This window comes from Mytilus edulis, chromosome 8 (assembly GCF_963676685.1).
Source record: "Mytilus edulis chromosome 8, xbMytEdul2.2, whole genome shotgun sequence".
NCBI classification, from domain to species: domain Eukaryota; kingdom Metazoa; phylum Mollusca; class Bivalvia; order Mytilida; family Mytilidae; genus Mytilus; species Mytilus edulis.
Window position 1 is genome coordinate 56,704,071 of NC_092351.1, and position 288,358 is coordinate 56,992,428.

At 31.8% G+C, this 288,358-nt stretch overlaps 7 protein-coding genes across 15 annotated transcripts; 3 read left to right on the forward strand and 4 right to left on the reverse strand.

Moving 5' to 3' along the window:
- The first annotated feature begins 18,167 nt into the window (after positions 1–18,167).
- LOC139485932 (uncharacterized) lies at positions 18,168–26,860 on the forward strand. The gene is made up of 3 exons (XM_071270606.1): positions 18,168–18,408; positions 24,967–25,150; positions 26,071–26,860. The coding sequence occupies exons 1-3, from the start codon at positions 18,397–18,399 to the stop codon at positions 26,211–26,213; spliced, it is 339 nt and encodes a 112-aa protein (XP_071126707.1). The 5' UTR covers positions 18,168–18,396; the 3' UTR covers positions 26,214–26,860.
- A 21,771-nt stretch (positions 26,861–48,631) lies between these two features.
- Positions 48,632–71,035, reverse strand: LOC139485935 (progesterone-induced-blocking factor 1-like). Of its 2 annotated transcripts, XR_011655427.1 has the most exons (16): positions 70,274–71,035; positions 69,583–69,702; positions 68,895–69,028; positions 68,349–68,457; positions 66,999–67,180; positions 66,605–66,730; positions 65,555–65,653; positions 63,840–64,005; positions 61,250–61,400; positions 60,139–60,229; positions 59,395–59,497; positions 56,451–56,581; positions 55,789–55,873; positions 53,334–53,516; positions 49,196–49,755; positions 48,632–49,092 (listed from the first exon to the last, which is right to left on the reverse strand). XR_011655427.1 is itself a non-coding variant. In XM_071270609.1 (15 exons), exons 1-15 carry the CDS (start codon positions 70,835–70,837, stop codon positions 49,660–49,662), a joined length of 2,340 nt encoding a protein of 779 aa, XP_071126710.1. In that variant the 5' UTR covers positions 70,838–71,035; the 3' UTR covers positions 48,632–49,659. The 2 variants fall into 2 exon arrangements, 1 of the variants encoding a protein (XP_071126710.1); XM_071270609.1 differs by having other exon boundaries at positions 48,632–49,755.
- An 11,644-nt stretch (positions 71,036–82,679) lies between these two features.
- On the reverse strand, positions 82,680–84,222 carry LOC139485933 (protein FAM181A-like). Its single transcript, XM_071270607.1, has one exon. The coding sequence runs from the start codon at positions 83,862–83,864 to the stop codon at positions 82,839–82,841; it is 1,026 nt and encodes a 341-aa protein (XP_071126708.1). The 5' UTR covers positions 83,865–84,222; the 3' UTR covers positions 82,680–82,838.
- A 3,868-nt stretch (positions 84,223–88,090) lies between these two features.
- On the forward strand, positions 88,091–89,943 carry LOC139485934 (uncharacterized). The gene is made up of 2 exons (XM_071270608.1): positions 88,091–88,431; positions 89,395–89,943. Exons 1-2 carry the CDS (start codon positions 88,128–88,130, stop codon positions 89,604–89,606), a joined length of 516 nt encoding a protein of 171 aa, XP_071126709.1. The 5' UTR covers positions 88,091–88,127; the 3' UTR covers positions 89,607–89,943.
- Positions 89,944–97,506: 7,563 nt separating this feature from the next.
- On the reverse strand, positions 97,507–192,602 carry LOC139485936 (FERM and PDZ domain-containing protein 4-like). Of its 8 annotated transcripts, none has more exons than XM_071270613.1 (23): positions 192,374–192,602; positions 190,887–191,113; positions 160,041–160,160; positions 154,110–154,270; positions 153,690–153,792; positions 150,273–150,324; positions 142,740–142,865; positions 136,167–136,274; positions 130,725–130,856; positions 130,213–130,332; positions 128,664–128,797; positions 126,895–127,114; positions 126,318–126,395; positions 124,980–125,084; positions 124,502–124,637; positions 117,432–117,628; positions 115,819–116,260; positions 113,468–113,653; positions 112,485–112,580; positions 109,865–111,222; positions 107,550–107,576; positions 105,608–105,643; positions 97,507–102,653 (listed from the first exon to the last, which is right to left on the reverse strand). In XM_071270613.1, exons 2-23 carry the CDS (start codon positions 191,021–191,023, stop codon positions 101,538–101,540), a joined length of 5,190 nt encoding a protein of 1,729 aa, XP_071126714.1. In that variant the 5' UTR covers positions 191,024–191,113; positions 192,374–192,602; the 3' UTR covers positions 97,507–101,537. The 8 variants fall into 8 exon arrangements, with proteins under 8 accessions (XP_071126714.1, XP_071126712.1, XP_071126716.1 ...); XM_071270611.1 differs by having other exon boundaries at positions 115,780–116,260; positions 192,374–192,594; XM_071270615.1 differs by lacking the exon at positions 107,550–107,576.
- Positions 192,558–200,945, forward strand: LOC139485938 (short coiled-coil protein B-like). The gene is made up of 6 exons (XM_071270619.1): positions 192,558–192,672; positions 194,586–194,697; positions 195,925–195,987; positions 196,871–196,957; positions 199,427–199,565; positions 200,558–200,945. The coding sequence occupies exons 2-6, from the start codon at positions 194,634–194,636 to the stop codon at positions 200,580–200,582; spliced, it is 378 nt and encodes a 125-aa protein (XP_071126720.1). The 5' UTR covers positions 192,558–192,672; positions 194,586–194,633; the 3' UTR covers positions 200,583–200,945.
- Positions 200,946–229,092: 28,147 nt separating this feature from the next.
- Positions 229,093–231,096, reverse strand: LOC139484205 (putative nuclease HARBI1). The gene is made up of 2 exons (XM_071267938.1): positions 230,781–231,096; positions 229,093–229,256 (listed from the first exon to the last, which is right to left on the reverse strand). Exons 1-2 carry the CDS (start codon positions 231,094–231,096, stop codon positions 229,093–229,095), a joined length of 480 nt encoding a protein of 159 aa, XP_071124039.1.
- Between the last annotated feature and the right edge of the window lie 57,262 nt (positions 231,097–288,358).

Here is a 288,358-nt window from a genome sequence, read left to right on the forward strand (position 1 = left end):
GCATGTGGTCTTAAAAGGGATAGTAGGATTCCAATATGTTAACGGTCAATGTGTTCATCCGTTCCTTATATTAGTTTTAGTTTAATTTAGTATTTATTCCTTGAAGTTGTGGTCATATTAACTTGAAACTTTAAACCTGCACGTATAATCAGCGAAGTAGTTAGTGCTTCTGTGCAGATGTGATGTATACCATACTTTGTTTTAGCCGTCCGTTACAAATTATTAGAAGTAGGAGGGCAAAGTTACCGTAGATACGCATGCATGTTATTTTAGCACACAAAAGCACATCGGAAGCATACACAAAAAATCTTAATTTCATGTATTTAATTTTTAGAACACATTTAACATTTTTTCATGAATGTTCCAATTTTCTTGCAACATAAATTAATTTTTTTTAATTTCCTTTTGCCTCTCGTTGATCAAGAAAAGGTTGCGTAAGCACAAAATGCATATAGTGTTATTTTCATTTTTGAACATAAATAAATTTCCAATAGATATATCAAATCACTGACATTTTGATAATGATTTATGATACAAAAAAAAACAAGAAGGTGCTAGAAATAAATTAAAAAGACAAACGGACAAGACTATACTAACACACAGGGAGACAAAAGTAAAACAACAAGAGAATATGGGCTGATGATACCCTTGGGTTTCTAAACCTCCAGCAGCAGTGGCATCGACCCAGTGGTTAAAAATAAACTCATCATACAAAAGACTAATCAGTGACCGTCGAATCAAAAAATATTAAAAAGACAAAATAAAGTACGAAGTTGAAGAGAATAGAGGACCAAACATTTCTAAAAGTTTTGCCAATACAGTTTAGGTAATTGATTATTAAAAGTGTTACTTTCAAATATTTTGATTATACAATTGATTCTACTATCAAGAATGTTTAATATTTTCCTTTCACTAAGATAAGGACTTTTTCCTTTTGCACTTTTAATTCCTGTTTTTCAAATTTCTTTTAAAGTCAGCCAGTTTATTTTTATTTTTTGGGCTTTTGTGTTTCTCGGGCTTTTCTTATTACCGTTCTCAATGTACACATGTACATATTTTTGTCATCTATCACAATAACAAGTTTATGCGTTTTGTATTTCACATTTGTTAACATTTTTAACGCTCTTATAAAAAAAGTACTTCGAAAGCACTAAATGTATACAGTGTTATTTTCATTTTTAAAATATACCCACTGATAGATAATTAAAACATAAATAAACTTGCATTTTTTTTTGCAATAAACATTAGGTTTATCACATTACAACAGTCAAACCTCATGCAAAGTTTCAACATAACGTCTTCAGAAAATACTTGAAATTAAATCATTATTGTATTTTACCTTTCATTTGGAGGGTTATTTCTTATTTTATTTTAAATCAAAGAGCAGAAATTCGGAATCAGTAAAAAAACAAATCCAAAAGCAGAGGCGAATAGATATTAAAGGGATATGCAAAACCATAAATCGAAAACCAAATTGCAATGTCATGTAAAAAACAATCGACGAAAAGAATGCCAACAGTACACATCACACAACATACAACATACAGACAGACAAAGTCAACATGAACCCTACCAACATACAGACAGACAAAGTCAACATGAACCCTACCAACATACAGACAGACAAAGTCAACATGAACCCTACCAACATACAGACAGACAAAGTCAACATGAACCCTACCAACATACAGACAGACAAAGTCAACATGAACCCTACCAACATACAGACAGACAAAGTCAACATGAACCCTACCAACATACAGACAGACAAAGTCAACATGAACCCTACCAAAAACAAGACGAGATCGCAGGTGTTTGAGTTGGGTAAGCAGATCAACTAAGATAAACATTTATTTTGCCAAGTTGTTTTTTCGCAATGTCTTACTTTTCAAAATGTTATTTTTTGTAGATTTTCTACAACGATTTTCTCCAATACCGGTGCATTCAATAAATGTTCCTATGATATAATTGCATGTTTTCATCTTCTTGAACGTAAATGGTAAAACGCGCATCGGAAGCACCAAATGTATAAAAGGATATTTTCATTTTCCAAGTATAAACACACAAGAAAATGTCCATGTATAATGTATTCATAGAACTGATATTTCGTTTAGGGTTTTATTATATAAATTTTAAAAAAAGACGATGTTTAATGTCAACGACCACAGTGAAACATTCAAGCAGTTAGCGGAAAAGCAGTTAGAGGAAAAAAGTTAAAAGTAAAACGATCAAACAAAAATAGATTAAAAACATTGTTTCAAAATAAAAGTGCTCAGCATGGGTAGATTATGAAACTGTGTGTGTCGTGTTATTGTTATAAATAATCATTGTTTACAAAGGCTGTATGATGTAATTTACGCGCATGTTTAAAGTAAAATGAGCCGGTAAAAAACGAATATAAATAAAGTTTCATAATAAACATGCTCAGCATGGGTAGGTTATGAAACTGTGTGTGTCGTGTTATTATTGTAAATATGAGTTATACCTAGATGGGATTTGCATTTGACATATAGACTGTTACACAATAACGTGTTTGTTAAATGAAAATAACACTTTTAAAATTAGATACGCCTAAACTTTTCTTGAGTCCCTTTAACCGGAACGATCAAAGATGAATATTTGGAAACCAATGATGTCCAGGAAACGAGACAGCTGAATAGCTATGTCACCGAAGAGGACCTAAAAGTAATAGCCAAATACACCTAATTTGTATATTGTCGTCCTTGTCTGATGGAGTAGAAACCTATACTTAAAACTGGACAATGCAAGAAAACGTCATGCAAACATTGATTACTTTTTCATCAAAGACTTATTTACAGTAGAAGCATGTTTCCAAAATCTGTATGACATATTTTACGCTCAAGTTTAAGGTGAAATAACCAGGTGAATATAGATTATAAATATTGTTCCAAAATTTAAAAAAATAAAAATCAGCATGGGTAGGTTATGAAACTGCGCGTGTCGGGTTATTATAAGAAATATTAGTTATACCTAGATGGGTTTTTGCAGTTGACATTTAGTTTGCAGTTGACATTTAGATGGGTACACAAACAAAATCATGTAAAATGGAAAAAAATAACTTTATAAATTCCATGCGTCTGACGCGCTTTTCAGGATTTAACTTCATCGGGATCTCTAAAAGCCGAATATATGAAAGCCACCAAATCAGGAACATTAGGAATATGGTAGTTGTTTCTATGTATGTTGGTGTTTGTTTTTGTTGCACTTCAGTCATCCTGTAGTTCATTTGTTTTCCTCTTATAGTTGATGTGTTTCCCTCGTTTTTAATTTGTAACACTGGATATGTTTTCTCTCAATCGATTTATGACTTTTGAACAGCGTTATACTACTCGTGCTTTTATTTACGAGTTTTACATAAAGAGCAGGATATGATTACTTTTACAGAGCACCTCTATATCCCTTTTGTATAGTTCGACCTTCTTTAATAATAGTAGGGAGAAAGTAATAGTTAATGACCATACGCAAAAAGACACATAGGGACTATACTTTTTAGTTATCTTGTGTCTGAAGCTTGAGCAAAGTTCCATTTTAAGCATCAAGATTATCTAATTTATAGCTGTGCATTTCCAGGAGACTCCAAGAGACGATGCTTATGGATACACAGTTGTACCATACCAGTACAACACTTTTAAAAATATCATTTTCAAGAATACTGAATTTAGATAAAAAAAAAAAAAAAAAACATTATTTGTTTCATAAGGTAATGATTTTTATCCTTTAAGCAGTTGTTATCTTATAGATAGTTTCTGTGTATGTTGCATACTCGGTTGTTTTTGTTTCACTACAGTGTTTCTGTTGTTTCGTAGTTTTCCTCTTATAGTTGATGTGTTTCCCTCGATTTTAGTTTGTAAACCGGATTTGTTTTCTCTCAACCGATTTTTGACTTTTGAACAGCGGTATACTACTGTTGCCTTTTTTGGGGGGGACTTCTAAAAGAAGAAAAAAACTGTATCGTTTATTACCCAATTTAGGAACAATAATATTTTTGTGCTCTTTGGTACATATTTGTTTGTTTTTATAATGATTAAGATTATAACACTATGATGACTGCTGTACTCCTAAATGCGTCTGTTAAACCTGTAATGTCTGTTCCGTTCACATATCATTGTCAATATAATGGAATTATAGGCGACTTTCAAACAAGTGAAAGGTTAAGCCAGCTTTAAAACCTGGTTTAATCCACCATTTTCTACATAAGAAAATTGCTGTAAGTCAGGAATATAACAGTTTTTATCCATGATTTTGATCTGTTTGAGCTTTTGATTTTGCCATTTGATTAGGGACTTTCGTTTGACTTTTCATAAGAGTTCAGCATTGTTTTTATTTTACATATTCACTGACGATGAAGAGGTATATTATTGTATTATTGCTACAATAACGATCTGTAATTTTTCATTTTGATGGGTGTCCCTTTTTTATTCAATGCAAAAGGTGATTCTTTTGGTATTTTATTTTTTGGTGATCTAAATTATTTGCTATGTTATCAATTTGTTTGATGTGTTTGATGTGTTTGAGCTTTTAATTTTGCCATTTGATTAGGGACATTCGTTTTGAATTTTCCTCGATTTTAGGTATTTTTGAGATTTTACTTTTTACTAAGTTATCAGTGCATAAAATTAAATGTGACTTCCAATATTCTACGTACCTTATATTTGTGTATCATGGCGAACGTTAATGCAAAAAAAGCGCATCGGATGTACCTACTACATATACAAATATTTTCATTTTAAACATAACAGCACTAGGAGACAAGTATTACATATAAAGAACGCATCTCTGACATGTGGATATCATTTTTTGTCGAGTCTTCGATTTTTGTCGAAAAAGAAAAAGCGAGACATAGCGATTCTACATTTTGTCGACAATATTCACTCTGTGGTCAAAGTTTTTGAAATTTTAATAACTTTCTTAAACTTTCTTGGATTTCTACCAAACTTGGTCAGAAGCTTGTTTATTACCATAAGATGGCTAGGTTTTGAGGTCAGGATATAATCACATCCTGAGTTTGGCTGTACGAAATGATTATGTGGGAGTATTTCTAATAGTTAATAGTGGGTTATATCGTTAGTGTGATTCGTGTTACCGATCAGCATATACAATGTGTATCAGATTTCACGGGTTTGGGTTTGCAGCCGCATCTTTGATTTTGATTTCAAGAGTTTCTTATAAACTCAAATCCAGAAAAGCTACTCGGAAACATTTATGTTTATTGTTATTTTCATCTTAAAATATATATTGGATTTGAAGTTCGAGGCCAGTTTTTGGTATTGGAATATGTAAATATAAAAAAAATATGCACCTCTTGCATTTTGATGATATTTTTTCTTATAATATATATATTTTTTTAAATAATATACGTATGTATATGTTTTTACGTAAATAAGTAGTTACAGGTAGGTGAGCTAAAAGTAAAATAACGAGATGAAAACAGAATAATACATAAACCTGCTTCGCATTGGTAAGTTATTGAACTGCACGTGTCGTGTTATTATAAGAAATATAAGTTGTTAGTATAAGGTTACGCAGTTGGCATTTGTGTGATTACTAACACGACGGGTGCCGTATACGGTGCAGGAAATGCTTACCCTTCCGGTGCACATGATTTCACTCCCGGTTTTTAGTGGAGTTCGTGTTGTTTCTTATTTATTATTTATACCTGTTGATGTAAATGTCCTTTGGTTTTATGAGTCCTTGTTTACTCCTTGGTTTTGATTGTTATTGTCTTAGTTAATGTTTTATAATGTTAATAACAAGGTGTGAGGAATGAATGTCTAAAACCATAGGACAAAACTGTAAACTGTAAACAGCTCCTGTGGGGTAAGTTAAAATCATAATATTGAGATGAAAATAAAATATCACATACAGTCTAAAATAAAGATTGGAGGGCCACACACGTGTCATATTACTAGCAAAAACAAATAGCTTATTTGTATAGAAGATGGAAGTTTCAGCCCATGCACGGTCGGTATTTGTATAGGATTTTTGCAGTTGACTTTAATGTGATCACAACAAAAATCATGTCAATGTAATGGCAATTCTAAATACATATATATATGATCACGAGATTCATGAAGACAAGTCAGCTGATTGACCTGATCACAATCATAAATTAGCTGTTCAAAAATCTCTGAATTTTCGAATTCCTAAAGATGTTTTTACCAATATTAAAGACAACCTTAGTTGTTTTTTTAGCATTATCTTTCAGAATTTTGGGTCTCAAATTTTCTAAAACTTCGTACTTTTCTCGGCCTTTATTTATTTTTTTAACTTTTTTTTACAAAACGCGCGTCTTGTGTATAAAATTTTAAGCCTGGTATCTATAACGAGTATATTTGTAATACAACATGTATTAATAGAGACATATATAGAAAAGAGAGGTGGAACGTACAATAATCAAACATGTTAAGCTGATATAAACTTACAATGCTATGGCAAAAGACGAAACACAACCAACTTACAACCTACAATCCTCAAAAAACAACACAAAACTAAAGACGGCCCAACACTACTTCCCACCAAAAACCAAGGGTAACCTCATGTGCTCCGGATAGTATATCCTTTTCCACATAAAACAGTACTATAAAATTTACTCCCAATCAATCATTGTACTCATTTTCAAGTCAGTCAAAGTTAATTACTGTAATGGAATCCGTTATATCGTATGTTGTTATTTTTTTAGAAAAGTCAAAATATTAATGTGCAGTATCATAAATGAGTAAGTAACGACCTCGAGCAGAGAAGTATTTTTACAAGTGTGTATAAAAATTGATGTGATTTGGTTTTGCGTTGATAAATATATTTATCAAAGGTATTGGTGACATGACCTAGTAACGGTCAAGTAAGTGTTTACTATTAAAACGTGTGTGTATTGACATCAAGCACATGGTGTGTGTTTATGTTCAATTTTATTTGATGGCATATACCCGCAAAGCCGGTTTAACGAGTATATGCGCTCCTGAGACTCTTGAAAAACATGAATAAGTATGACTTATGCGGTTTGTTTGAGAAAATAAAGTGATTCGAAGTTTGCCTATAGTTAACGTATCAGCAGTTCGTTATTATGTTAACCAGCCCATCCACCCCTTGTATGAGTTGGTAAATGTTTAACAATGTGGGTATATACAAATATAACATTATATTAATTTGAATTTTTACTCTTTTGTAGAAAGATTTTGATTTTGTTACTGTTTATTCTATTATATGATTGGATTGGTAGTGTGTTTGCCTAAATTTATAGTGATGGACCTAATAGTTGAATGTTATTGATATTAAAGGCTGCTACACCTGTAGGCACACTTATCCTATTTATGAGTTGTTTTATTTATTTAATAATATATTCGTTTAAGCTGGCGAATCAGAATATAATTTTTTTCTAGAGGTTAGTTGAACCTCTCTAAAAAAATGAAAAATTCATATAATGTGACAATTAGATGCTCAGAATTTGTACATCATAAAATACCATGTGTCATGTTATCATTACCAACATTTATTATATGTATATATTTGGTATTTGCTATCGACCAGTGACATATTACTATTATTTCGTATAAAACCTGGCAGTTTTGATCTATTAAATTCTTTATAATTGAAGATCTAGTCAGAATAATTCGAGATAAGTTGTCACTCAAAAAAAGTTTCATCATTAGGAAATTTAACATTAGTTATTATGCATGTCTTGTTATTTTTTGGTAGGGCGATGCTGCATGTGAGTTTTGAATACTTCTTATGCAGTCTTGCAAAAATTCGTCAGCGTTTAGAAAATATCACACCAGATAGGAAAATCTACATGTTAATAAAACAATTAAAATACTTTGCCTTTGTTAGTCTTGTATTATTTTAATTTTATTTTCTTGTGTACAATTTGGAAATTAGTACGGCGTTTATTATCACTGGACTAGTATATATTTGTTTAGGGGCCAGCTGAAGGACGCCTCCGGGTGCGGGAATTTCTCGCTACATTGAAGACCTGTTGGTGACCCTCTGCTGTTGTTTTTTATTTGGTCGGGTTGTTGTCTCTTTGACACATTCCCCATTTCCATTCTCAATTTTATTTGAAGGTTGTTTAAATTTAACATATTCTGGATGCTTAAACTAAAAAACTAAAAAAACATATATAAATATGTTTTGACTTATATTGCTGTTCGACTTGTCTCGGTATTTGTACATCCAACATTCATCTATTTATCTTTAATGTTATTGTTGTGGGATTCGGTTGAATAATGTGTTATGTCGTATAGTTTGTTGTCGAAAAAATTATAAAATTGCCTTTCAATATTTCCGGAATATAACTGTTATACTGAGTGTATTTGTTACAGGGGATTTGTAAAATCAGGGATTTTGTAAAATCACTGGACTAATAAGTGATTTCGTAAAATCACTTACAGTTTCAGTGGTTTTGTAAAATCCCTGAAATTGTTAGGGATTTTATAAAATCACTGAAAATAGAGCTAGGGATTTTGTAAAATCCCTGATTACAAGTTTAACTGACTTTAAGAAATGTGTTTATCGAAATATAAAAAAATAGACTAATGATTTTGAAATGTATTTGTTTAATAAAAACTATGAGCTAAAAACTAGTGTATAATGATAATGTCTTAAAGGCATATACACAGATATTTAGACCACAATTTACTTATTTTTGCATGACAAGTTTGGGTGACATCTACTGTTACATAATTGTCCTGCTTTTCTACAGGCACACCTATTTTGTTCACATCTATTATTTCTACCACAGGCATAGATTACCTTAGCTGGATTTGGCAAAACTTTTAGGCATTTTGGTCCTCATTACTCTTCAACTTTGTACTTTATTTGGCCTTTTTAACTTTTTAAGATTCGAGCGTCACTGATGAGTCTTTTGTAGACGAAACGCGCGTCTGGCGTATATACAAAATTTAGTCCTGGTATCTATGATGAGTTTATTTCCAGAACACTCACATTTTAAAAAGCCTTGTCCATCAAAAATGGAAGACAGTTTAACAGCTTGTCGAAAAGATATAACGTTTTCAATTGAAACAGCTGATGGACCTAAAAACAAGGAATCAGTGGGTTCAAACTGGTTTCATGTGTATGACTCTAACAGAATACCATGTTTGGTAGCAAGACGATAGCCTTTCTCTGACTTTCCTTGGACAATTGCCATAATATTTCGGGGATCACCTTTTCCACGATCAACGACTGGGATAGGAAAAACAACATTACATCCAATGTCTACTTCTTCTTAAATTCTATTTGACCGACTTAACATACGATTGGCTTGTTTTACCATTGACAACATGATTGACTCGGAAGCGTTTGCACGTTCTTTTTCCATGACCGTTTCTGTATCTCACAGAAGCAAATTACTTTTGACAGAAAGTCTTCTGTTATGATAGATTTTCCACATAGAGCATGTACAGTTTTTTTACAAGAAGAACAAGAAGTTGCATTCAATGCAGTTGCTTCACATACAACACACATGTCAATTGTTGATTCAGTAGGTTGTGGCTCAGAAATCTCCATTTGTTCATCATCAGTTGTTCATGTGTTTTCGTCATCAGTATTTATATTGAGCTCCATGTTTGCTAAATCTGACAAATGTCATGTTCTTCGCTGTCAATTTTAGCTATAAGTTCATCAGGGAGTGAGGGTGATGTTAGCCCAACTCTTGCGTCTACCCCAAACATAGCTTTGTATGGAGCTCTGTTTATGCCTGAATGATGACTTCTGTTTTTCTCAAATTGTACAAATTTGACACCGACAGGTCAGTCTTTACAATGGTTATCTTGCATCCATGTGACAATCATAACCTTGACCTCAGCATTAGCTCTCTCAACGCTGCCCTGACTGTGGGTGTCGATGTTTACCATAAACAATTTTACATTCCGGCCATAAATTTTTAAGCTTACTAATAATATTTGCAGTGAATTCGGCACCATTATCAAACTATAACAAACTGTAACTTACTTTCTAACAAGGTAGTAATAAGAGCTTGTTTTGTCTGCTTTCTGTGGCTCTTTGACAATAAGTTCCAAAATTTCATCATATTTTTCCCGGTTCTATATGTTGCAATTTAATTTTCCCTCAATCATTTGGAGTAACTTTTGTGTCTATGTTTGCTCTTGATTTAAAGACATCTGTGTCTGAGCCATTTTTCTACAGTATGTCAGTTGTTTAGTGCATAAAAACTGCACACTTGGTATTAAAATAAATAATGCTGTAGGCTTTTTTCACAAATCATTTTAATCAATAAGCATGAATCTATTTTTACATATTCCCTGAAAACAATCATTGAATCTGTAAAAAAAGATCTTAATTATTTCAGGGATTTTGTATGATCACTGGTCAAATCAGGGATTTTATAAAATCAATAATCAGTTCAGTGATTTTACAAATTCCCTGAAATTTCAGTGATTTTACAAAATCCCTGATTTCACAAATTCCTTGTAACATATATATGCATTGCTGTGCACCTCTGAATTTTCTATATAATATGCATAATATAATAATCATATATTAAACATGCTCCTACATAATTCGTACTACTTTCAAAATGGCGTATTTCGTATAGTTTGCAGGATGTCAAATTATTTTTCAAAGCATGTCATAGATTCAGATTTCATGACTTTTCATCAAATCTGCCGAGGTTTGCCGAATCCGATTTTCTGTTCAATTACGCAAATGTGTTACTATAAATATTACCAAATTTCTTTTCGATCATACTAAGTTAGATCAAAAGTAAAATAACAAAAATACCGAACTCCATGGAAAATTCTACTCGGAAAGTTCGGAAAATCAAAAGCTCAATCACATAACAATTGTCATATTTCCGACTAAGTACATGCATTTTTTTTAATGAAGAAAATGGTGTATAAAAGCTGATCTTTAGCTAGCTACAAACCTCTCACTTGTTTGACAGTCGCACAACTTTTTTTACAATGTTTTATCGAAAATTATGTGTGACTAAAGCAAACAGACAAAAGAGGTAAACAAGTCATAAATAAGGGTACAGCTGTCAACATTGTGTTATAATCTTGTGTTAAAGAAGTGCAATGAAATATTAGTTTGATTTGGCGATTTTAATTTAAACTTAATCAACATTTCTTATGTGCTTTCAAAATCTGTACTATTTTTCTTACAGTTCCTAAGAGATTTTAATCATGATAATGTACATGTCTTCAATAACAAAACATCAATAACAAAATACAGGTTGCCAACCCCCAAAGAACAAGAATATAAACAACTACAGGAGTGCTGGCTAAATAAAGGAACTATCAGCTGAAAATAGATTAAATAAATAAAGTCTTACATTTTAATAATGCTCAGCATGGGTAAGAATGAAACGACACGTGTCATGTTAGTAAATCTTTATCTTTTTTTTCGAAAAATTTGCAAAAAAAAGACGTTTTCTTTCTATTAGACGTCTTCAGCCATGGGTCGCCCTTTTCATGACGTAACAATAGGAAATTAAGAGGAAAGAGTAAACCAATTTAACGTCACAATCTAATTTTGACCAATGAAAAACTGAGATCATGATAATGAATACATATGAATGTTTTGTATTTTTAGGAGTTCCCTACGTCATTGTAGTATATGAGCTACTCACACCCTATTAATGTTCAAAAGCAGCGTTATTTCATCTGTCAAGATAATTTAAAAAAGTATTACATATAACTTTATAGGGTACATGTATTTGCAACCATGACATTCAGATAGCTTCATAACAATATGAATATTACGCAAAGTACAATCTCATTAGCGAATACCCCATATACTTCCGTATAGTTTTAATAGACCTGTATAACCTTATCATTAATAATAATAAGACTGCAAGAGTCATCATATTAAAAATAATTCTATATAACTATATATGGTTTTTGCGAACATGACCTTTAGATGACTTCAGGGCAATTTGCATATAAATATCATGCAAAGTACATTCTCATTAAAGAATATCCTACATTACTTCAGTTAAGTTCTAATAGACCTGCACAACGTCTGCTTACCATTAGTAAGAACAAGAATCATGCATACAAATGTCGATCAAATTACAGTCTCAGAACAGAATACCCTAGATCACTTCAGGATAGTGCTTGTAGACCCGCATAACTTATGCATGGTCTGCATTGGTAATCATGACACTTCATGTGGCATGATATTTTAATCTGTATTCAATAGATGTATGTCTCTATGAATTACTTATTTAACATGTACAGACAACAGTATTCATATGAATGTAATACAAAGTTCAGACTCTATAGAAAATAACCTACATCACTTCAGCAATATATGTATTTTAAGTAGGCCCCCATACTTTATGCTCAACATTGGTAAAGACTAGCGAAAGCTAACAGAGGGACAGTCAAACTCATACATCGAAAATAAACTGACAACGCCATGGCTGAAAATGAAAAAAGACAAACAGACAAATAATAGTTCACATGACACAACATAGAAAACTACGACTAAGCAACACGAACCCCACCAAAAACTGGGGGTTGTCTCTGGTGTTTCGGAAGGGTAAGTAGATACTGCTCCACATGTTGCACCTGCCGTGTTACTTATGTTATAACAAACCCAGTAAATAGTCGGTCACATTAATGAAAAGGGAAGGGGATTGTAGTAACGACGTAAGAAACATATCCGATAATATCTGTGAAACGGTCAAACAACTCGTGATGGCATCCGTAAAATTTACGAAGGGATGATTTCAACTTTACCATTTGGTACTCTTGGTTTTATAACTTACTTGTGAGCAGCAATCCTCTATCAAGTAAATCGTGATAGGAAATACAAGCACTGAAATATCGTATCAATGGGAATATATATACTCCGTATGCATGCGCTGCTGGAATGTTGCTACTTAGAAATGGAAAGTTCAAAATTGGGAAGCTGAAATTATCTTTTTCGTCGTAATTTTTTGTTTTCAACCGACCCTTATTGTCAATTTCTAGATGTAAATCAAGATATGAGGCCGACTTAACTGTATCTGTAGTATCCTTTATCTCAAGCTCGATTGGATAGATGCGTTCCACATAGTCACCAAATTTTGAATTATTAAGTATAACTGTATCTGTTATATCCTTTATCTGTAGTTAGATGGGATGGATTCGTTGAACATAGTCAACATATTTTGAATTATTTAGTGAGAGAACATCATCAATATAGCGAAAAGTAAAGCTTTCTTCCTAAGAGGTTCCTGTATGAAGTCAGCCTCTTAATATAAAGAAACAAGTAAGAATGCCAATGCATGTTTCTTGATACTTAACGAAAAGTATATTCGTTATAACAAGATGTGGTGTCTGCAATCAATGACATTTAAGTTGTTCATGTAGAAATATGCATATGCACATGATAATAAGTACAGATTCCTTCAAGAATACTAATCATCACTTCAGACTACTTCTAGTAGACTCCATTGCATATGCTTAACATGGATACCAATGAGACTGCAAGTGTCGTGATATTAAGACAAATCATTCGATATATATATATATATATAGGGTAGCTACAATCATACCATTAAGATACCAACGCTGACATATGCATATCAATTTCATTCAAAGTTCAGTACCATTTAAGAATACCCTGCATTAATTCAGTATACGTCCAGATGACACACAAAACTCATGCTCAGCATGGGGAGGAATGATATAAAAAACAAATTTTCGAAAAAAAAACTATGTGTAGCATTTGCATTCAAAGCGATGCCTACACGTCATCATCCATACAAACGTCAACCAAAGGTCAGACTCATTAAAAAATACCCTACATCACATCAGTATAAGTTCTAGTAGACCAACGTAACTTAAACATGCTCTGTATATGTAGCAATGAGACTTCATGTGACATGATATTTTAATATGTATTATATAGATGTATACCTGTATATGAGTTATGTTCATATTCTGATATCATCCTGTTCACACATCAATACACATATAAATGTAAGACAAAGTTAAGACACTTTAGAAAATAACCTACATCCCTTTTATATATTTATAGTAGACCCCCATACTTCATGCTCAGCTTTGGTTAGATTTTAAATACATGTGTCTGTTGAAAAAAGTATTCTATATAACTATGTGTGGTATCTGCAATCATGACATTACGATGTTCACGTAGATATATGCATATGAATATCACGCAAAGAACAGTCTAATTAAAGAATACCCCCTACACAACAACAGTATAGTTCTAGTAAACCAGCTTAACCTAGGCTTAGCATTGATGAGAACGAGTACAAGTGTCATTATATAAAAAAAACAATATTCAATACAAGTACATATTGTATTTGCAATCATGACATTTTGAATATGCAAACGTAGAAATATGCGTGTAGAAGTCCTACATTACATCAGTATAGTTCTTGTAAACTCGCTTAACTCATGCTTAGCATGTGTCGTGAAGTAAAAAATGGTATTCGATATGACTACATTTTGTATATAGGATATTTGCACCAAAACATTAAGATGACCACACAGATACATGTATATAAATGTCATAAACAATTTCGTTTTATTAAAAAATGCCCTACATTACTTCAGTAAAGTTCTGGTAGAGCCGCATAACCTTTAGCTAGCCTGGATAGCAATTGATACTGCAAGTGACGTGATATTAAAAAAAAGTATTCGATATTACTCAATAGGGTATTTGCTTCAAAACATTAAGATGACCACACAGTAACATCCATATAAATGTCATAAAAAATAAGGTATACCCTACATTACTTCAGTATAGTTCTAGTTGACCCGCATAACCTTTGGTATTAAAAAAAAGTACTCTGTTTAACTATATATGATATGTGAATCAAAACAATAAGATGACCACACAGTAAATACTTTTAAATGTCATAAAAAAATCCGTTTAATTAAAGAATAACATTACTTCAGTTTAGTTCTAGTAGACCTGAGTATTCAATATAACTATATATGGTTTTTGTAATCATGACATTTTTAAGATGCCAACGTAGAAATATGCATGTTAATTCAGTTTTATCAAAGAATGCCCTACATTACTTCAGTAAAGATCTGGTAAACCCACATAACCTTTGCTTAACTTGGATAGCAAATAAGATAGCAAGTGACGTGATATTTAAAAAATGAATGTTCTTATGTTTCATTAAAGAATACCCTACTTTACATCAATATAGTTCTATTAGACAAGTTTAACCTATGCTTAGCATTGATGAGAACAAGACTACAATAGTTATCAAAGGTTTTATAATTTAGTACGCCAGACGCGCGTTTCGTCTACAAGTGTCATGATATAAAAACAATATTCGATATACCTGTATGTGGTATTTTCAGCAACATGCATCAAAAAAAATATTGTCAAGAAAAGTTCAGGATTATTGATAATAACTCAACATCACAACATATTTCTTATAGATCCACATGCTTATGCTCAGCATGGATAGCAATGAGACTGCAAGCATGGCATTGAGACGACCACACAGTAACATGCATGTGTATATCATTCAAACTTCAGTTTTATTAACGAATGCCCTACATTACTGCAGTATAGTTCTAGCAGTCCCGCATTACTTAAGCTTAGCAAGGATAGAATGAGTCTGCAAGTCTCATGATATAAAAAAAGATATTTGATATAAATGTATATGGCATTTGCAATCATGACTTAAAACTACCTACTCAAGTGAACACCTAGATAGTTGTTAGTTGTCTTCTTAAATTAGGTATTGAGTGGTGACAATTCACATCTTAAGGGACGGTTTCAGGCGAAACAATCCCCTCAACCGCCCCGTAGTACACATCAATGATTTGTCGACTCGATCAACTCGGCGAAATTGTTACATGTAGGTTGCATACCAACCCACAACAATTCCAATGCATAACTGGACTTGTTTTAACCTTTGTCGATGTTTAGCGGCAAGAAAGAGTCGGACAAGGGAATCATCTAATTTAGATTCTGAATAGGATATGCCAAAAAGAACTATAGGCTATATTATATTCATACTTTGAACGACAAAATTATTTTATATCTACCTGAGTGACTTTTTCATGCTAAACATGATCAACTGATATACGTCAAACGCGCGATTCTACGTCAGAGTTAATGTAAATTTATTCATATACCGGTCAGGCTTAGGATTTGGTCCAAGTACTTAAAATATTTCAATCCTTCACGTGTGAATTTAACATAGATAAATAAAAACCGTATGATAAAATAGCAATGAATGAGGTTGTTAAATTTGATATAAGTCTTTTTCTTCGTCTTTGTGACGTATTTGTTTGTTTTTATACAAGATTATAACACAATGTTGACTGCTGTACCCTTATTTTTGACATTTTGACCTATTATGTCAATTTATTTTGTTCATGCATCGTTTCCATTATAAGGGAATTCGATGCGACTGTCATACAAATGAGAGGTTTAACTAGCTATAAAGCCAGGTTCAATCAACCATTTTCTACCTGTACTAAGTCAGGAATATGACAATTGTTATGCATTCGTTTGATGTGTTTGAGCTTTAGATTTTGCATTAGATTAGAGACTTTCCGATTTGAAATTTCCTCGGAGTACACAATTTTTGTGATTTTACTTTTTTCTGATATATGACTACACGGTCGCTGAGCACCATTATTGTCCCCTCGATGCCTTTCTGTATAATGTTTATTGTTAGTTTGATGTCGTGTTGACGTTATCACCCCTAAATATCATTTTATTGACTAGCAATTGTGTTATTAAACATATTGACAAATTTCTAAAATGTTATCTTTACAATACCCAATAAACTTCAAACAAACAATACATATTTGAATATATATCGGAAATTCGATCGAAATTAGTCGTCAGACGGTGGATAGAATCAACAAGTTCTTTGTCTCCGGTAATATTTCAATAGTGTTGATATGAGAAAAAAAATCATTCTATAGTTTTATATCTTGTTAATCTATATATTTAAATATATACTTTAATATACATAACACCACGTTGTGTTATGGTGCATTTTTGACACAGCAAAGTTTCGCGGATGGTGAGTAGTGTACATTTCTGTACTTATATTTGTAAATATATTATGAAAAATATAAATAAAGTTCCTTGATTATACTTAAGAAGTCGTTATGGAACTTTGTAAAATATTAAACAAATTTGTTTAAGGAGATTTAAAAAAAATTAATTTATCAAAGCTTGGAAAGAGTCAAAAATGATACTTTACTGCCAATTTGTGAACATTGTTAATCAAATATCACTTTATGAAAATGAATATTCTCATATCAAACCAATTGGAGATATTTTTGTTTTATTTTCAAAATGATGTCGTCTTAAATCTCGGAAATTTCATTTTAAAATGTAATTATAATTTTGCTCTACATTATAATAATTTAGTTTTCATTGCTTTCCTTTTCTAATTGTTTGAAACTCAGTTTCTGTGATAAGTTGGGTTTTTTTTCAGGAGGAAATGGAAAGCATTTGTTTTTATGAAAATTAGTTAAGAAATTAAATCAATAGCTTTTAAACTATTTCTTCTATGTTGTTATACAAACAAAACAAAATAATTGCAGTTTTTATATCTTAAAATGTTTCTCGTAAAACACACAATTGGTCGATGTCAGTGTCTAGAGTCGCAAAGATGAACAGTATTTTAACAGTTTCAGTTTCAGTGTTACGTTGGTGTTGTTTTTTTTTTGTTTTTTTTTAATTTCAAAAATAAATTTTAAAATAAAGTCAACATATATTATATGATTTGTTTTTGGTAATTCCTATCATTCCAAAAACAACGTCGTTTATTTCCTGTTTGTTTTTTCTTCTCCCTACTTTTCGACCTTACTTAAGCTTCAGTTAAACATTATATGACGTCATCGTGGTTTAAATTAAGTTTCTTAATTGTGAAATAAACCTACAGAATGAACCTGCCTCCTTAGACCTAATCTCTAAACTCATTTACAGATTATTGATCCACTTTGAACCAATTGTACATTAATTAAACGTCACATTTTATTTCAATAAATATCAAATATTTATTAAATACTAATGGAGAGCACTTCTTTAAACTTTAATATGTATAATGCAAATTAAAATTAAATTGAAACTTTTAAATCTATCCAAACATTTTAAATTGACAAAATTCTTGACCAATTTACATGTTAATATCAGAGTTGAAAAAACTCGAGAAACAAAATTTATAAACATAATGATCCATAATGCACAGAGAGGGATCAAGATGATAGATTAAATGTGTATTGTGTGTCTCGTTTTCGTATTCACTAATCGGATAAATTTTAATGGATTATATGTTAATTCATACATTTATTCCGGGATTAAGTAGGAAAATTTATTATTGTAATGAATATGACAGCTCTGCATTTGGGCATATGCGTATAAAGTTTTGATAATAACAGTGTGCTTTGTAAATATTGGAGTCTGTTGAATTCAATGATGTTTAAGGTTTGTGGAAACTTTATTTTGTTCAGTATACTTCAGGCAACACTCATTATCATCCATGCACTAGGATAAGTTACTAATTTTGTTTCGTTAGTCGGGTTTCAAAATTGGGTAAATTACCTGAATGCTTAATGCTTGTAGAACGTCCAGTGGCAAATATTTAATGTACGCTCTAGAAGAGAAAACAAAAACATCAACAATACACCAAAAACATAGGTTTGGCTAAGTTGGTCGACCGAGATAAACTAGATCAAAATAAAATATGAAATATGAAATAGAATGCAAATGGCTTGAAATACTAAGGCTTTTCTACCTCAGGCATAGATTACCTTAGCTGTATTTGGCAAAACTTTCAGGAACTTTAGTCCTTAATGCTCTTCAACTTCGTACTTTATTTGACCTTTATTAACTTTTGTGGATTCGAGCGTCACTGATGAGTCTTTTGTTGACGAAACGCGCGTCTGGTGTATATACAAAATTTAGTCCTGGTATCTATGAGAAGTTTATTACTTTGAAAAGTCATACTACCTGTACGAATTTCAAACGCGCAATTTTACACCAGTACTGAAAACCTTCTATCCTTTATGGGTAGACTTTACATAGATAAATTAAGTCCTATAAGAAAAACAAAATGAGTATGTGAAATTTGATGAATGCCTTTTTGTGCTTCTTCGTTACATTTGTTGTTTTTATAGTGATATTAAGATGATAACACAATATTGACTGCTGTACCCCTATTTTTGACATTTTTTACTCTTTGGGTATGTTTGTTTTGTTCATGCATCGTTGACAATGTAATGGAATTTGTTACGACTTTCATACAAGTGAGAGGTTTAGCTAGCTATAAAACCAGGTTCAATCCACCATTTTCTACATTAGAGAATGCCTGTACCTAGTCAGGAATATGACAGTTGTTATCCATTCGTTTGATGTGTTTGGACTTTTGATTTTGCCTTTTGATTTTTGATTTTCCTTTTTGAATTTTCCTCGGAATTCAGTATTTTTGTGTTTTTACTTTTTTTTTATATGGTGTGTATGACAGTTTGCATATTAATAAATAAAAACAAATGGCTAAATAATGAAATAAATATGGATATAAAGACATAAGATAAATACAGCTATAATGACATAAAATAAATAGGGTTAGTAACGACTAAAATTAAATAGGGCTATACGAAATAAAATAAATATGGCTTTACACGTAAAAAAAGTATGGCTATATCGAAACATTAAATATATATGGCTATATAACGACATACAGTGCATGTAGTTACATAATAACGACATCAAGATCAGGTTATATAATGACACTAAGTGTGTGCATTCACGGCATCAATACTTTACTGCAACAGATGCGCTTCTTTTGTTTAATGTCTTTTAAATGATGCCCGAGGACAAAAGAGCTGATAAAACCAAAAAGTACAAAAATTATAGCCAAGGTTGGGCAAGGAGTCAGGTAGATATATTCCTGTAACAGAATATCCGTATTTTCAGGGCAATCCAGAAGTATTATCTACTGGGTTGGTGATAACCTGGAGATATAAAAGTCCACTAGAAGAGGTATCGACCCAATAAGACGACCCTATCGATATCGCTCAGATTTCGATTACTAAGTCTTGCGTTGCGGGTGTAAAGTTTTGTAATGATGATGTGTAAGAACTGACGTAAAAAATATAAAGTCTTCTATTGCGAGATATCAACATATACATCTGGCACTGATTTTACAACAGAATAGGTAGGGTTTTTTCCCTAAAACACTGTCTAGACTTTTCACTTCAACACAAGACCTTTACACCTCAAGCGCTATAGAATTTACTTTCGGAGCCAGAGTTTCAGTCTTCATTAAAATACTTGACATGCAATATCGACTTTTTGTATTTATTTGATACCAATAGGTATTAAGACTCCGTACTATGGTAAAGTTTTGTCTATAAGAACATCACATTAAATGACTTGAATTGATATATGTATTGCTATGACGGTATAAGACATTACGATAATAACGTCAAACTGAAATACATCTATGGACGTGGTAACGGTATTTGATATGACTCCATTGGGAGAGGACCTGGACTTGATTTGAATGGGAGTTTATGAAGGGAAAGGGGCTATATTTGTACACACTGTACCTAATTATTGTCTTAACTGAGAAATCAGTATCAAATTTGATCGTATAAAGAAACTCGTCAATTCTACCATTTCTGTATAGTACTAGTAACAAAAACTTAATTTTAGTATAGAAGCATAAATATAAGCATTAACTGTTAAAGGAGTTTTAATCGATGATTTTCAATATTAAAGTAGACTTCGACAACTGAAGGCACGCCCAATACTGCACCAGGTACCTCATTGGTTTTTGTTTTGCTTTTAATGCTGCCATGACAATACGATGGGACAATAACCACCCGGCTTTGTAGGAGGTCGAAACGTATTGTTCTTCACACATTCATTTGATTTTTTTAAATGTTTAAATAAGATATCGATGCCTCTATACAACAAATAAAATTAACTAAAAGAAATTAGATATTCGATCACTTTATTAATGCAAAGGATGGGTTTTAAAAATGACACATGGATCTTATTCAAAGCTCAACATTAAAAATGCAACATTTAAAGCTTTAATTGCAAGTAATTATAAATCCTTTTGTTGTCATAAAACATGTTTAAATATTTAATATAAAACATAATACTTCAACGAATTAATGTGAAAACTATCGGTTGTGTATCAAATAGATTAACACGCTATTCAATGTGAATTTTTAAAAATAACAATTTCGCAGTCACACACATATGACAAAAGAGCATAAACAGTTTTCATCATAGCATTAGTTGAACGTATGTATTACATTATTTAGCATCTTAGGAGGAGGGGACAGAATATTTATATGGGAAGAACTTCAAAACATGTATCAGAAATATGACAGATATTTTTTCATTTGGTTGATGTGTTTGAGCTTCTGATTTCATTTTTTGATACGGTACATTGCGATTTGAATATTCCCTTAATTCGATATTTTCTTTATTTTACTTTTTACATGTAATCTTAATTTGATAACTGCCGAACATTATTTGGTATGAGGTTCTATTCTTCGTTATTATCGGGTTCACTCCAGACGGAAGGAATCCCAACATATTCACTTCCTTACCAGCTGATTAAGCGGCCGGGTTGAAACTTTTTTTCTGTTTTACGAAGACTGTTTAGGCTTAATTTTCAGTATAAATGAACCTTCGTAAAAGGAACGACTTTAATTGCGATTATAGTTTTTATTAAAAAATCTTGGTCGCCGTTACGCGAAAAAGGTGGTTAATGATGCCAAGGGGAGTATTGTGTCGAAGTAAACCAGAAAATGTAAAGGACGTGAGAAGAAGAAAACTATCAGTGCAATAATCTATAAAAAAAAACTGAACTATTTAATATTGCCATGTATACATATATATTCAGTAGAGGTTTATAACTATATGTCACCGTACGGATTTAAAAACTCCATGCCGCATAGTAAGATATTAAAGACCCCGAAATGACAAATGTTAAACAATTCAAAGAAGGAAACTGCTTCAAGTATGTACGAGACAATTAACCAAAAGTTATATGATATACTTTATTGTTTATGGTTGATACATTTCCTCGTTTCCAACATTTAAAGTATATATACTTTAAAACCTGGTCTGATATATGTATAGAATTTTAGAGGTATTAATTTTCCCTAGATGCACGTAGGAGAAATGTATGACCATCCATTCACACCTCATATGAAATACTGAGCTAGCACGTGGGCAAAAAAAATGCATCACCACCTGTTCTAGTTAAAGTATCAATGTCGGATTCTTACTATTAGACACCAGATAAAAACATGTAGTCATCTTGTTAGCACTGTACAAAAATGAAGCAAATGACGTACGAAAGTTAAACCGAAAACAAATGAATAGCAAATGTTTAACCTTGGCATTTGTTTAAACACCAACTTACATCTAGTTGGTTCCTGGTTTCGAAATATGTAGTTTGTCCTTGATTTGATGTGAACTTTTGTTAGAGAAAAAAAAATTAAAAAAATAAGTTTCGAGATTACATGGATTATTTTGACGAATATCACAGTGGGGAATTAAATGGGATGGCGTTTATATTTTTTAGAATGCTTTGTAAAATCGAATGTCTGAATAGGTTCAATATAACATGCTTAATTTATATCAAGAAGTGAATTATACAGCAGAGGTGTTGAGGTCGTGTGTGGTAGTGTAAAGTCTAGACAGCGTTTTAAGAGCCAAACCTTACATATTGAGTTCTATCATTTATGAAAAAAGTACAATCACAATAATACTGAACTTCGAGGAAAAATCAAAACGTAAATGCCCTAATCAAATGGCAAAATCAAAAGCGCAAATAGTTATCAAAAGTACCAGGATTATAATTTTATACGCCAGACGCGCGTTTCGTCTACATAAGACTCATCAGTGACGCTCAGATCAAAATAGTTAAAAAAACAAACAAATACAAAGTTGAAGAGCATTGAGGACCCAAAATTCCCAAAAGTTGTGCCAAATATGGCTAAGGTAATCTACTCCTGGGGTAAGAAAATCCTTAGTTTTTCGAAAAATTCAAAAGTTTTGTAAACAGAAAATTTATAAAAATGACCATATAATTGATATTCATGTCAACACCGAAGTGCTGACTACTGGGCTGGTGATACCCTCGGGGACGAAACGTCCACCAGCAGTGGCATCGACCCAGTGGTGTAAATAGTTATCAAAAGTACCAGGATTATAATTTTATACGCCAGACGCGCGTTTCGTCTACATAAGACTCATCAGTGACGCTCAGATCAAAATAGTTAAAAAAACAAACAAATACAAAGTTGAAGAGCATTGAGGACCCAAAATTCCCAAAAGTTGTGCCAAATACGGCTAAGGTAATCTACTCCTGGGGTAAGAAAATCCTTAGTTTTTCGAAAAATTCAAAAGTTTTGAAAACAGAAAATTTATAAAAATGACCATATAATTGATATTCATGTCAACACCGAAGTGCTGACTACTGAGCTGGTGATACCCTCGGGGACGAAACGTCCACCAGCAGTGGCATTGACCCAGTGGTGTAAATAGTTATCAAAAGTACCAGGATTATAATTTTATACGCCAGACGCGCGTTTCGTCTACATAAGACTCATCAGTGACGCTCAGATCAAAATAGTTAAAAAAACCAAACAAATACAAAGTTGAAGAGCATTGAGGACCCAAAATTCCCAAAAGTTGTGCCAAATACGGCTAAGGTAATCTACTCCTGGGGTAAGAAAATCCTTAGTTTTTCGAAAAATTCAAAAGTTTTGAAAACAGAAAATTTATAAAAATGACCATATAATTGATATTCATGTCAACACCGAAGTGCTGACTACTGGGCTGGTGATACCCTCGGGGACGAAACGTCCACCAGCAGTGGCATCGACCCAGTCAAACACATGAAACGAAGGAATAACAACTGTCATATTCCTGACTTGGTACAGATATTATTTTTTGGTTACTGTTAAAAGTAAAAATGGCAAGTCTAAAAACGATGGGAATTTCTTGCTGATGAAAACTTTCCATAATTAAATTTATGGAATACTCTGAATTAAAATACACCGCCGAACGCATTGATATCACCTTTTGAACTTTGCACCTTTTCCAAACCAGATTCAATCGTTCTTAATTAGTGCACCGATGTTCTACTGAACTACGCAAGATATAATCATATCAAAAGTTAAATATCATATTAAATAACAGTTAATGTTTTAAATAAATGCAATAATACAGTGACTATAAATAAATGCAACAATACAGTGGCTAAACCGATGACCAATAACAATAGAAAATGCTCTCTTCCTATGAAAATCAATAGTAAAACAATGCTGGTGATAATACTGATCAAAAGTTATTTCTAAACAACAAACGTACATTGTAAATAAATTATTTGTTAAACAGTGGCATTAGAATTATAAATGGACAGACGCGATGATATCTGTTCATTATTCACAGCGATAATTGTGTAAGACGCTAATGTGACATTGAGATTGATCAGCTATTATCTCTGTCTCTCTAAAGCTATCGCAGATTGACAGAAATTAACGAAAGGACAATTTTTTGTTACATATTTTTGTCCTGATAGTGATTAAGATTATAACACAATATTGACTGTTTTTCCCCTATTTATAACAATTTTACCTATTATGTCTTTTTGTTTTGTTAACACATCTTTTTCAATATGATGGAATTTGGTGCGACTGTCATACTAGTGAGAGGTTTAGCTAAATATCAAACCAGGTTTAATCCACCATTGTATACACAAGAAAATGCATGTACCAAGTCAGTAATATGACAGTTGTTATCCATTTGTTTGACGTGTTTGAGCTTTTGGTTTTGCCATTTGATTAGGTACTTTTCGTTTTGAATTTCCTCGGATTTCAGTATTTTTGTGATTTTACTTTTTTCTCTTCGCACATTTTGTTTTGTTTATATCCCGAAGCCATAGTTTTTATATTTTCTGTCGATGTTGTTACAATTTCTGTTTGTAGTAGAGGTTATTTCTCATTTCAGACACGATTTGATATGAAGAAAAAGAAGATAAAGCCACCTATAGATGAGAAATTGTTCTTCAGTCTTCGTGGCACGTCAATTCAGAAGAAACCCTCCGTACAAGCTCAAGTGGAAACTTTCAATCTCTATGGAAACTTGAGAAAAGCCCCCACAGAAATACACAACTCATTACCATCATCAGAACGTGAGTAGAGTTGGGCAGTATCTCCTTTCCCTTCCGGCGCACCTAAGACCACGGTTGCTCAACTTTAATCTAGTTAGATGAGATATTTTTTGATTTGGGTTTTTTCATGGCGTTGTCTATGTATCCATGACTAATAAGTTAGAATATTGCTTTGCCTTACGTCTCTCTTTTCGCGGAAGTCGCATTTTCCTGCCTAACTGATCTCACCTGGGTAAAAATTGAAGGTTAACCTGTCCTTCATTTTCATTCAAATATTAACTCTATTAGTTTGCTTTATTCCTGAATAAACAATTGCTAAAAAAAATTCAGGCAGTATATCTAATGTTGTTAAATGCTTTTTCCAAATGGTTTTCTACACATATCTATGTCAATATAAAAAAAAAGAAGAGAAGGTATGATCGCCAATGAGACAACTGTCCACAAGAGACCAAATTGACACAGAAATTGATAACTTTAGGTAACTGTACGACCTTCAACAATAAGCAAAGCCCATACCACATAGTCAGCTACAAAAGGTCCCGAAATGATAATGTAAAACAATTCAAACGAGAAAACTAACGGCCTTATTAATATAAAAAAATGAACGGAAACCAAATATGTAACACATAAACAAACGACAACCACTGAATAACAGGCTCCTGAATTACAAGCACACCGTCTTTGAACACTATATATTTCCTATAACCGTAACAGCTATGAGCAACTTAATCTACATCAAAATGTTAAATTGAACAAGGGGAATATTTATGACTCATATAATTATTTCATCAATGTATTTACTACATGCTCAAACGAATATAGCAATATGCACAAATAAACATAGCATGCAATGCTATTCTCTATTGTCAATGCAATTCTCACTAGACTTATTGATGACATTCACGCCATTCGTTGTAATTCATTTTCTTCTTCTCTTATAGTGATAGAGAGAGAAATGAAATATATTTCTTTTGACGAAGAACGAAGAAATAGACCACACGAAGTTGGATACAAAGACTTTTACCAATACCTCACTCCAACTGTGACGCCCGTGAGGAAGAATAGAGAAATTACATCTAGCTAACACAGTCTGGATGAATAGTGCTTTTTTTCAATTTCATATGCATGTATTTGTGCTTTTGAAAACTTCATAACATCAGTTTATGGACCAGAACCAGGATATTACGGTTTGGGTTGGGGTTGGGGGAAGGAATGCGTTGTGTTGGACTTTCTCTCATTGTTTCATGACGGATATAAGACGCAAAGAGTGGAAGCTTGAATCTAAAGTTATTATTTTAGTATTTATTATACATCCTTTTACCTAGAATAATCTTCTGAACTGATGTTTTGATAATCTGATATGTTTCCTCCAATAGTGAAGAAGGGGTTTTGGGCATTCGGGACTCGGTCTGCATTTCTAATTTGAAGCTTGATCTCGAAATTGGAGCTACAATGTGTCTATTTGAAGAGAATAAGTATTTGCATTTATTGCTCCTCAGCTAACTTTTATCTTGAGGATACAGATTAATTGAAATTTTATGAGCAGAGTAAATATACCCATTTAGTCACTTTATGTACATCGGTGCTGGAAGTTTATGTGAAATGAAAACTTAGAATGAATGTAACAAAAGATGTCTGGTTTACAAAATGATAAGATGGTCCATGCTATTGTTTAAAACTTTAAAGCTATTTGTACTATGTTGTTATATTGAATAAATCTTTTAATGTTGACTATTATGTTTAAAATACTGCACCATAATACTTACCAACACAGATATCGATTTACGGTTTCTCAAACGTTGGTAGTAAGCCAATCGACTTTTAATCAAACAAAAATTTATAAATCTCAAAAATAATGTGCAAACCTAACCCTGTCATAGCACCTGCGATCACCTGGATGATTGAGGGAGTTGTGCAAATCTGCACATAAAAACAAAAAATAACTAAAATGTGCTAATGAAAAAAGAACTGTATGTATGTTACGGTTCAGAATTTGGATTCGTCGACGTCATTTTGAAAAGGTGCTATTGACTGTTCACACGAAAACATTGGTAAACAGAGTTCATGCACCATCTGCCTCCAGCAACTGTTAATATTTCGATGGATATTTCTTTAATTTTCACATATTAGGCATTCAAATTATCGTTTTTAATAAAAATCAGAATCTTTTTGAGCAGCTTACATAAAAGAAAATGTACACATGCACTGGTAATATATCACATGACCATGACACGTGATAAAAAGTGTGGACAGCAAAAAAAACAAAAAAATGAAATTTAAATATATAAAATTAACTAGGTCTGAATGGAGAGGCAAAGGGTCACTTATTACATCGAAGGGTATTTCAATCTTAGTTTAAATGCATTAACACATCTATGAACTAAAAACTAAAAACAATCTTAATATGTTTTATTCATCATCCATGTCCAAAAGAGTCATCTACCGTGCAGATATTATCCTCATTGAATGCATGTCAGCTAACTGCAAACTCATTTCACAAAACATAGAATCAACATTTTACGACTTTTAAAATAAAACACTTGCAAGATGTATCTCCTTTACTCAACCAATTGGTCGCAACAATAGAATCAATACGGGTTTATATTTTTATTTAAGGAAGATATGAATTGAAAATCAAAATACTACAGATCATATGACTAACAGGTACATGTCTTTAAACGAACATATCACATAATTCGCTTTTTCAGAAGATGCAGTCAAGTGATATGAAAAGGAGGTTTTTTTCAGTAGTTGTCGTTGATTACACTGCTGTGGATTCAATTTTTGTGGATTGCTGAAAACTTGCATATTCGTGGATATTTGATTTCGTGGTTTTGTCAATCTCTGTCAGCCTATGGAAAATATGATATTCGTTGAACATTTGAATTCGTGGTTCACCTGTTACCACGAAACCCACGAAAATTGGTATCCAACGAATATTAATGGGTTCACAGTATATGTATTGAACTTTGGTGTTAGTGAGAGACCAATATAGTCTCTAATTAATTTATTCACATTTTGGCGATTTATAACAGATATTTCTTATAGTTTACAGGTTTTTTTTTATTTTTAACTTTTAGTTGTACCTACAATTGAAAATAAATAAATTCAAATCATAACCAAACAACATATTCAATGTTCAAGCGGGTTCAGATGAACTGTGTTCAAGAAGTGGGACAATGAGTTAGTCGCATTTAGTTATAACGTGTTTCATTATAAAAATTATCACCAAACAACAAATAAAATAGACAAGCGGGTTCACATGAACTGTGTCCAAGAAGTAAATAATGAGTTCTCTTTGGTCGTCTGAAGTTATGACATGTTTACGTCCTTCGTGAAATTTGTTGTTGGGGACAAGTCTGAATAGTCTTTAAAGAAAACAACAGATGCGTCGAATGTGGTAATAAACACACCTTATACGTATTTCACGGGTCTGATTTTGGAATCTTTCACGTCACATTTCGAAAATAACTGCTACTGATTGTTTACGCAAAAACATTTACAACAAGAGTAAATCCACCACCTGCCTTCAGTAATAACTGTTAATGATCCATGGATATTTTTCAATTTATACGAAACTAAAATTTCCAAATTTATTTAAAAAAAAATCTATTATAGGAAACCCGTTCACTAATTGTAAGATGTTTAATATATCCATGCGCATGACATGTAATTTTGAAACTGCATGTCTTCAGCAGAAATGATTGATATCAAAAGATTGGCCAGTCAATGCAAAAGGGAGGGGGCAAATTTTGTTGTACTACATTAAAATTTTGAGATTCACAAACAAAGTTTACCAATTTAGAATGATGTCAGTACATTAGTGCTAGCATCTGACTGAACGTCAACCAGCAGCTTACTAATTTTTCCACAATTAGAGTCAATATCTTTTACTGCTTTTAAAATAGAATAAAATCAAAATGGCTATCCTATACTTTACTATGTATGCCTAAGAATCTAACTTAACCGAACTAGACATAAAATGAATAAGATGATGCGGAGGTGATATGTGAAAATGGATGACAAGAAAAATATTTTGTTTCCACAACTAAGAAATAAATAGCAGAACTAAAGATATGATAACATTGAAACACATCTCTGCCAAATATGATAGCTTAACATGATACAGTTTATCAGGAGAAACGGTAACAAAGAATTTTAATACGTTCCATCATAAACACGTTACATTGCAGGTGAATTCTTGAGAATATATTCCCCACTTGTGCTAATTCAAGCCACGCTTGCAGCCAATGTGTTTATTGAAATTGTTATATAGTCTACCGAATATAATTGCCCTTTTCATGTGTTATTTCCGCATGTTATTTTATATCAAATATGTTGTGTTACGTGAACGTCTAAATGTTTACCTGACAATTTATTCGTATGTGTTGCTATTTCCGAACTATATAGATATGATATATATTTTTTTGTTTTATCCTACTATTGTGATCACATGTAGAGTTGACAACTATTGAAATCTAATCTATAATTGTTTTGTTTGAAAGTGACTGATGAGTCTTTTGTAGACGAAATGTGCGTCTGGGGTACAAAATTTCTTTTCCTGTTATCTCCGATGAGTTTATTAACCATCATTTTGGCGTTTTCTTCCTGAGGATATCACCAGCCCAGTAGTTAGCACTTCAATTATCATTGATATGATTTTAACTATATAAATTAACTGTTTACAAAAATTGAAGAGTTCGAATTACTAAGGATTTTCTACACATGGAATAAGATATAAAAAAGAGCTGTTTAGGAATTTAGGGTCCTTAATGCTCTTAAACTTCATACTTTATTTGACCGTCACTAATGAGTATTTCGTAGACATAACTACAAAATTTCTATCATGGTGTCTATGATGAGTCTATTATACTGTATCGTACAGATTAACATACAATATATCAAATATAAAAGGGGGTTCAAAGGCAGAAGTGTACATGAGTATGACAAGTAGTAGTAGTGGGGTTCGTGTTGTTTATTTTTTAGTTTTCTATATTGTGTCATGTGTGCTGTTGTTTGTTTGTCTTTTTCTCATTTTTAGCCATGGCGTTGTCAGTTTGTTTTAGATTTATGAGTTTGACTGTCCCTTTGGTATCTTTCGTCCCTCTTTTAGTATTCAGTAGTGGCTGTCTTTAAATATACTACGTTTTAGTTTAGTATTTCATGTTATTTGATGACTGTTGCAGACAGTCCCAGTTTATGGTGGGGTTCTTGTTGCCCAGTCTTTAGTTTTCTATGTTTTGTTTTGTGTAAAGTTGTTTGTTTGTTGGTCCTTTACATTTTCAGCAATGGCGTTTTCAGACTATTTTCGAGGTATCAGTTTGAATTTTCCGCTGGTATTTGTCGCCTCTCTTTTGGAAAGTTTTTATTTTTTATTTTTACCACCTAGAGAATATTTCATCTCCACATAAGTTTACGATGTTAAAAACATCTACTTTTAGACCTTTGTTTCTTATGTTTTATTTACCTTTTGTTTTAACGGTGTGAACTGTGTCCAAGAAGTAAACAATGAGTTCTCTTTGGTCTTTAGAATAATAAAAAAAAGGCTATCCTATACTTTACTATGTATGAATGAGAATCTAACTTAACCGAACTAGACATAAAATAAATAAGATGATGCGGAGGTGATATGTGAAAATGGATGACAAGAAAAATATTTTGTTTCCACAACTAAGAAATAAATAGCAGAGCTAAAGATATGATAACATTGAAACACATCCCTGCCAAATATGATAGCTTAACATGATACAGTTTATCAGGAGAAACGGTAACAAAGAATTTTAATACGTTACATCATAAACACGTTACATTGCAGGTGAATTTTTGAGAATATATTCCCCACTTGTGCTAATTCAAGCCACGCTTGCAGCCAATGTGCTTATTGAAATTGTTATATAGTCGACCGAATATAATTGCCCTTTTCATGTGTTATTTCCGCATGTTATTTTATATCAAATATGTTGTGTTACGTGAATGTTTAAATGTTTACCTGACAATTTATTCGTATGTGTTGCTATTTCCGAACTATATAGATATGATATATATTTTTTTGTTTTATCCTACTATTGTGATCACATGTAGAGTTATCAACTATTGAAATCTAATTTATAATTTTTTTGTTTGAAAGTCACTGATGAGTCTTTTGTAGACGAAATGTGCGTCTGTGGTACAAATTTTTTTCCCCTGTTATCTCCGATGCGTTTATTAACAACCATTTGGCGTTTCTTCCTGAGGATATCACCAGCCCAGTAGTTAGCACTTCAATTATCATTGACTTGATTTCAACTATATAAATTAACTGATTACAAAAATTGAAAAGTTCAAATTACTAAGGATTTTCTACAAATGGAATAAAATATAGAAAAGAGCTGTTTAGGAATTTAGGGTCCTTAATGCTTTTCAACTTTGTACTTTATTGGACATTTTTTATTCGACCGTCACTTATGAGTATTTTGTAGACATAACTACAAAATTTCTATCATGGTGTCTATGATGAGTCTATTTTACTGTATCATACAGATTAACAAACAATATATCAAATATAAAAGGGTGTTCAAAGGCAGAAGTGACTTTATTTGATGATTGTTGCAAACAGTCCCAGTTTATGTTGGGGTTCTTGTTGCCCAGTCTTCAGTTTTCTATGTTTTGTGTTGTGTAAAGTTATTTGTTTGTTGGTTCTTTATATATTTAGCAATGGCGTTTTCAGACTATTTTCAACGTATGAGTTTAAATGTCCCGTTGGTATTTTTCGCCTCTCTTTCGGAAAGTCTCTTTTTTATTTTTACAAACTAGAGAATCTTTTATCTCCACAAAAGTTTACGATGTTAAACAAAATCTACTTCTAGACCTCTGTTTCATACGTTTTATTTACTTTTTTGTTTAACGGTGTGGGTTGGGGTCTCCGTCATTGACGCAAACTCCATATTTCGTTCAAAATACTTGGAAAACAGGGACATCAAATTTAAAACTGTCATCTATATAATTAGGATGTTCTTATCCCAAGCATACAAACTTAGCCGTATTTGACACAACCTTTTTCAACTTTTGATCTTCAGTGCTGTACAACTTTGTACTTTTTTTCGCTTTCGATCTTTTATATCTGGGCGTGACTGGTGATTCTTGTGTGGACGAGGCGCGTTTTTGGCATATTAAATTTTAAACCTGATGCTTTTTGTTATTCATTAATCATGTGTTTCTTAATTTGTCTAATACGTTTTCCTATTTATTTGTATTGTAGTCCTGTAATATTATGTTGTCATTTCTATGTTATATCTAACATTGCCATTAAAGTGCGAGGTTGGCATGCCACAAAACCAGGTTCAACCCACCATTTTTTCCTTTAAAAATGTGCTGTACCAAGTCAGGAATATGGCCATTGTTATATTATAGTTCGTTTCTGTGTGTGTTACAATTTAACGTTGCGTCGTTTGTTTTCTCTTATTTTTGAGTGTAAATTGACATTGCGATAAGACGTGTCACGGTACTTGCCTATCCCAAATTCATGTATTTGGTTTTGATGTTATATTGGTTATTCTCGTGGGATTTTGTCTGATGCTTGGTCTGTTTCTGTGTGTGTTAGTTACATTGTAGTGTTGTGTCGTTGTTCTCCTCTTATATTTATGCGTTTCCGTCAGTTTTAGTTTGTTACCCCGATTTTGTTTTTTTGTCCATGGATTTATGAGTTTGAACAGCGGTATACTACTGTTGCCTTTATTCATCACCTGCTCCAGTGTTATATCAGGAAGACTTGACTCGATTTGTTAAAGTAAACAACTGGTATTTGCAAGTCAGATCAGCTAATACAAACTACAATCTAATCGATAAACCTAAATAGCTTCGTTTCAAAATATAACCAGTTTAATCCACCATTTTCTACAAAAGAAAATGGTGGATTAAAAGTCAAGAATATGACAGATGTTATCCTTTTTTTGTGATGCGTTTGAGCTTTATATTTTGCCAAATGGGATTTTAGATTTTTCATCGGAGTTCAGTATATTTGTGAACTACTTTTACCTCATGCAAATTGTCACTGCTCCCCATTTAGAATCTTAAACTTTATATTCAAAAGGTGCTTCTAATTGCTCATGCGATAAAAGGACACCATATCTATCTGCCCTCTGTTGATGTATTTATTGATATTTCTTCATTATTATTTTTTTTTCAAATATTGGACGATCACATCACAACTTCTCAAAACTCAAATAAATTATGAGCTGTCAATTCAGAACCCTTATTATTTAAATATAGTCATGCATGTACCAAAGCGCTAGCTTCTAAAAATGATGTGATAGGCAATATTTATAATAGTGTGGGACTGTATAGTCATTTCATACAACAGAAACTGGTAACGAGAACAAAAATAAAAAAAATGTTAAGAATAAACATGCAACAATTTGGAAAATATAAGAGCTTACAACTGATTTTTTTTTTCTGAATGCTCGTTTTTCCTCTTAAACTATTTGAAACATTGCTTATGTATTTTAAGGACATGTTGTCATGCCATATAATTTGGGTTAACATATTATTGTGTCTCCTTAATTTTTATTATGTTTTGCCTAAGATTTCAAATTAGTGGTTACTATTCGTGTCATACTTATTGAATAACTCTGAATTAAGGTAGATAGGGTGTCTTCCTCCATCTTGGATTTTGAAATACTAGAAAACAAGGTCTAGATCTTTGATGAAATGTGCAAATTTTTATAGTAGTAGGTAATTCATGTGTAAGAATTTTCATTATAATATAGAAAATGCCATGTTTGATCATATTTATGATTGTATTTTACAAAAATAAGAATCCTTCTGTTTGATTCATTTTCTTTTCAACTTTGTCAAATAAGGGGAGGCAACTCAAATGCAAGGGCAGATAATCCAGATAGTGTTACTTTTACAATAGAATGTGTTAGGAATTTACCCATTTTTACATGTGGCAAGAAAACGAGTCCGGTGACCCCATTTTTTCTTTTTCTTATTTGAAAGTATAATATTGAAGCTATCTTCTCATATTTTATCTCAAAATTCTATGGTGTGGTTTGCGTTTTATGGCGGAAAAATGGGTTTTCCATGCATAATCTATACAAAATCTTGACAATTTTGAACAACCTGTAGCGTGAAAATAAGTCCGGTGACCCATTCTTTTTATTAATGTTTTTAAACAAGCAGGATATGAACTACATTTTGGCAAATTATTAAAAGATTCTATGGATTATAATTTAGACACCCCATCTACCTTAAGTGTTATATTTAATAGGCAACATTATTATATCATCTGTCCATCTTTTTTCTGTCATATTTTCCCCTCATTGACTTAAACATTACCATACTAGTGCCATGGTTGGGCACATTTGGTTACATATGGCAAGGAGAGGTTGTTCAGTATAAGGAATAGGAATGCTGCTCTATCTCTAAAGCCCCATTTTTTCCAAAACACTTCCTTTCATCAAATGTAAAAGCAATATGTCTATGATATATGATATGACATTAAGGGATTGTGTTTCTTTCAAGGAGAGAGAAAATGATAAAACTCAATATGGGTATGTAATATAAAAAAGCTAACATTATAATGAAACAACATTTAAAATACAAAAGTCTGGTTCATAACCATGCTGTTCAATAGATATGACAATTTATTTTTCGTTAGTCGATGGCTTTAGTTATGCAATGGTTTTTGACTTAAAGGGCATTGGTACCAATATTTTATATTGATAGCCTCTGTTTAGATTATTCGCAATTTGTTCATTTTAGAACATAACACTTTTATTTAGGCATTTGTTGAAAATGTTGTTAATGTTTTTGTCACACGTAGTTGCTGTTTCTTTGGAAAAACAAAATAATTTATATAAAAAAATTAGAAAACAGGAAATCTAAAATGGTCAACACCTATTCCATTCTTATATAAATTCGATTGACATGGCTTTGTCAATATTCACAGTTGGTGTCTGTAAATAGGACAAGTACGTACTAACGAACATACTTAGACCAATTTCACAGGTCCCAATTTGGAATTCAAAACGTCACTTTTCAAAAGTGCCACAAAATATTTACGAAATACATTTTAAACAGATACTGTGCATGATTCATCTGCCTTCATGAACTGTTCAAGTCGTCTAAATCCGTATGTATTTAATCTAATAATAAAAGACTTTTATAACGTTGTTTATGAAAATAAATGTTAAGGAACTGAGGTACAAATAATTTAAAATGAACATTATGTCTTCGTACAAGGCATAGGAATAACCTCAAGGAAAATTAATCAAAACCAATTTCCATCAAAATGTCATAAAGTGGAGAATTTCGAAATATAGAGATCGAATTATCTAGATATTTTAATTTTAGACAGTGTCAGATTTTTTTGTCTTTTCTATTTTTAGACATGATTCTGACAAAGAGGGAAAAGGAAATATTCGAACAAATAGCATATTTTACCAACGCTATTATTAATTATTGGTATAGAGGCATAAAAGCCCTTTCTCAACTACAAAAATTTAAAATCAATACGTTAACAAGCTACATGTAGGGTGAATTCTTAAAACATAAATTACCCATTTGTGCTAATTCAAGCTTCGCCTGTAGCCATTGTATATTGAAATTGTTATACATAAAAAAGAAGATGTAGTATGATTGGCAATGAGACAACTCTCCACAAGAGACCAAACTATCACAGAAATTAACAACTATAGGTCATCGTACGGCCCATACCACACAGTCAGCTATAAAAGTCCTCGAAATCATAAATGTAAAACAATTCAAAAGAGACCGATAACAAATACGGACCTTATTTAAAATGTACAAAAAATAAACGAATAACAGTTGTAACACTGCAACTGTAGCAATATAGTTTATCGAATATTATTGCCCTTTTCATGTTTGATTTCCGCTAGTTATCTTTTAAAAAATATATTCGTTGTATTACGTGATTGTCTAAATGTTTGTCTAACAATTTATGACATATTTGTTGCAACTTTCGTACTAGATTATATATCTATAAATAGTTTTATCCTGCTATTGTGCACGTCTTTAGCGTTAAAAATTCTTTTTGATTTTGATCTATATAAAATTTTGCATTTTTTACTTTTATTATTTGAACATCAATGGTTAGTCTTTTGTAGACGAGACGCTCGTCTGGGTTACAAAATGTCTATATATTCTGGTATATCTGATGAGTTAATTTTCAACAACTTGGTAGATGTCATTGCTGGTGGACTTTTCTCCCTGAGGTTATCATCAGCCCAGTAGACAGCACTTCAGCTATCATTAATATTGTTGATTTTATAGGTTAACTGTTTACAAAAGTTGAAATTTTCTCATTATTTAGGATTTTGGTCCTCAATGGTCTTCAACTTCGTACTTTAATTGTCCTTTTTGATTTTTATTGCTGGTATTCAAGCGTCACTGATGAGTATTTTGTAAACTGTAAAATGTCCTTCCTGGAGTCTATGATGACTTTATTATACTGACTTAATGGCATTGGTAACGTAACCTATCTTGATAACCTCCAACTAAATTATTCAAAACTGGTTCATTTTGAAACATGACATATTATTGAAAACCTTTGTACCTTTTTTCACAGCTGATGTCTGCCAGTAAAGCCAACAACTACGTACTAATGAAAATACTTCGACCAAAAAACAGGTCCAAATTTGGAATTCTTTACGTCATTTTCCAAAGGTGCCACTGAATATTTACGAAAAATCATTATAAACAGATATCGTGACCCATCATTCTGCATGTATTGTTAATGTATTTTTATTTTTCGATCCAATAAAACCAAGCTTTAAAATTGTTTTTTTATAAAAACAAATCCAAAACAACTCTTAAGAATAGGTTTTCAAATTATAAATGTTTATTTCATCGGATTCATGTGATTTTGGAATTATCTTCATGCGAAATACTCAAAAGTGTCAAAACAGAGCATCAAAACGTCGATTTTGCCAGAGGGAGAATCAATCTTAAAGTTTAGGTAATATCATATGAAATTTTGAACAAAGTATTGATGTTTAATTAAAACAAAAAAGCAATTGACTGACATCACAATTTAGGATTGCTAGGTCTCGCATCCGCGACAAAATTTTACATAGGCCCGACATAAATTCTAAGTATTGATTTAATAAAATGGACATAGTTTGAACGATGCAATGTCACTCTTTTCGGTAGTTCACGATAAAAGCGGTTTTGCCGAACAGACGAACTGACAGGATGAATGCAGAATGCAATATAGCCCCAACTCACAGAACAGTGAACTCAGGATCTTACATTTTAAATAAAAAAATACAGACGACTTAACGATCGTGCATATGGACCTTTGCACAGGTACTTAGTAGAGTAACTGGTATACTCCAAGATGATAATGATAATGATTATTTACAAGACGGTACCTGTAGTACCGGAACACAATAGTCAGTGTATCTGTACAATTTTAACATAGTCAGTCATATATATGTGTTTCATAAAATCCCAAATTTACAATTTAAGGTACCATACTGATATTAAGTCAGCAAAATTTCAAAAACTATTAAATACTTCGAGAGAAATATTTCTAAAACTATCTATTTAAATCAGTTTAATGTAACATTATCTTCATTAAAGATTTAAGATACAGATATAAAAACATTAAGGACATTTTCAATTCATCACGATAAAGGGTGAGATCACCATTATAAAATAGAAGCGTGAAAGAAGTCTCACATAAAAGAAACATAACTCCACGTTTAAAAAAAACTAAAATTCTAAATTATTTTTTTTAACACATCAATATATTTAAGTCCACTCTGACACAGAAACGCAGTCTATTAAAGAATTCAAAGGTGCATTTCCATTTTCAATTTTATATTTTAATGATCTAAGGATGAGAATATAGCAACTTCTTCTTGAGTAAATATGAGTGATTAAAAGTAAAATAGTATGTAACTATACATTCAAGAGATACTTGCTTACTGTACTCACTGGACTTACTCTATTTGTTTTTTGTTTAGAATTAAATTAGAAAATAAGTCTTCTTTTTTTTAAAACATTGTTTTTTTTTACAAGAAAAAAGTATTAACAAAAATACTGAATTCCAATGTTTTTTCAAAACCACTGTCTGTGTAATACTCAAAAGTAGGTTGCTATTTATGGACTGTGCTTTCTGGTCAGTTTCAGTCTTTAATTAACATTATGTCACTCAAATAGCAAAACTTTGGCAATTGGTTTGAGCTACAAGACGCTTAATAGTAATTCCAAGATTCACAACTTTCCAGGAAGGTTGAATAAATCTATAGATGCATAAAAGAAATAAGTCTGAGTGAGAAAGAAAAGTGAAGTTCACTTATCACTTTAATATAATTATATGGCACGCCGAAGAATACAAATTAAAAGTTTGATTCGAAAATTATCTCCAATTTATAAAGACTTTTACCACAGTTTTGTAAAATTCTATGAAGGGGTTTAACTAAGTGTTCATGTTAAAAAAAATCGTTTAACCCTAAATGTAAACTGCAAAATCAATTGTTTTCTTTTATTAGTAAAACACATAATAAGACAAGAAAAAGGATCAACGAAGAATATTCTACCAAAGGAATTATCACCTTAGTTGTATTTGACAAACATTTTGGAAGGTTCCTCAATGCTCTTCAACTTCGTACTATATTTGTCCTTTTCATCTTGTTTTAATACGAGTGTCACTGAAATCTCATATTTCCATCAATGATACAAAACACATTCTTGAAATATTTTGGAAAAGGGTAACATCGTTCGCTTTTTTCCTCACAAGTTATCTATTACATGTCTCGTCTTAAACTTACAGTGAACTTTTTTAGCTTCGTTTTCAGGTTTTCATTAACACTGTTAAATCATGGAAAAGTGCTTCTCCTCTGCATGTTGTTGTATTTGCTGCTCATGTAATCATTGTGTGTCATGGATGGATTACCCATATCCCGTCCTTTATTATTCAAAGAAATTATTTTCTAATGTTTTATTAGAAAATACCATTTTTTGTGTTGACATGTATTATTAGTATAACCGACATGACCATTATAATAAAATAACTGCTCTCAAAACTTTTTCCAAATACAAAGGATTGTCTACCCACGGAATAGATTAGTTTGCTGAATTTGTCAAAACCTTTCGGGATTTAGGTTTTTATGCTTTCTTCATTTGTTTTATTCGAGCGTCACTTGTGAGTTTTTTTGTAGACGACATGGGCATCTGACGTAAGGAAAAAATAATCTGGTATCTATCACGAATTTATTTGTTATTTTAAGATGACAGGTATTGATGGTTAAAAATACACAGCTAGTGTCTACAAATAAGAAAACTGGAATACAAAGTACATCCTAAATTAGACATACTGCATACGCATATCCACAGGTCCCAAATTTTGGTATCTTTAACGTCACATTTCTGTTTTCAGCTTTCCTCAAAGTTCGGTATTTTTAGGTAAACTTTTTTTCTCAAAAAATGCTAATTGTTTAAGGATAACTTTGTAACAGAAACCCTGACCACCAGGCTCCGAAAACTACTGTTAATGAGGAAATAGATAGATATTTCTTTACATTTGTTTTAACTGAATTTGGCAATATAATCAATGCTAATTAAAATTTTAAAGAAATAGGAATTGAAATGTACACACCAAATACTTAAATCTTTTTATGGTCAGTTACCAAACAATTTTTTTTTGAATTTTGTACGTATTAATGATTACTCTTTTGGAGAAGAACGCGCTTATCGTGTACGGAGTTATAATTAAGGCTTATTTATTTGATGAGTTTATTTTTTTAGATTACTAAAGGTTTCACTGTATACTAATATTATTGTGATAGACCTTATACAAGTTCCAATAAACATGACTGTAAGCGAGACAAATGAAGTAGCCAACATAGAACAAGGAGTCACAGAACAAGGTACTCTTATAATGTATTTTAAAATAGCAAAACACAGACGACTTAAACATTGTGCATTTGGACCCGTGCATTTAGTGGAGGAACGGGTGTTCTCCAAAGTGACATAATGAATGATAATCAGATATTACAAGGACTCTCGTAAAATGTAACACAATAGTCAATGTGTCTGTATATGTGTCACTTACTCAGCCATATATATATGTTCCACAAAACACCAAACCTACAAATAAAGGTAACATACTACCGTTATGTTAGCATTATTTCAAAAACTATATAAATACCTTGAATGAACAATTTATAAAACTATTTATTTAAAGCATGTTTATTTCAAACTAAATGTTATTAAAGATTTAAGATACAGATAGAAACACATTAGGGATATCTTCGATTCATCACAATAAAGGGTGAGACTACTATTGAAAAATATAATCGTGAAAGTAGTCCAACAATGAAAGAAACATAACTCTACATAAAATTCTTAAAGTTTTGCTCGGTGGCATTGAAAAAAATGGCAATCTGATGGATCGTATCAAAACTCATATATTAGATTGAGAATTTTTTTTTTAGAAGATGTCATATTTTTTTTAATCATCGCTTTTCCAGGCATGTTAGAATTATCAACAATAATACAGAACTCCAAGGTATAGTTAAGAGGGACAAAAGATACCAGAGGGACAGTCAAACTTATAAATCGAAAATAAACTGACAACGCCATGGTCAATAATGAAAAGGACAAACAGACAAACAACTTGGGGTGATTTCGTGTGCTCCGGAAGGGAAGGCAGATCCCGCACCACATGTGTTGCTTATGTAATAACAAATCCGGTAAATAGTCTAATTCGGTAGTTCACATTCATAAACGGGACAGGGATTGTAGTTAACACGTAAGGAACATATCCGATATCATTTGTGAAACGGTTATTCCATAACGTTCAACCAACTCGTGATAGCGTCCGTAAAATTTACGAAGGGGTGAATTCAACGTCACCATTTGGAACTCTTGGTTTTATAGTTCCTTGTGAGCAGCAACCCTCTATCAAGAAAATCATGATAGTAAATGCAGGCACGGGAATATCGTATCAATTGGGAGATATATACCCCTTATACAGGTGCTGCTGGAATGTTGCTACTTAGAATTAAAAAAAGTCCACAATTGGAAAGCTGAAATCATCTCTTTTATCGTAAAGTGTTGTTTTCAGCCGACCCTCATTGTCAATTTCTAGATGTAAGTCAATATATGAGGCCGACTTAACTGTATCTGTTGTACCCTTTATCTCGAGTTCGGTGGAATGTTGCTACTTAAAATTAAAAATCCGACTTAACCGTATATGTTGTATCCTTTATCTCTAGTTCGGTGGGTGAGATGAATTATTTAACACCGCTGTCTGCGTTAGTCTCAAATGTCAGATGTCTATTAAGAAGTAAAATCACAAAAATACTGACCTCCGAGGAAATTCAAAACGGAAAGTCCCTATATACCAATGGCAAAATTAAAAGCAAAAACACTTCAAACGTATGGACAACAACTGTCATATTTCTGACTAGGTACAGGCATTTTCTTATGTAGAAATGGTGGATGGAAAAGGACTGTGCCTCCTTAATAACGCATTATGAACATCCTTACATATTTGGGTTATCCATAAACCAGCTTTGAATCTATACTATTAAACGAGAAGACCTCATTTTGGGCGTCGCTTCTCTTCCTTCCACAATAAATCAATTATCAGGCATCTATGTCCTATAGGTACAGTGGATAGTCATATTTGTCATCCATTCATATGGTTATTCAGATTGAGTTATTTTGGGAGAAAAACGAGAAAAAAGGCGTCTGGATATGTTTCCGTCATTGGACGAAATTTTAAGTCATATTAGAATTCCGGTTTGCGTTTTTCTGTGTACCTTGAACATACATATACTACGAATAAAGAGTATTTTCTGTCTAATATCATTTTCGAGTTAACTATCTACGGCGGTCCCAGAGTTTATTAGATAGAGATGGTCTGTATAATATATCAATGACCGCTGTGGATCGATTATTAAACTGAGAATTAAAAGTAAAAACAAAATACACTTTATAGTCCTTTATAGTAATGAATGAGAGGGGGCAGGACCTTTTCGAGACGTCGGGATCGGGTGCTTTTAAGATCGGAATTTCGGGATGACGGGATATTTAATTCTTATTAAATTCGGGACCTCGGGATTTCATGTTTGTACATGAAAGCCCGGGATATCGGGATCAGGAACCCTACGACACCACCACCCCCCTTTATGAATGTTCATAATATACAGTTAAGCGCTAAAATTATTCATGTGTTATTAAAATTAATAGAAAACATTTTTTGGGGGAGGAAAGGAGGAGCCGGGCTAGAAAAACAATTGTCCTGTCCCAAAGTACCTATGACTTTTGATACATTTTCTGAAATTCTCAAGTCTTTAAATCCTTTACATAAATTCATTGATTACAAAAAAAAAGGATGTGGTATGGTTGCCAATGAGACAGCTCTCCATAAGAGATCAAAATGACACCGAAATTAACAACTATAGGTCACCTTACAGCCTTCAACAATGAGCAAAGTCAATACCCATAGTTAGATATAAAAGGCCACGAAATGACAATGTAAAACAATTCAAATGAGAAAACAAAACGGCCTTATGTGTGTACAAAAAACAAATATATAACACATAAACAAACGACAACCACAGAATTACAGGCTCCTGCCTTGAATGTTCATAATATACTAAATGTATGTTCATAATGAAATAAATAGAAAACCAAAAATTGGGAATTTTGGAAATAGGAGGAGGAATACAAAAAACTTTTCCCTGTCCCCAAGTACCTATGACTTTTGATACTTTTCCTAAAATTCTCAAGTCATTAAATATTTTACAAAATTCTTCCTACAACACTTTGCATACTTTCAACCACGCTCTGAATGCCCGCGATTTCGCGGGTGTGTTCTAGTAAGCATATGAAAATAGATGAAGAATGTGTCCATGGGACACAGATGATGTCCGCGCTTGCATAAAATCTTTTAAAGGGACAGTAAAAGTAATGCTATCTAATTTCGTAATTGATGAATTTGTGGTAATAAGCTACGTGTACAAGTTTTATAACATTCAGTTAGGGGGAATAAGTTAGAGAATGGAGAAATTTAGCAATTTTCACTTGGGAGTGGGATAACTCTTAACAACAAACGTGACGTCCCGAAAATTCAAACTTGATCTGCGTTTTGTGGTAATAAAAACTTAATTGATTGTAGACTAATTGTTTATATATTCCGTTATTCTAATTGTTATTCAATGTTACCGCTATCTGTCTCAATTAATTTTCTCATTTCCCATAATTAATCATGATTTGACGAAATGGCAAGAAATCTCTTATGGATAGTTGTTTCTGTATTTTACAGTGATATTGTGAGATTATTTGTAGAAGTACTTGTTATAATTCATGGCAAGAAGTGAATTATAATTTGTTGGGTCTACCACTCTGCTCAGTAATTTAAGGCATTGATGAATCACAATTAACATATCAAATTGATGCTTGAACTTCCTGTATTGCGAGAATAAACAAATCATAGATACCAGGCTGTTGCTTAAAGTTGAATGCCTCATCACTGTTACTTGAAGAGGAACAATAAATGTGCTGTTCCTTTGCTATGAAAGTTTCCTGTGTGCAGCGAAATTCTGTCATGAACTTATTCATCATATCTTTTCCTTTCTATTTTAACAGTGACAGGATAATATAGTAAGCTACATTTTAAAATATTTCATCATAGCACACAACAAAGCAATGTACTCAGAGGTCTTATAAGATTTGTTTACAGAACATAATGAAAATTGATGGAAACACAGATCTTTACAAGGTTCCTGCATCTTGATAAAACAGTGAATAACTATCCTACAATTGGAACCTAACAATTCAATTAACTCATCATAGACGCCAGGCTGAAAAGAGTGTATGGGTGCTTTGCTATCAGAAGAATCATCAGTGAGATCATTAAGAAAGCTCAGAGACAGACCTAAGATTTTGTCAAAAGGTGCTACATTTTATGTTTTTGATTTCAAAATTTATAAACTGTTATCATAGAGATATAGCTTGCCTTTTTGTTGAAATTAAAATGAAAATAGCAATATTTTAACATGTTATATAAGTTATGAAAAAATTCAAAGTCAATGAACCATGACTGAGGTGCATAGCTAGACAATCTCTATGTAAATCAGATGAGCCAATGTCAATATAACTGCATACCAAACATCAGACTTATTGTAAGTCATCCCCTTTAAACAAAACTAAACACAAACATTAACTTGTTAACTATGTAAAAGTTGGGGTCAATGAGCCATGAAGAAGGGTTTGGGCTATATCATATCCATTCAAACATAAGTTGCAAATACTAACAAATTAATAACTATTAAAGGGATAATTCACGATTTTTCACTTTTCATCTTATTATGTTCATAATACCATAAAAAACATATTCACCAAGTTTTATTTCGATATGAAAAGTAATAAAAAAGAAAATTGGGAATTATTAATTTTATTTTATCAAACTTCCTGACTTAAGTGACGTAGTTTAAGTCTTTGAGCATGCCGGGAGTGAAATTAATCTCATTTAAGTCTTGTTCGTTAACCATCTAATAACGCTATTTAAAGCGCATCGACGACTTTTGGTGTAGCTATTAACCAACGAAAAGTAAGTGATAGCCATGCAACTTTTTAAATTAGATTGTAGGATTCATGTATGTATTTTTTATACGAATTCTAGTAATTAAAGTAAATAATAAAATAGAACATTTTTATGAATTTTTTTCTTCAAATACTTTAAACAAACATATGAAACTGACACGATCGATAGTGTATTAAAAAATACATGTTTGTATTCTGAACTTTTTGCTTCATTCCAGAAAACATTTTCACTTGCTTGTACTGTTGAAATTAAATGTGTATTAATAATTTGTGACACTTAGTGAATGTTGAATGCGTAGTTAAATTAAAGGTAATTAAAAGATTAGCATTGTGTAATTCTAATCTTTTGATCTTCATTCAGTGCATATCCAGAAATCAACGCCACTTTGCTTATTTGAATATTATACTAAAGAAACCGGATACGGGTCACGGAAATTACATTTAAATGATAGGGAATTTTGAAAAAATGTCTGTTTTAATTTTAATTTAAGTGATAGACAGGTTGCCGGGGCAGAAAATGAATATGCACAACAATATACACCATTTAAACGAAACATAATGACTGTTGTTGCAAAAATACAGGTTCCTAAGCTATTTTAAAAATCGAAGCGAGAGGCCTTTAACATTGCAGTGTAAAATACAGGCTAAAATGGCTGAAACGTCAAATTTGCAAACTTCGTGTTGAAAATTGGCTTACAAGGTCATTACAAAAACAGGTTGCCGGGGTGAAATATGAAACTTGAATTTCCAAAGAATAAGCAAGTCCAAACCGTGTATGTGTAGTCGTTAAACTCTAGGTTCCCACGTAAAATTAAAATGTCACTATTTCAAGAAGAATAAACTCACGAAAGCACGAAAAATTCACTAAATTCGCGTTCATTGTTTTGATTTTGACCGCCTGACAACTTTACGGAAATATCAAAGTGATTGTAAATAAGGACTCTGTGACGGGCAACTTATAATATCCGTGTTTTAAAGATTTTAATGATATCAAGCCTATCAAGCCAGTCCAGTTCAAAGTATTATCACGTGGTACAATTCTAATTTACATATAATGAATATTAATTAGCAAAACCACTACTAATTTCTGGCTATGGACACCTCAGCATTTCAGGTGTGAACAACATTTCGTATGAATGATATACGGAAGTCAGTTATAGTTTTAGACACAGAAATGTAAGAAAAAGAATTAAAATGAATTTACGGGAGAAATAAGGTCGCACAATAACTGGATAGCTGTTATATATTTTTATATATTTTGCATAAGATCACTTTTAAATGAATTATGACTTCTGATTAGTTTTGTAACGATAAAATACTGAATTATTTTAATTGAATAAATTTATAAATAAAAATAGCCTTCTAAACACGAGTATATGAACTAAAAATTGTACTTTTTTAAATTAAAATCGCCAACCTTTAATATTTCAAACAGATTGCAATTATATAATTTAGTCCATCCAAAGCGATCTTTATTTACCTATTTAGGAATTAATGTTCTCATCAAAATATTTTATATCTCACAACGCATGAATACTTCAGCTATTTGAAAAAAAAGATGTTTTAAAAAAATGACAGGAAATTTAAGGATCCTCTTGGAATGGAATCGAAAAATTACGAATAGATATTCTTTTCAAGTGTGAAAAACGTCAACCAAATTTATTCATAAGCGGGAGCGTCCTTATTAAAATAGTCTTCTTCTCACAACGAATAATACTTTAGCTATTTGACCAACGATGTTTAAAAATAAAAGGCAACGAATTTAATGTCATCTCAATTTCCCTATTTTTGAATGTAATTATAAGTCTGTTCAACTGGCAAGAATATCCCTAAAGCGGACAAGCAGTTTATTCTTTAAATTGCTGTCATTGAATATCAAGAAAGAAAATAAATCCCGAAATCAATTTGAAACTTTAATACTCAAAAGTTTTCCTAGAAAATATTCACATCCCTTGTGGTTTATTAGTGTACGTCCAGTTGCATATGTTTTACATGAATGTCGGAACAATTGTGATGATGTCGAATTTCTTCCTTTATTGGAGAACGATCAATTGATATATAAATTTGTGATTTTACTATGTTCATAACTTCGATGAACCGAAGCAAGTTATTATATCGACCTGTATTTAAATCAAATTGGTCCTCTTCTTCTTCTAATCTTCTTCTTCTTTTGGTATACAATAGTCTATCGAATTCGATGATTACATACTGCATGTTGGCATATGTGGACTAGTCTATTTACAAAACTGTTACCCCAATTTACACAAAATGTATGTTTCTTTCTTATGTTCAATGTATACATGTATATATTTTAAATTGCGATATAGCTCCGTAACTTTCTATCCAGGCGTAGAAACGAATCGTCGACAAGTGCGTAAATTTTTTTAAAATCAATATTTCTGGTATGTTCCAATCTGTCCTTTACTATATATATAGCTATTGACAACGAGTATATGTTACATTTTCCCAAATTAAACCTTGGAAAAAAATGTAAATAGATTTTTATTTCATCAAATCTTTTTTTTTGTTGGTATTATTTATATTTTTATAAATAATATTCTTTACACCAGTAATGTTTTTTATAAACAAGCGTATGAGTTTAGTAATGACTAGTATGTTATATCACTTTCGGACACGCAAGACAGAGATGTATATTATACACCTGATAGTTCAAAATGGAGAGTTATAAGTTGTCAACCGTATACACTGATCAATACCTACAGAAGTGAAACGATGCATGAACTTGCAAGCCCGACAGGAAATCGCTTGAATACCTGGACGTGTCACCTCACAACCCTCACAATACCTTTGGAGTAATACCTTTAGTCATGCTGGTGATCAGATGAGGGAATATCCGAATTTATTTGAATAAAATTTATTACTTTAAAGAATTATAAACGAATTAGATTTACGAAAACAGTTTTCACGGAACACTTATTTATGATTTAAACTTTGACTTTTTAACTAATTCCAATATTAACAGTTTAAAAATAACAGACTATGGTTATTTAAAAAAAATTAGAACATTTTCCGTATCAAGTTAGTTTGTCAGATAAAACAACCGTACGATTGACAAGATATCGACACACAATTACGACTACATTGGTTAGTTTTGGTCCTTTGTGGTTTATAGACATATCGCGATTTTTAATCGGGGAAGACGACAAAATGGCGGAACGCAGATAATTGATACTCTAAATTTAAAATCGATGGTGATCTCTTATCTAGCGGAATAAAACTTTAATATCTATAAATTTGAGCATTTCTATACAGAATGGACATACTATCAATTTTTGATTTTTTTGCGAAGTTTCCCTTTAATACAAACAAATTTGCATACCAAATATCATTGACTTTTTAAACATTAGTAGTCATCTTAAATTGGTCTAATCACAAAGTCGATAAACCATGACTGAGACAGGCAGGGCCAAATATTCTGCGTGGAAATGAGATGTGCTTATGCTTATACAACTAAATACCAATCAGCACTGTCTTAACACTAATGGTTCCCCTTGCACTGACCTAATAAATGTAGAATAAGCAAAAGTTTCAGAGTCAATAAAAAATGTCTGAGGGGTAAATTAATCTCCATGGAAATGAGATATGTCAATGTTAACAACAGCACACCAAATATGATTGACATACCACTTGTTCACAATTAACTAGACCTTATCACACAAACTATTAATACAATTTTGACAGCACCATCACCACAGCCGCCAGAAACAGCAAGCTCTGTCAAGACCAAAGCTTTGCTATAAATCTGTCCTCTCTTTAGTCTAGCATAAGTTAATCTAAGAACCACAACACTTTTGTGACATTTCTTATAGACAAAAGGGATGTGAACTTACACTGAAATTTAAAGTAACAGAAAAAAAATCAACTAAATAAGACAATGTTTCTGAAATAGCACTAGGATAATGTGGACGAAACAAAACCAAAGATGATATTATAATTTATAATAATCAATGTACATACAAAATAAATAATCGTATACATAAATAATACATAATATTCAAATATACTATAGAACCTAAAAGTATGAAATTATTCTTATATGGGGATAGTAAAAGACATGAAAGAATAAAAATATAAACTGTTCTTCTTTAAAAATCAAATCATTTAAAAATAATAAATGATTTTGTATTAAAATTGTATTCCCAACCTTTATAAAATCATGATCATGATTACACAACAACAAATTAAACTAAAAATTAAGTCTACATGATATGTTTTCAATTGGAAAATTAAATTAAAATCATTTTAAAATGTCACATGACATCCAACTTTACTTATTAATCTGTGCTTGTGTGTGAAAACTTTGCTTTGATTTTTGTAATGTAAACAAAAGTTATTTTCCTTAAATATATAGCTATGAATTGAAAAAATTGATGAATTGAAAACTAAGAATTATCTAAGTTACACCTATTTATAGTTTAAGGGAATACTGTCACAAATTACCAAAGTGAAGGAGATTCAAACAAAATCCTGAAGAAGCTTGTCAACAAAAAACAGCAAAGGATAACTTTAAATTTGAAAATTATTGTGTTGTTTTTATTATTGCTAAAAATGTGACTGGGTTAAAATTGCAATAAATTAAACTCACATTTTGAAATTTTTTATATGAATTAAACAGAATTTCTCTCAATATTGCAAATATTACAATCGCGTTTGAATCCAAAATCACATAATTGCAATAATAAAGAAAAAATTCTGAATTAACAGTAATAGGCACCAGTTACATAACTATCTCAATGTTTCAATTAAACAACACTTCCTGAAAGAAAAACAACAAATAACAATATCTGTATTTGTTTTTCCTGTCTCAAAAGTTGGCTAACTTTCATAATTTTCTGTTTTAAAATGTCTGTTAAATGCTATCAGTACAGTACATGTATATCACAGGTTATCATCTCAACTGGCACGGCTAAAAGTTGATTAACAATTTCCATCAATTACGAGAATGTCTATCATGATGTTGCTGTTGCATATACTTTTGTAAATTTTGTATTCTGTGCTGCATGCTTCTTCTTTAACTTGCTGGCCCACTGAGGATTATCTTTTGTCTGAAATAAAGAGATGTACAATTATTTCAAACATTTGACTAATTTGTGTTTACAAGTTAAGAATTTTTCTTTCAGTACCTACTCTTCTTCATTATTTTGATAAAACATTAAATAGATAGATTGATATGCAGACATCTTAGATAATTTTAAAATAATAATGGCTTTCTTATTATAAGCTTTTGAAAGGCCTAATCTGTAAAAAAATTTGTATGCACTCTTTCCCTAATAGCTCTTCCTACCAGACCCAGATGGTTTAAATGACACTATTAAAGAATTGATGTAAAGCGCACATGTGTTGTTACTCATAATATTTTTGTTTTAGTACTTGTAGTAATTAACCAATCAGATAACTACTTGTGAAATAAAAGAATTCCTGTAGAACACTTCTGACAAACAAGAGGCTCTCAAGAGCCTGAATCGCTCACCTTCAATTTTTTTGTTTAAATCATTCATCAATGATTATTTTTGCTTTTCAGTGTGTGCTAAAATATGCCATTCAAACATTCTTTGTATCTGTCATATTTTCTTCACAGGCAAAAATAATGCATTTTACCCGTAGCAACATTGGCTATTTTTCTTGAAGTAAAAGGAAATGAAAGAACATTTAAAATTTTAATAATAATTAGAGTTATCTCTCTTTGCATATTTTAAGTCAGTGTGTAGAAACCAAAAAAATAACTAAATCTATATAAATTAATGGAAAGTCTTTCCACACCAAAGAAATTTGGATAAGAAGGTAGTTTCTTCATACTGATGCGATAAATAATGGTTTAGTTATCTTTTTGAGTGATATAAGGGAGATAATATGCTACTTCCGGTGAAATGAATGTCACATCCAGTCTCATATGATAGCTTCTTTCACACTAATTCCACAAATATATAGTTTCTATATACTTTTGTATGTAGAATGGGAGATAATTGGCCACTTCCGGTTTGTTGGAAGTCATTTTTAGTCTTCAGTAATCTGTTCATGTATCTATATGACAAAATATATGGATTCTGAGTACTTTTATGTCAAAAAATTGCAAAAAAAGCTACTTCCTGTTTTCTCAAGGTCACTTCCGGTAGCCATTTTTCAAGGTCATTTGTCACTCAACCTTTTGTACTAGGTCAAATGTCTTTATAATGAACTTAATTGAAGTTGTAATCAAATAACCTCATATCAAGACATTTAAGGGGCACCAACTCCTATAAGATGCCATTTAATTGTATTAGACTAAATGTAGCATATCTTCATTACAATATAGCAATCATTTTGCAGTTCTTCTTTTATACATATCTTTTAAAGTATTGGAGAAAATGCAAAAACATGGAACAGTCACAATTGAGAACTTGACCTTGACCTTTGACCTTGACCTAATTTTCTAAGTAAGGACCTAGGGATCTAAAATTAAAACATTCCATGGTTATACGGTTAATGGTTTATAAGTGAATAACACAAACCGACAAATTTGTTTCACAAAGGTAGATAACTCCTATAAAATTTCATCGAATCGCTTCGATCCAAAATAGCCAAAAATTCCTGAGGATGTAACGAACAATTCGTAAAAAGAATTTTGTCGCTATTATTTTTTGTTACGAAGGAGATGCACACAGATGATAAACAGTGAAGAGGGAGATAACTCTTACAAAGAAAATTGTTTGGCTTAGCAGGGTGAAATTTAAAAGCGCATAAACTATACGATACAATATGAGAAATATCTAAGCGACATATTGCGAAACAAACATTTATCGCAAGAACAAAATATGGCGGAAAAAAAATAAAATAATAATAATAATAATCAGAAGAAAAACAATAAGTCTTTCCACAGAAAAGTGGAAAGACTTAATTAAGTTAATTATCTCCCTTCAAATATTTCAGACCAAGAATATCTTCCTTTATGCACATTCTCTGGCCATGTACTGGATCTGTGTAAAGTTTAATTAATATTGGTACAGTCATTTAGGAGGAGTTGTGCTTATCTCCCTTGAAAAAAATCTTACCAGAAATATCTTCCTTCATGCACATCTACAGGTTGTGTACAAAAACTGTGTAAAGTTTCATCAATATTGATTAATCTGTTTAGGAGTAGTTGCGCTTATAGACTTGTTGCCATTTATAGCTATATTTAACTAAGTAAAATCAATTATCTCCCTTAAAATAATTCCGACCAGAAATATTTTCCTTCATGCACATCCTCAGGTTGTGTACTACAACTGTGTGAAGTTTCATTAATATTAGTCCATTCATTAAGGAGGAGTTGTGTTTACGAGACATATGGACAGACAGACGGACGGACAGGGTGATTCCTATATACTTCCCCAAAACTTTGTTTTTTTGGGGGTATAAAAAACACAAATTAATACAAGTTACCCTAAGGATTGTTAAGTTTTAAGTTAAAGTGAAATTGGTTCAGTAGTTTAAGAGAAAAAGATTTTTTTAAGTTAGCAAACAATGAAAAATGGTGTAAAATTATCATTAAAGGGCAATAACTCCTTAAGGCGTCAACTGGCATTTTTAGTCATTAAACTTATTTGTAGATCTTACTTTGATAAACATTTTTGTTGTTTACAGTTTATCTCTATCTATAATAATATTCAAGATAATAACCAAAAACTGCAAAATTTGCTTAAAATTACCAATTAAGTGGCAACAACCCCACAATGAGTATCGATTTGTCCGAAAATTTCAGGGCTGATAGATCTTGACCTAATAAACACTTAAACTCCTCAACATATTTGCTCTAAATGCTTTAGTTTTTGAAATACAAGCCAAAAACTGCATTTTAACCTATGTTCTATTTTTAGCCATGGCGGCCATGTTTTTTACAAAACACAAACTTTATACAAGAACCCTTAAGCATAAGTTTACCTGCAATTGGTTCAGTTCTTTCAGAGAAGAAGATTTTTGAAAGTTAACAAATATGATGAACATTGTGTAAAATTGTCTTTAAAGGCCAATAACTCCTTAAGGGGTCAATTTACAATTTTGGTCATTATATCTTATTTGTAGATCTTACTTTGCTGAACATTTTTGCTGATTACAGTTTATCTTTATCTATAATAATATTCAAGAAAATAACCAAAAACTGCAAAATTTGCTTAAAATTACCAATTAAGTGGCAGCAACCCAACAATGGGTTGTTTGATTCTTCTGAAAATTTCAGGGTTGATAGATCTTGATGTAATGAACATTTTTACCCCTTTCAGATTTGCTCTAAATGCTTTCGTTTTTGAGATATAAGCCAAAAACTGCATTTGACCCCTATGTTCTATTTTTAGCAATGGCGACCATGTTTGTTGAAAGATCAAAACTTCGGATACAATTTATAAACTAGATACCCTAAGGAACATTCAGTTAAAGTTTGGAAGTATTTGGCCTAGTAGTTTCAGAGGAGAAGATTCTTGAAATAGTTTACGACGACAGACGACGACAGACGACGGACGCCGACGGATGCCAAGTGATGGCATAAGCTCACTTGGCCCTTCGGGCCAGGTGAGCTAAAAAAGTATCTTTTTCTAAAATTTATTTCAGGTAGTCTGTTTTAATGTAACACTTTCAAAAGTTGGTGATCTACATATATTCATTATAAACTTACAAGAGAAATAGATCCAGGTTTGACTATATTTGGTTCATCATATGTTTCAAAGTCATGAGAAGGCAGGTGAATCGCTAAACTTTTAGGACTTTTAGGTCGAGCCAGATCTCTTGACTGAGTCTTTTTCTCTCCATATTTACGTGTAGATAAATTCATCACCACCTGTTTCATAACTGACATTTCCTGAAAAAGCAGAAAAAGAAAACATATCCATGATTGAGGTGGTATTCATTAAAATGTTCACATATTTGTTTTTCATTAGTATACAATTCAGGCTTCAAGATTTCTTGTTTGAATTGTTTTACATTTGTCATTTCAAGGCTTTTATAGCTTGCTATAGGGTATAGGATTTTCTCATTGTAGAAGGCCATACTGAGACTTACAGTTATAACTTCTACTACATTTGGTTTCTGGTGGAGAGTTGTCTCATTGGCAAGCATACCACATCTTTTTATTTCTATATTGAGTGATTCACTTTGAAACAGAATAATTGCTAGTGATCATCATACTAATTTTTGACCTTGTAATCAATGTAACTGTTGAATATAGAGAAATTTCAGAGTGGATCACCAAAAATAAGAAGCATAGTTCTATGCTGTGATTTTGTTTTTCAAACAACTCACTTTGTATGTTATGTATTGATGTTATATGAAATTCAGACCTTTTTGTGCCAGATTACCCCACTGGGTGTTAGTGGTTATTATCATTGTCATATCAAATCATTGGACAGAAACTTCTAATTAGCATATTCCATCTATTTATTAAGGTACCAGTCTTGTTTTACAACTCCAGTTTCTGGTGCATGTCAAAACATGGAGGGAAACAAAATAATGCATTTTTTTCTGAACTCAATTTTTTCTGTTTGATTATAGGTTTATGCTGAATTGTAACATATATATAGACTTTAAAAAAATCTTGCATCTTTTGGGGATATCAATCCAGGAAAGTGGAAGGATATCATGTTTACTGGAAGTAGTGCTGCCTAGTAAAAACAGCAAACAGAAAGAAGAAAAAAAATGTTTTGATTTCAGGATTATGTAACTTTCTATTCTTCGTGGCATGACCCACTTTTTTTTTATTAAATCACAATTTCACATTGGTACATACATGATATGTACATGATTTTTTTTTTCTATGTAGCATTTTTTATTTTTTTATTTTCAAAGATCAGCTGTTTTGCATGTAGAAAAAAAATGTTTTGACTTCAGGATTACGTAGCTTTCTATTCTTCGTGGCATGACACACTTTTCAAAGATCAGCTGTTTTGCATGTAAGCCTATGGAGTAGTCAATTACAAGACTGCAACCTTAAGAAGAATTTGAGAGTTATCTCCAATCTGTATAGTGTTTTGAATAGTTATCTCCAATCTTAATTCCATCTGTTTAGTATGAATTCCTAATTACTGGTTGCATACTCATTTCATGGTATTTTTGGGTATAGATGAGCCACTGTGTTACATAAAGTATAAGGGTGGGATTTTAAGTATTTTATGTTTTTTTTAAACTGACTCTGAAATGTAATTGAGTTATCCAAAAAGGTTTGCCACAACCAGTACTTGTTATAATTTTTTTTAATTTTTCTGTCTTCAGTGAATAAATGTCACAGTCAATAGATCATTTTTATATAACTGATTGTTGACTCCGGTATATATATTTTTCAACAGGTTTTACCTTACTTGTGGTTAGACATCCTGGCACTGGGGCAATAGTTATCAAAGGTACAAGGATTATAATTTAGTACGCCAGACGCGTTGCGTCTAGATAAGACTCATCAGTGATGCTCAAATCAAAATATTTATAAAGCCAAAACAAGTATAAAGTTTAAGAGCATTGCGGATCCAAAATTCCAAAAAGTTGTGCCAAATACGGCTAAGGCAATCTATACCTGGGATAAGAAAATCCTTAGTTTTTCGAAAATTCAAAGTTTTGTAAACAGGAAATTTATAAAAATTACCACATTATTGATATTCGTGTCAACATACCCTCGGGGACGAAACGTCCACCAGCAGTGACATCAACCCAGTGGTGTAAATAGTTATCAAAGGTACCAGGATTATAATTTAGTACGCCAGACGCAGGTTTCGTCTTCATAAGACTCATCAGTGACGCTCAAATCAAAATATTTATAAAGCCAAACAAGTATAAAGTTGAAGAGCATTGAGGATCCAAAATTCCAGCAAGAGCAACGTAAATAAATAAATTTAAGATTTTAATCAGTACTATTTTGAGGGAAAGATTACTGTTTTTAAATGCTTTCTGTACACGACTAAATCATCAGAAAGCAGTAAACTTTTCCCCAAAATTGCACTGTTTATATATTTGATTTTGCTTCTTTTGGTTGCTCACAATTGACTGAGTACCAGCCTACCAGGATGTCTAACAACAGAGAAGGGTAACTGTATAGAACTTGAGTCTAAAATCAGTCATATGAAAATAGACTATTCAGAGGAATTTACCTCTCTTTGGTTGAGTAATCTTTCTAGATCTAAAGACATCTGGTTCTTTGTCCGTATTAAATCTTCCTTTTCTTTGATAAAATTCCTGTAAAAAAATCCAGATTTTTAATTATCTATATTAGCTACCATACATATTTTCAGATACCTATATGTAAAAATGGTAAAGGTAGAAATCCAAATGTGTGAAATTAAGTTTTTTAAAATTTTCAATAGAAAAGGAAATGAGTGTAGTTTCATACTTTAAATGAATCATCTTTAAGAAGTTCACTTTTTTTCGGTAAAAGAAAATGTGGTATTTCATAACTTAATCAGAATCATTTTTGTTTTCATGCATTAATATGCACAGCAATTATTTCTAAATGAAAACATCCATGACTGAGGGTTTGGATGGGGTTAAATGATTAAAGAATAATGCCCTTAAAAAATGAAGATTAGAGAATAACAGGGGAAAAAAATGAAGATTAGAGAAAAAAGGGGTTAATTTTTTGAAGATTAGAGTAAAAAGGGGTTAATTTTTTAAAGATTAGAGAAAAAAGGGGTGAAAATTTAATGTTTACAGAATAAGAGACCCCCCATCCAGACCCTCATGACTGAATATAGAAATAAGTTCTGATGTATAAGTCACAACACTCCCCTTACAATACAAACATTGCTCTACATACTTGACATCGTTCTCTAGGGTTGCTGTATAGTCTTTCTGTTTCATGATCTGATTGTCTCTCTGACGTATACTCTCTATCAAATAGTTGTATGGTTGCTGGGCCTGGTCTAGTATAGAGTTACTGTTCTTTAACTGAAAAATAATAAAGTTAGCATTCAGAAAATTTTGATATAAAGCTAGATGTCAAAACATTTCTGGTAAAATCATTCATCAGGAAATTCCAACAAAATTCTGAGATTGTTTATTTAGAGTCAATTTGACCTGATGAAAAAAAAATACTATGCTAATGAAAGTTTTTTAGTTGTTACAATATCAAAGTTGTCTCCCATTTAAAACAATTACCAGTCAAACTTTTAATCCAGAATGAGTTTCTATAGTACTTTTGTGTCGTTTATGCTAATTGAAAATTAAAACTAGAGGCTCTCAAGAGCCTGTGTCGCTCACCTTGGTCTATGTGCATATTAAACAAAGGACACAGATGGATTCATGACAAAATTGTGTTTTGCTGATAGTGATGTGTTTGTAGATCTTACTTTACTGAACATTCTTGGTACTTAGAATTTTCTCTATCTATAATAAACTTGGACCTTTAGATACAGTGAAAAACATTTTGTAAAAATTTACAAAAATTTACCAAATTAGTGAAAATTGTTAAAAATTGAATAAAATGGGCAACAACTCCTTAACCCTTTCACCGATTGCTGCCCAGACAGAAGCTACTCTGAGACATGGCTTCCCTGGCTTCTATTACTCAAGTGGGAGATCTTCATAATAAATGTCAATAAAATCTTGTTTGTAGTTATTTGTATATTTATTTCATTCACTAACACCATGTTCACAGTTTTATTCATGTTTTAATAATTTTTTCTTCTTAAAATATTCAAATTTTCAAATTTTCGGCATTTTCTAGGTGAAATTCTCAAAATTCTGCTCTTTGACCCCAAATCGTAATTTTTTAACCCAAAACGGCAAAATTTTGAAAAATTTTAAGAGGCTGTACAAATTCCTCACACTGAACGATGTCTATTCCAAGTGTTTTGTACTTAAAACGACATTTTATGTCAAAAAAGTATACTAATTTGGCTTCAATTCTTCCATATTCTTTCAAAAAAAATGTTCCCTCATTTCAAATTCTCGTAAATTCCGTAAATTTCCTCTGATTTTGACACGGTTTTCAACAAACGGAAGCGCAGTGTTTACACTTTCATCCGGGTATTCATCAAAGAAAGATAACTCATGTTTGCACTGTTTTAAGCGGGAAACATAAAAGAGGTATTCCGATCCCGGTAAAACGGGACTCATCGTCAGCTGTCTGAAGCGTGAATCCCGGTAAACCGGGACTCATCGGCGAAAGGGTTAAGGGGTCAACTGACGATTTTGGTCATGTTGACTTATTTCTAGATCTTATTTAGCTGAACATTATTGCTGTTTACAAGTTATCTCTATCTATAACAATATTCAAGATAATAACCAAAAACAGCAAAATTTTCTTAAAATTACTAATTCAGGGGCAGCAACCCAACAACAGGTTATCCGATTTATCTGAAAATTTCAAGGCAGATAGATCTTGACCTGTTACACAATTTCACCCCTTGTCAGATTTGCTCTAAATGCTTTGGTTTTTGAGTTATAAGCCCAAAACTGCATTTTACCCCTATGTTCTATTTTTAGCCATGGCGGCCATCTTGGATGGTTGGCCGGGTCACCGGACACATTTTTTAAACAAAATACCCCAATGATGATTTTGGCCAAGTTTGGTGTAATTTGGCCAAGTAGTTTCAGAGGAGAAGATGTAAAAGATTACTAAGATTTACGAAAAATGGTTAAAAATTGACTATTAAGGGCAATAACTCCTAAAGGGGTCAACTGACCATTTCGGTCATGTTGACTTATTTGTAAATCTTTTTTTGCTGAACATTATTGCTGTTTACAGTTTATCTCTATCTATAATAATATTCAAGATAATAACCAAAAACAGCAAAATTTCATTAAAATTACTTATTCTGGGGCAGCAACCCAAAACCGGGTTGTCCAATTCATCTGAAAATTTCAGGGCAGGTAGATCTTGACCTGATAAACAAATTTACCTCATGTCAGATTACTCTAAATGCTTTGGTTTTTGAGTTATAAGCCAAAAACTGCATTTTACCCAAGGTTCTATTTTTAGCCATGGCGGCCATCTTGATTGGATGGCTGGGTCACTGGACACATTTTTCAAACTACATACCCCAAAGATGGTTGTGGCCAAGTTTGGATTGATTTGGCCAAGTAGTTTCAGAGGAGAAGATTTTTGTAAAAGATTACTAAGATTTACGAAAAATGGTTAAAAATTGACTATAAAGGGCAATAACTCCTAAAGGGGTCAACTGACCATTTCGGTCATGTTGACTTATTTGTAAATATTACTTTGCTGAACATTATTGCTGTTTACAGTTTATCTCTATCTATAATAATATTCAAGATAATAACCAAAAACAGCAAAATTTCCTTAAAATTACTAATTAAGGGGCAGCAACCAAACAACAGGTTATCCGATTTATCTGAAAATTTCAGGGCAGATAGATCTTGACCTGTTACACAAGTTTACCCCTTGTCAGATTTGCTCTAAATGCTTTGGTTTTTGAGTTATAAGCCAAAAACTGCATTTTACCCCTATGTTCTATTTTTAGCCATGGCGGCCATCTTGGATGGTTGGCCGGGTCACCGGACACATTTTTTAAACTAGATACCCCAATGATGATTTTGGCCAAGTTTGGTGTAATTTGGCCCAGTAGTTTCAGAGGAGAAGATTTTTGTAAAAGTTAACGACGCCGGACGATGACGGACGACAGACGACGGACGACGGACGACGGACGACGGACACCAAGTGATGGGAAAAGCTCACTTGGCCCTTTGGGCCAGGTGAGCTAAAAAATAAAATCATTGTTTATTGATATATAAATTACCTCTTCAGCAAGCTGTTTCAGTTTTAATTTTTCTACATCAATTTCTTTTTTCTGGTTGGAATTGATTTTTTCTAACTGTAAAACTCTTCTTGCTAAATGTACACTGAAATAAAATTATGATGATCTTAGATTTAAAACATGCACAAAATTATCATAAGAAGAGAAAAAACATGTTGCAGGTTTGGCAAAGTATTACACCCGCAATGGGTTTTCCAAGAATGAGCATTAATCTAAAAAATTAATAATACTTGACAATATGGCTTTTTATTTTTATTTTAACACAGAATATGTTGCAGATTTATAGTATCATTGCTAAATATAAACATTCAATTCCTCTTAAGGTGGTTCCTAACACTACAGGGAGATAACTCTGTAAAATCAGCTGAACGTTTTAATTACGTTGTGTTGTTAAGGGAAAGTTAAGCTTCTCAATGATCAAAATTAGTGTTTGTCAAACTGCTATATAACCAGTGTATTTTTTCTGATTAATTGGTTGGTTCAAATTTTTTAAAATCTTTATATTTTTGTCAAAGGGTCAAAGTAACTACTTTGTCAAAATTTTATAAAAAATAAACAAGCCAAATTAATTTTAGTGCAGGTGTTGGGTACCACCTTAAGCAGCTGGCTACTGGAATGTTTAAATTGTTGATCTTTTCTTGTTTAGGAACCAACGATCAATCAATCAATCATTTTTTTTTATGTTTCTAAGAAATAATGTGACAAATTTTTGTCATAAATCATTACCTTTGCTGAAGTCTACGTTTTGATGTACTTGGAATATTAGCACCATAACCATAGGAGAATAGGACTTTCTCTGCTTCAGTTTCATCCTCAACTGTGGAAAAAATAAAATTTATAAATATATTGTGGATTCATTTATTTTCATTTATATCCATGGATTGAGGGACACTTCTATTTTCCTGAATATTTGATTTTATGGCTTTGCCAATCACAGCATACAAAACGTCTAGAAAAGTTGTAATTCGTTAAACATTTGAATTCAGGGTTCACCTATATCCACGAAACCCACGAAAATTGGTATACAACCAATAATAACGAACCCACAGTAGACATAGCAAGATATCAACTATTAGTTCCTGTAGGGCCTTCAACAATGAGCAAAACTCATGCCCCATAAAAAAGGCCACAATAAGACAAATGTAAAACAATTCACATGAAAAAACTAATCAATGGAATTTCCAGTGAATGAAAACAAGAGAACATTCACTCTTCTTATGATAGAGATGAGAGAGTCAATAATTAAACAATGCTGGTGATGATACTGGTCAAAAATTATTTCTAAATAATGATTGTACATTTTAAAGAAATTATTTGTTAAACTGAGTTATTAAAAATATATGTGCACATACACAATGTTTTATATTCAGTATTCATCCAAATAATTGCTCTAGAAGCTTGAGAAACTGAAATTAAAAACTGCCACGCCGTCTTTACTGCATATTCAAAAAAAAATTGGAATGTCAACCAGATCTTCTCAAAAACTACAAAAACTACAAGCATATTGGGTGTTAAAAATTCAATGCTCTCTATCAAGTTCATTTTATTGGAACATGGCTTATCAGGCCAAATAAAAATATATGTGTGGTTCCAGTTACCCTACCGTCCCTACTTTTTTGTCTTAAAAATAGCCTACCCTAAAGATTTTATTGTCATTTTTTATCAAGCACTGTTAAAGTCAGAATGTTGCTCCCAGTCCCATAGACTCAATGTAAAAAAAAAACCATAAAATAAAAAAAAAAACCTACCTACCTACCCTAACTTATTTTCAGATGTAACTGGAACCACACATACTATTTTATTTGGCCTTATAAATTTGGAAATACAATCAACCAACCTTCTGCAGCTTGCATAACAATGTCGTCCAGTTCTTTCTCCACTTTCTCATAAGTTTCTAACTTTGCCTTTTTATCAGAAATATGAGATTCTAGTTCTACCACTTTCTTCTCCATTGAGGTTTGTAAAGCATAGTATTCTTTGGTTAAAACCTGTAAAAATAAACCAACCCATTTCAAACGTTTTGCAAGCCATTATAAACAGAAACAAGAAATAATGAAAGCAAAGCTCACAAAATGGTACCCCCCTCAATTCAAACTTTGGTAAGGGAAATCCAAAATTTATTTGATTCAAAAATCAAAATGGGAAGTGCACAATAACATGATATGGTTTAGATTGTTAGAAAGATTCTATAAATTCATGTCATATGGGGTTTCGGCAGGATGTAGATACAAAAGTAGGGGGAAAAAAAGGACAGCAGACAGAAAAAATTATGAACTCCCTCATCACTATATGCCACCGGCTTTAGAAATAGGGGTATAATTATATTGAAATAATTTTTAATTGTTATTGTGAGATTTTTTGTTAATCAATTTTAATAAATTTAAGTTGTGTTTGGAATTGTAAAACATTTCTTTTTAGGCTGAATGGTTACATACTCCTTTTTTGCTTAAAAAAATTACAGCATCAAATATAATTTTATTCAGTTATGCTTAGTCCTGACAAATTATGACAATAATTTTTGTTTTAAAGCCAAGCAACAGATGCTCCCAAATTGTACATATTTTGATCTAGAATATCATGATTGAAACTTGTTTTTATAATAAAAGTAAGAAAAAGATTATCAATGTGTATTCAATCTTAGATCTATATAATTATTCATTCACTGCAGAATATTATTCATAAGTGAGTAAAAATCTGTGTTAACTAAAGTGAAAACCCCTTGTACAACAGCAAAAATGAGATCACTGAAAATTGTTCACTATTTATGAAAATAATTAGGGATCAAATTAAGAAACTATAATTTAGTGTTAAGACTATGAACAGTCTTTACAATTTTTCTTAAAAAAATTCACTATTCATCATGATGAACACATGTGAGTAACATATCAACATTTATTTACTCATATGTGAACACATTTTATACACTTTTAATATGTTAATAATGGATAAATACGACACTTATTTTTGTTATTTAACAATATTAAAATACAATGAAGTTGTACTCATATCAAAATGGACTTAACCATGTCATATCTGATCTCCCTACATGAACATGGACTGAACTTTCATGGGATAAACCATTTCTACCCAGACCCACCCATATCAACATGGACTGGACTTTCATGGAATAATTCACTTCTACCATGACCTAACAAGATAAACATGGACTGGACCTTCATGGAATAATCCACTTCTACCATGACCTAACCATATTAACATGAATTGAACTTTCATGGAATAGTCGATTTTTATTTAGACCTATACCTGCATGAACTGAACATTCATGGGATAAACCATTTCTACCCATATTAACATAGACTGAACATTCATGGGATAAACCATTTCTACCCATATTAACATGGACTGAACTTTCATGGGATAAACCATTTCTACCCAGACCTACCCATATTAGCATGGACTGGACTTTCATGGTATAATCCACTTCTGCCATGACCTAACCAGATAAACATGAACTGAAGCTTCATGGAAAAATCCATTTCTACTCTGACTTATCTTAACATACATGAACTGGACAGTCATGAGATAAATCATTTCTACCCAGACCTACCCATATCAACATGGACTAGACCTTCATGGACTAATCCGCTTCTACCATGACCTACCCATTTTAACATGGACTAGACTATCATAGAATAGTCCATTGCTACAATTACCTACCCATATAAACATGGACTGGACTTTCATGGCATTAACTATTTCTACACAGATCTACCCATAATAATTAACATGAAATAAACTTGTCTATTGATTTTTCTTGTGAGCATAAACAAGTTTTTTTTCTTCAAAATAGCCATTATCTTTAGAAGATAACTCTTACAGAAGTTTGAGTATAAACAATGAATTAATCCATAATCCTAAAGATTCTTAAACAGCCAATTGTGACATTGGTGTTGGACAAACTATTTTTACCCAGACCTACATATAATAAATTAGAAATTTTATTTGGAATAGACCATTTTCTTCAAAATTTACCGAAAATTTAAAAGACAGACTATATCTCCATGGAATAAACAATTTCTGCCCCGATCTACCCATAAAAATGTGATCTGGACTTTCATGGAACAGACCAATTATGTCAAAAATTACCCTTATCCGGATGAATTAGACATCAAACAGTTATACCATACACTTCCAAATCAACCTTTACTTAAATGAACTAAACTTCAGGGGACAAACTATTTCCACCCAAGTTTGCTCATTTGACTATTGACAGGACATTAATAGGACAAAACATTCCAATCAAATTTATTTATCATGTTAACATGGCCTGAAATGTAATAATCAGGTCAAATCAGTAAGAAAGGTAGTTGATTATTATGAATAAAACAAATTTAGGAGGTTGAAGTGTCAATTAATTGGTTGTTGAAATATGTTTTGGATCCCTTTCTCATTTTACACAAACAAACCTCTATCTTTTTATGATGTTTTTCAATTTCCAGCTGTGATTCTTTGAGATTTCGTACAGTTTCCTCATGAACCATCTGGGTTCTTTCTACCGCAAACCCCTTCAATTTCAGATCATTCTGTAGTTCTACAACCTTGTTGTCACCATTCATCTGTAACTCACGAAATCTGAAATAAAATAATTACTTGAATTGCCTCCCCTACAGAGAAACTTACATGATATAAATTATCTCCCCTTACACCATGTTACCAATCTGACTACGGGTTAGTTCTAGCATTCAGCTATAACATTCTTAATAGTGCATTTGCTCCTATTTTATTTTGCCTTTCATTTTTTTCACGTATGAAAAGATTATGATAAAAATTTGATATCTGATATAAAATAAATGACTTGAATTATCTCCCCTACAGAGAAACATCAATGATATACATTGTCTCCCCCTACACCATGTTACCAATCTGACTAAGGTTTATAGTTTTAACTTTCAGCTTTAACATTCTTTATAGTGAATTTGTTCCTGGTTTATTTTGCCTTTCATTTTTTTCATATATGAAAAGATTAAAGGGGCACTAGCTACGAGATATATAAAAAACTAAAGTAAGATTTTTTTTGTTCAATCAATAATGAAAGTGAAATAGTGAAATAATAATTCGCTTTTAGCATCCAAAATGGTTCAATTTTGTCAAATTAAGCGAAGAAACATTGATAATTACTCATTCACTTGCAAGTGAATTAGTCGACCTCATTAAATCCGTATTCATGTGAACTTCAATTTAACCCCTTGCTAGAGATTGACAACGCATGCATTGTACGTGTACTGGTTATTTAAAGAAAAAGAATGTCAACAATGAAAGTGAAACTACGGTAAATCATTAGATTACTGATTCGATCTATATAAAATCATTCTTATACGGTTAAAAACAATGAGAAACATATATTTTTAATCTATAAAATAAACTCAAACAGACCTAAAAAAATCCAATTGCACGTGTTGGTTTAATCTATTCATTTCTTTATTCATGTTTACATCGCTTATATGGTCATCTGAGGTCAAATCGATAGTTAATTAGATGGCGTCTGGACTAAAATACACACGAAACGAACCTTCATATTATCTACCCCATGCTCTGTAAACTGTTTATTTTAGACTTTTGGTAGTTAGGATAAATGTTTTACATTATTATAAATCAAATATATGGAATTTGAGTCAAATCGGTGACCACGAATTTGACAGCTAGTGCCCCTTTAAGATATAAATTTGACAGTCATACAGTATGATACATATGAGTCATACCGATTTTTTTTTTTTTCAATGGAAAATCAAAGCTTCGAACAGGTAAATTAAAATGTTGCATTGTGACCTAAACAAATTCCTTACAACCTTTGACATATAATTCTTACTAAATTGATAAAACAGAACTATGGTTTCAAGGCCATTGTGTTCTTCAATTCACAATTAAATATCAATTTAATTGTTTTTTTTTCTACTAAGTTCTATATCACAAATTCTTTCCTGTTAGTGTCAAACTTTTCAATTGCAAATCAGAACAAAAATTACAAAGGCTAAAAGCTCAATCAAGTTTTTATAATGGCTGACAGTTGTTTATATTCAATCCAGCTGCTAATCAAATGTAAAAACATCTTATGGCAAGTTTTTAAATTTTTCAAACACCTCAGAATATATGACCAAAAATTAATGAAAAATTAATATATTACTGTGTCATAAGCTGTTCATATTTTGTAGATGTTTCCCTTTCTATATTCTGTGCTCTGTCTTTTTCTGACATTGACATGTCTCTAGCTTCACGTAAATTTCTGTAAAATAAACATAAACAAATGTTAGCGATACAAATATATGTGCCAAACGTAGTTTTTCAAACAATACGAGCTGAACTTATCAGTGGCAGATCCAGAAATTTTCATAAGTGGGGGCCCACTGACTGCCTAAGAGGGGGCCCGCTCCAGTCACGCTTCAGTGATTCCCTATTTAAGCAACCAATTTTGTTCCCAAAAAGGGCCCCCCCCCCCTAAATCCGCCTCTGCTTATCAGCTTCATCACAATGCTTTGGGAGAAGTTATCTGCAACATCACAAAGTGTTCAAAATAATTTCCTCATGCATTAACCTATATTAGAGAGGCGTCAAAGACAATAAACAGACTAGAGATAGCAAGACATTAAGATTTCTGTATATAGTTATCTTTAAATATAAGCCACTAACCACAAAGATAAATCTTTAGACTGCAACGAAATTCTTTATTATTTTGGCAGGAAACATTTAAACATGTTAAAGAAAGAGAAATAAGTTGGAGATGAATTATCAGAAATTTGTAGTGTAGCAGCATATCATCAAAGTTGCACAGTACAGTAGACACAATTCAAAAGTACCAATTCAAAAGAGTCAACAACCCAAACCACTAAGCCTATAAATACAAAAATAAATCCATGCAGGTTCAATAATTTTTGGTTGTTGATGTGGTTCACAAGTGTTTCTTGTTTCTCATATAGATTAAACCATCGGTTTTCCCATTTGAATGATTTTAAACATGTAATTTTTGGGGCCCTTTATAGGTTGCTGTTCTGTATGAGCCATAAAAAAAATCCATGCAGGTTCAATAATTTTTGGTTGTTGATGTGGTTCACAAGTGTTTCTTGTTTCTCATATAGATTAAACCATTGGTTTTCTCATTTGAATGGTTTTAAGCATGTCATTTGTGGGGCCCTTTATAGGTTGCTGTTCTGTATGAGCCAATGCTATATAAACCTACCTATTTTCTCTTTCGTACATCTCCCTAGTACTTGTTCTAAGTCTGTCTATCTCAGAGTTTGTCTTTGTCCTTATCTGTTCTAGTTCTTCCTTTAATTTATTTTCATATTCTGTCTTGTACTGGTCCCTTAAAGGCAAATTATTCGAAACAATAAACTTACTGTAACAGATATAAAAAAACTCTTAAAAGTTGTTCTTAATGAAAAAAAAGTTCCCTAACTTGATTTTTATCATGAGATAAACGTTACTTATCATTTTTATAAAAAAAATAATATGGAAACATCAAGACTAAATATGCTTTTATCTTTGAAGATTAAAGTCAGTCCTGAATTGATTTAATATTTTGAATGAGCCAAAAAAATATTTCTTCACTTTTGAACTCTGATAATACCTACCTTGAACTGACATATTTTTCATACATCTCCTCTCTAGAACGTTTTGCATCATCTAACTGAGCATTGATCTGTTGAAGCTTCTCCTCTGCATATGTACATCTGTTTGTCAAATCAGAGACCTGTTTGGTCAGATAATCTTTGTCTTGTTTGAGTAAGGATAGTGACTGCTTTGCAGCTGTGAACTAAAAAAACACAAATATACATTTTTAACATACAAGTGTTTGTTATTCTTTATTGGTATATCTTTTTTTCAAAGGAGTTGCTCAATTTTTATTGGTGTGGTGTATTGTACCTTTTAGTACATGCATTGGAATATAGTTCCATGTTAATCGCTATTATATAAAATTTTCTGTTGATCTTACTGACTGATAATTTCCATTCTCAGTACAGTAGAGTGATATAAAGAATTATCGCTAGAAACTAAGGGCACACATGACATGGAATTTGTAATTTTCACCTGTCAAAGATGGGTGTTGGCAAACTTCAAAAATCTCCCCTGCGCCCTTTTCTCTACATTAGTCATGTAACTCATGTTTTTTTGCCATTTTCTTCACATGAGACATTCTTTTTCTTTTCTTATAAAGAAACATCTTCACAAAGAAAAAGTCATTTAAAATTTGAACTCAATATTATTCAACATATCTATGTACAATAGGGGGTCCTTTAACATGTTAACAACACTTTGATTTTGGCAAAAACAGTTAACAACAAATGCAAAAATGCTGATAACAGTTAACAAAGTGGGCTGAAAACAGTAAACAGTTAAAATTGATCTCAGTTTACAGTTAACACCTTAAAAAGGGCCAAAACAGGTTAACATAACAAGGTATTGTCCCCCCCCTCAAATCTATGGTTAATTTTGAGTTGGTAGAATACAGTTGCTCACTATGACATGTTGAAATACTTACACTTTTACAAACATCTTCTAAAATGACTAATGACAATCTCCACCTTCACAACTTCAAATTGTAATATTAAAAGATTTTACATTGACATTGATTAAATCTATCACATGATTTGATTTGATTTTTGGTGTTTTAAAGCCACTTTTAAGCACCACTTTTAGGCTATCTCGTGGCGGACAGTTTATATTGGTGGAGGAAGCTGGAGAAAACCTCTAACCTTCGATAGGAAAACGGACAATCCTAGTCAATTAAGATTAGAGTCGAGTGCACCCGCACGAACGGGGTTCGAACTCACAACCTCAGTTTTGACTGGCTAGTGATTACAGTAGTAACTACTTAGACGACTCGACCTCTAAGGCCCCTCTATCACATGAAATGTAGCTTTGTTTTTAAAGGGAAGTCTCAATAGAACGCTAGCAGTTCATAATATACAAAAGTATCTTACATCACTATGCAGTTCATCTCTTTCTTTCTGTAAAGTATGATGTGATCCATCTAGTACTGTTAACTGTCTCTGTGATTCTAAACGGTCATGTTCTAAATTATCACGCTCACTGAAAGATATTTAATAAACATTTTAAGAAGCGCTGAAAAGATTCAGTAAAACATTTCAGGAAATACTACAAAAAGATTCTATAAAACATTTCAGGAAACTCTACGAAAAGATTTTATAAAAACATAAACTGTAATAAATTTGTAAGTTTTGGTTACATCCCTTAACAAAAGAAGGTATTTAAGTAAACTATGGGTTGAGCATGTAGAACGTTAGTTGAAATTGCAATTTTGTTAATATTAATTAATACATGGAAAAAATATATAGCAAACTTATCAACCTTTTAAACTAGAAAAAATCAAATGTATATGTGAAAAAAAGCTGAAACCTGTCTTAAACAAATCCAAAACTCAAATTTAACCTAGATTAGCTAAATCCTATCGGAAATTATTAAGTCTAAATAAGTTAAATTAAAGCATATATCATATAAAAGCTTACTGTTTCAGTTGATCATAGTTATTAACTTTATAGTCCTCCTGTTTGACTTGAGATTTTGTTTCTGATAAGTCCATTACCAGTTTCTGGTACTTGACTCTGATGTCCCCATGCTCGTCTCTTTCTTGGTCTAATTTCTGAAATTATATTTTACAAGAAGTATAAGTTTACCATAAAAAAATTATTTTAAATGAACATAAACATGATTAAGATACCATTTATAAATTAAAACACAAAAATAAGAATTAATTTTCCAAGAATTTTTAATCGATTTCTTTTCCTCTACAGACTAAATTGCACATATCTGCTCTTACACAAATATTGAACTAATATAAGAGAAGCAAGAGAAATAGGTTTAAATTTCTAGATTCTAACTTTTGTTATTAACAAGAACACATTCATGTACCAGTGTAATTAAAAGAGTTGTTATTGGGTTTTTTTAATAATATAAATCTTATGGGATTGAAGCCTTTTTATAAAATGTTGAATCAAGGTCAGATCTTTTCATGCTTTTATTCAAATGTTGTGTGAATTCAAGTCAGTTCTAAATTGATATATTTTGGTTGGCTGAAATTCTTCATCAGTGTCAGATAATTTAATTGTAAAGCAATTCCTTGTTTTTAGTTATATATCGGTTTCGATTATTATTCAATTTGATATTATAGATGTGATAATAATAATAATAAATTACTGATTGTAGTTCCGAAATCTGTTTTGATGATGATCGAGCATCAGCCTCTAAAGTACTTGTCCTAAGTCTGAGTTCATCACATTCTGTTTGTACTGGTCTTACTGCCTCATAAAACTTCATCTGAAAAATATAACAAACATCATTGAACATCAAACATTAAGTTATATCATAAACATGCATGGTTATTGGTATTTAAACTGTTTTGACGTACTATAAATCATGTAAATATTAGAGAACAGGGTACCTACAATATATTTTGTACATATACATGTAGACCATGCATGCATCTTAAATTTCATTTATGTAAACATGGTATAAAAGCAGCAGGGAGATCACATGAAGTTTGTTTTAAGAGTATCCTTCCTACAAATCATACTAGGTTTGATCGATTTCTTAGGTTATTGAATACATACCACTAGTTTGGTTCTTGTCTATTTGGAATTCAATTTGGTCATGTTATTTTTAACATATGTGATATTCAATGTAGTTCTTTGTTGTTTAATGTATTATGGGTATTGTTTCTTTTGTTACCTATATATATTCTGACATTGGACTTCTTTTAAACTGAGTTTTACTGAGCGTATTGATGGGTGTTTTGTTGTTGTCCGTCATTCCCCATTTTCATTCTCAATTTTAATGAGTATCTATGTTACATTCTAAGGAATTGTTATAATAATTCTTGAATTCATACCGCTACATAGTCTCTAAGTGACAAGTCTTCTTCACTTTGACCTCTGAGTTCATAATATCTATCTTCTGACAGTGTGAGGTCTCTCAAACTTCTCCTTACATTACCCGCCCTTTCCTGAAGTTTTTCGTTTGTTCCTTCAAGCTGTTGCTGTTTTCGACGAACATCTTCTAACTCTTCCTTAACTAAGTTTTGACGTCTTTTTGATTCTTGTTCTTGGATAGTAAGCTGTGACTCAAGACGAGCCGTTAAAATTTGTTTTTGGTGAAGTGCATCATTCAATCTTTCTTCAAGTTCTTCCACCCTCTGCAAAGATTCTGCCTTCACATTTTCCAGAGTTAAATTTTTCTGTGACAACTCAATGCGCAAAAGCTGCATATCATGCATTAATTGTTTTCTTTCTATGAGCTGTCGTGTTATTTTCGTGCGTCTATCTTTTCTATCGCCAGCGAATCGGTCAGTTTCTCTCTCAGGGGACAATGTCAAATCTGTTGGGACGGACGTCTCAAGGCTTAATTCGTCCGATTCAAATTCATCGAACGTCTTAGACAGATCTCTAGCAGCCATGGTTAATTTGAATATTGTGTCAAATGTCTAGAAAATTGTTTAAATTCTACAAATCTTTAGTGAAATTTATCTTCATTTTAAACTTTTTGTTGTCATCCGGGCGCTAAGTTCATCAAGTTATTGAAAAGCTTCTTTTGTTAGCGATAAAATCACATCTATCAAGCACGCATGAGATAAAGACTAAACAAGTTGAAACTTGAGTTCCATGAAGGGAGGTAATTTAGCAGACGAAATTGAGGGTCAATACGATTATTTTAAACGAAATTTCTTTTTCATATGGAAATATATATATATAGTTTTAATATCTGTTGTTTGATTTTTTAAGGAAAGAGAGAAAACATCATATGTGATGTATTCATAGGGCCTCTCAGAGGAGACTTATTAAAGAGAATTTTAGTGTACACTTATTTTTTATTCAATAAAAAAAGCATCGTTGATATCTTTTTCAAAATAGTTCCTTTATCTTGAACAGATAGTTCAGATAATTTTTTTTAAATTAAGAAATACATGATCCAATAAAACTAAGACAAACATGACTATGGAATAAGCTTTGAAGCAAAGTAATTACTTATATTAAATCATACAAGTTACAAAATTCTGAAGAAATGAAAGTTTGAGAATAATATTTTTATTAAGACATACATTTCTGTTCATAGGATGACAAATGTAATAAACTATGTTTCGAGAGTTAAAAAAATAATAGAATTGTAAAACAAAATATCTGAGGCCGAAGGAAATAGCTTCAAATAGTTCTAGAAAACTTCCTAGAATACCAAGTGCCATTCAGTTACTCTTTCTCCTACACAATTCTTATACATTCATTTATCTAGCGGGAGGATTTTGTTTTAAATGAATTTAATTATAACTTTAGCAAATCAAAAACGTACTCCAATATATTGCGCTGCATTTCCACATTAAAGTTTCATATGGTATACCGTAAATTAAGTTCGACTAATTTGTTGTCGCTAAACTGATTGTATTATACTTATCTTCTTTCAGTTGAAACCCCCTTTTATCAGTGTTATGCATACCTGCCAACTTTTCAAAATGCCCATGGGGGTTTTGTGAGTAAGATGGCTGTCATAGTCCGAAAAAAACGTTCAAGGGGGCCTTCAAATACATTTTAATGTTGTATTTTGGCTTCTTCATACTTTTATAAGCTGAAAGTCATTGTTTTGTTTATACTGATTGTGGACAAAATTGCTCTTTCAAAATTACAATTTGGGAGCCTCCATGGGGAAAATACCCCGCAAATAGTGACAGTTGCCTGGCAGGTATGGTTATATTTGTTTCATTTTGTATTGATATATTTTTTCAGGGTTTCACGTTGTCTTATGCCAAATAAGTAAAGTAACACCAAAAAGGTAATATATGAGAATAACACTAACTAACTTGATATGTTATAATAGACATATTAAAGAATACTCGAGATAGCCGGCAGTGGCGGATGCAGAAGTTTTCATAAGAGGCAGCCCATTTATTGACTGCCTATTAAAGAGGTGGCCCGCTCCAGTCAAGTTTGAGTTCCTATAAATCAAACCAATGCGCGGTCCCCACTCAAATTGATTATCTGCCCCTTGTCGGTATTTTAAGGAGCTCATCCGAGCTCATGTTTTTTCTTTGATATGCCGACTCCGCTGATGACATAGTCATGTCTTATCACTAACTTTAATTGTTTGAATTAAAGTCTGAAACAAATACTCCTTGCTGTAAGGTACTGAAATTTTCTAACTGCGGAACCGTAGCTCCTATGACGTCCTTTTGATATTTATGGATTAACGTGAGGACTCCATAGACCGCAAAAGTCAAATTATATTATTTGGACATATTTGCTACATTTCTGAAGCTATATAGAAAAATTAGTGCTACTAGAGTCACGTTTATCAAACCGGTCTACCGAGTAGGTTCTTGCACGTTTTTAAAAATTATATACCAGTTGAAAAAACTAATTAATGGTATTTATGTAAAATAAAGTATAGGGTCAAGCGCGCTACACGTAATTCAGGAAACTCAAAGCCAAGAGAATCGTGAACAATCTTTTGCTACAGCTGCTGGGTATCGGTGTGTTAGAGTTTGCACCAAAGATCAAGATTGTCAGCAGATATTGATAAGTTGGTTCTTGCTCGTATCGTCTTTCATTCTCTCATATATTTTTACGCATAATGGTTTCGAATCGTTCTCTGTGTTGGTTTTAAAACCATTTTTATATTAATTTATCGATGTTGTATCATATTAAAATTACCATAGAAATTTGAAGAGTAAATATATTATGCGTAGTAATATAGCATTGATAGCTTTTACTATCTGAATATAGTTTGCAATACATATTCTTGACACTGTAACATTTACAACATCGAACAATTTTCATTGTGGAACAGATTTTTTAATTGATATGGAGCACAGAGGACCAACTGTAACTCATCTTGAGTACGGATTCGGGGACTGGAGGCTCCCGGCGCGCTGTGAATTTAAAACACATGTCTGACAGAGAGATATCATGGTTCAGCTCTCAAAAGCCCCAATGACTTTAAGATACATGCGTCAATAACTATATAAATACTGGACCGGAATTGTAATTGGATATGCTACTTTCTTCAATGGTATCATTAAACGTTAAGCATTATCGTTTGCTGATGTAAAAAACAAGTAATTTGTGCAAAAAGACCACTTAGTTTCAATGTAATTTTTAAATGCGATTTATTTCTTTTGACAGGATTGAAGTACTGTGTTAAATACATTTCTTATTTTACAAAATTACTTGGATTTTCAAAGCTGTATCTCTTTTTCAAATTTTTATTCGTGAAATATTTACATTCTTGAGTACATAAAATTTTGAAACTCTTACTTTTAAAGAGAAAAAAATCATTAATCAGAGCCATAAGCAGTGTATGCACATACAAAGCTGTGCATCAAAAAGTCTTAAATATCGAAATTAACCGTTATGTAACGTGTACTTAAATTGTCCAATGAAGTTTCAAATCTTTCAAACTGAATAATTTCATAAGTAATAATGTACATTTTACAGTGTGTAACCATATTTTAAGAGGGTCGTGAAGGGGGATACATTTGCCAAAGAAAGTGAATTTTAAGTGAAATATGATGAAGTGTGCGCAGTGTATTTTTTTTAATTTTGAACTATATACTTTATAAACACATTGGAAAAGCAACTTTAGTACGAGAGCACTGGCAAACGAAACGAAAAAAAAATAAATAGCAACCCTTCGTCACCCTCTTTAATTGTTAGGTCCATTACAAAGTCGTTAGACGTTTTATTTATGTAAAAATCAACAAAATACATCACACCTGAGATTCAACCAAGTGGAAGTAACTCGTACTTCTCACCCGAGTTCTTTGATGTAACTCACCCATCAATAAACACGGAATATTGACATTTTCAATATTAAAATCTATATTCTCACCCGTACAGGTGTTCAATATATACCCATCACTCCATTTATACATGGTATTATTGGTAATTTATAATTCTTACAATTGGCAATGAAATACTTGTCATTGTTCAATGCTCCTTCAAATGCAGACAGTTTTGCAAACAATACAAGCACCACCAGTCTAGTGTTTTCCCGCCTTTATAGCAAAGTTTGACAAAATTGACACCAAGAGATTCGTTTGATAACCTGAAACAATGCATGGGAGAAAAACATAATCAAATAATAAGTATAGTCCAATTCATTTTTCAAAATATATGATAACGTTACAGTACTACAGCACTACATTAAATAGAATTAGGAGGATGTTGTACGAGTGCCAATAAGATAACTCTCCATCCAAGTCCCAATTTGTAAAAGTAAACCATTATAGATCATGAAACGACCTTCAATGCGGTGTCTTGGCCAACGCCGAACAGCAAGATATAAAAGGCCACAAAATGACTAGTACATGTTAAACAATTCAAACAGTAAAACCAACGGTCCGCTAATCTATATGAAAAACGAGAGAAACGAGAAATACCGTTATGAACTATACCAACAAACGACAACCGCTAAACATCAGGTTACTCAGTGACTGGTCTAATTTAAATGTCTATTTTTGATTGCTGTATATAGATAGGATGCGTGTATTTTCAATGACAGCTATATGATAAAATTAGCAACCAAACCCAGAAAGCAAAAAATTAGGGGACGCATGGTCGAAAACATACTTAGTGATAAACAACAGTCCATAAAACACTATACAAAACTGAGGCAGCAACCATTTGATCCCCCCCCCCCCCCAAAAAAAAAATCAAAGGGTTGATGCCTTAGGATTACGCAAAACGTGATGATGATAAGGGAATGTTGCCGTTCTTGCTTAGGAAGCAACCATTTAACTTCAAATTGGGGTGATGGTTTTATGCAAAGCGCGAACATTTGTTTTAGTTTTTTCAACGCTATCAATCTTTTTTTTTAAATTAACATGCACTATAAGGTATGGGGAAAATCGAGGTTCATTTGTTTTTGTTTGTTACTGCTTGACCACAACATTTTCCCCCATCAAATTGGGGATCAGAATATTTTTTTAGGAAAAAACATACCCCTTTTTTTAAGCTAAATGGTCGGTTCCTTATTTCAAGTGAGTATAGTTGTGAAATGCTATTTTGAGATGAATAATTAAAGGGCTATAAGACTTTTGTCTGTTTTAGAATTGTCACTGGACATAACTGCTCTTCTTGTTGCTAAAGGACATATAGTTATTATCGTAACAGTAAATAATGAATACATAAATAAATAAATAAATAAATATTAAGTAAACAAATAACTACAAAAGGAAGGTCAGGTTATGTGATAAAAAGGTCACAAGTTAACTTTCGTTGTTATTTTTGAAAAATACACGAAAAACAAGTTTTAAAAAGTTAAACCAAATAAACGACATTAGGTTTTAATCTTGAAAAATTAAACAAAACTTTTCATTGAGTAAATAAACACTCCTGTCGTATTTATCAGGATTTTGACATATAAAAGCCGATTTTCTGGTTAAAAGTGCGAAATACAGGATATTCTCAAGAGGGTAGTGTATTAACTGAATAGAGAAAAGCAATAATCTACGAAAATGGAGATTTTCAAATGAAAATGTCCTGGGTTTTAAGTGGCATTTTCCCATTCAAAATACTATTTAGTGCATTTAAACGCCCTTGTTATAAATTTGAAATTAATTTTCACCCTACGTTGATAAAGAACTGAGAAGATACCCTTTTATAGCGCATTTTAAGTGCAGAGACGGGGCCACGGAGAACCGAGGTATCATTAATTTCTTCCTACTTTTAACAGCGAAAACTACTGAGGCGTTCAGAATGTGTGTGAAAATTTAAATAGAAATATTTAATTTTTCAAGTGTTTAGTGTCATTTTTGACAGTTACAAATTGTTTCGGACTCTACCTATACTCAACGGGGTATATCCCATTCGCAACACCTCGAACAGGAATTCTTTTTACATGAAACACCTGTGAATTACTATCTCCTGACATAAGTTCAAAAAGTGAAAAAGTGAAAAATTGCTATTTTACGTGCACAACCTGCATCGTTTTAAAGTTTGTTTACGTAGAAATTTAATTAATTCAAGAAAGTCACACCTTTCTATAGCTATATGGGTTGCTTCAATCTTTTCGCCTATTAAGGATGACAGACTGTGAGTCTACGAGCCACAAGTCAACCGACATTAGAAAAAAATCTCGAAAATGCCAACAAGAAATCATTGGAAACTCCCAGACTGGCCTTTGGCTGGCTTTAATTCAACATCAATACGTTTCTAACTTTTTTGATGGTCGTTAGCTTTTTTTTGTGTGTTGTTACAAATATCATCATGGTATGCATTTGGTGTTACTGCATGACAAATCTTTGGTAGTTACTGCCGTTTTATTCTTTTCACTAACTCAGTATACATACTCTTATTCTGGTACCCGGCCATTATTGAAATTCTTGACAATACTTGTATATTCCGAAGACATACTTGATATTTTACGGAGGTAACCAATCTACAACATAACATAGTCTCACCTGCTAATTTAGAGCTAGGCTGCATGATATATCTTTTATAGTTTCTGCTAATTTTTACGCGAACTCAGCTGTATACATACTCCAGCAATTAAGAGGTAGGCTGCATTTGATAGATCTTTAGTAGTTTCTAGCAATTGTTCCACTAACTCGGTATACATACTCTGGACGGTTTAGACCTATACTAAGAAGTATAGAACATATTGACGTCTTTTTGTTGTTGTTTTACTGTATTCTATTTGGCTGGTTTTTAATTGACATAGTCACACGTCTCCCAGTAACAATTGAATACCTCATATTGCAATTTAACATTTTATTAATAAAGCGAGCATAATATGCATTGGTTGAATTGGTTGTGTCTGTTCTGAAATATTTTCTAGATCCTCTATTTTTTTTTTTAAAGTAACGGCCGAGTTCAGAGCACATTTCTGGATTACCCTTAAAGGATGCTTAAATCGAATTGTTGTGAAACCAGAGAAACTAAAACAAAAAGATCATATGATGGTAAAGTACTTTTACAAATTGTGACTTGGATGGAGAGTTGCCCGGGCTGCTCATTGGCACTTATACCACTTCTTCTTACATCTACATAGCATCTTCAGTTCGATTTAGTTTAAAGAGATTTTTGTTACTCTACGTTTGAAAATAACATAAACGTAGATAAGCGCACGTGTTTGTACCTTTTGTTTCCATGGTTAGAATGGTTTGGATTCTACTGTTTCTGAATGACTGGCATATACACCCAATAGATGGCATAAAGATCGTATACTTATATTTGTCAATGAATTACTAACAATCGAAACTTGTTCTGTTTGACTATGCATGGGATAGATTGTTCAAAAGTATTAATATGAAAATAAACTGGAAAAATGCTATTTTCAAAGTGAGGTGCATTTTTATAAACTGAAAAAGTAAAATCACAAAAATACTGAACTTAGATGAAAATCAATTCGGAAAGTCCATAATCACATGGCAAAATCAAATAACAAAACGCATCAAAAACGAATGGACAAGAACTGTCATATTCCTGACTTGGTACATGCATTTTCAAATGTAAAAAATAGTGGATTAAACCTGGTTTTATAGCGCTAAACAACACCGTTTGTTAGATTTAAATGATAACAAGAATGTGTCCACAGTACACGGATGCCCCACTCGCACTATCATTTTCCATGTTTAGTGGACCGTGAAATTGGAATAAATTCTCTAATTTGGCATTAAAATTAGAATGATCTAATCAAAGGGAACATGTATACTAAGTTTCAAGTTGATTGGACTTCTACTTTATCAAAAACTACCTTGACCAAAAACTTTAACCTGAAACTTGCACTATCATTTTCTATGTTCAGTGAACCATAAAATTGGGGTCAAAACTATAATTTGGTATTTAAATTAGAAAGATCATATCATAGGGCACATGTATACTAAGTTTCAAGTTGATTGGACTTCAACTTAATCAAAAACTTCCTTGACCAAAAACTTTAACCTGAAATTTGCACTATCATTTTCTATGTTCAGTGAACCGTAAAATTGGGGTCAAAACTATAATTTGGCATTTAAATTAGAAAGATAATATCATAGGGCACATGTATACTAAGTTTCAAGTTGATTGGACTTCAACTTCATCAAAAACTACCTTGACCAAAAACTTTAACCTGAAGCGGGACAGACGGACGAACGAACGAACGAACAGACAGACAGACAGACAGACAGACAGACAGACAGACAGACAGACAGACAGACAGACAGACAGACAGACAGACAGACAGACAGACAGACAGACAGACAGACAGACAGACAGACAGACAGACAGACAGACAGACAGACAGACGGACGGACGAACGGACGCACAGACCAGAAAACATAATGCCCCTCTACTATCGTAGGTGGGGCATTAAAACAGGCCACAAGTGCGAACGGAAATAAAAATGTTTAAAATTTGTCCTCATGACTTTATGAAAAGAAATCATGCAATGAATAAAGAGATAAAATTGAGAATGGAAATGGGTAATGTGTCAAAGAGACAACAACCCGACCAAATAAAAAACAACAACAGCAGAGGGTCACCAACAGGTCTTCAATGTAGCGAGAAATTCCCGCACCCGGAGGCGTCCTTCAGCTGGCCCCTAAACAAATATATACTAGTCCAGTGATAATGAACGCCATACTAATTTCCAAATTGTACACAAGAAACTAAAAATAAAATAATACAAGACTAACAAAGGCCAGAGGCTCCTGACTTGGGACAGGCGCAAAAATGAGGCGGGGTTAAACATGTTTGTGAGATCTCAACCCTCCCCCTATACCTCTAATCAATGTAGTAAAGTAAACGCATAACAATACGCACACGATACAACGTTTTTACAAATTGTGACTTCGACGGAGAGTTGTCTCATTGGCTCTCATATCACAACTTCGTATATCAAGATTTAATAAAAATCACATTTTCAATATTGATAAAAATGAACAAGAATTGTAGACAACTAACACTGTCAAAGGTAATGAACAAACACATTCTGAAATCTCAACTTAAAAAATATTCTGAATTCTCGACTCCATTAATACTGAATTCCCACCTTATATGATGTATAGTCAATGGTACCTGATTGAACTTGTATCGTTTGTGACATATGTTCATCATACAGTTTCTGAACATTGTTCCAGACAATCGAAAATCACCCTGTTTATTTGCTTTGAAATAAACTGTTGTTATTCTGCTACCCTGAATTCATAAGTCGTTCCCAGACTCATAATTAAGTAAGCCAGACGCATGTTTCGTCTACAAATGATTGAAGAGTGGTGCTCAAATTAAAACAGTTGGAAAGCAAAACCGAATACGAAGATGAATCGTATTTGTAAAGCGTCCGAACAGCTTCCAAACAGGTGTTCCGAATCTGGCTATTACTATTTACGCCTGCGGTAGAAGAGCGCATTATAGAGTTTCGCATAATTCATCATCTTATACACAGCTTATTTACAGAAAATGACCGTATCACTTATATAAAATGCGAAATCAATTTCAAAGTTGAAGCAATTGAAAACCAAAATTAAAATACAAACAGTTGTGTCAATTTGGGTAAGGCCATCTATGCCTCGATAAAAACCTTGGTACCTTGTTTATATAAAAATCAAGCCACATAAAACGCTGATAGTGAAAATGACACGATTTTGGGATGTGCGATACAGGAGTAAAAAAGCGGGGATGTGGGATACCTGGGGGTAAAAAGAGAGGATGCAAGTTATAAAGGGTGTAAAAACTGTGACACGACCCTCGCTTTTCTCTGTATTTTCAAAGATAGTACAAATAAATTTTACATTTTCCTACACTGTTCGAATGTTGTTTATATATCAGATATTAAAGTTATTTATTCATTACAAAAAATGAATAATATTCTGCGTTATGTAATCCCATTTTCACGTTAACAGTTTAATTCAAAACAGGATCTAATATATACTTTAAAAAGACCAACACAAGTACATTTGTTTTCTTCTCGGAAAAGAGATTGCAACCCTGCAACATTAAACTTTTCTAATCCGTATAAATATGTCAAGAAACACAGTTTTTAGGTGTTTTCGTCTCAAATTGCGAAATTCAACAGGATATATAGAAACTGTTAATAGTTATTTATTTCATAAGCTTTCATTTCAAATATCAAATTTATAACGATTATAAAATATGTCATTTTCAAAAGGATAAAATTTAAATTTTGATCTATTTTATACCATTTTATAAACTGGGTAGATTTGATTGTTCACTATTTATTTGCTTGACTGAAAATATCCCATCGTAAAACGTATTAAGAAGGATTATGCAAATTTTTCAACGGGTTTTCGCTCTTATTTGATAAATGTCCCATTTAAATTGAAAATCCTTGGGTACCATAATCATATGATATATTAAAAATGAGACAGTATAGAATTGATGGAAAATGTCATTTTATCAATAAAACATGTTCGTGTTAAATCTGTGAGATTCGTGATTTTCATTTTTTTATAGGGTGCTGAACTTGGAGTATTGTGTGAAATTTAGTTTTTCAGTGCAGTATATCAAGATGGGTTAATCCAGTTTGATGATGACAGTTTTGTAGCCGAAATAACCATTGTACAAAAGAGTTTGAATTTTTATAAATAGATTTGAATCTTTATAGACCACACATGGGCATTTGTATTCATTTTATGTAAACATCTTTATACATTAAAGAGAGATATGAAGTATAGAGCAGTATATACTGCTGACCATTGCTTATTTGTATAAACTAAATGCACTTCTTCAATGGCGACTGCCCTGGAAGTCACTTACTGCATTGGCATTCATATACGTACTTGCATCGATTTCAGACACCTTAATGTTCAACTCTTAAACTGTTCAGAACCCATTCCTAGACAAAAGTAATGTATAATGCTTTCATCAATAGTTTAATGACAATACCTTAAAGGACAACTATTTTGATGATAACTATATATCTTTTTCAGGTTTTTCCTTGAAAATAATTTCCTCTACGCGTCGTTCGTGTGGGAAATTTTAAAATATTTCTTGAAATTCTTTACAGGAACATCAGTAAAAAAAAAACCATTCCCACTATATTGCACTTTATTATACATGTATAATTCCTCTCCAATATTTCCTCTGAAACAGGCATTACGTTATATTTTTGAAATAATACAAGTTCGTTTAATTTGGTAAACATTTATCATTATACCACACGAATTTGTGTAAAAGAAATTTAACAGTGGCTGTTTCAGTATTTCCAAAGTTGTTAGATGGCAGAGGCTACGGGCAAACATACAACATTTTGCATAAAAGAGTGATTAAAAAATCAGTAAAATGCACTTAAACATTTTTCTACCATAAAGGTGGAGCTCCTTGCATCTATTCAACCAGGAATTGTCCCCAAGTTCAATATGATTACTGTAGTTATGACTGACACAAATAAAATTAAAATGTGATATATAAACTATATAACAGGGAAAAAAAATAAAAAAAGTCATTATAAGATTACTTTGCCTGAGATATTTGCTACATGACTTTAAACTCACTGAAGCTTTACCAAAAACTATCAACTTATCTTTTTTTTACACAATCGATATTTGCTGATTTGTATATGTAATTGTAAAATATTTTTGAATTTGTTCTGACAATGTATGTAGAAATGGTGAAACAAATATAAGAAATTTGTTTCTTCGTTGCATAAAAATTGTCACTAGTACAACACACATAAGATGTACCAGTGCTAAGGCTGAAATTCAAAGACTTATTATATTGGTATAAACTATAATGGAGTTTGTTACCATTTCTATAAAAGAAAACTTTTCTTCCGAATTTCCTTGCTATTTTTTCTATTTTCTGTTTTTTATTTGTGTCAGCTATAGGTCTTCTATGAAATAAAAAAGAATTAAAATTACTCAAAGGAAACTGTGACAAAAAAGATATTTTAGAACAGACATTTGAAGTGGCATGTAAATACATTGAACATATCATAAAAATGGCAATTTAAAAAAAAAAGTATCCAAAAGAAAGTCACTCACATAAATACGTATATACATACGCTCTGGATATCAGGGCTAACACGATCAAAATATTAAAATTATGTCTGTTGACTCACAAACTACATTCTTTTGTTTTATAGATCCGAAAATGCATTCCCTTTTCAGTTTATTCAAATAAATGTCATTAAAAAAAAGGAAAAGAGAAACTCAGTTATCTTAGTAACATTTTCATATTTACGAAAGTTTTTATTTTGTGTCATATTTTTGTTTATTTTAGGTGTATTGGTAGTGTTGTAAATATAATGTATATTAAAAAAAAATCGACAAAATATTACTTTAAATAGTAAACATAATAAGCATTTATTTATATATAAAATTTGTAAAAATACAAACACATTTAAATATCTTTGGTTGATTCGCAAGTCTTTGGTGTAATTTCATAAAACATATCAAAAATCCATTCGGGACAAAATCCACATTTGAAAAATGGACGGAAAAAGATCACAAAAAGCACATTAATTTAGCGTCACAAATACGTATAACATGGTTGCCCAGGTTGGGGCTCAGTCCAGGAACACGCTGGGATTAAATCTGGAATTGTTGAATTACAAAAAGCTTGTGGAAAAGTCGGCAAGGGAATGTCATTCAAATTCGTTTCGAAACAAGTATTGCTAAATGCCATATTGTCATTGAATTGCTGATTTCGAGTATCATTTGTAAACGAATTTTGAAAATTGTCAAAATTATCTCCTAGAAAAAGCTGTCCGTTCATATTATTGTCATGAATTGGGAATTGTTGTAACCATTGGTTATTTTGATTTTGATTCGACAAACCTGGTGAAATGCTACTAAGGCTTTCCGAAGAATCTGAAAAGGAACGCGGACTACAGTTTCCAACACTACTGTCACAACCGGGCGTAGTCGAACTATCCCTACCCGTGTCATTCCACGGACCAGATAATAATTCCTGCAAATCTGTCGGTCCTAAAATTGATTCTAATGTGTCAGTTGGTAACTGGATAGAAGAAAAGTCAGTGCTATTTGTTGGTAACAATCCGTTCAAATTTCCATATTGTTTATTGACTTCAAGAGCGGTTGGTTCTGTGAAAAAAGATGGCGGTAAATTCCTTTTACGTAATGGAACTTTGGAGGAACCATTGCAAGTTTTTGTTGCCGGGTCGGCACAACATTTTTCATGTAAAGTTCTAGGGTCAAACAAAGCCTGCAGTGATTTTATTTGAAGTCCTATTTGCGAATTTTCCTTCCTTTGAATTTTAGCTGGTGGTCCATTATAGCAATTGTTTTTCCCGTCGCCTCCATCTTTTCCCGAACACCGTTTAAGTTGTTTCTGGAGATATTTACGATGATTGACTTTACGTTTTGATTTTGAAGGTTTATCTAATGCCAATTTAATGTTACTAGACGCCATGTCAACAAAACTCAGCAGATTTAACGTAGCATCGTCCTGTCCGTGATGATGTATCTCTTCTTCCCCGGGGTCGGGAAAACTCATGGGCTGCATTATCCCAGTCATATCCTCAACGTTCAACATCACATACTATATTTCATCGTTCTTTAAAAAGAATTCTTGTAGATTTTCCAAGTTGCACACAAATGAATTCAGGTTAATTGCAGGTGTGCGCCGTCACATCAAGGTGTAAAACGTTTCAGTGATCTGTCTGCTCTGAGTTAACTTCTCTCTTATAGTATTCCTTTGACACTCTTAATGACACCGATTAAGCATAAATTTCTTTTAAGAGACATATTTGTTATAATCCGTTAATGTCCATCAAAAGCATCGCCAGTCCATTTGTTTAGAGTTAGGGGTTAAGTTAGCTTCATAAAGGTTGATGTCTTCTTCATTGAACGCAGGTAGCACTCTATTGTTCCCATCAGCCAGTAGATTTAATTTCGTCTTCTTTTTACGACCCGGAAAAGGCGTACAATGGCTGCCGTCATCAAAAGATGGAGAATATTAATCCGTTTTTACATGTTTTACAAAGCAAGTGGGCTGTCTTTTGAAGAGGTACATTCATGGGGTTTTATTTAAACTGTCAAAGCTAAGGTCGTGTCAAAAATATAACGGCTAGAAAAGGTTAATGGGATGGGAAACACAGATGTGCATAAAAATATGGTCTTTTTCAAAATGGACTTCAAATGAATAAATTAATTATAATAGGTTTAAACATCGTTTATACAATACAATTGCTAATTTTTAAGTTTAGACTAGCGTGAAATATATATAATATCAGTGGCGGATCCAGAAATTTTCATAAGTGGGGGCCCACTGACTGACCTAAGAGGGGGCCCGCTCCAGTCACGCTTTAATGATTCTCTATATAAGCAACCAAATTTTTTCCCAAAAAGGGGGGGCCTGGCCCCCCCCCCCCCTAAATCCGCCTCTGAATATTATACTTTGGGAAAACAGTCTCACAGAGAAGGTGGAGCTATACTTGGGGACAAATCCGTTTTCATTTTTTTTTAAACTTTGGTATATATGTCGAAAGTTTCACAGAAACCAGCTACTGTGTCTCCCTTAGTACACGTCAACTGTTGAAAAGCAAGAAAGTGCCATTATATTTAAAATTTATAATAGAAAAATATGAACAAAAGTAAAGGAAATGTCAATACTGTGTTTAAATAGTTTTCTCATTACTTTTATTTATTTGTGAATTAATATAAACACCTATAGATATATTTTTATTCCAATAGAGAAATCTTTGTAAAAACAGTACAATGATAAGTATATTAAACATTTGCAATATAAATAATGCAAATAAGAACCAAAAGCAGCAGCATATTCATTATGAAATAATATTTATAAGTTCTCTTCGTGGCTGATGCATATGAACAAATGCAACCATGCATGCATGCAAGAGTCACCAAAAAGCAGATTCTCGCGGACATTGCAATATGTTATGTACAATTTGGATTTAGATGCAGCCTTCAGCACAACTTGCCCCAATGGTCTGAGAGAAAACAAATCACAAAACAAAACTATTCGGGAGACAATGGAATAAATTATAAAGATTATTCATTATTTTTTATGAATACACACATTTCGTACAAGATATCCATATTTTCATTATTCATTAACCAAATAAACTTATCCTTGGTGCTTTATAAATATGCACGGATACCGTAAAACATCTTCACCTGATGAATACCGCTTTTAACGATGTTTTCAAATCTCCAACTACCTACATTAACAAAATATTAACTTTATTTCGATTAAAAAGTTGAGAAAGTTTGAAACTTAATCAAAGTTATTTCACTTTGTGATAGAATACATGTATCTGATATATGACCGAAGTAAGTAAACTTTTTTTTTTATTTTTGTTTGGTAAGAACCTATTTTTAGACATGCATGTACAAAACAAAGTATTCTTATCTATATTTTCTGTTGTCTTTTATTGTTATTATTTTGTGAATATAAATGTTATTTTGTAGGCAAATTAATAATACAACACTTATTTGCTTTTTATATATCAATTTTCATGCAGCGGCAATAAGATGCATGTAATATTTGCCACTGGATCACATACCCTAACCCATTCAATTTCTTATACCTTACATATGTGTTTTTCTTCTCTAATGACACAATCAACCTAATGTACCGTTTTTATATTTGATTTTTAACATTGGATATCATTGGTTTTATCTTATACAGTAATTACAGAAAAACTACAATAAACAGTAACTTTCTTTCAAACAAAGTAGTGATAAAAGCTTATTTTGTCTTCTTTCTGGTGTTCATTGACATCATGTTCCAAATTTTATCATATTTTATCCGGTTCCATATGTTGGACTTAAATTTTCCCTCAATAATTTGGAGTAAATTTTGTGTATATGTTTGCTCTTACTGAAAGACGTATGTGCATGAGCCATTGTTCTACAGTATATGTCAGTTGTATAGTGCATGAAAACTGCTCACTTAATAATAAAAAGAAAGGCTAGATTAACCTCAAACGTACTGAGTGTTACTGTAGAAGTTTTTTTTCACAGAAGTTCTTAACAAAAATGAATGAATTTATTTTACAAATTCTCTGAATTTAATCAGTGAATCTGTTAAAAAGATCTTAATTATTTCAGTGTTTTTGTAACATCTCTAGTCAAAATCAGGAATTTTATAAAATCACTAACCAGTTCAGTGATTTTACAAATTCCCTGAAATTTAAGTGATTTTACAAAATTCCTGATTTCACAAATTTCCTGTAACATATATATGTTTGAGCGAGGTTTGCTCAAGTCCAGCTGCAAATATTTCATGAGAAATTCTGGATGATCGTGAATTTATAAATGTTGATTACAAATTTTTAGCATAAATGAATGAAATTTTGGATTACAAACAAACTTTCAGGAAATGTCTTTTTACAATGAATTCTGATTTACAAATCACTTATAGTTAAATATTTTATTTTTACTAGGTCAGCATTTATACCATTGCACAGCCGTAAACCACCAATCAATTTAGCTTTGTTACGCCTCAATCGCAAGGTAACACAATGCTCTGCGACGTGTCCAGAATTCAAATTTAAGATTTTTGGGGACTTATAATATGTCTTTATTACATATAAATATGTTTTATTGCCCTATTTCTTAGTTTATTTTTCAGAAAATATATTCTTTTGATAACAAATGATCCTTTATACTAGCAATTAATAGTCAAAAATTTACCAAAATGGAACTGGATTTGATAGTCTCTGATTTATTGCTGTGTGGTGAAATTTTTATACAATAAATCATCTAACTTATCGTAAATATTTCATAATACTTATTGTTATATTCATTTAATGTTGAACGTACACTAACTGAAAATAAAGTAGTTTTTGACAACAGGCCAACCTTTTCACTTTTAATTTGTACTTCTCTTTTCAAGTGTGCAAATATTAATAGACGTGAGAAAGTTGCAACTAAAAAGGATGTTCGCTTCTCTCTTTCAAATTAATAAGCTTTTTCTCTCTCGCTGTGTTGAAGACCCATTGATGGCCTTCGATTGTTGTCTGCTCTTTGGTCGGGTTGTTGTCTCTGACATATTCCCCATTTCCATTCTCTTATTTAAAAAGACTGTTATGAATTGACAAATAGACAGTATTAAGATAAAGGAACATTGAAAATATAATTGACGGAAAAGATGCTCTCTATGGTTTTTTTCTTACATTTAATAAGACTTTTTCTCTGCCAAAAGCAATGAAAAAAAACCAAGGATTTTCTAAGATTTTAATCTATGGCTTTTTAAAACTATATTCAATAATATCATGAAAAGAAAAGTAAAGTTTAACGGACATTTTTTTTAAATGGCACTACATGGATAAAACCAGGCAAATAATCTAAAATAAGAGAAGCGAAAATTCAAATTCACGTGGTATAAGCCGCGTATGAAAATACAATTGAAAGTTCTTTTTTTACAAGGAAGCGTGTAGTTCTTTTCTGTCAGGCAAACTTACCGATACCATTGCATTGGTTTTTTTTTTTATTTTCTTTATTTTTTTTATTCCGTTAATGAATTACATGAATTGATATAGAAAAAGCTCAACAGAACACATTTCAACTTGACTCAGTTTCAAATGTTTCAGTCGAGGACATTGCATTGGACTTCTTACTGGCAGAAAAAGTTTTCAGGATTTGTTTATATTGATTCTTGATACTTAAGGCAATGTATTTGAATGTCATTTTAAATCTTGAACTTATACCTAAGTACGATTTGAAAATGAAAAAACCAACAAAATGCGCACTTTTAAATCAGAACGTTGCGCGGTTTGTATTATGACGTCGTCGGATTATTGCGATAATTAGTGGCATTCAAAATTTCAAGATGGGCGCTAGAACGTCAAAACCCAAGAAGCAAAATTCAGACACAAACCAGAGTTCTGTAACCGCTCATCATACAGATACAAGTTCAACAAAGACGTTTGATATAAGAAGTACTGTTGGGCCATCAGGACTGTACTACTATTATCCAATAGGACCTACAAAAGAAGTTAGAACACCGCCAAAACTTTCTCGACACCATCAAAATGTCAAAAGCTCGATGGAAAATTTAAGAGAAATGGCAGAGGAATTAGAAGAGAAAATGATGATAGCTAATATTCTTAGAGAAGAAAATCTGCGATCGAAAGGTATGAGAACACAAAATTTAAAGAATACTTTGGCATAAAATCATCAATATAAAAAAACATTGACCAGCGCTACAAAAATATAGAACAGACACACACACACACAACATAACTATAACATTTATAAAGTGACAAAAAATCAACCGTTGCAGTTTTGCAAGTAAATATATTGAACCAACTTGAATTGTCGGGGAAAATTGGAGTATAACAATTTTTTTGTAGTACATGTATGCCAGTTTTTTTTTAATTTATTATTCCATCTTGGATCGTATATGAATTTCTTCTGTTTTATAAACTTGAGAAATCCGTTTGGACCTATAAAAAAAAATCGTCTTTATGCGCCAAAATTCATTTGCGCAAATAATAAAGTATTGCCACTTGTCTTTAAAAAAAACTGAGTACACGTTGATAAAAATTCTATTTAAGATGTTGCTTGTCCAAAGTGGATGCTTTTTCGCTTGTGAAATTCAGAAATGTTTGCAGTTTCTTGCATTAATTATGAACTATATGATGGATTGTACGATTTATATGTTTAGGAAAATCCCTGCTTAAAGAGAAATATGAATTATTGCACACAAAAAACTCATTTTGGCAATGCAGGAAAGCATAACTCTTGATTTCAATATTTATATACAAATAATGATTTCTTAGTAATGACATATCATAATTTTTTTTTTCAAATGACTTTAAAAATACATGTATAACTAATTTGTAAGTTTAACATTGAAAATTAAAGCAAATTGGACAAATGAATTTCGTCAATATTATTTTAGAAATGTGTTTTAATAGAAATAATATAGGAATTTGGGATAGTAAATACTTTTGACCTAAGATGATGCAACACCACATGACCAATCTCTACTCAACTGATGGTGTTTGTGGTGGGGGCTACAAATGGACTCGTCGTGAAATAATCTTTGGGAAATGTGATTATACTGTTTTATATATTCTATCTTTTATTAACAGGAAAAGCAGCCAGAGATTTTGAAGAAAGATATGCAAGAGTGATGGAAAGAAAAGCACTACTGACGGAGGGAAAAATACAGAAAGTTCAAGACAAGATGGTTTTAGACGAGGTCAGACTTTTGAATAGGCCAAAGATGAATAAACCAAGACTAATGAGCCATTCTATTCCGCACCTCTCCAAAACTGGTACGAATAGTGAAACACAGCTCTAAATGATGAACTTCCGGTCCTGATGCAGAAACCAGACGAAAACCAAAAGTGTCGTCTGCCAGCTCCGCTGTCCTCAGTTTTCTTGAATAGAACCACATGACTCACATTGTATTTTTTAATCAGTTGAAAAATAATGAAATATTTAACATTTTCTAAATTCTCGTCTTCTTGGTGATGACCAGTCTGCACTGTGTTTAACAGGTCTAAGACGATCCAAATGTATCACAATTGTTTTTGTTTGATTGTTTATTTATTGTCTGTTGTGTATTTATATGGTGGGAATCCTCCTACACCTATATATTTATGTGCACGATTAAGTTAGATAATATCACGAACATTTTTGTGTGTTACTTACTTTTATTACGATTTATTACATATATGTAAGTAAATTTGGATTAGAATTGCAAATTGTTGTCGTAAAATTATGGTGGGAGGCCATATAAGCGTAGTTAATAATTTTAATAGGGGTGATCTAGAACAGCTATTTACCTACTTTTTTCACGCTGATTTTTTACTGTTAGGATTTATCTGTCTGCTTTTGTTGAAACTTTGAAGGAAGATCGCTTTTGGTTATCTTCTATTGTGAGGGACAATAACCCTCAACAATACCGGGGTTAACGATCCTCGTGAGAAATTCATTGCAGGCGAGTCTATAGAGGACTCTGTCCTTTTGCTTTTATTGCCAGAAATAACCACACTTGTCAATAAAGACCACACATTGACCTAAGCGGAGAGTGCACTATGAACTCATATTTGACGCATTGTGATAGGGGTTCAGTCAGGTTATCAATTAGTTGATTTCAAGTTACTCATAGAAATTAAATATATAACAAGACAACAGTCAAAGAGGTTGAGGCCAGCCAAAAGAGCTAGAGTTATTTACTAATTCGTCATTTCATTTCAAAGTAACACAAGCGATAGCCTTTCAAAAAGTGCTATATTCGACTCTTAGCTGATGAAAATGGAAAGTGCTCTCGCTTTGTAGATTAATTCATTTACTAGAAGAGCCACGTGCATCAATCAACAAATTTTACCACACACGTGAGGTCACACGTTATGAAGTAGTATCGTTTAACGTTGTTGTATACTACAGAAGATTCGTCTATTTATAGATAAAGTTACCTGTGTAAAATCTAATTGCTAAAAAAGAGACGACAAATCCGATACTCTACGGGATTGAAGGACATTTACTTGGTTTGGATTGTTCTAACCAATCAATAAATTTTGATTATTCACGTCTCGTAATATCTTCCAATCAGGTAGAAAGAAAAATTCACGCCCTAAGTGTCCATCGTTCAATTCTTAATATCGACTCCTAGGAGTCGATAACTAGGAGTCGATAATTATTCCGGTATCAAAATAACAGTTCAGAGACAAGTATGTTACGATTATTATATTCTCTGTTCAAATGTAACATCAAATTACTAACAACAATGCATTTACGTTTGTAATGATTTAACTTCAAAGTAATAACATTTTACACGTTGTAATCGAGAAAATAACATCTTAAACATTGTACATGTTGTTATCGAGAAAATAACATTAATAACATTGCGTTATTATTACATTGTACAGGTTGTTATCCAGAAAACTACATTTATAACAGTGTACATGTTGTAATAGAGAAAATAACATTTTAATACAGTACTTCAAAGAAACCAAAGAACTTACCGCAAAATCTGGATGGACTGAATAAATGTTCTTACCCGATTCAAATTTGATGTCACGTGTTCACTAAAAGAATGTTTAAATGAGAGTAGAAATTAAAACCGACATTGCCATGTGGAAAAAAATGAAAAAAAGAAGAAAATACAATCGCCAGTATGCAAAACGCAACATACAAAATTGAGCAACACATACCTAACCAATAAATTGCGGTGATTTTTTTTCTGGGGGAGGAGGTGGTCAAGTGCTCCGGAAGGGTAAGCAAATCCTTCTCCACATGTGGCACCCGTCATGATGCTCATGTCGCATGATTTTCTGATTGTTATAAAAATGAATTTCAATCGCAAAACAGGTAGTAAATGACACCAAGTCAAAAATCAGTTAAATGATGATTTCATTTTAAATCATAAAACAGCAGATAAATCAAACGCTTCTTAAACTGGACGAACGTCGCTTATTAGGTAAATGAAATTACAACAGGCCATGAAAGGTAAATATTGGGGTTATATGAAATTGTCACAAAAATGAAAATGAATCTCAAATTCCTCAATGCAAGTCAGATATAAAATCGTTTGGGTACGAAACACAATGTGTAAATTATGTGTGAGTGGGTTTCTGGAGAAGGAGGAAAAGATGCACAGGAAATGCATTTGTTGGCAGAAAAGAGTTATTTGGTAAACGGCGTTAAAAAGAACTTCATGTATTTGGAAGTGGAAATATATTTTATATTTTAGTACTTCGCTTCCAAGACAAGAAAACGTATCATTGAAAAATATAATTGCAAATCTACTTCTTAAAACACAATGCTGAGAACTATCGCTTCATACTACCGTTTGCGTGTAAACGAGATACTAGTACACATCATAAGTAAAGCAACTGCATTTATCAAAACGGTAAGTACTTCTGCGTTTTAATACCCCATATATGGGCATTATGTTTTCTGGTCTGTGCGTCCGTCTGTTCGTTCGTTCGTCCCGCTTCAGGTTAAAGTTTTTGGTCGAGGTAGTTGTTGATGAAGTAGAAGTCCAATCAAATTGAAACTTAGTACACGTGTTCCTTATGATATGATCTTTCTAATTTTAATGCCAAATTAGAGATTTTACCCCATTTTCACGGTCCACTGAACATAGAAAATGATAGTGCGGTTGTGGCATCCGTGTACTTAGGACACATTATTGTTCATCATCTTTTTGTAGTTGTTAATGATAATTTGTTCTTTCATTTTACAACACTACATTCTGGGTGTCCAAATAACAAAAATAATTGTTTTGTTTATTTTTTGTATGTTTTCCAGCTCATTTAGTTTTAACTTCAAATTTTGAATAAAGTCTGAGTAGAATGGAAGCCAAGGGTTTCTGATGAAATAGAATACGAAGATGTGATATCATTGCCAATAAGACATATCTCGATCAAAGACCAACTTACATAAAATATAGCAATTATAAGTCATCGCACGGCCTTCAACAACGACCAAATCCCATACCTCAAATCAATCTATAATATACAATAAATAAATTGCTTCGTTGCATGGGCGCAGCTGGATACGACCGGAGAGGTCCAACCCTGAACAGTTAGGACAAAAATATAAGCACTTGATACAGGTCTGAACTTGCATTGGATGGAATTAAATATTTGGCACATAATAGATTTCAGACACAGAATAACTGTAGTCAAAGAACTAAAAATTGGTTATTTGATTTGAATTTATATTCGTTTTTTTTTCTTTTGTGCAATACACTTACAGACAAGTTATTGTCTGGAAACTACTAAAATGCTTATTTGGGCTCCTTTTCTGGTCCCTAATTCCTAACCTTTTGGACCATAACCCCCAAAACCAATCTCAAAAATCTTCATTTTGAAGTTATAAACCTTGTGTATAAATTTCATGGATTTCTATTTACTTATACTTTAATTATTGTCCGAAAACCAACTGTCTACGACGACGACGACAACGTGATACCAATATACGACCACAATAAAAAAAAATTGCGGTTGTATTTAATAAAACGTTTAGTACATTTTTAACTTTACATTTGAACAAATGAGGTCTAACAAGAATTATGTGACCTCTTTTTTTTTAATTCTGAAACCTACTTTATCCAAATAAATATGACGTGTTGGAAGGCTATTTTAAATTTTTGCTTTGACGCCTTCCTCCGACAATGTAAGGCGTCAAAGAAAAAGAATATAATAGCCTTTCAAGATGTCAAAATTATTTGGACTAAAACCTACCATAAAACTCTACACAGTACAGGCATATAATTTGTTAAGCAGGGCCAAATATGGCACGTTATCAGGGCTGATTGATTGTTGGTTGCTTAAAACGTCGGGTGCAGAATATTTCATGCATTTTCTGAAAAATATATTAATGAATTAATAATAAATACAATAGGTAGTCCTGTAATAAAGGTCACCCGGGATGAAGGTTTGAAAAATTTGAACTACCACAGGAAAATGGATAGGGAATGAAATTTTGTCATTCAACAGGCCACCTAGGTACCCCTTTATAATGAGTTGCTGAAAAGGGCCAACATTTTAGGTTACAGTCGATCGGTGGTTAAAGTCATTTTACAACATCAATTGTCAAACCTTTTATAACATTTTATGAAACTGGAACATAAGTTCCGTTTAGATCAAGAAATAGCAGACAAGAAAATGATTTTGTAAACAAGATTTCCGTATTTTATTGATAAATGGACTTAATATTTTGGCAGTGACCATTACAACAGAGTACGTTCACGAAGGGTTAAGATTGGCCCTAAAATTTTGATGTTTTTTTAAACCAGGTCATAAAAGTATAAATATTACATAGAACAGTTTTGATATTAATTTAACATTAACACAAAATGGCTTCATTTTGGCACGCCATATCATAAGTGATGAAGTATTGACTAAATGCATTATTTGAGTTGAAACGTCAGTATTGGTCAAATTTTCAATAATTCTGAAACAGTCAGTTTAAGCATAATAACTTTGGCCGCAACCCAAGATCCAGAAAGTTATTCAACATGACCATTTACAACTCTTGTTTATAGAAAATTTTAGATCCGATGTTGCTTTTATGTTCGAAATATGCTCAAATTCATCGTAGTTTGCCAAATATCTAAATTGTGCTGATTTTGGAGAAAAAATTGACCTAACGAAGAGATTTCTTTAACAAAGAGTAAATCTTTATCAATACTTAGTAGATCAGTTTAAGATTCAAATTATTTCGAATGATAAAGTTGAATTCAAGGCCATTGATTTTTGGTTGCTTTACGTCCAGTGGCAAATATTTCATACATGTTGAGGACGAGTCTAGTTATTGGTGTTTACAAATCAAAGCTATTAGGTGTATATAAACTCCTTTGACTGAGGATTCCTTCTGGTTTTGAGGTCTGTAGGTCACATCACTTATTGATACATTGACACAGGGCTAGAAAGTCAATGTGCTGCCTTCATATGCATTTCACAGTGTTCACTTTTAAATGTACACTAAGTACAAGATGTTCATGTCAGTGTGGCAGGGTTCATCTGACTGATTTTTATGGTTAACTCATCATTTCTAAGTAACGTATCTCGGATAATACACTTAGTACGTAAATTATAATAGTTGTAAGGAATAATTGTAAGGTGCACGTCTGTCTGGCATAGTTTATCCGGCCTTGATCACCTCATTTCATGGTTCATTTGCCAATCTTAAGTTTTTTTTATCATGTCATTTGTCACTGCAGTAGGTCACATATATCTGTATATGGAATGATTGTAGGGTGCACTTGTGTGCCGGCAGGTTCATTTGGCCTCGACCTATTTTTTCATGGTTCATTTGTCAATGTTAAGTGCTTGTGATTAAATCTGTTTCACAGATATTTTAAGCAGTAGGTAAACTTTGTTTCTTGTAAGATATGCTTGTAATGTGAACTTGTTTTTCTAGCAGGGCTCAAATGCCTTTTACCTCAATTTCATGGTTCATTTGTCATTTAAGATTAGGTATGTTTCACAGATACTTTATGCAGAAGGCCATCTTTATTTGGTGTATACCATGATTGTAAAGTATAGGTGAATTTTGATAGGGTACATATGACCTTGAACTTATTTTCATGGATCTTAATTTGGTTAAGTTTAAACTGTGGATATCTGATGATGGGAGTTTTGAAAGACCTTGACTGGCTGTACAGCCCTTGCATGTATGGTGAAGTGAGATATCTGATGATGGGAGTTTTGAACGACCTTGACTGGCTATACAGCCCTTGCATGTATGGTGAATTGAGATATCTGATGATGGGAGTTTTGAATGACCTTGACTGGCTATACAGCCCTTGCATGTATGGTGAAGTGAGATATCTGATGATGGGAGTTTTGAACGACCTTGACTGGCTATACAGCCCTTGCATGTATGGTAAAGTGAGATATCTGATGATGTGAGTTTTGAACGACCTTGACTGGCTATACAGCCCTTGCATGTATGGTGAAGTGAGATATCTGATGATGGGAGTTTTGAACGACCTTGACTGGCTATACAGCCCTTACATGTATGGTGAAGTGAGATATCTGATGATGGGAGTTTTGAACGACCTTGACTGGCTATACAGCCCTTGCATGTATGGTGAAGTGAGATATCTGATGATGGTAGTTTTGAACGACCTTGACTGGCTATACAGCCCTTACATGTATGGTGAAGTGAGATATCTGATGATGGGAGTTTTGAACGACCTTGACTGGCTATACAGCCCTTACATGTATGGTGAAGTGAGATATCTGATGATGGGAGTTTTGAACGACCTTGACTGGCTATACAGCCCTTGCATGTATGGTGAAGTGAGATATCTGATGATGGGAGTTTTGAACGACCTTGACTGGCTATACAGCCCTTACATGTATGGTGAAGTGAGATATCTGATGATGGGAGTTTTGAACGACCTTGACTGGCTATACAGCCCTTGCATGTATGGTGAAGTGAGATATCTGATGATGGGAGTTTTGAACGACCTTGACTGGCTATACAGCCCTTACATGTATGGTGAAGTGAGATATCTGATGATGGGAGTTTTGAACGACCTTGACTAGCTATACAGCCCTTGCATGTATGGTGAAGTGAGATATCTGATGATGGGAGTTTTGAACGACCTTGACTGGCTATACAGCCCTTACATGTATGGTGAAGTGAGATATCTGATGATGGGAGTTTTGAACGACCTTGACTAGCTAGACAGCCCTTGCATGTATGGTGAAGTGTGACATCTGTAGTACATTCATTGATCTGAAGATTTGAGTATAAAATTCAATCATGACAATATAAGCAGGTGAGACCTCTGAGTGTGCTCACCCTTGTTTATCACTAAAATTTTCAATCAAAATATGCCTTTGTTAAGATATATAAATGCTCTGGGCTTCTGGCTCCATACTAATGTCATTGAGGTGTTACAGGCTCTTTATAAAGGCTCTGTGCTTCTTTGAGCAATGTTTTTGGCTCAATGCCTGATATGTGGACCAGGGCTCAATCAAGACTACAGATTGCAAATTGAAGACAAATATGTTATTATCACTACTTCACTTTATGGAAAATATTGAAAACAAGAATGTGTCCCCAGTACACGAATGCCCCACTTGCACTATCATTTTCTATGTTCAGTGGACCATGAAATTGGGGTAAACCCGCTGATTTGGCATTAAAATGAAAAAGATCATATCATAGGGAACATGTATACTAAGTTTGAAGTCGATTGGACTTCAACTTCATCAAAAACTACCTTGACCAAAAACTTTAACCTGAAGCGGGACAGACGGACGAACGAACGAACGAACGGACGCACAGACCAGAAAAACATAATGCCCCTCTACTATCGTAGGTGGGGCATAAAAATAACCAAGACAATTTCATATAAAACTTAACACATTTTATTGTGTTATGATCATACAAATCTTTGTATACAATTTATATGAGGTAACTTTTAACAAGTGTATATTGCAAATAATTATGTACTGTACATTTCTTATATATATATATATATATATCACAATTTATCATACAAATATTATATATCACAACTATAAAGGTATATAAACAATGATAAATACAGTGAAACATTTATTAATCAAAACATTTTAAGTTAAAAATTTCACATATTCCCATTTTCACAACTTTTTATTACACAACTCCATGAATTGAGTCCTGAATAAGGAGGGTAATATTTTCAAATTGAATTTTTCTTAATTTGACCATTTTTTTCAACTTCAATGCTTAAGAAAATTATGTAATTCAACTTCAATGCTTAAGAAAATTATGAAATAAGCTTACATTTCTATAGCATCTTTTAAGAATTGTTGTTGTTTTAATACTAATGGACCAAAATTTAACCAATTCATAATATTTTCTGGATTGTATATAGTTTAGTTTCATTTGTATATGTTTCACTGTTAGAATGTAAGTTAATAGGGTACATGGATTGAGCACATGAAAAGATACAGATTTGTTTGCATGGAGAACAATATGTGTTAAAGCATATATGTATGAACAAAAAATCATGTTTTTCTCGCATATTTCATACATTTTTATACTATTTTTGTTAATTATGCAGGGTAAAAGTTAATAAATTATTACAACCTCATTATATTTAAAAGGTTTTGGTTATATAGCATAAATATTTTTCATATTATGAAATCAAATCTGCTTAATAGATTCTGTAAACAAGAGTTACTTCCCTTCAAATTTTACATTTTAAAATTTTCAATAAAATTAAGACCTATATCAAAGGGAAAAACAAGAACTTTCCTACAACCACATCTTAGATTTCCAAATATCATAAAATGTTTTAATGTTCAACTCCATGTACAGTCTAGATCAGAACTGACAAAATATTCACATTTTCAAAGGGAAGTAACTTTTTAAGGGGAGATAATTTTATGTAACAAAATAATAATTTGATTGAAATCAGCAGTGTAACAAAAACAGTATTTCACCGAGTATTATATTTCAAGATATTATTTGGCACAGATTATTACTTGAACTGTATAGCAGAAAATTTTGGTGGAGTGCAAATTTTCCTTTTTTGAACGTTTTACTTCTAACTTTTGCCATTTACTATTTATAGCCTCTAAACCAACCATTATTGATCAGAGTATCTAAAATGATTTAAAATTAACTCAAGAATAAGCATAAGGTCTTAGGGAACTTTGAAAAAAAAAGAAAGTTATTTACGATTTAAATCACTTCGAAAAATTCTGTCCATTTAACATAAAAAAAAATCTTTTCTTGAAAGAGTGAAACATTTTCAAAATTTTGCATCCACCAAAATAATTAGCTACACATAAACATCGAAGCATAAGCAAAATATTCACAGCTTTCTAGAGCTACACTTTTCAAGCAAAAATCTAGTAACATCCAAAAAATGCATAGTTTTTTTTTCTTGGCAAGATTTATTACACTTTAAATATGCCAAAGACATTAAGGTGGTACCCAACACTTTCACTAAAATTAATTTGGCTTGTTTAATTTTTATAAAATTTTGTCAAAGTATTTACCATGAGACTTTAATTAAAATATAAAAATTTTTGAACCAACTGTTTGTCAGAAAAATTACACTGGTTATATAGCAATTTGACAAACACCAATTTTGATCATTGAGAAGCTTAATATTCCTTTTACTACACAACGTAATTAAAACGTTTAGATGATTTTACAGAGTTATCTCCCTGTAGTGTTAGGTACCACCTTAAGTGTACATTTGTAATATCTAAGGTAAAACTAAAGTATCTAGGATTTAATTTAAATGGAATTTTTATGGAACACTTTCAGCATCATATATATGTATATAAAGCTATCTAAATTAAAGCAACAACTATATGAAGGTGTCTTTGGTTTGGGATGTAAAATCTTTTTTACCCAGAAAATGTGTCTTCAACATATGTTGTTTAGAGACAGAAATTACAAGCTCACTTCTTATAAAGTAACACACCTATTTTTTACTTTGCATCTTTGGCATAGTTAATTCAAATACTTCAAAAAAGAAATTCACGAGTTAACATAATGAGACATTAAAATTAATACTATCATAGTACCTTAGGATTTCATTTCCATTGGTAAATTCATCTTACAAAATTTAAGCAACCCATTTCACAAAACATCTTATAACTAAAATGATTTAAACGACAACCAAAAAATATTTATTTACTGTAAATGAGGAAATTTTATTATCAGTACTGTATTATAAAATATCTGCAAAAAATTTAAAAATGTCAAAAGTGTTTATTTCATACCCATGCCAAAAACAAGTTTAAAAAAATTGTGAAAAATGAGTTAGCCAAACCCCTGAAAAATGTCTATGCTTAACTATACAGAGTATAGGTTCACTTAAGATATTTTGTGAAAAGAGAAGCTTGTCATATAGTCCTTAATGTATATATTATATTCATATCCTTTTTTTTTGTTTAGTTTGTAAACACGATTGCCTATAAAAAGTTCCATTTAGTATTGCGAAATCCTAATTACTAATTTATCAGACTTACACACATGAAAAAAGATGCACTTCTCAAGTTTTAATTGGTTAAATTTTCTACCAATAAAATAATCAGTCAACATTTACTGTTGATAATCGTTCTTGTATTGTTGCCAAAAGTCGTGTACAGGTGTAATTTTAAACGTACCTGTTTAAACCATCAAAGCACAGTGTAGTACACAAATGTTGATTCACTGACTCAACATGTATATTCACGAACAATTTTATTGTTGTATAGTTAATCCTCTCATTAAAAACCACTCTCAGACAAGATCAGTTTAAAGCTTGAACAATATAACCATTAAGATAGATATAAAAAGCATAAGAAAGATCATGATTGTTATACAAAAGTGTAAATTTTGTACCCTTATATTATCTTAACGACTATTTTAACAAGATTGATGGTTTTAGAGACGGAATTTTATCCCGGAATTTATTCAAAGATAAAATACTTTTCTAAAGAATCATTTTAAAATTCTGACCAAATATTCTTAAGCGTGAAAGTGTCAATCGTTAAAAAAATCTGTATTATGTTTGGGAAAATATAAGTGTTCATAAAAATTGATTTTTATTGGGCTACGTTTTCTCCCACCAAATTTGATAACTGTGAATAAATATAAACTTTCACGATAAATCAACTTATTTTAAATATTTTGATATATTAAAGCTATAATTTAACATTATAACAGTTGTCATGGAAACATACAATACAATATACTATACAGTTTTTATATTTACAATTTTTTGTATTTATTCTGGAATGTAAATACTACGTAATAAATATGGAATGTGGACAAAAATATATGAAACGATAAAGATATTTATATATAAAACTTACAAAAAAACAAACAAATAACAAAAACATTTATCACAGAACAATTCATGTAAGCATCAGATCCATCAAGAAAATAAAGCCATAATATAACATAAACAATAGAATCTTAAGGAATAACAGAGGTCCTATATCTAAAAGGGGAGACAGGGGCCCAGAGTTCTTAAAAAGTGAAATGCAAAAAAGGATCAAATTGACTGAAAAAAATGTAAAATGTCTGGCAAATTTAAGTGAATTCTCTATAGAATTATAGGATTGGGCTGACAAAAATGTATTTCAGATTGACAAAATTCAAATAAGGTCAGTCCAAATTCTAATGTCCCATAAGATAAAAAATATTTTCAAGAAATGAGACAAAAATATTTTCAAGAAATGAGACAAAAATATTTTCAAGAATTTTAAGAAGAAGCATTTTTCAATATCTTTTAATTATCAGTTAGTTTAAACAGAAGGTTTTGTTCACCTTAAATATAGGACCACAGTTATTAAAGGATCTATATAATATTAGGAAGGGGAAACAACTCTGTATAAATGATATCAAATTGGCAAGTTGATACAGAACTCATAATTATGATGTCATTATTAAATTCTAAAAAATTGATACATTAAAAATAATTCTAATACTTTTTAAAAATTTCAAAAATTTCTTCACTGATTAATATTTCCTCTTTTATTTTAAAAGGACTTTAACAAATTTTGTTAATACAGGTATTTCAATATACCTGTTATATTTAAATAAGGGCTGTTTCATTAAAGCATGAATGGTACCCAGAGAAGGTACTTTCAAAATGGTGTAACAACCTTTAAGAGTTTCACTTATCTGTACATTTTCACTGTACAAAAGTACTTGACACCCATCTAAAGTAAGCATTTTCAATTTTTGGAGTATGGATTTTTGGTTACACATTAATAAATATTTGGGACTTTATAAAAATTTCAATAAACAACATATATATATAAATCTAATTCTGTTCTAATGTTTTTAAATGTTTTAACAAACTACTCAGCAGAGTTGCTAAACTGGTTGCCTGTCTCATTAAGTAACGCATATGAGGATCAGACAACGGCTTTCCGCATGCTGCCTGGGCAGCATTTACTGTACTTTTAAATGAGTTTGTGACCTTAATGACCTCAAAACCTAGCTGCTGTGCTTGGTGAACTGCGACCATCATGATCATGGTTGCCTGAGCGTGAAGGAAGACTTTTGCTAAAGTATGCATACAAGTGTCCAGATTTTCTGCTAATTTTTCTTTAGTTTGTGTTGCATTACTGACAAGAAATTTTGCATCGTACACAAATTGTTTGACTCGGTTATTGAGTTCCTCTTTGCACATTCCAAACTGTTTCGGACGACGGTCAATTCTTGAATCTTTTAATGTCTCAAGTGTTTGTTTAAGTTCTGATAGAAGCCTCTCAGCATCACGAGTGGCTTCTTCAAAGTCACTTATACTATATGTCTTTTCTAAGATTAATTTCACTGAGTCTGAATGGCTAACACTAATTCTGTCACTAACAATTGCAAAACTTTCTTCGGAAAATGAACCTTTTCTCTGTCGCACATCACCATTGGGAACAGATGTTTGAACACTTGTTTTCTTACTTTCGGCAATCCCCGTTGGAACGGGTGGAGGTTTTCTCATCACTTTTTTGTCTGCTCCCTGAGGTGTTTTTCCAGCAGTGATATCACGAAGAGCGTCAAAGTTTGTATATGACCTCGCTTCCTCTGAATCGTCTTTTATTGTACTCTTGCCTCTCATTGACATTGGGCGCCATATACTACTGTTACTACCTAATGTCCCAAATGGACTTACGTCTCCTTTAGTACTAGATTTAGGAGTGTATGTACCAGAGATATCGTCTTTACTACCTCTTCTTTGTGAGTTCCTTCTAGGTCTTTGGACTCCACTTGTTTGATCTTGATCATTGGGACCCTCATGTTTGATGTTGCCATTAGCAACTTTCACTGGAGTTGAGGATTCTGAATCAGCTGAGTCCTTGGAGTGTTTTTTATCACCAGATGAAAGAACAGATGATAAAGCCTTCATTGGACCTGATTTCTTTTGTGCAGTTCTTTGTCTCTGAAAATTGAAAAAAAATGTTGACATATTTTTATCTTGAACAGATATGCAAATTCAGCTAATTCATAATTATACGTAAAGTTAACATATTTAGAAATGTATGCATGCTTTTAGTCACATGCTTTTAAAGTGCACAATAATTGTGATACATGTAACAGTTTTAACCAACATGCAATGATATATTGACATATATTTTTTCTTCTTCATTTTTATCTCATGTTGTTACAAATTACATAGATATTCTTATTTGTCAATATAATTAAGAATCTGAATAATCATAATTCCTAAATAAAGAAAATGTGTTATTTTTTTCCCTAAAAAGTTATTTAAATATGCATAACACCATTGCCTTAATACCATATATTTCCCTTTAAACCAACATGCATCATGCATATGCGTATAATAAGTAAATCTATAAAGTTTGTAAAGAAAAAAATAATTAAAATTTTAATTTTATTTGTAAGATATTAGTTTCTGAAAAGTGCATATAAAAAGAAATTAGTAAAATCATTATATTTTTAAGTCACTAAATACATTTAAATGTGATTTATTTCAAAAATACACTTTTAAAAACTGTGAACGATTAAAATGCTGTCAATTTTTTTGTGAAAAAATAAAGTACAAAAAAATTTGAGAGTTTGTGGTTTATCTTTTACAAAATGTGTTCTATTTATAAATTTGATATTTTTACTATGTATTTTTAATGATTTACATTACAAATTTGTCCGTTAAAATGGGTAATTTATATAATAAAATGATAAATGATTTGAACAAACTCAGACAATTGATGGTGTAACTGACCCTGTACTGTGAAACATTTAAGAAAATCAACAGGGGTAGACAGACACATATTGAAAATTGAAAATAATGTGAAATACTCCTTTTTCAATAAATTCTTTAGATTTCCTGTAGTTGAAATCATCATTGGTGAATTATTTGAGTTTAATGACGTCTATCAAGTCAACTTTTTTCGTTTAGACAAATTCAAAAAATTTTGTTGACAATATTTGATCAAAAATCAATTTTTCTACAATTTTATTCTACACTACTTTCTAGAAGTTTGTCTGTTTCTAGAGTTTTACAAAACCAGAAATCTATCAGTTACTAAATTACAGAGATACTAAACAAATCTAAAATTGAAACTACCATATTGTATTTATTGAATTGTTCCCCATCTTATTTTTTTTCTTCTAGAAATAAATAGTTAAAGGAGTATGTTCGATAAGGTCCTAAAATGGCCCCCCTTTTTAGCGTAAATTTCAAATTCAGATTTATTTACCAATATCACGATAAATTATAGCTAATACATGGACTAGATAGGATATAAGCCATTTTATTGAAAATTCATGTTTCTGCGTTTCATTATGACGTCACAAGTTGTACTCATATTGATTTTTCACGAAAAAATCAATGAAAATGGGTAAATTTCCATAGATTATTGGACAGGAAACATAGAGCGCATACGTCGACAACAAAGATCTTTTAAAATAATGTTTGTGAAGACATTTCACATGTCTTATTTGAATATTAAGCTTGTCGACGCCTGCGCTCTATGTTTCCTGGTCCTTTATTTGGTTGAAATCCAGCTGATTTTGTCAAATTTCACAAAAATCCCTTATCTTGACCTTTTTGGGATGTAAAAATCAACGTGTTAGAATTAGACTTTGACAAAAACAGTTCTGTTTAACTTTCTCACATGTCTTTAAGGCAACTTTAAGCATTTATTGTCTTGTAACTATGAACTTTATAATTGGGGCCAAATATGGCCCTTACCGAACTTACTCCTTTAAGTTCTATTTTTTTATTTTTTAATTTTGGGCATCAGGTTTGACAAAGTAAAATCCAATTTAAATTAAAATACCATTATCAGTACTTATCTGAAAAGTATGGTAGGTCGAGTGCTGTTTGTTTTATGTCCAGTGGCCAATATTTCAAGCATATTTTGTAGAATTTACCATTTTAAAACTGGATATTAAAGCGACATCAGCTGAAGGATTTATAGAAACTAACGTTTTTATGTGTATTCCACAAGTAGAGACTTTTTAATTCAAACTTGAAATTGAAGAGAAAAATAGCACAGACACAGACTGTACAATCCAAAACTTCATTGTTTTCTCTACACATAATGTTTTCTAATGGGAGGCTATATTTTTTCTGTAATATATCAATATTGATTGGTGGTTAACAGCACATTCAGCACCATAGTACTTTTTCGTGGCAGTATTTGTTTTTTAGGTAGACTGAGGGGGGATAGGACCTTTATCAGGACTCCAGGATCGGGTGTTTTTAAGCTCGGGATTTTGGGATGGACCCTTTCGGGATCTGGGAATACATTTTTCGAATTTCAGGACCTCGGGATTTCATGTTTTTAAGCCTGGGATTTCGGGATCTGGTGTTTTTAAGCCTGGGATTTCGGGATCAGGACCCCTCCTACCCCTTCTCTAGACTGGAACCAAAGTTGATTGATAGCTATTTTTTGCCACTTTCAGCATGATTGTGCTATATATTTATTGGCAGTCAGTCTTTATTGTTGGGGGAGGCTGAAGTGCCCAGAGACCTTTGGTAGGAAAACTGACAATATACTAGTCATTTAAGATTGGAGTCGAATGCATCTGCCAGATTCTGGATACAAACTCACAACCTCTAGTGTTGACAGGCTTTTGATACAGCAGATTCACTACTAAGACCACACAGTAAATGAAGCAAGTGTAGCAAGGATCACTTAACTGTTACACAGTTCTATTTTATTCAATTGTGCAATATTCATTTTAATGACAAATACTTGTTAGATATTAAATAATTCTATGAGAAATCAAAAATAAATTTTATGCACTCTTTTGTCAAGTATTACACGAAATCAACATTTAATGCACACATTAATTCCACAACATAATTCTAGACACATATAAATACACCAAATCACCGCATGCCAAAAAAGACAATTGTGATTTTACCTCTTCCATGTGAATTGAATTGGTGATTGCAGTGCCCTGAAAATTATTATTGAAATATAATAACACTATCAATATTTGATTTTCCAGCCCAACACTTCAAATTCTATAAATATAATATTGAAATGAGCTTGACATGTATAAAAATACATTGAACTTTAATACTTGTCTTTTTAAATTTGATTAAATTTTTAAAAACAAAATTTCAAAAACATTTATAAATAATGTTTTAGTTTGCTTTTCTTTTTCTGTTATTAGGAAAGTAATGGTTTCTAATCAAGAATGAGTCTGAGTGAGGCTTATTTGCTTATTGACATTCTTCTTTCAAATCAACCGGACAGGTTTAAAGTTGAATCTCTTATAGACATCTTTTCTGTATGGTCCACATACAGTCATCATGCCTTAATATTAACCATATTGAAGTTCAAGGGAGGTAGTTGAAATTAATTATTGATCACCAAGTATATGGGAAGTAACTCTTGAATTTAACTGATCATCAGTTTAATAAATTAACACAAATAACATCTAGCTTTTCTATTGTGAAGGAAAAAGCTGCACAATTCTTAAACATGCATGCATAAGATGGATTGATAATATCATTGTACCAAAATTAAGGATACATATAAACAACCAGTTTAAAAATACCAATGAAAGTTCACAGAGCTGTTCAAATTATTGAAAAGACAAGTTTCTGAAGTTTATAAATGGGTTTTCTGACAGATTGTAGGTAATATAATTGTTAGAATACACCATTGTTTGGATATCAAAAGGCAAGGAAGGACTCTTTGGGTCAATCATAAAATTTGGTGTACCATAGTTATATGTGTACATTAGGTACATTTTACCCCATAACTGTATTTGATGTGCATTATACATAACTATAGACGGTACATTTGAAAAATATGAGCCAGGATACAGTTTCTGGGACAATTGACTAACTGATACGCTGTGTACATATTTAGGTGAGAAAAAAAATTATTTGTTTATGTTTAGAACAGATACAGAAATTCATTGAGAAAAATGCAATGCAGAAATGCATGATGAAAAGTACAATGAATTTACATTTAAAAGGGTTACATCCTTTAATCAGATTTTGAACCTTCAATGGTGAATTTAAACTTCTTTTATTTTTCCCTTTATTCAAATCCCTCTAGAGCTACAAATAATCTACAAATTCAAAATTTTGTTATAGGTTCGTATTAATTTGTCCTATATAATACATTGTCAACAGAAAACGTGTATTGTTGCTGAAATTAATTGTGCTATGAAAAAGTTAAATAAAAAATACATAAATTTATTTTACCATGTACAGTTCAGTTTCAAACTCAGATATTGGTCATTTCGGATCACTCAAAAACACAACAATTTGTTAGACTGTTTGGGGAAAATGTTTTAAAAAAACTAGAAAATATCACAATAATCAGCATGTCAAACTAAAGCTGGGTAATTGATTGAATGATGTTTAAACAATACTATTGTATAAAATTTTTAAAAAAAATTATTAATGAATAAAAATAAATTAAGCTCAAAATCATTAATGAAATATTTAAATTTAAATTCTTTTAGATTATTTTGCAATTTTAAATTGTAGTTTGAAAACAAAGAAGGGAGCCAGTCGGCAATTCATTCTTCAAACGTAAAAATGTGAAATCAGCAAAATGTTAAAAACAGGAATTGGAACACACGTAAAACTGTCAAAACTCAGCTTTATTCCTCTTTTTTTTTTTAACAAACAGGACAAAACAGGACAATTCACAAACTGCATGGAATGTTAAAATATAAAATTCCAAAAACATTTAATTACAGGTATATAAAAACATATTTAGCATGCAAGGATGTTTGACAATTTTTTATTTTTGCAGAACTGTACATGGTATTTACACACACAGTGATGACACGTCACACAAACATGTGTCTGGGACAGAAGCATGAGCTAGCTACTGACCTTTTTATCGAGGGGGTATGTATAATGCTGGAATATAAGAATCGTCAATATTCAAATACAACATCACATGATGAACGACAAGTATGAAAACCACATTATATATATTCACAGATTTTAAAAATAAGAATGAAGATGTGGTATTTTTGCCAATGAGACAACTTTCAACAAAATGATATGGATGTAAGCATCTTTTTTAACTTTTTTTTTAAACTCTGAAAATTTGTTTATTCTAAATAAATCTTGTAAATGAAAATGTTAAAATAAACATTTAAAGAATTTATCCAGATGACAATCATGAACGTAAGGCAATGAGCCAATAGGAATTGGCCAAGTGAGCTATAAAGCTCAACCTCAGAAATAAGTTTCAAAATCATAACTATTTTGAGAATCTTAAAATTTCCAAAAATTAGCAAACTTTTTAGGATTTTTTTTGTGCAAATCCTTAAACCATCTGCTTTCAATCTTATTACAGCTAATTTCCTAATGCATGTAGAACAAAACTTTGGTTAGCTTGCTTGCTTTGTTTGTATATTGTACAATCATTAGAATAACACCCAATTAAATTCAAATATGATATATACAGGTAAAACTATGCCTATATAAATTGTTTAAAGATGTCAATCTTATTTACAAAGCTTGAATAAACAGTTATACAAACCAAGCAAGCAAGCCAACCAAAGTTTTGTTCTACAGGCATTAGGAAATTAGCTGTAATGCAATAATTTTGTCAATAAACTGAAGAGAACCTGCTAAAAACTGTTTGCTATCCAAGTCCTTATATCTATAACGGAATAGACAAAAACCCATGATATCTATAACGGAATAGACAAAAACCCATGATATCTATAACGGAATAGACAAAAACCCATGATATCTATAACGGAATAGACAAAAAACCATGATATCTATAACGGAATAGACAAAAACCTGTGAACAAATAAATGTGGATTTCATCTCTATTTGTGCATGAATATATGATGATATAAACAATGTACATTCAAATTAAAATTGTGATAATGTGCTAGTTCATTCACACTCAGTTTATTTCATAACATGTATACATGATATCTGCATGCATCCAAACAGTAGTCATGCAAGGAAAAAACTATATAATAACTGATTTATTTTCAAGTTAAGAAGATTATATTATGCATTTACAACTTTTGATTTAAATATTTCCTCATCAAATGACGTAATAGACTAGTTTTTTATCTAAAATATTCTGATTTAATTTTGTAATATTGTGCGGGAATATTTTTATTCAATATTTGCATGGTTTTTCTCAGAGAAAAGAGGATCGACCTTTTTGACTTTTCAAGCACTGATGTTTTATCATTTTTGTTACTTTACTATTGGTCAAAAATATTTAGTTGATACCTTATCATCAGAAGTACAACTGCTGTACACAAAATTGAATTTTTTACTGCTACTTCAAAAAAGAAATCTTTCTTTTCTTCTCAAATTTATATGAATACAATAATTCAACATAAAAAAGAAATAACATTTCTGTCCTGATTCAAATGCTTTAACGCTATTTGCACTAGGAATTCAATTTTCAAAGTAAAATTAGTACGGAATATATTTAGTGATGAAATTCACAAATAAAACAAGACTAATATGAGATAAACAAATATTATGAACACGCGTGACCACCTCATGTCAACATACCCAATTGCCGATTCTTGCACATGAATCAAATTTTAAATCTACCAGGATTTGCTGTAACTGTAGGAATTATATTGATGAAAAAAAATTGGTGATTTTTAAAAATAAAATCATAGAAATATTTATTGTCAAAAGGGAGATAATTCAATTGTGTCTTTCATGCAAACACAACCTGATACACATCATGCAAGTGTGACAACTTATTTTTATTCAAAAATATCTATTCATTTCATAATTTAAATTATGTTCTTCATGAAATTTGTTTGATTTTAAAACTTGAAACAGTTCAGATTTTTCATAATTGTCAGTCTAAAGGGAGACAATTCTAACGTCCAAAACAACATAAAATTGTGATGGCATAAAAATAAATGTATCAAGAGTTATTTGATTCAGTTATTTCACACTGGTGAGAACTAAATATGACTTTCCACTAAACTAAATTAAATTGTCTGCAGACAACAGTGAATATTCCATGCCTACTTTGAAATTAAACAAGCACTTTAAATTATAAAATTTTAAAAAATAGCTGAATTTATACTATACTTTTTAAGCCTAAAAGCAAAGCATTTCTAATTCCTTTCTATTCTTTCCTGTCATATCTTAATTATCAAATTATAAAACATTTTGAGGACTAAAATAGATAACCTTACCTGTACTGATAGTGTGGAATGAGGTTTGAATGTTGATCTTGGCAAAGTCAATGTGCCTAAGACCTGAGGAACTTTCTTGGCACTTTCTTCACATTCCTTTGATGAATTTGACTGTCCACTTTCAGTTTCTGATTTATTTTTTCTGGTATCTAAAGAATCCAGTGAGTTAGATCTACGTTTGAGCCAGTTGAATGTAAAAGAATTTGAACGTTTTAACGGACTACTTGATTCACTACCAGCAGTTTCTGTGGTCATATCTGTTGAAGTAATAGATGATTTTCTCTGTTTAGTATCATCTGATTTACTCAATAAATAATCACGATAAGATTTTAATTTTGCTTTCAGAGAGGCGAAATTATCTCCTCCTGGTTTATCAGAAGACTTATCATCGTCTTTTTTCGGTATAATGTCAAATGAATGAGTTCGTCTCAAATGACGAGAATATTTTGAATTTTCAGATTTTTCAGGACTTTTGGATTCCTCCTGTTTCTTAACAGGATCGGCAGGTCTATTTTTCTTTGGTGAAATATAAATAGGTCCAGGTTTTTTAGGGGGAAGTTCAACATTTTTACCAACACTTAGTTGACTATTTAAATGCACCTGAAATGAATTGCTCCTAGCAATTTTCTTAGTTTGAATCACTTCCTTTTCATCTGGCGGTGAACTGAGAACTTCAAATGAAGCACTCTTCCCCAAACGTAATGACGAAGTCCGTCTAAATTTCATATCACTCTCAGACACATTACCAAAACTTGGCATGGATTGAAGAAGAATATTTAGTTTTTCTGACACTGTTGCAGGTGATTCAAAATCCTTCACAAGATTTGGAGCAGTCAGTAATGTTTTCGGCGGTGTAATATTTTTATCACATGACTTGGGACTACTTTCAGTCTTTAATTCAGACTGTGTTAATGACTCATTAAATGATCGAAGACTAGAAACATCAAGAGAACTAGATCTTCTATGTGAGTAACGCTTTTTCGTACTATCTGAATGATTTGAGTCTGACATTTCACTATCTACAGGAGGGACTATCTTTATTTCGTCAATAGATTCCGACACTTCACCAGGTGGCGGAGGAATCACTAATGAATTCAAAAGTTCGTCAGATGAGATCAATGAATCAGCACCATTATACATTTGTGAATCATCATCCTCAAAATGAAACTGTAAAGAGTCTGCAAGATCGTGAGAAGAATCATCGGTCATGCATGAATCGGGTGGGGGTGGGATCATCATGGAGGCGATAAATGAATCGATGTCGTCATCCAGGAAATCTGGATTGTCTCCCATGCTGGCTGATCTCTCCACTAAGGCAGGATGATGTGGCTTTTTACTTTCAGTATCTTTCCTTACATCTATTAATAAACATTAGAATTTGTTTTAAATATCAATAGGAATATGGAAAATTTAACAAGATGCTCTCAGTTATTCTTTCTTTGTTTTTGTTTATTTGAGTGATGTATTGTATAATTTTTTGGCATAAGTTGCTTGATGATGTTTGAAACTGGAAGCAAGGCTTGATTACTCTTTAAAAATATCTATATAAAAAAATAACAATACATCAACTATGAATCTTTGTACATGTACATTTGTATTGACAAATATTATTATTATACTGTATATATACATAATGTCACTATAATAACAAATTCATATTCGTATTGTACTACAATCTGGGATTATATTGAAATATTTCCTCTACAATGACTCCAAAGATTTTCTTTTTACTGCATAGGTAACCAGTTTATACCCAGCCTTTCAGAGCAAGTGTGAGTATTTATAGTACAGGTATTCTTTATTTGTAGCAGTTAAATGTCACTTTTTACCAAGTTTGTATCAACTGATGCTAACTTCAAAATGAAGTTTAAAAATTTCACCAATTTTCAATTTTCAATTTTCAATTTCAATTCATACAATTTCATTGTACCAATAATATGGTTTACTTTACAGCATTGACAAATATAACATGTATTAATGTGATACAGTCATGAACCCTGATTTAAATGATATGATATTCCACAAATTAATGTTTTAGCTCTCATATTGTTCCAACTCTTGGTCATCTTTTTGATAATTGTTTGGAGAACAGAAAATTCATACTTCAAAATCTTTGGTTTGACACAATTATGGTTCAAACTAGAAACTACCTACATTTTAGGCAATGTCTGATTTCTTTTTCAAATATATGTGTTTAACATGCACTGCGTACAGCATTGTTGGTTATTTCATGGCTGCCAGTTTTTACTGTTAGAAGAATCTTGAGTACCCTGAGAGAACCATGACCTTCTACTTGAAAACTGGTCTCTATGAGACTAAAGTGTGAGAGCTTACCAATAGTTTGTTTTATTGTACTTTCAATTGCCTTCAAGATTACCATTCACAGCGGACAAAATCTTAAGAGCAGGAGACATATTTGAGTGTAAAAGAGTCAGAGTTTTTTTTTGTTTTTTTTGTTTTATCTTTTTGTAATATTATTCCAATAGAAAAACAAATTGTATTATAAATGTATGTTAAAAAACTTACGCTGAATAATGTGTTAAAAAAATCCTGAAATTAATTAAATTTTCAAAATAAAAGGAGGTAAAATAAGAAGGGTGGTCTGAACAAAATTAATTACCATAACCAATGGGTAAACTGGAGGTAAGTGATGGCTGCCAGGTTGTCACGGTTTCATCTTGCTCATGTGACGTGGGAGGTGGTAACAAGGTTAAATCTGTCAAATAAAATGTTGTTTGGGTAAAGCATTAAAGGTTAAACAGGTTAGTGAAAAAAATAAAGTAAGTAATAACAAATTAATAACAAATTAATAAAAGATGGCAGACAGGGAGGGTGCAGTCTCCATCTTTCTGTAAGGTTTTCTTTCCTTTCATAAAATCTGTTTTCCTTTAATTTAGCTTTTCCAATCCATGTACAACACTATTTTTTTTCTCTTTCGAACTATCCTTTCATCTTTATACCCTGCATTGGATAATTATTTTTTTCTGTCTATCTTTTTCACTTGCTTTTGGTACCCTGACTAAATCTTGAAAATGTATTGGTGTATTCACACATTTTTCTTTTCTTCATTGTATATGTACAAATGTATATATATATACAAAATAAACCTGTGTTTTAGGTTAAAAATTTAATTTCAGTTATTTTTAAGATCATATTGTCTTTTCCGCTATTCATTTTTTTAAAGCTCAAATACATCTATGGTTTTCCCAGCAAGAGTTAAACACAAAAGGGATTGCAAAATCATGAATTTTTGTCTCTTGAACTATGACAACTCTATATTTATGCAACTAAAGAGGACAAATGCTCTTTTCTTCAATAAACCAAAATACTTGACTCTAATGGTTACTAGGTACAAATATTTTGAAATAATCAAATTTTTAGCTAAAAATGTTGTGCATCGTCTAAATTGCAATAAGTAAAAACATTGCTTGTTGTTAAAAAGAGTCAAAGAATTTCCTCTAGTTGTTAACAAATTTCATGCAATTGTCATTAAAACAACCTCCATGCAATTTAAAATTAAATGAAAAATTTACATGCATTTTAAAATCAAGGTTTACTGAACAAGGGAACTTTGGAGGAGGAGGAGTTAAATCAACATTATACCTATAATATCAGGATCTATAAATAACTTTCTTTCTGAGAACATTCTTGGATCTAAGATTCCGTCTTGTATTCCAGCAGGAATCTTGTCAGGACTCAGTAGACCAAAGCTAGAAGCTATAACCTGGAAGTCGGTCTCTGACCTTGGCAGTTCATCTGGATTGTGGATACCAAAACTTAACCCATCAACTGTAAAAGAAAAGTAATGACTTAGATGTCGTTTTATCAATATACATAAAACAATATGATTTATTGTTGGTTGCTTAATGTCCAGTGGAAAATATTTCATGCATGTTAAATAATCTGCAATAAGAAATTAATTGTAAAGGATTTTCATACAACTTAAGATGGAGATTCTTGAGGTTTTGTATTGCTTTGTGTCTTTTATCTTAACTTTATTTCTAATGAAAGGATAGCAAATAAAGCATAATTTATCAATAAGGTTACAAATTCATTTGATTCGTCTTCAAAATATACAGGAATAGACCTAAGAAACATACTACATGAATTATAATTGTTTGTAAATGTTTAAATAATATATAAGTGCTTATTAAATATATTGTCTCATAAAATTATGAAAATCACACCCGTAGCAAGGGGGTTCGAGGGTTCGTACATCCCCACCGCTTGAAAACAAATAAGCACAGTTAAACTAGACGTTCTGTTTGATTGTAACTGTTAAATTTGAGTATGATTGTATCAAAACCACTCCTAAGAAATTTCTGGCTACGGGCCTGAAAAATAGTTTAAAATTTTATCTTTAAAGGCTTTTTGGACTCAAAAAGTAATTTTGACAGTTGCATTACCGAATTATGAAGTTCTAGTACATGAGGAAACATTGTTTCTACAGGAGAAAATAAATCTATAAATGTGTTTGATAAAACAGTTTAGGAAAAATGTTTCCTATTTCGTATGACGGTCAAAAATGAAAAATAAATAAATAAATTAAAGCACATAAATGATAAGTTCATTATTTATTTTATAATTAAATGCTTGAAATAGTTGCTGCAAGTTTCAGTGAATAATATTTTAGTGTTTGGTGCATAAAAATCTAAACATTTCTATATCATAAATTTTTGTTGTTAGTAAATAATGCCAAATGGCAAATGGTATTAAAAATATAAAATAAAATCTTGTAAATACTCAAAAGGGTTAATTGTAAAATCAAATTATATTGTATATTTATATGTCAAGCAAATACCATCCCAAAATAAAAAAAATATAAAACCAAACCAAACCAAAACCAAGCAAACAAAGGGAGGAATGTTGCACAAGCTTTTTCAACAGCAGTATTGAGCAAAATGTAATATTGAGCAAAATATCCTAACAGTGGTACTGATGTTGACACACAATCAATGTTATGTGTTCAATACTCTAAGCAAAGTCTGATACTATCATATCCCAACCATAGTTTTCAGATATATATGTTTTTCTTCAAAATATTTTTCTGTGAAGTATTTTAGATAATTTTATTGTTCTATAATTTCTGAATTATCAATCAATTTAAATCTGATTGTTGCATATTAAATTACTGTGGATTCATTCATTTTCATGGATATCAATTTTCGAGGATTGAGGATAACTTTCTTTTGTGGATATTTGATTTCGTGGTTTTGACAATCTTACATACAAAGCCTATAGAAAATTTGTAATTTTGTTGAATATTAGAATTTGTGGTTCACCTGTACCAACGAACCAACGAAATTTGATATCTGACAAATAACAATGAATCAACAGCACTTTTTAGACATATACATTTGGAGGTAATCATGAATAACAAGCATCAAATCATGACTTGATAGATATAGGAAGATGTGGTGTGAGTGCCAATGAGACAACTCTCCATCCAAATAACAATTTAAAAAAAAGTAAACCATTATAGGTCAATGTATGGCCTTCAACACGGGATCTTGGCTCACACTGAACAACGACGCTTGCAGGAGGTAAAAATACAAAACTTATATTAATCCAAAAATATAAGAAATGAATTATTATGCAGTTTAATCTTTATTTCTTATCTTTTCTTTAATCCCAATAATGCCAAAAGGGGAGATAAAAATGCAAAAAAAATATATATAAATATGCAAAATAAGCTTGCAAAACCAACACCTTTATTTATATAATGATAAAACTGTGAGATATATGTGTCTGTTTAAATATGACATTTTCTTGTCAATTAGTAGCAACAAGCAGGTGATGTATATTCTAATGTCATCAATCATTAATTTAACTTGAGTTTTACAACCCCATCCAATCAAAATTTCACTTACTTAAAAAATGAGACATTAGAATAAAGTTAGTATATATGTACTCACACCACAAAACACCCATATTAGTAGCTTCCACGAGTCTACCTTTTTCTGGACTACTCGACGGATGACCCCAACTATCACTGTCGCTATCCACGCTCTCAACATCCCCTGGATGAGAATCAGGGGGACCTAACTCTCCAATGACGATTTTCTTTTCACTTTCTACTCCACTGTCGGTATCAGAAAGTTCGTCACTGCTCGGTGGTTTAATTTCAGAAGACTCAAACAGGCTTCCATTCTGATAACCTTGATCTATCGATTCATCGGATTTCTTCGGAATTTTATCGCTAACTATTGGACTGGTTTCCTCCCCTGGACGTTTTAATTTATTTGTATAATGTATTAATGTATCTTGTTCCTTTCCAATCATTATAACACTTTTATTTTTAGGTTTGTCGTCTTTCTGAACATTGTTATTTTCACTGTCGTCTTGAACAAGGGAGATAATTCCTGTATCCATAGGACCATTTTCTTTATTTTCTCCCTGTAAATACAATGCAAATATTAATATGATTTTAATTCAATGATAAATGTTTAATTCTGAGCTGTTTTACAGTCTTTTAATCTTTCCCCAGGGTGAAAAACATTTCAAAGAATCATCCTTTATTTTCAGATTAAAATTAATTTGCATACAAACATTCTAAACTTTCAAAATTGGTGTGTTTGGAAGATAGCAGCCATCTGTAAATCTTTTTCCTTAATAACTGACCAAATATTTATTGTAAATGCAAATTCCATTTTCTATTTTTGAAGCTGTTAGTCTGAGTTTGAATTATCTCCCTTTGGATAGAAACCATCGGTAAACAAGACTGATACTTTTACAATATTTATCTGCAGGAAAATGTTATCTTTTACACTTAACCCTTTCCTCCATAATGACGCTTTATGACTCCACCCCCTTTATTCCATAATGATGCCTAATTTGACAACTGTGTAGTACCTCAGTTGAAACGCTTTGACTACAAAGTGTCTGCATCAGACTTAATAAAATTTGTATCCAATATGAAAAGGCATATCATAGGAATATTCGACTTAAATTTATTTGATGAAATATTTTTTTTGCAATGAATTAAAACTTTAAAACATATTTATAACATTTTTTGAAAAATCCTATGCGAATCAAGCATGCAAAAAAAATATTTCAATGGAGGAAACGGTTAAGCTGTAGAGTGTTAGCTTTTCAGTTACCATTAAAGGACCTACCAAGGATTTGTTCATATTTGTAGGTACTAATTTTCAAAAGTTGAAGAAAAAGTAATTTCATGAATACCTTAAATTTTGTTGGGAATGACCAATTCTACATACAAGCCTAAAAGTTTTTTGTATTATGCTGAACACCTGAATTTGAAGTTTCATCTATACCCATGAAATCTACAAGAGGGTCTGAATGGGGGGGGGGGGGGTTCAGTTATTCTGTAAACATTTAATTTTCACCCCTTTTTTCTCTAATCTTCAAAAAATTAACCCCTTTATTTCTCTAATCTTCAAAAAATTAGACGACGCAATTCTCTAATTTTTTTGCCCGTTATTCTCTTATCTTCATTTTTTAAGGGCATTATTCTTTAATCATTTAACCCCATCCAAACCCTAGTTCCCAATGCAAATATCATTACAATATAAGTAATGACAAATATACAATAAACATGTGTCTTTACCTCTATACCCAAATCTTCTTTTATTTGTTTGATGTATTCTTGACTTTCTTCATAGTTTGGTGGACCTCGTCTACAATCAACCACCCTCTGGTTTTCTGTGATTTCACTATCTTCTATACCTATTACCTGAGAGACAATGTCTTCTGGGTAACTCCAAGGAGCTGCTATAACACGATGCTTACTGGTATAAACTGGTACTAAAATGTAAAGTATAAAATTATCAGTTACTAATTCTAAGATTAAATTTACTCCTGTTAGAAAAAAAAATAATATGGCAGTATCTTTTTACACAATTGTCTGATTGAACTATTTAACTAGTCACGGTCCGACTCACCAGCAAAGCATTTTTTCTGAATAAACTAAAGCACCTGAGTTCATCTTAATTTTGGTAGGGTTTATAATGCTCAGTCTTGAGTATTCTGACTAAATTTTTGTAAACTCTTGTTTGTACTTTCTTTTCGACATCGATCGACCAGGTGCTGTTGGTCTTTCTTTGAATTATAGGTATTTATAGGCCTGTTGATTCATGATATTATCAAAGTATTCTCTGGACTTGTTCAATAGTTTGCAAATTTTTTATTACTTTTGCCTTCAAACAAATCATCCATTTCATTAGGGGATTCTAATTTGTATTATGTATTTATGGGAAACCATTGAAAGGTATATTTTTAAGATTGATTGAATTTATGTTGATAATGATAATGCGTAACGTCCAGTGACTATTTTTAACGAAGACCATTTTTTTTTTAACCTATAGTGGTCTTAAGGTTAATTTTTGTTATGGTTTGGTTACTGTCTCATTAATGTTATTAAGGAGGGGGGATATGAGGGGTGCTGATCCCGAAATCCCGGGCTTAAAAACATTAAATCCTGAAATCCTGGGCTTAAAAACACGAAATTCCGAGGTCCCGAAATTTGAAAAAAAGAATTCCAGGATCAAGAGAGGGTCACTCCCGAAATCCCCAGCTTAACAACACCCGACCCGGAGTCCTGAAAAAAGTCCTATCCCCCCTCATTAAGAGCCCTCAACTCTTTTTATTCATCATTAGGTTGCTCATTTCTATCAAAATTTTAAAGTGTGTTACAGTCATGCATTTGTCCTTCACAAAACATTCTTAATAAATCGATAAACAAAATTAACCCCAATACAATACATTAATGTTACAAGTCAACACATGCACGTTATTGCACACAGCTGCATTTAATATGCAAATTAAGTCTTTGAACTTTTGAAATGACTAATTAATCTATATTACCCTATTTACGATAATGAACAATACCTATATTTTAGAATTTCCTTTAATGTTATCCAGTTAGCCTAATGAGTGACACAATGTTATGGTCAAAGCTATAAACAGATTAAAAACTTTGGAACATAAAGAGATTATAGGCGATTTGTCTTAAATTCAGGGCCAAGTAATAACAATTCTTTTTCATTTCCTTCAATATGATTTAATGACTAATGCCTTATTTTTTTTCGGTAATAATGTAATCTTTACTTTATTCATTCATTTTTTTGTTTGTTTACAAACATTTCAATTGGATTATATTTGTAAATCCCACAAATACTCACTTAACAAATTTATCATTGATTATAGAGTTTTAAATCATTTTATAAATAAATTGGTATTTATGTTGACAATTGTAGATTTTTTGTTAATAATATCAATGTTCAATTGTAACAAATTGTTAAATATGCCTAATGTTCAGTGCCCAATCGAAGACTTTGTGAGACCTTCATAGGTAGTCAAGGTTGATAAAAACACCCCCTAGTGTACTCTTACACCTAACAAAGAAGGAAAAAAATAAATGATATAAATTTAATTTACTTTGGCCTCAAATATTTCAAAATCCTTTGTACAATAGTCTATAATTTCTTAAAGTAAATAAACAAGTATTGTGTCATATAAATATGACATATTAATATTCAATGAAAACATATTTCATTGATAAGATAGGTGGCCATGTAAACTTTAAGGTGGTCCTATGTAAATATGTACATAAGACAGAAGAACAATATTGAAATTCTTAAAAGGTATATACAGTGCATAGTCTTGACCTTAAGATATCCCTAGAGAAACAAGAATGTGTCCACAGTACACGGATGCCCCACTCCCACTATCATTTTCTATGTTTAGTGGACCGTGAAATTGGAATAAATTCTCTAATTTGGCATTAAAATTAGAATGATCTAATCAAAGGGAACATGTATACTAAGTTTCAAGTCGATTGGACTTCTACTTTATCAAAAACTACCTTGACCAAAAACTTTAACCTGAAATTTGCACTATCATTTTCTATGTTCAGTAAACCATAAAATTGGGGTCAAAACTATAATTTGGCATTTAAATTAGAAAGATCATACCATAGGGCACATGTATACTAACTTTCAAGTTGATTGGACTTCAACTTCATCAAAAACTACCTTGACCAAAAACTTTAACCTGAAATTTGCACTATCATTTTCTATGTTCAGTGAACCATAAAATTGGGGTCAAAACTATAATTTGGCATTTAAATTAGAAAGATCATATCATAAGGCACATGTATACTAAGTTTCAAGTTGATTGGACTTCAACTTCATCAAAAACTACCTTGACCAAAAACTTTAACCTGAAGTGGGACAGGCGGACGAACGAACGAACAGACACACAGACAGACAGACAGACGGATGGACGAACGGACGCACAGACCAGAAAACATAATGCCCCTCTACTATCGTAGGTGGGGCATAAAAAGTTCAGTGGAATTGCACTTGAATACCACTGATATTCCATTGCAAGTCACACAGGAATTCCAGTGATTTTTAGTGGAATAAATTGGCAATTCAGGTCCAAATAATCTCAGTGGAAATGAAATATGCCAATTCTAATACAACTGTATACCAAATATCATTGACTTGCCATTACTGGTCCTTAACACTACCCCCCCCCCCCCCCCCAAACAGTGAGCCTAGGTGTTTGTTTTTTTTTGTCATGGCAAGCAAGTACTTATATCTTTGTCATAGATGACTACTGCTGTATCCTTTTTTTTGGTCACATTTCTGTTTTTTTCCTGTATTGAGAAATCCCTGAAATCCAACGACTGGTTTCAGTAATTAAGCAGAATTTGCTAAACCCTTAGGAGCACCACCGAAGACTTTTTTACTTTTTTTTTTGTAATGTGTTTATTTGCAAAAACTACATTTATAAAATCCTTAGTTTTCTTCCTAGTGTTTTGTAAAATTTTATTTGGCTTTTCATCCGTTTTTCCTTTTTTGGCCAGTGTTGTCTGCTTTTATTGCACTGAAAAATTTTTACTGCTCCTTTTGTACCTTTCCCCCCTCTTTATAAAAAATCCTCTTTTCAACATTTAAAGTAAAAAGTTATCATCAACCACTCACTTATTTCTTTTTTTAAATTTCATTTCAACAATACAATAGGAATACATCATCACAATAAGTTCATTATTCAAATTTATAGCATACTTAGAAAAAAATCGTTTGCATTAATTCCACTGGAAGTTCTCGATTGATATAATGAATTCTCAATCTTACTTGAACTGACTTGACAAAAGTCTGAAGGCACATTTTAGACAGATCAATGCATATTTGATGAGAAATCAGAAATGTTTTATGCAATCTATGACAGCTATCCATTTCTTTATTTACATTCTGACAGCTAAGTAAAAAAATCAATTTCTAACCTACAGATCTTATTTCTGTTAAAAGAAACCTACTTTTGAATCTCAAATGGGATGAATTATCCTGTTTTTCAATTGTCAATTGAGTTTCAATTTCTGAATAAAAACTGTCTAAGGTGATTGAAAGTGGGTGAACTATTTTACATTCCAACAAGAATGTGTCCCAAGTACACTGATGCCCCATCCGCACTATCAATTTCTATGTTTAGTGGACCGTAAAAATGGGATTAAATCTCTAATTTGGCATTAAAATTAGAAAGATCATATCGTAGGGAACATGTTTACTAAGTTTCAAGTTGATTGGACTTCAACTTCTTCAAAAACTACCTCGACCAAAATCTTTAACCTGAAGAGGGATGGATGGACGGACGAACAAACGAACGGAAAACATAATGCCCATAAATGGGGCATAAAAATCCATGTGTTAACCATAAATTTAGCTCCAAATGTGTAGGGTGGGTGCCTTCCCTTAATCTCGCTTCTAATCTTAAATTGGCATTTAAATTGCACACTTTTGCATCAAATATTTAACATTATATCAAAAATATATTTTGGACACTGCATATTTTTCTTCTTAGGTAGACAAATGGCATACAACTCAAACTGACCTTTACAATATAGGTCAAGGCCATTAAATGTTCTATGATAATATATCATAGCTATAACAAGATGACTTACAGTTCAATTTCATTTCAACAATAACCGACCTTTTATCAATTGAGTAACTGTACAAACAAGACGTGATGAAATGCAAATATCGGAAATAATTTACAGCTCTCTAATAGCAAGAAAATAACAAATTTCATCAATAATATATCAAAATTGATGAATTTATCTATAACCTACCAATCCTTTTTTTTAATCCATTACCAAATATTCCAATTTAGAAATATTTATTATTAAAACAAAAATATCATTTTTTTTCGATTCAGCAATATTTAATTCAAGATGATTGGCTTGTAGGAGTTATTGCACGCTACATTACAGCTAGCGACACATTTTATACGGAACTAAAATTTCAATTTTCTTCACGATCATCAATTATCAAATCCAATTACAAGATTTTCAAGAATTCCATAAAAAAACCCAACTGCAATTGCTAATAATTTAAGCATACAAAATAAAATTAATATTGTAACAGAATTTAGAAATTTAATCAAAATAAATTGTTTCCCAATTTGTGTTGTATAATAAATTTTTTTCATCAAAATTATAATGAACGTTAAAAGTGTGATGAAAAACATAATTTCATATTCTGTTAATTTACGTCAAAACATGGAGCTTAATCCATCACAATTTCGCCTAATTTAGAAGACAATAATTGGAACCTTATCTATCATTATTACAAGAACGAAACAACTTTGCAGTGCCTTCAAAATAAAAAAAACATTGTTGGGCCTTAGCAAAAAAATCATTGTCATTAGGTAAACGTGTATTAATAATCTAAAAAAATGTCCCCCCCCCCCTATTCCAGAACAAAAATGTTCACCGTTTCATCCTAGATAAATAACATTATTTGCTTATAAGACACCTGTATTTCTCTATGTACTTATAAAAGTGGACCACACATTGTCGTTTTCACTAATTGAGATTAAGGATATTTTCATTAATCTGTTTAAATCTGCTTAATTATGGCAATTAAAACATAAAATATGTTTGAAGAACTAGTATTTGCATGAAAATATAAGTGAATCAACACGATAAATTAAGCATCAGGCCATATATACCAAATTAAATTCCTGTTTGTCATACTCAGTGCCAAAATTTATTTTTATTACAAATAAATACATGTTCCCCTTTGTCCCCTAATTTTCAATGATACAAAAAAAAAAAAAAAAAATGTACTCTGAATTATAAAATCTTAGGTACAAAACAAATTCAATTTAGAAATATATATGTTTACACTTTCACACAAAAAAGCAAAAGTACAAAAAAAAATCAAATTAGCAAAGTCTAATCCTATTTATTACAGTTTATAGGAATGGAAATATATCGTTTAGTTCTATTTCTACGCAGACATGTCAATTTCAATTTCAAAATCTTAAAAAAGATCTGAAATTGATTATAGGGCAGAAAAGTACAAATTTTGATCTATTTCTCAAATCAAATCAAAAGCTTTATTTAAAGTCGACATGTCACGAAAACAATAACATAAGCTATTTCTACTCCAAATATAAACTTAGTGACCTGCCAATCTGAGGAGAACTTGTAACGATTTCAAATGTATTCAATTTGTGGTAGATCTATTACGTTATGTAATTTGCACTTTCTTTTCAGGAGAAATTAATAAATCAACCTATTAACAAATATAACAGGAACATAACACAGTTTGGCAGAATTAAGTCATCCTTTTATAAAACACTGCAAATCAGTATGTATGCAATAATAGATAAGCTTAACAGTGTTTTCATTTTCCAAAAAAAAATTTCAACAAAATTGCGATTTTTTCTCTTCATAATTTTGCTTGATGTTAATATCATTATAAAGCATTATTTATCTAGGTACGTTTGTTTACAATTATTTCCTCTCATAAACAGTATCTACTGTCTTTAAATCTCATCAGATATAATTAATGGTTGCAATTTTGAAAGCTAAATTGCTGGAATAATTCAATAAGTTTTGGTCAGTGATTCAATTCTCTGAATTATATGTATAAAAGCAGAGTGGGTGTATGGCAGTGCATCAACAACACAATGTAAAAGGGTCTGGATGGGGGGTCTGTTATTCTGTAAACATTTAATTTTCATCCCTTTTTTCTCTAATCTTCAAACAAATAAACCCTTTTTTCTCTACTCTTCAAAAAATTAACCCATTTTTCTCTAATCTTCATTTTTTTGCCTGTTATTCTCTAATCTTCATTTTTTAAGGGCATTATTCTTTAATCATTTAACCCCATCCAAACCCTCATGTAACCAAAGTAGACAACCTACAGTTCAGCATAGTCTTTGACAATAGATGAATTGTCCAATTATTATAATTATTTTACAATTCATCAAACAGGTTTTCCTTTAAGAGTAAAATAAATCTCTTTTATAGACAATTTAACGGAGAACAATAAAACATGGTTTAAAATTCATAATTTGAAATGTGAAATTAACTAGAATGTTTTAAAACTTAAAACTAATTTTAAAAGATTACACATAATTTATGCAGGTTTGATACAACATTAGAATGTTATACGAATAAACTTTCAAGAGAATTATTCCCCTTTAAAGCTGCAAGTTTTAAACGAAATTTCTTTAGGGAGATGTTACTGCTAGACTGGGGACAGGGTAGGCACTCACTTTAGTATCTGCCTATTCTCTGTACTTAATGTCCTCCTCTGCACCATAACTCATGGTGGTGCTCCTAAGAAAGGAGGCTTACATACATTAAGGGACATAACTCACCTAAAGGATCAGCAGTTTGTTTGCTGGCTGGTTTCTCGGACAAACTTTTCTGAGGATCAACAAATATTCTGTAGTAACCTTCCACCATTGTGACGAAGTTCTGAGTATCTTGCTTCAACAGTCCTATGTTTAGTGTCTGACAAAGATATTTCATATTTTTTTTTTATTTTTTTTTTTTCATAACAATTTTATAATTGATTTGGGATCAGTTTGTTTACTACCGTCTTATAGAAAAAGAAAAATTCTTAAGAAATTGAAATTCTTTTATTCATATTTTTTCTATACTCATAGAATCAACCAAAAGTGATATATGTTAAATCATAATGAACGCACACCATTTCTAAATTATACTTTTGAATTAAATAATTTCAGTATTTTTTTTCTTCTAATTAATAATAATAATTATTAAACTTTTATAGATTTGACAAGTTTGAAATTACATTACTATGTATAAGAATGATATCAGTGTGATTCTAACCTTTTGTTCATCTCCACTCATTGAAAGTTCCACTTTTTGCATATTTTCTTTCTCTTTAGCTACTTTCACTTTCTTTAACTTTTCAAAATCAGCCAACAAAGAAAGCTAAAATACAAATAAATAATTTACACCGACATTCTATAAAGTGACATCTTTTAAAAATCAAAGCATGGAAGTGCTAAAAGACAGCTACTGTCTTTGACTTTTCAAAATCAGAAAAGAAAGTAAATTCATGTGCATATACAGGTACAAGTAAAATATTTATACGACTATCCAATTGATGACATATTTTTATGAAACTGAACAATAGTTGCTGTCTGCCAATTTGTAATTGGAGTTTATTTTGCAGTTAATCCTTGATTTATTATTTTAACACAATTACCATTTTTCTGAATTTTGATTTTAATTAAATACATGTAAATTATTTACTCTGTCATTCAAAGGATGACACATATCTTTATGAAAACTGAACAATAGCATGAATAGGTGCTGTCTGCCAATTTTTAATTGAGTTGACTTTGTAGTTAATCCTGAATCAACTAGATGACACAATCACCATATTCTTATTACTCTTCAATTTGATTTTAATTAAGATAAGTTTAGTTAAATATCTTTTTAAATCTAACAAGTTATCTATTTCATAAAAAATTAGATTAAATAGTTTCAAGAAAAACATTAAAGTTGCTACTGAAATAATAAATGAAATTAACTAATTAGTTTTGGTAGACATCATCTATTATCACAATTATTTAAACTTGGTCAAATATCAATTATCTAAAAATAACAAGATTTTTTCAAAGAGCATTATACAGTATAGTTTTCTGCTCCCATAGAACCATAGAAGCCCCAGTTTTAGTCTAAGCATCCCCTTTCTTAAGATAGGAATCTTAGAACTTGTTCTTAATTTGAGAAATAATTTGGAAGTCTCTGATTGCCATAGGGGACTAGAATATAGTTCAAGTTGCCAAGAAACTAGATGGACATCAATGACAAATACAACTATATAAGGTCACAAAGCTTCTTCTATTATGTAATAAACAACCTGCTTCCACAATTTTGCCATAAAATTATGTGTAGAAATTTTGTGTATTTATGTTTTTAATTGACACATTCTTGACAGTAGTATATGTTTATATTATTTATATGTAAACATATGTTCTCAACAATATCTTAATTAATAAATTATTAATTGATTCCTTCTTTCATAAAAGTATTTCTACAGTATTTGATAAAGTGTTGTTTTAGTCACAAAAGATAATTACGTTTAATACTCTTAATTAATTGACACCTGTCAGTGTATTTATATAAATGCTATGCTGTCCATTATTGTACACTTACACTGTAATTTTTTATGTTGGTAATAAGACTAATCCCAGATTTTGGTCCTACAAGTACCATAGCTTCCGTCTTCTTATCCTGAAATACACAAATATTAAATCAAATCTTTTATCAGAAACACAAGATGCTGTTTGATTTTAATGTATTAATTTAGTTGTTGAATAGATAATACGTAAACACAAAACTTTCAACCCCGCCATATATTTGCATCTGTACCAAGCCTTTCTTAGTCTTGTATGTTTTTTAATCTAGTTCATTTATATGTTTAAGATTTAAGTGTGACATACTTTTTTTTGTTAAGAGACCAGCTGATTTTCTCGCTGTGTTGAAGACCCATTGGTGGCATTCTACAGTTATCTACTCCTTGGTCAGGTTGTTGTCTCTTTGACACATTTCCCATTTACTCTCTCAATTTTATTACACATGTTGTTTTCTTGATTATAAAATAAATAATCCAAAGAAAGTACTTATGATTGAAAATTAACTTTTCCTGAAATCCATAACAATTTCTGTTCATTTTTAAACAAGTTGCAAGTCTCCTATATACATTTTGTCAATAAAACTTTGAGACACCTACCAGCAGAGTTACCATAAAAACACGACTACCAAATGTTTTCTGTTCACTGACTATTTTCATGTAATGTAGTTTTGCTTGCAGTGCTGTCAAGTGTTTCTGTCCCGGTGCTGTAAGATTCTGATTCATTTTCATCTGCTGAGTCAGCAATTTTCTTAAATCTTTTCCTTTCATTGTTGATCTCTCAAAAACAGGAACAAATTTTTCTAAACCACATTCTTTCCTGAAATTTAATAAAATTTTGTTATGGAAAATATACAAATGAACATTACTGACAGATATAAGAATGGTGTGATTTTGATGCGAATGATACTCATTAAACCCTTTCTCCAAACCACCAAAGTCACACAATTTATTTAAATCCATTTGCATACTGTAGATTCACTTTATCTGTTTTCAGTGGCGGATCCAGAACTTTTCCTAAAGGGGGGGGGGGCTGACTGACCTAAGGGGGGCCCACTCCAGTCATGCATCAGTGATTCCCTATATAATCAACCAAATTTTTCCCATGAAAGGGGGGGGGGGCCTGGATCCGCCTATGGTTTTTAAGGGTTTCTTTGGTATAGGTGAACCACAAAATTAAAAGTTTAAATGAAAGCTGACATCTGTAAGTATTTGACTACAAAACAATATATGTATTCATGATCCGAAATTTTATTTTGATATTCAAGAGTACTTTTGTCCCAGCTAATGTCAAACCATAGAAATTTTCTAAAAAAATAGATTTAAAAAGTGCAAAGACGATAATAAACAAAAGCATCAAAACTGCACACATTATTCCCAAATGAATTATTTATTTGTTCTAAAAGTACAATATAACGCCTCTCAAATAAATCACTAAATTTATTGCACTTTTATTTATACCAATTCATTTACTCCAACTTTGTTCTAATTACTAACACTTTCCCCAGATCCCATTCCACTAATTCAATTTACAAATTCCAGCAAAGAGAAGCAATGATATCATTTGAAGCATTTTTCATTCCAACAATGCACTTTGTGTTATGTAACATAAGTAATAAATATACATGGTCCTTATAACACTATGTTGATTTGTTCAGATTAAGGAAGCTTGTCAATGTATTGGTTTGAGCCTTTTTGATGAAGGTAAATCCCGAAAAGCCCTTCGACCCCGCAAAATATTAAAGTGTTTTTTTTTCTCTCATTTACTAGCACTCGATTAATACCATTACTGGTGGACTGTTAGACCTTAGTCTCTGAGGGTATGAATACCATTGATGGTGGACTGTTAGACCTTAGTCCCTGAAGGTATAATTACCATTGATGGTTGCACAGAGTATCAATACCACTGCTGGTAGGCTGCTAGTCAGTGCTTTGGAACATTTTACAAAAACATGGTTCCAAGGTTCTAACTCCCAAGGTTAAGTTGACCTAAAAGCTGTTCTCCTAATGCTAATTATGCAAGTTAAATGATTAGTTGGCTTGCTTGCTTTGTTTGTATTAATGTTTGTTCAAGCATTCTATAAATTAAGATTGACATCTGCAAACAGTAGAAGTAAGCACTGAGATAAACCTGTATATAGGTAGGTTTGATTATTTGATAATGTACATTCAAGTTTAAATTTAATGTATACAAGTTTAAATCTGCATTTATATATTGTTTTGGGATGTCAATCTCAATTACAATGCTTTGGATAACAGCTGTCAATGAAATTGGCTATTCTGCTAAGGTTCTGTTGGTAATAAGATGTAATGGTAAAACATGTTTCAAACTGAAGGAGTTTTTCATAATATAAAAGCCCATCACTTACTCAATAGCTTTGAGATTGATTTTCCCAGATGCATTGCTAGACATGGCATGTTGCTGGATTTGTAAAGCTGCCAGTTTTAATATGGTATCACCCTTCAAATCAGGGAATCTGTCGTTTACTACATCATTGCAACACTGAAAAAAAGAAAATCATGATTAAATCTAAAATATTTGTCTTTAAGGTATTTATTTGGAAATCATGATTAAATCCAAGATATACTTTTATGTATTTGTCTTTTTTAGTTTTTTTGATTCTTTAGTTGTTTCACATCTAAACTTTGGTAGTTATACCTATTAGTTTCTTTTGTATTTTGTATGTCTATCTTTGACCGATAGAGTGGGTCTCATTGGGGTCTAAGCGTGACGCGGGATTGCCGATTTTTTGTAAGCGTGACACGTGAAAGTCAAATTATTGTGGCGTGAAAACGGGAAATGAGGTCTTGCGGGACCCGGGAAATGACAAAAAAATGAGAATTGCTTACATACATAGTGTAAGCGGGATCCGGGAATCTGACAAAACAGTAAGCGGGATCCGGGATTGGAACCCCCCAATGAGACCCCCGATAGAAAGTGCAAATTGATGAAATTACACAAAATAATATGCTGTATTAGTAAAATTTAGATTGCATTTTGTTGGTGTTTGCAAGAAACAGCATGCAACAAGGTTATTATTAAACTATTGTTGATAACCAAATGACAGAAAAACTGTTTTACTAAATTTCCAGTGATATTTCCTTTGTTTTAAACTTTTCCATTATAAAAAATTGATAGTACAAAAAGAAATTACTTCTTTAAGTTTAAAATAGCATTAATTTAAATTTCTTCCCTTCTCTAATTTCATTTTTAGATTGAATGTGTCAAGTTGTCTTGGTTTTTAGATAACTTCAAAATACAGCCTTTAAAAATTGAATTTTTCCAATTAAATAACAAGAAATTTTGGCACTGTGAACATAAATGCATATTAAAAGTCAAACGCTCTTAGAACAAATCCATTTGATTTTCAAGCAATTTATTGTTTAAAATTTGCATAACACTTTAGTGTCTGAAATTGTCAGAACTGACAAGTAGGTTTGTAAATGACTGTCTGAATAGAATTTGTCTTGATCTAAAACTGCTTTAAACGGATTTAAAATTCCAGTTAAAATTTTTACATTTAAATCTAACTCAATTCGTCTTTTCAGAATCTAAAGGACTGATAGGTAATCTCATTGTTCGTACACCAAAATGAAAATAATGTTACATCATTGGTTAAATTTCCATTGTTTAGAACGTTTTAAACCAATCACGTTTTGGTGTACATTTTGGGTATATTACCCAGCATGCATTAGATTCTGAAACAGCAATCGAATTGCTTTACATTTTTTCTTCAAATAGTTTTATTCCTTTACTTTGCATGAGGGGAGGGAGTTATTTTAATATAGGCACTTTTCATGCATGATTTTAACAGAGAACTCGAAGTTGTAAATGTTAGAATTTTAAATTTCAATCTCCCTTTTATACAACTGATGTTCAGCCTCGACTGACCTGAAAAACAAAGACAGGCAACTTACCTGAAGGTAAAAATACTCGAAGGCTACAGGGTCTTCCTTAAGCAGGTCATAGGGGTCACGAGGGACAAACATTACACGGAATAGGCAACGAAAATGGCGAGCACCAGGTTTAGATGCAATCTAAAAATAAAGTCATACATTATTATTTCATTTTTCTGCAAGCAATATATTATTTGGATTTTTGTTTTTTATGTTATTTTTTTGTTATTTCTCTGTAATCATTAGTATTCAAAAAGTAATTTATGGAATGACTGTACTGTACTGTACTCTTAATATTTGCAGACATAAATCAGTTATTTTACTGTCATAAATCAAATTTTCTGACAACACATTAGAGTAATTGGGAAAGGTTTGCCATTAAGGTAGAGAATCTTTAAATTTGCAGACATCTATCAAACTTTAAATGCCACAATTCACAAATTGAGTTTTCCAACAACACATTATAGTTATATTTTAGAGGGTAACATAATTATTTATAACATGTATGGTAGTGAAATCTATAAATAATTTACCTCAGCTAAAGTTTCATGTTCTTGCAGCAGTGTTACACGATTTGGCATATGACTTTTAATGTTTAATAGCACCAAGTTGAAATGTTGGACTTTCTTTATACTCAGCTTTTCTTGTAATGAATAAACTACATCCTGGAATAGAATAAGGGGAGATAATTAGCTACAAGTTGAATATTATACATGTATAACAATAAGGTTCACAAATAAACGTATTTGTAATTAGCAGTCACCTAAATAAAGAAATTAGATTTTGTGTTGCTGTCCAAATTAACAAATAGATGCTTTTTTTTTCTTCTTTGCCTTATCAAAGCAATTACTATATACACAATGGATGTGGTATGATTGCCAATAAAATGACTTTCCACCAGAGACCAAATGAAGTTCAAGTTAGCAACTCTTGCTTTTAGCATCCTTAAAAAAATCTTTGAATATCAAGGATCATACTATATTATAGAAATTACTTTAAATTCTAAACCTTCATACACTGCTCATTACTGTCTAAAATGGATGAAACCTTTTGTACCAAACACTGGTTTTGTTGCATTTTAAAAATTTTGTTTTTCACAAATTACGAATCTTGACTTTCACTTGTGTAGGTCATATAAATGCTATATTTTATATAGATATAGTAAGATGTGGTGTGAGTGCCAATGAGACAACTCTCCATCCAAATAACAATTTAAAAAAAGTAAACTATTATAGGTCAATGTACGGCCTTCAACACGGAGCCTTGGCTCACACCGAACAACAAGCTATAAAGGGCCCCAAAATTACTAGTGTAAAACCATTCAAATGGGAAAACCAATGTCTAATCCATATTTAAAAAAAGAAAAAAAAAAGAGAAATGAGAAACACGTATTAATTACATAAACAAACGACAACTACTGTACATCAGATTCCTATAGTTTGATATAGAACCTAAAACATTCCTAATGTAAAAAATTCCAATATTGCTGACAGAGCAAATATCGTCTCTAACAAAATAATATTAAATATTCATCGATCAGTGAAGAACCCCTCAGCTGAGTAATACAACTTTTAACCTTTAACCTAGAATAAAGATTAAAATGAACGGAAACAATCTATCTGAGAACTAGAAAGATTAATATGTGTAAAACTTTATAGCTTGTTGTTCGGTGTGAGCCAAGGCTCCGTGTTGAAGGCCGTACTTTAACCTATAATGGTTTACTTTTTTAAATTGTTATTTGGATGGAGAGTTGTCTCATTGGCACTCACACCACATCTGCCTTTATCTATCTAAGCATATAACTATTGAATATCTTCAATCTGAACTGACAATCCATACAGTTCCCGGACCATGTTATTCTTCCGAAAAACTCATCAAGATATATAAGTACGAGAATAAATTTAATCTACACGATGATAACAAAGCTAGAGGAGTACCAAATGTCATTCAACATCAATCAATCCCTCTTTTGTATATATGATTTCCGATCGCCAATTTCCATGAAGATTGATATCGTTATAAGACGTTCATTCCGTCACGAATATAAAAGTTGATTGTGTAATCAAGCGTATATAAAATATGACCATTTGCTGCCTGCATAGCCTTCGGAAATATCTATCAAATTATTTACCACGATCGTTAAAATGTGGATAAAATGAAATGTCATAATCATTAATATAATTCATCCTTTCATGCAAATTAAAATAATGGAAGATGAACACATCCATGTAATGGAATGATATCATTCTCTAAATATTTCTTTCTTCTGTGGTTCAAAAAAATTAATTAAAGATTATAATATAAAATCAAGAATTTTTGGGAAAAACTGAAGATCACAAATTCATAAATTCAATTAATGGCAAAGTCAAGTTTCTAAAATGCCAACTCAAAAAATCTTTCAAATAAAAAGATTAAATTGACAAAGATAGGGCATAAACAATGAAGCTTGATAAATTTTGGATATACATGGTTCAATAGATATCAACCCCATTTCAAATAAAAAAATTCACTTCAAATCTTGTGACCATAAAACAGAATGTTTTAAAAAAAAAAAAAAATCTCAATAAAATTCAACTTAAACAGAACAGTCACAAGAAAATTGGTTAATACATGAGCAGTTTCTGTTGTGAAAAGAAAATCTGATTTCTCAACTACTATCCCAGTTATATACATGGTCAATTCAATAAAATCATAGGAAGCAGTCTGGAACATTTAATTATCTTAGGAAGTACAAACAAGCGAACAAATGTCTTAAAAGAATCAAAACAAGCGAGAAATCACTGACAAACAGAATTCTTAAGCTATGTTATATCTGGAAAGGTAATAAGCTGCATGAGTAGAAAGTCTTTATAACTTGTGTTTGCGGAAACAGACGGACAAGAAATTCTACATGACTTGTGTTTTCGGAAACAGACGAACAAGAAATTCTAAGAAATAGCTTAACAGACAACATCAGTTTATGTCAACACAAATGCCAACATCCAGACATTGGACAGTGATAATATGTCGGAAGGTAATTCAATAAAGCAGTTCTTGATGACATCAGTCACTACAATGGATAATCGGCTTTTGTCAATTATATTAAAAGAATTTCAAAGCTGACTATCGTAGCCATCTGAACATCTATTTACATGTATTCAATCATTGATGCGAGACATAAATTCAATTTTCTGTGACAGCAAATAAAAGGCTAACTGAATTACTGAATATAATACTTAATTAGGACTGTCAGTAACAGAATCTCACTGATATGACGTTTATTGCTCCAAGCTTTCAGCTAAATTGTTGAAGAGACTTAAAAAAGTCCAAATTACCATGGATGATAGCTGAACAAATGTCTTAAAATCACAACAAGCGAAATTTAAAGCACGGACAAACAGAATTTTAGCTTTGATAAGTCTGAGAACATCTATTTACATGATGTTTAAAATCATTGATGCAAGACGTAAATTCATTTTTTTTTTTGACAGCAAATAAAGACTAACTGAATTACTGGATATAATACTTTATTAGGACTTTCAGTAACAGAATCTCACTGTTATGACGTTTATTGCTCTGCGCTTTCAGCTAAATTGCCGAAGAGACATAAAATGCTTCGAAATTGATGGATAAGCAATCTAGGTAAATTGTTACAAGAATGGTGACACTTATTATGGCCCAATTTGTTTGGATGGTAGCTGAACAAATGCCTTAAAATCAAAACAAATGAAAAACACTGACAAACAGGTCTCTGGCTTTGTAAAGTCTGAGAACATTAATAAGTTAAGTAGTAATGACTTGTGTTTGGGGAAATGGACGAACAAGACATTCTAATAAACAACTTTACAAACAGTATCCGTTTATGTCAACACAAATGCCAACATCCACACATTGGACAGTGATATGTCGGAAGGTAATTCAATAAATCAGTTCTTGATGACATCAGTCACTACAAGGGATTATTTGATTTTGTCAAAATCAAACAATTTTCAATGCTGACTATGACATAGCCATCAGAACATCTATTTACATGATGTTCAATCATTGATGCGAGGCGTAAATTATTTTTTTTTGTCGACAGCAAATAAAAGACTAACTGAATTACAGGCCATAATACTTAATTAGGACTGTCACAGTCAGTAACAGAATCTCACTGTTATGACGTTTATCGCTTCAAGCTTTCTATTTATTTGCAGAAGACATGTAAAAATGGTCAAAATTCTGTAGATGATCTTAACAAATGTCTTAAAATCATAAAAAGCTAAAAGCACAGACAAATAGAATTCTAGCTTTGATAAGTCTGAGAACAGTATAATATCTATTTACATGATGTTCTATCATTGATGCGAGACGTAAATTCAATTTTCTGTTGACAGTAAATAAAAGACTAACCGAATGACGGGATATAATACTTAATTAGGACTGTCAGTAACAAAATTACACTGTCATGATGTTTATTGCTCCATGCTTTCTGCTAAACTATTGAAGAGACTTAAAAATAAGTCCCTATTACCATGGATGATTATCTGAACAAATGTCTTAAAATCACAACAAGCTAAAAGCACAGAGTATTAAACAGAATTTTAGCTTTGATAAGTCTGAGAACAGTATAATATCTATTTACATGATGTTCTATCATTGATGTGAGACGTAAATTCAATTTTCTGTTGACAGTAAATAAAAGACTAACCGAATGACGTGATATAATACTCAATATGTCCGTAACAGAATCTCACTGTTATGATTTTTATTGCTCCACGCTTTCGGCTAAATTGTGGAAGAGACATAATAAGCTTCCAATGGATTAACAATCTAGGTAAATTGTAACAAGACTGGTGACACTTAATGGCCCAATTTTCTTTTATTTATGATATGGCCAGACAATAATTTACTCTAGTAACATCTATTGATAATAGGTGAGGATTTGTGATAAAAGTACAGCTATGCTTAGACTAATTTAGCTTATTGAGAGAACAAGAAGATCTAAGTTACTATGTTGGCGCAATTTTTTTCTAAAAAATATTACCTTTGAAAGTATTTTCTTCATTGCATTTTATTAAAGAAATCTGTATCCTTATTTTCAAGTTAGAGGCATAAAGATTTTTTTAACTATGCAAAACTTTCAAAGTCAATGAACCATGACTGAAGGTGCAAGGCTAAATAATTTCTGTGGATATGAGAAGTATGTCAATTGCTATAATTTATTTAACATAAAAAAAAAACTGTCTCTCAGGCCTGGGGGCATCTTGTATTGGAATCAAACTTTCAAACATACTTCTATCACGTTATTGCACTGGTTTGATGGATATCTTAGCCATCCTATTGATTTTACAAAGAGTTCTTTCCATTTTCTCTTTTCACACTAATTTGTAAGTCAATAGTATATCATGTAATTTACTATCTTTTAATATTGACACCTAATTTGGAAATCAAAGCACTGAAGTCCTATAAAGACAGATTGCCTTCTAAACAGAATGATTATATTTTCTTCAAGTAAAAGTCTTTAATCTGAGAAAAGTATTAAAAATTTATACTTTAACCTCCCACATATAAATGTCCTTGACCCATTTAAGGAACTTGGTTAGTAATTGGCTTCAGTGCTATTGCCCGATGAAAATCTTAAGACATGGACTTAATTAATTATAACTTAATTTTCATGTTGAGCAATTACAACATCTTAGATAATGCAGATATTAATTTAACATGTATGGACTATTTGTTGTACAGAACTATTATCAAATTACTGTTAACCAAAGTATTTTTGCTGATATTTTATTCAGATGGTTTATTACTTTCTAAAAACATTGCAACATTTTTTTCTATCTATTTTGTAATTTTATTGTTGTATTTATAATTTTTATTTACATTATTTTTCTATTGTGAAAATCAGGAAAATATGTTGATTTCCAGTATCAAATGAAAGATGAAAGGGGTGAAGAACTCAGTGTCAAAGGGAGGAGAATGACTATATTGTGGCCAATTTGATGCTATCTTACCTTTACTGTGGTTTTGTTGTCATATTTAAATGATTTCGTCTGTCCATTCTCCAGGAACACCTTCAATACATTAGGCATGAAAGGCACATAACTCTCTAAATGGGACGGCTGAAATAAACAATTAAAAACATATTAATTTATGTGGTATTGTACTTTATTCATTTTTACATGAAAACCAATCTGGAATCATGGTAAATTACAAACAATAGATCTGGTTGGAGGTTCCTTGCTGATGTCTTTTGATAATGTTCAAGACTTAGTAAATTTTCATAGGACATTCACATGCTATCCTTTTGATTATTCATGCATTTAATATTTGACCATGGACTTTAACCCTCCAGACACAAATCCAAGATATTCTTTGTTGGGGGTCTCATTGGGGGGTTCTGATCCCGGATCCCGCTTACTGTTTTGTCAGATTCCCTTATCCTGCTTACACTATGTACGTAAGCAATTCTCATTTTTTTGTAATTTCCAGTGTCCCGCTCTACTTCATTTCCCATTTTCACAGCACAATAATTGGACTTTCAAGTGTCACACTTACAAAAAATCTAGCAATCCCGCATCACACTTAGACCCCAATGAGACCCACTTTGTTATCATGGAACTTAAGTCTCTTACTAATCACAGAGTCTGTGTGAGACAAACAGCAGCTTATGTCAGTGTAATTGACATTAACAAGAATTGTTTTTGTTTATCCTAGACATGGGCCATTTTATTTTCAGTAATTTGAAAATAAGTTTTTATGGAATTTTCTACATGTCTGCAAGTACTCTAATTACCGGTAGTAGTCTCATTTTACACTACTTTTGTTTCCGATCTGCAGGTTTTATGAGCTTTGAATATAAGTATCCAATGGATTAACTACAGAATTGTCTGCAATTTGTTTTACAAACACAATAAATATCACATGAATACAGATATTTTTATTAGAACTCATTACAAAAAGAGTAGACATTCGTTTAATGATTATTTGGCACAGAATAAATACTCTTTAGGGCAATGAAATTTTATCTATAGATATAGTGTGTCTGCACTGGATATACAAATTACCATCGAAGTACTTTTATGTGTTCATAATGATGTTTGTTCTTTGCAAAAAAAAAACCAACGTTATATGAGCAGTAGGATTTTAAATTTATGACTTCAGATAATGATTATTTGGCTTCCTAATACTCTTAAGGGCATTAGAATTCTAACTTTAGATATGGAATGTCTACACTAGATATAACAAGAATGTGTCCCAAGTACATGGATGCCCCTCTCGCACTATAATTTTCCATGTTCAATGGACCGTGAAATTGGGAAAAAAATCTAATTTGCCATTAAATTTAGAAAGATCATACCATAGGGAACATGTGTACTAAGTTTCAAGTTGATTGGACTTCAACATCATCAAAAACTACCTTGACCAAAAACTTTAACCTGAAACTCACACTTTCATTTTCTATGTTCAGTGGACCGTGAAATTGGGGCCAAAAGTCTAATTTTGCTTTAAAATTAGAAAGATAATATCATAAGGAATATGTGTACTACGTTTCAAGATGATTGGACTTCAGCTTCATCAAAAACTACCTTGACCAAAAACTTTAACCTGAAGCGGGACAGACGGACGAACAAACAGACGAACGGACGCACAGACCAGAAAACATAATGCTCCTAGGCTCTACTATCGTAGGTGGGGCATAAAAATCACCATCAAAGTACTTTTCTTGATTTTTGAGGTATTAGATTAAGAGTAGTAAAGATTAACAGATTTGGACACAAGGTGAAAATATGTATTTCGTCGAAAGCTTATATATTTCTTGTTTGGAGACAACCACAATTTTCTTCCTGTTTCTAAAGCTCGTACAAATAAATGTGACATCAATTGTCATAAAATAAGTACAAATATGCTTAATATGTATATGTGTAACGCAAGTAAATTATTTATTAGTACTATATAGATTGAAGTTGAGAATTATACAGAGAATAAATGACATTTTCCAGAGTCATGTCACTTTGATCGAAATATATATATTACACTAAACTGGCAGTGACATTTGGTGCATATTGGAATTCATTTTCTGCTGACATTTTACTTCCAATATCTATAGTCAGCAATAAAGGATACAGCCAAAATAGTCATGACAAATGACAAAACAATTTTCAGAACACTATACAATAATCATCTAAACCAGGTCATAAATCAGCTGTGGGTTTTTTTCTCATTTAAAAAGTTTTATTTTATTTATGAGGGGTAAAAGTGGGTATCATCAACCAAAATTCCAAGAAAAAATAAACACTAAATCTTGAACTCCAGTAAAAATAAAGCTTTCTTTTATTATCCCCCAAAACTAATCATTAAATCATGAATTCCTGCAAAAACAAAAGCCCAAACCTGATGTCCTGCAAAAAGGTCTTTTCTCTTCTCAGTTATATATGCTGGGTTCTTTGAAGCTACATATAACTTGGAGTTTAGTATGGCATCCATTATCACTTAACTAGTATATATATTTGTTATGGGGCCAGCTGAAGGACACCTCTGGGTGAGGAAGTTTCTCCCTGCTTTGAAGACCTATTGGTGCCCATCTCCTGTTGTCTGTTCTATGGTCGGGTTGTTGTCTCTTTGACACATTCCCCATTTCCATTCTCAATTTTATACCTTATATGCCAATTAGACAATTATCTTCTTATTTGTATATGGTCTGTAGTTTGAATTAATTCCATGACTTGTAAAATTTTAGTATATAATACTTGTTAACCAATTAAATTGTTCAAGCATGATTGGAACTATGAAATTTTGCAACATCCAGTGCAAAACAATTGAAAGCATTTGTTTGATTTAGGAGGGCCCTCATGGGGTTTTTGATTATGTGATTACTTGGCCGTTTTTTTAATGATTATTTGATTATTAAGCCAAATATTTCATGATTATTTGATTACCTAGGACTGTATTTTTAGTTTATGATTATTTGATTACTAAAGATAAGCAAATATTTAATGATTATGTGATTATATTGGCAAAAAAATGGTGATTATGTGATTACTAGGACCCCCCCCATGAGGGGCCTCATTTAGAACAAACAAGATTTCTTATTTTCAAGTCATCTCAATTAGGATTATCATTTCATTTAAATGAATTCAGCAGAGGGTTATTGATACAATGTTTGCCTGATGTTACATCCCTTTACCAATTAAATTCCTCCTTCTAATACATATAGATTAGGAGCAATTTTTTCTTGATTATCCAAGTAAGCTCTAGATCTGCCTTAAATATATTGCACCATATTTGCATAAAATCCATAGATATTGTAACTATTGTATACATTTAACAGTCATATGGAACATTTTCATTAAAGCGATGGAAAGCCTGCTGATCTTGCAAAAATGTTATTCCATGGAAAGACATGTAAATTTTGTATTTTTATCAGGAATTCTTTGTCAGAGAAATAATTACTTTTCTAGAAATTTTGTCAAAATATGCTGAGATAATTTGCTTAATGCTATTGTAATTTCAATATCAACAATCATCAAGTTTTGGTTGTGTATTTTTAGCTCACCTGGCCCAAAGGGCCAAGTGAGCTTTTCTCAGCACTTGGCGTCCGGCGTCCGGCGTCCGTCGTCCGTCGTCTGGCGTCGTTAACTTTTACAAAAATCTTCTCCTCTGAAACTACTGTGCCAAATTTAACCAAACTTGGCCACAATCATCATTGGGGTATCTAGTTTAAAAAATGTGTCTGGTGACCCGGTCAACCAACCAAGATGGCCGCCATGGCTAAAAATAGAACATAGGGGTAAAATGCAGTTTTTGGCTTATAACTCAAAAACCAAAGCATTTAGAGCAAATCTGACATGGGGTAAAATTGTTCATCAGGTCAAGATCTATCTGCCCTGAAATTTTCAGATGAATCGGACAACCCGTTGTTGGGTTGCTGCCCCTGAATTGGTAATTTTAAGGAAATTTTACTGTTTTTGGTTATTATCTTGAATATTATTATAGATAGAGATAAACTGTAAACAGCAATAATGTTCAGCAAAGTAAGATTTACAAATAAGTCAACCTGACCCAAATGGTCAGTTGACCCCTTTAGGAGTTATTGCCCTTTATAGTCAATTTTTAACCATTTTTCGTAAATCTTAGTTATCTTTTAGAAAAATCTTCTCCTCTGAAACGACTGGGCCAAATTAAACCAAACTTGGCCACAATCATCATTAGGGTATCTAGTTTAAAAAATGTGTCCGGTGACCCGGCCAACTAACCAAGATGGCCACCACGGCTAAAAATAGAACATAGGGGTAAAATGCAGTTTTTGGCTTATAACTCAAAAACTAAAGCATTTAGAGCAAATCTGACACAGGTTAAATTGTTCATCAGGTCAAGATCTATCTGCCCTGAAATTTTCAGATGAATTGGACAACCCGTTGTTGGGTTGCTGCCCCTGAATTGGTAATTTTATGGAAATTTTACTGTTTTGGTTTATTATCTTGAATATTATCATAGATAGAGATAAACTGTAAACAGCAATAGTGTTCAGCAAAGTAAGATTTACAAGTAAGTCAACATGACCGAAATGGTCAGTTGACCCCTTTAGGAGTTATAGCCCTTTATAGTAAATTTTTAACCATTTTTCGTAAATCTTAGTAATCTTTTACAAAAATCTTCTCCTCTGAAACTACTGGGCCAAATTATTCCAAACTTGGCTACAATCATCATTGGGGTATCTAGTTTAAAAAATGTGTCTGGTGACCCGGTCATCCAACCAAGATGGCCGCCACAGCTAAAAATAGAACATAGGGGTAAAATGCAGTTTTTTGCTTATAAATCAAAAACCAAAGCATTTAGAGCAAATCTGGGTAAAATTGTTCATCAGGTCAAGATCTATCTGCCCTGAAATTTTCAGATGAATCGGACAACCCATTGTTGGGTTGCTGCCCCTACATTGGTAATTTTTAAGGAAATTTTGCGGTTTTTGGTTATTATCTTGAATACTATTATAGATAGAGATAAACTGTAAACAGCAATAATGTTCAGAAAAGTAAGATTTACAAATAAGTCAACATTACTGAACTGGTCAATTGACCCCCTAAGGAGTTATTGTCCTTTATAGTAAATTTTTAACAATTTTCATAAAATTTGTAAATTTTTACTAATATTTTCCACTGAAACTACTTGGCCAAGTTCATTATAGATAGAGATAATTGTAAGCAGCAAGAATGTTCAGTAAAGTAAGATGTACAAATACATCACCATCACCAAAACACAATTTTGTCATAAATCTATCTGCTTCAGTTGTTAAATACTCACATATACCAAGGTGAGCGACACAGGCTCTTTAGAGCCTCTAGTTTTTTACACATTCCCCATTTCCATTTTCCATTTTATCATTCTATCACTTAATCATTCCAGAGTTTTAATCTTTAAATTAAAATTACTTGCCAACAAATTCAATATATTGGTTAAGTTTCTCTCAACATGAAATGTTAAATAAAATAAAATCATAATTTTGAAAATTTTGCCAACAAATTCCATATATTGGTTATTATTAGTTTCTCTCAACATGGAATGTTAAATAAAATAAAATTATAATTTTGAAAATTTTGAAACAATATAAAAATCAGAATATGTGGTATGATTACCATGCAGTGATATAACTCTCCGACAGACACCAAATGATGTATAAGGTTACCAACTTCATCTATTTTTATTTTTTGAAGAGAAATTAATATTCATGTCACAGTTATAGTGTTTACATGTTGTAAGCTGGAACTGTCATTTCTTTTTGTCTCCTTTTCGATAAAATATTGGAAAGGATACAAACACAGATGGCCATCATGTTCATAGTGAGTTAACATTGCACATACAAAAGGGCAATTTCAATTCCCCTTTTTAGCAAAATGTTGTAAACTAGGCTTTTAAACTTGTATATAATGAGTTAAAGGTAAATTGTATGTACTTAAATATAGGCTAGTTAAACGTCTATCCAGCTTCACTTTCCCAAAAAACATATATTAAATAAAGAATATTATGAATTGCATTTGAGATTCAATTTCTGACTTTTACAATTAAGATATTGAATTACCAATTATTGCATATATTGAATTGCATATATAAAATTGCATATATAGAATTTCAAATATAGTATTTCCCAATCTTAAATGATCCTTCTAAGGCTTAACTTATTTGCAAATAGGAAAGTTTTTTGCAATATGTAATATTTGTATATAAAAGTACAAAATGTATACTTTTTTAGAGTAATGTAAGAAAACCTGGCAATAAAATCATATCTTTATAATTAAAATGCAAATATTAGAAAACACAGTTTTGAACTTAATAAAAAAAAAAAAAAATTATCATTAGAGGAAAGGACTGGATTAAGAACTGTACAATGTCAGTTCAATCTCAAATTGTTAATAAGGGTCAAAGTATATATTTGACCTCAAATACTTCATATAACATTACTTACTGGCCTTTTCTCATAAAATAGATCCCATCCAAAAATCTCAACAGATTCTTGAAAATCTATCTCACAAAAACTTGACATTTTTTTCAATTCACAGAAAACAATAAATCCAGATTTTTTTCAAACTCACATGTTGAGGCGGCGAACTGCCATTGACCATGTTGACAGTAACACATTCGGCAAACCGAACTCGTGACGGGTTACTCTTTAATTTAGCTTTTTTGGCAGCAGTTAACAAGGCAGACTTCCTAATGGACTGAAAAATAAAAGACAATAATATGATAACTGGACATATTTGCTGATTTGCCAACGTAAAACAATACCTATTTTTTTTTTATTCTAAAGATGTTATCTGAAATTTAAAAATATCAAATTAGACAAATCACCACCAAGTTTGTTTTGAAGTTAAATAATTACCTGAGGATTAAATGATTTTTATCATTGTTTGTGTGTTTTAATTAAATAAGGTACAATAATAATATAGACAGTAATTTCATGGTTAAGTAAGTCAACATGTAAACATTGAACTGGAGCCACAATAAATAAAATTGAGAATGGAAATGGGGAATGACTATTTATCTTTTTCTCTTATTACCTAGTACAATTTGACACATGGGGAAAAAACCATTGGTGTTATGGGTGTGTAATACCCAATACTATTCAACCATTTAATGTAGCAAGACAAAATAGTTGTCACTTTTAAATAAAATTTGAATAATCATGATTCTTTTCATTTTTGGGGAAGCATTTACAAGCATTATTTAATTATTCCCTACAATTCTCCTCCCAGAATCCCAACCTCATCTAAATCAGTCATTTATGTGTAAAATATAGACAAACATTACTAAAATTTTGCTGTATGCAAAATGTACTATCAAAAAGGACAAAAGCTTATTAAACATGTTTTTTTTTCTCTGTGTACTTTAAGACATGATTCTTTTCAGTGTTGATTTTTTGGATGTAATACTGAGTAACGAATTTGGTTTTAGCTACTATGACCTTGACCTTAGACCCAAGTTATCCATTTTGATCTTCCTCTTGTTAAATGTAAACCAGTATTTGACCAAACTCATAGGAAGTATTTGATTTAGCATCAAGAAACTGCCTTCATGAGCAATGTTTAGCCTTAGAAACTTTGACCTTGACCTTGGACATAGGAATATCAAAATCATTAAGGAACTTCCATTTATTGTATCAAGGTCACATAATGGTTGCAAGTCTCATGTTGTATTTGATTGAGCAACTAGATAACTGTGAAATTGATATCATTTGTCATCCAATTGAAAGTTAAATATCATGTCATGTGACTCATGTCATACAATCGAAAGTGATGATATATGTACCCTAATGAATTAGAAGTAGATGGTCCTACAACTTGACTATTATATAATCAGTATAATTCATTGACACTAATAAATGACTTCAAACTATATAATAGTAAGCATTTTGTTGTTGAGGTAATTATTTTCAATGAAAATTATAATGCAAACTCAATTAAACAGTACGCATGTCTTCCATGCATGTACACATGCTATTCAGTTACGTGAATAAAATAATACAATTTAAACTGTGCATAATTCAATTTATATAATTTGTAACTGAAATATATCAATATTTTAAATATATTTAATGAAATTAAACATGCAACATAATGTAATTGAACTGACAATAACTATTTGATGAATAAGTGAGCCTCGATATTTAAACTGTAGACAGCCATATTCAATACCAAAGATCTGAAAAAGACATCTTGCAAATGTAAAGGGTCAATTAATTTCATAAATAATTTGCATATTTAGTTCAATTTAAAGAGCAAGAATTTAAACCTAAATAATGTCCTAATTAGCATTTTTTTTGTATTTTCCAAAGGGAGATAATTGTGATACTTATTAGTTACCTATACCATCTGTGTGCATGAACTAATTTATAGAAATAAAATTAAAATGGAAACTGGGAATGTGTCAAAGAGACATCAACCCAACCAAAGAGCAGAAAACAGCCCAAGGTCACCAATTGGTCTGAGACCTTTGTCTGGTTTACATGTTTGTAAAAGAGGCAACTGTCTTTCATATTACACTAACTGTATGCTTATTTGCTTCCAAGAAATTGCAATGGTTGCATGATAGCATGTGGACGCTAGGGTTACTTGAAGTCCCCTTTAACTAATGTTTCAGGCAATCTAAAAATCAGGTAACATTGAAAAAAATTATATGAGAAATAACATTTTACATGGGAAAAGTTACAGATCAAACCAAACAATGTTAAATTCACAACAAAACCATACAAATTTACACTCGGATTTGGTATTAAAAATAATTGGTTAGAAAAAAAAACACTAATTAAAAATAGGAATTAGGCTGGAAAATTTGGTTTCCAATGAGAGTTATAAAAGTCCATCACTGTAAAAATAAAACGATAAAATGTGATGATTTAAGAGCCGTGTCCATGATCAGATGTGTGATTATAACAAGCTACAAATGATTGTAAAAGTTACTGTTTTCATATGACTAACCTGGGATTCCAGCTACATAAAAAACGAAAGTGAAAAAAAACATAAAAACGTTAATAAGACTTGATATACATGTAGTGACTTCTCTGATGTACATAGACAGTTGACTGCATATAATATGAGAGTTTCATGGAAGTAATTTTGCCTCAGCTGTACAATTATTCAGGTTAAGAGTTGGCATGTGATTGGACTTAGGTCAAACTGGGATAGTTGACCAAAATTTTATTTTAAAACAGTTAGAACGGTTTTCTTTTTCTTGGTTTTAAAATATAAAGGTTGACAAATATATATATTTACTAACTTTTAATATACTCAGCCTCCATGTCACATCTTTTTTTATAAAATTATACTGTATTCTTTTTATTGGTTTAGATTGATTGTTGTTTGCTATATGACCAGTGGCAAATATTTCATTCATGTTCAGGATTTATTGTTTAAAACCTTAATAGTTAATATTTTGTGAAGAATCCCGGAGTGAAATTGTTAATTTTTCCACTTTATATATATGGTGCTTATAACTTTTGAATTTGAGATTGCTGGTCTAAATTGTAAAATAACATCATTGCCACTGAAAGTTTTTTTCCTTTAATTATACTTTAATTGTTTGGTTATCTCACTTTCCAAACTGTAAAGTCGTTCATCAAGCTTAAATTATAGTATTAGTATGCTGAAGGACACCTACGGGTGCGGGAATTCTCGCTACATTGAAGACCCATTGGTGGCCTTCGGCTGTTGTCTGCTCTATGGCCATTTCCTTTCTCAATTTTACTGAAATTTTACTGTCATTTTAAATTTATTTTGTTTTTCTATTTCCTAACTTCCAAAATTGCACAGTAGAACATCCAGGTTCTACAAGCCTATGAGGAGGGGGGATAGGACCTTTATCAGGACTTCAGGATTGGGTGTTTTTAAGCTCAGGATTTCGGGATTGACCCTTTCAGGATCCGAGAATTCCTTTTTTGAATTTTGGGACCTCAGGATTTTGTGTTTTTAAGCCCGGAATTTCGGGATTTTGTGTTTTTAAGTCCGGGATTTCGGGATTTTGTGTTTTTAAGTCCGGGATTTCGGGATCAGGACCCCTCCTACCCTCCCTCTATGAGACTTGCATGCTACTGTCAGCATCTGACAAATGGTAATAGAATTCACTATTCTGAGCATCACTTAGATTCAGGCTTAATAACAGCTTTACGATCTTTGCCAATTGATGGCTGTTGTAATCTCACTTTCTTAATAGCCTGATAATGGTTGATAAAAACTAAAGGATGTGTTAATGACCTTTCTTTTATTTCCAATCAAAAACAAGATTTTTAATGACTTTTCATTTACTGCCAATCAAATATAGGGTTTAACAGGATATCTCAACAATAAAAAATGTTTTTGTTTCATTCTTTCATAGGATCCAATCATAAAGTGTCTAGAAGTATACAGAATTAGAACAAAAGACCCTGATAACTGAAAAGGTTAATTTCTGGGAACAATTTTGGGAAATTATCAGCAATTAAAATGAGCTGTGATAAGCCAAGTAACCTTTCAGGGAAGGTGAAAACATTGTAAAAAATGTTCAATTTTGATTGATTGATTGATTGATTGCTAATTGCTTTAAGGTGCATCAGCACAAAAAGGCTAAATCACAGCAATGTTGATGATAATCAGGCGCATCCTTCTCTAAAGTGCTAAAAAGCCATTGACTTTACAACTGTAGTTTTTTTAAAAGATGGTCAAACTCGTTGAAAACAATTAACACACAGAGAATCTCAGACCATTGACAAATTACACAGCAAAATCTGAAGACTTGAAATGAAATGAAACTGGACTTTGTATTTTGGCAAATGAACAAATTAAAAAAAAAAAATTAATAAAAGAATTTGTACTGTCAAAAATACATAGACCATATATTCATACAGAATTTGGATTCACACTATGGAAATTTAAAAGAAATTCTTCAACTTCAGACTTTGTCATCCAGACTTCTGCCTCCAGGTGGCAAATTCTAAGATTTTTATTGGATCTTAAGACAGAACATTCAGTTGCCCTCCTTTTTGACATTAAGATCCCTGAATGATCAATAAAACAACCTAACTTGCAATTGTACACTGCAAGCCATCCTAAACAGTTTACATGATCATCCATCTTTATGTCAATTAAAATTTAAAAATGAAGGATGCCCTAAAAGCAGCTCAAAAAATTTGAATGATACAATACATATATACAATACAGCTTCCCACTGTAATGTCAGCAGACTTACACACTTTGAGGGCCTTAAATGATCCATTAAATCAATCATCATGTCAATTAGCAAAGAATTGAATTACTACGAAGGTTCCAAATTCATTGTAAAGGAAATGAAAACCCCTTAAGGCAATACAAATGATAGTAAAATACATTTGTAAAAAATCATTATGCTTTTGGAATAAATGATCCATTTTTTCATTTCTACACTAAATACTCAGACATTCTTTTATACAATAGAAAAAAGTCATATATTCATTCAAAAAGCTTAAAGCATAAGTGTTTCGATGGATTCTCAATTTCATGTAAAACTGAAAACAATTCCTTTCATTTTTAATGGGGAGTTTGGAAGTCTGTTTTAATGGAATAGACCTCCACATCCAATTGCAATCTTTGTCTATTAACAGGCTTCCTGTATACCAGGAAAATCTTTAAAATTTGATTCCTTGAAATGACATTTATATATCTATATCTGTGAGGTGGAATAGTCGAAGATAAGAAACAAAAGCTTATATATATATATTGTAACTGAAACCAACAAAAGTCCCCCATTTAAGTCTTGTAAAAACAGACTTCTTACAACTTCTTTAAAAATGCAATATCTTGAAATGACCTTTATATCTATATCTTAATGAAGTGGAATAGTCAAAGATAAGTAACAAAAGTTTATATATATCGTAACTGAAACCAACAAAAGTTCCTCTTATAAAATAGAATTCTTACAACATCTAGACTAAACCTAGCAGGAACTTGATCTGTGACATCAATCTTTATGTCAAACAGAAAGACATTTCCGTGTATTATACCAATAAAAGGTTTCAATATAAAAACTGGTAATAAAGCGACGCAGAATTCTAAATTTATCAATCAGCTTGAGAATTCAATGGTTCCTATAATCCCCAGCATCAGATCAGCAGGAATTCCAACTGACTTAAACCATCCTTTAATTGGTTCTCTGGTCTTTTAATGCAAATGAAATGTGAGATAATTGATGCCTTAATAACATACCTTTTAGCAATAGAGCTTAAGATAGTGTTTAATGAAAAAGCGATCCTTAACTGTAATGTTTTCTCAAATAGCCATCTTTAAATATCGTGTTACACTTATGTAAGCGTCTAAAAATAGTTCTTTCCAAAATAGTGACATCATTTCTGAATTTCTGCTGTTATAATGTTCTTGTAGAGTGAGAGTAATTTTTAAAGTCATGGGTTTACTCCCAAAAAGTGATCCTTAATTATTATGTGTTCTAAAATAGCGATCTTGAAATATTGTGTTTTCTGAAATAGCGACAGCTGTGACTCATGTAAAATGTTTAAAAATAGAGATTCTATTTTTGAATTTCTAATGCAAATATTATGTTTTCTGAAATAGCGATCTTTAAATATTGCTTTCCTGAAATAGTGATTACACTTATTTAAAATGTCTAAATATAGTTAGATTCCATTTTTGAATTTCTGCTATTAAATCTTCTTGCTGGGAGAGAGTTAACAAACTCAAGAATTTACTTTTAAAAAACAGGAGCTATATTTATTGTAAAGTTTTTAGTTTATTTTGAAATTACATTTGTCTTTAATGTTTATTTTAAGAAAAGATAAACATTAGCTAAATATTTAATATAGAAATTGTAAACAAAACCGCTTCTTATCTTCTAAATTAAATTTTCTGTTTATTGTTGAAACATACAAATAATCTGCTTAAATTTTATGAACCGAAAATATGTAATAATGAGAAAGTTCACTGGGTTTGCTGGATTCAACAGTTCGAAATCAAATTACTTTAAACAAAATTACTGTACGATGTCCTTTGGTATTGCCATAAGTCTAAAGCTCCTTGCAAACAACAAAAACAAACTTATAGTTTGTTAAATTTCCCTTAAAACAATAAATTGAATTTTCTGTTTATTGTTGAAACATACAATAATCTGCAGACAGTTCACTTGGTTTGATTTGGTTCAACAGTACGAACGAAATTACTTTCTTATAAAATAAATGAATTTGTTGTCATATGTTATTGGCAAATTATAAAGTCACTGACCGGAGATGTTGATTCCATATTATGTTAGTTACTATGGATTCCTTTATTTTAGTGGATTCGAAGAAAATTGTATTTTCATGTAAATTTGGTTTCAAGCATGCAGGCCAAGGTCATCTTTGCCTGGGGTAGGGTGCAACATCAGTTTTATTACTATTACTGGTAGATGATACTGCATAATTATTCAATATTTTACCTGGATTTCTTGAATGTAGGAAACCACAAAATTTCTATGGGCTTGAATGTGGACTTGGGGCAGAACTCGTTTTAGATCCTTTTGGTTTTATGTTTTTTTCTGACTTTCCAAACTTTAATCACAAGAGTACCTTAAAAAGCTTATTCACGAAATTGTGAGTTAAGCCCTCTAAAAATCATAGCATTTGGTTTTGTTATCAACGTATCATACTGTGACTATGGATGGTCATTGTAGACTAAGATTGATTGATTTTTGGTTGCTTAACTTCCAGTGGCAAATAGTTCATACATGTTCAGAACTATGGTAGGCTGAGAATAACAGTTGCCAGGTGCAAACTAAAAAGATGTTGCCTTTAGACAGTCAGCAACTGTTCAGTCAAGGTGGCTTTAATAGCCATTCAAATCCAGGCAGACAGTCAACAGCTATTTTGTGTCACATCAATAGCCTATCAAATTTAAGCAGACATGGAGAAAGTCAACAACTCTTTCGTGTGGCATTTATAGCCAATCAAACACAGACAGACAATCAACAGATAGCTGCTTATCAAACAGTCTAAAAACAGCTGCAGGTCCAATTTCAAAAATCTATCTACAAATACTGATTTTCATAAGTGAATTTAATAATATTGTTATTTTATACAGGACTTTTAACAATAATCAATCAATCATCTATTTTACAGTCACAGTTTTAATACTTACATTATCAGTGTATGGCTGGCAAACAGTCAGAGAAATTTTGTCTTTACAGGATCTAAAAAGACAAATTATTATTTTTAATCTTATAGACATTTTTGTTTAGGGGCTAGCTGAAGCAAGCCTCTGGTTGCAGGGTATTCTTGCTTTATTGAAGACCTATTGGTGGCCTTCAGCTGTTTTCTGGTCTTTTACGTCTTGAATCTGAAGGGGGACGAACAAACAGACGGACAGACGAACAAACGAATGGACAGACCGACAGACGGACCAGAAAATATAATGCCCATAAATGGGGCATAAAAATACTTTGAGAATTTCATTATTTTTGCAATTTACTGTGTCTGATAATGGTATCTCATACTTTGATATGCTTTTTTGGAAAAGAAACATGTGCTTAAATCAAGGAACAATTAAAATTCTGTTAACAAAAGAACCTGCTGCAAAATCTTTTAACAGTCAACATGAAGGAATTTTATAATAGTAAACAATTTACAAATGCCAAAATTAAGATAAACAACAAAAAAAAAAAATTGTTTAAAAACTTCATTTATCTTACAGCTTTTGCTTCCTGTGAAACTTGGAAGAAGTTTTATAGCAATTTAAAACAATTTATGAATGCCAAAATTTAGATAAAAAATAAAAAAATTAAATTGTTTAAAATTAAAAACTTAATTTAACTTACGGCTTTTGCTTCCTGTAAAACATGTTCTCCGCCATAAACATGGTGCGAGACTTTACAACTTTACATCCACGATAACAAATTAACCCCTAGTAATTTTTTCATTAAAAGTTATCAAGGTATGTAATGAACAGTGTTAAAAATTTATTGGCGAGAAGGATCAATTTCATCACTAACTCCATACCCCTAATTGCAAAAATGTGACAAACCCATCAAAAAATTAATTATCTACATCAATTGAGGCTCCTCATGGGGTTTCTGATTATTATTGGCCATTTTTATAGTGATTATTTGATAACCCGACAAAATATTTCATGATTATTTGATAATTTTATTATCTTGTTAAATACAAAACAAAATAATGATTATGTGATTAAATTGGCAAAAAGTTTGTAATTATGTGATTACTTGGACACCCCATTGAGGGGCCTCTCAATTCAATACCCTTGTTTGCTTATCAAACTTCTTACGTCCCAGTAGGAAGCCAATTTTCTATGCATCAACACGATTACATTTTGAGGTAAATTAAAAAAGTTGCTTAATCAAATTGACAAAACTACAATGCCGTAAAAACTAATTTGCCGATTTTTTTTTCAATATATAATTTTGATCAAATAGATAGAGTTTATTCAGTTCTGGTTATTTTGGAATACTAGATAAAATATTTATGAAATTGTTTCCATTCTTCCAAAGTTCACGACAGTATTGGATTAAAGCGCTATATGAGCAATTGATAAAACTATCAGTGTGTCAAAGTTGAGAGATAGGATGTCAGATTGATTGCCTGTTGGGAAATTTCATAAAACCCTTCGATGTCTATAACAAAATTATATACCACTTTCAAAATGAGATAAAAAAAAGTTTATACTTATTAAAAAATATTTTTTAATGTCCTATCTATTGCATGCAGACAGCCAATTGCATGTTTGTATTAGTCATGTCAAATATAAATTATGCAAATTTTACCATATTTGTTACATCTCGTGACCACAAAATATTTAGTGCTCAACAGTTACTAATTAACAAGTACAATATCATATAGAAACTGGTGAAAGTCCTCTTCTCACTTTTACTATGCCAATATATTACTTCTTATCAAATGTAATCATGCAGAAATTGGAAAATCACAATATTGATTGAACATGAAAAATCCTGATTTCACCCAGATATTTTTTTTAAGCTGAAGAGCTAACTGCCATATAGAGCAATTGATATACAACTCACTAAACTCACAAGATTTCTCTCAGAAATTTTTGTTAAAGCTACTAACAGCCATTTGGAGCTTTTGCAACCTAATTCACTAAACCCAGAAGACAAATGAAATCGGTAAATCGCTTTTACTAAAAACATTTTAACTTATTAATTCAATTAATTCCTTGTTTTAAGCGCTTATGAATGAAATTAATTACATATGTACAGATGACAACCTTGCTCTTTAACTATTCATGAATTCCACTGGTTTATCGGAAATGAACTGTAAGCGGAGTAATGAATAATTTCATTTCAACAATGGACGTCTTTAACCTTAATCAAGACTCATTTATCTGGATGTACTGAATTGCACACCGAACCAGTTCTAAATGGTGACATTATAAATATATAAAGAATTCATTTTAATTTATAATTTGGCTTTTGGTCACAGCAAATGAACATTTATATCTTACTTATACAGTAAAATACTTTATGATATTTGGAATTCTTTTCTACAGCTATCATGTGTATTAAGAAGCTAATTTTTTTTTTTAATTTTCATATTGACTTGGTTGTTGTTTAAATTTCAACACTAAGATCACCGTTCAAGGATGAAAGGTGACCATTCAAAGTTGAAATGACATTATCATAGTGAACCTGTTTTGAGCAGGCTCTTTTTTTGCAACTTAAAATCACAAGCTTCAACAATTGTTAACACTGATATCTCCCCACACAGCTTAATCACCAAAGTTTCTCTTCTAGGACTCCATTGCGGGTAAGAAAAGCATTGCTACATTAAGGTTTAGGGATTCTGTTTGTTCTTTATATTGTACTGTGGATTTATTTTCGTGGGTACCAATTTTCATGGATTAAGGAAACTTGCATGTACACAGCCAATTTTGCTTAGGTACTATGTCTGTACCAAAAATCTGTAGTACTGGAAATCTACTTTTCATATTTAGTACCATTTTGTTACTCTAAAATTATTGTAATATTTAGGTACCTGTATTTTACAGTACTTGATTTGTACTTGAAAATTTAAGTACTACATATTTTTGGTTACAACGTTACATTTTCAGCATTTTGATACGATATGTATTTCAAATTATAATTTTCAAAGATGGAATATTGTGATCGCTTTTGGTATTTTTTCTGTACCAAAATTTTAAGTACAAATCAAGTACTGTAAAATACAGGTACGTAAATAGTACAATAATTTTAAAGTAAAGAAACAGTACTAAATATCAAAAGTAAATTTTCAGTACTACAGATTTCAAGTACAAAAATAGTACCCATGCAAAATTGGCTGTGTACCTGGATAGTTGATTTTGTGGTTTTGTTGAAGTCAGTGTACAAGCTTACATAGAATAGGTCATTCATTAAACACTTAATTTCGTGGTTCACTTGTACCCACGAAATCCACGAAAATTGTTATCCAATAAATAATGATGAATCAGCAGTATTCTGTTTTTCTTTGGTATATATTACTCCATTTGGTTTGAAAATTTATGTTCAATTTTGTTAAGTGACAGAAAGCTGTCCATCAAACTTACCGAACACAATCAATGACATATTCCCTTGGAGCTTTCTTAACATCTTCTCCATTGATTCTAATGATCTGGTCCCCTGGTAACAGTTTGTCAATACTTGGTCCACCTAAAATAGTACCAGTGTTATTAGTTTACAGTATTTAATTTAATGAGCAAATTTACTGCTTTTAAAAAGGGGGAGGACTTAAACAATTAAGTGGGTTGGGTCTTCAAATATGCATAGTTGGAACTTCCATAAAAATTTTTTTTTTTGGAAAAATAACAAATTAATTCATCCCCTGATAAACAAAATTTTATGTATTTAACATGAACCTGCTTTAATCATCATGATCATATATTAGCTAATTAATACAAAAATACTCTGCAGGGTTTCAGATCCTACTTTATACCATTATGCTCGGCCTAAGTTTTAAATAAATTTACCATCAGTAACAAATCTGACAACAACTGGCCTTTCACTCCCTGCAACAAAACCAAATCCTTTTAATGGATCACGATTCAATTCTACCTCCCGAGGCTTGGGGGGCTCTACGTAATCTGGGTCATCTCTGGGGTCGTCACGTGTTGTGTACTTGTCAAGATGACTGAAATAAATAAAACACAGAAAATCATAAATAGAGATTCCTTTCTCAAGAATCGTAATTATCGTCTTATTAATGCTAGAAAGCTTCTTGATGCAAATTCATATAAATGTCTCTAAAATGCAGTTTCATAAACATCTAATTAGAATCTATATTTTGTACCACATTTGTCACAAATTTTATATAGCAATAAATCTTTAAATTGAGAATTAAGTGGAGATTTCGTCTGTATAATTTATAAAGGTCAGTCTACCTGTCTGGCATAATTTTTCCAGCATTAATTAAGTTTCAGATGAAAGTTTATAACCTTTCTAATATCATATAGGGTTATTGCTTAAACATTGGTAAATATTGACCAGAGAACATTTTTATATTCCAGGCGGTTTCTAAGTGCAATATATTTTCTACAAGGGATAATATTCAGCAGTATTTAAATAATACAGGGCAGATCCAGAAATTTTTAAAAGGGAGTTTTGACCATATGTCCCCATTGAAAATCAAAAGCATTGATTGTAATACAAACAGGGTACATTCACTGTGCACAATCATTGTTGTTTAAGTTTTACTAAGGTTCTTGTGAGAAACTACATGTACCAACTAAATATCTAGCACTAAAAAAAATAATTTTATTTTTAAAAAATGTAAAGAAATTATATCAATTACAATTTAATTAAAAATTATCTTGTGTATGAAATTCAGTGTTTCTCATAAAAAAATATAAAAGTTATTAAGCTGGGCCATAATATATTGATATTAGTATAATAGTCTCAGAGTTAAGCAACTTTAATCAATAGTTTGAAACATTCATAAAAAATATAGGGAATTATATACACCAATCAATTAGATGTAACCAAAAGTCTCTTAATGCGTGTGGGATGCGTAATTTTCCCCTTTGGGATCAATATTCTTCTGTCAGCTGTTCCATCCGTGCGTCCGTAGTAATTATTGTAAAAGTACGGATTTCGGTCATAGCTGGTCCGGTTCAGATCCGTAGTTTAGAAATCGGTCAATGGCGGACGAATGCAAGAAAATTTACAAAAATAAACGATGTTTGACAAGTTATTTGGAAAGGAACATGACGATTTTAATGCAATAAATGGATTGAACATTTACTGGAGGCAACTTTTATCACGTTTAAATGAAGTAACAAACTTATTTTGCCGCCGAAATTTAGGTTGATGTACGTTTTCGAGGAACAATCACCGGAACTTGCGAAAATGCACGAAGTGATAAAAAGTTGTATTTTTATCAAATAACCTGATACACACTGCGAAGACAATGCTTCAACCTCTTTTCTAAAGATAATGAATACTTTATGTCTGAATTTCTTTAATTTTCAGTAAAAAATTGATGTTTCATCAACTTGGTAAAAATTGAAAATGTCCGATGACGGAAGCGACTGAAAGCGACTATCGTCAAGAACAGGGCGACTTGTTTTCGCTTTTGGGGGTCGGGGAAAGCGAAGTGACGGTCGGGAGGGCGACTTCTTCGCCCAAGTCGCCTGGTAGCGTGAGCCCTGCCGGTGACAATGTCACATTAGCCCTAACATGTTTAATAATGATAAAATTGTTTGATGTACAATTGATTTGGTAAAAAATTGTCATTAGATATAACTAGAGGCTCTTAAGAGCCTGTGTCGCTCACCTTGGTCTATGTGCATATTCAACAAAAGACACAGATGGATTAATGACAAAATTGTGTTTTGGTGATCATGGTGATGTGTTTGTAGATCTTACTTTACTGAAAATTCTTGACTTGATAAACAATTTAACCCCATGTCAAAATTGCTCTAAATGCTTTGGTTTCAGAGTTATAAGCCAAAATCTACATTTTACCCCTATGTTCTATTTTTAGCCATGTCAGTCATCTTGGTTGGTTGGCTGGGTCACGCCACACATTTTTTAAACTATATACCCCAATGATGATTGTGGCCAAGTTTGGTTAAATTTGGCCCAGTAGTTTCAGAGGAGAAGATTTTTGTAAAATTTAACGACAACGGACGACAACGAAGTGATGAGAAAAGCTCACTTGGCCATTTAGGCCAGGTGAGCTAAAAAGATGTGGTATGAGTGCCAATGAGACAATACATTTTCTCTCTCGGAATATGGAGTAAGACAATTACTGTCTTTTGTTTCAGATTTTGTTTCGGTTTATTTTGTGGTTTGATAGACTTTTGAAAAACTGATATTCACTTCAGGTATACTGTAGCCCTAAGTGAATATCAGCTTTTCAAAGGTCTATCAAACCACATATCTCCGACAGTAATTGTATATTATTACCAGCTAATTGTCGGTTGCATTCTCTATGAAATATGTTGCTGCTATACATTATAACAATGTTTACAAACATAAGTTGTTATAGAAATGTAAGTGCAAACTGGTCACAAGATTTTCTCAATATTTCATAGCATTATAGTTGTGTAAATCGTCGTCCTTGGGAGGTTAATTTGTCAAATTGGCAATTCAGAACAGTTTCATTAATTGTCAAGTGGTGACACTTACATTGCTCGGCTGGAACCTTGAGTAAATTAAAGATAAAGCTGACTACATAAACCAGCTTTAACTTGAGCAAGGATAACATCCCGATATCAATTTTAATTAAATTAAACAAAAAACTATTAATGTAACATGCCCAGAAATATAGGGTTATTGCATGAATATTGGGGAATATTGTCCCGAGTAGAATTCTATATTGCATGAGCTTGCGAGTCCAATATTCATGCAATAATCCTTTTATTGTATAGCAATATAATATTTGAAAGTAAAAATAAGTTTCAGTAAGATTTTGTCGTTGATGACATCATGAATTTTGAAGATTTATTGCAATATACAGTGCAATATTATAGGGTTATTGCATGAATATTGTCCCGAGTAGAATTTTATATTGCACGAGCTTGCGAGTGCAATATATGTTCTACGAGGGACAATATTCCCCAATATTCATGCAATAACCCTTTTATTGTATAGCAATATAATATTTGAAAGTAACAAGAATGTGTCCTCAGTACACGAATGCCCCACTCGCACTATCATTTTCCATGTTCAGTGGACCGTGAAATTGGGGTAAAAACTCTAATTTGGCATTAAAATTAGAAAGATCATATCATAGGGGACATGTCTACTAAGTTTGAAGTAGATTGGACTTAAACTTCATCAAAAACTACCTTGACCAAAAACTTTAACCTGAAGCGGGACAGACGGATGGACGGACGAACGAACGAACGGACGGACGGACGGACGGACGCACAGACCAGAAAACATAATGCCCCTCTACTTTCGTAGGTGGGGCATAAAAATTGGTTTAAACTAAGATTTTGTCGTTAATGACGTCATGAATTTTGAAGATTTATTGCACTAGTGCAATATTAGAATTTATTGCACGCTAACTTTTGGTTACGTTCTGTGGGAAATATTATATTGCTATACAATAATAGAACTTATTGCACGCTAACTTTTGGTTACTTTCTATGGGAAATATTATATTGCTAAGCAATAATAGAAGTTACTTCATCATGTTCATAACATAGGTTTCAAGTGGAAGAAATATCATGTCGATTATATATTACAGTAGTTGTTCCTAATAGAATAAAGGGTATAGAACATTGGTTCCAACTGGAACATATATTACAGTAGTTGTTCCTAATAGAGTAAAGGGTATAGAACATTGGTTCCAACTGGAACATATATTACACTAGTTGTTTCTAATAGAATAAAGGGTATAGAACATTGGTTCCAACTGGAACATATATTACAGTAGTTGTTCCTAATAGAATAAAGGGTATAGTACATTGGTTCCAACTGGAACATATATTACAGTAGTTGTTCCTAATAGAATAAAGGGTATAGTACATTGGTTCCAACTGGAACATATATTACAGTAGTTGTTCCTAATAGAATAAAGGGTATAGAACATTGGTTCCAACTGGAACATATATTACAGTAGTTGTTCCTAATAGAATAAAGGGTATAGAACATTGGTTCCAACTGGAACATATATTACAGTAGTTGTTCCTAATAGAGTAAAGGGTATAGAACATTGGTTCCAACTGGAACATATATTACAGTAGTTGTTCCTAATAGAATAAAGGGTATAGTACATTGGTTCCAACTGGAACATATATTAAGGCATTGTTTATATCAAATGTTTCAAGGGAACTTCTGTTAGGGGGAACAAATGTATATTGACAAACACATGTATAGTTTATGCTGTAATGAAAGTTTCCAATCTAAATCTATTATTCTTCTTTTAGTAATCAAATACCAGATAGAATCTATAGTTTTTCTCAAAACAGAATGAATTGTCTATAAGAAGATTAGGAAAATCAGAAAAACATAAATATATCCATTCCTGGCTGAGGCAAGGAAATGATTTAATCTATTTTTGTTGTAAGTCCATAAGCAGCTTATAGAAAACAGAAAAACTTGGTTTATCCCTTCCTGGACCGACAAAAAAACATTACAATTCTACTAAAAAACAATTAATTTTGCTCTGCTCTGCTGTTTTCATCTTGTTCTATTATTTTTATGATGTTGTCAACAAGATTAGTTTAGTTAAATGAAATTCCTCGTGTTATTGGTAAATATTTACGCTGGAATAGTTTGGATCTTTCCTGATTATTTTATGATGTTTCAGCCTTGTTATGAATTCATGTTTATCATTATAACAAGGCCAGATAAAAATTGTTTTCTTTCACTTTTTAGCGTACCTATAATCAAAATAAAAAAAAATCTATTAGCATAAAAGGGCAAAAACAAGAATGTGTCCATAGTACACGGATGCTCTAACATCTAACATGCTATAACATCTAACATGCTATAACTATCGTAGGTGGGACATAAAAATGGTAACATCTTAAACAGAGAGTGACTATAAATGAATTGTGTCAACAAAATGTAACTTATGGCAACAAGAGACTGACATTTATTATACAAAAAGTATTCTCCACTTTTATTTCAGACTAATTAAGCTGCACCTACTTCTTGACAACTTTTAAATATATAATAGATCTTATAGTTAAGTAAAATATCCACACGCCAAAAACTCACGCACAATTCATTTGTGATGAGATAATTTGTGAAGCCAAACATCATGGTTTATAGAAGATGCTGTCATTGTTTCCTAATTGAATTTCCACAACTATGTTAACATAATTGATAGTCCATTTATAGTAATGTATAGCACTAGTGATGTATGTGAAAATAGGATATAATTTCCCTGAGGGAAAACTCCTTCATTGTTAGAATTAACTTAGCTATGTATTTTCATGCAAAAACATTGTTAGATGGTTTGCTTGGCCATTTGAAATTTCAGATGACATGAATTTTTTTTTATAATGTAATCCATTATTGTCCATTAGGATCCAGTTTTTGACTTGGTAACTGTATACATGTACTTAAAGTATATGTAACAGATAAGCTTTGTATTTATTTCTTCATCAATGACAATGTTTTAATGTCATGTATATGTATGGTTATATGTGTTTTATGGTAAAGTCATGAGAGTTGTGCTCCTTTGTATAATGATGCATATTTGTCATGTGATGTTATCTGGCTCTTTGAAATAAACGTGCTATGGCAATGGACATGTTTTTGTTACTCTTAAACAGATATAACTTTTGCGGAAAGGGGGGGGGGGAAGTATATGTCCCCCCCCCCCCCATGTACTTAATATTAGTTATGTATTGCTGCCATGAATGTTGTTATTTTAATCTATTCATTTTGATCTGAATCCTCTTGTGTTTTAGTATTGTAGATACTCTGTTTAAAATACTTACTTGATGAAGTATGGTTTGTTATTCTTGTCCACAGCACATTCCCACCCATGAGGTAGTCCCAGACTACCAGGGTCCCAGCTCTCTGTAGGAGGTACCCATGATGAAGTTTTCCCTGCATGACTGTAAATAGAAAATGAATAAAACATTAATTTAGAGATCATAATCATGATAATGGACATTTTTATATAAATAAGCCCGTTAGTTTTCTCGTTTGAATAGTTTTACATTGTCTTATAGCAGACTATGCAGGATGGGCTTTGCTCATTGTTGAAGGCCGTACGGTGACCTATAATTGTTAATGTCTGTGTCATTTTGGTCTCTTGTGGACAGTTGTCTCATTGGCAATCATACCACATCTTCTTTTCAATATTTGTAATAATTTTTAACAACTTTACGAAAAACTTCCTTAAACCAACATTTTAACCTTAAAGTATATAGTAGGGTAGACAAATGGATAAATGGATAGAGGGAAAGAATGTAGACAAAAAAAACCAAAATGCCCTGTATAACCATTTATCCTGCAATAAACCTCTCTACTATTTACATCCATGTCGGCAAATAACACAAAGCTATAAACCTAGAGCAAATGGTTATGTTCAACAGGCGCGGATTCAGCCATTTTGAAAAGGGGGGGTTCCAACTATATGCTCCCATTCAAATGCATTGATTGGCCAAAAAAAGGGGGGGGGGGGGGTTTGCCACTGCTCAAATTACTGTTTATCAACAATCGTTCAATTTGAGGTTTTCATTCTGGTCCCCTTTTAGTCATGTGGATTTTCATTCAAAACCAATTCAACGATTTGAATGGAAAAAGCTATACATAAAAGTTCAAAGTTAAATTGCAGGATAAAAACAGTAATCGTACAATGTTGGAAAATTAAAAAAAGTATTTAGACCTGCTACAAAACAAGAGAAAAGCTGTGAAGTCTTAAACCTTGCTTTTCTCTTTGATTCTACAGCTTGTCAAATAAATTTTAACTATTTTGTAAACTATACGAATATTGTATAAAATTTATAAATGCCATTACAAAAGAAACCTAAGCTCATATATAAGGATAGTGATTTTAAACTTGAAGGGTTTGTTATAATAATTGTTAATCCTTGCGTAATTGGTTCACCTTCTCCCTGAGTCATGTTTAAATAGAGTGTTCAACCTTATTTTTTTTTTTATATCAAATGGAATTGTTTCTTTCAGTTTTTCCAAATCAAATCTTTTCAAGTGGTGAGTTTTACGAAATTGAACTCACTATGTGAAAAAAACCTTTTAGTGATAAGAAAATACATCATTTGGTAATATTTTGATACAATTTGTCAGAAAATTCTAAGACATAAATTGATCGCAACAACTATTCATCACATATCAGATTATGTCAGTTTTAATTCAAAATAATTGAATTTTGGCATTTTATGTGGCATTTGTACTAAACTCAGATACTGCATACACTTTGCCCAATTCTGATGTGATTTTAAATGGTACATAAATAAAGTGCTTCCCTCTTAGGCGGGTTTAGTGGGAGGGCAATGTAAAACATTGTAAAAAGTCTTTGTTATATCTTTTTTTACATTTTGGGAAGTTATTGTTGATGGCTGACCATTGAAAATTAGTCTCTGTAAAATTTATTCCAAACCTCAGTATATGATTTTCTGTTTGACATATTGCAATCTTCAACATGGTCAAATCTGACCTGCAACCTAGGGGGTTTATTGATGAGTCAGATGACCATGTGACCGGACATCTCATCTAAAAGGACCTGTGACTGTTATAGATGTTCAGAGCTGTTTTGACTATTTCGTGGCGGCCAGTTTTTATTGGTGGAGGAAGCCGTAGTGCGCAGAAAAACCACTGACCTTCGTTAGGAAAACTGAGAATCCAAGTCAATTAAAGATTGGAGTCAAGTGCACCCGTAAAGAAGATGGGTTCAAACTCACAACCTCAGTGTTGACTAGATAGTTACAGATTACAGTAGTAACTACTTAGACCTCTCAGCCACCGAGGCCCCTCCCCAATTTCTATGAAAGTGTGACTTGGTATTCTGAGGAAAATTTTAAAATTCAACCTTTTGACCTTAGAGGGATACCATACTGGAGCCCATTATATTGACTGTTAGTTGCCTTTTTGTCATTGATTTATACATCACATCTCTATTTATTCATATGCTCAATTTTAAAATCTTTTCTACAAATTTGATACAAGAGTTAAAAACACACACAAGATCTATCACTTAAAGTGAATTTCTTAGCTTCATACATTTATATACACAAAGACAAAACTTCAAAATTGAAATGTATTAGACTGTTATCAAGTGTCAGTCAGCTTTTTCAAAAGATAACTCTTTAATCATAAAATCTTAAAATTTAAATTAGAATTTATTCATCTCATATCTTTCAATCTTAAAAAGAGATTTGATCTTTAGATAATATGTATATCTAACAATCATATAAACAAGTCTAAATGATAAAAACAGAAACTTTTATATGTGCATGCAAAACAAATTTCTTGGTAGAGGTGTCTAAATACAGAACAAACAACATTTTCCAAAAGACCAAAAAAGTGAAAAGTATATTTTAACAAAACGCATTTTCTAGCAGGTTGGACAACTGATGTTCTTAAACTCTGCTGACTGCCTTGACGATTGCCAAATAAATAGATTACTAGCTAGATGTAAGAAAATGGATCTTAATTATTAATTTAATACCAAATAGAAATCAAAATCTTTATATAATCATATGTATAGATATGTCTGTAAACGTAAATAGAAAGCACAGTGAACACCAAAATAAATCTGTCTAAATTACAGTAACTAGCTATATAAATAGGAAGTCATTTAATGCTTATGTAGGAGGTTTATGATCACTATAATCAAACTAATGGTATAAGATGGCCAGTTGATGCACCTTCAGGATGACAGAGGTCAAACTATTGATCTTAATCCCAATACAAAATTACAAATGTAAGTGACCGCTGACAATCTAATTTAACAGAGAGTTTGATGCAAACTGTCAAATATACATGTAGCTTGATGGTTGTGTCCAAGTTACTTGACCGAAGGACGCTAGAAAATTGATTTTAAAGAAATTCAATATTGTTTACTGATTCTATAAAATTGAATGGATGTTCAAAGTTTGTTAAAGTTTTTGAACTTGAATAAAAAAAATAACAAGTAAAGATCTAAGCAAGTAATTAAGGCCTTAAAAAAAATGTTCATTCAATGCATATTATGAACCAAATTCCATTAGGTGTTAAGTTATCAAGTCCTCTTTTGATTCATGTTTTAGAAATTTTGGAAATTGATGCTACAATTTATTTCTGGCTGACTTTCAAAATTTAAAAAAGTCTTGTTTGAACTTTGCGTTCTTTCAAAGAATATCATTTTTAAATGCCAATTGAACAAATCCTTGCTTTGAGCAGGCATTTAAATGGACACTCTGACAGTGAATGAATTTATTTTTGCTGGCGAATGATTGTTCATCAATATACTAGCTCCTATACTTCTTGTAACCAAGCCTCTAAGATATTTCAATTTTTAGTCAAAATTGTTAAGGAGTGCATATGTACTTGAATCTATAGTATGTCATAAGAATCAATTATACTCTCTTGTCTGTTATTTCTTCAAACAGCTGTTATAATCCATAAAAAGATTCTAAAAATTACCGTAATTCACTTTTACAACAGATTTTTATGAAAAAATTTAGGGAAGAAGAAAAACACTTTAGAGTTATGCAAGACACTAATTAGCGCTATGCATAAACAATATTTAATCTTTCAAGTCAGTTACCTGAATTCATAAATATATTGAAATAATGAGAATTTGATTGCTATCATATGGTTGAAATTTTATTTTTGATATAATTTTACTGTTTACTGCCAGTGAGCTTCAATGACATATAATATATGTTATATCTACAGGCTTTCTTGTTTAATAAAATATTACATCTGTATTTTAAAAAAGATAATATTCGTCTGATGATTCCAGACAAACGTGAATTACTTTGTATTAATTCAATATCAAATGCTTCTGTTTACAGAAAAAAAAATGTTTGTTTGTTTTTAAAAGTCAGATCTAGAGTACCGCCATGAGAGATCCCTGACCATTAGCATGAAAACTCAAGAAAGTCCTTGTTAATAAAGATGGCAGTTTCAAACTTGCAACCTCAAATGTGTCCTTATATTCCATGAGCAGTGGCTCCGGTTTATGGGGAGAATTACCAGGATTGCTGTTTTTAAATGATCAATGCATTTGAATGGGGACATATGGTTGGAAACCCCTCTTTTTCCAAGGTTGGGAACTTGGGAACCCCTTTTAAAAATGGCTGAAACTGCCTCTGATGAGACAATACCATTCGATCAGATATAAAAATATGTTAAAGGTGACTATTGTTAAATTTTAAGTACTGCTGTTAAAAATTTTAATTTTTTGGGTTCAAATTGTATTTTTGATGATATTGAATTTGTCAATATGAAAGACAAGCCCATAGAAAACATGTTCCTCAATAAACTTTTGAATTCATGGTTACTCTATACCAACTACAAATGAATCTAATCTACAAAAGTATTCTAAAAGATACCATCATTGGAAATCTTCACAACCAGGGTTACATGAACTTCAAAAAAATATTTTAAAATCTGTTTTTTTAAATTCTAAATTTTCTGACATTTTGGTTGTTAAATATTGTTTAATCAAAATATCATGTTTTTTTTTCGCTCCAAAAATGAAAACAATTAATAACAAGAACATTTGACACATTCCAAACTGATCATATTTCTAACATTTCTTCTACAGCAACTCTTTAAGAACATAATTCCTTAACTTTTTTCAGTTACAACAAACATGACTAATAAACTGAAATATTAAAATTTCTCTTTCGACTTTATCGAAATAAATAATTAACCTGAAAAATTTCTATTTACATCACTTTAACCAATTCCAAACAAGATCAATTTCCAATTAGCTGCTATCTATACATTTATATGTTTTCAACTATTCAATAACTGCCACAAGAAAAAAAAAACAAATTCCAAAAACACAGAAAAATTTATAACTGACCTGTCAACTTTTGGATGTGCTTTCCGTCTGTCCCTTGAGAGACAACCCCACCCTGGGGATCTCCGAGAGTTAGTATTCCCCATTATATATAATCCAGTGTGGTAGTCATCGTCAATAAACTGATTACGAGAAGTCTGTATGTCTTAAGACTCTTGGCTGTGAGAGAGATTCTTGTAATTATTGAAACCAATATTTCTTGATTGTCTAAATTTCAACAGAAAAGTCTGCACTAGTCAAGGGGGTAAATCATTTTTGGTAAGTTAATTCAATTTCGCAGATTTTTTATGGTGTTTACAAATCTAATTAATAAAAGAAAGAATTGGTTTCCTATTTTAGAAATCAGAGGCTTCATGGCGAGACATGAAGCCATTTGGAAGATGAAAAGATTCCATGAATCCATCATCTTTTACCATAGCCAAAATTGAGTGCAAAAGAACTTAAAGAACAAGGAATAATTGAAAATATAGAATAATTTGAAATTTTGAATCTTTTTTTAGAAAATAATGATGAAAACTAACACCCAACTAAATAGGGTTTTAGTCATATATACGAGGCTAAGGTTAAATTTACTTTCCTTAACAAAACATTATAAACTGACTATTAAACCCCCTTACCCATGGTTAACCTGTTTAGTTCACCGGGTTAGTTTTCATCATGGATTTATTTTCAACTTTCCAGAATTCAAAATTATTCCAAATTCATATAATTTCCTTGTTTTGGGAGTAATTGGGTTGGGTATTGCAGAGCACTGGAATATTAAATCCTTTTTTTGAGTAAAACTATTACTAGATTTATTTCACTTGACTGGGCGGGGTTTTAAAAAGTTTGCGTATATAAAGACCAGTCCATCTATATATGGGAGTATATGGGATAAACTCATCAATGAAGTGTCCTGAGTTATTCGTCCCATATCATACACTCAGTTTTTTTGTATATGCTTTTGGTGACACTGATAGGTGATTAGAATTCAGTATTTATAACGGCAATCATCCTTATCACACACATCTTAAACTAGACTGTCCTAATGCAAGTTAAAACTTAAGCTCCGCCTGATCAGTTGAAATAACATTGGTAACATTGGTAATACCTATAAGTTAATGAGATTATCTGATCCTAGAATTTAACATAAGCAAGCATTGGAGACTTGTGTGAAATCATCTGTCCCACAGAAATTACTATGATAAGACAGTTGTTGTCCATTTATTTGATGTGTTTTATCATTTGATTTTGCCATTTGATTAGGGACTTTCTGTTTTGAATTTTCCTCGTAGTTCAGTATTTTTTATGATTTTACTTCATACAACACTAAAATACAAAGTGAAAATAAGAAATCAAAAACTTGAGACCATTACCAAGAAAAGATAATTCAAAGGGAACAAAGATATAAATTTATAAAATTACATGTATGGTACAAATCTGTAGGCAATCATCAACAAGGATTATAAGGTCTGTGATTACTGGGAACTCAGTTTAATCCTCCCTTGATTTTAGTTGTCTACAATTATAGTCCCTTAAGTCATGCAAGTATGGACTATATTTTACTTTCAATTTTTTGTATTTCAAATTAAAAAAAAACTTACAATTGCTTAATCTATTTTTACTTGTCTGATTCCATTTATAAACTGCACTGAAATATTTTGCCACATGCAGAAATGCAATGACAGTTAACTGTTTAAGTTCCTTCAGTTTCAGTTGTGGTGATTTATGATGACACTTTATTACCAAATAGTTTTATTTCATTTATTTCATTCATTTTGTTATTTGTACTTAATCTATAATTTACATGTGGATTATCAAATTAACTGTAATCCATGCTGGTATTGATTTTTCTAAATTTGTTGTACTATTTGGCACCAAATTCAGCTCTTTAAGTCAGCCAGAGTTATCTCCCATTCTAGTTACACTCTTTATCAATGGGAGATAACTCTAGTGTCAAACAATTTCTTTCAGTTTAAATATTTGAATGACAACCATTATCTGATCAAACCAACAAACAGATACAATTGATTATTAATAGATTTTTTAATTAACTTCAAGTGACAAGATCTTGGAACCGGAAATAACTGGTACTGTTTGATAGATTTTTAATCCTGATTTGAACAATAAATACAATTTATGATGTGAATGCTTTAGAAATTTGAATACTATCATGGGACAAGATCACATTAATCTATTCATCTCAATGATTAGATCCAATTATTAATAATTGTCTATTAATAATTGATAATTATATCGATCAAGTGAGAGTCTGTGATTTATAATCGTAGATAACGATCTAAAATTGTACAGTCCTCCTTTAATTTAAATTTCAAAATTCAAATTATTAAATCATAGTCATTCATTATATTTTCAGTACTGTAGGTAAAAATATTAACTATGCAGGTTATATTTCAATTAAGTACACCTTTCTTTTTAAAAAGGATTAATTTTTATCAAAAATACTTACAAAACAAAATCTTAAAGATAAGCCAAAGGGTTTACTTTCAAATGGTTTAATTTAGCCTTTCCCCAATACAAATTTACACTATAAACACAGTAGCAGAGATTTAAAATTAAGTCTTTTAGACTCCATTTAAACACTCTTGAAACCTTATCTGTAGGAACTTGAAATCTACTTCTTTAAAACTATGTCAAAGTGTAATTTCACAAACAAATCTAAAACTGTGTCACGTTTGAAAGCTTTACTACGTCTTCTGAAAAAAATATTCAAAAAGTAATTCAGCCTTCCTCGATAATTGTTTGTTGCACATACAGCCAAGAAGTGATTTAAATTAATTCATTTGGCCTCCATCAAAACTATATTAAAACCTCATCTGTTGAAACTTGAAACATACATTTTTAAAACTGTCTCAAGTATAATTTAAGTGATAAAAATCTATGTATCGTTCTATTGTCATTTGAATGTCATTTCTAAAATGAAATTTAAAAGTAAATTAAAACTATTATATATGTGCAAAAATGTCTGCATAATGACAAAAAATAATTTAATATCTGAAATTAACAGTTTTAAATGAGTTCATCAACACCAGAACAACTACATACCGGGTATATAGATATTAGGTTTTGAATTGAATTCAAGGTAATAATAAATAAGCTAGGGGATTGATTTCTTAAATTAACCTATACTTGACAGGGTTTGAAAATAGCAGGGACCTTCCTGCCAATAGCCCCTAAAATTTGGTGTACGGACAGGTTCTGCTTTTCTTGTATAGAGCTATATAAATTGGCTGAGGGCTACCATGCCAACTTTAATCCCTGCTTAAACATGTGTCTTTCCAAGCCAGGTGAACCTTGTTTGTGGTCTTTCAATGTCAAATTTTGATATTTTGATTTTTGTATATTTGAGGAATTTGGTATTGATGCCACATCTTTAATGAGTTTAAATGTCCCTTTGTATAATCTTTTGACTCTTTTTTATGGTTCAATAATTTTTCAAATTTTTATATAGACACTTGAGACAGTTTTCATCTTGACCTGTTGTAGAGAAATTAGTATTTTTCCAAATGAATATTGACCTCCAAATATTGCTTAGATTATTGTTGTCTTTGGGTTGCTGTTTCATTGACATACAGAGGTGGATTTAGGGGAGGGGGCAAAGGGGCCCCCCCCTCCTTTTGAGAAAAAAAAATGGTTGCTTATATAGGGAATCACTGAAGCGGGACAAAATCGGGCCCCCTCTTAGGCAGATAGTGGGCCCCCACTTATGAAAATTTCTGGATCCGCCACTGACATATAACCTACTTCTCTGTTTGTATACATCTCAATGAGAAGTTTACGATAGGGGAATAAATTTCCCACAACAAAAGAACACAAGTTTTTTTCTCGGCCAGATGAGCAAGAAAAACAACAAGCTGGAAGCTAGTAACCTGAGAAGTACCTGAATTGTGGAAAATTATCTGTTATTTAAAAGTAATACAGTGCCCTCTTTATCTATTCCGATTTGTATAACAGATTTAATATTGTAAAGAATGACATCTACAATTATTTACATATTCTATCGGTGGACGATTTAAATTTCAAAAGAAAATTTAAACAAATATTTATTTTATATATACTAGGCCCCTGTATTATATCTGAAAGACCAACATTTTTCACTCCTTATAATTGTGTATTCCATTATATGTGAATTAAATAGGAATGATATCTGATTTGTACTTTAGATATGAAATTTTCCTGAATGAATTATACCACAAATATTATTACTATCTTGAGCGTGGGCATTGGGATTAAAAATATAATATAAACAGATCGATCTAGAGTTCCCTTATATTTTTGGGAGAAAGAAAGCTGCTATATATAGTGCCGTTTCTATGACCATCTGCCCATTTTCTAATTAGATATAAGAAGATGTGGTATATGTGCCAATGAGACAACTCTTCATCCAAGTCATAATTTGTAAAAGTAAACCATTATAGGTCAAAGTTCTGTCTTCAACACAGACCCTTGGCTCACACTGAACATAGGATTGCTTAGAAGACTAAAATTTACAACAAATGCACAAAAACGTTAATTATAAGATTTCAACTAAACGCAAAACAAACATTTTACTAGCACACATGTAAAAGAAAGACTAAAAATTAAAGAATTGCATAATTTAAACAGATTTCAACTAAATCAAAACAAAAAAATTAATAACAAACTTTTAACACATAAATCATTGTTTAAACATGTGGTCCAAAGAATGTCGTAATTGTCATTCTTGTATGGAGGTCTTTTTACCCGACAGTGGGTCTTTTGTATTTACCTAGGCATAAACTTACTTATTCGATCTATTGTGACTGTCACGGAAAAGAAATATCGCTGTCTATCGTTATATCGGTAAATTTGTTTAGATAAATAAAATTTATTTTATTTGACATCAAGGTATCTTCTGTTACCTGTTATCAAAGCCTGGTCAAAGTGTTTACATTCCCTTGTGTGAGAATGTGTCCATTCTTATTTTACGATTTATAAAAACAATTTACCAATGTTTTGTTTCTAGTCAGCGAAACCAAATCAAAGTATACCTAGAAGATAATTAAAAACCTATTTCAATTCTTTTCTTTTATAGGTAATACCTTGTATACACCTACCAGATAATTAAAACCCTATTTTAATTCTTTTCTTTCATCTGTATAACTGTGGGAAAATAACGAATGGTCAACTAGTCTGGGTCACCAACTCTGTAAACTTAGTGTCCTAAACAATTTGTAAGTTTTAATGTTTACAACACTAACAAGCCATAGGGATGGACAAAGTAAACAAAATGTACATATCCTGAGTGAATTTTCTCTTGTCCTGTCATAATAAGATTTTTCATAAAGTAGTGTTTCTCAAAATAGATTGGGCCTTTGTGACTGAGCTGTTGCCTAAGTAGTCCAACTACTATTATACCAGTCAAAGCTTGTGAGTTTGTGAGTTCAAATCCTACATATGGCACATGTGTTAGACCTCAATCTTAATTGACAAGAATGGTCAGTTTTCCTACTGAAGGTCATGACTACAGTATCTCAAAGCACTCCTGATTCTTTCACCAATTAAAACTGACCACCACCAAATAGCCAATAGCCCTGTAATTGACATCAAACTCCAATCAATTAATCATTTAATAAAACAAGAATGTGTCCAAAGTACATGGATGCCCCACTCACACTATCCTTTTCCATGTTCCATGGACTGTGAAATTGGGTAATAATCTAATTTGGCATTAACATTAGAAAGCTTATACTATAGGGAACATATGTACTACGTTTCAAGTTGATTGGACTTCAATTTCATCAAAAACTACCTTGACCAAAAACTTTAATCTGAACGGACGCACAGACAAACTGACGGATGGACGCACGAACGGAGCCACAGACCAGAAAACATAATGCCCCTCTACTATCGTAGGTGGGGCATAAAAAAAGATATACAAGCTATTAAGTCTGCACCAGAATTGAAAGTTGTAGTTCTGTTGGTTGACAAGATGTCATATTAAGATCTCTTTTAGAAAAATGACTTCATATTGCAAATTTACTCATATTCAGACTGCTTCCATTATACATATATTTAACTGCCTATCATAGGGGGAACATTAAAATATCAAGCAAATGCCATCTACTGGTATGTTCAACCTCAGAGCTTTCCTTAACAGGGAATAGAACTTGGAAAAGACACAGGTGTTTTAGTGGGCTTAGACTTTGACCCAGACACATAAAAAACTAGATGACATCTACAGGTCAACAGATGGTCTTCAATAAACACAAGTATGTGTCATTATAATAGGTCAAGTTCATAGAATTGTCCTTATATATTATAGTCTCAAAAGTTGAGATTCAATCAAATAGAGCCGCTGTCAAAAGACCACCTTCAACAACACATTTTCCAAATAACAAAATTTGTTGAGATGGTAGGAAAAAGATCCTGCCTAAAAACTAAACTTGCTCTATCATTTATGAACACACATAATATGTTTAAGGTTTATTACCCATTTCAAATATCATTTATCATTAAAAAAAAATACTGCTTTATACTTTCATTTTGATTCACCCACACAAAATTTACATCCTAAATATAATCAAACACATCATAAACTTTTAACAATAGCATTTATAATTAACATACATTTTGATGCAGAAAATTATACTTATGGATCATTAATTATTTTTTTATCATGTACTCTTATAAGCTTAAACTTCTGCTGTATTTTTTTCTGGTTTAGAGATTATAGTTTTCATTTCCTAGCTATTTAGAGGTTACTAGTTCTGAAGATGAAATTATTACTTTTCACCTTTATATCATCCCATCCTAGAAACCTTAATTAGCCAAAGTCCAATCAAATATCACAAATAAAGATGAAATATTTATAAAACCTCTGATAAAAAGGTAGGAAGTCTATCAAATATATTTCATACCACAAATAAAAATAACATATTTATTAAACTTTTAAAGACATCAGATCTCATGTTACCATCATGCCATATTTTTTTTTATTCATAAAAGGAAATTGTTTATTCCACACAAAGTTATAAAAGTCCATAGGATAGATAATAAAGATTTTTTCAATAAAGACATTTTTCCTACAAGACTTTATCACTATTAGAAGTTGTATATTTCATCATTAAATCATGAAAGGTGCGAAATTGACATATACAGGTATTTATTTACCTTGATCAGACAATCTATAAAAGGGCAATCAACATATACAAATATACAAATAAATTACCTATAATTTGCCAATCTTGTATTTTGACTGGCCTTAATACATATAATTTACCAATCTTCCTTTTCTATATGTATTTTATTACCTGAGCCTTAATTTGCCATTAAAAATGTCTGAATGATTACCAAAAAACCTCCTTAACATTGGTTGCTGACAGCCATAATTATGTTTTCCTGTTTGTTATTACTGGTAGCTTAAATCAGGCAGTTGGTTTTCTCTTCTGAATATCTGAACATTTAAGTCAGGCTTTTTATAACTTATACTACATGAATATTGGTACAAGTTTTGATCAGTGTCGAAGTCTGTATAGTTAACTATGTTGTTTACGTCCTAAACCTTTGGTATCAGGTGGAAAATTGTCTAATTGGCAATTACGCCACATCTCATATTTGAACAATTGTTAAGATACATAGTTTTAAACCCTAACATAAACAGCGCTAAAAATCTTCCTTTCATATTTACATAAAATTTGATCACAAGATCTTTCTCACATCCTAATTTGAAAGACTGCATGAGTTTTATTGTGTATGAACAAAAAAAGAGATGTAAAATGAGAAACGTATAAAAAACAAAAGACATCTATTTTTTTAGAAATTGAAAACTTGATAAAATTTAGTCCAATTTAATTAACCAATTAAAATTTGACAATAATATCTTATGTGCTGTATTTCTTCATGTTAAATGAAATTTTATGACACTTTATAAATATGGTGCCTCCAAATTCTTTTTTATCGTAGCCTCTAGTTAGAGCGATACAATCATCTTGTTAAACAGATGATAATAATGGATGACTTGGACCAAGTTTACCTGGTCAGCATGGTCGAAGAATATATTGACCAGGTTAACTTTGATATGACATTCAGGCTTTAGGGATAGAAAAACTTTTTTTGTGGTCAGTCTTCTTCCACTTCTGGTAAAAAAAAATGTGAACGAGAATAATAATTGTTATAATCATTGTAAATATTTCTCGTTTTATGTGAAGTTTTGACATATATTGTTATGTGTGTCATAAAATCATGACTATACGGGAGAGTGAATCATATAACACAATAGTAGATTTAGTGCTAAAAAATAGTTTTATGTAAGCGATATTTATTGTGCAGACAAAAAAAGTAATAAATAGCAAGCTTTTGGAATTTTACTGTTAACTGTTAGCAGATAATATTAAAGTGTTGCATGCAGTCTTGTTTTTGCTGTAAGATAAACAGCTTAAACAAACTACAATGCATGTAGTAGTGGTCCAAGTCATCCATTATTATCAGAGGAGGAAGAATATATATTGACCACAAAAAAAAACTTTATATATATATATATAGTGAGGTGTTAAACTATCCCGTGTCAACAGTGTCATTCAATTTTTCTACCCCTTAAGCCCAAATGTCATATCAGAGATAACTTGCTCAAAGTTTTCTTTGACCGTGCTGACCAGGTGAACTTAGTCCAAGCATAGATGTAATACATCTATGGTCAAAGTCATCAACTTTTACAAGAGGAGGAAGCGGAAACTGACCACAAAAAAGAGTTTAGTGAGGTGTTTAAAGATCCTATGTCAATAAAGTTTTGCTACCCCTAAAGCCTGGATGTATAATCATTAACTGACGAGGTAAACTTGGTTCAATTCATCGGTTAATGTCACTATCAAAGTGTTTCATCAAAAACTTGCCCAAAAAAATACTGCACTGTGATTGGATATATCCATCCATGTCATCCAATAATTCCAGTCCAAGTCAATTTAAGTTGATGAGATTCTAATCTATCCTGAAAAATCATTCAAATTTTTCGAATCAAAATTTCTTTGATTGTTGTCACTATTAAAAACTCTGTTGTAAACTTTGACAAATAAAACATACTTGTGCAAGAATACTTTGATAGTGACAACAGATCTTTATTTAAGCATTGATGACTTCAGTATACATGGTATAGTGACAAATTATATCTCCTAAACTTTGTAAACTTTGGTTCAAGTACCCCTGATGTATATCTTGTAAAAGAAATGTATGTAATAACATTTACAGTACCAATTTTATTAGACCATATGTGCATTTCGACAATAAATGTCTCTTCAGTGAAGCTTGAGGCCAAAATATTTGAACATCAAAGCGATTCAATTGCGCTTTCATATATATATCACCATTTAGAGTCTTTAGACTAAATTATTCAAAGCTTCTCTATAATTATAATTAGCCTACTATCAACCTAATTTATATCACTGTATACAAATGTCCACTACGCTGGTAACCCTGTGGTGTTTTCTTATATATAAATAAATCCTTATAAAATAATTAGGATATAAGGAATCTATCTGATGTTCAGTAGTTCTCGTTTGTTGATGTGGTTCATAAGTGTTTCCTCATTCCTCGTTTTTATATAGATTAGACTGTTGGTTTTCCTATTTGAATGGTTTTAAACTTGTCATTTTTGGGGCCCTTTATAGCTTTCTGTTCATGTGAATCCAGGCTCCATGTTGAAGACTGTACTTTGACCTATAAAGGTTTACTTTTACTAATTGTGACTTGGATGGAGAGTTGACTCATTGGCACTCATACCACATCTTCTTATATCTATGATTGCAAATGAGGAAATTAACCAACAGAGTCCCTTACAAATGTAGTGGATTTGAGCAACTTTAGGTAAATGTACATGCAGCTTCCAACAATGATTATGAGGGTATTGTTTGCCCATCATTTGATATTCAAAAGATTTAGTAAATAATAGTAGAAAAAACAGATTTTTATGAATGACTTTCATTCATTAGGGTGTTGACCTGACAGTTATGACCTTATAAGGTTACTAACACCCATTCTAAGTAAAATTGATAGTTTAGATGTAACATTACTATTCAAGCAACACATTTTACGATGTCTTTTTTATCGTAGCCTCTAGTTAGAGCGATACAATCATCTTGTTAAACAGATGACATATGTCCCCAACAGGATAAATTTTGTCGATATAGTGTTAACATTTCTTATCCTAATTAAAATCTGTGTGGTACATCAATAAACTGCTACTGAAAGATACGATCAAAGATCTTTTGGATTAATATTTATCTACATATATAGGCATTCCTCCGATGTGATCAGAGTACACAAAAGAACGTCTCCAAACATAAAGTTTAAAATCCTACCAGTTGGGAACTAGGGTATATATCTTGTAAACAAAGCTCTGCAGTGTTCTATTACATGTATGACATACTGACAGTGAAATAAATCGGTAAAGGGGCCACAAATTATCATATTCATGAGTTTGCTATTAATATACTTTAATTTAAGTGTATTGGTAATTTCAGATGGATGAAAACTCATAAATGTTCAAATTATTTTTTCAAAACTTACGATTTATGTGACACCTTTAATTTAAGGCTGAAGTGAAGGCAAAATACTGAATCATATTCATTGACCTATATTTGTTTTTTTTCATACTTTTTACAATTTTGAAATGATGGTTCTAAAGAAGAACTGAAGTGGGAAAGAAGTAGGAGAGATGAGAAAAAAAGCAGGCCAGATTTGTAAATCATAAACGTACAAAAAATTACAAGGTAGAAATATGTGAGAGAAAAAATCAAAAGTTAATAAACAGGAACTCCGAACTTATTGCAAAAAGATCTTTGAAATTGAGTAGATCCAGCGGGATCAAAGGGCTTTGGTCAACTTTCCCCACTTACGAGTTCAGGGGTTGAAACCTTATTACTTCTGAATTTATTTATAAAATTTCCTAACAATAGACTATTATAAGTTATTACCCCTTTTAAAAATTTCAAACAAACACCTCAGAACTTACTTAGTAACCTTAGAAACATCAGTTTTTTTTCTATCACTTTACAGCTAGATTTTGTTCATCATAATAAAGTTTGAATTCTCTATTTACAATTACATGCAAGTTTGTTTGCTTGCCCTTGCCATAAACTTTATTTTTACAAGTGTTCATTCGACTTGAATTGATTTTGTAACTTCTTAACCTTTAAATTTATATCGTCTTTTTACAAAGAACTTTGTTACATTGACTAGTAAGCGATTTATCAATATGTTGAATTCATTAAATTTGGCTATCGTTGCCAATTTAGTACTGATCGTCAATTTGACCTCATTAAATGTGAAATAAACAATGATTAATGCAAAATTTATACACCAAACGCATTATTAAACTAATCGTTAAATGAAAATATTATTTCATAACAAATCAAGTTAATAGAAATTCTGATACCATACCAGATAAAAAGGTACCAGTTAAAATTAACTTGTTCAATATCTTAATAAAATTATAGAACAAATGAATTTGAGACTGAACTAGGGGGTGTTTAACAAACTTGACCACCCTTCGAGTCTTGCACAGTTGTATGACTTGCAGATTTAACTTAAGAAGTTCAGACATAATATATTACATATCAGTATATTTTTCTCAAAACAAACTTAATACATAGGCAGATCAAGGGGGCCCTAGGGATTATATAGGGAAACACTGAAGCATGACTAGAGTCACCCCCTCCCTCCCCCTTATAGGTGAGTTAGCAGTTCCCCTTATGAAAAGTCCTGGATCACCACAGTTAACAGAACTTTTAAGCACGCTATAAAACTGTTTTTTTTTCGTGTTTCAAACACTTATTGAAAGTGTCAACATGACTTTTTTAATTAAATGTGATGAATCAATATTTCCTTTATAGACATATTAAGCACACGGAAAATGAACTGTGATACTTAGTTAATAGCGGAAGTTAACTGAAAAGGAAAGCAGAAAACAAATTCATACATCAATACAATCGATGTGTCCTGTTCTCAATTACTCCAATCATTTATTAATAACTGCAATGTTGTTGAGAAAAATTGAAAGTCAGCAAAACAGCTGGTGCATTGAAATTAGGTCAATTTTTATATACCGTGATCGGCTGATTAATATTTTAGCCCCCAACAAGAAAATGTGACCACAAGACACCCAATGATGAGGCATGTCCGTCTCTGTCAATGATATACATAAAATTTCATTAATGGACAAAATATCACTGAATAAGTTTGACAACCACTGCTGACAGTGGCGAATCCAGGGAAGGGTTCTGTGGGTTGGACCCCCCTTTTTTATTGGACGATAATGCATTTGAATGGGGACATATTCCTTATGGTTGGAATCCCCACCTTAAAAACGCCTGGATCTGCCCCTGGCTAATGTCTTTTCAAATGAAGTTCAACTCAATACAGCTAGAATTTTCTAAAACGAAATGTTGGAAAGCATGAATGTGTACTGAACTACCCTTAATATGAATTTTCAGTTAAACATAAAAAAACCAAATACTTTAAAATAAACAAACAATCCCTTGACCATTCTGACCCCAGAGTTCAACATGATACTGTTCCCAACTTTAAAAACTTTGAAGTGGTTTTCTAACTGTTGTAAACCTTAATTATGATGACCTGTACCCATAATTTGACCAATAAGAATATTCAAGCTGATATTCTCAGTCAAGTAGTGAACCTAACACCTTTTCTCTCGTTCGCTGGGTTAACTCGCCCATTATAAATCACAGGTAAACATAACACCTATAATCACCTTGTACATTTATTTGTTTACCTGATTTATTTGATTTGATAACACAAACAAAACTTAAGTAGACACAAACAAAATACAACTTGGATGTATTGTAATGGGTCATAATTTGAAATAATTAAATAATGGTCTGAAAGAATGTTAGGGTTATAATCTGTATTACATAACAAAATTTTTAGAATTTGCGATTTGATGTTAATCGATTTAAGGCTTTTGATTGAAAATTCAGGAATACATTTATATTAATTCTGATTTTTGATAATATAAGCTAAATGATGAAAACTAAAAGAGGTTCAGTTCCATTATTTAAAGAAAGAGCATGATGATAATTAAGTCTAGATTCCTTTATATTTCAACAGAACTGAGAAAGAAAATATTACTTTCTACTGTAACTAGAAAGAAAGGTCTGCAAGTAACTTAATCAAATTTGAACTCTGAATCAAATAACTTGCTCGTCTTTAATGCTATGCATATTCTTGTTTTCTCAACAAAATTCCATCTATTTTCCTAAATCTTGCAGTAAAGGCATTCTTGATTCTCTAAGAGTTGGATCTTGACTACCTGATATGCATTTAATTGAATAAATCCAAAGATATATATCAATGTAAATGTATTATGTTTTATACTTTCATGTGATTTTTACTTATATGTGCAGGTTGTACTTCTACAACATTTGGTCTCTGGTTATTTCAGTTGCAATTATATGTGACCACACTTATTTTCATATGGTAAAAAAACTGAAATTCCAAAATTTTAGGCTTGAACCGAACATTAAGTTGCTTAGTATATATATATGTATTTGTAGGAATCTGAATTATTATATAGAGACGTAAATGGTGATCTCTTACAGATCAAACATGTGAAAATAGACTGAGAAACATGATGCCCAAAAACTTCCCCTGGGGTAATATTCTACAATATGTTCCAAGGACAAAATCAACAATTTTTCTCACAGGGCCATTCCAGATCAGTATTTACCGGTAAATCAAAACATGAATGTGAATTTTACAAGTCACATATAAATACATTGTTTACATGTATAAGCTTTACAAACACCATAAGACCTTGGCAAGGGATCAGAAATTAAAACAGATATAACCTTTATACCTCTATTAATCACTAAGACTATTACATTTAGTTGTTGACAATTCAAAAGGAAAGTAGACCATATAACTTTCATTTTCTTCTGACCAATCAGATGACAGAAAATCAATATGGAGTGGATAAAAAATATGCCAGAAATTACTGATCCTGTTTATAAGACAAGATGGACAGATTTTTATACTACTTCTTTTCCATCTGTATGAATTGCTACTTTGCTTTTTATTTTCATTAAACTTGAATGCTACTTTTACTTATATCATAGCAGTAGTGAATAGTATATATGTACTTGTATATCTGTTACTGCCAGATGTTAATGCTAATTTGATTTATATATCAATAATTTTTCTACTTCTAGATTTGAAAACCCACTTTATAATGCTAAAATATTTATTATAAAATATGTTATTTCTTGATTTGAATTTTACTTTAATTCATTAGTTATTGACACATTAGAGTGAGAGAGCTAATATTATAGTTCTTTGCACATGTATATTTCCAATTTCCAAATTGCAGATACAAATATATGATACAAAGTTGTCCAACTTCTTTCTTGTGACATAACATAGAAGTAATGTACAATAGGCGGATCCAGGGGGGCCTGGGGGGAGCCCGGGCCCCTCCTTTTGTGGGAAAAATTTGGTTGATTATATAGGGAATCACTGAAGCATGACTGGAGCGGGCCCCCCTTACGTCAGTCAGCAGGCCCCCTTAGGAAAAGTTCTGGATCTGCCACTGTGTACTACAGTGACTTTAAGAAGTAAACAATCGATTGATAAACCAAATTTCCCTTTGATCAAAACAGGATTTTGCCATAAGTACAACTGCCAAGGCCATTGAGTCTGGCAAATAAACTGGAAAAAGTTGCAATTCAAGTAAGATGAACATAGCTGTTCCAGATGGCATTGTGATGAGACTATGAGAGTTTTTTTTTTTTTTTTATTCAGATAGTAGCAACTGTTTTATCATATAAATTTTTGAAATATGGTTCCAATTTTATGTGAATCTATAAATAATATTGAACCATCATAAACACATACAAAGAAGTCGGCTTTTATACACATAAGGAAATAAAAAGCTTCCAGACTACAGACTAATAACTGATAAGGACCCTCGGAGTCTAACTAAGTACATCCAAGTTTATCTACAATAATATCAAATAAGAGGAAAGTCATTTGTCAAAATATCTATATAATTTCAGAATTTCAATAAAAACAGAATTTGATGTCCGTCAATTTTTGCCGCATGAAATGTCATAACATATGATTGATAGAGTGATAACAATGTTATTATCGTTCTAATAAAGAGTTGTTTTCATCTGTTCATTGTAACATATCTACCGGGAGAGATATATCTTTTATCTATCAAGTAAATTAGAATCATGGTGTCTATAATATGTATTGAGTACTTGTATAATGAATAGCTACGGTAGATATGAAAGTCTTGTTCATGCCTATGTATACATGAGTACAATGAATTTTAGAAAAGAAAAAAAATCTTCCATTTGGTCCAATTTTCTCGGGAAAAGTAAAAGTTCATGTTTATGAATGTCATTTATGTTTTGTTTTAGCAAAATCCACCATTACATGTCAAATTATTTAAATGAAGAAAATTACCACAGGCCAAAAGTCATTTCATGAACGTAGCTACGTACCATGTGCAAATGCAGATGGGGGTGCCTTATGCATTTGATTACGATCAAGAAATTGTTATAACCAAATCAGATGTCACGTCACTTGGTCAAATATAATGCCGTACTATTTAACCTGAGTCAAATCTTTAATGAATGGAAAGACCAAAATTGAAAAGACACCACTTGGTCAAACATAAGGTCAAAAGTGTTTAACCAATCAGGCAAAAAGACCCCCACTACCATATATACAGATATTTCAGTGCATGTTAAGTTCAACAAGAGCTTATGATTGCTTTCATGACCATTACTTTTTAAACACATTAAAAATGTCCTCTTAAAAGTTCAATGAGAGCTGACGATTGCTTTCGTGACCATTACTTTTCAAACACATAAAAAATGTCCTCTTAAAAGTTTAACGAAATTATTTTAACGAATTAGCTACCACAGATACGTTTGTGCACAACAAATTAAGTCATTAAAGAAGACAAATTATAAGAAACTTCAGTCAATGGATAAGTCAACCAATGTTAATTTTATGGTCTTGTGGTTTTCTTTGAACTGAGGACTAGTTTTTCTCACACATGTAAAGTTTTTATGTTTGCTGTAAATTATAATCACTGTGTCAAACAGCCTGAATCTAATCAATTTTAAAGTGTTTGCCATACAATTTTTTTTCTATTTTTTTTCGCTGTTTACCTCAAAAACGTATTAAAAAAATACTATAACTTTTTTTTCAAAAAAAAATATATATATTATATTAAAACATATCTGTTAAAATACTTAATAGTAACTTGTGTATTCCCTATACAATGAAATCTGCATTCTTTTAATCCCAATGCACACAAAAAAATAATAACAATTTAGTAGTATTATTTTTATCTTATTATATGATTTTTGCAGTGTCAATGCACTTTTGAAAATATATCAAAATCTCATTATTTATTATGATCTTAAGCATGTTACTGTGCTTATCCAGTGACCTTTGGGGTATCACAATAGCAATGGCTCAAACAGTTTACCAAATTGCAGTTAGATTTCTTCTCCAACTAACTGATCAACTGGTAAAATATTTTAGCAGATTGCTCAAGTGAAATGTTGTTAGTATGGAGTGAGTGCTGTAAAATCAAAAGTAATACTTACCATCCAGATCCAGTTAGTTGATATCTTTGTCATTTGTTTCAAACACAAAAATGACTTACTATAATATGAGTCACTGAATAAGAAGGTATAATTTTGACATGGAAACTTCTATCATAAATAGATTTTATAAATAAATAGTTGAAAACATTGTTTTATAAGTCTATAATTAATAGCTCCGTTTTCCAACAACAAGTTAGTGCATAATTGTAATTTGGATTTTTTTTCTAAAGCAATTACTTATCTGCTACCATTAAAGGGAAATAATTTACATTACTGAAAATCAGCAAAATGTTGTCACAATTTTTGTCTGACAAATATCAACTTTCCTCATTTAATTTGTTTGTAACATTACTTTCATGATTATAAAACTTTTATCCTCTGTTTTGAAAAGAAACAATGAAATTGTAAAAATCAGAAGCCAGGTAGCATTGATTAATTTTTTAGTGTACAATAACTCAATAAAAATTATTTCCCTTTAATGCCAGTAGATCAGTAATTTGTATAGAAAATATTATACGAATCATAATTACACAATAACTTTGTCTTAGAAGACAAAGCTATAAAATATACATCTACAAAACAATGGTTTGAACTATTTATTTATAAAATCTATTTATGATAGAAGTTTCCATGTCAAAATTAGACCTTCTTATTCAGTGACTCATACTATAGTAAGTCATTTTTGTGTTTGAAACAAATGACAAAAATATCAACTAACTGGATCTGGATGGTAAGTATTACTTTTGATTTCACAGCACTCACTTCATACTAACAACATTTCACTTCAGCAATCTGCTAAAATCTTTTACCAGTTGATCAGTTAGTTGGAGAAGAAATCTAACTGCAATTTGGTAAACCGTTTTGGCCATTGCTATTGTGATACCCCAAAGGTCACTGGATAAGCACTGTAAGAACTACAACATCAGAAAGTTACATTTCAAGTTTACAGAAGAATTTCTATCTCAAAACATTGACATATTGGGTTGCATTCATAAATTTTATCTTGCAAGGGTTCAACTTTATCTGTGGCATAAGTCTCTTCTTTCAATTAAGCTGAACATTTTGCTGAAAGGATATATTCTAAGCATCAAATTTAAAGTCTCATTCCCCCAAAAAAACTTATTAAATGTTACCCCAAAAAATGTATTTGAAGTTTAGCTACAACGCATGCCACAATATATCATGAACCAAGTACTATCAATATGTAAATTTATCAAGCATTAATTAAAATCAGGAAAATGGACACTCTTAAAATTCCAGATTTTCTATGCACATGTAGGTCAACTTTTTTACTTATCAGTCTATATGTCAGATGGCCAATTTTGATCTTCATAACTTATACATTATGTATATCGGTAAGTATATCATATTTACAGGTAAAAATGTGTCAATAATATCACTTTCAATGCAGATATAATATATACTTGGTGTGGAAAGGCATTCAATTTTTATACAAAACATTCAATAGATTTCTAATTCAAATTCATTTATCATTTATAAACATATAAACGTGGGTGTCTAGTGTAACATTTGTGTAGAATGTTGGGGAAACATGTTGCAATCTTGAAAAAATTGTAGTAGTAGACGTTGTAAAATATGTCAAATTAACTCTTCAACAGATCTGAAAATTATTCCCCTGGAAAAGAGACATTTTAAGAGAGTTTTAGGAGTTGAATATAATCATATTAAACTCATATTCCCTGAGTGAGTGAGATTTGAAGTTGAAAATTGTCATTTTACAAGATAAAATTGAGAATGGAAATGGGGAATGTGTCAATTTGAGAGACACCAACCCGACCATAGAAAAAACAACAGAAGGTCACCAACAGGTCTTCAATGTAGTGAGAAATTCCCGCACCCAGAGGCGTCCTTCAGCTGGCCCCTTACAACAAATATATACTAGTTCAGTGATAATGAACGCCATACTAATTTCCAAATTATACACAAGAAACTAAAATTAAAATAATACAAGACTAACAAAGGCCAGAGGCTCCTGACTTGGGACAGGTCAAAAATGAGGCTGGGTTAAACATGTTTATGAGATCTCAACCCTCCCCCTATACCTTTAGTCAATGTGGAAAAGTAAAGAATACTCAAGTTTGAATTATTCAATTTGATTAAACTTATAATAACTTACGAGTAATTCTATAAACAATGAAATTCAGTTGATTCAACTAGATATATTGAGACTCGAGAACAGACGTCTGTGAGTTTACAAATTTTCCCTGTCAAAGGAACTAAAATTTGTTTTGATTGATTTCTTAAGACTAATTATTAATTGCCTTCATGTACTAATTTTATGGGACCCTTTACTATTTTTCTAAGTTACTAAGGATTTCCAAAAACAGTATGTACATGTATTCAACAGAAAACAATTCTAAAGCATAAATCTAAATTACCAATAATATAAAAAAATAAGATGTGGTATGATTGCCAATGAGACAAATCTCCACACAAGACGAAATGACACAGAAATTAATAAATATAGGTCACCTTACAGCCTTTTAACAATGAGCAAAGCCCATACCGCATAGTCAGCTATAAAAGGCCCTAAAATGATGCATAATACATGCTCAGAATGTTCATTAGCAATTTTCCACCTTACACTACGTTACAGACATGACCTGAATGGATAATATTTGGTCAGTGTTACTTGAAATACCAGGGTTTCTGTTTATTATAAACACCAATCCTTTCAACTATCAACCACAAATTTCATTCAAATGCAAAAATATATAACACCTCATCAAACTTTAAACAAAATTAGAAATTATGGAATTTAAAATCCAAACAAGCTAGTGGGTATTTTTTCAGTTAATAAATTGTAAATCAAGCACGTCTGATTTCATACATGATCATACAAGCATTCAACAAGGATAAAAGATTCACACATCTAAATCTACTGGGTTTAAGCTTATTGACAAAGAATATTTTCTCCTTTAATGAATCCTGGAATTTAAAAGTAGAAAAGGATTTATTTTTAAATCAATTTTTACTATGATGTTAAAAAACTTTTTCAAAAACCTCAGGATAAAAGAGATTCCTATCCTTATATGCATATCTGTGTCATCTTTACCTTATGTAAACACTCTATTTAAATTAAACATATAAAAACACTTGAAATTTGAATGGATTTTAAAATGTATATGCATTATAATCTTGTTCTTATTATCATATTTTTTTCTTCAAGGTTATCTACCGATGCAGACATAAACAATGAGCTTTCCATATCATTATGACAAATATACCATAACATTATGTATAAATGTTTAAAAAGGTCCCAACATAGGACAAAGGGGGGGTCTAACTATATGTCCCCATTCAAATGCATTGATTGTCCAAAAAAAGGGGGGTTCCAACCCCCTGACCCCTGAACCTCTCAATTTAAGGCTCCTTACAAATTATCGACAATTTAGGTAGAATCATATCGATTGATCCAATCCATTACAATACCCCTTAGGTTGCATTCCAAATTGAAGACAGGACTATGTTGACCCGGACAAACTAGTGTGTTATTGATACTTTACTAATCCTTTCAACTGACGTAGCGTTTACTTTACTAATCCCTTTCAAAATATTACCCTGAAATACTTATGTCACCCAACATTTTTCAACTTATCACATGAATATATAGGATTGTTTATAAGTATTCATTGTAATATAAATTGTGATTTATACTGTCTTGTAAAAAGAAGAAAAAGTGCCCTTTTTATTCAAAGTGCATTGACTCATCTCCTGTTTTATTGCACTTTGAATTTGAATTTAAAATTTCAACTTGATTTAATGCTCTTTCATGAAAAAAAATATCCTTTTTATTTATATTTGCTTGACTCTACTTCTAGTTTATTGCATTTTTCATTTGAATGTAAAATTTCAACATGATTTAATGCTCACTCTCACAAAAAAAGAAAAAAATCCCTTTTAATTCCCATATTTGCTGACTCAAAGTGCAATGACTTTACTTCAGTTTTATTGCACTTTTAATTTGTATGTATATTTCAAGTGTTTATTGTCATTCTTCAGTTCTGCTTTAAGGAATAAATTTCAAACGTAGGTCAAATACAAGTTGTGCCAATATTTGCCTTTCTAAATAAACATGTTCTGCAATTTTTACATTTTTAGGGATTTGAAGTGCATTTATTATACTCCTTCATAGGTACTAAGATGATAAAAAGTATTTACCCAGCACCCACTATAAATTCACTTACAAGATATGTGACCAAAAGGGTCAGTTTACTGTCACAGTATATCTATGAAAAACAAATAGATATGGGGTAAGATGTCAATGAGACAGCAACTCTGTCATAGATATAAGATGTGGTATTAAGTGCCAATGAGACAACTTTCCATCCAAGTCACAATTCATAAAAGTTGACAATTATAGGTCAAAGTACAGTCTTCAATATGAATTGATTGATTGTTGCTTGCTGAATGTCCAGTGGCAAATATTTCATGCATGTTCAGGACGATCTTCAACATGGAGTGTAAAACGATTCAAACGGGAAAACATGCCTGTCCTTCTTAACCTGTATACTGGTAATCTTTCAAAAACAGAAATAATCTCCTATATATCTAATTTGTACTTCTGGTTTCAAGAAATACAAACTGTCAAATGAGCGCAATAATAGATATATATGGTTTAGAAAATGGAAAAAACTGTTTGATCTAAACTTAATATATATATATAGTAAGTTCCTCATCCAGATAGGATCAGGTAGGGAAATGAAACAAACAAAATGCTTCTCAGAAAAGTGGATTTTCTTATTAAATCCAATTGGCAAACCCATACCTGCCAACTTTTTAAAATGGCCGCCATGGGGGTTTGAATCCTTAAAATTTTTATTCTTATACTCCCATGTGGAATTTTGCCACCCAAAATACATATGTATAATGAACAATAGTGACAATAGTTTGTCTAGACAGAAATCATACATCTATTACGCATGTATGCACCTCAACTACAACAATACTAAAATGTGCAATATTTGTATGCACATGTATTTTCTGTCCTTTTATAATAATTTTATAATCACAAACTTCCATGTATAGTACTGCACTAATATTTGTTTTTGAACTTTTAAGCATAATAATGCCACAGAAAAAAAGCCTTAAAAGAGGGATGAAAGATACCAGAGGGATTATCAGTCATGCATTGTGAAAAATATGGATTTTGGGTACAGTTATTGTTCATGCAATTGTATATAACTTTGCTCTTTGGACTTCCAATTCAAGTTCTTTTTCAATTTTCAAAATAATTAAGTTTCCATGTACTTTAAATGAGGGAACATTATCAATTCCAAAATTCAATGTTTAACAAATCATGAAAACCCGTAAAACTCATTGATTCACGAAAAATGCATTGAAACTGAATGTTCAAGCTTTTACATCAAATTTAGTTAATTCTTCGATCATTTATATCTTGTGACTAATATACCTACCTGTAATATCATTTTCATTTAGCTTAAAGGTGAGTTTCAAAACCACAAAAATATCGGAATATTTATATATTATTTACGATCAAATTCTTACGTATTGTATTCCCTAATTCGGTTTGACGGAGAAGTTTGAAAGCAATTATATACCTGAATGGAAGAATGTTTGGTTCAAATAGCACCACAATTATCAATACTTCATTACATATATTAAATAAAGAAAATTTTGTTTGTACTTCATGACATCTTTTCAAATGAGCGAAACAGAAAGAATTATTAAACATTTCCATTACATTGTGGGACACGCTTCTTAGATTTCTAATTTTAAACACCCATAACACCAAAGTGCTATAAAACATGATAATTCATGAATGAAAAATGTATCAAAATTAAAAGACTTCAATAATATTTTAATCATCTGAACATCCTAAAACTGTTTATCTGGTTTTTTTTTAGCAGACTGCACTCTAGTATGACTCATAAGCAAATGTAGATACTTTAAAATCACTTGGATACAAAATAGAGTATTTGGACAGTCATCTTAACATGTAAAACATTGGCAACATCTTTTATTATATATAGACTCTTTTTCAATAAATTGTTATCGCATCATATTGCCTTTTTTTAATAAAATATTTGCCACTGGATATCAAGATCTCAACAATCAAAAATAAATCAATCAATCAATCAATTAATAGTTTCTATATCAATTAAGATCCATGTCAGGTTTTTTTTCAATTTAACTAAAATTCTGTCTTTGTCTTCTTGTATTGTTAGCCTCTCCTTTTAACTCTTATTTTAGCAAATATATTCAAATATGTTCATTAAAATAAAATCTCAACCTTTAATTTAAGCAAGCAACTACAGCAGTATTTTTGAATGAGTCTCTTATCTCCAAAACTTGGTATTTAGCATCATTAATGCTAAAACTGAAATGTATAACAGTTTATCTTTTAAAAAAAAAATTGAAGATAAGTTACAATCAAATAAAACTCATCAAAAGTTACATAAACCAAATGTATCATGTTGATAGCAACATACAATTTTTGAATAATTTTAAGAATGTTTAAGTTTCAAGTTTGATTCATTTGACCTACAGGATATTTTGAATTTAAAATCAATTATTTATTACATAATTTCATAAATCCAGCTAAGTGTGATCAAATGATCTATCGATAATTTTCTTATAAACTATACTGTCTTTTGATTATGAATAAATTTTTCAAGTTTTGTCAGAATTGTAAAAAAAAATTCTAATGGCTTTTAACAATGAGCATGATGAGTAGATAATGTAATTCATGTAATTGGAATTAGGATTTTATTTAAAAATTATAAAAAAGAAGATGTGGTATGATTTCCAATGAAGCAACTGTCCACAAGAGACCAAATGACACAGAAATTAACAACTATCATGACTATAGGTCACTGTAAGTCCATATGTGTCAATTGAATAAATAACTAAAAAAACCCATGTTAAATGTAAATTTCATATGACATGGTCAGTATATATCAACAATGAAAATCGATTAAATGGACGTTTGTCATGTCAGTTTCGATCAATCTTTCTGTAAACTTATCTATAATTTAATCAGAATTAAGTTATTGACAAGTTCGTTCCTAAACAACTTCATTAGGCGATAAAAATTGTATCAAAGACCACCATCAATTGTCAACTCTGGAATCGGAAATGAAGTTACATGAATGGACAAGATTCTAAGTATTGTCTTCGTAAATATAATCTCTAATCAAAGAGAATCGGACAATTGTGTCATTCAAACAGAAACCAATGACCGTTCGTAACAGTATTGTTTATTCTTGCAATACTATTATAAAAGAGGGTTTCAATAATCTGATTATGTCGTTAATAAATGGATTTTTCAGTGAAAATGATTTGCAAATCAATAGATGTCCGCTTCATCAAAGATGTTTTTCCCCTTTTATGAAGTTTTTATCTGTTTAATCTAGAAATTTTTGTTATTTGTTCTCTCAATGTGTTAGTGTCATGAAAGAAAGAGGAAAGCTGTGTTTAAATGTAGATAAACTTTTCCCATGTTATACTATTGATTTCTAAGACATAGAATTGTATAGTACACCAAGCACAACTTTTAAATTCTTTTGAGATTTGAAACAGATTCCTTAATTCTTTTCTTTTATTTTTGGAGTGGAACAGACATTGAAAATAGGGAGATTAAAAGACAAAGTTTTTAATACTGATGATAATTCAAACAGATTCTTTTTCTTTCTTTTAATTTCTGGAGTGGAACAGACTCAGAAACTTGGTAAATGGCGAGATTTGTAGAAAACCTTTTAATGCGGACAAGATTTCAAGCAGATTCTTTTTCTTTTCTTTTTATTTTTGGAGTGGAACAGACTCAGAGACTTTGTAAATGGAGAGATTCGTAGACAACCTTTTAATACTGACAAGATTTCAAGCAGATTAATCTTTTTCTTTTCTTTTTATTTTCGAGTGGAACATAACATTGTAGATTAAAAGATGGAGTTTTAAACATTGTCGAGATTTGAATCATCATTCCTTTTCTTTGACATTTTATTTTCTGAATGAACCATACCTAGGGAGATTAAAAAAGATAGAAACCACAAACTATAATGCCATCATCTAAAATATTTTAAGTGCACATTGGACTAAGACTAGTGCAATTTTGTAACAATATCATTTAAAATCTTTTTATCTTAAGATAAAATAGTAATTCAACCTGACAAGTCTTTGTTGAAGATTGAGTGAAGGCCATAAGGATGACTGAGAATATCAAAGAGCAATTCTGAGAAGTAAAACAAAAAATTGTTCACAAATATTCCTAGGTCCTGCACCTTCGTTTTAACGGAGTTAGATTACATGTGTTGTAATTGCATTTACATGTACCAAAAAACTTATAATATACATTTATATAAAAAATAACGAGATGTGGTATGATTGCCAATGAGCATGATGAGACATATTTCTACCATTTGTCTACCAGAGACCAAAGAAATAGAAGTTAACAACTATAGGATACAGTATGGCCTTCAACAATGTGCAAAACTCATACCACATCAGGGATGGGCACGATTACTGACAAATGTAATCGATTAATAATCGATTACATGAATAATCGATTACATGAAGGATTTTTGTGCAATCGAATAATCGATTACTCAAATTTTAGTATGTAATCAATTACAATTGATTACGATTACAGATTACGATTACCCCATCCCTGTACCACATAGTCCACTATAAAAGGATTAATGTTGGATTTCTCTATAAAATTGTTGCTAATGTGGTCATGGTGGTCCTCATGACATGCCAGGCTCTTTTAAAGCTTTCTATATACATTACAGTGTGTTTTTATACATAACAAGTTTGGACAGTGACTTATGGTTGTCAACATCTTTGTCTTTTGTTTTCTATTGGAAAGTTGTCTCTTTAGCAATCACTCCACATCTCCTTATCTTTATATTTACCATTTTTAAAAAATTCAGATACGGTATGCAACTCATACTGTTTGAAACAATTGTATAACCTAGTCATACATGTATTGCTACATGTATATTGCGTAGCTTCATCTAATATACCAGTGCAGAACTGCTACTGTTTATATGCCGTAACAAAATCTATTGGCACAACCCTAGTGAGTAAGACATTGGCAAACTTCCATTGAAACCCCTTACATGTGCATTTTGCTTAATCTATCAACCAGAGGGGAAAAGGGGGGAGGGGGGGGGGGGGGGGGGGGGCGGCAAATGGAAGTCTTTCTAGGACATCACCTGCCCAACACCTACCTTAGATAATAAATGCGTCCCTGCTCTGCCACCAACTTTGCCTCCCACTCGTCAGGTAGTTCATTGTTAATCCTTTGCAGTATATTATCACAACACGACATAGTGATGGCATAGTCGGAGTTTACTTTGTCAATCATATGTTAGCCTTGACATACAGATGACATACTCTATATTCCAAAGCCTTACATAAAGATACAGCTACAACTTAAAATCCAAAAAGAAAATTCCTACAATATAGAAAAGAATCTGATTTTGAAAAGTTTGCAAAATGAAAATCAGTGTATTAAAATAAATATAGCCTTTCGAATAATATACATATAAAATGACCCAAAAAACCAGATGTTATAAATATTACATGTAGATTATTTCCCAAGACATTCTAAAATCTCCTATTCATTCATTTCATTTTATCCAGGTCTGCCTAAGGGGAGGATTTGCATTGTACGTCTCAATTGCTATACAAATCATTGGCCAGCCTAATTAATGTCTTAATTACAAGTAAACTTTTATGTAAACTTCAAAGGTGTTGCTGTCTCCTTGGTATACTCTGAGACTACTATAACACATGTGTTAATTATAGTAGTCTCAGGTATACTATTTGACACTAAATATATCTTAATTCTGTTTGCATGGTTTGTATATATATGTATTTTACATTCATTATTATGATAAAAAAATAATATCCATCATGACTATTCAGGTTATTTAAGGTACAAATGTACATTTGTAATTATTTAAAATCACAAAGTGCAATATTAAGAACTTTATCATACACTTACATTTTTAGTACATGACATAGTAGCAACACATGTACAATAAGAGAGTCATTTATAACTATATAATAATAATTTCTGCAAACTAAGATAGCATCAAGAAATCATAAAAAATCTGATGGATAACTGGATATAAGAGTATAGTTAAAAAAATAAGTTAAAGTGTACCTGTTCCAAGAAAGTTAACCTCAAATTACCTTGTTTGAATAGGATATCCCAAAACATGTACTATATCCACTTATGTTCTTATCTATTAACCTTTTTTTTTCCAGTATGGTTACTCAGTAAGCCTGCTTCAATTTTTCTTGGCTTATGAAAACATCTAACACCGTCCAATCCAATCAACTTATTTAGGTAACAATTAAAACTGTCCCCTCTCTAAATCAGCTGTAATGTGTATTATTATTTTGAGTATTACCAACCAATGGCCCATTAAATTGTTAATTAACACATCGGTGTTGTTAGGAGAGAATCTTGCCTAAGGCAGCGCGAAGATATATTATTATAAACTACTGTCAGAAATAATTCACCTGGCCATAAAAAGCACATGTTTCAGGTAATCTGTGTCAGAATATACCTGTAAATTCATTAAATACCTAATGATTGTAATAATTACGTCTATTAATTAAATAACGACATGAAACATACACCAAATATGACTTAAATACACAACTTTAGAAAGTTTCTTTAAAAAATTGATTATTTTTCTCTCACCTGTTCCGAAGTTTATTCCATCAATGCTTTATTTTTGCATTTTAAATAAATGTCAATTTGTTATACTTCGACTTTTGAAGAAAATATCCAAATTTGTTATTCAACATGTTTTAAAAAGTTTTAGATATTGTTTTTCATGCACTTTTTCTTCTGTTGACAGGTTGAATGAATTCGTGTGTGAACGAGTACCTGTTGTGTGACGTCACTGTCATGTGACTATTGAAAAAATGGAGAAACGGAAGTAGATTTTGGAAATATCAACAAACAGTTATTTCACTTATTTGATATAATTTCTTAAGGTATCACTGAAATTAACTATCAATTAGATGCAGGAGACATATTTTGTACTTAGCCTTTTGTGTCTGCATTATATTATATTTAGAAGAACGATTTTCCTGACGAATAATGTGATTCAGAAATCACATTATTTATTCAGCATCCCACTAACAGTTATTGATGCACTGAGTGAACACTCACGACATATATACATTTGCATTTTGAAATTTGCTTAATCAGTTATATAATTTATCACATCATTAACCTGTTTTATTATATACAGTAGACAATTGTTACTATATGACATATGTTTAGCACATACAATATTTTTTAAATTATGTATTCATGGGACAAGCACTTGGTAATTTGGTAGATCCAACCGGTATCAGGTTAACTTGCCCTGATTACATGTTCGCCCTAGGTTAGTTCAATTGAGATAACTAATTTATGTACAAATAATGATTGAAAAAACAGAAATGTAACACATAAACAAATTAAACGACCACTGAATTACAGGCTCCTAACTTTGGACAGGCATGAATGTTTTTATATTGTTAAAATGCATCAATAAAAATGAATAAATACAGATAACTTAGTCTTTTTTTTTTATATTAAATATCTTGTAGTCCTGGAATTCACAGAAACTTATTTCCTGGTAGAAGATAGACAACATAATACATCATAAATAAATATTTGGTGAAATTGTAGACACACGTTTTAAACATATTCAAATGTATACACACAATGCAATATAACCCAAGATCACCGTGTATGGACTCAGGACGAACAGGAGTTAGGGCAAACAGGAACGGGCTAGAATCAGGGCGAACGGACCAAAGAAGTGTGAACAGCCTAAATCATTGTGTGCCTGCAAACAAATAAAATTAACAGTATGATTCATACAAAAGTTTTTTATGTTATTTTGTTGACCATGATCTTAATTTATAACATTCCGAATAACATTGAAACTCCTAAGGTAACATAAAACTATAAAATGGCTTCATGTTCTTTAAATTAAGATGTATTAAGGTGGTACCCAACACTTTTAACTAAAACTAATTTGGCTCGTTTAATTTTCATAAAATTTTGACAAAGCATTTACTTTGACCCTTTGACCAAAATATAAAAAATTCAAAAAATTTGAACCAACCATTTAATCAGAAAAATTACAGTGGTTATATAGCAGTTTGACAAACACTTATTTTGATCATTGAGAAGATATTCCCTTAACAACACAATGTTATTAAAACGTTTAGCTGATTTTACGAAGTTATCTCCCTGTAGTGTTAGGTATCACCTTAAGTGAGAGACTTATCATACACATGATTGACAAATAAGCAAATCTTGTGATATCGTGGCCCTTAATACATGTATTTCATAGAAGAAGGTTGGGTATGAATTGAAACTTAACATGTCAAGCAATACAATAGATATTTTAGTACAAAATATACATGTAACAAATGATTTGAAAAATGAGGAGGGTGTCATATTATATTTCAATAGAAAGTTTAAGTATGGTCATAAAATAGAGTTGCCCATCTCTTTATTTCATGGACCCATCATATTTTCAAGGAGAACAAATTTAAACACTAGCATTTTTTAATTGTAGACTAGAGTTATTGACATGTCATTTTGCGACATTTCAATGTGTTAAGGTGGTACCTAAAATTAATTTGGCTCGTTTAATTTTCATTAAACTTTGACAATGTATTAACTTTGACCCTTCAACAAAAACATAAAAATTTCAAACCAACTGTTTTGTCAGAAAAATTACACTGGTTATATAGCAGTTTGACAAACATTTATTTTGATCGTTGAGAAGCTTAATATTCCCTTTACAACACAACGTAATTAAAACCTTTAGCTGATTTTACAGAGTTATCTCCCTGTAGTGTTAGGTACAACCTTAACAAATTAATTCTGTGTGTATTTACAGGATACTCAACTGACTATTTTAGTGGTAGAATTTGTCAAGACTTTAATCATGTCTGGGGAAGGCATGAAAGAAGATTTATACAGTGTCCCATTGTCAAGTGACAGTGACACAGGTGTGTATCAGAGTACAACATTAATGTCAACATGTTATGATACAAGTTCCTGCAGGAGGCACTAGCCCATGTTTCTGTAAAAAAATATTTTATGCCCCACTTTAGGTCTGTGCATTTGATATTCAGTCTGACATCTGTCTGTTTGGCTTCAGGTTAGACAATTTGTTAGAGTTAGTGTTTGATGAAGTTGAAGTCTTATCAAATTGAAACTTAGAACACATGTTCCCTGTGATATGATATTTCTAATTTTATGCCAAATCAGAATTTTAACCCCAATTTAACGGTCTATTGATATTGAACATAGAAAATGATAGCGGGTGTTTGGCATCTATGTTATATGGACACAATCTTGTTGAAACTTTGATGAGCATATGCACAACAGCTTTGAAAAAAAATGAAATAATTATTACCAAATAAAAAGGTTTTAAACCATTATAGCAAACTTGTGCAGATTGATAGGCAGAATTCTGTGTTGTTTGGTTGCTGTCTCAGAAGAATTCTTCACATTCTCTTTTATCAATAGAATCAGAAAATATTTTAATAAAGGCAATAGTAGTATACCACTGTTGATTATTTATAAATCAATTTAACTGAAACAAAATGGAGTCACAAACAAAAACTGAGGGAAACACATCAACAATTAGAAGAAGAAAAAAACAGAACAACAGAAACACCAAACTTCTAAAAAAAAAAAACGGCAACATTACATAGAAACAGACTATTTGATAACAACCTTCATCTTCCAGACTTGGTACAGGACATTTTAAGAAAAATAGTGGGTTGAACCTGGTTTAATGGCTAGCCAAACCTTACACTTATGCGATGCTAAAATGACAACATTTCATGAAATATGATAAACAGTAAAACTCTATTATTTTCTTTATAATCTGTACATAATTTACACATGTCACTATAATAAATAATTTACTTACTTACTTATACCAGCTTGCAAATTAAATTGCATGTAGAAAATAGTAGTGCACTTTTAATGAGAGTTGTTTTGCAAGATATTGCTAAAAAAAATAATTAATAAAATAAGTATGTTATGCCTCCAACAAGGTACATAATCATTTGAAAATTATTTTGTCATGTGTGCTTTGAATTGTCTCTATAAGATTTCTTTTCTCAAAAAGAATACAAAGTTTTAGTAATGAACTTTTGTTCAGCATGCATAAGGGCATATGAGATTGAATTATTAGAAAATATTTAATTTGTTCTATCTTGCAGGCGATATACAACAAACCAATGGATACAACACAAAAAGAGTTCCAAGTGGAGACAACTTTACAAGTATGTATTGTGTATTGATTATCATACATGCATGCTGTTACATTCAATGAGTCAACTGTAAACTTTCAAATTTTTGAGAAGTCTTGAAAGTTACTTGTTACTTTATTTTGATAGACAAGACAAGACAAGAAAAGACAAGACTAATACATGAACTTTATTAAAGTCTCACCACTTGTTACATAGAAAATATATATGGCCAACAAGAAAGTTATGATAAAGCAATGGTATGAGAAACAAAAGTTATTATCCTCAATTATTTACTAGAAATTTGAAATTTGAATTTGTAAAATTATGAAGCAAGGTGATTTTATCTCATAAGACAGAGATCTAGAGTTTTGAAAAAAGAGGACACACCAAAAGAGGGTCAAAAATACCAGAGGGACATTTAAACTTATACAAAAATGTATGTCAAAAAAATGAACAGACAATGCAATAGCTAAAAAAGAAAAAGACCAATAGATAAACAATAGAACACAAAACACAATATAGAAATCTAAAGACTAAGCAACTCAAACCCTATCAAAAACTGGGGGTGATCTCAGGTGCAGCGAAAGTGAGTAGATCTTGCTCTACAAAGCTAGGCAACTTAGGAGTAAACTATTTAAAAAGTCTATGCATTATCTATATATAAAGCTCCATAAAGGAGTGGGGGGAGGTCCTCTCCCCCTATCAAGTTTGATGATCAGGTTAACAAATGAACTGGCAAACCTGTCTTAATTCTGAGTTGATACACGAAACAGCAGCAAAATGGTTGACAACAAATGCTAAATTCAAGTAAACATCATGTGCTATCATCTTGAATTTGCTGTTGGACATTTAGCAGCTATCTGTTAATTAATCAAACAATTATGTTTGTATTCTGTTACTCAATTTTTAACCTCAGGTCTTGACCCAGATATTAACCCTGATGAAGAGGAGGAGAAACAAAGACTCATAGCACAAGTTCTTGAACTACAAAATACACTGGATGGTTAGTATTAATAAATTCTAAATCTCCAATACAAAAAATGCTTACTTATCTGAATAATGGCAGTAATACTACTGTATGCAATAGTGCAATGTCTGAGTATCGTTTTGGTTTTTATCTACATCATACCTAAATTGAGGACAAAATATGGTTGGAAATTATGCACACAATTCTTCCAATCTTTCTACTAGTGATTGATATTTTGAATTTAGTAGCAAACATCTTCAAAGACTTTTTATTATAATTTAATATGTGATCTTTAAAATTTCATCTGGATTGAAACTATTAAACACATGTAAATGTGGAGTTTGATGTTTTTGTAAAATTTGAATCTCCATCAACATTTAGCAGGAATGGGAGATAGCTCTGTCAAATACAAAAGTAAAAAATATCTTGAAATAGAGAATCTTCACAAAAACTAAAAATATTCTTGTATAAACAGTAAAAAACAACTGAAATGAAGGTTCTTTCATTCTTAAAGAGATTGTCATTTCTCTGATCAAGAATAAAAAGAATGGTACAGTTAATTTTTTATACACAATGATATATTTTGCAGAGTTGCAAAGACTCTTCTAACATGAAAAAAGTTGTGTAGGAACATTTTACAAGAATAAGAAAGAGCTTAATGTATAAATACATAAGTTTTAACAATAATAGTTTGAAATATTAAGAGCTTCTTATCATTCAGATACATTTATAGTGCATGTATCAGAAAAATCTGACTATATATAAAATGGGAGATAACTCCGTCTGATTTTTTGATTTTTTTGCAGATACAAGTATTTTAACTTTCTTGTGATATTATATACTACACCATTGATCCTTTGGGGAAATTAAATCATAAAAACCAGCTATAATTTCATATTGGAGTTCTATTTTAAGGAAAGTAAAAGGCAAACTATCAAAATTTCATAACAATTTGAATATTACCTTATATAGGTTAGTATAAATGTCACATTAAAGATAATTTTAAAACAAATTTACATCATATGTAATTATTTTTATTTGTGGTCCTCTTCGTGGCCAGCGTTAAAACTATGTCAATTTCTTTGAACTATCAGAGACAACAAAATAGATTTAAAAAACTAAAGTTTCAAGTACTGAGTGTATTAACTTGCAGGATAAAAACAATATACACATGCTGTAAATATGAAATGTATTTGAACTCGCTATGATCCTCTCCAAGGATCCGGAAATTTTTTCACCTAATTTCGGTCATTTTCATATAACTTAAAAGTTGGTGCCCCTTTTCAAAAACAGATTGTCAAAATCTCATTACTGCATGAGTATGCTCCTACTCGTAGCATCAACAAACTTGTTTAACTGTTGCATCGCGTTTACTTCATGATTTATCCTACCATTTTCCTAAAATCGATCAAGAGCAATTAAGGGAAGGCAACAGTTTAAGAATAAAATGATTTTAATGACTCAAAATCGTAATTTTCTCAGTCATCGCTTACGTTTCTTTCGATTCTGAAGTCGAAATTCAAACCGGATGTAATGCGACAATACTAAAACGAACAATTCCGGACTTATTCCCGGGATTAGTTTTGTTTATCAAATTCACAGGAACACATCGTTTTTTTTAATATTTTACCTTTAATAGTGTAAGAATATTAATGAAAATAGTTGCACTTGCTTTATTTAGCAAGAAATCATTTTAAATTTACGATTTAGTGTCAAATCTGCGGAAGAGAATTTTAGGCATGCGTATCATAGTAAACAAAGCACGTGTGTTAGTAGTGAAAAAAATCTTTTTTCTACGTAAATTAAATCAAGTTTTAATTTAATTTTAAATCATAATTGACAATTGTCTTAGCTGAAAAGTAATTAAATAATGAAGACAGTTGGTATTGAATTTTAATTTTTTTTATAATATTAGTTCGGAGCTTGTGATTTAAAATAGCCAGGTATGAATTAAAAACACAGGTAAAGAGATTGGCGATCATTAGCCAATAGCTCCCCGAGGCATTAATATAGCTATTAGGAGGGCCCTCAGGATTATAACACTTTACTGGAGTGGCAGTTTAATTACATAAAATCGATAACAAAACAACAATATGTTTAAAATGGCGATTTGAAACTCAATCTCAACGAAATGACCGAAATTATTTCTGTTGAAAAATAAAATTTGACCTAAATCCCAATAAATGATTTAGGACTTTTGAGTTTCCAAATCGGTCATGTCTGGCATATATGACCGTTTCCGGACCCTTGATCCTCTCCTTTTGTCATGTTTCTAAAGCTCTTAAAAAATTTACATATATTGTATGTAGATATAAGATCTGGTTTGAGTGCCAATGAGACAACTCTCCATCCAAGTAACAATTTATAAAAAGTAAACCATTAAGGTCAAGGTACATCCCTCGACATGGAGCCTTGGCTCCTACCAAACAGCAAGCTATAAAGGGCCCAAAAATACATTCATTTTTCTTTTAAATACATTTTCTTCACTGTTCTTTATATTTATAGATCTGTCATCAAGAGTTGACTCAGTGAAAGAAGAAAACCTGAAATTGAAATCAGAAAACCAAGTATTAGGACAATATATAGAAAACCTCATGGCTGCCAGCAGTGTGTTCCAGTCAACAGAACCTAAGGCTAAGAAAAAGTATGTACCTGAGCTAAGTGTTATACTAAGATAAAAACCACACACACACACACAAAAAATGCATTCCTTTAAGAAATTTTGTGCTTACTAAACTTCTGGTTGAACCCTACAACAGGAACTCTCAGACCCAGATATTTAAGGAGAAATAAGTACCTGTAAATTTGAGGAGCTTGAGGGACTTAAAAATAGCCAAATTTATTTATGGATAACTTTGCCTGAGGGAGTTTGGCAAGATCATATATGTCCAGATCCATAGGCCAAATAAAGCATGGTTCACAATGAGGTCAACATTCTCATGTAATGCTGTTTTCTTAATAAACAAAATCAGTACCATTATGCATCATTGTTCGGGTGATAGGCAAATTAAAAACTATTCACTATTGAAGTATTCAGACTGGAATTGACAATGTGATTATTTACAACAACAAAAAATTCAATGAAAATCAAAAGTTTCTTTGAAAAACATTGGTACACTTCATTGTTCATTTAAGTAAGTTTTAAAGTTTTTTACTTCTCATACATTATACATATGTCTAGAATTAAAATTTATATTTTCAGTTATTTTTTTCTCAAAAATTATAAATATTTAAATGCCATTTAGGTTATGATTCAGTGGACTGATTGATGGTAAATAGTTGTAACATTTGTTTGAACTTATAAATGCATGTAGTAGATTTCTAATCCGGATGTACATTGGGACTCACTTTGGAAATTCATGGTTATTTGTGTTATTTGATGAAAGAAATATATTGAATTTAATTTGAAATATAGAAAGGTGACATTAAAAATACAGTTCAACAGATGATCAAATATATGCTACATATTTATTTATGAGCCAGCTGAAGGACGCCTCTGGGTGGGGAGTTTCTTGCTGCCTTGAAGACCCATTAATGGCCTTCGGCTGTTGTCTGCTCTTGGTTAGGTTGCTGTCTCTTTGACACATTCCCCTTTCCCATTTTCAATTTTATACTAACAAACATTTTTATTTTTAGGTCTGGGAAGAAAAGGGAGAAATAAACCAAAGTCTGCTACTCTGCTAACAGTTACAGAAAGCTTTAACTACAGCAAAATGTCATGTGGTTGCATAATATCTAAAAATAACCTAGTCTTTATAACTTATGGAATATAATGCTGATTAATTTTTATTTTGGCTGTACATATGTATTAGAAATGTTTGTATTGTTGAATCTCATTTAAAGTTTGTTTTTGAAATAAAAAGGCAATTTTGCTAAAAATGAATATGCATATTTACAAAAAACCTCAACGATTTACAACCAGTATAAATATACCAATGAGTTTTTTTTATCTATAAATATCTATGTCTGTGTAATTGGTTTTTTTTCTCAGTTAGATAATAGTTTTGTTAACAGACAAGAAAAATAACTGTTCATCAAATGTATAAGACAGGAGTTTGTTCATTATATATGGAATATGTTGATATCTATTCAGCGGACAATCTGCCAAAGCCAATGCATTTTTTATACTACATGTAAAAATGTATTTCCAGTAAGAATAAAATTTTTGTTCTCAAACATCTTAAAAACTAACAATTCCATTAGAAATATGTTTCATTATAATAGGTTATTCTGATTGGCTACACTGCAATCTCGTGTTATTCCATAAGCAATTGCATTACACAATAAAATTTATCATTCATGATGACACCAGGTCTTACAATAAAGTGCACAGGTATATTAAATAAAAACTTAATAAAATCTTGTTTTCATGATACTAGCTAAAAAATGTATTTATAAGTATTGAATGCTTCTTTTTGTAACTTTATAGGGTTGTAAAAGTGTTGACTGTGCGCACATTTTTACAGCGAAGCGCTTCCTTGCTTCATACAAAATGTACTTCGGTCAATGCTTTTACACCCCAATGAAGTTACAAAAAGAAGCATTCAATTCTAAAATAATAAATTCAACAACTTATTAGTTATCTCCCCTTATCTACTGTGGGTAGTGTATATTTGGCAAGAAAAATATTAAAGTTATAAAATAATTTTAATCTGCATTTAAGGTCCTTCAATTTTGATAGTTATCAATGTTTTCTGTATAAAAAATATCACAACCATTTTCTGTAGAATGATACTATGAAATGTGTATTACCATTTTATTTTTTGTACTTTGATTGATTTATTATTCCTAAGTTTCCTCTGTTATTCAGAGGCTTTTAATTTATAACACTCAACCGTTGTGAAACAAAGACTGGGGTTTTGTGGGTTGGTACCCACTTTATCCTGGGTTGGGTCCCCCTTTTTAAAAATGTCTGGAACTCCCATGCTCTACATAAACTTTACTTTGAAATAATTAGTAGAAAAACATGTGAATTGATAGTTAATCTATGTACCACCATTATTTCATAATGGTATATGAGTTACAAAAACAAAACATCTTCTCCCAATGTTTAAACAGCATTTTTAAACTATGTGAACCTAAAACATTCTGCTGAAAGCTAAGCTTTATCTTTAAAAATCATTTAAAAATTACATTAACATAAACCTAAGATGATGTTCTAGTTTTATTTGAATTCCTATGTATGCCTCCATAGTCTGGAGATACGATACAAAGCTGCGATCTAAATCATTGTGAACATATTTCCCACCATATTTTTTTATTTTTTGTTTTTATATATTTCTTAATACAGGATTTCCCAGTTCCGAAAAAAATGTACAACTTACTAAACCAGCGAACATTCAACCTGAGAAATAAGTAATTTATGAAAAAAAATCTTTGTATATTTTTAAGAAAGTATAAATCTCACTGTGATGGAAATTGAAAATGAAGAAGTCTATATCATAAACTGTGCTAAAATTAAATTAGTTTTTTTTCATGAATATTCTATCTGACTTATAAAGTTTGTGACAAGGCCGTAAAAATGAAAAAAAATTAAAATAATGTTAATTCTTAAAAGATTTTTTTTTCTGTTGACTAAGAATTTGAAAATCCTGTATTTTTAAGATATTTCATTTTATTTTTAAACATATATGTGATATTTGATCTGTTAAAACTTAAAATCTTTAATGTTTGGTAATTTCGGGTAAAGTTGTTGTTATTTACACTATTTCCTATTGTATACTTCATATTTTCTAATGTTGTAAGTTTTTATTATTGAAATCCATTAAATATGTATGCAGTGTTCTCCTTAGGAATTTCAAATACCATCTTGTCCGATAGGAATTTTCAATGAGATCATCTTATTGAAGCTAGTATCACAGTAATGAAATTCCCCCCAAAATATGTGTATAAGGTAAAAATACCAAATTCTGAGGAAAATTCAAAATGACAAGTACATAATCAAATGGGAAAATTTAAAGCTCAAAACACCATAATCCCACTTCATCAGTATGGTTGATATACTGTGGATTCATTATTATCTGTTGGATACCAATTTACCTGAATTTCTTGAATAAAGGTGAACCACAAAATTAAATGTTCAAGGACTGCAAATTTTTTTCTAGGCTTGACTACAAATTTTGCAAAAACAGGAAATCAAACTTACACAAACATTATATGTTTTCCTAACTAATGAAAATTGAAACCCACGAAAATAAATGAATCCACAGTTATAGTATCTTTGTTCCTGACTGCTATTAAAAACAATTATTTTTGGCTATCATATACAGCAGGATTGTGTTTCAAATTACCCCTGTAATACATTTACAATGGATTTTGCAATGATTTTAATCAGAGTTTGGTCAATATGTTGGCTGTACTGAAAAAAAGCTGTATAAGGTGGTCAAAATAAAACCTAGAGAATTATGTTCTGTTGGTATCTGAGTGAAAAATTTGGATTGTAGGATGCTTGACAGTCCTAAGGAGAACACTTGATATTGGATGTTGTTGTATATTGTGATGTATATTTTGTTTTTGTCACTGCCATACTGCAAATATCACTTAAAAATAAAATATTAAGCAATATATTCATCTATTTATGAATTGACATTATTAATACACACTATGAAATTAAGATTTGGTATGTGTGCCAATAAGACAACTATCCACCAGAGACCTAAAGGGTTTAACGACCTTCAACAATGAACAATACCCAAACAGTATTGTTCCCTAAAAGGAATATGATAAGTTAGAAAAATTCATGAGAGAGGAAAAAAATGAACTTTTTAAACTGGTTTAAGACAATAAAAGTGGCCACCTGTGGCCTAGGATTTGCTTACCCTTCAGAAGCACCTGAGATCACACCCAGTTTTTGGTGGAGTTTGTGGTTCTCAGGCTTGAGTTTTCTAAGTTGTGTGTTGTGTACTATTGCTTGTATGTTGGTCTTTATCTTTTAAAGCCATTGCATTGTCAGTTTATTTTTCGATTATGAGTTGAATGTTGCAAGGTAAAACATGTTTGTTTACAAATCTTGAGCCACGCTAACAGCACACCATAAGAAAAATTATTAAGGCATATAAAGAAAATTGCTTGACGCTTCAAATCAGCACTTATCAAAAACAAAAAACAACTGAGAAAAATTACTTTTACACCAAGAAGCAGTATCGGTATTGAAACTAATGCAGCACTGAATTTCAACTAATAAATAGACAATGTTTTATACTCAGACTAAAATTTTACTCAGTACACCTTTAAAGGATATATTGAAAGACGTCAAATTCAATCTTGAGAAAAGGGTGACCTTGTAAAATTAAAAAAATTTGCATTGACAAGATTTTGTTTAATAATAGGAAAGAAATTCATTGTGTATATTATAAAAAATTGAAAACAACACGCTTAATAATTTCTTGCGTCCGAAGCGCTCTTCTGGATTTAGCTTCATCAGGAATGCTCTAAATAAAGGCAACAGTAGTATACCGCTGTTCAAAACTCATAAATCCATGGACAAAAAACAAAATCGGGGTAACAAACCAAAACCGAGCGAAGCGCATTAAATATAAGAGGAGAACAACGACACAACACCGAAACGCAACACACACAGAAACTGACCAATCATCAGACAAAACACCACGAGAATAACAAATATAACATGTAAGCCAAACATTTGAAATACGAAGATGCTGTTTATATTAAAGACACAAAACGACAATATTCAAAGATCTATTTTCATTAACTTGATGTATTAATAGGTTTACATGGGACTTACCTAAAAATCACATAAATGAGGATGTAAATCATGTAACTGCTTTTGATACGACCGCAAACAAGTTTTGGGGTCATATATATATTTATGTCATGTTGTTGTTGACGTTTTATGTGTCATTGTCGTTTGAAGACATGTGGTTTCTGGACAATTATAAACTTGAGTTAAAGTGTATGGATCTCCATGAAATTCAATCCAAAGTTTCAATGCCACAAAAGAAAGGTTAGGATTGAATTTAGGGGTGATGGTCCCAACCTTTTAGGAATACTAGTAAGTTGGCATAAAAGGAGCCCAAATCAAGCATTTTTCTAGTTGCTGGACAATAACTTGTGTATTTTGATTGTTCTGAAATTGTACCACAAGGTTCAATACTACAAAAAGAACATTGGGATTCATTTTGGGGTTAATTGTCAAAACCAGGGACATTATTAATGGGCAAAAACGTGTCTAAAACGAGAATTGGTCTCTTAAATTATACCACATCTTACATGTAGGGAGAGGGGATCAATTTTTTTCCTTAAGATTTGAGAAATTAGAAAGCAAATTTCTTTTTTAGAAATCGGGGGGGGGGGGGGGGGGGGGGGGGGGGGGGGGAACCAAAGAAAAATTGGGGGTCACAATTCATTTTGCTAGTTCTTGTATACAGTCTGAAAACAGATTAACTAAATAAGTTCTTTGACTACGTTTATTCTGTGTCAGAAACTTATGAATAATGTGTCAAATATTTAATAAGACTCCAAATTTAGACCTGTATCAAGCGTGAATATCGTGTTCGACTGTACAAGGTTGCACCTATGCCGTGGTATCTAATTGCTCTCGGCGAAGCAGTTTATTTTCAGATTAGTAAATACCGAATAGGAATCTTTATCTCGTCTAACATTTCTTTGAAAAGGAGTAGGGTTGGTAAGGTCCATTATTGGTCCCAAATGCACAACTATTTCTTGATAAAAGTTTTCGAATAATACATATATGTGCGTGAAAGTGAAACTTGACAATGTTTATAAAGTTTTCTTATAGGCACTGGCTACGGTTACATGGAAATGTAACAATAATAAAAATATTATTGTTACATTGGAGACTAATTGGCGGAATGCAAAGTTGGGTTAGGAACTGATTTATTACGAATGTAACAATAATTGTTGAGGCTACAGTTACATTGCGTTATTGTTACATGAAAAAAAGCAATGTACGCCAGATTTATTAAAAACTTAAATCTTCTATAGTTTTGTTGCTTAATTCTTTCATATGTACTAAATAATACTTGTTATATTGATAAATAATAAATATCATTATTCAACATATAGTGTTTACATAGTTTTACGTATTTATGGTTTTGATGTTCTTAAAGATATACTACTTCAGATAAGTAGTGCCACAGGCATGTTCATGATGGTTTGTTGTTGAGAAAAGTGTGCCCTTCTACGTATTTAACTGCACAGCTACTTTTATAACTGTCATTATACTTTGAACAATGGACGAAGAGATTCATATTACCAATTTAGTATTGGGTGAAAACATTAAAACTTGGGATGCGTTTGAAACGAAACTGAAACAATATCAAGACACAAACCTACAACTTCAAAATTATATACAAAAAAAATGATACATCAAAAGCAAACTTCGCTAACAGATGGAGCTCACCCAAACCAAAGTTTTTTTTAACCCATATAACTATATACGAATATTGCTGGGAGTTGTTTCATAAAAAAATTGTCTGACTTGAACATGCTTCAAAAACCACTTACTTGATATGTAGAAACTGTCATTGTAAATAAAAAATATTCAAGAAATTGTATGTTATTATTGTATATATTGTATATAAAATAAATATCTTTAACTTTTATTATCATTAGTACATATTACTAGTCCCATCGTACATTGCTGTTTTTCATGTAACAATAACGCCATGTAACCGTAGCCTCAATAATTATTGTTACATTCGTATATAAATAATCGTTTCCTTACCCAACAATGCATTCCAGCAATTAGTCTCCAATGTAACAATAATATTTTTATTATTGTTACATTTCCATGTAACCGTAGCCAGTGCCTTTCTTATATCTTAAAGTTCCTTTGTTATTTGTTGTATTTATCACATTTCTGGGATCTTGCTGTTTTCGTTAAATTGTACATATTCATTATAAATGTTTAATGTATCTCTCCAAATGTATTTTTAAGTCAGTTTTTGTTAGTATTTCTTCCTGTAAATTAGATTATGAGGTGTTATAAACTTGATTAAAATACATTTGTCTGATATTCACGTTCTTCTTCTCATGTTTCGATATGGAAGGTTGTAGTATGTAGTAAAAGCAGAATGGAAAAGCAGAATTGCAAAAAAATATTTTATTTTTTTTATTTTCCAGAATTGTAATTTTAGTTGTAAATATAAGATGGATACACTTTCTGTTTTAATAAGTACACGATATGACATTTTGTAACAAAACTACAATTGAATGAATAACAAAACGATAAAAAGAATTATCTTGTTCCAAAAAAAAAATAATGTGCTAATGCATGGGCAAATGAATGAAAAGTTGTGTCCATTAGGGGTATATATGTTGAGTTTGCTTTTGTTTGAAAAGTATCAAACGCAGTATAGCTTCGAAGATGGTCGAAAAATACCAGAGGGACAATCAAACTCAAAGACCGAAAACAAAATGGCAACGTCATGGCTTAAAAAGAAAAACAGACATATAATTGTACACAAGACACAACATAGAAAAATAATTACTAAGCAGCACAAGAAAAAAATAGGAGTGAAGGTTAGTTAGATCTTAACAATAGTGTTTTTTTAAAGTATGCTTGTATATCTTAGATGTCATTATCTCGAACAACAAAACTGTCCCTTCTGTTTTTTTCTTTTCTATTCTTTTTATCTGTGTTTTTTTGCTTATAGAATAAAAAGTCTATTTATGCATTTGTATTATATTAATTTGATAACTTATTGAACACTGGCATAAAATGTAAACACATTTATATTGTGCACATATAACTGATTTAACTCCGCAACCATGATAATTACCCTTTAGTTTCTTACTAAGTTCTTTCGGGCGTTTGTAAAACAAAATACAACTTTGTCTAACATGTAACCATTCACTTGTACAACCTTTATCAAAATTTTCGTGTCATTTAGCAAGAACAGTAAAAAGTCATTCAGTTCGTAATTATTTGAATATTGATAACGGGTTATCCGGCGATATGTTATTATCACATATTGTACTAAGAGTATCTAATATTTGGAAACGCACAATTTTGGGGAGGTCCTAATGATTAGGTAAGCAATTTTCTGAATATATGTTAAATCAAATAAAATCAAATCAAATCATGTTTTTGATTTAAACTTCAAATATAGGATTGTTATAAAGAAAAAATGACAACATTTACAAACATAAAATGTACAAGGTTTACTGATATTATAGTATATAATTATATCACATATTTAGATAACCGATAGAGTTATACACTCAACTTTTATTGTATGAAGAAGTTTTAAAAGATTGTTGAACATCAATTCATAGTCGAGGATGGTTATAACAGGCACTTTATTGTTTCTGTCAATGGGACGATAGACCACTGGTCATGCGATCAGTAAGGGCAACTCCTGTGGAAGTGAAAGTGGTAAAAATGAAATCCAACATTCTTGATCTTAACCATGTACTGTTACATTTAGTTAATGGTAATTATCTCAAATTTTCACACTAAAAAAAGTCTTATTTTGAAAACACGGTCGATTAATCAAAATGTTCGCAGATGTAAAATTTGAACCTGCCTCAACAAAACATCTTAAGGTTCATGTGGACCCTATGGCTAAAATGGCCGTATTTTCACCTCAAATTTTTGTCTGAGTACAGGCAAACCTGTGCATCTGGAAAAGTTTTAAGGCATAGCATGCCCTAGATAAATAAAATTCAAAAGCCATGTATGATTTAGAAAATTCATAACTTAACTGGATTTTGCCGTACACTTTTTTTCGTCTCTGCAGAAGATGATAAAATTAACAAACAGTTGAGTTTACCTTGATATGGTCCACTCAGGTACACAGTTTAAATAACCAATTATTGTCAGGTATCTATTGTCCATCTAATGTCCATGTTAATTAAAAATGCTCACTTTAATTTTTACCTGTGGGGAAATTCTCAAACCTGTTTCCCAACTTAGTTTATTTTAGCACCTTCTGGAGGAAGGAAAAAAAGTGCACGGCAAAATCCTGGTAAGTTTTTATTTTTCTAAAACATAAAACATACTTATAATTCATTTATATGGGGCATGCTATGCCTGAATTTTTTTACAGATGCGCAGGTTTGTCTGTAATCAGAGAAAATTTTGAGGTGAAAATACGGCCATTTTAGCCATAGGGTCCACATGAACCTTAAATATAATTGAATGCTGCCTTTAAGAGGTCCAAACCCATATCCGCCAGTTGTGGGAGACATTATAGCAGCAAAACCATACTAAGAGAAAATAATAGATCAGTTAAAATGATCTATTAAGGTAATATAATTTACAGTATAAATCACTTTTGTAGAAAAAAACCTCATTACAAATATAGGGCTGATGTTTTAGAAGGAATTACGCGAAGCCGTTACATTAGCTCATACGACCCTGCAATTTCAGAGACTAATTAAAACATAGCTGAATGGAAACATATGTTTTAATTGGAATAACATTGCTTATTAAGTCTAATTAATGAAATCAACTCATAAGGTCCCTTTAATTGAAACCATTGTGTATTAAGGGGACGACCATTTGATATTCGGGGGGGGGGGGGGGAGGACTTAGAAAATAAATAACTCAGCCTTGATAATCACAAAAGTAAATGGTTTGTTCTTTGGTAGTTTGAAAATGAATTACCTGACTTGCAAATAAATAACTCAGCAGGTCTATAGCTTCTTGGGCCTTCAGCGGTTCCAAAACCCTTCAAGAAATTTTTTGCCTCGCTCCGCTGGGCGAAAAATGTTTGCCAATGCCTTTGAAAGTTGCTAGGTAAAGCCAAATTTTAATACTATGTATGTATGCAATACATGTATATTAATTTGGGAATATACATGATTCATTTCGTGAAGAAAAGTATAAAATACTTAATCTTATTATAACAATTGTCTTTTATAATATACTAAGTATTTGTGTTTCCTGTCTCGCTATGTATTATCTTAATATGTTTGTATATAGTATCCTCTTGTACACAAGTATGTGTCTGAGGTTATGAATAAAATCTTGAATCTTAAATTTTCTGCAGGGGATAATGATCATATCTACTCAATATCTCAATCTTTGTGATCATATTCATGGTATATATCATTGATTTCTGTATGATAATCCGTTTGCAGCTATATAGCATATCATGTCTCTTTTTAATAAAAAAAAAAAAATATTTACGGCATAGTTTTTCTTCAATATATGGCCTTTATATGTCACAATTTTTCTCATTTATGTGTCTTAATGCTTCCTATTATTGAGTGGTTTAAGTTTGCTTTTGAATAAGTTATTGACACAGTTTGACTGATCCTAATTAGGTGTGTACACAGATTCCACTTAACCCTCACAGCTCTTTTGCCATGTTTGTCAAAAGGGATGAAAGGTAGAAAATTTGGAATGTCTCTGGGGAAAGCGAGCTGCAGTCAAAGGTAGATTCCATGCAATATCTTCTTAGACAAGCACAGACAAATATTCTCTCAAAATGAGGCAAATTATTAATTTTCAGAATCTGATATACCAGTAACACTCACATCTTATTTTTATTGTTGAACTTTATATCCTATGAATTACAACCCTTATGTTGAACTACGAATAAAAGTCTAGATTGGTAATTTTTTCAATAATTGCAAGATAGATTTATTGTTCTGGAAGATTTTTTTGAAAACATAAAATTGAGAATGGAAATGGGGAATGTGCCAAAGATACAATTGTGATTAAATGGTACACAATAACTTGAATATTGACTGGACATGTATTATTCATAATTAACAAATATCTAAAAAAAATCATGTTTTCGAACATCATTAATATAGTTGTGAAAATGAATAATCAGTCCCTTGCTTTAATGAATATGAAAAATCTTGCTTCAATAGTGCAGAAAATTAACAATCTGTTCTCTCAGTTTACAAAAATAAATAACCGATCAAAAACAAATCCTCCTGCCCCCTCCCCCCCCCCCCCAGAATATCAGATGGTCGTCCCCTAACTTCGAGTTGGCAATCCTATTGCAGATTTTCATTATCCTTTTACCTCTGTCTCTGACTTTGACTGCAATTTTAAGATACATACTTTTGCGTCGTTATCACCTTTATAACATCAGTATAGGCTTAATTACAGTTAGTATGAAAATGGTAAAAAGCGTTTTTTAAAGCAGGATATACTAGTTCTTATTAGGACATGATTTTTCTTAAGTTCCGGTGTTTGTACTGCCCTTGTTGCCCGCTTTTGGATTGTCACCGTGTTAAATGTTTTTTGCTGGTTGTTGTGTTTATTCCTTAAACACTTGAAAAAAAATTGTAGCTTACTTATAGCATACAGTTACGACTAGACTTATACGATTTATTAAGTACAAACTTTCTCACGATTCCTCAGGCTAGTTTAAATTTTCCCTGTACGCTCCTTTTGGCTTTGCCTTTTTGTTTGAATCAGGTTATCTTTAGGTAAAGATAAATACTTCATCACTCCAAAAAGAATAAAACAGAATAAACCAAATACACGAACACACATTAAAAAGAGTGTTTCGCTACATTGAAGACCTGTTGGTGACCCTCTGCTGTTGGTTTTTATTTGGTCGGGTTGTTGTTTCTTTGACACATTCCCCATTTCCATTCTCAATTTTATTCATTGCTGTTTTTTCATTGCTCAAAGCGAGTATCAAATATACTTTTTATTTTTGATTGCCCAACAATCACTGAATTTCAATTACATGTACCTATATAGAATAGAGGCGTAAGATACTTGAGTGAAGTTCAAACTTATAAGTCTCAGACAAACTGACTTATGTCAACAAACCTTGAAAACAACAACAAAAAAAGACAAAAACAAAAAACACACTACAGAAAACTAAAGACTGAGATACGAGAACAGCATCAAACCCAGGAGTGATCTCAGGGGGTACGGAAGTGTAAGAAGATCCTGTTCGATATCTAAAACCCGTCGTATTGCTTAATATGTAAATACAAATATCGTAGGTAGGTTTAATTTGATTCTGTCATATTCGAGGAAACGAGGACGGCATTTGGTTGTTACGAAAATTGGAACATATATGTCGTCATCTGTGAAACAGATACTCCATTATGGTCAACCTAGGAGTGATAGCGATCGTATTTTTCGAAACTTTCATTTTAATCTACATATATAATTATGGTTTACAAATCTGTTCATGTTGCGTTATTCTGCATAACTATTTTTCACAAACGGCAAAAGTCAGTATCCTTGATGCTCATCTGTAAAAAAAAATATATTAAAATGACATTGAAGAATTTTTTTATTTTTTTTAGATTTATTGTCATACTTATTCACAGATTAAAATAAGACAGTAAACATGTCTGCGAAAAATAGTTTATCGTTGCATTTTTACAAGTATCTGTGCCAGAAAATTGGATCTGAAGAGGAGGTCCGAGTAAGGCGTTTCAGTTACATTATAGAAGATCTTGGGATTCCAATCACCTTAGTTAAACAAATTACAAGTGGTAGTAAAGGTGAAGGACTACAATTAAAAGGAAGTGATCATGATTTAATGTTGATAGATCCATTTTTCAAAGTTTATGAATCAAATAATGATGTTGTTATTCGATCCGATCTGTTCATTCCTTTGAAAATGGATACAGAGGATACACATCCTTGTTTTACACAACTACATCTTGGCAATAATTACGATTTAACTTTCGAACATGATAGAATTAAGAACATATTTAAATGTAGAAAGTTTTCAAGTGAACTATATAGACTTTATCAAATGGAAAAATTTATAAAAGATGGTGGTGCATATGCTGGTCTTTTTAAAATTCACGGGCCATGCATTACAAACCTCAAAGAAACCCATGATATTGCATGGTGTCTTAAATGTGACAAATGGATATCACAAGCACAACCATGGGTCAGCCGACCCAGAACAACATGGCCTTCTCCTGATCTTATTTCCAAAATAATTTCCTGTGGTGTGCTGTATGTTCCCATTGGTTACAAAGGGTCCTGCAATGAAAATATTCAATGGCGAATGTCATTTTCTGTAGCAGAAAAAATTCTCATATTTTCCTTCAATCATATTCAGTTATTATGCTATGCATTGTTAAAAATCTTAATCAAAGAAATTGTGGAAAAGAAAGAAGATATTAAAACATTATTGTGTTCTTATTTTCTGAAAACCTTAATGTTTTGGATTTCAGAAGAATCTGACCCATCAATGTGGAGACCAGACACTATCATACGATGTTTTATGGCTTGTTTAAAGAGATTAATATACTGTGTAGAATATACAACATTATTACACTACTTTATTCCAGATAATAACTTATTCTATATGCGATTTGATGCTGACAAAAAATTCAAAATCATATGTATTCTGAAGAATTTATTCCAAAAAGGAATATACTGTTTTGCTCTGTCGGAAACTCTTTTTGATTTGACAACACTTCCTTTAAACACCATGTATTCGAGCTTAAGTAGACGTGTTCTATCACTGCATACAATGATGAAAACAACAATAACATTTTATAATCGACCTTTCGATTTGTTATATCATTTTGTACATCATTCAAGCTCTAAAATATCAAGAAGCGTGTTTTTTGTAATGCTGTCATTTGTACACCAAAATATACCACAAGTAATAAAAAAACAATCAAGATCAAACAACAAACATAATTACTACCAGTACAAACGTGATCTGAGTCATTTGTTAATAGGAACAAATTCAGACGCAGTAGCTGGGTGGTTAGTGTTAGCTTCATTCTTTTATGTTCATAAAAACTACTTACTATCTTTGAATATTATCAATCGTGCCTTAAGGAACTGTACAGATGAAAAAATATATCACTGGCAACACGGTTTAAGTCAAAACCTGGAAAATCTACTATATTTGTTGAAACATGCAAAACTTTGCACAATATCAAAAGCATTGACAGTCAAATATCCTAGACTTTGTAACAACTCACAATTATGTCCACAAGAACTTCAATTAACCGTTAACGAACAAGCTATTCCTTTCCATCCTATAGTATTTGCACATTTATTGAGATTTCTATGTTACTACCATTTAAATGAAATGCAATCTTGTAAACAGTCTTTGCTTCAGTTACGACACGAAATCATCAAACATTTTTCTACTAATCCATTTAATCCATATTCTGAACCACTGTTTTTTATTTGTCTTGGTATAGCTCATGAGTTGATTGGGGAAACAGATGCAGCAAGACAATGTTTCTTTCATGCTTCTCAGAAAGATCCACAACATTTGACAAGTGCATCAAAAAGACTGTCCAATCTGGAATTATAAGTTATGGTCTTTATGTGGTAGAGTGTTTTACATTTATATTTATTTTCTTTAAGAATAATTAATATTAATGAGTAATGTTATTAGATGTATATTAAACGTTAATCATTTCTTCTTTTCTCTTATTCAATCTTGTATTTTTGTATGTTATATCTTCTTAGTACTGTAGTTATACTCGTTTTGTTCTGGTTCATTGGTCACTCATTCTATTGCTTGTAGTCATTATGTTCAATTTTACCACTCTTTTTGAATACCTTGTGAAAAATATTTATATCACAACAGCCATTTTTGAAATAGTTACATCACTACATCGCGTTTGGCGTATCGGACTATGGGCCTGGTATCTTTGATAACTTTTTACACCACTGGACCGATGCCACTGCTGATGTTAAGGGTCGATTTTGGCCTCAAATTTCAGGTTCATCTGATGAAAGCTTTTGGACACTTTTTGAACACTTAAGTGTCTATTTCACAATGTTTCAGAAGACAACTATGTTATGTGAAAGATTTTAACTGATTTAGTCATTACAAACGCCCACATTCAAGCTTAAATATAAAAAATCACATATGCCAAAAATGTCACTTTTCACATGGTTTTTGTCAAAAATGAAAGTGGCTGTATTTGGCACAACGTTTTGGAATGTTTAGTCCCCAATGCTGTATTTGCTTTAGCGTTCAAACTGTTTTGATCTGGGCGTCACTGGTGAGTCTTGCATGGACGAGGCGCGAGTCTGGCGCAATGGACTATGGGCCTTGCACCTTTCATAATTAGACACTAAATTAATTACTAATGTCATATTATTCAGGTCAGTAACTAAGATTTTTAATTCCTTAATATTGCCAAAGTTTTCTTTTAGTTTGAATCCGAGAAAAACGATTGTGCATGAATGATAGATAATTAATTTCAAAGAAGTTGTTTCATGAACTCAGAGTTACTATACATACCATAAATATATTTATGATACATGTATCGATATAGTTATATTTTTTTATTAAAAAGTTCTAATTAAAGCAATGTCTAGTGAACATTACACTCATTGTTTATAAATGCTATGTAGATATAATTAAGTTCATCATACTTGGGTAGGTTATATTTGTATTTTTAATAGGACCAGAATATATTCATGTTATTATGATCTGGAGATGTATAGTTTGCATCAATAATTTCGATTCTGATTAGAACAATTCAGATAATTTTTATGTCAGATGTGTATAAGGGTAAAGCGATTGTGAAGGCTCTTACATGAACCTCCCATTTTTGTTTGTAAAGAAGCAACTGTAAAGAACTGTGATTTTCAGAGGGAGGAGTTTTGGAACAGCCAGCATGAACAATTGTCGTATCTAGGTCAAATATGTCAATTTCGGAGTGCAACACATTACAATCATAATGAATAAATTAGTAACAACATGTGCATCATTTAATGCTGCAGTAGTCAAAATACGCATGTGCCAAAAAATATTATTGGATTTAGAGCATGGGTTCTTTCATAAAGCGAAAGATGCACGTCATTTTATAATTGTCAATTTAATTTAAGTTCAATATATGTATCATTTGTGTCTTGTGAAAAGTAGTCATCTGTATGTAAATAAAAAAAAAGTAAACATTATAAGAACAATAATTCATTCATAAATCAATGAACAAGTAGCGTAATATTGTTGGACAGAATGAAGCATTTATAAGACATAAACTTAAATAGCATTGGCTGTATTCTTATAGAAAAGAGCTGTTTTATCGTATTTAACACATGTACTTTCCGTTTTATGAATTAAAGTTATATATCCCTTTGTGTACCGTATTGTCTATGTATTTACATTTCGTTATTTTTGTACTCTCATGGTTATGTATTTATGTCGTATGAATAAACGTTTTTAAACTTGACGAATCTTTTGAATCCGTCCAAGAACCCTGTAACAATAACTATCTAGTTACTAGTAGTTATTTTAAATTTGATTCTTTAGAAAGTTTCATTTGTTTGAATTAATTCCACAATGATATCTAATCAGGAGCCAGGGTAATATCTGGTACTAAGATTTTTTTGTTTCCCTTTTAAGAAGCCCATTTATATATAAGAAGAATAAGACTGAATAAGATAATTCTTAAAATTAAAAACTATTGTTTTCTTAAAGATGAAAAAATCCTAAAAGTAGATTTTTCCCCAAATGATTGTGTACCCTTGTAATGTTAAAAACAGTCAGACCCAGCACAACACAAATACACATTGTTTATTGTTCTTCATTTGTGTCTGTTGTGTTACTTTTTGTTTTTGCGAAATTCAATTAAGGATGAAGTGACATAGAATCAACGAATGGAGGACATGATAAACTGATCAAATAAAGATGTGGTATGATTGCAAATGAGACCATTCTCAACAAGGCATCAACTGCCACAGAAATTAACAACTAGGTCACCGTACGGCTGAATGTATACAATATAGAATTATGACGTACTGAATATGAATTATGACGTACTGAATATGAAGCAAGAAAGGAGAGATCTCTTTTTTCTGTCTTTTTTTTAAAGTAAATAACTCTATTACATATATGCTGTTTAATCTGATTACAGTGTAAATCCGAGTATCCTTTTATAAGTCATTGAATTTTCAGGGGAAAGCTCAGTGAAGTGTTAATTATTATGAGTAATAACATCTACATTCTTTCAAATACAGCGTATACATATAAAGTACAGAATCACAGGGTATAAGTACGTGTTTAAGGAACATTAATGTGGATACAATATGTTATTTGTTGTTGTAAATAAACAAACCAATTTGAAAAATTAAATTCGGTTTCATAAAACTGGTTTTGGCTTTAATATATGCACCAGTTTGCCGGAAAAGTGTAATCAAACTTGTTTATAATGCTTGGAAAAAATAATAAATCGACTGAATTTCAAGTGTTCCCTGCATTGTTTTCATTTGGTTTCAAAGAAAACAATGTAGTTCATTGACCATGCTATTATTTAGAATATAACAGAAATTTGATATATGAGATAGACAAGGGGAATACCTCTTTCATTTTTTTTCCCTATCAAAATAAGATGCACGACCTTCTACAAACCACAAAGGATGTACTTATGAGAGGTAAGGTGAAAATTAATAAATCAAGAATTTAAAATTGATACTATAAGCTGGTTGAGCATTCTTTAATGATAAAAATAAGCTAAAAATATTGTAACTTCTTTTCGAGATATTTGAGATTTAAAATATGGCGGGAAAAGGCTGACTCTGACTTTTACCATATGCTTGCATTGGTATCTTGGATACCAAAACAAAAGAAAGGAAATTAAGAAACTTCTAAAACAAATGGGTGTTATGGGGCACAATATTTTACCTTGTTTTGTATGGAAAAACACCAATGAGTCCAAAAATTTGACACAAATTCCAAAACCTCACCTAAGTACATCCTTAAATTTCATTAAAGTTAGGAATTCAAAATTTTTTCAAACCCTTTTTTTTATTGTGTCCAGGTGGAATTCGGCTTAACTGAATGGAATGCAGAACTTTTATACACTTTATTAAAGAAAACAACGAAGGCAACTACAGATCTAAAACATACAGATAATTACAAATGAATATAACTTTACCTAAAAAAACATATAAATATATCATTTTGTAGCAAATAATGTAATATTTTAGCAATGAATTATCTCTTTGTTTATTTATAATTAAAATCAATAGATTACAAATTTGAGTTGCAAATGAATTTTATTTTACAGACAATGTGATAATCCAGGCTTTTTAATCAAATACTGTTTCATTACGTGAGGGAAATGTTCAAATACAATGTGAAAATCTCAATTAAAAATTTTTCTCAACCTATTATAATACTTCATATCCTAAACTATTTATTACTTTGTTATTAAAGGATCAACTATGAATTATTTGTATTTGAAGAAATGTGTTTTTAGAAACGTTGGTTTTCTTGATATGAATAATTAGGTATGACATACGTACGATTTAGTATACATGCCACATGTTGAACTTGAATGTTCTCTGAAATTGTGTCAATTTATCTCTTATATCTTGCCTGCTGATATCAACATTTTTTCCCGAGAAATTACAATAGTGTGCTGATATTTGTCAACTATCTGCTTTTAATATAAAGAATTTGATTGAAGTTTTCGAGACAGATTAATGATTGTTTAGGGACCCCTATACCAGACTCAACCAGATGTATTGTGAGTCATACAGTTTTTAGGTTTAAGCTCTTTTTTTTAAGATTCTTTAAGACTCTGATCAATTCTACAATTGTCATAAGTTTAAATGTCATATTAATGTCTCTATTGGATCTTCTTGAATTCTGTTATAAAATTTGTTGCATTTACCACAAATTCCTGGATCCTTGCTGTTTATGCTAAATTGTAGATGTTTATTACAAATATTTAAAATACTTCTCAAAGATCACTCGGGCGTTGGTAAACAATGAAGGCTGCATCTGATTTGTATCCAAATATTTGTACAACCTTTATCGAAACAGTTTTGCCAATGCAATTATCAAGAACTATTAATGATCATTCTCTTCCTTCGGTATTAATTGAATATTATCTATGGCTTATTTAGCACTGAGTCACATACTTGTACTAAAAATTAAAACAACAAAAATACCAAACTCCGGAAAAAATACAAAACGTAATGTCCCTAATAAAAGCACAAACATATCAAACGAATGAATATCTATATTTAGCTAAACTTCTTTATAGTATGATGTTCGCTAAAAATATATTATATTGACAACAATATACAACATACAGCCTTATCTATATGTTCCAGACCGTATGAGTATTTGGACCGTATGCGTACTTTTTCAAAATACGCATACGGTCGGACTGTACGTTTACGTTCTGACTTATACTAAGAAGATGGTTAAGTTTATCAGATACAAATGTAAATAACAGATCAACAAATCTTTTTTCTTAAATTAATATAAAAAGTTCGAGTTGCAAATAAATTTTATTTTACGGACAATGTGATAATCCAGGCTTTTGAATCAAATACTGTTTCATTACGTGAGGGAAATGTTCAAATACAATGTGAAAATCTCAATTTAAAATTTTTCTCAAACTATTATTATATTTCATATCCTAAACTATTCATTACTTTGTTATCAAAGGATCAACTATGAATTATTTTTATTTGAAGAAATGTGTTTTTAGAAACGTTGGTTTTCTTGATATGAATAATTAGGTATGACATACGTACGATTTAGTATACATGCCACATGTTGAACTTGAATGTTCTCTGAAATTGTGTCAATTTATCTCTTATATCTTGCCTGCTGATATCAACATTTTTTCCCGAGAAATTACAATAGTGTGCTGATATTTGTCAACTATCTGCTTTTTATATAAAGAATTTAATTGATGTTTTCGAGACAGATTAATGATTGTTTAGGGACCCCTATACCAGACTCAACCAGATGTATTGCGAGTCATACTGTTTTTAGGTTTAAGCTTTTTTTGTTTAAGATTCTTTAAGACTCTGACCAATTCTACAATTGTCATAAGTTTAAATGTCATATTAATGTCTCTGTTGGACCTTCTTGAACTTTGTTATAAAATTTGTTGCATTAACCACAAATTCCTGGATCCTTGCTGTTTATGCTAAATTGTAGATGTTTATTACAAATATTTAAAATACTTCTCAAAGATCACTCGGGCGTTGGTAAACAATGACGGCCGTATCTGATATGTAACCAAATATTTGTACAACCTTTATCGAAACAGTTTTGCCAATGCAATTATCAAGAACTATCAATGATCATTCTCTTCCTTCGGTATTAATTGAATATTATCTATGGCTTATTTAGCACTGAGTCACATACTTGTACTAAAAATTAAAACAACAAAAATACAAAACTCCGGAAAAATACAAAACGGAATGTCCCTAATAAAAGCACAAACATATCAAACGAATGAATATCTATATTTAGCTAAACTTCTTTATAGTATGATGTTCGCTAAAAATATATTATATTGACAACAATATACAACATACAGCCTTATCTATATGTTCCAGACCGTATGAGTATTTGGACCGTATGCGTACTTTTTCAAAATACCATGCATGAACTGCAAACATGTAAATGTAAAATAATAAAAAAACGAAATAACATTCCGTGTGGAAGTTAGTGTCCACTTGAGCCAGAGTACAAAAATGGGATTCAGAGATAGAATTAAACAAACATTAATTCCAATTGTATGCTTATTCACTTATCCATCTAATGCAAAAATAGCATCTTGGAGAACTAAAGCTTCAAATTTTTGGTAATTGTTTTTTTTTTAAATATAACCCCATATGATACCAAAACATGTATGGTCAGCTGGAACGTACGAGTATACTCATACGGTCCGACCGTACGCGTATGGTCGGACCTTACGAGTATACGTATACGGCCTGGACCGTACGCGTACCGTCCGAATACTCGTATGGTCTGGAACATATATAAAGATCCAAAATAGGAGAACAACAATCAACATTATGTTTTGATAAACATCATTTTGAAATCATACAAATATGTCAACAAAGACAAATAAAAAAATGCATAAAGGCAAAGTACATTATCAAAAACGAAAGACAAAACTACACAAATCACCATTGGAAAGTACTACAAAGACAAGATATAAAAGTTCCGAGTCACGTTAAATGGATATTAATAATTGTTTTTAGAATAAACAGCAAATGCTATACTTTACACGGACAGATAAAGGAACGTTTTAACACGTAATTAAGATGATAAAACGTCAGTACTTAGAATCTAAAACTTAAGACCAACGAGTATTATTAGTGAAGTTGATACGGAATATTTATCAATAAGGTATTGGTATATTCTAGAAAACCTTTTTTTTAAGTAAAAGGACGACACATTCTCAGAAATAACTCTGCATGATTTATCAAATTTCTGCTCAGACAATTGTGACATTTTATAAAGTCTGAGTAGCAGCTGAAAGTTCTAGAATACCGGATGAGTTAGGAAAAGTATATCACATATGCAGGAGAGAGAGGTATATCGCTCCTAATATTGATAATTTCAAAGTTTAAATCGTTTTGTTTGCCTTAAGTTCGGTAAATGAGATGACACCATTAGTAAAATATGTGAAATTATTCTAAAAATTCGGCAAAAGAAGCCATGAATGCTGCTTATCTAATTTCTAGTTCTGACGAATATAATAATGGGACCCTATTTAAAAAGTTTATATTGTGAATGGAAAAAACATCATCTTTATACCTTTGAGGAAAATTGAATCTGTTAAGTTTAGAACTACGATAATTTGGTGAAATCATGATAAATCGATTTTTCTTTCTTTTTAAGGATCTGAGTATGATTTTGGCCATCACTTTTCTAAATATACAAAATCATTTATAATTAATCATTCTATTGGTGTAAACTAACAACAAATAGGTTAATAATTGGTATTAACAACGGCGGATCGAGAAAAATAGAACATAGGAGAGGGCACTGACTTATCATGACTTATCATGAGATTGTCTTAATATCTAAATCAAATTTCTCACAGGAGGGGGAGTTCAGACCCCCTGGACCCCTAAAACTGCTTATGACCGAGACAAACATCATTACATTTACAAACTGTTTGAAATGAGCCAACAATCATATGATATGAATTTACCGATGATTCATATCAACTAAAGATTAATAGACCATCATATTGATAAATGAAATAAGTATTAAAAGGTTATTAAAATTTATAATATGGTCCAGGGTATAACTTTATCACATGCACTTAATGTCTATGTATAGAAAAGTCGACTATCAGTCACGCAATCATATGGTCTTTATCCATGGTCAGTGTCGTAATTTCTGCCTCTTGCTATGTTTTGATAAAGTTATAAAGCCTGCAAATACGAATACTCATAAAACTAGTAAATACACGGGGTAATAAATATATACGGACGTCAAATCTGTAGTCTGTTCTCTCTCATCATTGGTAGCGTGAATAAATGATCAATAGTAAAAATGATACTTTTATAATACAGCCGAAATGTTTCCATACAAGTACAATATTCCAACAATAATATATAATAAACATACGGGGCAAAGCTACTAAAATAATAATCTTTCTCGTGTATTTTCGTACGGGTCAACTGGGATTATCTTAAATATTACAATGATAAATACGGTAAATAAATGCAAGGGATACAGCTAATGCGCTGCTTCTTACCTCTAGGACCCCCCGGGATGAGCCTTGCTGCAAGCCAAACGTAAACACAGCAAAGACTGACGAACGTGACGTTGCACTGGTATTTATTTCAAATTACCGGAAGTAAATATTCTAAGCAGGAAGAAAAACATAACGTAAAACGCTTACATAAAATAAAGGAGTCCTCGACTCAAAATGCTTATAATAATACAATCTTATGAATAATCAAATCTAGACATATTAATTCTTCCAGTTAAGAGCTCGCAAATGAACTCTTTTGGGTTCACGCTTAAAATATTGACCCAACGGTAACGTTCTGAACAATACATGACAAAGTTGCGCCATATACGACGTTATCGATACAACTAATAACATAAAGTAAAACGTACGTTAATTACTCATTCGATATACTAAACACTAGAAATAACTTCTGTAAACTTATATAAACTCTCTTATTACAATAAATAACAATATTCTTTTACTTGGAAATAACCAAAACACACATTTACAACAGTCAGGTTCATTTATGGATTTATATTGCAATTTTGAAAGCATGGTCGATTTTATCAAATATTAAGTGGAATGTATTCTGCTTTAACATATTTCATATGTAGAATTGAATGCTGTTTAGGGAGGTACAAAAAAATTTCTGCTAGAGGAAGACATTGATAATGGAAAGATCACAATCTATAGATCTTAATGGGAAATTCAGTCTCTAAACCTTTGAAATACGATATTTTGGTGGAGTCAAAATTATTTATTTCTTGCTTTCTTTAAAATGATATAAGAATTTTTTCGCCTTAAAAAAATAAAAAAACATAGAAAATCAAAAATAATCAAAGCAGTCTTTTGGTGCGAAATTCAAACATATGGGTTAATAATTGTTACCAACAGCGGAGGATAAAAAAAAATATGTAAAGAGGGTCACTGTATGAGTAAAAGCGTGTCCAATTTAGTCGAAATTAGTGATTTTCGAAATAATCAATCAAATATTCCCACAAGAGGGAGAGGGGCGATCACCCTATACCCCTAAAGTCGCCTTTGACTAAGACATTGCAATATTAACAAACTTACAATATTCAAAGTGAGCCAATATAAATATGATATAAACATATCGTATATTTCTATCAGCTAAAGAGTAACACACACAAATATTGACACATGATAGTAGTTTTTGTATTTGTTTGGCTTGATAACAATTTGATCTAAGCGCCACTGATGAGTCTTGTGTAGACGAAACGCGCGTCTGTCGTATATAACTATAATCTTGATAACATTGATATCTATTCAAAGTTGTTCAATGTAAATATACGGGTCAGTATAAAATTATATCACATGCACTTTATTGCTATCTATGGGAAGGTCGACTATCGGTCACGCGATCACTAACGTAAATTCCCGAAATAATGAGAGTAGTGAACCATAAGTTCGTTCTCATTGTGCCGTTGACCATGCATGTACAGTTACATTCACGGTTTTTAATTGCAACTTTGAAAACTGTCGATTTTCAAATATTTAGTGGAATGCATCCTGCTTTAATTTGAGCCACCTACGGCAATAGAATATCATACATAGAATTGAATGCTGTTATGAAGACATTGAAGCTGTAAAGTAACAAACTTGGTAATTATATTTAAGGCAAAACATTTTTACTGTAATTCCTTTTTAGAAGTAAAAAGTCATACAAATTATTTAATTATTCTCGCGACTACATAAACCTCCTCATTAGAACTTTACATCAAACTGTTTTAAAGCATAACTATAGAGATCAATTAAAAACAAAGCTGACAGGACTCATGGGTTTTTCAGTAGTAATATTGAATATTAAATCTAAATTATATAATCAAATCATAACTTCACAACAGTGATGGATATATTCAAACTCAGATGGTATTTCATATTGACTATTAATTGCATATACCTGTAAAAAGATGAATTGAGATACCGAAAGGACATGTAATCCATAAGTAAACGCCAACGTTAGGGCAAAAAGCAAATCTGTCTTTCAAAGTGATTTAGGGATGATGGCAAATGTGGAAAACAAAAATAGTCAGTATTCCTCTTATTTCAAAATATTAAAATGACACTGCTGAGCCATTTTATTTTTAATTTTACAGATTTAAATGATACAAGGTCAAAGAGTGACAGAGCTCAGTATAAATGTCTGCGGAAAACAGTTTATCGCTAAAATATTATAAGTATTTGTGCCAGCAAATTGGAACTGAAGAGGAGGTAAAAATTAGGATATTAACTTACTTAGTAGAGGACCTTGGTTTTAAAATCTCTTCTGATTCTCAAATAACAAGTGGGAGTTTAGGTGAAGGACTACAATTAAAAGGAAGTGATCAAGATGTAATGTTTATTGATCCTTTCTTTAAAGTTTATGAATCAGACAGAAATTTTGTTTCTCAATCTGGCCGGTGTATTCCTTTGATAATGGACACAGATGATACACATCCATGTTTCACACAACTACATCTTCCCAATAATTATGATTTAAATGTCGACCATTTAAATAACAAAATTATGAAAATTTTATTTATGGACAGAAAGGCTTCAAGTGACCTATACAGACTATATCGTATGGAACGTTTATCGATTTTTTTTGGTATTTCCTCTATTATCAAATTTCACGGACCATGTATTTCAATCCTCACAGAAACCCTTGATTTTGCATGTTGTTTTAAAAGTGACCAATGGATAGCTCAAGCACAACCATGGATCATTAGATCTCGAACAACATGGCCTTCCCCTGAGCTCATCTCCAAAATAGTCTCGCGTGGTGTGCTTTATGTTCCAATTGGTTATAAAGGGTCTATCAATGAATGTCTTCAATGGAGAATATCTTTTTCTGTTGCAGAAAAATTTCTAATATTTTCTTTTAGTCATATTCAGTTATTATGTTATGCTATGTTCAAAGTATTGGTAAAAGAAATTGTCGAAAAGCACGAAGATTTAAAAAGTGTATTGTGTTCTTATTTCCTGAAAACGTTAATGTTTTGGATTTCAGAAGAATCGGATCCGTCTATGTGGACAACAGATAAAATTATACCATGTTTCATGGCTTGTTTAAAGAGGCTTATTTACTGTGTAGAATATTCAACATTATTACATTATTTTATTCCTGATAACAACTTATTTTATTTACGATTTGATGATTACAAAAAAGTCAAAATGACCAGCATTATGAAGAATTTATTTGGAAAAGGAATATACTGCTTTGTTTCGTCAGAAACTTTGCGTGATTTTATGACACCACCTTTTAACTCGATGGAATTGTCAATAAACAGACATGTTGCATCACTGCATGACATAATGAGCACAGTATTCACACATAATGGTCGACCTCTCAATTTACTGTATCATTATTTACATCATTCAAGCTCTAAACTATCAAAAAGAGTCTTTTTTGAAATGCTGTCATTTGCACACCAAAATGTGCCGCAAATATCACAAGATCAACCAAGATCAAACAACAAACATAAATACTACAAGTACAAACGTGACCTCAGTCATCTGTTGATTGGGACAAATTCAGATGCAGTAGCTGGGTGGCTGGTGTTATCTTCTTTCTTTTATGTTCATGACAAGTACTTGTTATCATTAGATATCATCAATTATGCTTTAGGGGAATGTACAAATAAAAAAATGTATCCTTTGCAAATCGGATTAAATCAAAACGAGAAATATATACTACAATTTTTGAAACGAACAGAACTTTGCACAATCTTAAAAACAATTACGATCAAGTATCCTAACTTTCATCAACATTTACCAATTATGCCACAAGAACTGCAATTAAACGGAATTGAACAGCTCTTGGTCTTCATCCTATGATATTTGCACATTTTCTGAATTTTCTGTGTTATTACCATCCACATAAAAAAGATCTTGTAAACATTCTTTGCTTCAGCTAAAACAAACAATTTGGCAGATTCATACTACTAATCGATCTAATCCACAGTATGCACCATTATCATTAATTTGTCTTGGTATTTGTCATCAGATGATTGGAGAATTATTCTCAGCAAGAACATACTTCCTTGTAGCTTCTCAGCTTGATGAGCACAATTTAACCAGTGCAGGAATTAGACTGTCCAATCTGAACTAGTTTAATCTTAATGAACATAGCCTTTAATTTACTTTCATAAGCCAGAACAAAAACTGGAAGCTTCATTCGCGGAAAACGTAATGCATATAATGTCAATGCCATTTGCTTATTCTTTGAATTGTCGAATAAGATTTTTATATTCTTTTTAGTTTGTTTTATGACTTTTATACTATTTAAAAATGTAGTGGGTTGTTTCGTGATTTTGATGTGTTGCAATTGTTTAGAAAGGTTTTGTTTCCTTGTTATGGACAATTGTACACAGGTAGATTTCCAGGTTAAGAGAAATACATTCATAAACGTATGACATACGTATGGTTTAGTATACATGAGTGGTCATGTTGAACTTGAATGTTCTCTGAAATTGTTTCAATTTATCTCTAATTTTCCCTGCTGGTACAAAAGAAATTATCCCTAGAGGTGACAATATTACGTTAACCTTTGTCAACTATCTGCTTTTTAGATTAAGAATTTGATTGATGCTTTCGAGACATATTAATGATTGAGATACCTAGTCCTATAAATGTCTCCATTGTACCTTCTTGATTTCTGTTATAATCTATTCGTTGCATTTGTCACACAGTCCTTGAACCTTGTTATTTTTGCTAAGTTGTAGATATTTATTACAAATGTGTAAGATACTTCTCCAAATGTGTGTATAATTTTGTGAATATGACTATTGTTTTGTGTTAATTATATGATGTGTAATAAACTTGCTTAAAATTCCATTCGACTTGTATTCTCATTCTTCTCTTAATGTTTCGATATGGAAGGAAGAGGTATGCAAGTTTTGTAAAAATTCCAGGATTGTAAATTGTAAAATATAAAATGGACACCACAACCACACACGCTAAACCGTCAATTGTTCCTTCCAAATCAGTGGCAGAAACCAAAACACAACCAAAGCCGACAAAACAGACATACCAGGAGTTACAAATAGAAGTATTAAAACTTGACAAGTCTAGGATAATTCAAGAAAAATCATTACAAATCAATATCTATAGTATATTAAAAAGAAAGTAACTAGAATATTACTATTAGAACAAACAGATGTCGTCTGTGTGTGTTACATTTCTGATGCATTAAAAATATCTATTCATTGAAAGCCTTTTATTCATTATAATATTATAGGAACGAAAATAGTATTTTTTAAGGTATAAATAAAGAACCATGACTCTGGAAGATCAAATTTCCTTTCAATGAATATTCTTATAATAGTATATACATTATTCTAAAATGTAATTCGAGAAAATGTATCCACTTGGCATAAACGGCATTGTAGAGTTATTATTAATATTATTTATGATAAGACATGGTAGCATTAAACACATTGCACATTAACATTAAAAAGTACTCCAAAATGGTATTATAAATTTAACACTTAAAAAACGGAAAGAAAATTGAAATAACAGAGGTAAACAGTAATAAAGATGGCCAGCATCGCTAAAAATGATATACAATTAAAACAAATTGGCTTGATTCAAACATCAACGAAATTTACTCTAAAAATATGTAGTTGCAATTAAATTACGGACATTCGTTCCGTCTTGACGGCCCAAATCCTGTCCAATATCAATTTCTTCAACCTCCCGGTCATCAATCATTGGCTTTCTTTGCAAAATAGCAAAATTATGCAGAATGGCAAATGCAATTACTATTTTACAAACTCTGTCAGGGGTCAATCTTATTTCTGAATGTAGCGAATGGATTCGTCGTTTCCAGCGTCCGAAAGTCCTTTCAATGACTGATCGTGTCCTAGTTTGTGCACTATTGAATCTTTCTTGATGCCTGGAAAAAATCTTAGTATAGTAAATATTCACAAGAAACTTTATATATTATCAAATAATGACTTAAAAGAGGGACAAAAGATACCAAAGGGACAGTAAAACTCATAAATCGAAAATAAACTGACAACGCCATGGCCAAAAATGGAAAAGACAAAACAGACATCAATAGAAACACAACCTCCATTTGTTGCCATACAAATTGCCACAAGTTGTCATACAAAGGTTAATTGTATGGCAACTTGTATCATTTAACTGTTTTGAAATAATATTTGCATTCACGTCTACATACTACGTATATATAAAATTATGTTTTAGGGGATAACTGTATTGTATTTTTAAAAGCTCCGACGGTATCCATTGGAGATTTGATGGTCGCAAATTAAGTTTATCGGCGACGCGTAACTGAACCTGTATTTTCGACCATCAAATCGCCAATTGATGTCGTTGGACCTTCAAATACAGTATTGTTAACTACATTCTATTAAAGTTGACAGAAACCAAACTCGCCAAATCATTAATTTCAAATCAGTCATATATCCTCCGCCCTTGTGCATACATTTTCATAACACCAATAGTGTATTGATGCCATGAAAATTGGTGTTTTTATCTAATCTAAATTAATTTTACAAACGATGTTGCATTTTAACATACTACATGTATTTTTTATTAATCACGCCTACTGCTTGTGTTGAAAACATTGTACCAACTATCTATTTTTCATATATATTTCTCTTCATTGATTTGATTTATTCAAAAACGATCTGATCATATATACTAGTAAACTGGTAAAACATCAGAAATTAATGTGGTCCATATTTATTACATATTTGCTATCTACGATGTACGCAGATACTGTCTTACTTGAGTATTACCTTGTTTAACAAATTACCTTGTTGATGGTCTTAAATAAGGGGTCATGAGATACGGTTTACAGCATAACCACTATCTCCTAGCAACAGCCCACCAACATCAAAGCCTCTGTGGTTTTGGTCCAAGTGTATCCCAACATCAGAATTTCGGAAAATGAAGCTGTCATGTGTTGACCCTGGCCACTTGACAACAATGTTGGTGAATTTTCCTGAAATTGATATAAATAAACTTGTAATTATGCATTGAGAAATATATTGAATGTGAATACTTTTCTACACAACTGTTACATGCATTTTGCCTATCGCAAAACACCGTTGCAAGAAGCTCAATTCCCACAAGCAAAACCTTATAGCGAGATAGGAACCTGTCAAATGCGACACAGTTATATCATAATTTTTAATTTTGTTTCCAATGAAGTCATGGCGTGGTTTGAAAGATTGCTTAGATATGATTTATTCTACAAATATGACCCAAAAAAAAATCGCATTTAAATGAAACTCAGTGGTTGATTAACAACCGTTTGGAATTTGATGCGACTGTCATACAAGTGAGAGGTTTAGCTAGCTATAACACCAGGTGAAATCCACCATTTTCTACATTAGAAAATGCCTGTACCAAGTCAGGAATATGACAGTTGTTATCCATTCGTTTGATGTGTTTGGACTTTTGATTTTGCCTTTTGATTTTTGATTTTCCTTTTTGAATTTTCCTCGGAGTTCGGTATTTTTGTGTTTTTACTTTTTGTTTATGCTTTTGTTAGAGGTGATGTGGTTGGACCCCTGTTTCGATATAATAACAATATGCATATGTTGGAACCCTCATTTTAAAAATGAATGTAGCCGCCCTTGAAACACGAAATTTAAATTGTCAATAATATATCAATAAATCAGCTGTAATGTAAATGTAAAAATAAAAGATTTGGTGTGAGTCCCAATCCTTCCAAAACACGGCAGTTAAAGGTTAATTTACAACCTGCTATGTTATTGATGTAAAAAAATATTTGACATACAAATATTATTTTATGAACTGAAGTAAATTTCTGTCATCCATCGATGCATGCATGAAAAAACCAACTGAGAATATTTTATTTCAATTAATCTATAAATAATATTCATTTTTTTTGTCGGATATCACTTTTACAATGGCTCGTATTTTATTGGGTCCCAATCCAATCTTCCATTACGGCAATTAGTTTTCAACTTTAACGTAACTATAGCTTGTGCCTAGAAAGATTATACTAGTAAAAGAGAGACAACTCGAACATATACTTAATCATCACCAAATTGTAATTGCGCAGACCAAGAATCTCTTCGTTGCCTTTTTAATGTCATATAACAACAACGTTCTGAAGATTTGTCGAAAATGAATGAGACACTTTAATTATAAAGAGAAATAAACCAAACAGTAATTACGGTCGAAAATATTCTTTTCTCATTTGTACATCGACTTACATTTTTTTTCTTGTCTGTAACTCTCCTTTTTGAAAACCTTAATATTACATTTGTTTACCTTCGTGGTCACAGATACCATGAACATTGATGGAATGAAAGTTTTTTCTGTTGACAAATGTATACTCATTATCACTGGGTGCTTGTATGCGAATGTGAGTTCCATCCACTGCTCCTATAACACATGGGAATCTGGCAATGTTATAGAATTCATTTATAATGGTTGGTTTTTGTAGTCTCGTCAGGCCAACGAAGAAAATTTGCCCCATGGGCGCAAATTGCACCTGTTACTGCCTGAATAATTCTGGAAACGGTTGATTTATCGTACCCGAAGGTGTCACCAATGACTTGCATAAAGCTGCCAGAAGCGTAGTATCTCAAAGCAATTTTAATCTGTGTTTCCACCGGAATAGCATGGCTTCTGTTGGTAGATCTTTTAAGATCATCATTAAGCAAGTTTGTCAGAATTTGAATGCTTTCTTTCGAAAACCTATATCTTGCCTGAAATTCACACTCTGTATATGGTTCTGCACCAAGAAATTCCCTGTAAATACGTGGTTTATGTCTTTGTTGTACATCATACAGCAAGCGGGAAGCCATATTTAACCTCTGGATAAGAACTCATCCGAACCCCTAGACACTGGACAAAATTTGTCTTTGTTAAGCTATTTTATCCACTGGACATCTTTTGAACAACCGAGTTTGTCCAATGGACAAAAGTTATCCATTGGATATAGAATTTAACAACCGGGCCCTGATGGACAAAACTTCAAATGAACGTGGCCGGGTACAAAAAGACACAATGAACAGATCTGAGAGTACTCGCAGTTATCTGACAGCTAGTTCAAAGCCACTAACAACTAATAAAAAAAATCATGTATCTAAGACTAAACTATCAATCCGTACACATTCAACATCCAATGGTTTTAGTGTAAAGACGTCATAAACAGCCAGAGAAAAACATGACCTTGTGCAATGCCAAGTTACAGGTATCGACAGATTGAAGATCCATGAATATGTATATGTATATAGCATACTAGTAATATTTAGTTAGCTTTTAATTTACTGATAACAAAATCAAAACAAAGTCCGTTTCTTATTTGTTTTAGTGTACATAGAAGTAGTTTTTAAGGGATTTTTAAACATCCTATTGTTCAGACACCAATTATTTATGGTGATGGAGAATATCATTGTCAGTGGCAGAAAAGTGTCTCATGTTTTCCTTCAATCATATCCAATTGTTGTGTTACGCTTTGTTAAAACATAATGATTAAAGAGATTGTGGAAAAGCACGAAGATTTGATAACTGTATTGTGTTCGAATTTCCTAAAATCTGTGATGTTTTGGATTTCAGAAGAATCGAATCCGTCAATGTGGAGACAAGACAAAATAATTTCGTGCTTCATGGCTTGTTTTAAGAGACTAATATACTGTGTAGAATTACAACATTATTACATTATTTTGTTCCTGATAATAACTTATTTTATTAACGATTTGATGTTGACAAAAAAGACAAAAAGATCGGTATCTTAAAGAATTTAATTGAAAATGGGGTACTCTGTTTTGCTAGCTCAGAGACTCTGTTTGATATAATCGGACTACCTTTGACCGCCACGGATTCGTCAATAGGGTAGACGGGTAGAATCTCTGCATATCATAATGAGCACTGCATTTACTCTTATATACTGCAGCTGTGCTATTTGAGCAGTCAGATTGCATTGACCGTATATTCATATGTGATATACAGTCACTGACCGTATATCACCTTGTTTATGACGTTGACAATATGTTTCCGTAGGGTTTTATTTATGGCGTCAATAAAACATACAGCCTCGCTTTCTACCTGTTTCTAAGCCTTGTACAAATAACATTGATATTTCGAGACAATGTATTTTCAAGGACTAAGATATCAAAAAGTATCTTTTTTTTTTAATGCTGTCATCTGCACACCAAAATATACCGTAAATATCACACATTCAACCAAGATCAAACAACAAACATAAATACTACAAGTACAAACGTGATCTGAGTCATTTGTTGATTAGAACAAATTCAGATGCAGTAGCTGGGTGGCTGGTGTTAGCCCATTTCTTTTATGTTCATGAACATTATTTGTTATCATTGGATATTATCGATTTAGCCTAAAGAAAATATATCCTTGGAAAATCGGTTTAGATCAAAACCAAAACAACCTGTTACATTGGTAAAAACAAACAGAACTTTGCACAATATTAAAAGCAATGACAATCACTTATCTTACGTTTCTTGATAACTCATCAATCAGACCACAAGAACATAATTTAAACGGATACGAACAACTACAGTATTTTAATCCTTTAATATTTGCACATTTCCTGAGTTTTCTATGTAATTACCATCTATATAAAATAAGATCTTGTAAACTGTCTTTGCTTCAGTTACGACAATCAATTATAAAACATTTTACTATTTGTACAGACTTTGGAACTACTGAAGCATTATTTAGTATGTGCCTTGGCATAGGTCATCAGATGATAGGTGAAACAGACTCAGGATCCGCAAGACAACATTTCATTCTAGCTACTCAGATTGATATGCATAAATTTACTAGTGCAGCAATAAGACTGTCCAGTCTAGAGTGATTTATGCTTAATTGACCTGGGATTTACGTTATTTTATAGCCTTAAGTAAAAACTTAATACCTGTAGAATGTTGATGAAATTGAAAAAACGATGTATACATAGAGTTATGCAAATTATTTGTACTTGATATGCACAACAAAATACCAAAGGTTGTAGTATAAATTGAACTTGGTAGATTTAAATCATATGTCAATATAACCAAGGTGATGCTATTGCTTTGATATCAATTATAGAAGTAAGGAAGTAAATTTTCTCTTTTGAATCAAACAAACCACCTACAACACTATATCAGCTAAATAAAGCATGCAATGGTTTAATTAATGTCACATTGAGGTTGTTTGAAATTGATATCACAAATTCGTTATTGCACAAGTTTTTAGTATACCACTGCCCTATTTTGTACAACTATTATATATAGGTTTATCCATGTGGATCAATCGTCAAAAGAACCAGCGGAATGGCTTGACGAAATTGTATACTATTTATTTTTTATTGTTAGAATAATTTACTTTTGCATTATATATTTATTTTGCGGAAATCTGTTTTCTCCGTTTACGTTTTATTTACAGTGATTTATTCATAAACTCTACACGTGTGAAATTTCAATATGCTTAAAACGTTGTCTATCATATTCTATCAAGTTCAGTTTTAAATATAATTAGTATGCCACTAAGGAATTGACTGCAGAAATGCTAGAAATTTTCTTTTTATGATTTTGCTTTACAAATTTAACATGTTCGTGCATATCCAAAATCAACTTACCAACATTTTTCATTAGCTATTTGAAAACATGGTTGCCATCTTTATATATTTAAACACTTAAGAACATCGTAGAAGTGCTATATTTGGAATCAGCAGGTTTTGTTTTTGCCTTGTTTCATTTTTTAAAGGGTAACACTAAACCTGGAAGATCGATTAATACAGGAATAGACTGAACATGTTAGTTCTACCACAAAGGGTATATATTACAGAATACTTCAACAACAAAATTTTTTACCATTGTGTAACGTGAATTGTTTTGTAAATTCATATTTACGTTTTTTAATAGTGACTATTTACCAGGCGAGACAAGGAGATGACATAATCTGTCATGAAACGACAGACGACTGTATCGTGTCTGTAATTGATGATGAGTAACATTATATTTTGTCATGTAAATATTTAAGATATTTAATGATTTTTTTTAATAGTTTTAGAAAAATAAATTTATTGAAAGTCTATCTTTCTGGCTCAAATTTATCATTCTTTCATTAGAAGAGTTACTATTCAGTCGGAAACCCGGTTGAAATAGAACAAAAGAATCGAAATTCTTTGTTAAAGAAGGCGATAAATGTGTAATGTTTACTATAGTGACATTTTTTTTTAAAGTGAATAGAAACAAACAAAATAAGTTTTTTTTCTCAATTACGAAGTGTTTTATTTTGAAAACACCATTTGCATAAGTTTTCAATTTATCTAGTACATAGTTAAGCAGAACAGTTAGATATCAAGTCGACGACATGGGTATCTTTCAAGTTGGATGAAAAAAATGCATAACCTCCGATTTTATTTTTTTTACCACGGATGGAAACATATCAATCTATCAGTTCAGTAATTTTCGTGTCTGTCCTTCCATTATGTGACTCGAGAACAAAATCCAAACAATGAGTAACAATAGTATCGAAAGGAGAAAATCGAGTGCACCTTTTTATGTTAGGGCGTGTTTGAGTTGAGTATTTTGTCTTGATATCGTACAAATCAAGAATATTTCATACATCGTCTCGCTCCAGATTCTAATATATTTATATATCAAAGCTACAGGTTGACTTTATAACATAAAAAATCACAGTACTAAAAGATGCAATATATGGGTCAAGTGAAATACCTAAAATCACAAAAACAGAGTAGGTGGGTTAGAATAGCTATTTTTTTTACTGAAAGTACTTGACGACAGTCTTTCAAGTTGGATGAGGAAAATGCATATCTTCGAAAAAATATTTTTTTTTGTGTGTGATAACTAGGGTTTATAGTCTTCAACCACTTAAAAATTCTAGTTTGCCATTCTACGAAATATTTAATTCGAATTTTTTTAAATGTTTATGAATTTTCGAAAATTCCACCTGACAACCGATCAGACAATAGTTTTAAGTTGAATCAATACAGACACGATCATTAAATGATGCTCATTAGCTATTTGATACATTTGTCTTTTAAAATACAACTGACATATAATGATCGTCATGATGCAATGTGGATAAATTTATCGGTTTCAAAGAGCAAAATTGTGATTGTGAAAATGAACTGGCGTAATGGGGAGTTAATTTTGACAAAGTAGAATCCTGACTGTATTCATCTCAGTTTAGCAAATCATCATCTTCGCTTTCTTTCTAATTATGTAACATGATTTGAAAATCTGTGATTATAGATAAATGGGCATTACCAAAGAGTGATGTCATACTTACACATTACATTTTTGACGCTTTGTTATAAATAATAATTGATGAGTTAGTAATACGTAACTTAAACCACATTCACTTGTAACTAAGACAGGACCATGCTTTAATTCGACAAAAACAAAAGCTTTTAATATAACATCTAGACCATGTAAGGTTCGCAATCGTATGCGTTTGTTTGTACGTCCATTTTCCTGCATGTGTCAGAGGTAGGTGTAGTTGTATATATGTTTTTTCGAAACTGTTAATTCGTTTTAAGTTTTTTCTTCCAATCAATCATGTTAAGGTTCATAAAATTTCGCATAGTTGTTTCAGAGATTGACATCAAGATCTGAGATTCCCTTAGATTGATTATGTTTATGTGATCAGGACCAAATGAGTATACTTGTTGGTTAGACTTAGTCAAGTGATTTTAGAGAAGCTGAAAATGGGACTGTTTTCGGCAGTATGTGCTACACATGACAATATTTCTACATGTAACAGCAACATTTAAACGCGAATAGCATACAGAGGGCATCACATCCATCAATCTTTTCGATTTTTTTGTTTTAGAATAAAGTCTATTTGAAAATTTACCAATCAAAATCGAGAGATTGCCCCAAGCGTCAGTGTTTTTTTTTCTTCATGCAAGGTTGGTTTGCAGAGAACTCTCCGTTCGTCGTTCATATGTGAACTCGAGTATGGTTTCAATGGCCATTATGTGACACAAACTAAGAACGACTAATTGCTTGGTTCCCTCCCCCAAATAAAGATGACACCAATATTGTTTATATAGGGCTCCCATTCAATGAACAGTTTGCATGGAGAGTGTGTGTCAATATGGAATAATCTGTTTCATTCGCATAAATCCTGAAAACACACCCAAAGCAGAATTTATACATTTGATAAATCGAAATCATCGATGTAAGATGTATGTCTTCCTATTAATTTGAGAAAAATATGATCTTCCACACTATCATGATAAAAAACATACATTTGAAGTTTTGAAAATAATGTATCGCCTGGAATTTTTTTTCTTCTATAAATTCATTTAAGTAATCGTTTCTGGACTAGGGACAATACGGTTGATCGATGCCATGATGACATTATTACGATCACCGGGCAGTATGACTGCTTTCAAGACAATCATTATGCAAATTTGATTATTCTGTTTTTCATTCATAAATTCATACCGCATTTTCCATATATTTTGTATCCTGGGCGAACTTTAGACAATAGATATACTCTGTGTCGTATGAGTGGCAATGAAACAACTTTCCATTCAATTCACAATATGTAAAACGTAAACCATTATAGGTCAAAACTTACAACACAGAGCCTTGGAGCACACCGAACAGCAAGCTATAAAGGCGCCAAAATGACAACAGTATAATTTACATGTACATAAAAAGAGAAACGAGAAACACTTATGAACTGCATCTCCAAACAACAACCACTGAACAAAAGGTTCATGACTTAGTATGCAAATACCTTTGAGTGATTGCATCAATATTGCATCAATATTAATACTAAAATATGTCATCCTTAATGACAAGATAACAGTATCGTAACTATGTCCCTGGATAAGTCTCTTTCAAGGTTTGGTTAGTTTTCGATGTTTCTGTTGTCATTTTTGTGCTTTGTGTAGAAAATAACCATACCAATTGAATTCGGAATACCTGAACATATAAAAGAGGGCGGAACAGTCAAACCCATAGATTGAAAATAAACTGACAAAGCCATGGATAAAAAAATAAAAAGACAAACAGACAAATAATAGTACAGAAGACACAACATAGAAAATTAAAGACTAAGCAACACGAATCCCACCAAACACTTGGTGTGAGCTCAGGTGCTCCGGAAGGGTAAGCAGATCCTGCTCCACATGTGGCACCCGTCGTTATGCTCAAATTATTAAAAATCCGGTAGTTAGTCTAATTCGGTAGGTTACATTTGTGGTGAAAAGGGATGTATGCATGTTGATTTATTTAAGAATAGAGTCCTTGTACTGATGATAAAATGTAGTAAATGTTTTGACTAGTTTGTGATATAGAAAACCATATAGTCCATCAGCTGGTAGGGCAAAATTTCAATTCTGTGTTACACCCCAGGGTACCGCAATTTTTTGGTATAAATTGAAAGAGTATTATATGAAGAATATTTTAAGAGGTGTTAGACTTTTGAAAAAGTGTCCAAAAGGGGTTAAAAGGGGACTTATTAAAGGGTATATCAAAAATTTTTGTTTTGCACATATTTACAGACTAATGTAAAAATAACCAATAATTCAGTACTATTCTTTTTATTAAATGGAACAAATCATATCTTATTAAAACGCAGGCTAATTTTCAATTAATTTTTAAATCGTAGAGAACCAAGAAAAAAGGGGGAAGGTAATTTCCAAAATTCATGATTTTGAATGAAAAGAAGCAAAAGTACTAATTTTCTTGATAAAATGGTATACTTTTTATATTGAAACATAGAGCATAATGTAACTACAATGTAAAGGCTGTTGAAAAAAACATTTAAAGGTAAGAAACAAACACATAGAATCAACGACAGACACAAACATAGGCAACTAGAAATGCACGATTCTGTCACAAATGTATACATTATATTCATGAAATAACTTACATATTAAAACACACAAAACTGACAGGGTTTCTACATTTCTATCTTTTTAAATTTTTTTAACAACCGAATCACTACATTTTAAGGTCACGCAGAAGGTCAATACACAGAATCATCATCAGTTTGGTCACCTGCATCTACTGAATTTTCATTATCATCATTTCCATCATATTCGTGGTCATCGTTAGCAATATCAACGTTTTGATAATCCTTATATCTACAAGCTTTTGAGCATTTACATACAGGTATCTGTTCAGGATAAACCTTGTTGAACACATGAACATCTGTTGTTGGCACAACCAGCTTTAAATGAACAGCACTTCAGAATTATTAAAGCATCTAACGCTGGTGGTTGGTCTAGCCAATTGATACTAATCAAATCGTTCTAAACAATCCAACTATAGTTGTTTAGCAACAGACCAGTGTTGTGTTTAAGAGCAGATTTCAAATCTTCGTCTGAAAGTTGGATGGTTTAATGTGCTTTAACATTTTATCTTTTGTTGGGGGCAGTAGATGACAATAAATCTTTTTTTGGTTGCATTTCAAAACGTCCTGATCTTTATTCATCGATATTTTTAATTTCGTATGCATATAAAGAACACGAAAACCTCTCGAGAGTTTTGCCAACTCTTCGTCAACCTCTTCAAAGGTTTCACCACGATGGAATAGACCTTCCGAAAACACATAAGGTGTCAAAAAGCCGAATACTTTGCTTTTTTTCCTTTACCACACAAAACACTTACTGAATCACAACCTTTACTGCCGTGAAATCCTGGAATTGTTCTACAAACATTCTCATCAATCTAACAATGTTAGAATTGATATGCAACTGTGAAAATAGTAAGCCAATACTTCCACGTCAATGTCAGAGGGTTTTATAACAATAGAGTCGTAACTTTTGTCAGCTGCATATTATTGCATTAAAAAACATTTTGTAATCGGCTTCTTCCTGTTTGATTATAAGATAAAACCATTCTACGCTATTTCATTTCCAACATTTATTTTGTGGCACATACTTCCATGTGATACAAATAAATCAATACATTCAAGTGTAAATCTATAGGATTATTTACTATTTTACGAACCAACGAATTCACAACTAACAAACATTTCTTCAATTCCCAAGAACACGATTGTGATGTTCTAGAACTTATCGTAATGATTTGCCCTCCCAAGGACCTGCTGTTTTAATTTTTTTATGGATATTGTGGGATACTAATCAGTGACAAAATCAATGCGGGACCTCTTATCGAAACTAAAAGGATGGTTTTTAAAATAAAAATTGCCAAATAAAAAAGTGCTTTGTATCCTAGTAATGGGTTGAATAACTGCCATGTCATCAAATATCCACATGCTTTCTAAGGAATGACCATTTTCTAAAAGACCATCCAGGACAGATTTTAATTTTCATTACATGTGTACCATCAAAGTTTGCAAGATACATTGGAAGAGGGCCTAATTCAAACTGGAGAGCTTTTTGCGCAACCAACTATCTTGTCTGGGCTATGACAAGCAGGCGACATTTTTTCATTTGCTCTCAATGTTTTGTTGTTCTTATCAGCCATTAACTGCTTGTCTTTTATTTCCTTTTTAAAAATGTAAGCAATGATATTGTTTTAATTGTTTTGAAGATATCGGTTGACTTTTGTATACGCCGTTCATTAATGAAAATTTTTGAAGCAAACTTTCCCTTTTCATACGCGTTTAGAAGGTTGCACGAAGAAGCAACAAAACCCGAGAACAAGACATATAACTGCTCAGATGTTTCAAATGGATTTGGCCAGCTTTGCAGTGTCTGAAACAATTTCATAACATCAGTTTTGTCTCGCTTTATTCGAGTTTTTTAAAGTTCTTTTTGTGCGGATGTTTCAGTGTTACCCATTCCTACTAAATCTCGAATTTTAAGGATATTGAAGCTTCTTTAACTGCTGGTGGACGTTTCGTCCACGAGGGTATCACCAGCCCAGTAGTCAACAATCTGTGTTGACATGAATATCAATAATGTAGTCATTTATATAAATTTCCTGTTTATAAAACTTAGATTTGTTCGAATAACTAAGGATTTTCATCCCAGACATAGACTACCTTAGCCGTATTTGGCACAACTTTTCGGAATTTTGGATTCTCAATGTTGGTCCGAGTACACAGTTATTTTGTAGTGCATTTCTTTTAGACAATAAATGAAAATTAAAAAAAACCCACCTGCGCTTTCTCAATAATATTTTTACAGTGTGTTGTACTACTTTTGGGACAAATTATATCAAAATTATAGAAAACTTCATCAGCTCTAACTCAAAATATGGACAATCTTATGTTAAGGGGGTCTTGAAATCTTTTGACAGCTTCCGAAGTGCTAATTTTTGACCTTTTTCAGCTGGACCTAATCACTACTTTACATTAATATTTATGACCCAACTTTTTTTACAGTGTCATTTCACCCCCCAACTTGCTATATGAGGCATAAAACATGGAGAAATAAATTTGGAAGGGGTATAACAAAAATTGGCAAGTAACACACTGTCCACACTAAGGACTATATTCGTGGACAACGAAAATCAAAGGACGATAACTGTGTACTCGGACCTAATAGGATAGAAAAAGTTGACCAATCTTAATAAAACTTGGTATGACTAAAGCTTAATATATTACAAGACTGCTTACAAAGTTTCATAGCAATAGGATATATATTATAGACAATATGATTAATTCTATATTCAACTTTGCGTGTTAAATTTAGACGTTAAAATTGAGAAATTTCAACTATCAACATTTGGGGCTTATAAAATTTAAATATTGCAAAAAAATACTTTTAAAATGCCTTAATATATAATATATCATGTATTTAAAGCAATAGAGTACTCATTTGTTATATCAGACTTAGCATAATTTTTCAAAAGTCAAATTTATATGAGCCTGTGCCTAAAAATGGAGGTTTTCCAATGAAGCGGGCCTTACATGAAGATGTAATATTTTCCAGCAATTTTAAGTTTGTGAAGCTTTTTGATTATAAATAATCCTTACATATGTACTTAACGTACTTTAAATAGAAAGAAAACTTACAAATAACATATCATATTAGTTTAAAAGGGTCTTAGGCCAAGTAAGACTAAAATTAATTTAGGGTCAATTTAGGCCGTAGCACATATTTACATTTAAAAATGCATATTGAAGTTATAGGAAATAAAAATTTGTGTCTTTTCTATCATTTCTATACTCAGGTGACATGATACAATAAATCTGAGCACAAAAAGGCTCTTACATTCAACTTTTTTAGTAGACAGTATGGTCTGATACAAAGATTTTTCACTTTTTAGTGAAAAACTTGCATGCAATTTTAGTCTCAACAGGCTTATATTTGAACCACATGCTATCCTACAGAGGTAAAGAAAGATATTTTGTGAAATGAAACAGGTACAAAAGACATTGTTAAGTGCTTTTTATACAAATTTATTGAGGTATTTATTATGGACTTCAACTTTTATGTGCCATGCTCCACACATTTAACTTGATCCAAACAGGGCGTTAGACGAGGGTCATTTATACAACACATTTTGCTCATATTTTCTGAGATAATCTTCTTTTCTGTAGATTCAGAGTTCACAAATGAGTAATAAAACTGGATTAAAGCATAGAAACACAAAAATTGACACATGAAAACATGTCAGATAGAAAGTCAGAATGCCACTTATGCATCAAAATTGAAAAAGCTATGAAATGCTTATTTTGACCATATAATGCCAAAATTGGTCATTTTTGCAGAAATTCTATCAAATAAAAGTTTAAATCCTTTAGTTTTATGCTATTTGACAAATTGGCACCATCAAATCATTCAGGGAAGTTGCCAAAGTACAGATTCTATATTTCCTGATTTCACCTCTTAGGTCCGAGTACACAGTTATTTTGTAGTGCATTTCTTTTAGACAATAAATGAAAATTAAAAAAAACCCACCTGCGCTTTCTCAATAATATTTTTACAGTGTGTTGTACTACTTTTGGGACAAATTATATCAAAATTATAGAAAACTTCATCAGCTCTAACTCAAAATATGGACAATCTTATGTTAAGGGGGTCTTGAAATCTTTTGACAGCTTCCGAAGTGCTAATTTTTGACCTTTTTCAGCTGGACCTAATCACTACTTTACATTAATATTTATGACCCAACTTTTTTTACAGTGTCATTTCACCCCCCAACTTGCTATATGAGGCATAAAACATGGAGAAATAAATTTGGAAGGGGTATAACAAAAATTGGCAAGTAACACACTGTCCACACTAAGGACTATATTCGTGGACAACGAAAATCAAAGGACGATAACTGTGTACTCGGACCTGTTCTTCAAATTTATACTTGTTTGGCTTTTCAAATATTTTGATATGAGCGTCACTGATGAGTCTTATGTAAACGAAACGCGCGTCTGGCATACTAAATTATAATTTTGGTACCTTTGATAACAATTTCATGTACATCTAACAACCAACGCTTAACAGAATCTTTATTAAAACTAAAAACAACAAAGCCAATTTGTTTTTATCTCTTAGAAACCAAAGAACATAAAAATTATGGCCAATTCTCATAACTGACTATTTTTTTTAACGTTCATTCAAAGCGATGTTTGTCGATTGAATGACTTAATAATCTTAAGTCAATCACTTCATAGCTAAAACACAAAATGTAATCAAGCACACTTTTATTGAGTTAGATAGAGTGCACCTTTTCTGAACGCAAAAAAAAAACCCTCCTTAATTTGTACTTTTTCAGTATTATTTTGTTACACATTCACTTTATAAAATAATTTGTCTCACCAAAACATCATAAATCGACATTTAAATGTGTGTTTTCAGTTGCAAATTGAGAATGCTTATGTGTGAATGCATTGTACATGTTGTATACTGAATCAAAGACGGTAATTTGATGATTTCCGTAATTTAACGAGTATTTGCACGTATATATATTTTATCAAATATTTCATATTTTAGACGATATATAAATACTGCAAATGATTGAAACATTGTATAATGATTAATTCTAAAGTTCAATTAACTAAAACGGGTAAATGTATAACGAATTTCTTTATGAAAGGAAAAAATATGCCTTAATTTTAACCCAAAGAATCGGATTGTTTGTAATGTAAAAAAAACTTTTTTTAAAACAAAAAATCTTCAGAGTAACATTAAATATGATAGTTTTGTATCTGTTTTAAATGTTTACACCTATACTTTATTTTATTCTAGTCGCTTTATATCAAAAAATTTAATTAAAAATTACTTAGTCGTGATTGCTAAATGAGGGGACCATTGAAAGGGACGTTTTTAAACCTCTTGTGGACACTTTTTTTTTTAGTCTAACACCTTGTATTTTATCAATAAGATAATGAAGTTGAATTCTATCAAAAAAAATCGCGGTACCCTGGGGTGTAACACAAACTCCTTAACTAGAGCGCTTTTGAGAACTAGCTGATGGACTAATAGTGTAATATTTTTTTCAGTAACACAGAAACTTCTTTCGTTGACATCAAATACGGTGTTACGTACACGAAAGAATCGAAAAAGTTGAAATAAATATGCACCATACGATGGTGACAAGGAAACGTCACCACCTAAAACTGAATAATTAAAATAGGAAATGAAACTCATCTCTTTTGTCATAAATTTTGGTATAAAGTTTCCTGTTTAAGATATAGATATAGATATCCAAGAAAGAGCAGTGTTCATTGTTATTGTTAACTTTATTTAAAGTCAGTTCATCAGGATTAATCTATTTAGTGTACACTAGAACACACCCATGATATCGCGAGTCCGTGACTGAATTAAAGTATATAACTATGCGTATGCCTTGATTTAGTATTGGTATTGTCATCTGATAAAGTCATGCCGATTATGAGTTATACAGTTTTCTCTGCTTTTTAAATCTTTTTGTTTTAACCCGTCGACCTGGAGAACCTATCAATTATTGGTGATATTAATAAAAGGGCCTGGAATGGAGTATTTTGTACTCAACAGTATACAGCAAAATTCTAAATACACCGTTTGGTGGTGCGCCTGTCAGATGCGGAAAGTACAGATTAGGTAATAGGTAACAGGTGAATATACTATTGGTATCGGTGTCGGACACGACACGGAACTTCTTAATTATTGGCAATATTATTTACGTGGAAAACAAATGGGCCTGGAGTGGTGTAATTTTTAATCAACACCATTGTACTATATTAGTTATATATAAATTTGAATTCTTTGATTCATCGTTTTTACGTGATGACGTCTGACAAATTGGACCTCGTTATTTTAGTATTATAGATACTGTAGTCGTCATTATTGAGATCAGATATATCATTCAAATATTTAAAAGTGTTATTATATATATATGTAACTGATGTTATTTCGATGGGTCTGTATCGATTCTATAGGTTTACAATAAGTGGTGCTGAAGAGTCCGATAGGTTGACGATATACGAATTCATCATAACGAACAAAAATTGTACATAGTAAAAATAAAAGAGCAGTTATGGTATCAAAGCAGGTCTTATTAACATAATTCTTCCCTATGTTGTTTCAACAACAAAAAAATCAAAAGAGTTTGCCTTTTTATATGTACATCAAATTAGGTGTGTGACATTTTCCTTAATAACATTATGAGGCAAGGTGGTAAATAGGGTAGAAAATCGAACTTTGAACAGTTTCGAAATCATTCTTATAAGCAATTTATCAAGTACTTACGACACTCAATTCAATTAATAATTGACAGGGAACGAAATTTATGTCTTTTACTGGGTATTTATTTCAAATCTCGGTAACCTTCAACGTTTACAAACTTTATCGGAAGTGGCAATTCAATGCAATTATCATGTACTATCAATGGTCATTCTCTTTGGAATTAATTGAATATTAATCACATGTTAGAAAGAACTTTTTTTATCCAATACTTGATCAAGTCATTATATTTGTGTAAAATCTAAATTTTTGGAATGTTACCAAGACAAGCATGACAATATTTACACATTGACAATAATTAATATTCAAAGTTTGCCGACATTCATATTATATGTCATATATTTAGATCAGCTAAAGTTATACACCCACATTTATTGTACAAACTTTGCAGATTCATACTTAATTCTTACCCCCATTACTCTCAACCCTGTTGTAAAAAAATTAAGTGCATTCAGCAATCGTTTTGTTTTTGATTTTTAGTGTTATGAAAAAATGGCAATCACGCATATGGGGGCTCCTGATAACATATATTTATTTACTGAGGTTATCTCTTATCACAAGCACTTGACTATAATCTAGGGGAAGTTCGACTGTCCGTCACGCGATCAGTAAGGAAAATTCCCTTGAAAGTGATAGTAATAAACCATTTAATCGTACACATTTGATTTTAAGTGCAATTACATTAATTTTACATTTCAATACAATCTTGAAAACATGGTCGATTTATCAAATTTTTAGTTCTGCCTTAAACCAACTGCGACACGATTTATTATATATGGATTTGAATGCTGATTTGAAGAGGTTCAAACACATATATGCCAGTTGTGAAAGACATTGAAGCTGTTAAAAGAAATCAAGAGAAACTATCAAACCTGGTATTAAGCTTAAAGGTAAGACATATACTGTAATAGCCATATAGGAGAAAAAACATAACAAATATAGGGCTGATAACTAAATTATTCTTGCGTCTGCATAAATTGGGCGAACAATACAAAAAAGAAATTCAAAATCATAGATAAAAAAAACTAACTGTCAACGCCATTGCTATAAAAAAAAAGACAAACAGACAAACAATAGAACACAAAATTAATCATAGAAAAATAACGACTAAGCAACACGAACTCCACCAAAAACTGAGGGTAATCTGAAGTGCTTCGGAAAGGTAAGCAGATCCCTCTCCCCATGTGGCACCCGTCGTGTTGCTCGTGTTATTACACACCCAGTAAACAAGCTAATGCGGTAGGTCACATTCGTGAAAACTCCACATTGGAACTTGACATAAAACTATTTTGATAGCTCTCTAACTTAAGAGATCAATTACAAACAAAGCTGAGAGGAGTCATCATATGTCATTCTGCAGTAACATTGAAAATTAAATCTGATATATAAAATCAAATCATAAATTCCTTAAAATCGACTCTTCTGTCATAGGATCTATTCAGTGATGGATATATTCAACTCAGGTGACATTCATATTGAAGTCTTGATTGTTTTCTGTGTTATTCATTTGACGTGGCGCAGTACTTATACATCCCGTCAATGTGTTTGTATTATCTTTAATTTTTGCTAGTGTGTTTTGTATATGCGTCTTTTTGTGTGTTCTTTAGTTCTTATAACGTGACTCTGTACTTTAAAAGATCCCGTCATTATGTTATTGTTCTATCATATGTCATTATTTTATAGTTTTATTATCAATTAGAAAATACGTTGAACGACAAACGACAAAACTATTTTAATCGCGTAGTGGTAGTAACCATTTGTGGATTCTTAGAAATTCTAAAAAACTTCTTGACAATCTTAAATTTCGGTCTATTTCTGAAATTAGTTCTTACATACTTCTTACACACACGCGAAGCAATTAATGTGTTTTTAATTTGATAGATGCTTTTGTGCTTTTTTGTAAAATTGTTTCTTTTAAAATTGTAATACAGTTTTGACTGCTGTACACATATTTTGACTATTTTATTTATTATGTCTGTTTTGTTCACGCATCGTTGTAAATATAACGGAATTTGATGAGACTGTTGTACAAGTGAGAGGTTTAGCGCTATAAAACCAGGTTCAGTCCACCATTTTCTACATTTGAAAATGCCTGTACCAAATCAGGAATATGACAGTTGTTGTCCATTCGTGTTTGGTGGGTTTTGTCATTTGATTTTGTCATATGATTAGGGACTTTCCGATTGAATTTTCCTCGGAGTTTTTGTGCTTTACTTGTTTCTATCGTTTCAAGTTTCTGGTTGGTTTGTGAGTTTTAGATCTCCACGTTTGTGTCGTTTTCTCTTTTATTTCAACATAATTGGCACAATCTTATTTGAACATGATATAAAAATACTAGCTTGCAAAGAACGTAAAATATAACAGGATATGCTTTTCTTGGTAAGAACATGATTTTTTGTTTATCAGTTATTGAGTTTGTATTGCCTATGTTGCTCACATTTGAAATTTTAGGGACGTACACGAATTATTTAGTACACACATGTTCAGAATTCCTTCGGCTAGTTTGCATTTTCTCTATACGCTTTTTCAGAAATGTAATACTTTGCTATTTAAAAGAATTTGCCTACAACTAAAGATAAATACCAAGTACTCCATGACAAAAATGGTGAAAACAGAAATAAAAAACCCACACTCACACACTTAAATAAGAAAGAGTGTTTCATTGCTGTTCTTTAATTGTTTTCATCGCGTATCAAAATACAAAATATTGACTATTAGTTATATCTACCTGAAGAATAAAGAGTTAAGATATCGAAGGGAAATTCAACCCCAAAAGAAGAACGGCAACGCCAGGGCGAAAAAAGCACACAACGAAAACGACAAAAAAACCCGAAAAAAAACGGAGTCACACAAACCCTATAAAATCAAGGGATGATGCAAGGTGCCCCGGAAGTGTAAGCAGATCCGGCTCCATAATTGGTATCCAACGTATTGCTCATGTAAAAAAAAGGTTGATAAATTTAATATTGTGGGACAATTTGAACATATCTGTCGTCATCTGTGAAACAGAAATTTCATAACGTCCCATCTACTTGTATAGACGTCCGTGATTCGTTTCGAATTTATTACTCCAATTTTACACATTGGAACCCTTGGTTTTAAAGTCTGCTTGTAAGAAAAAAACTCTCTATCAAATTAATTATAGACTAGAGGTAGTTTTCTGTTTAGGTTGGTTAGTCTGAATGACTGCATTTTCACAAACAGTAAATGTGAAAAACAAAAAATGTCAGTATACCTTATGCTCACATATCAAATTATTAACTTTGTAAATTTGTTGTTTTAGGTCACAAATAAACAGTAGTCAGTACAAATGTCTGTGGAAATGAGTTTATCGCTTATTTTTTACAAATATCTGTGTCAGAAAATTGGATCTGAAGCTGAGGTAAAATTTAGAAGATTAACTTACATAGTAGATGACCTTGGGAAACGCCCTGGTGAATACCAAATCACAAGTGGCAGTAAAGGTGAAGGACTACAATTTAAAAGTAGTGATTCTGATTTAATGCTTATCGATTCTTTATACAAAGTTTATGAATCAGAAAGAGATGTTGTTCCTCAATCTGGTCGGTGTATTTCTTTGGTAATGGACACAGATGATACACATACAGGTTTCACACAACTACGTCTTGGCAATAAGCATAATTTGACTTTGAACTCTGATCCAATTCTAAAAAATATTTTTATGGGGAGAAAAGCTTCAAGTGAACTATATAGACTATATCGTATGGGGGAATTTTTGAATTGTGTTGGTGTTTCAGGCACTAGTATCCTGAAAATTCACGGACCATGTATTTCAAGTACCGAGGAAGCTTATGACTTTGCATGGTGTCTTAAATCTGGCAAATGGATATCTCAAGCACACTCATGGATCATAAGACCTCGAACAACATGGCCATCACCTGATATTATTTCCAAAATAGTCTCATGCGGTGTGCTTTATGTTCCAATTGGTTACAAAGGGTCCAGCAACGAAAATCTGCAATAGAGAATATCATTTTCTGTAGCAGAAAAATTTCTTATATTCTCCTTCAATCATACCCAATTATTATGTTATGCATTGTTAAAAATATTGATCAAGGAAATTGTGGAAAAGCACGAAGGTTTTCAAAGTTTAATGTGTTCTTATTTTGTGAAAACCATGATGTTTTGGATGTTTGAAGAATCGGATCCATCAATATGGAGATCAGAAAAAAATATACCATGCTTCATGGCTTGTTTTAAGAGACTGATTTACTGTGTAGAATATTCTACATTATTACATTATTTTATTCCTGATAACAACTTATTTTATTTACGATTTGATGATTACAAAAAAGACAAAATGGCCAGCATTATGAAGAATTTATTTGGAAAAGGAATATACTGCTTTGCTTCGTCAGAAACTTTGTGTGATTTAATGACACGACTTTTTAACGCGATGGAATTGTCAATAAACAGACATGTTGCATCACTGCATGACATATTGAGCACAGTATTCACAATTGACAATCAACCTCTCAATTTGCTGTATCATTATTTACATCATTCAGGCTCTAAAATATCAAAAAGAGTCTTTTTTGAAATGCTGTCATTTGCACACCAAAATGTGCCGCAAATATCACAAGATCAACCAAGATCAGGCAACAAATATTACTACTACAAGTATAAATGTGACCTCAGTCATCTGTTGATTGGGACAAATTCAGATGCAGTGGCTGGTTGGCTGGTGTTATCTTCTCTCTTTTATGTTCATGACATGTACTTGATATCATTATATATCATCAATTATGCATTAGAAGAATGCACAAATGATAAAATATATCCTTGGCAAATCGGTTTAAATCAAACCCAGGCATATATGTTACATTTGTTGAAACGAACAGAACTTTGCACAATATTAAAAACAATTACGATCAAGTATCCTAACTTTCATCAACATTCACCAATTATGCCACAAGAACTACAATCAAACGGAATTGAACAAGCTCTTCCTTTTCATCCTATGATATTTGCACATTTTCTAAATTTTCTGTGTTATTACCATTTACATGAAAAAAGATCATGTAAACAGTCTTTGCTTCAGTTACGACAAACAATTATGCAGATTCGTACTACTAATCGATCTTATCCACAGTTTGAACCATTATCATTGTTTTGTCTTGGTATTTGTCATCAGATGATTGGAGAATTGTTCTCAGCAAGAATATGTTTCCATGTAGCTTTTCAGCTTGATGAGTACAATTTAACCAGTGCAGGAAATAAACTGTCCAATCTGGACTAGTTTAAACTTAATAAACCTAGCCTTTTCTTTACTTTCAAAAGCCACAACTAAAAACTGGAAGCTTAATTCGCGAAAAAGCTTCATGCATATAATGTCAATGTCATTTGTTTATTCTTTGAATTTTCGAATTAGATTTATAAATTCTTTTGTTTTATGAGTTTTAAACAATTTAAAATATAATGAGTTGTATCGCGAAAAGATCAATGACAAAACAATTATTATTTAACTGTTGGGTTGTTTTTTGTTTAGCATTCACTTTATCACTATTCACATTCTTAACTTATTTATTCGATTGGTGCAGATATAGAGCAGAATTGCTCACTTGATGAGGAAAGCATGAAACTTTGCATAGTAGTTCTTGGTTATATACCCTTTGATTTCAGCTATGGCTGCATATACAAAAACAATTAGTGAAATTCAAAAGGTTAATCATATGTTACATGTTATTGTAATTGTTCTTTAAACGTTTTCAGCCTTAATGATTGGAATGAAATATTTTGAAACGAATCTATTGAACGCTTATATAGGTCGGTTAAATGTGGTGGAATAGTAGGTAACTCATCTAAACTTTGAGGCAGTGCCGAGGACACATTGTCTCGTGTCTCTTCAATGCCACGTCTTACGTCACTTATCGCGTTTTCATCTGCCGTACCCACTACATCGTCAAATTATTCTATGTTATCAATAGGTGTACATTTCTTCAGGCAGACTAGACGATTGCCATCATTTAAAATGGTTAAGGGGCAACTTTTTCCTTTTCCAACTACGTGCAAAATCAATTCGTAACTATTTACCGAGCATGGTCCTAAAATCCACTCCTGGTCAGCACTTTTATTAGTTTTAATGGTATTAGTCATTTTTGTGTTTGGCGGAACTGTGATGGTTCGTTTTATGCAAACTTGCTGAGTTGAAATCTCGTATACTGTTAAAAAATGCCGCATTTATCATCTTATTGTTGATGGTAATTGTCGGAGTACTCAGGTTTATCACTGCGCTCAATGTGTCCAAAATATCTAGCCTAAGTATAACGTCTGTTAATGGCTCTTTGAACACATCCCATTGTATTTTTACTCAATTAATGTCGAGAGTCGTTCTTTATAATCTTCCCAACAATATGCTGTTAACCTAAACCGCGTAGCGTTACGTTCTCCAAATCTCCATTTTCTGCCGGAATTAATTTCTCATTTACTAATGTTATCATTGCAATAGTGTCCACAAGCATGCTCACATTCTGGTCATGTATAGTACATCGTATTGCTAAGCTCTTTCAAATAATTCTCGTCTGATGACAATATCGGTCGAGACCGTGGGCCTCAGTTCAATTTCGTGATGAGGTGATGTTTCATGGCCAATAGACTTTGGAATCGTGCGTTGGCCTACTGGCCCGACCCTCTGCTGTTTAAAGACTCCATTGTTTGGGTTGCACAATGATTTGCTACGTATTCTGGTAAAGGTGAACGTTGTCTGAAATAACCCGGATTTCTGGAGTTTGTCCATGGAGATGCTAACCGTTGTCTTTAGGGACTATATGATCTCTAGCTTAGTGTGGGTGTTGCTGATCGATAGGCATTAAGCTTGTGTGTATTTTTATCTGGCAATCTACCGCGATTGTATGGCTCAGCAGATCTTCCACGTGTATATTGATCAGGTGATCTTCCATAGAACTGGTGATCTTCCATGATTACTTGATCAGAAGAATCGAGGTTATATTAATCGGCCAATCCACAGTTATGCTGATTAGTTGAAGGCATAACATCAGCTAGTTTTGTGACAATTTGTGTGAGGTTATGCACCTCATTATCCAAAGGACTGCTCATATTTTCTTTATCGGTCGGTGATACTGCGCCATCAGCAAAGAAGACTTGTCGGTGGTCATAATTGGCACTTATGATTCATATATCGCAATCTGGTTTGCTATTGAGGTCTCCAATTGTTGTAACGCCTTGTTGAATGTTTCTGGGTTCCTCTCTATTACATGCCTTGAAGAATATTTGTCTGTACATCATCGACGGAATGCTTCAGTTCCAATCTGGTTTTATCGTCTTTCTTGCTGACGCTGCTCCAAATAAATGCTTTTTCAAGGCCTTGGAATCATCATCTGTGTTTACCTTGCGAGGGTACTCAAAGCCAACATCGGCCTGGCAATCTGGGGCCTACACACATTTTTCCTGTTTTCCCATTGTCATCTACCGGCAGTTCTTTCAAATTGGTAAATGAACGCTTCCCAAGTCATGGATCCTTTTCAACTGAGTTTTTGCATTTTTGGGACTTATGGGCTTCGGCTCCGGTCCCTTGAACCAATGTTTTCTTGCCATCGGGTATATTCTCACTCCAATGAAGAGTCCGAAGAAGAGGTTTTACCACACTCTTTTGGTTTCCTCTGCCCTTTCCTGGATTGGTCAGTGGAGTCAGCTTGCTGTTATGGGTAGCCTGTTAGAGCTCCAGGAGCTGACGAGGTTGTCATAATTGGAGTGATAAATGTGGGATTTGCCAATGACTCCACGGGGATGATACCGTAAGTAGGCACTGCATTCATCATTGGAGAAACTTGATAGAATCCACTTGCAGCCAATTGTTTCTGAACTGTTGTGCTGCTCTAAACCAAATATCATTGACTCATAGTAGATGGTAAGTGTGCGTAAGAAGACACATAATCATTTTTCTGGTATTCTTGTTTAGTACTAGATGTTAATAGTAGGTTCTTAAATGGAGATTGTTGTTGAATAATTTGAACTGTCTCATACGTAGGACTTTTGACTTAAGGTGAAGACACCTTCTACAGAGTTGGCGCGGTTGGTGGTTCATGCGAACTACAATTGGGGAAAGACCCAATGCATGGATTTTGTTGTGTATTTTTGGTAAACTTGCGTTGTACTGGCTAAGGTCAAATTTTAGCTTAGATGATGTGTCCATTGCAGGAATTTTAACTTCTTTATTTCGATTCCACTTATACATTTACAACAGATACCAGTTGTTGGAAGGTACCCTGCTGTTCAAATGCACTTGTAAATTGAACGGTGTCTCCATCCGCAGTTGTTGTCAGCTTGTCCATTCGTCTCATCACAACATTGAATATTTTATTGGTCTGACCATCAATTCCGCCAAACAATTATTACTAGCCTGGTGGTCTATGCTGTCTTCAGACTGCTGAAGTTGCTGAGATATTGCTCTCATCTGTTCGTTATTAAAATTCATTGCCTCTTTCTGTTCAGCTTGAAACGTAATGGGACCAACACATATTTTATCAATTCGCGCTTCGCTCTGTTTTATATTGCGGTAAATCTCAGCTTTTCTTTCAGCATTAGATTTTCTATCTGCTAAAAATTCTTGGTACAATTGTTTAATAGTCATTTCTGAGCTGTCCTCTGTTAAAGCGTCTTCAGCTGTGGGTTTCTCCATATCCCCAAGTGATTCAGTTTCTGTCATTTTAATGTTCTTGTCCTTGTTGTCCTCAATTCCTGCCATTTCACTGCCATGTGTCTAAATGATTCTCAATTCACAGTTTAATATCTCAAACTGCAAAATATTGCGACCCAAGAAATAAGATAGGCCCTGAATAATATCTTAAGGCAGATAAATCCCAAATCATAGCTTTTATGTGTGACCAAAGTAAACAAATAGTGCAGCTTTTAATGAAAGCTACTACTGCAGCTTTTTATGAAAGCTACTACTTTGTGTTTGAAATGACAAGCAAGGCAAAATCAAAAAGGATAGAACTGGGACAGACACTTTACATCAATAAAATGCTGCTTATATTCAGGTCAATTCTCAATAATGAATATTTGCTTAATTTCAAGGCGGCCATTTTGAAAATAGCCGCCATTTTGTATTTCAAAGATAGATCAAAACAAAATCTAGCTAAGTACACCAAGTCATTCAAATATGTTGATTTATGTGCTTCCAGCATCAAATCCACTGTGGTTTGTGCAATACTGGAAAATATTTTAAAATGTACGGCAGCCATCTTGAAATAAGCCGCCATATTGAATTTTGAGGGTGGGTCCATAGCCAATACTGCTCAGTACACAAAAATGTACCATCATGCAAACAATGGTGCTTTCCTCATAATTTGAGCAATTTTTTCACCGATCGGCGTGACTAATATAGATGATACCCAATGAAATCATATTGGTTTATCACCCATAAAATCACGAGTTAATTCAAATAGGAACATGAGTTATATCGGGTATCAAGACATTTTCCGCTCTCTTTATACATAATAAACTCATCATAGATACCAGGAATAAAAAAGACTCATCAGTGACGCTTGAATCCAAAAAAGTTAAAAAGGCCAAATAAAGCAATATCAACGCGTTTGTCTTCACTTTCAACTCGTTGATTTTCTAAAAATATCTAGTCGTCATCTAACTATACGGACAGCCTCTGGATTTTTCGGATAACACAGACTATCAAGAAATATTTTTCGACTTAATATCATGTAGCTTTTATTAACCATAAACATATATCAAACATTTGTACCGTCCTCGAACATTTATCATCGTCCATTGTATCCGAAGTGCTAATCCGGCTGCAATAATTCACCATTTCCTTGAATCGATCCAAAAATGGTTCCCGGTATCCTGTACGTGTAGCCATGTAGCAAGTCTGTAAGTATCTTCAACAATGGAGAATATCTTTTCCCACCAAACTTAACAACAATCTGGAGTGCGTCCGAACGGTTGATAAGATTGTACTTTGTTTCAAAGATGTTGATAGGTAGACATAAGTTGAAAACTTACGGTATGAAATTGAAAACCAACCGGTTGGTTTTCATGCCGTATGAATTACGAACCAACGCGTTGAAAATGAAGACCAAAAATTAACGCGTTGAAAGTAAAAATCAATGCGAAGATATTTTCGTACGGTATGTTTATACCGCCAATGACACGAACGGCCACACATAAAAGATCAACTATGAAATATTTTGGTTTGTTGAAAATCTTTAGAAAATTAATTTTCTTTCCTTGTTATGGACATTAATAAGTGTATGACATACGTATTGTTTAGTATATACGAATGGTCACGCCAAATGTTGAACTGGAATATTCTATGAAATTGTTCCAATTTATCTCTAATATCTTGCCTGCTGATTTGAAAAATTAATCCCTAGAGATTACAATATTGCGCTGACCTTTGTCAAGTATCTGCTCTTTAGAGTAAGAATTTGATTGATGCTTTCGAGACAGATTAATCATTTTATAGAGATCCCTTCACCAGACTCAACCAGATGTATTGCGAGGCATACAGTTTTCAGGTTACACCTTTTCTTTAAAATTCTGACTATTCAACTAATGTCCTATAAATGTCTCCGTTGTCACCTTCTTGAATTCTGTTATAATATTTGTTGCATTTATTAGACATTGCTGTTTATGCTAAATTGTAGATATTCATTACAAGTGTTTAAAATACTTCTCAAAATGAGTGTATAATTCTGTTAATATGACTATTTTTTCGTGTAAACTATATGATGTGAAACTTGATTAAAATCCATTCGTCTGGTATCCTCCTTCTTCTTCTCATGTTTCCATATGTAAGGAAGTTGTATGCAGTAACTGCAACAATTTTGTATTAATTCCAGGATAGTATTTTCTGGTATAAATATAAGAAGAATACACTGTTTATATAAAAAAAATACATATCAAATCATTTATTTTCAACAACAAAAAAATTAAATCAATAATAAAACGTTTCAAATATAGTTTTACACCACTAAACTATTATTGTGCCTTAAAAAATCGATGGGGAAAGTACATGAGCATATAAATGTAAAGTTTGGTCCATTTGTGGTACACATATAGGGTTTGCTTCTGTTTAAAAAGTAACAAACTTGAAGTTTTCAAGGAGGTTATTTGATATAGTGTCTGCTTTCACAGTCTGCTTGTATATCTTGAATGACGTAAACTTTAAAAACAAAACTGTTCCCCCTCCCTTTTCTTTTTAATAATATATCTTTGGGTTTTTGCTATTCAAAAGAGTGAATTAATTTATCTGTTATGTTTTAATTTAATATTTTTTTTAACACTGGCATCAAATGTATATATGTTTATTATGCACATAATATTGATTTATATTTGAGCCCGAAATACATGATTATTACCCCTCGTTTGCTTTCCGAGATCTTTTGGGGGGTTTGCAAACAATGACGACTTTGTCTCAAAACTATTCACTTGTATAACCTTCATCGGAAACTTCTAGTCTAGTCTAGTCTAGGATTTTGCATTCATTTAAAAGATCTTAGTGTGGTTGAATGCTAGAAATTTTCTGAAAACATTAAAACCAAATCAAGTCGTGTCATTGATGTAAAATCCAAATATTGATTTGTGACCAAGACAAATAACAAGATTTGTAACTGCTATCGACTTATATAGTTATATCGTATGTTTAGACATGTTAGATAAGCGAAATAGTTATACACTCACCATTTATGGTAATAAAGGAATTTTTAAAGATTGTTCAACATCGATTCATGGTAGATCTTGTTTATCAAAGGCACTTTATTGTTTTATCTATGGGAAGGTATATTATAGGTCACGCGATCATTAAGGGAAATTCCCGTGGAAGTGAAAGTAGTAGAAATAAAATACAACATTTTTTTAATCGGTTTTAACATTGCACAGCTAAATAAATGTTAAATACAAGATTTAGGCACTATTTTGATAACGCGGTCGATTAATTTAAATTCTAGTGGATTTTCAATTTGAACCTGCCTCAACATGCTTAAGTTTAACCACCAGTGCCAATGGTGACAACAAATGAATATGTACAGTTGAATGCTGCTTTAAGGAGGTCCAAACAAATATCTGCAAGTAGTGGGCTACATTGAAGCATCAAAACAAAACCAAGCGAAAAAAAATTAATCTGTTAACACGATCTACTTAGGTAAGGCAATTTACAGTATATAACTTTTCCCATCCTTTCCAGTCTATCTTTGACATGTGTTTTAAGATACCATATAATTTGTACAACATAATTTGAAATAATTTCAGATAGTTTCAAAATTGACACTGGTAAACGTATATTTTAAAGCAGGACATACTAGTCCTTATCAGGACATGATTTGTCTTTTATTTCTTGATTATGTACAACCCATGTTGCCCTCTTTTGGATTGTCACCGTGTTACCTGTTTTTTTTTTAATGTTTTTTTTAATTTAACCACTTGTAAAAATAGAAGCCTTTTTGTAGCATACAGTAAAATTTCCGGCACTAATACGATTTATTTAGTACAAACTTTGTCTGGATTCCTTATGTTAGTTTGAATTTTCTCTGTACGCTCCTTTGGCTTTGCAAATCTTTGTTATTTGAAACAGTTTACCTTATATAAAGTAAAGATAAATACTCGAAAAGTTATACACTCAACATTTATGGTATGAAAGTAGATTTAATAGATTGATTACCATTGATGTATTGTCGATGTTTATCAAAGGCATGTTATTATTTCTTTCCATTGGGAGGTAGACGATTCGTCTGTAAGGACAATTCACGTACAAGTAAAAGTAGTAAGAAACGAAATCTTACATCTTGTAGTTAAACTTTCACAATGCACAGTTACGTTAGTGTTAAATTTCAGCATTTCAAACCAAAAAAAATCATTTTGAAAGCATGGTTGATTTGTAAAGTTTTTAGTTGATATAAAACTGTATTTATATTAAAATTATAACTTGTTGTAGACCAGCTCCGACGACAAAACATTGCATGCTGCTTTAAGAAGGTACAAACAAATATCTGCCTAAAGTATAGAGGTGAAGAGAAACAAAGAGAAAAATTTAACCTGGTACTTTGAACAATTAAGGTAAGGCATTGTTCTGGTATCTCTTTGAAGAATAAAATGATCATAATAAACATGTAGGTTCAATCTGGAAAGCGCAAAAGAACCAAGAAGTGTTTTAATTACATTCCTTAAAGGACCTTGACAAAAAAAGTATTATATGCTCATCAAATTAGAGAGACTAATTAAAACAAAGCTGAAAGGACACATAGTATGTTTTTCTGTAGTAACATGCATATTTTATCGTTGCAAAAATAATGGTAACGTTAATGTTATTACTTATATTGAGCCGATGACTGTTAGTGGACTGCTAGTCCCAGATAGTATCACCAGTTCAGTAGCCAGTACTTCAGTACTGGCATGAATGTACGGATTTTTAGTCATTAAAAAAAAATGTTTTTGAATTAAGGAATGTATCTCCCTCAGGCAAAGCTCTAATATCTTGCCCGGCTTTGACTATACTTTTTGTCACAGTTTTGATAATAGCTGTTTATTCTTTATAATCTTTGGATTTTCAAATGTGTTGGTCCTGAGCATCAATTAAGAGACATATTTAGTTAAAACGCGTATCTGATGTATACAAATTGTACCGTTAATGTTATATATGTTATATAACATCTAAACATAACTTTCCTAAAGGTATAACTACTGCCTTATGTACTATCTAATGTGAAAATTAAGTTGGTAATGCTATCATATATTATTGAACACAGCTTTTAGGAGTTACAAACACTGTATATTTTTATACTAAAATTGTCACACGATCAGTAAGAGAAATTTGCATGAATGTGAATGTAGAAAAAAATCTTTCCTTCGTTTAACTTGTATTTGGTTTTAAATAAGTAAGTCAAATACATGTTAAATTTCAAATATTATTTTGATCTATAAATGTTTTCGTAGATTTACAATTTTAACAACTGTTAACCTGATATTTGTTTGGACCTCCACAGAGTTTATTTTGTCGCAGGTGGGTTCAGGCAGGTTGAGATATCAAATCCACTAAAAACTTGATAAATCGGCTACGTTTTTCAATAATATTTAAACAGGTGAAATTCAACATAAATATTAATGAGACACAACTTTACAACGCTATGGCAAAAAACAAAATAATCAAAAGAAAAAACAAGACGACACATCCATTAAAAGCAGCAACAGTCTACAAAATATAATACAATAAACTTAACACTGGGCTACACGAACACTGCCATAAAAACAGGAGTGTTAACTTTCATGGATCAGAAAATGTAAGAAGATCCTGTTCAACATGTGGCATGCATCGCATTGCTCATGTAGATAAACATTTATTGAAAAGTTTTGTTTGGTGCTGTCACATTCTAGGAAACGAGCACGGAATTGGTGTTTCAACAATTGGAACATGGATGTCGTCATCTGTTTAATAGATATTCCATTACGGTCAACCAACTCGTGGTTGTGCCCGTAAGTTTTTATTTTCAAAGGGATGATTTCAACTTCACACATTATAACACGTTAAATACTCTTCTTGTAAGCAAGAGAACTATATAGACTGTAAATAGATTATATAAAATGTGTCTTAAGATTTGAGTATTCTGAATATTCACAAACAGTAAATATGGAAAAACAAAATAGTCATTTTTCCTGATGTACATAAACTCATCATAAATACCAGGATTGCAATTTATATTCACGCCAGACACGAGTTTCGGCTAACAAAGACTCATCAGTGACACTCGAATCAAAACAATGTTTAAAAGGCCAAATAGACTACAGAGTTAAAGAGCATTGAGGATCAAAAATTCCTAAAAGTTTTGCCAAATACAGCTAAGGTAATCTATTTCCGAGGTACAGTAGAAACGCCTTAGTTTTTCAAAAACTGATTTGACAGCTAATTCATAATTATGAACATATCAATGATAACTCAAGTCAACACATAAGTGGACAATAAAATTGTTTGATATCTCAAAAAATTGGAAACTACACGTTTAATGATTTCATGCGTCCAAAGCGTTTTTCTGGATTTACCTTCATATAAACCTCAAATCGAAACATTTGAAATCCGAGGATGTTACAAAACAGTTGTAGAGCTATATGACAAAAATATCTAAAATAAATAGCCAAAGTTACTTCAAGTCAAGTTTGCCTGATGGAGTTGAAGCCGTAGTTTCTTAATAATTTCAAAATTTATACCGAAGTACCTTCTACTGAGCTGATGATACCCTCGGAGACTGATAGTCCACCAGCAGAGGTATCGACCCAGTGATATAAAACAATTGGAAAAAATACGTGTAATAACTTTTATGCATCCGAAGCGCTTTTCTGGATTTACCTTCATCAGGAACGCTGAAAGCCAAACATTTGAAATCCGAGGATGTATAAGTACCGAAACTGTTGAAGAGCTATATGACTAACAAATATCAAAAAAAGATAGCCAAATTCATCTTAAGTCAACTTTAGGTTTAAAATTTCGCAGATTTGTTATAAATGTTATAATATTAGTATACAAATTTTCTACACAGTAAAAATGTCTACGGAGAAAAGTTTATCGTTGGATATTTACCAGTATCTGTGCCATAAAATTGGTTATGAAGATGAGGTGAAAGTTAGGAGATTAACTTATATACTAAATGACATTGGGATTGCAATCGATGGAGGAAACAAAATCACAAGTGGCAGTTCAGGTGAAGGACTACAATTAAAAGGTAGTGATCTTGATATAATGTATATTAATTCTTTATTCAAAGTGTTTGAATCAGAGAGAGATGTAGATCCTCATTCCGGCCCGCGCATTTCTTTGGTAATGGATACAGAGGATACACATACTTGTTTCACACAACTACGTATTCTCGATAATCATGATTTTACTTTCAAACTTGAAATCATAGGTAAAATGTTCTTGGGGAGAAAGTTTTCGAGTGAACTTTTCAGACGATATTATATGGAAAAAATATCAAGTTTTATTTATATAGCACGTTCTTTAAATATCAAAATGCACGGACCATGCATTTCAAACCTCGATGAAAGCCATGATTATGCGATTTGTCTTAAATGTGACAAATGGATATCGCAGGCACAACATTGGATCATTAGACCTCGAACAACATGGCCTTCTCCTGATCTCATTTCTAAAATAAAAGATTGTGGTGTGCTATTTGTTCCCATTGGTTACAAAGGGTCTAGTAATGAATGTCTTCAATGGAGAATATCGTTTTCTGTAGCAGAAAAATTTCTTATATTTTCTTTTAATCATATCCAGTTATTATGTTATGCTTTGTTAAAAGTATTGGTAAAGGAAATTGTGGAAAAGCACGAAGATTTAAAAGATTTATTGTGTTCTTATTTTGTGAAGACCTTGATGTTTTGGATTTTGGAGGAATCGGTTCAATCAATGTGGAGACCGGACACTATTATACCATGTTTTAAGGCTTGTTTTAAGAGATTAATATACTGTGTAGAATATTCAACATTATTACATTATTTTATTCCTGACAATAACTTATTTTATTTACGATTTGATGTTGACAAAAAAGACAAAATCACCAGCATCCTGAAGAATTTATATGATAAAGGAATATACTGTTTTGCTCAGTCTGAAACGCTGTATGATGTATTGAGACTACCTTTAAATTCCACGGATTCACCAATAATTAGAAGTGTTGCATCACTGTATGAAATAATGAAAAATGTATTTATAACTTACGATCGACCTCTCAGCTTGCTGTACTATTTTCTTCATTATTCAAGATCTAAGATATCACAAGGAATTTTTTTTGAAATGTTGTCATTTGCATACAACACCGTTCCACAAATATCACAAACTCAGCATAAATCAAACAACAAAATTAAATACTATAAGTACAAACGTGACCGTAGTCATCTTTTGATTGGAACAAATTCGGATGCAGTAGGTGGGTGGCTAATGTTAGCTTCTTTCTTTTACGTTCACGGCAATTACTTGTTGTCATTGTATATCATTAATCACACATTAAGGAAATGTACAAATGAAAAAATATATCCTTTGCAAATCGGTTTAAATCAAAACCAGATATATCTATTACACTTGTTGAAAGGAACAAAATTTAGCACAATATTAAAAAACATAAGAATCAAGTATCCTAAATTTCAGCAAAAGTCACCAATTAGTCCCCCCGAACTACAATTAAACGAATTCGAAGCAACTATTCCTTTTCATTCTATAGTATTTGCACATTTCTTGAGTTTTCTATGTTACTACCATCTACATGAGATAAGATCATGTAAACAGTCTTTGCTTCAGTTGGAACAAACAATTATGCAACATTTAACTAGTAATCGATGTCACTCATTATTCGGATCATTTTTTCATACGTGTCTTGGCATAACTCATCAGATGATTGGAGAAACATACCAAGCAAGACAATATTTTCACCGAGCTTATCAGCTTGATGAACATAGTTTAACCAGTGCAGCAATAAGACTGTCCAATTGTAATGTAGACTAACTTACACTTATGGAATATGGCTTTGTGTTTAATCTATTTATTTCTAGCCTAAAGAACGTTTTTGTGGCTGAGTTCGTGAGAAGATTTTATCCATCAACTGGCAAGGTCATTTGCCCATGTTTTGGATTTCGGTTTAGAGCTATATTCTATAAATACAGATATTATGGTGCTTTTATTATGTCGATTTTTAGAAAATGGACAACATATGGTTTTAATAATTGCGATTTTTGAAGAATATAGTACATGTTAGATTGATTATTACAATTTCAGATATGTGCATTTGAAATCAGAATGCGCGAGTTCTTATTATTGCGGTACTCACCCAGTGTCAATCATTTCAAATATTTTATGAGTTGTTTTTGTTTCCTTAGCTTTAAACTATTTCAATATATAGTGGATTCTTGAATAGTTCAGTGACAAAACAATAAATATTTAACTTTATAGTTGTTGTTTTTTTGTTTGTCATTCACGTCACGTCTAAACACATTCTTACCTAATTTATACATCAGCATTTCCAATCAGAATTTAAATGAAATGTTAGTGTGGTTTCACGGAAAGGTCAAGTAGTTATCAAAAGAATCTCTATTAAATGTTTAAAAGGGTTATGTTTCCTTGTTATGGAATGATTGGATAAAGTTAGATTTCTTGGTAAATGGTAATACATGAATAAGTGCATGACATACGTATTTTTTTAATTTAATATAGGATATCGCTATATTTTTCTATAAATGAACTTTATCTTATACCTAATAGAAAAATAAAATAAAAAAATGGGGTCACCGTTCATTTACGCTCAATATCTGCCATCGCAAGAAGCATACATTTTTGTTAATGTCCTTTATTCTGTTGAACTTATAGGTGAAATAGAGGTAATATCTAAATAAAAAAATAACTTAATTACAGAAATCGCTAACATCGAACAATTATTTAGTTTATGTAGTATAAAAAAACAAACAATACAAAATATAGGTCACCGATGAGTTAAAAAAAGATATGTTAATTTTTGGGCCAAAAAAGGACAATTTTGCACCAAAGGGTGAGTTTTTTCAATGATATTTAAAATTAAAAAGTCACCTGGGGCCAACACGAATTGATTTAATAGAAGGATTTTTGTACCATATGATAAAGTAACAACTACTAAAGGTAAGACATAAGATTTGTAATGAAAAATAAATATTTTATTTTTTTCTGAAAATTTATACCCTGATACCTTATACCTCCTTATATTAAAAGGGAATTTTTCAACAAGATATACAAAAAAAAAGAAGATATTTTGTTCAACCATTAATGGAAGTGAAATATTAATTTGCTGTTAGCAGCTTGTTTGGTTCAATTTTGTTAAAACAAAATATTGGGAATGAATTTTTCACTGACATTTAGGACATATTTCAAGCTGTTGACAAAATGATTATAATGCTTTGCTGGATATTCCTGACAATACAGTTGATAATATTCATATCTTTATTATGAATTATAATGATGAATTGTTTACAGTCAAAATGATTTCCTATGATTTACTAGATGGGAAATTAAACTAATTGATATGTAAGGAATATTTTGCTGAACTTAAAATATATATCTATTGGTAGGGTTTAAATACTTATCAAAGTGTATGTGTAATACATGTGTAATGCTGTACATTTATATAATGTTACGCAATAAACTGCTTTAATTTAGTTTTATATGTTAATGTTTATCCTCTTGCAATCTGCGATGCAGGGATCATATCCGTTCCGTTCAATACTACGTAACACTTCACTAAATGTTATAGTCATATGAAATATCTTATGGCGGAGCATGTATGGAAAAGATATGAACTCTGCGCCACAGATTGTTCCTCATGGAAAGAAGTATTTACGCAGTAAATACAGTTTTACAAAAAAAGAAGGAAAATTCTGTGATGTTTTAAGGTTTTTAATTTCAAGTCAAACATTAAATGAGTACACTGTCTATATAAATCACTACATGATATATGAAATTCTCAACAACAACAAAATAAAAAAAGAAGACATATTTTTTCAAAAATGTTTTACTACTCATCTGATATTGTACAATAAGATCATCGCATTGACATAGGCATGAATAGTTATCTACATTTGCGGTTAAAGCGACGGTGTTTAGGAAAATAACCAGTGTCTGTTTTGTTAAATTTGGCTTAGATATTTTGGATGAGATTAACTAGAACAACTGAATAGATCCCTTTCCCATTTCTTTTTTGATAATTGAAATTTGAATATAACGCGTCTTTTGATTGGCTGACGGTGTCTTGTCTATCAGCTCATAGACATGAATTTGTCATGTGAACTTGACTTCAACCAAGGTTTTTTTCATTAACCCCGGCTTAAAATGAAATTCTGAACTGGCTTATAAGGAATAGCTGTATTATTTTTTATGTCTATTCGAAATAACGTTAAACCAAATGCGGTGTACACTTTGAAATAACTCGGTTATTCAGTGTGCACCATATTCTTTTTATCTTATCTCTTCATAAACAGGAAAGAAACAACATTCATTCTTTTACTGATTTATCTGTGCTCTTTGGCTTTTAGAAATGAAAAAAAATAAAGAGTAATTTCTTATAACTTTTAATGCCTCAATTGTACAAATTTAATCATCACGAGCATAAATAAAGGCAACAGTAGTATACCGCTGTTCAAAAGTCATAAATCCATGGACAAAAAACTAAATCGGGGTAACAAAATAAAACCGAGGGAAACGCATTAAATATAAGAGGAGAACGACGACACAACACTGAAATGTTACACACACAGAAACGGACCAAGCATCAGACAAAATCCCACGAGAATAACAAATATAACATCAAAAGCAAATACATCAATTTGGGATAGACAAGTACCGTGACATGTCTTATCGCAATGTGAATTTACACTAAAGAATAAGAGAAATCAAACGACACAACGTTAAAATATAACACACACAGAAACGAATAATAATATAACAATGGCCATCTTCCTGATTTGGTACAGGACATTTTTAAAGGAAACAATGGTGGGTTGAACCTGGTTTTGTGGCATGCCAAACCTCGCACTTTAATGGCAATGTTAAATATAACATTGAAATGACAACATAAACAGGACTACAATACAAATAAATAGGAGAACATATTAGACAAAGAAACACATGATTAATAGATAACAAAAAGCATCAGGTTTAAAATTCAATACGCCAAAACGCGCCTCGTCTACACAAGACTCACCAGTGACACCCAGATATAAAAGATCGAAAGTGAAAACAAGTACAAAGTTGTACAGCACTGAAGATCAAAAGTTGAAAAAGGTTGTGTCAAATACGGCTATGTTTTTATGTTTGGGATAAGAACATCCTTATTATTTAGAACAATTAATGCTATTGCAAACAGTAAAATGTATCAAATGAATATAAAAGAGATATACATAATGAAACTGAAAGGTCTTCAAATTTTATTTTATATACATGATATTTATCATAAAATTTGACCCTGCAAAAATTGATATTTGTTCCTACTCTTACTATAAACTTACTTGCAGTAACCTATTGAGAATGTAATCAAGGTTTCTTATTCAAATTTCTTCATTCGGATGCATCTAGTTTATTGATATTGAAAAAAAAAATTCTTTGTGTAATCACTTTGCGCTTGGATAGTCCCATAGACAAACATACATTAGTTGAATATATGTCTATGTTATCACAAATTTTACACGTGTTAAACAAATCTTTTGAATTTTTTTTTGTGAAGGGTGAAGTTCAATAGTTGTTCGTATAAATTCAGTGTTTGCATTCTATTAATATGTCAGTATGGTTATCGTCACCAATTTTCTAAAAAGATATACTCCCGAAAAATGTTGAGAGTAATAAACGTCCGCACTGTATTGTATGTAAGTAATATAACTTAAATACTAGAGGCTCTCAAGAGCCTGTATCGCTCACCTGATTCTACTTGGGTTTTTGAAATCATATGAAAAAATATAAAATTTGGCTAAAAGTGACAACACAACCTCATTGATAAGGAAAGGAACATGTTTAATTTCATTCAAAAGTCCCCACTGGCGGCCATCTTGGATGGCGGATCGGCTACAAAGTAACAACACTTGGTCAGCACCTCATAAGGAACATTCATGCCATGTTTGGTTTTATTCCATTCAGTGGTTCTCTAAAAGAAGTCATTTGTATGCATTTCCCATAGGGTCCTATGTTAAACTAAGTCCCCTGCTGGCGGCCATCTTGGATGATGGATCTGCTACAAAGTAACAACACTTGGTCAGCACCTCATAAGGAACATTCATGCAATGTTTAGTTTTATTCCATTCAGTGGTTCTCTAAAAGAAGTCATTTGTATGCATTTCCAATAGGGTCCTATGTTAAACTAAGTCCCTGCTGGCGGCCTTTTTGGATAATGGATCGGCTACAAAGTAACAACACTTGGTCAGCACCACATTAGGAACATTCATGCCATGTTTGATTTCATTCCATTCAGTGGTTCTCTAAAAGAAATCATTTGTATGCATTTCCCATAGGGTCCTATGTTAAACTAAGTCCCATGCTGGCGGCCATCTTGGAAGATGGATGGGCTACAAAGAAACAACACATGGTCAGCACGGCATAAGGAACATTCATGCAATGTTTGGTTTCATTCCATTCAGTTGTTCTCTAAAAGAAGTCATTTGTATGCATTTCCCATAGGGTCCTACGTTAAACTAAGTCCCCCGCTGGCGTCCATCTTGGATAATGGATCGGCTACAAAGTAACAACACTTGGTCAGCACCACATTAGGAACATTCATGCCATGTTTGATTTCATTCCATTCAGTGGTTCTCTAAAAGAAGTCATTTGTATGCATTTCCCATAGGGTCCTATGTTAAACTAAGTCCCCCGCTGGCGGCCATCTTGGATGATGGATTGGCTACAAAGTAACAACACTTGGTCAGCACTCCATAAGGAACATTCATGCTATGTTTGGTTTCATTCCATTTAGTGGTTCTCTAGAAGAAGTCATTTGTATGCATTTCCCATAGGGTCCTATGTTAAACTAAGTCCCCCGCTGGCGGCCATCTTGGATGATGGATCGGCTACAAAGTAACAACACTTGGTCAGCACTCCATAAGGAACATTCATGCTATGTTTGGTTTCATTCCATTTAGTGGTTCTCTAGAAGAAGTCATTTGTATGCATTTCCCATAGGGTCCTATGTTAAACTAAGTCCCCCGCTGGCGGCCATCTTGGATGATGGATCGGCTACAAAGTAACAACACTTGGTCAGCACCCCATAAGGAACATTCATGCTATGTTTGGTTTTATTCCATTCAGTGGTTCTCTAAAAGAAGTCATTTGTATGCATTTCCCATAGGGTCCTATGTTAAACTAAGTTCCCGGCTGGCGGCCATCTTGGATGATGGATCGGCAACAAAGTAACAACACTTGGTCAGCACCTCATAAAGAACATTCATGCCATGTTTGGTTTCATTCAATTCAGTGGTTCTCTAAAAGAAGTCATTTGTATGCATTTCCCATAGGGTCCTATGTTAAACTAAGTCCCCTGCTGGCGGCCATCTTGGATGATGGATCGGCTACAAAGTAACAACACTTGGTCAGCACTCCATAAGGAACATTCATGCTATGTTTGGTTTTATTCCATTCAGTGGTTCTCTAAAAGAAGTCATTTGTATGCATTTCCCATAGGGTCCTATGTTAAACTAAGTCCCCGGCTAGCAGCCATCTTGGATGATGGATCGGCAACAAAGTAACAACACTTGGTCAGTACCTCATAAGGAACATTCATGCCATGTTTGGTTTCATTCCATTCAGTGGTTCTCTAAAAGAAGTCATTTGTATGCATTTCCCATAGGGTCCTATGTTAAACTAAGTCCCCCGCTGGCGGCCATCTTGGATGATGGATCGGCTACAAAGTAACAACACTTGGTCAGCACCTCATAAGGAACATTCATGCCATGTTTGGTTCCATTCCATTCAGTGGTTCTCTAGAAGAAGTTCAAAATGTAAATTGTTAACGACGACGACGACGGACGACGACGGACGACGACGACGACGGACGACGGACGCCAAGTGGTGAGAAAAGCTCACTTGGCCCTTCGGGCCAGGTGAGCTAAAAATATATGACCACAAAATGTAAAGATTTGATTTAACTAATTTTTTTTTAATCTATGCTTTCATTTAATAAAAATAAGGAAATATTTACTAGCCATGAGCTGGAAAATTATATATAAATTTGTCACGTGATCGGAATAGAAAATTCCCAGGTTAACAATGAACTTGTACTTCCTCTTTATTTTGGTTTAACCAGGCACAGTTATATAAATGTTAAACGTAATATGTTAAAAACATGGCTGATTTATCAAATGTTTATATATAAAACTGAATCCTGATTTAATAGATATAGGAAGATGTGGTGTGAGTGCCAATGAGACAACTCTCCATCCAAATAACAATTTAAAAAGTAAACCATTATAGGTTAAAGTACGGCCTTCAACACGGAGCTTGGCTCACACCGAACAACAAGCAATAAATGGCCCCAAAATTACTAGTGTAAAACCATTCAAACGGGAAAACCAACGGTCTAATCTATATACACAAAACGAGAAAGTCTGCTAGTTGTGGAATACATTATACAGTTGTATATGTTAAAAAAAGAAACCAAAAGCAAATATTAAACCTGTTAAAATAAGATCTATTCAGGTAAGACAACTTACTGTTATCGCTTGGGAAAAACAACATTACAAATATAGAGATTAAACAGGTAAACATTATAGTCCATCAGCTAGTTCTCAAAAGCGCTCTAGTTAAGGAGTTTGTGTTACACCCCAGGGTACCGCGATTTTTTTTGATAGAATTCAACTTCATTATCTTATTGATAAAATACAAGGTGTTAGACTAAAAAAAAAAGTGTCCACAAGAGGTTTAAAAACGTCCCTTTCAATGGTCCCCTCATTTAGCAATCACGACTAAGTAATTTTTAATTAAATTTTTTGATATAAAGCGACTAGAATAAAATAAAGTATAGGTGTAAACATTTAAAACAGATACAAAACTATCATATTTAATGTTACTCTGAAGATTTTTTGTTTTAAAAAAAGTTTTTTTTACATTACAAACAATCCGATTCTTTGGGTTAAAATTAAGGCATATTTTTTCCTTTCATAAGGAAATTCGTAATACATTTACCCGTTTTAGTTAATTGAACTTTAGAATTAATCATTATACAATGTTTCAATCATTTGCAGTATTTATATATCGTCTAAAATATGAAATATTTGATATTATATATATACGTGCAAATACTCGTTAAATTACGGAAATCATCAAATTACCGTCTTTGATTCAGTATACAACATGTACAATGCATTCACACATAAGCATTCTCAATTTGCAACTGAAAACACACATTTAAATGTCGATTTATGATGTTTTGGTGAGACAAATTATTTTATAAAGTGAATGTGTAACAAAATAATACTGAAAAAGTACAAATTAAGGAGGGTTTTTTTTTTGCGTTCAGAAAAGGTGCACTCTATCTAACTCAATAAAAGTGAGCTTGATTACATTTTGTGTTTTAGCTATGAAGTGATTGACTTAAGATTATTAAGTCATTCAATCGACAAACATCGCTTTGAATGAACGTTAAAAAAAATAGTCAGTTATGAGAATTGGCCATAATTTTTATGTTCTTTGGTTTCTAAGAGATAAAAACAAATTGGCTTTGTTGTTTTTAGTTTTAATAAAGATTCTGTTAAGCGTTGGTTGTTAGATGTACATGAAATTGTTATCAAAGGTACCAAAATTATAATTTAGTATGCCAGACGCGCGTTTCGTTTACATAAGACTCATCAGTGACGCTCATATCAAAATATTTGTAAAGCCAAACAAGTATAAATTTGAAGAACATTGAGAATCCACAATTCCGAAAAGTTGTGCCAAATACGGCTAAGGTAGTCTATGTCTGGGATAAGAAAATCCTTAGTTATTCGAACAAATCTAAGTTTTATAAACAGGAAATTTATATAAATGACTACATTATTGATATTCATGTCAACACAGATTGTTGACTACTGGGCTGGTGATACCCTCGTGGACGAAACGTCCACCAGCAGTTAAAGAAGCTTCAATATCCTTAAAATTCGAGATTTAGTAGGAATGGGTAACACTGAAACATCCGCACAAAAAGAACTTTAAAAAACTCGAATAAAGCGAGACAAAACTGATGTTATGAAATTGTTTCAGACACTGCAAAGCTGGCCAAATCCATTTGAAACATCTGAGCAGTTATATGTCTTGTTCTCGGGTTTTGTTGCTTCTTCGTGCAACCTTCTAAACGCGTATGAAAAGGGAAAGTTTGCTTCAAAAATTTTCATTAATGAACGGCTTATACAAAAGTCAACCGATATCTTCAAAACAATTAAAACAATATCATTGCTTACATTTTTAAAAAAGGAAATAAAAGACAAGCAGTTAATGGCTGATAAGAACAACAAAACATTGAGAGCAAATGAAAAAAATGTCGCCTGCTTGTCATAGCCCAGACAAGATAGTTGGTTGCGCAAAAAGCTCTCCAGTTTGAATTAGGCCCTCTTCCAATGTATCTTGCAAACTTTGATGGTACACATGTAATGAAAATTAAAATCTGTCCTGGATGGTCTTTTAGAAAATGGTCATTCCTTAGAAAGCATGTGGATATTTGATGACATGGCAGTTATTCAACCCATAACTAGGACACAAAGCACTTTTTTATTTGGCAATTTTTATTTTAAAAACCATCCTTTTAGTTTCGATAAGAGGTCCCGCATTGATTTTGTCACTGATTAGTATCCCACAATATCCATAAAAAAATTAAAACAGCAGGTCCTTGGGAGGGCAAATCATTACGATAAGTTCTAGACCATCACAATCGTGTTCTTGGGAATTGAAGAAATGTTTGTTAGTTGTGAATTCTTTGGTTCGTAAAATAGTAAATAATCCTATAGATTTACACTTGAATGTATTGATTTATTTGTATCACATGGAAGTATGTGCCACAAAATAAATGTTGGAAATGAAATAGCGTAGAATGGTTTTATCTTATAATCAAACAGGAAGAAGCCGATTACAAAATGTTTTTAATGCAATAATATGCAGCTGACAAAAGTTACGACTCTATTGTTATAAAACCCTCTGACATTGATGTGGAAGTATTGGCTTACTATTTTCACAGTTGCATATCAATTCTAACATTGTTAGATTGATGAGAATGTTTGTAGAACAATTCCAGGATTTCACGGCAGTAAAGGTTGTGATTCAGTAAGTGTTTTGTGTGGTAAAGGAAAAAAAGCAAAGTATTTGGCTTTTTGACACCTTATGTGTTTTCGGAAGGTCTATTCCATCGTGGTGAAACCTTTGAAGAGGTTGACGAAGAGTTGGCAAAACTCTCGAGAGGTTTTCGTGTTCTTTATATGCATACGAAATTAAAAATATCGATGAATAAAGATCAGGACGTTTTGAAATGCAACCAAAAAAAGTTTAAAGCATTGGATATAGGCCTTCTCTTGAATGCCGAACAAGTTACGACAGCCATGAATAGTGTTGGTATAAATAATTTTGACAATTTCGGAATTAACAAACGTTCTGTGTACGTAGAGCTCACATCAGGTGGAATCTTATAGGATTTGTCAAAGTTTGTTTTCCAGTTAGGAATACTTCTCCGCTCTATAGTCTGATTCAATTTGATGGAAGCTATAGTCTCTGTGTGGCGTTCCCTTCCGGCAGACTATTAAGGGTTGTTCGTGTCGTAGCGGTCAAAACATGTGCTACTATGTGCGCCATAGAAATTCATTGGGAGATCTTTTTAATAGCCAGCTGCAAGGTCGCCGTATGTTTTATCTTTCTTAGCATTAATAAATTGAACCAATGCCATACCATCTCTGATGTAAGTTGTGCTTGAACATGATGGTATAAAGCATTGTAAAGGAAGGTTGGGAAAGTGCTTAAGGGATAATGGAATGGATGCGACCACACATGTTCTATGATAACATTATCTCTACATTTTGCCGAAATTAGTGCACGTCTAATCATAAGTTGAGTGTGGGATTCCACACCAAAGGGATCAGTCATGGCTTATTTAGATGGTTCACAATGGCAATAACATGTTCTTCATCTCTTTCCATTGATATTGGCTTTGTTACTATTTGTGAATTTGCATAATTTGCTGCAATCCCTCCCCTTTTCAGCATTACACGACTAATGGATTCTATGAAAGGTCTAGTAAGGGTTCATCTAACAAGTGCAGACTTTTGGTTTGTTATGCCTACAGTGCCACCGAATCCCCTTGAGGCTTTTATAACGTTTTTTTCTGTTGCCATGTCATAGTATTGTTAAAATATCCAGGAATATGTATAAAAAGCAAAGTAGGCATCTATAAAAGGTGGTCGAATGTTCGCAGAAAATTGAAGCATATTGAGTATGTAAACTGACATCCATCTTCATGCGGTAAGGGTAGTTATAAAAATTTAATGTTACAATTGAGATAACGATATCAAGGAAGAGACCAATTTCCCTCTCGTTCTGCTCTAACAATTGAAAGCTGAATGTCTACTGCTTCAAGGAACATATACGAGTATGTAAATGTAAGTGATACAACGCATACCAATTGCGTATATGTATCTACAAGAGGATGTACAATGTATATGAGCTTGAATAGCTATGTCATATGAGCGTTATGAATTTTGTCTGGCTTGAATTGCTGAAATAGTGCTTCTGAGACAAATGAATTTGAATTTCCAATCACAATTTTATTGATATTATTGATTAATAAAGGTACAAATGTATGAGATATCATATAAATGTTAATTATTTTACATTTTGCGTTAAAAAACTAGGAAATTAGATTGGAACGTTCTCTATTAAATGCAAAGTATTTGTAGTGTTTAACTTTTACAAAAACTCTTTAATAACGAATTAATTTTGCTAAACTTTTTTTGAAATCGTTAAAATAACATGAATAAGGTGTAACAACAATGTATATAATAACAGAAATCATATCACGGATGTTATTTAACAATGTTGACCTCAAACCTCTTCTAAGTAATTTTTTCGTTCAAGTAAACTTACGTACTTCAAAGCCCATTTTACGAAAATTGCACCGTACGATTGTTTGACGACAAGTGAAAATGTTAAGTTTAACATTTGAACTACCAATGCTGTGATTTATAGCCGTATAGTACGAATGACAATTAAACTCCTGAAATAAGCGACTTTTCCTTACTCGGGTCACCGTACTATATTCAGTGATGGATGTATTCAAAATAAGTTAATTAATAATGAAGACATTTCCTTTTCTTTCAAGTCTGTTTTTGACTTGTGACTTCTCTTTTATTACATCCGAATTGGCTTGATGTCATATAATTTTAAAGTCGTAACTGGCAAAAAGACTGAATTAAAGCAGGATATGCTAGTCCTTATAAGGACATAATTTCTCTATGAGCCTGTATTGTCCTTGTTGTTTACTCTTGGAATGTATACCTGTCAACTATGTTTCGCTGTTGTGTGTTTACTCTTTAAACTGAAAGTAAATTATGGTACATGTAGCTTACAAAAACATACAGTTAAATTTCAGGACGTATACCATTTATTTCAGGAAACTCATTTTCATGATTCCATAGGTTTGCTTGAATGTTCTCTGTAATATCTTTTGAATTTGTTATTAAACAATGTTTGAAACGTTTTGCTTCAATTAGGAGTCAATATAGGATGAACGGATCATATAAACCGGAGGGAAAATATGATACATGCCCAAACAAAAAATATAAACGAGTCTAAATTGAAAACTACGTTCAAACCTATGATTGCGTTGGATAAAAACCGCAATTTTTATACGTGTGCATGTCAAACAAATTTCGTTGTAGAAGGGTCTAAAAACACCACAAACAACATTTTCCAAAAGACCAAAAAAGTGAAAAAGTATATTTAAACAAAACGCATTTGACTAACAGGTCGAACAACTGATGTTCTTTAACCCTGCTGACTGCCATTTGCGATTGCCAAATAAAATTGATCACAAGATGTAACAAAATGGATCTTAATATAAATTTAATACTGCACAGAAATTTTTTTTTGTTAACTTGTGGCCACGATGTTGTGCCACAAACATTCGGTATCAATATTTCATTAGTACACCAGATCTAGATTTCGACAATATATGTCTCTTCAGTGATGTTAGGGATCGAAACGGTATTTGGAAGGCCATATAATTTACTCTCAATTTAAGATTGACTCTTGAAATAAGAATCAATATAGGATGAACGGAGCATATCAACCGGAGGGAAAATATGATACATGCCCAAACAAAATATATAAACGAGTCTAAATAGAAAACTACGTTCAAACCTATGATTGCGTTGGATAAAAACCGCAATTTTTATACGTGTGCATGTCAAACAAATTTCGTTGTAGAAGGGTCTAAAAACAGCACAAACAACATTTTCCAAAAGACCAAAAAAGTGAAAAAGTATATTTAAACAAAACGCATTTGACTAACAGGTCGAACAACTGATGTTATTTAACCCTGCTGACTGCCATTGGCGATTGCCAAATAAAATTGATCACAAGATGTAACAAAATGGATCTTAATATAAATTTAATACGTCACAGAAAAAAAAAATTGTTAACTTGTGGCCACGATGTTGTGCCACAAACATTCGGTGTCAATATTTCTTTAGTACACCAGATCTAGATTTCGACAATATATGTCTCTTCATTGATGTTAGGGATCGAAACAGTATTTGGAAGGCCATATAATTTACTCTCAATTTAAGATTGACTCTTGAAATTAGGAGTCAATATAGGATGAACGGATATATAAACCGGAGGGAAAATATGATACATGCCCAAACAAAAAATATAAAGGAGTCTAAATTGAAAACTACGTTCAAACCTATGATTGCGTTGGATAAAAACCGCAATTTTTATACGTGTGCATGTCAAACAAATTTCGTTGTAGAAGGGTCTAAAAACAGCACAAACAACATTTTCCAAAAGACCAAAAAAGTGAAAAAGTATATTTAAACAAAACGCATTTGACTTACAGGTCGAACAACTGATGTGCTTTAACCCTGCTGACTGCCATTGGCGATTGCCAAATAAAATTGATCACAAGATGTAACAAAATGGATCTTAATATAAATTTAATACGTCACAGAAAAAAAAAATTGTTAACTTGTGGCCACGATGTTGTACCACAAACATTCGGTGTCAATATTTCTTTAGTACACAAGATCTAGATTTCGACAATATATGTCTCTTCAGTGATGTTAGGGATCGAAACGGTATTTGGAAGGCCATATAATGTACTCTCAATTTAAGATTGACTCTTGAAATTAGGAGTCAATATAGGATGAACGGATATTTAAACCGGAGGGAAAATATGATACATGCCCAAACAAAAAATATAAACGAGTCTACATTGAAAACTACGTTCAAACCTATGATTGCGTTGGATAAAAACCGCAATTTTTATACGTGTGCATGTCAAACAAATTTCGTTGTAGAAGGGTCTAAAAACAGCACAAACAACATTTTCCAAAAGACCAAAAAAGTGAAAAAGTATATTTAAACAAAACGCATTTGACTAACAGGTCGAACAACTGATGTTCTTTAACCCTGCTGACTGCCATTGGCGATTACCAAATAAAATTGATCACAAGATGTAACAAAATGGATCTTAATATAAATTTAATACGTCACAGAAAAAAAAATTTGTTAACTTGTGGCCACGATGCTGTGCCACAAACATTCGGTGTCAATATTTCTTTAGTACACCAGATCTAGATTTCGACAATATATGTCTCTTCAGTGATGTTAGGGATCGAAACGGTATTTGGAAGGCCATATAATTTACTCTCAATTTAAGATTGACTCTTGAAATAAGAATCAATATAGGATGAACGGAGCATATCAACCGGAGGGAAAATATGATACATGCCCAAACAAAATATATAAACGAGTCTAAATAGAAAACTACGTTCAAACCTATGATTGCGTTGGATAAAAACCGCAATTTTTATACGTGTGCATGTCAAACAAATTTCGTTGTAGAAGGGTCTAAAAACAGCACAAACAACATTTTCCAAAAGACCAAAAAAGTGAAAAAGTATATTTAAACAAAACGCATTTGACTAACAGGTCGAACAACTGATGTTATTTAACCCTGCTGACTGCCATTGGCGATTGCCAAATAAAATTGATCACAAGATGTAACAAAATGGATCTTAATATAAATTTAATACGTCACAGAAAAAAAAAAATTGTTAACTTGTGGCCACGATGTTGTGCCACAAACATTCGGTGTCAATATTTCTTTAGTACACAAGATCTAGATTTCGACAATATATGTCTCTTCAGTGATGTTAGGGATCGAAACAGTATTTGGAAGGCCATATAATTTACTCTCAATTTAAGATTGACTCTTGAAATTAGGAGTCAATATAGGATGAACGGATCATATAAACCGGAGGGAAAATATGATACATGCCCAAACAAAAAATATAAAGGAGTCTAAATTGAAAACTACGTTCAAACCTATGATTGCGTTGGATAAAAACCGCAATTTTTATACGTGTGCATGTCAAACAAATTTCGTTGTAGAAGGGTCTAAAAACAGCACAAACAACATTTTCAAAAAGACCAAAAAAGTGAAAAAGTATATTTAAACAAAACGCATTTGACTAACAGGTCGAACAACTGATGTTCTTTAACCCTGCTGACTGCCATTGGCGATTGCCAAATAAAATTGATCACAAGATGTAACAAAATGGATCTTAATATCAATTTAATACTGCACAGAAATTTTTTTTTGTTAACTTGTGGCCACGATGTTGTGCCACAAACATTCGGTGTCAATATTTCTTTAGTACACAAGATCTAGATTTCGACAATATATGTCTCTTCAGTGATGTTAGGGATCGAAACAGTATTTGGAAGGCCATATAATTTACTCTCAATTTAAGATTGACTCTTGAAATTAGGAGTCAATATAGGATGAACGGATCATATAAACCGGAGGGAAAATATGATACATGCCCAAACAAAAAATATAAAGGAGTCTAAATTGAAAACTACGTTCAAACCTATGATTGCGTTGGATAAAAACCGCAATTTTTATACGTGTGCATGTCAAACAAATTTCGTTGTAGAAGGGTCTAAAAACAGCACAAACAACATTTTCCAAAAGACCAAAAAAGTGAAAAAGTATATTTAAACAAAACGCATTTGACTAACAGGTCGAACAACTGATGTTCTTTAACCCTGCTGACTGCCATTGGCGATTGCCAAATAAAATTGATCACAAGATGTAACAAAATGGATCTTAATATAAATTTAATACTGCACAGAATTTTTTTTTTGTTAACTTGTGGCCACGATGTTGTGCCACAAACATTCGGTGTCAATATTTCTTTAGTACACCAGATCTAGATTTCGACAATATATGTCTCTTCAGTGATGTTAGGGATCGAAACGGTATTTGGAAGGCCATATAATGTACTCTCAATTTAAGATTGACTCTTGAAATTAGGAGTCAATATAGGATGAACGGATATTTAAACCGGAGGGAAAATATGATACATGCCCAAACAAAAAATATAAACGAGTCTAAATTGAAAACTACGTTCAAACCTATGATTGCGTTGGATAAAAACCGCAATTTTTATACGTGTGCATGTCAAACAAATTTCGTTGTAGAAGGGTCAAAAAACAGCACAAACAACATTTTCCAAAAGACCAAAAAAGTGAAAAAGTATATTTAAACAAAACGCATTTGACTAACAGGTCGAACAACTGATGTTCTTTAACCCTGCTGACTGCCATTGGCGATTGCCAAATAAAATTGATCACAAGATGTAACAAAATGGATCTTAATATAAATTTAATACTGCACAGAAATTTTTTTTTGTTAACTTGTGGCTACGATGTTGTGCCACAAACATTCGGTGTCAATATTTCTTTATTACACCAGATCTAGATTTCGACAATATATGTCTCTTCAGTGATGTTAGGGATCGAAACGGTATTTGGAAGGCCATATAATTTACTCTCAATTTAAGATTGACTCTTGAAATAAGAATCAATATAGGATGAACGGAGCATATCAACCGGAGGGAAAATATGATACATGCCCAAACAAAATATATAAACGAGTCTAAATAGAAAACTACGTTCAAACCTATGATTGCGTTGGATAAAACCCGCAATTTTTATACGTGTGCATGTCAAACAAATTTCGTTGTAGAAGGGTCTAAAACAGCACAAACAACATTTTCCAAAAGACCAAAAAAGTGAAAAAGTATATTTAAACAAAACGCATTTGACTAACAGGTCGAACAACTGATGTTCTATAACCCTGCTGACTGCCATTGGCGATTGCCAAATAAAATTTATCACAAGATGTAACAAAATGGATCTTAATATAAATTTAATACTGCACAGACATTTTTTTTGTTAACTTGTGGCCACGATGTTGTGCCACAAACATTCGGTGTCAATATTTCTTTAGTACACCAGATCTAGATTTCGACAATATATGTCTCTTCAGTGATGTTAGGGATCGAAACGGTATTTGGAAGGCCATATAATTTACTCTCAATTTAAGATTGACTCTTGAAATAAGAATCAATATAGGATGAACGGAGCATATCAACCGGAGGGAAAATATGATACATGCCCAAACAAAATATATAAACGAGTCTAAATAGAAAACTACGTTCAAACCTATGATTGCGTTGGATAAAAACCGCAATTTTTATACGTGTGCATGTCAAACAAATTTCGTTGTAGAAGGGTCTAAAAACAGCACAAACAACATTTTCCAAAAGACCAAAAAAGTGAAAAAGTATATTTAAACAAAACGCATTTGACTAACAGGTCGAACAACTGATGTTATTTAACCCTGCTGACTGCCTTTGGCGATTGCCAAATAAAATTGATCACAAGATGTAACAAAATGGATCTTAATATAAATTTAATACGTCACAGAAAAAAAAATTGTTAACTTGTGGCCACGATGTTGTGCCACAAACATTCGGTGTCAATATTTCTTTAGTACACAAGATCTAGATTTCGACAATATATGTCTCTTCAGTGATGTTAGGGATCGAAACGGTATTTGGAAGGCCATATAATTTACTCTCAATTTAAGATTGACTCTTGAAATAAGAATCAATATAGGATGAACGGAGCATATCAACCGGAGGGAAAATATGATACATGCCCAAACAAAATATATAAACGAGTCTAAATAGAAAACTACGTTCAAACCTATGATTGCGTTGGATAAAACCCGCAATTTTTATACGTGTGCATGTCAAACAAATTTCGTTGTAGAAGGGTCTAAAACAGCACAAACAACATTTTCCAAAAGACCAAAAAAGTGAAAAAGTATATTTAAACAAAACGCATTTGACTAACAGGTCGAACAACTGATGTTCTATAACCCTGCTGACTGCCATTGGCGATTGCCAAATAAAATTTATCACAAGATGTAACAAAATGGATCTTAATATAAATTTAATACTGCACAGACATTTTTTTTGTTAACTTGTGGCCACGATGTTGTGCCACAAACATTCGGTGTCAATATTTCTTTAGTACACCAGATCTAGATTTCGACAATATATGTCTCTTCAGTGATGTTAGGGATCGAAACGGTATTTGGAAGGCCATATAATTTACTCTCAATTTAAGATTGACTCTTGAAATAAGAATCAATATAGGATGAACGGAGCATATCAACCGGAGGGAAAATATGATACATGCCCAAACAAAATATATAAACGAGTCTAAATAGAAAACTACGTTCAAACCTATGATTGCGTTGGATAAAAACCGCAATTTTTATACGTGTGCATGTCAAACAAATTTCGTTGTAGAAGGGTCTAAAAACAGCACAAACAACATTTTCCAAAAGACCAAAAAAGTGAAAAAGTATATTTAAACAAAACGCATTTGACTAACAGGTCGAACAACTGATGTTATTTAACCCTGCTGACTGCCTTTGGCGATTGCCAAATAAAATTGATCACAAGATGTAACAAAATGGATCTTAATATAAATTTAATACTGCACAGAAATTTGTTTTTGTTAACTTGTGGCCACGATGTTGTGCCGCAAACATTCGGTGTCAATATTTCTTTAGTACACCAGATCTAGATTTCGACAATATGTGTCTCTTCAGTGATGTTAGGGATCGAAACAGTATTTGGAAGGCCATATAATTTACTCTCAATTTAAGATTGACTCTTGAAATAAGAATCAATATAGGATGAACGGAGCAAATAAACCGGAGGGAAAATATGATACATGCCCAAACAAAATATATAAACGAGTCTTAATTGAAAACTACGTTCAAACCTATGATTGCGTTGGATAAAAACCGCAATTGTTTTATCCATGTGCATGTCAAACAAATTTCGTTGTAGAAGGGTCTAAAAACAGCACAAACAACATTTTCCAAAAGACCCAAAAAGTGAAAAAGTATATTTAAACAAAACGCATTTGACTAACAGGTCGAACAACTGATGTTATTTAACCCTGCTGACTGCCTTTGGCGATTGCCAAATAAAATTGATCACAAGATGTAACAAAATGGATCTTAATATAGATTTAATACGTCACAGAAAAAAAAAATTGTTAACTTGTGGCCACGATGTTGTGCCACAAACATTCGGTGTCAATATTTCTTTAGTACACAAGATCTAGATTTCGACAATATATGTCTCTTCAGTGATGTTAGGGATCGAAACAGTATTTGGAAGGCCATATAATTTACTCTCAATTTAAGATTGACTCTTGAAATTAGGAGTCAATATAGGATGAACGGATATATAAACCGGAGGGAAAATATGATACATGCCCAAACAAAAAATATAAACGAGTCTAAATTGAAAACTACGTTCAAACCTATGATTGCGTTGGATAAAAACCGCAATTTTTATACGTGTGCATGTCAAACAAATTTCGTTGTAGAAGGGTCTAAAAACAGCACAAACAACATTTTCCAAAAGACCAAAAAAGTGAAAAAGTATATTTAAACAAAACGCATTTGACTAACAGGTCGAACAACTGATGTTCTTTAACCCTGCTGACTGCCATTGGCGATTGCCAAATAAAATTGATCACAAGATGTAACAAAATGGATTTTAATATAAATTTAATACTGCACAGAAATTTTTTTTTGTTAACTTGTGGCCACGATGTTGTGCCACAAACATTCGGTGTCAATATTTCTTTAGTACACCAGATCTAGATTTCGACAATATATGTGTCTTCAGTGATGTTAGGGATCGAAACGGTATTTGGAAGTCCATATAATTTACTCTCAATTTAAGATTGACTCTTGAAATTAGGAGTCAATATAGGATGAACGGATCATATAAACCGGAGGGAAAATATGATACATGCCCAAACAAAAAATATAAACGAGTCTAAATTGAAAACTACGTTCAAACCTATGATTGCGTTGGATAAAAACCGCAATTTTTATACGTGTGCATGTCAAACAAATTTCGTTGTAGAAGGGTCTAAAACAGCACAAACAACATTTTCCAAAAGACCAAAAAAGTGAAAAAGTATATTTAAACAAAACGCATTTGACTAACAGGTCGAACAACTGATGTTCTATAACCCTGCTGACTGCCATTGGCGATTGCCAAATAAAATTTATCACAAGATGTAACAAAATGGATCTTAATATAAATTTAATACTGCACAGACATTTTTTTTGTTAACTTGTGGCCACGATGTTGTGCCACAAACATTCGGTGTCAATATTTCTTTAGTACACCAGATCTAGATTTCGACAATATATGTCTCTTCAGTGATGTTAGGGATCGAAACGGTATTTGGAAGGCCATATAATTTACTCTCAATTTAAGATTGACTCTTGAAATAAGAATCAATATAGGATGAACGGAGCATATCAACCGGAGGGAAAATATGATACATGCCCAAACAAAATATATAAACGAGTCTAAATAGAAAACTACGTTCAAACCTATGATTGCGTTGGATAAAAACCGCAATTTTTATACGTGTGCATGTCAAACAAATTTCGTTGTAGAAGGGTCTAAAAACAGCACAAACAACATTTTCCAAAAGACCAAAAAAGTGAAAAAGTATATTTAAACAAAACGCATTTGACTAACAGGTCGAACAACTGATGTTATTTAACCCTGCTGACTGCCTTTGGCGATTGCCAAATAAAATTGATCACAAGATGTAACAAAATGGATCTTAATATAAATTTAATACGTCACAGAAAAAAAAATTGTTAACTTGTGGCCACGATGTTGTGCCACAAACATTCGGTGTCAATATTTCTTTAGTACACAAGATCTAGATTTCGACAATATATGTCTCTTCAGTGATGTTAGGGATCGAAACGGTATTTGGAAGGCCATATAATTTACTCTCAATTTAAGATTGACTCTTGAAATAAGAATCAATATAGGATGAACGGAGCATATCAACCGGAGGGAAAATATGATACATGCCCAAACAAAATATATAAACGAGTCTAAATAGAAAACTACGTTCAAACCTATGATTGCGTTGGATAAAACCCGCAATTTTTATACGTGTGCATGTCAAACAAATTTCGTTGTAGAAGGGTCTAAAACAGCACAAACAACATTTTCCAAAAGACCAAAAAAGTGAAAAAGTATATTTAAACAAAACGCATTTGACTAACAGGTCGAACAACTGATGTTCTATAACCCTGCTGACTGCCATTGGCGATTGCCAAATAAAATTTATCACAAGATGTAACAAAATGGATCTTAATATAAATTTAATACTGCACAGACATTTTTTTTTGTTAACTTGTGGCCACGATGTTGTGCCACAAACATTCGGTGTCAATATTTCTTTAGTACACCAGATCTAGATTTCGACAATATATGTCTCTTCAGTGATGTTAGGGATCGAAACGGTATTTGGAAGGCCATATAATTTACTCTCAATTTAAGATTGACTCTTGAAATAAGAATCAATATAGGATGAACGGAGCATATCAACCGGAGGGAAAATATGATACATGCCCAAACAAAATATATAAACGAGTCTAAATAGAAAACTACGTTCAAACCTATGATTGCGTTGGATAAAAACCGCAATTTTTATACGTGTGCATGTCAAACAAATTTCGTTGTAGAAGGGTCTAAAAACAGCACAAACAACATTTTCCAAAAGACCAAAAAAGTGAAAAAGTATATTTAAACAAAACGCATTTGACTAACAGGTCGAACAACTGATGTTATTTAACCCTGCTGACTGCCTTTGGCGATTGCCAAATAAAATTGATCACAAGATGTAACAAAATGGATCTTAATATAAATTTAATACTGCACAGAAATTTGTTTTTGTTAACTTGTGGCCACGATGTTGTGCCGCAAACATTCGGTGTCAATATTTCTTTAGTACACCAGATCTAGATTTCGACAATATGTGTCTCTTCAGTGATGTTAGGGATCGAAACAGTATTTGGAAGGCCATATAATTTACTCTCAATTTAAGATTGACTCTTGAAATAAGAATCAATATAGGATGAACGGAGCAAATAAACCGGAGGGAAAATATGATACATGCCCAAACAAAATATATAAACGAGTCTTAATTGAAAACTACGTTCAAACCTATGATTGCGTTGGATAAAAACCGCAATTGTTTTATCCATGTGCATGTCAAACAAATTTCGTTGTAGAAGGGTCTAAAAACAGCACAAACAACATTTTCCAAAAGACCCAAAAAGTGAAAAAGTATATTTAAACAAAACGCATTTGACTAACAGGTCGAACAACTGATGTTATTTAACCCTGCTGACTGCCTTTGGCGATTGCCAAATAAAATTGATCACAAGATGTAACAAAATGGATCTTAATATAGATTTAATACGTCACAGAAAAAAAAAATTGTTAACTTGTGGCCACGATGTTGTGCCACAAACATTCGGTGTCAATATTTCTTTAGTACACAAGATCTAGATTTCGACAATATATGTCTCTTCAGTGATGTTAGGGATCGAAACAGTATTTGGAAGGCCATATAATTTACTCTCAATTTAAGATTGACTCTTGAAATTAGGAGTCAATATAGGATGAACGGATATATAAACCGGAGGGAAAATATGATACATGCCCAAACAAAAAATATAAACGAGTCTAAATTGAAAACTACGTTCAAACCTATGATTGCGTTGGATAAAAACCGCAATTTTTATACGTGTGCATGTCAAACAAATTTCGTTGTAGAAGGGTCTAAAAACAGCACAAACAACATTTTCCAAAAGACCAAAAAAGTGAAAAAGTATATTTAAACAAAACGCATTTGACTAACAGGTCGAACAACTGATGTTCTTTAACCCTGCTGACTGCCATTGGCGATTGCCAAATAAAATTGATCACAAGATGTAACAAAATGGATTTTAATATAAATTTAATACTGCACAGAAATTTTTTTTTGTTAACTTGTGGCCACGATGTTGTACCACAAACATTCGGTGTCAATATTTCTTTAGTACACCAGATCTAGATTTCGACAATATATGTGTCTTCAGTGATGTTAGGGATCGAAACGGTATTTGGAAGTCCATATAATTTACTCTCAATTTAAGATTGACTCTTGAAATTAGGAGTCAATATAGGATGAACGGATCATATAAACCGGAGGGAAAATATGATACATGCCCAAACAAAAAATATAAACGAGTCTAAATTGAAAACTACGTTCAAACCTATGATTGCGTTGGATAAAAACCGCAATTTTTATACGTGTGCATGTCAAACAAATTTCGTTGTAGAAGGGTCTAAAAACACCACAAACAACATTTTCCAAAAGACCAAAAGAGTGAAAAAGTATATTTAAACAAAACGCATTTGACTAACAGGTCGAACAACTGATGTTATTTAACCCTGCTGACTGCCTTTTGCGATTGCCAAATAAAATTGATCACAAGATGTAACAAAATGGATCTTAATATAGATTTAATACGTCACAGAAAAAAAAATTGTTAACTTGTGGCCACGATGTTGTGCCACAAACATTCGGTGTCAATATTTCTTTAGTACACAAGATCTAGATTTCGACAATATATGTCTCTTCAGTGATGTTAGGGATCGAAACAGTATTTGGAAGGCCATATAATTTACTCTCAATTTAAGATTGACTCTTGAAATTAGGAGTCAATATAGGATGAACGGATATATAAACCGGAGGGAAAATATGATACATGCCCAAACAAAAAATATAAACGAGTCTAAATTGAAAACTACGTTCAAACCTATGATTGCGTTGGATAAAAACCGCAATTTTTATACGTGTGCATGTCAAACAAATTTCGTTGTAGAAGGGTCTAAAAACAGCACAAACAACATTTTCCAAAAGACCAAAAAAGTGAAAAAGTATATTTAAACAAAACGCATTTGACTAACAGGTCGAACAACTGATGTTCTTTAACCCTGCTGACTGCCATTGTCGATTGCCAAATAAAATTGATCACAAGATGTAACAAAATGGATTTTAATATAAATTTAATACTGCACAGAAATTTTTTTTTGTTAACTTGTGGCCACGATGTTGTGCCACAAACATTCGGTGTCAATATTTCTTTAGTACACCAGATCTAGATTTCGACAATATATGTGTCTTCAGTGATGTTAGGGATCGAAACGGTATTTGGAAGTCCATATAATTTACTCTCAATTTAAGATTGACTCTTGAAATTAGGAGTCAATATAGGATGAACGGATCATATAAACCGGAGGGAAAATATGATACATGCCCAAACAAAAAATATAAACGAGTCTAAATTGAAAACTACGTTCAAACCTATGATTGCGTTGGATAAAAACCGCAATTTTTATACGTGTGCATGTCGAACAAATTTCGTTGTAGAAGGGTCTAAAAACAGCACAAACAACATTTTCCAAAAGACCAAAAAAGTGAAAAAGTATATTTAAACAAAACGCATTTGACTAACAGGTCGAACGACTGATGTTATTTAACTCTGCTGACTGCCATTGGCGATTGCCAAATAAAATTGATCACAAGATGTAACAAAATGGATCTTAATATAAATTTAATACTGCACAGAAATTTTTTTTTGTTAACTTGTGGCCACGATGTTGTACCACAATCATTTGGTGTCAATATTTCTTTAGTACACCAGATCTAGATTTCGACAATATATGTCTCTTCAGTGATGTTAGGGATCGAAACGGTATTTAGAAGGCCATATAATTTACTCTCAATTTAAGATTGACTCTTGAAATTAGGAGTCAATATAGGATGAACGGATCATATAAACCGGAGGGAAAATATGATACATGCCCAAACAAAAAATATAAACGAGACTAAATTAAAAACTACGTTCAAACCTTTGATTGCGTTGGATAAAAACCGCAATTTTTATACATGTGCATTTCAAACAAATTTCGTTGTAGAAGGGTCTAAAAACAGCACAAACAACATTTTCCAAAAGACCAAAAAAGTGAAAAAGTATATTTAAACAAAACGCATTTGACTAACAGGTCGAACAACTGATGTTCTTTAACCCTGCTGACTGCCATTGGCGATTGTCAAATAAAATTGATCACAAGATGTAACAATATGGATCTTTATATAAATTTAATATGTCACAGAAAAAAAAATTGTTAACTTGTGGCCACAATGTTGTGCCACAAATATTCGGTGTCAATATTTCTTTAGTACACCAGATCTAGATTTCGACAATATATGTCTCTTCAGTGATGTTAGGGATCGAAACGGTATTTGGAAGGCCACATAATTTACTCTCAATTTAAGATTGACTCTTGAATTTAAAAGTCACTATAGGATGAACGGATTATATAAACCGGAGGGAAAATATGATACATGCCCAAACAAAAAATATAAACGAGTCTAAATTGAAAACTACGTTCAAACCTATGATTGCGTTGGATAAAAACCGCAATTTTTGTACGTGTGCATGTCAAACAAATTTCGTTGTAGAAGGGTCTAAAAACAGCACAAACAACATTTTCCAAAAGACCAAAAAAGTGAAAAAGTATATTTAAACAAAACGCATTTGACTAACAGGTCGAACAACTGATGTTCTTTAACCCTGCTGACTGCCATTGGCGATTGCCAAATAAAATTGATCACAAGATGTAACAAAATGGATCTAAATATAAATTTAATACGTCACAGAAAAAAAATTGTTAACTTGTGGCCACAATGTTGTGCCACAAACATTCGGTGTCAACATTTCTTTAGTACACCAGATCTAGATTTCGACAATATATGTCTCTTCAGTGATGTTAGGGATCGAAACGGTATTTGGAAGGCCATATAATTTACTCTCAATTTAAGATTGACTCTTGAATTTAAAAGTCACTATAGGATGAACGGATCATATAAACCGGAGGGAAAATATGATACATGCCCAAACAAAAAATATAAACGAGTCTAAATTGAAAACTACGTTCAAACCTATGATTGCGTTGGATAAAAACCGCAATTTTTGTACTTGTGCATGTCAAATAAATTTCGTTGTAGAAGGGTCTAAAAACAGCACAAACAACATTTTCCAAAAGACCAAAAAAGTGAAAAAGTATATTTAAACAAAACGCATTTGACTAACAGGTCGAACAACTGATGTTCTTTAACCCTGCTGACTGACATTGGCGATTGCCAAATAAAATTGATCACAAGATGTAACAAAATGGATCTTAATATAAATTTAATACTGCACATAAATTTTTTTTTTGTTAACTTGTGGCCACGATGTTGTACCACAAACATTCGGTGTCAATATTTCTTTAGTACACCAGATCTAGATTTCGACAATATATGTCTCTTCAGTGATGTTAGGGATCGAAACGGTATTTGGAAGGCCATATAATTTACTCTCAATTTAAGATTGACTCTTGAAATTAGGAGTCAATATAGGATGAACGGATCATATAAACCGGAGGGAAAATATGATACATGCCCAAACAAAAAATAT

Bases quoted from the DNA above. Each gene is read 5' to 3' on its own strand.
- LOC139485938 (XM_071270619.1), top strand. From the start codon at position 194,634: ATGTCTGGGGAAGGCATGAAAGAAGATTTATACAGTGTCCCATTGTCA. The intron at 196,958-199,426 runs GTTAGTATTAAT...TTATATTTATAG, and splicing joins ACTACAAAATACACTGGATG to ATCTGTCATCAAGAGTTGAC. The intron at 199,566-200,557 runs GTATGTACCTGA...TTTTATTTTTAG, and splicing joins GAACCTAAGGCTAAGAAAAA to GTCTGGGAAGAAAAGGGAGA.
- LOC139485935 (XM_071270609.1), bottom strand. From the start codon at position 70,837: ATGGCTGCTAGAGATCTGTCTAAGACGTTCGATGAATTTGAATCGGAC. The intron at 69,703-70,273 runs GTATGAATTCAA...TATATTTTTCAG, and splicing joins CACTTAGAGACTATGTAGCG to ATGAAGTTTTATGAGGCAGT. The intron at 55,874-56,450 runs GTATGTAGAGCA...ATTTTTTTACAG, and splicing joins ACCCTAGAGAACGATGTCAA to GAATTTTATCAAAGAAAAGG.
- LOC139485934 (XM_071270608.1), top strand. From the start codon at position 88,128: ATGGGCGCTAGAACGTCAAAACCCAAGAAGCAAAATTCAGACACAAAC. The intron at 88,432-89,394 runs GTATGAGAACAC...TTTTATTAACAG, and splicing joins AGAAAATCTGCGATCGAAAG to GAAAAGCAGCCAGAGATTTT.
- LOC139485933 (XM_071270607.1), bottom strand. From the start codon at position 83,864: ATGTTGAACGTTGAGGATATGACTGGGATAATGCAGCCCATGAGTTTT.
- LOC139485932 (XM_071270606.1), top strand. The intron at 25,151-26,070 runs GTGAGTAGAGTT...CTTCTCTTATAG, and splicing joins CTCATTACCATCATCAGAAC to TGATAGAGAGAGAAATGAAA.
- LOC139485936 (XM_071270611.1), bottom strand. From the start codon at position 191,023: ATGATTGACAAAGTAAACTCCGACTATGCCATCACTATGTCGTGTTGT. The intron at 153,793-154,109 runs GTAAATTTATTT...GTACTATTTTAG, and splicing joins TGTCAGATTTGTTACTGATG to GTGGACCAAGTATTGACAAA. The intron at 136,275-142,739 runs GTGAGTTTGAAA...TGTTTATTTCAG, and splicing joins GCAGTTCGCCGCCTCAACAT to CCGTCCCATTTAGAGAGTTA.
- LOC139484205 (XM_071267938.1), bottom strand. From the start codon at position 231,096: ATGGCTTCCCGCTTGCTGTATGATGTACAACAAAGACATAAACCACGT. The intron at 229,257-230,780 runs GTGCAATTTGCG...TATCAATTTCAG, and splicing joins AATTATTCAGGCAGTAACAG to GAAAATTCACCAACATTGTT.